Source organism: Phocoena phocoena, chromosome 5, assembly GCF_963924675.1.
Source record: "Phocoena phocoena chromosome 5, mPhoPho1.1, whole genome shotgun sequence".
Lineage (NCBI taxonomy): Eukaryota > Metazoa > Chordata > Mammalia > Artiodactyla > Phocoenidae > Phocoena > Phocoena phocoena.
Window position 1 is genome coordinate 48,353,689 of NC_089223.1, and position 288,358 is coordinate 48,642,046.

The 288,358-nt window shown below is 37.8% G+C and overlaps 5 protein-coding genes and 1 pseudogene across 7 annotated transcripts; 1 reads left to right on the top strand and 5 right to left on the bottom strand.

The window, feature by feature from the left end:
• Positions 1 to 23,500: 23,500 nt before the first annotated feature.
• Positions 23,501 to 24,940, bottom strand: LOC136123588 (heterogeneous nuclear ribonucleoprotein K-like; annotated as a pseudogene).
• A 39,502-nt stretch (positions 24,941 to 64,442) lies between these two features.
• On the top strand, positions 64,443 to 111,777 carry RASSF6 (Ras association domain family member 6). 2 transcript variants are annotated; one of them, XM_065878095.1, is made up of 10 exons: positions 64,443 to 64,534; positions 83,761 to 83,839; positions 88,796 to 88,935; positions 95,556 to 95,653; positions 97,204 to 97,388; positions 100,570 to 100,671; positions 101,005 to 101,056; positions 111,293 to 111,411; positions 111,507 to 111,604; positions 111,702 to 111,777. In XM_065878095.1, the coding sequence occupies exons 1-10, from the start codon at positions 64,470 to 64,472 to the stop codon at positions 111,775 to 111,777; spliced, it is 1,014 nt and encodes a 337-aa protein (XP_065734167.1). In that variant the 5' UTR covers positions 64,443 to 64,469. The 2 variants fall into 2 exon arrangements, with proteins under 2 accessions (XP_065734167.1, XP_065734166.1); XM_065878094.1 differs by lacking the exon at positions 100,570 to 100,671 and having other exon boundaries at positions 64,470 to 64,534.
• Positions 111,778 to 118,100: 6,323 nt separating this feature from the next.
• Positions 118,101 to 156,512, bottom strand: LOC136123160 (alpha-fetoprotein-like). Its single transcript, XM_065877223.1, has 14 exons — positions 156,428 to 156,512; positions 155,267 to 155,318; positions 154,978 to 155,119; positions 153,435 to 153,646; positions 150,568 to 150,700; positions 147,231 to 147,328; positions 146,069 to 146,198; positions 140,403 to 140,614; positions 138,800 to 138,932; positions 137,076 to 137,173; positions 134,661 to 134,799; positions 131,993 to 132,219; positions 125,276 to 125,408; positions 118,101 to 118,145 (listed from the first exon to the last, which is right to left on the bottom strand). The coding sequence occupies exons 1-14, from the start codon at positions 156,510 to 156,512 to the stop codon at positions 118,101 to 118,103; spliced, it is 1,839 nt and encodes a 612-aa protein (XP_065733295.1).
• Positions 156,513 to 167,556: 11,044 nt separating this feature from the next.
• On the bottom strand, positions 167,557 to 188,523 carry AFM (afamin). Its single transcript, XM_065877800.1, has 15 exons — positions 188,410 to 188,523; positions 186,205 to 186,253; positions 185,763 to 185,895; positions 183,862 to 184,073; positions 182,928 to 183,060; positions 182,228 to 182,325; positions 181,314 to 181,443; positions 178,782 to 178,996; positions 175,597 to 175,729; positions 173,379 to 173,476; positions 172,221 to 172,353; positions 171,258 to 171,481; positions 170,315 to 170,447; positions 168,405 to 168,466; positions 167,557 to 167,711 (listed from the first exon to the last, which is right to left on the bottom strand). The coding sequence occupies exons 1-14, from the start codon at positions 188,492 to 188,494 to the stop codon at positions 168,431 to 168,433; spliced, it is 1,812 nt and encodes a 603-aa protein (XP_065733872.1). The 5' UTR covers positions 188,495 to 188,523; the 3' UTR covers positions 167,557 to 167,711; positions 168,405 to 168,430.
• Positions 188,524 to 197,524: 9,001 nt separating this feature from the next.
• On the bottom strand, positions 197,525 to 217,608 carry AFP (alpha fetoprotein). Its single transcript, XM_065877189.1, has 15 exons — positions 217,431 to 217,608; positions 216,895 to 216,946; positions 215,818 to 215,950; positions 213,645 to 213,856; positions 212,420 to 212,552; positions 211,219 to 211,316; positions 207,814 to 207,943; positions 205,804 to 206,021; positions 204,084 to 204,216; positions 203,450 to 203,547; positions 202,730 to 202,868; positions 200,872 to 201,095; positions 199,616 to 199,748; positions 198,035 to 198,089; positions 197,525 to 197,671 (listed from the first exon to the last, which is right to left on the bottom strand). Exons 1-14 carry the CDS (start codon positions 217,513 to 217,515, stop codon positions 198,045 to 198,047), a joined length of 1,833 nt encoding a protein of 610 aa, XP_065733261.1. The 5' UTR covers positions 217,516 to 217,608; the 3' UTR covers positions 197,525 to 197,671; positions 198,035 to 198,044.
• A 10,438-nt stretch (positions 217,609 to 228,046) lies between these two features.
• On the bottom strand, positions 228,047 to 244,989 carry ALB (albumin). 2 transcript variants are annotated; one of them, XM_065877447.1, is made up of 15 exons: positions 244,842 to 244,989; positions 244,078 to 244,135; positions 243,103 to 243,235; positions 241,583 to 241,791; positions 240,892 to 241,024; positions 239,960 to 240,057; positions 238,326 to 238,455; positions 237,091 to 237,305; positions 235,642 to 235,774; positions 234,220 to 234,317; positions 232,688 to 232,826; positions 231,594 to 231,817; positions 230,282 to 230,414; positions 229,573 to 229,640; positions 228,047 to 228,217 (listed from the first exon to the last, which is right to left on the bottom strand). In XM_065877447.1, exons 1-14 carry the CDS (start codon positions 244,918 to 244,920, stop codon positions 229,599 to 229,601), a joined length of 1,824 nt encoding a protein of 607 aa, XP_065733519.1. In that variant the 5' UTR covers positions 244,921 to 244,989; the 3' UTR covers positions 228,047 to 228,217; positions 229,573 to 229,598. The 2 variants fall into 2 exon arrangements, with proteins under 2 accessions (XP_065733519.1, XP_065733520.1); XM_065877448.1 differs by having other exon boundaries at positions 243,103 to 243,213; positions 244,842 to 244,958.
• Between the last annotated feature and the right edge of the window lie 43,369 nt (positions 244,990 to 288,358).

The following is a 288,358-nucleotide window of genomic DNA, read 5'->3' on the forward strand; positions in this document are numbered from 1 at the left end:
ATTCAAATTATATGGGTCCCAGAAGAAGAAGAGAAAAAGAAAGGGACTGAGAAAATATTTGAAGAAACTATAGTTGAAAACTTCCCTAATATGGGAGAGGAAATAGTCAATCAAGTCCAGGAAGAGCAGAAAGTCCCATACAAGATACATTCAAGGAGAAACATGCCAGGACACATATTAATCAAACTATCAAAAATAAACTACAAAGAAAAAATATTAAAAGCAGCAAGGGAAAAGCAACAAATAATATAGAAGGGAATCCTCATAAGGTTAACAGCTGACCATTCATCAGAAAATCTGCAAGTGAGAAGGTAGTGGCAGAACATATTTAAAGTGATGAAAGTGAAAAACCTACAACCAAGATTACTCTACCCAGCAAGGACCTCATTCAGATTCGACAGAGAAATTAAAACCTTTACAGACAAGCAAAAGCTAAGAGAATTCAGCACCACCAAACTAGCTTTGCAACAAATACTAAGGCAGGAAACACAAGAGAAGGAAAAGACCTACAATAAAAAACTCAAAACAATTAACAAAATGGTAATAGGAATATGTATATCAATAACTACCTTAAATGTAAATGGATTAAATGCTCCAACCAAAAGACATACACTGGCTGAATGGATACAAAAACAAGACCCGTATATATGCTGTCTATGAGAGACCCACTTCAGACCTAGGGACACATACAGACTGAAAGTGAGGGGATGGAAAAGAGATATTCCACGCAAATAGGAATCAAAAGAAAACTGAAGTAGCAATTCTCAAATCAGACAAAATGGACTTTAAAATAAAGACTACTACAAGAGACAAAGAAGGAGACTACATAATGATCAAGGGATTAATCCAAGAAGAAGATATAACAATTGTAAATATTTATGCAACCAATATAGGAGTACCTCAAAACATAAGGCAAATGCTAACAGCAATAGAAGGGGAAATTGACAGTACACACTAGTAGTGTACCCCACTTCCACCAATGGAAAGATCATCCAAGATGAAAATAAATAAGGAAACACAAGCTTTAAATGACACATTAAACAAGATGGACTTAACTGATATATATAGGACATTCCATCAAAAAACAACAGAATACACTTTCTTCTCAAGTGCTCATGGAACATTCTCCAGTATAGATCATATCTTGGTTCACAAATCACGCTTGGTAAATTTAAGAAAATTCAAATCATATCAAGTATCTTTTCTGACCACAATACTAAGAGACTAGATATCAATTACAGGAAAAAAACTAAAAAGTACAAACACATGGAAGCTAAACAATATACTACTAAATAACCAAAAGACAGCTAAAGGAATCAAAAAGGATATCAAAGAATACCTAGAAACAAATGACAATGAAAACAGGATGACCCAAAACCTATGGGATACAGCAAAAGCAGTTCTAAGAGGGAAGTTTATAGCAATACAATCCTGCCTCAAGAAACAAGAAAAATCTCAAATAAACAACCTAACCATATGCCTAAAGCAATTAAAAAAAGAACAAAAAAAAACCCCAAAATTAGCAGAAGGAAAGAAATCATAAAAATCAGATCAGAAATAAATGAGAAAGAAATGATAGCAAAGATCAATAAAACTAAAAGCTCGTTCTTTGAGAAGATAAAAAAATTGATAAACCATTAGCCAGACTCACCAATAAAAAAAAGAAGACTCAAATCAACAGAATTAGAAATGAAAAAGGAGAAGTAACAACTGACACTGCAGAAATACAAAGGATCATGAGAGATTACTACAAGCAACTCTATGCCAATAAAATGGACAACCTGGAAGAAATGGACAAATTCTTAGAAAAGCACAACCTTCCAAGACTGAACCGTGAAGAAATAGAAAATATAAACAGACCAATCACAAGCACTGATACTGAAAGTGTGATTCAAAATCTTCCAAAAAACAAAAGCCCAGCACCAGATGGCATCACAGGCGAATTCTATTAAATATTTAGAGAAGAGCTAACACCTATCCTTCCCAAATTCTTCCAAAATATAGCAGAGGAAGGAACACTCTCAAACTCATTCTACGAGGCCAGCATTGTCATTTTGGTACATGACTCTTTTTGGATTATGGTTTCCTAAGGGTATATGCCCAGTAGTGGGATTACTGGGTCATATGGCAGTTCTATTTGCAGTTTTTTAAGGAACCTCCATAATGTTCTCCATAGTGGCTGTATCAATTTACATTCCCACCAGCAGTGCAAGAGTGTTCCCTTTTCTCCACACTCTCTCCAGCATTTATTTTTTCTAGGTTTTTTGTTGATGGCCATTTTGACCAGTATGAGATGATATCTCACTGTAGTTTTTTTGTTTTTTTAAACCTCACACTTGTTTATTTATTTATTTTTGGCTGTATTGGGTTTTCGTTTCTGTGTGAGGGCTTTCTCTAGTTGTGGCAAGCGGGGGCCACCCTTCATCGCGATGCGTGGGCCTCTCACTATCGCTGCTTCTCTTGTTGCAGAGCACAGGCTCCAGACGTGCACACTCAGCAGCTGTGGTGCACGGGCCCAGTTGCTCCACGGCATGTGGGATCTTCCCAGACCAGGGCTCGAACCCGTATCTCCTGCATTAGCAGGCAGATTCTAAACCACAGTGCCACCAGGGAAGCCCCTCATTGTAGTTTTGATTTGCATTTCTCTAATGATTAATGATGTTGAGCATTCTTTCATGTGTTTGTTGGCAATCTGTATATTTCTTTGGAGAAATGTCTATTTAGGTCTTCTGCCCATTTTTGGATTGGGTTGTTTGTTTATTTGTTATTGAGCTGCATGAGCTGCTTGTAAATTTTGGAGATTAATCCTTTGTCAGTTGCTTCATTTGCAAATATTTTCTCCCATTCTGAGTGTTGTCTTTTGGTCTTCTTTATGGTTGCCTTTGCTATGCAAAAGCTTTTAAGTTTCATTAGGTCCCATTTGTTTATTTTTGTTTTTATTTCCATTTCTCCAGGAGGTGGGTCAAAAAGGATCTTGCTGTGATTTATGTCATAGAGTGTTGTGCCTATGTTTTCCTCTAAGAGTTTGATAGTGTTTGGCCTTCCATTTAGGTGTTTAATCCCTTTTGAGTTTATTTTTGTGCATGGTGTTAGAGAGTGTTCTAATTTCATTCTTTTACATGTAGCTGTCCAGTTTTCCCAGCACCACTTATTGAAGATTCTGTCTCTTCTCATTGTATATTCTTGCCTCCTTTATCAGAGATAAGGTGACCATATGTGCATGGGTTTATCTCTGGGCTTCCATTGATCCTTCTTTCTGTTTTTGTGTCAGGGCCATACTGTCTTGATTACTGTAGCTTTGTAGTATAGTCTGAAGTCTGGGAGCCTGATTCCTCCAGCTCCATTTTTCATTCTCACGATTGATTTGGCTATTCAGGGTCTTTTGTGTTTCCATACATGTTGTGAAAATTTTTGTTCTAGTTCTGTGAAAAATGCCAGTGGTAGTTTGATAGGGATCGCATTCAGTCTGTAGATTGCTTTGGGAAGTAGAGTCATTATCGCAATGTTGATTCTTCCAATCCAAGAACATGGTATATCTCTCCATCTATTTGTATCATCTTTAATTTCTTTCGTCAGTGTCTTATAATTTTCTGATACAGGTCTTTTGTCTCCTTAGGTAGGTTTATTCCTAGATATTTTATTCTTTTTGTTGCAATGGTAAATGGGAGTCTTTTCTTAATTTCACTTTCAGATTTTTCATCATTAGTGTATATGAATGCCAGAGATTCCTGTGCATTAATTTTGTAGCCTGCTACTTTACCAAATTCATTGATTAGCTCTAGTAGTTTTCTGGTAGCATCTTAGGATTCTCTATGTAGAGTATCATGTCATCTGCAAACAGTGACAGCTTTAACTTTCTCTTTTCCGATTTGGATTCTTTTTATTTCTTTTTCTTCTCTGATTGCTGTGGCTAAAACTTCCAAAACTTTGTTGAATAACAGTGGTGAGAGTGGGCAACCTTGTCTTTTTCCTGATCTTAGTGGAAATGGTTTCAGTTTTTCACCATTGAGGATGATGTCGGCTGTGGGTTTGTCATATATGGCCTTTATTATGTTGAGGAAAGTTCCCTCTATGCCTACTTTCTGCAGGGTTTTTATCATAACTGGGTGTTGAATTTTGTCAAAACCTTTCACTGCATCTATTGAGATGATCATATGGTTTTTCGCCTTCAATCTGTTAATATGGTGTATCACGTTGATTGATTTGCATATATTGAAGAATCCTTGCATTCCTGGAATAAACCCCACTTGATCATGGTGTATGATTCTTTTAATGTGCTGTTGGATTCTGTTTGCTAGTATTTTGTTGAGGATTTTTGCGTCTATGTTCATCAGTGATATTGGCCTTAAGTTTTCTTTCTTTGTGACATCTTTGTCTGGCTTTGGTATCAGGGTGATGGTGGCCTCGTAGAATGAGTTTGGAAGTGTTTCTCCCTCTGCTATATTTTGGATGAGTTTGAGAAGGATGAGTGTTAGTTCTTCTCTAAATGTTTGATAGAATTCACCTGTGAAGCCATCTGGTCCTGGACTTTTGTTTGTTGGAAGATTTTTAATCACAGTTTCAATTTCAGTGCTTGTGATTGGTCTGTTCATATTTTCTATTTCTTCCTGGTTCAGTCTTGGCATGTTGTGCATTTCTAAGAACTTGTCCATTTCTTCCAGATTGTCCATTTCATTGGCAGAGTGTTGCTTGTAGTAATCTCTCATGATCCTTTGTATTCCTGCAGTGTCAGTTGTTACTTCTCCTTTTTCATTTCTAATTCTATTGATTTGTCTTCTCCCTTTTTATGTTGATGAGTCTGGCTAGTTGTTTATCAATTTTGTTTATCTTCTCAATTAACCAGATTTTATGGCTTCTCTGGTGGCACAGTGGTTGAGAGGCCGCCTGCTGATGCAGGGGACACGGGTTCGTGCCCCGGTTCAGGATGATCCCACATGCCGCGGAGCAGCTGGGCCCGTGAGCCATGGCCGGTGAGCCTGCGCAACCAGAGCTTGTGCTCTGCAATGGGAGAGGTCACAACAGTGAGAAGTCCGCTAACCACCAAAAAAAAAACAGAACCACCTTTTAGTTTTATTGATCTTTGCTATTGTTTTCTTCATTTCTTTTTCATTTATTTCTTATCTGACCTTTATGATTTCTTTCCTTCTGCTAACTTTGGGGTTGTTTTGTTCTTCTTTCTCTAATTGCTTTAGGTGCAAGGTTTGGTTGTTTATTTGAGTTGTTTCCTGTTTCTTTAGGTAGGATTGTATTGCTATAAACTTCCCTCTTCGAACTGCTTTTGCTGCATCCCATAGGTTTGGGTCATCGTGTCTCCATTGTCATTTGTTTCTAGATATTTTTTGATTTCCTCAGTGATCACTTTGTTATTAATTAATGTATTGTTTAGCCTCCATGTGTTTGTATTTTTTACAGATCTTTTCTGTAATTGATATCTAGTCTCATAGTATTGTGGTCAGAAAAGATACTTGATATGATTTCAATTTTCTTAAATTTACCAAGGATAGATTTGTGACCCAAGATGTACTCTATCCTGGAGAATGTTCAATGAGCACTTGAGAAAAATGTGTATTCTGTTGTTTTTGGAAGGAATGTCCTATAAATATCAATTAAGTCCATCTTGTTTAATGTATCATGTAAAGATTGTGTTTCCTTATTTATTTTCATTTTGGATGATCTTTCCATTGGTGAAAGTTGGGTGTTAACGTCCCCTACTATGATTATGTTATTGTCAATTTCCCCTTCTATGGCTGTTAGCATTTGCCTTATGTTTTGAGGTGCTCCTATGTTGGGTGCATAAATATTCACAATTGTTATATCTTCTTCTTGGATCGATACCTTGATCATTATGTAGTGTCCTTCTTTGTCTCTTGTAATAGGCTTTATTTTAAAGTCTATTTTGTCTGGTATGGGAATTGCTACTCCAGCTTTCTTCTGATTTCCATTTGCATGGAATATCTTTTTCCATCCCCTCACTTTCAGTCTGTATGTGTCCCTAGGTCTGAAGTGGGTCTCTTGTAGACAGCATATATACGGATCTTTTTTTTTGTATCCATTAGTCAGTCTGTATCTTTTGGTGGGAGCATTTAATCCATTTACATTTAAGGTAATAATCAATATGTATGTTCCTGTTCCCATTTTCTTAATTGTTTTAGGTTTGTTATTGTAGGTCTTTTCCCTCTCTTGTGTTTCGTGCCTAGAGAAGTTCCTTTAGCATTTGTTGTAAAGCTGATTTGGTGGTGCTGAACTCTCTCAGCTTTTGCTTTCTGTAAAGGTTATAATTTCTCCATCATATCTGAATGAGATCCTTCCTGGGTTGAGTAATCTTGGTTGTAGGTTTTTCTCCTTCATCAGTTTAAATATGTCCTGCCAGTCCCTTCTGGCTTGCAGAGTTTCTGCTGAAAGATCAGCTGTTAACCTTATGGGGATTCCTTTGTGTGTTATTTGTGGTTTATCCCTTGCTGCTTTTAATATGTTTTCTTTGTATTTATTTATTTATTTTTTGCGGTACACGGGCTTCTCACTGTTGTGGCCTCTCCCGTTGCAGAGCACAGGCTCCAGTTGCGCAGGCTCAGCGACCATGGCTCACAGGCCCAGCCGCTCCGCGGCATGTGGGATCTTCCCAGACCGGGACACGAACCCGTGTCCCCTGCGTCAGCAGGCGGACTCTCAACCACTGCGCCAGCAGGGAAGCCCCTGTATTTAATTTTTGATAGTTTGATTAATATGTGTCCTGGCATGTTTCTCCTTGGATTTATCCTGTATGTGATTCTCTGTGCTTCTGGGACTTGATTAACTATTTCCTTTCCCATATTAGGGAAGTTTTCAACTCTAATCTCTTCAAATATTTTCTCAGTCCCTTTCTTTTTCTCTTCTTCTTCTGGGACCCCTACAATTCGAATGTTGCTGCATTTAATGTTGTCCCAGAGGCCTCTGAGACTGTCCTCGGTTCTTTTCATTCTTTTTTCTTTATTCTGCTCTTCAGTAGTTATTTCCACTATTTTATCTTCCAGGTCACTTATCCGTTCTTCTGCCCCAGTTATTCTGCTATTGACCCCTTCTAGAGAATTTTTTATTTCATTTATTGTGTTGTTCATCAGTGCTTGTTTCCTCTTTAGTTCTTCTAGGTCCTTGTTAAATGTTTCTTGCATTTTGTTTATTCTATTTCCAAGATTTTGGATCATCTTTACTATCACTATTCTGAATTCTTTTTCAGGTAGACTGCCTATTTTGTCTTCATTTGTTAAGTCTGGTGGCTTTTTACCTCGCTCCTTCCTCTGCTGTGTGTTTTTCTGTCTTTTCATTTTACTGTGTTTGGGGTCTCCTTTTCACAGGCTGCAGGTTCATAGTTCCCTTTGTTTTTGGTGTCTGCCCCCTGTGGCTAAGGTTGGTTCAGTGTGTTGTGTAGGCTTCCTGGTGGAGGGGACTAGTGCCTGTATTCTGGTGGATGAGGCTGGATCTTGTCTTTCTGGTGGGCAGGTGGTGTGTTTTGCAGTGTCTGTGGCCTTATTATTATTTTAGGCAGCCTCTGTGCTAATGGATGGGGTTGTGTTCCTGTCTTGCTAGTTTTTTGGCATAGGGTGTCCAGCACTGTAGCTTGCTGGTCAGTGAGTGAAGCTGGGTGTCGGTGTTGAGATGGAGATCTCTGGGAGATTTTTGCCATTTGATATTACATGGATCTGTGGGGTGTCTCGTGGACCAGTGTCCTGAAGTTGGCTCTCCCACCTCAGTGGCACAGCACTGACTCCTGGCTGGAGCACCATGAGCCTTTCATCCACATGGCTCAAAATAAAAGGGAGAAAAAATAGAAAGAATGAAAGAAAGAACGAGGATAAAATTTTTTAAAAATAAAATAAAGTTATTAAATAAAAAATAATTATTAAGAAATAAAATTTTTTTCAGTTAAAAAAAAAGAAAAGAAAACCGGACAGAAAGAACTCTAGGACCAACGGTGAAAGCAAAGGTATACAGACAAAATTTCACACAGAAGCATACACACGCAAACTCACACAAAGAGGAAAAGGGGAAAAAATAATATATCATTGCTCCCAAAGTCCACCTCCTCAAGTTGGGATGATTCATTTTCTATTCAGGTATTCCCCAGACACAGGGTACATCAAGTTGATTGTGGAGATTTAATCCACTGGTCCTGAGGCTGCTGGGAGAAATTTCCCTTTCTCTTCTTTGTTTGCACAGCTCCCAGGGTTCAGCTTTGGATTTGGCCCCGCCTCTGTGTGTAGGTCACCTGAGGGCGTCTGTTCTTCACTCAGACAGGACAGGGTTAAAGGAGCAGCTGATTCGGGGGCTCTGGCTCACTCAGGCTGGGGGGAGGCGGGGTACGGAGTGCGGGGCGAGCCTGCGGCGGCAGAGGCCAGCAGGACATTGCACCAGCCTGAGGCGCACGGTGCGTTCTCCCGGGGAAGTTGTCCCTGGATCACAGGACCCTGGCAGTGGCGGGCTGCACAGGCTCCCGGGAGGGTAGGTGTGGATAGTGACCTGTGCTCGCACACAGGCTTCATGGTGGCGGCAGCAGCAGCCTTAGCGTCTCATGCCGTCTCTGGGGTCTGCGCTGATAGCTGCAGCTCGCGCCCGTCTCTGGAGCTCCTTTAAGCGGTGATCTTAATCCCCTCTCCTCGCGCACCAGGAAACAAAGAGGCAAGAAAAAGTCTCTTGCCTCTTCGGCACGTCCAGACTTTATCCCGGACTCCCTCCCAGCTAGCTGTGGCACGTTAGCCCCCTTCAGGCTGTGTTCACACTGCCAACCCCAGTCCTCCCTGGGATCTGAACTCCGAAGCCCGAGCCTCGGCTCTGAGCCCCTGCCCGCCCCAGTGTGTGAGCAGACGAGCCTCTCGGGCTGGTGAGTGCTGGTCGGCACTGATCATCTGTGCAGGAATCTCTCTGCTTTGCCCTCCACACCCTTGTTGCTGTGCTCTCCTCTGTGGCTCCGAAGCTTCCCCCTCCGCCACCCGCAGTCTCTGGCCGCGAAGGGACTTCCTAGCGTGTGGAAACCTTTCCTCTTTCACAGCTCCCTCACACTGGTGCAGGTCCCGTCCTTATTCTTTTGTCTCTGTTTTTTCTTTTTTCTTTTGCCCTACCCAGGTACGTGGGGAGTTTCTTGCCTTTTGGGAGGTCTGAGGTCTTCTGCCAGCATCCAGTGGGTGTTCTATAGGAGAATTTCCACGTGTAGATGTATTTCTGATGTATCTGTGGGGAGGAAGGTGATCTCTGTGTCTTACTCTTCTGCCATCTTCTCTAATCCCCCCACAAAGCAACCATGAGAAAGAAAAACGGAGCTGGAGGAATCAGGCTCCCTGACTTCAGACTATACTACAAAGCTACAGTAATCAAGAGAGTGTGGTACTGGCACAAAAACAGAAATATAGATCAATGGAACAGGATAGAAAGCCCAGAGATAAACCCACGCAAATATGGTCACCTTATCTTTGATAAAGGAGGCAAGAATATACAATGAGAAGAGACAGACTCTTCAATAAGTTGTGCTGGGAAAACTGGACAGCTACATGTAAAAGAATGAAATTAGAACACTCTCTAACACCATGCACAAAAATAAACTCAAAATGGATTAAACACCTAAATGGAAGGCCAGACACTATCAAACTCTTAGAGGAAAACATAGGCAGAACACTCTTTGACATAAATCCCAGCAAGATTCTTTTTGACTCACCTCCTAGAGAAATGGAAATAAAAACAAAAATAAACAAATGGGACCTTCTGCACAGCAAAGGAAACCATAAAGAAGACCAAAAGACAACCCTCAGAATGAAAGAAAATATTTGCAAATGGAGCAACTGACAAAGGATTTATCTCCAAAACATACAAGCATCTCATGTAGCTCAATATCAAAAAACAAACAACCCATCCAAAAATGGGCAGAAGACCTAAATAGACATTTCTCCAAAGAAGACATACAGATTGCCAACACACACATGAAAGGATGCTCAACATCACTAATCATTAGAGAAATGCAGATCAAAACTATAATGAGGTATCACCTCACACCTGTCAGAATAGCCATCATCAAAAAATCTACAAACAATAAATGCTGGAGAGGGTGTGGAGAAAAGGGTGCCCTCTTGCACTGTTGGTAGGAATGTAAATTGATACAGCCACTCTGGAGAACATTATGGAGTTTCCTTAAAAAACTAAAAATAGAACTACCATATGACCCAGCAATCCCACTACTGGGCATATACCCTAAGAAAACCATAATTCAAAATGAGTCACATACCACAATGTTCATTTCAGCTCTATTTACAGTAGCCAGGACATGGAAGCAACCTAAGTGTCCAACACTAGAATGGATAAGGAAGATTTGGCACATATATACAATGAAATATTACTCAACCATAGAAAGAAATGAAATTGAACTATTTGTAGTGAGGTGGGTAGACCTAGAAACTGTCATACATAGTGAAAAAAGTCAAAAGGAGAAAAACAAATACCGTATGCTAACACATGGATATGGAATCTAAAAAGAAAAAAAAAAGTGGTTCTGAAGATCCTAGGGGCAAGACAGGAATAAAAACGCAGACATAGAGAATGGACTTGAGGACAGGCTGAGGGGGAAGGGTAAGCTGGGACGAAGTGAGAGAGTAACATGGACATATATACACTACCAAATGTAAAATAGGTAGCTAGTGGGAAGTGGCCACATAGCACAGGGAGATCAGCTTGGTGCTTTGTGACCACCTAGAGGGGTGGGATAGGGAGGGTTAGAGGGAGACACAAAAGGGAGGAGATATGGGGATATACGTATATGTATAGCTGACTCACTTTGTTATAAAGCAGAAATTAACACACCATTGTAAAGCAATTATACTCCAATAAAGATGTTTAAAAAAAATAAATAATGCAAATTTTTAAAAAAAGATATATGCATCCCCATGTTCTTTGGAGCATTATTTATAATAGCCAAGATATGGAAACAACCTAAACGTCCATTTTTGGGTGAATGGATAAAGAAGATGTTCTCTCTTTCTCTCTCTCTCTCTCTCTCTCTCTATATATATATATGTGTGTGTGTGTGTGTGTGTGTGTGTGTGTGTGTGTGTGTGTAATTATGGAAAATGGAATAGAGTATTATTCATCCACAAAAGAAGAGGGAAATCTTGCCTTTTGGGAAAACACGAATGGACCTTAAGGGCATTATGTTAAGTGAAATAAGTCAAACAGGGAAAGGCAAATACTATATGATTTCACTTATATGTGTAATTAAAAAAAAATAACCATAAAAAATGAAACAAAAGTCAAACAAACAGAGCTCGTGGCTACAGAGAACAGATTGGTGGTTACCAGAGGCAGGAGGTTGCAGAGTGGGTAAACTGAGAGAGGGGGGTTAAAAAGTGCAAACTCCAGCTGTAAAATGAATCTGTCATGGGAATATAATGTACAGCGTAGGCACTATATGTAGTAATAATGTATTGTATATTTGACCATTGCTAAGAGAATAGATCTTAAAAATTTTCATCACAAGATAAAAAATTTTGTAACTATGTGTGGTGATGGATGTTAGCTAGACTTACTGTGGTGATCATTCCACAATACATACAAATATCTAATCACTGTGTTGCATACCTGAAACTAATATAATGTTACATAGCAATTATATCTTAACAACAAAAAGAAATAGGCCCTGTGCCCATACATATTTTTTGGTTGTTGTAATAACATATTCTTTCATACCACCTGGCAAATAACCTTCGCTCTTGTTCTCTGAGTGCTTCCCAGTCATCACAGAAGTCTGAGTCACCCTGGAATTCTCCAGGATCCAGGAGCTAAAGGGTTAATGGTTAGCACAAATAAGCTCCAAGCCCTTGCTTCTGTATTTGGCCAGCATCTCTACCAGTTGTTAAATATTTTTAATATCAACCCTGCTCAGGATGTCAATTTCTTTTTGAAAAGTCTTTTGGGAGCCCAGAGGATGAGGTGATTAATTTCAACCCTGGAGATTTAGGAAGGCTATAGAAAGCAGTTGAGATGTGAGTTGAGTCTGTAAGTGACCAAAATAAACCTTTCTTCTTTTATCTAGTCGTTTTTGCTTCGATGTCTCTAATTACCTCTATATTAGAAAATAAAGCTATTACTTAGTTTTAAAAAATCATATATAGCGAGCTTCCCTGGTGGAGCAGTGGTTGAGAATCTGCCTGCCAATACAGGGGACATGGGTTCGGGCCCTGGTCTGGGAAGATTCCACATGCTGCGGAGCAACTGGGCCCATAAGCCACAACTACTGAGCCTGCGTGTCTGGAGCCTGTGCTCCGCAATAAGAGAAGCTCCGCAATACGAGAGGCCAGCGCACCGCGGTGAAGAGTGGCCCCCACTCGCCACAACTACAGAAAGCCCTCTCACAGAAACGAAGACCCAACACAGCCAAAAATAAATAAATAAATAATAAATTAATTTTTTAAAAAATATATAAAGATAAACAAAACCTAGGTGTCCATCGACAGATGAATGGATAAAGAAGATGTGGCACATATATACAATGGAATGTTACTCAGCCATAAAAAGGAATGAAATTGAGTTATTTGTAGTGAGATGGATAGACCTATAGTCTGTCATACAGAGTGAAGTAAGTCAGAAAGGGAAAAACAAATACCGTATGCTAACACATATATATGGAATCTAAAAAAAACCAAAAAATGATCATGAAGAACCTAGGGGCAGGACGGGAATAAAGACGCAGACCTACTAGAGAATGGACTTGAAGACACAGGGAGGGGGAAGGGTAAACTGGGACAAAGTGAGAGAGTGGCATGGACATATATACATTACCAAATGCAAAATCGATTGCTAGTGGGAAGCAGCCACATAGCACAGGGAGATCAGCTGGGTGCTTTGTGACCACCTAGATGGGTGGGATAGGGAGGGAGGGAGGGAGACGCAAGAGGGAAGAGATATGGGGATATATGTATATGTATAGCTGATTCACTTTGTTATAAAGCAGAAACTAACACACCATTGTACTGCAATTATACTCCAATAAAGATGTTAAAAAAATAAAATAGAATAAAAGGTAAAATTAAAAAGAAAAACAAAAAGTTCAACAGAAGTTAATCTTTGCCCTTCCAAAAATATCTGTACCCTACAGGCCTCAGAGAAACAACAGTTTTCGTACACAAAGTCCTTGCATCCATCATTGTATAGTATCAGAGCACACCCTGGTTTTTCCAAGTTGTGGGGATTTGGACAAATTGCGCACCTCTCTTCACTTCAGTTTCCTTGTACTTAAATGAGATAATGAAAGTTGCATTCCAAAAGGTTGTTATGAATATTAAGCAGGATAATGCATGTACAGTGCTTAACTCAATGCCAGTACATAGTAGATGCTCACAAAAGTTGGCTGTGATTAAGACTGTCCGAGTAGTACTGCAGAAACTTTGCCTCAGGCAAGTCACTTCTTCCTTCCAAGAACCCTCTGTCATGTTATGACAGTTTTCTCAATAGGTCCTTGGCCAATTAAAGAAACCAATGTGTGAAGGTGGCTTCATTAGGTGGAAACCATATAGGAATGTGTCAGGCAGCTAGTCTCAACCTGACTCAGGTTCTGACAGGAACAGGGTGGGTAGCCATTTACAGGACCTTCTGGTCTCACCAGTAACCAGATCATTTACTGAAACACAAATTAGAGTTCCCTGAATACGCAGGTCTCAGTGCTAATCAGGAAGAGCTTTCTTCTCACCATTATGTTATTTACCAATGCAGCGTCGAGTTAGAAATTGTCTTCAAACAATAGTGAAAAATAATGGCTGAAATGTAGTGAATTCTTACTATACAGCCTGTGGGCTATATATACATTCTCAAATTTTACACTTACAGTAATGAAGTAGTACTATTTTTATGCCAATTTTCTAGAAAAGAAAACAGATCTTTAGAGAGGTGAAGGAATCAGCCTGAGGTCACACACCAGTTAGTGCATCTGTGCTTTGATCTGATCACAGGGAGTTCCGTTCCAGAGCCAGCACTTTTAATAACTCTTCTGTACTGTCTAACTGAGTCAAACCCACTACCTTGCTGAAATAATTCATTGTGAGTCACCTACAAGAAGCTGTGTACGTGTGATATAGATGCAGCTTTTCGATGACCAGAGAAACAACCAAAATGTTATCTTTTGGACCAGGACACACTGCTATGTTTCACCAACACTTTGCCCAGATTGCATGGTTTCCAATGATCAGAAACTCTTGTGTTACTTGAGCAATGCCAACTGGATATTTCATTGGTCAAAACAATATTCTAACTGCATATGACCAGTTCATGAGCCTTCTAATCTCTAAATAGGGATTATTCCTCAATACTACAACCTCTGTCATCAGCTAAACCATTAGAAATCCTAGTATCTCCTTAAGATGAAAGGCAGTGATGAAGTCCAGGCATCCTGAAGTCATATGGATGTTAGGTGGGAAGATTATGTGATAAGGTAGTCAGATTATTACACTGAAAACAATGGAATTGACCCTAGAATTTAACAGTCCTAAAACTAGGAGCCTTGTGACTGAATTGGTTGGTTGTTTGGCCATTGTGAAGGGCTTGCCTCTCAATTGATTTTTTTATTTTTATTTTATTATTATTATTTTTGCGGTATGCAGGCCTCTCACTGCTGTGGCCTCTCCCGCTGCGGAGCACAGGCTCCGGACGCGCAGGCCCAGCGGCCATGGCTCACGGGCCTAGCCGCTCCGCGGCATGTGGCATCCTCCCGGACCGGGGCACGAACCCGCGTCCCCTGCATCGGCAGGTGGACTCTCAACCACTGCGCCACCAGGGAAGCCCGATTTTTTTTTTTTTAATTTTGAAAACAGTACATTTTATATTTGACACATATGTAGCACTTCTGCATTGGGTATATGAAGAAATTCATAAAGAAATTCCCAGCCCTTGAAAATTTTATATTTTAACCTGAAAATAAAGAAATTATAGGAAAGATATTTAAGAAAATTTAAAACAAAATATTGATGCAAAATGGTGATCACAACCATTGCTGTATAGTTTACTTAGTCACCTATCTTGCATAGCCAGGAAATTTCTAAGTTGATGCCACTGGTGTACAGGCTCTATGTAGGATTGCTAAAGTTGTTATACATCTGAATTGAGATGGACACAAATGATGATAATCTTACTAACTTACACAGTGTTTTCTCTGTGGCAGACAATGCTTTCATTTAATCTTCCTTAGGGGAGGAAAGTGAGGCAGTGAGGCGAAAAGAGGTGCAGCATCTGAGGTCATAGAACTTGCAAGTGGCAGAGCTGGGATTTGAACCCGGAAAATATGACTCCAGAATCTTAAATCATCACTACCATACTCTGCCTCAGTGTTACTCATAAAAGCTCAGCTTTAAGCCCAAGGCAACGGCTACTCATAAGAAACCCTAGGGAGGAAGCTCGTGCTCTCGGAAGACTGCAAGAGCTACCCAAACTGAGAATGATGGAGGAAGCACAAACTAAGTGACCAGAATGACCAGCCCTCCTAGAATGGCCACTTACCAAGAGAGAGTGAGGGCAGGATGACCACCTAAGGGTGCTTCTATGTGCAAATGCCCCTCTGGCCCTCAGTGTTCATGATTCGGGAGAAAAGAAGGGTATCTGGCACATGTGAACTTTCCTGAGCATTACACAGTGTTGCAGCAAGTCACCCATGGGGACTGAGGACAGAGAAGTCACAGGTCTCTGCTTTCCAGAAAATTACATTCTAAAGTTAAAGCTTACTGGAAGCTATTCTTGATTCTCACTTCCCTCAGGCTCTCCTCGTATTTCTGTACGTATTTCACTTTCAGGAAATTTCTAGTATTACACAGTGGTTCCATCTTTTTCACACTGAGACATGAGCTGACTCTCCACGTTAATCAGTCAACTCCTGAAAGCCAGCCAAACAAGTTATAAGAAATCCTGCACCCTCAAGCCTTGCTCTGATTCAGACATAGCCATCAGTGAAGCTTAGGATGTGATGTGAGCTGGTTCCCAGAACTATTGACATCCCTCAGCTATGGACTCCAAGACCAATGTGCAGTAACGAGCTCGGGACAAATGGAGGGCTTCGTGCTGCAAAAACCAGTCTAAGCGCCACATCTACTCTGTGTGTGCCAAGTAATGCCAATTCGCGAGTTGACACTGTCAACACCACTTGATACATTCACCATAAGCTGGAGGATCATTGACAAGCTGCCTCAAGTATGGTCATAGGAAAATTAGGAGGTGTTCATTAACGCCAAGGCAAGGATTTTGTCTTATAACTTTGCCAAGTTAACGTTGCATGAAATCATGTGTTTTGAGGTTATTTTCAACACAATATTTATCATACATCTCCTATGAGCCAAGAAATGAATCCACTTCTTGGAATACAAAGATTAATAAGACAGTCACTTCCAGCGAAGAACTCGTAATACAGTATTAGTGGAAGCAACAAATGTCCATGATATATTAATACAACAGGAGCAAAATTTGTCCTCTTTCCTCTCTGATTTTAAATTTGATGTTAACCTAGTCCTTGTTTATAAATAAAAATGTAATTTTGCCTTCTTGGTCTTAGATTTTGAAGAGAGCAACAAAGATCATACTGTTTTCAACTTCTAGGTGAAAACTTTCAAAAAGCTTATGGCAATGCGCTAAGAACTCTTCTACTAGAAACAAAATTTCCAAGATGCAAACTGAAGCCATTCTCAAGTAAAGAAATAAATCAGTTTGGGGGAACCAAACCAGCTGATGATTCCCTGTGGGCCAATGTAATTGCCTAATTCAGAGATAGTCTCAACAATGAAGGACAACTGTTAATGGTGTTTTAAAGACCTACGTTGTCAATACACTAGCATATCCCACTTTTCCCCGCTAAGAGGATCCTGATTTGACCTTGTGCTCTCCACAATGTGACAATGTGAATTCTGCCCAGGGATGAATTATGAGAAATCTAAATCCATAATGATAATCCCATTCTTATTTGTCAGTGATTGGTTCAGGGGTTGACCTGAGACATATTCCTGCTCAGTTAGATGACAGGGCAGTCATCTAGGGAGTCTTCTAGATAGGACTTTTTTCCCTGATTAAATAGAGGTATATAATATACGCTGTCTTTCTATTAAGAGCATTGTCCTGTGTAGGTATGATACCTGTGCAGGTATGATACTTGGAGTTTCCACAGTCATCATGATGAAACACATTGTCAATGTGATAGGATCAGGAGAAACTTGATAACATGGTCAAGCTGCCGAGCCATTCCTAAAACCATTATTTCATGACTTCCTGTTACGTGAGATTATAATAAACAATTATTTATGCAAACAAGCAAAGTACTTTGTCCCAAACTCAAAGACAGCAAATAGGAAGGGCTGAGATTTCAAACCTAGATATAGCTGACTCAAACGCCATTGGCTTGGTCGACTATGCCAGGCTAAAGAAGTAAAAAAAAAAAAAAAAAAGCAAGAAAGTAAAAAATGGATAGTAATCTTGGCTCTCTCCTTTAAAGGCACACGACAAACGTGAATATTCCTGTGTCATAGCCTGGACAAGTCCCAGATCTATTCAGGAGTGGCTGCTTTCTTTGTCAAAAGTCAAGGTCAGCTATGGGGCAGCTGGTAGCAGTCTGACCAGTGGAGTTTAGCCAAATGATCCTGGACAAGACAGTTCAGTTTAAAGCTGCTTTGTGGATTCAAATCTAAATCTCAGCAGTATCAACAATTCTTAAGAGTTTCCAGTGTAAACAATCACGCCTGAATAAGCAATTCTTCTTGATTTTTAGTTGTGCGTAAATTATCTTCTTTAAAAACTTTTCAGAGCAGTCAAGTTCCTGAAGGTGTTCATGTTATGTCAATACTTTAACAATTTTTTTCCTGATAAAATTGTGAGTCATCTTGTACTGAAGACAGAGGTATATATTTTTCATAAGTCAAAGTTACTGATATTTTAAGAAGGGTAGATCAGTTTGAAACACTCCTGGAGAAAGAATAACATTCTCCTATCATGGATAAAAATGACAGTGGCCTCAGAAGTAAAAGCAATTCCTAGGAGAAATGCAAATCAGATCCACAATGAGATATCGCCTCACTCCTGTTAGAAAGGCCATCATCAAAAAGACAAGAGATAGGTGCTGGTGTGGATGTGGAGAAAAGGGAACCCACGTACACCATTGGTGGGAATGTACATTGGCACAGACACTATGGAAAAGAGTATGGAGATTCCTCAAAAACTTAAAAATGGAACTACCATAGCGTCCAGCGCTTCCACTTCTGGGTATTTACCCAAAGAAACCAAAAACACTAATTTGAAAAGCTATAGGCACACAAATGTTCATTGCAGCATTATTTACAATAGCCAAGACATGGAAACAACCTAAGTGTGCATCAGCAGATGAATGGATAAAGAAAATATAGTATACACACATACACACACACACACACACACACACACACACACACACACACACAGGAATGCTATTCAGCCATAAAAAAGGAAGGAAATCCTGCCATTTGTGACACCATGAATGGAGTTTGAGGGCATTATGCTGAGTGAGAAAGACAAATACTACCTGGTATCACTCACACATAGAATCTTAAAAAAAAAAATTCATAGAAAAAGAGAACAGATTTGTGATTACCAGATGCAGGGCGTAAGTGGTGGTGGAATTAGATGAAGGCCGTCCAAATGTACAAAGCTCCAGTTAAAAGACAAATATGCCCTAAGGATGTAATGTACAACACGATGACTACAGTTTACACTGCTGTATTGTACATTTGAAAGTTGTCGTGAGTGTGGTTCCTAAAAGTTCTCATCAGAAGGAAAAAAAATTGTTTGTACTTATATGAGGTGACAGATGTTAACTAAACATATTGTGGTAATTATTTCAAAATATAGGTATGTCAAGTCATTATGCTGTATACCTTAAACTTATACAGTGATGTATGTCGATTATTTCTCAATAAAACTGAAGGGGAAATAAAGCTATTCCTAGGAAAGAGAAAGTATTTTTATAAAAGGCTTTTTTTGTTTTCCCAGAACTGGGTGGTGGCAGAAAGAGAAAGGAAAATAAGCATCTGAGTGTCTGGCTGCTCAAAGTGTGGTCCAGGAACAAGCAGCAATGGCATCGCCTAAAAGAGTACTGGAAATGCAGAGGCTCAGGCCCCACCCCAGAGCTATAGGATCAGAACTTGCAAGTTAACTAGACCTCAGGGGAGTCACACGCACATTATAGTTTGAGAAGCAACATCTTAGAGCAATGATTCTCTAGCTTGGCTGCACTTTGAATTTTCTGCAGAACTTTAAAACAACGCATGGCTGGATCCAACTCCCGGAACTTCTGATTTAATTGTTCTGGGTTACGGTTGGGGCATAGAGGTTTTTCAAAGTTCCCAAGCAATTATGATGTGCAGCCAGGCACTGATTCAGTGGGCTGACAGTGGCATTCCAGTTTGTTTGTTCTCCTCAGTGACACTAGGAAGTGTGTAAGTCTCTCAGTTTTAAACCTGAAGTGATGAGATCCTGTGACAAAAGAATGCTTTAGGATCAGATGTAGGACATTCAATAAGAAGTCGTAGAATTCTGAGTGTAGATGTGCTTTACTTTATGTAATAGATCTTTCCTTATAACTTACATGTTCAATGAATCTTTATAAATAAGAATAATTTTTGTGCTCTTTACATCTATCATTCATTGTGCTAGACAATTCTTTTTTAATCATGCCATAAACTCTTACAAAGAAGGTATTATTGTCCCTCTTTCACAGATTTGGAAACTGAGGGCTCAGAGATGTTATTTTCCAAAGTCACGTAAGTTATTTTCCAAAGTCACACACCTGACAAACAGTGATGTCAGGATTTAAGGAGTGGTCTTTCTGTCTCCAAAGCTGATGTTCTTTCCCTTGATCTAATTGCTTCCATATACTTAAGCACAAGTCATATTCCAAACTCATCAAGTTTGTCATTTCTGTAAATACCTAAGATAAATCATTTTGAAAAACAAAGAGCTATTTGAAGGAATCACCCTAATTCATTTACTTTATACATTACGAGGTTTATATAGATTTTTCCAAAGGAATGTAGTCCAAGCTCCATATTTAGTCCTCACTGGATGGGTTTTAAAACAAGTAACCAGGGTTACTTCACCTCCTTTCTTCTTGCTCTCCACTGTCCCACCTCACCACTAGCTTTAATTAAAATGAAATTAAAAAGTTGCAAGCCAAAAGAAAATTACTTTGCTATTGCCATATGCATATATTCAGCTATCCAATTACTTGAGCTGATGGAAGTAAGCAAGGAATAATCAAAACTTTATTGCCCTGTATGGGTTTAGCAGGCCTTCTGTGGTGATTTTCCTAACAAGAAACTATGGAGACCCAGTAAGATGCTGCTGGTACCCTGTATTCAAACCATTTAAGAATGAAATTTACACTGCAAAGGAAATTCCTTATCACGAACACTTGGTGGGGCTTTTTTTGGGAGAATTTATAGCACAATATGCCACAACACATCACTTCTTTAGTACCAGACTGCTGGTCTCTGGGTCAAAGAACAGAGTTTACTTAAAATAAATTAGTTAACTGATAAAAATGCCCTAAGAATGGGAAGAAAAACCTCCAAAACATTCTGGACAGCCTGTACATGCCCCAACGGATAAGACAATGCCTTAGAGAGTCCATCAAATGGCGACTTCACCTGAAAATATATTGTTCCCAATACTTAGAAATTGGCAAGCACTATGCTAAGTGCTGTGTATGCATCATTTCACTGAAAACTCATAGCAGCTCTACAAAGATTCTACTAATTTCATCTTACAAACGAAGGTGCGGAGGCAAGGAGAGGTTAAGCGACGTGCATAAAACCATACTGCTTGTAACTGTCGACCTAAGAATTGAACGACTGCAAGCTGTCTAGATCCCACGTCTTTAGCCCAATACTGCCACTTAGAGGTAAAATGGGATATCACTTCCAATAGGTCAAAGATTTAAAATGGAAAGTCCTGGACAGGCCTGACCAGCATCTATTCCCTCTGTTCCTCCTACACAATAGATCTCTGATTTTCCTTTAAGGAAATATCTGTAGTAACCATGTAGTAATCACGCAGTAACCGCGATGTGAAAGTGGACTTATCCATTTCCACAGTTCCAGTTGACAGTCAATCAGCCTATTCTCAAACCCCTTGCAACTATGGTCAATGTACCTTAGTTCAATCTGCCTGAAGAACAGGAAATATCATTTGATATGTAAGAAGTGCCACTTTCTGCCCTGGAAACGGACAAGGAAGCCTGTCGCCCCTTCGTGACCATGCATCTCTGTGACTGTGGGGTGACGTCTGGCTGGGGATAAAGCCAGCATGAAGAAACAGAACCAAGCTCTTAACCAAAACGTGTCTGATGTGGGATCCTCCTTTGGTTTTCAGTTACAAGAGCCAATAAATCCACATTATTGTTTAAATCCCCTTGACTCAGGTTTTCTGCAACTGAAAGCTCTTCATTGATAAATAGACACCAACACTGTATACTTTGGTGTTTGAAATGACTTTAAATGAGGGATTTACTTTCTACATGCTATAGTTTTAATAAGGGCTTACTTGTGGACATCTTCCTGGGATAAAAGATATAGAATTATATCCAGACCCAAGCAGTAATCAGATCATTTTTATACAGCTTATCTAGATTTTGTCATTTGAAATTCATGATAGGTTCATAAGACTAAAGGAGTTCACACCGAGTCAGTCATATTACTATTCACCAACTTGTGTAACTGTGTGAAATACAAGTTACGCCAAACTCAAGGAAAACAAACTTTTTTTTCCTAGCATTATGGGAGTTTTATTTGGAAGTGAACTTTTAACTATCAATACAAACGCCAAGATACTACAAAAAACATCCACAGGAAATTCTTTCATCTTTTTTTGAATTGTTCACAAATATTTCCTACATAATCCAACATACAACAGAGAAATGGTACATCTTTTTCTTTCAATTTGCATACAATGGAAAAACAAGAATATATATATTTTTTACAAAGTTTAGCTAATAGACACTACCAAGCTGACAGTTTCTATAGGTGAGAAATTATCTAATAAAAATAATCATAATTTATTTAGCATCAGTCTCTTCCATAACCAAGTATTATTCTGATTAATAAAACTTGCCACCATTAGGCTTCTGGTATATTCTTATACCAACTACTCCATCTGTTGTATTGCTCCCCACCTTGGTTCTTCACAATTACAAACAGAAGATCGTTGCAAAGTAGGGGCAAGCATTTGCAAAAACAGACAAAAATCACCAGCTTATTATAAGCATGAATGTATGGTGGAATTTCCTCCCAAGCAATGGACTTTCAAATCACTTAAATCACCAATGTGACTTCTTGAGTATCTTGTATGTGTCAAGATATTTTGCCTAAGCCCAAGAAGAGATGCATTTATTTATATCCAACAGAGGACTGAAAATTAAACTTAGTGTTTAGTTTGGGGACAGTTTGGGAGCAATTCAGCCATTTTAAAAATGACCGTCTCACAGATGAATGGATAAAGAAGATGTGGTAATATATACAATGGAATACTACTCAGCCATAAAAAGAAACGAAATTAAGTTATTTGTAGTGAGGTGGATGGACCTAGAATCTGTCATACAGAGTGAAGTAAGTCAGAAAGAGAAAAACAAATACCGTATGCTAACACATATATATGGAATCTAAAAAAAATGGTTCTGAAGAACCTAGGGGCAGGACAGGAATAAAGACGCAGACGTAGGAAATGGGCTTGAAGACAAGGGGAGGGGGAAGGGTAAGCTGGGACGAGTTGAGAGAGTGGCATGGACATATATACACTACCAAATGTAAAATAGATAGCTAGTGGGAAGCAGCCACATAGCACAGGGAGATCATCTCGGTGCTTTGTGACCACCTAGAGGGGTGGGATAGGGAGGGTGGGAGGGAGGGAGACGCAAGAGGGAGGGGATATGGGGATATATGTATAGCTGACTCACTTTGTTATAAAGCAGAAATTAACACACCATTGTAAAGCAATTATACTCCAATAAAGATGTTAAAAAAAAAAGTCTTTAAAAAAATGACCACCAAAAACAGGTTCACTAAATTTATTTTAAAAATCATAAAACGTTTCTTACAAAAGAGCATTACATTCGGCACACTGATCTGAATAGATGCCAGGGACATATGGACTATTGTTACTTTTCCTCCCTGTCCCACTCCCCCAAATGTTACAGTGGCCACAAAGCAAAGTTTCACAATAATTACATGGGGGGATTTTTTTTTAAACCACCAACAATGAACAGAAATTAAAATTCACTCACTCTGCTGCTGTTCCAAAATTGCATTGTTTGTTTTTGCACACCCTCCCCCAACCCCCAACTCTATTTGTAAGGAACTAAGACAGTTCACCTGGTGAACTGCAAAGATTTCACTACATGTCAAACACAGAGCACCTATGAAACAGAGGAATGTTGGCTTTTCAAACAGAAGCAGACTTAAAAAAAAAAAAGATGCAGGACTCCTCCAGTTCTTCACTAGTCTTAGAAAAACTTTCCAGAATACTGCTTCACACTATAAAAAAGAAAACAATATCTTGCATTAGAATCCTTCAGCATCTGCATACTGCTTCACACTGTCCTGCAGCAAATACTGTGCATTCTGTATCTGGTCCTGTGTTCCTGTAATGGTAATGATCCGATCTTCGGACCCTTCTAAAGGCTCATCAATTTTGATCGAAGCTCCTGACTCATGACGGGTTTGTTTAATCCGCTGACCACATTTGCCAATAATCGATCCAGCCAAATCTGTGGGAATAGTTACTTTTGTAGTAATAATAGGTCCACCAAGATCACCATATGAGCCACGACGCCCTGCATAGGGGTAATCATGTCCAGAGCCACCCTGTGGTTCATAAGCCATCTGTCACTCTGATGAGCTCCATGTATGTACTGCAGAGTCCCAGGTTTCATCAGCACTGAAACCAACCATGCCATCATAATGGTCTCCAGGTCTCCCTCTTCTGTCATAGGCGATTAGCTCTCCTCCTGTAAGTGGTGGTGGTGGAGGAAGAAGAAGATTCCGAGCTCTGCCACCACCCCAGCCCCCTTGTCCAGGAGGAGGTCCTTGACGATGGCTCATATCATCATAATTCCTTCTGGATGGAGGCATGGGACGCCCACCCCGACCTGGAGGCATTCTCAAAACCACCTCTTGCCCGCATGGGAAATCCCAAGGGACGTCCACGGCGGTCATCAAACATTGTAAAACCACCATAATCATAGGTTTCATCGTAAAAATTGGGATCATATGTCTGAGCACATCCTTTGATGGGGGACTCTGATATAAGATCAAGGATGATCTTTATGCACTCTACAACCTTAAAAGGTTTTCCTCCAGTAAGAACTACTCTGTCAGTGGATTGAGGACAACGTTCCTGGAAAAGCTTGATTGTTGTCTGAGTGTTCTCTTGAAACTCTTTGATTTTAACACTTTTGACCCCAATAATTCCTCCAGCCAGACTCTGATGAATCAACAGTCTCAACTCGGCCATCAAAGTTGCGTCCTTTATAGTGTCGGTAATTTAAGCATTCCATAGCATCAGATTGGAACGAGAGCTGGCTGATTGCAGTGGGTGATGGCAACTGCAGGCCCTCTTCCAAGGTAGGGATGATTTGCTTCAGAATTTCTCTAACTGTTTCAATATCAGCACTGATACTCAATATGTGCTCGGGGCCACTGCTGTCTGGGACTGAAACACGGGCATTGCAGTCTGTATGGAGAGCCTTAATATTCTTGCCTCCTTTTCCAACCACTGCCCCAGCATTCTTGCTCTGAAACAGAATGCGTAATTCAACCACCTCATCAGTGTTTCTAGATCTTTTAAAAGCTTGTTCCTCTTCCATATCTTCAGCAGGGTGTTTACCAAGTTCGCCACTGGTTTCGGTGTTGGGAAAGGCTTCCTCTGGCCGTTCAGTTTCCATTTTCTTGCATTAAAGGGACACACCAATCAGTTATTAAATATATCCTTGCAGGGCAGAACTGAAGTGTTCTGGGCGGGACCAACTGACACCCTAGTGCTGCAGTAGCTTGTAGGCCGCAAATAAGCGGGAAGTAGGCAAGACGTCGAGATTGATGCAGCAAAGAAACAGAGGATAATGACACCTGCCGAGGAAAACAAGCTTTATTTTCTGAGAATTTGGAGCAAATGTTATCAGTCATAGGTACCTTTTAGTCTAAGAACAGGAAATGATGTTGAGAAATAAAACATGACTGAAAGGAATGTTTCTCATTTTGTTCAAAACCGTTTCCTCTATGAACTTTTCCTCTAGGAATTCAAAGAATTACATAGATGGAGCATTACTCAGTCTCTCCACTGACCTCACTTATTGACAGTTGGGAGTTTTGGCTTCCCCATGCCAGTACCCTGACCCAGGTCTTTCTACTTATTTACCTGCAGGGAGTTGACTCAGAGGAAACCTCAGAGTTTCAAAATGCCTTACAGGCAAATGGCAAAACATGCACCAGCCAAACAGAAACTGGATTGTCATCTTTCCATAAGCATTTCTATGTTTCTATGATAAGTAAATAAATAAATATCACATTTATTAAAATACTTGGAAAGGAGGAAGATTGCCAAGCATTTAACAAAATTATTGTTGACCTATTACATGTCTAAAGAAAAGAATACTGAAAAATCGAGGAAATCTGGAGAGAAAATACTGTGTAAATTAGAGATGTGAACCTGGAAAGCTAGATTAGGATACATCGAGGTTACCTGCAATGCTCTAGCCAAGTTAAGTTGAAATTACTAATAAGTGAAGTAAAGGAGGTGTCACACCCTCCACTGGGACACCACTGTGTTTGAACAAGCAGTGTGTGCTGCTCGTTGTGTGAGGGAGAAATCACACCTTGGGGAGGACGTATCTCATGAAAATGGCATTCATTCAGAAGAACTTATTTTTAAATTTGGACTTGCATTAGGTGATTTGGGGGGAGGGTTAGGAAACAGGGCTTCGCTCTGGACTGAATGTTGTCAGAAAGTGGGGCAATTCTATGGTTGGGTCTCTTATTAAATCTTACCTAGACAAAGGGATATCAAGACTGAGGCTAAAACTGTAACGAGTAAAGAAGCAGCAGGCGTGCTGGTCAGCCTGCACAGCCAGATGTTTGATCATTTTTGTGGCTTAGCCCGCATTCATGATTTACTGTGTTCAGCTGTGGTTATGAAGTGGCCTTGTTTGTGTCTTGCTCCATCAGGGTCACAGAGCAGCTTGTCTGATGTCAGTGTTCTGTGAAATTGTTTATTTCAAAGAAAAGAACATGAAGATCAAAAAAAAAAAAAAAAAAAAAAAAAAGAACATGAAGATCTTGCTGGGAGTACCAGCCCAGCCCCTGGAGGTTGGAGACAGCTTTTCTCTTTCTCAAAACCATACGAGATTTTCAGCGTCAAATTATATAAAGCAATTCTTCCTAATAAACAACGAAACAGGTCCAAAAAGACTGAGAAAGAGATTTGTAAAGTTGTAGTGTGAGTGAGGAGAAAATTGTTTTATCAAGTTGACAGCCACTTTCATTAGACAAGCTGATAAAATTTCTCATCTTCATCATTCAAATTCAGATAAATTTTTTAAACTTTGTCAATGTGAAGTTTCAAAATTAGTTAAATAAATTTTCTTTATGTCAAGAAAAACTGGGCAGAATTTTTAAGAGTCCACAAATTCTGAGGTGGAAATATTTACAAAACACAGGCTATACAGAAACATATTTTGATGTATGTCACAACAAACCTGCCTGACCCTTTTGAAAAGTGATTAGGCCATAGACGTCAGGAGGTATAAAAATATACGTGTTTTGAGTTAGTAACACTGATCATAAGGCTTTATTCTTTGTAAATATTCTTTAAAAATAGAAAAATTACATGCTTAAGATGTTACCATCAAATTACTAGTGGTAATTACAGTTGTTTTTCTTTTTAAAAAAAGGTGCTGTCAAAGGCAGTACTCTTTTTTTTTTAATTTATTTTATTTATTTATTTATTTATTTTTGGCTGCGTTGGGTCTTTGTTGCTGCGCACGGGCTTTCTCTAGCTGCTGCGAGCGGGGGCTATTCTTCGTTGCGGTGTGTGGGCTTCTCATTGTGGTGGCTTTCTTTTTGCAGAGCACGGGCTCTAGGCACGTGGGCTTCAGTAGCTGCAGCACGCAGGCTCAGTAGTTGTGCCTCTCGGGCTGTAGAAGCGCACGGGCTTAGTTACTCCTTGGCATGTGGGATCTTCCCAGACCAGGGCTCAAACCCATGTCCCCTGCATTGGCAGGCGGATTCTTAACCACTGCGCCACGAGGGAAGTCCCTAATTATAATTTAATAGCATCCTAATTTCAAACAATAGGAGAAACAATAAATTTGCATCGAAGTCTCCTAGATTATCTACTAAGGCATAATTTAACTGATCATTACTGGAGGTGCTATGGCCCGTCAAAGTTGTCCTGCTTTTGAGTCCAATGGGTCTTTTATCTCCACCTTATCAGTCATCGGATATGGGTATAAGGCCCAGAAGGCTATGACCTTAGTTGAGGTCAGCTCACCTCGGCAGTTCACCTCAGCAACTGAGGCAATTTCTGAAGGGTCTGAGCTGAAGGTCATCTGCTCACAGTATTCCAATAGTGTTACTGAGTCCAAGCTCATTCTGCTCGCCCCACGACAGGCCTATAAATCGGGAGGTGAGGTGTTGGGGCAAGGTATAGCGACTTTATTCGGAAAGCCGGGAGTCCGAGAAGATGGCAGACTAGAGTCCTAGAGAACCATCTTCCCAGGGTCTGGATGCTAGTTTCTTTTATAGAACAGAGAGCGGGTTGGTGAGGAGGTAAAGTAAAAAAAGGCCATAAGTTTTGCAAATGTCTCCTGGTTTCGCCAGACTCAGGGAGAGGATGTATTAATTTCTTCTTTCCTGCAGCCATTCACAGGTGAGCTGGGTCAGGCTGTTCCTTGTGAGCTGAACAAAGGTATTTTAGTTTAATATTCAGGCAGAGGGGCAAGGGTTCCCTGAGACAGGCCATGATGTATGTTTATAGCTATAGTCAACATCCTTTTAGTGAGTAACTTGTAACAAAAGCGACAGAAAGCAAAGAAACAGATCTAATATGGAATCAGATTTGTTCTTCCCTATTCCAGTAGCTAAGGTGATGAAGGAGAACCTAGGGCACAGCCCACATCCACTGCAGTCCACCCCTAGCACTGCCGGGATCCACTTCCTCACATACATACAGGGAGCAGCTTTTCTAGGATTCTGGGGATCTCTCTTCCTAAGGGAAGCTTGGGTGAGGAAATGAAATGGGAAGAACTATGGTCCCAACCACTGTAACTGATATGGTCTCCCTCCTCCATTATCCATCGTAGATTTCCTTTCTCTTTAGCTGGCACCTCTGCTTGTCTCAGAGGCTTCCTGGTGACGCGATTTGGAAATTCGTCCTCAAAGAGCCTAAAGCCCTGATCACCATGATCTTCTCAAGGCAGGATTACTATACTGGTCTATTTGCCATCAAAACTGGGCAAGAGAGTGCCAAGTGGCACCTAAGTAGATCACCTGAGTTTGATCCACTTGTATGGGAGGCTACATAACATCATATTTAGTCAGAGTCCCATGTTCCACAGAGGAGATGAAGGAGTCAGCCCATGACCATGAGCTCCGCTGGTACTTAACAGAGTGCCTGGCACTAAGGAAGCTCTTGTCATCCTCAGCAAATGTGTGAGGGAGGAAGAGGAGCCTACTATGCAGATGAAATTGCTTAGGGGTATGTGTGTGTGTGTTTTGTTTGAGCTGAAGCATAGTAGGTGCTCAGTAAATATGAATTTAATGAACTATAAATACACACTTTTTACATTTTGCAAAAGACATTTTGCAAAATAAGGTATTTTTAACCATTAACATTCTCCTTGCTATCCCCAAACAGCATAAGAGCAGCTAACCTCCAACCATGAAGGAAGATGACTCCATATTAAAGGATATAGATTTTTTTCTATTTCTATGATATTCCATTATATATTTTATTTCTATATTTCTATTGTGTTAATCCTTTATAGGGTTTCTAACCATCCTATATTGCCACTCCAGGCTCCTATCTTCAGGCTGGAGAAAAGGCTGATTACTATTCCTCCTTTATGTGTCACAAATGAAAAAAAAAAACACTGTGAAAACAATAGTAGTATAGACAGGATAATTAGTTACTTTATTACTAGCTCAGGTGACAGCTCAGGTAAGTCTCTTAATCTGTGACCTGTGTTATATAAAAAGCAGGCAGCTGGATCTCAGCTCCTTTCCATTCTAACAGGTGTTTGTTGACGGTTTTTTCATTTAATGGGAAGTGCATCTGTCGCCTCCACAAAAAAAAAAAAAAAAAAAAAAAAAAGCGTCTCAGTCTCTGCCACTAGAGGACGCCACAGCCTAAGACCTGAGATGAGGTTGCCGCTAAGGCCACTGCACTGCAGCTGCAGTGAGATACCGCATTGTATTGCAATGCATTTTTTGCTGTATTGTAGCGTAATGTATTGCATTGAATTGCATTAGATTAAGTTGTGTCATATGATATGGATTTATATGGTATTTAATTGAATTGCCTTAGAGAAACTGTTCTCTATTTGCTACTACATTTTTAAATTGATGCCTATAATTCGTGTCCATAATTGTCATTTTCTTAAATCACAGTGGCTAAATTGAAGTACAATAAAGCATAATTCATCTCAAGAAACCTTCACCAGACTCACTTAGAAAGAGGCAGAATGTTCTAGTTGGAAGGGTGTGGGTGATCCAATCTATCTTGTGAACCATTGCCTCTTCACAGCCTAGAACACTGCTTGCACACAGTAGGTCCTTAAGAACATATTTCAATGAATTAGACACAGTTCTATTCCATGTATGGTATTATTGGGGTGAACTTGGGCAAATTATTTAATCCAGTATTTTTTAGAGTGGGTCCACTGATTAGCCATAGTTTGGATCATCTGGGTGTTTATTTAAATTGTTATTTCTTAAACTACCTTAGACCTAATACTTTAGCACTCCTCTGAGTTGCTGGTGGTGGTCATGGGAAATCTGCCTTTTTAATAAGCATCCCATGTGTAATTGAAGTTTCAGGACCACTGGCTTAATCTACTTCTGGTCTCAATTCCCCCCCCCTCCCATATTCATCTGAGGAACGAATCAATTGACTAACTCATTTTTTTGATGCAGATATGTCTATGGAGTCATCACCACTTGTAAGGGATGGAAAATGTCAGGCCTCACAGCTGCAGAAGCAGAGCACAGTCAGGGAAGAGTGAGACTTGGGCTTTCTCCTGCCCATTGCTTCTAGTACCTGCCTTGCTCAGCCACAAGCAGGAGCCCTGGAGGCGAAGAAGCTGGAGCACAGGGTCCAGCAGGGATGGTGGAGGAGAGGTTTGTACACAGCCTTGAAAAAGAGAAGCAGCAAACAGCGGTCAATGCTCTACTGTATTCCGAAGGCTGATCCCTGACCAGCAGCAGGGCATCACTTGGGAACTTGTTAAAAAATGCAAGTTCTTGGATTTCACCAAGGACTGACTGAATCAGAAACTCTGGGACGGGCACCCAGGAGTGTAAGTTCTAATAAGTCCTCAGGCGATTCTGATGCATACTAAGTTTTGCGAACCAGTGCTCTGTATGTATGCATTGCCCCCAGGGCCAGCCGAACCTGGGGCACCTGAGTCCCTACCTGATTCCCCAGCTGAACCCTGGGTCCCTGTTGACCCACATATGCAGTGGCCTCCATGCGCAGTGGCCGCAAGGTCACACTTTTCCTTCACGGATCAAGCAGTGTTTAGCAAGACGACCCTCTTGGAAAATCTCACAGACCCTTAAATAAGTACTAATATTGGCATATTAAGTCATCTGTTAATTTTATCAATCAACAAATAATTTTTAGTGTCTACTGTATTCCAGGCACAATTGTACCACTCAGATTATAGTAGGGAACTGAAGAGATGAAAAGCTCTGTCCTCATGGAGTTTATAGTCAAGTGAAAGGAGATGAACAGTACACAATGGCAAAAGTGGAGAGCAGTAAGTGCTGTGGAGTCCTCACTGCTCATCACAGCACTATTCACAGTCGCCAAGACATGGAAGCAACCTAAGTGTCCATCAGCAGATGAATGGATAAAGAAGATGTGGCACATATATACAAGGGAATATTACACAGTCATAAAAAGCATGAAATAATGCCATGTGCAGCAACATGGATGGACCTAGTGATTATCACACTAAGTGAGTCATACAGAGAAAGACAACTATCATATGATATCTCTTATATGTGGAATCTAAAATATGATACAAATGGATTTATTTACAGAACAGAAACAGACTCACAGACACAGAAAACAAACCTACGGTTACCAAAAGGGAAAGTGGGGAGAGGGATAAGTGAGGAGTTTGGAATTAACAGATACATACTACTATATATAAAATAGATAAACAACAAGGACCTACTGTACAGCACAGGGAACTATATTCAATATCTTGTAATAACCCATGGAAAAGGATCTGAAAATATACATATACATATCTATATGCATATATATTTGAATCACTTTGCTGTATACCTGAAACTAACATATAGTAAATCAACTATATCTCAATAAATAAATAAACTAACTTTAAAAAATAAGTTCTATGGAGGAACTAAAGCAGGGAAGGGGGATGGGTGGTGCCGGGGTGGGGGTAGGCATGTAGTTTTAAGGGGGGGATCTCTATGGAGGTGACAATTCAGCATAAACTCAAGATAAGCCATGTGCATGTCTTCTCTGGGAGGGATGTATGTCAGATGGAGGACACAGCAATTGCAAGCACCCTGAGGATGATCCAGAGGCCAGCACGGCTAGAAAAAAGAGGGTTGGGTTGCACTGCTGTATACATTTGTCAAAGGTCATCGGATGGAACATTTAAGATTTGTGCATTTCATTATACCTAAAAAAAAGGAACAATTTTGGTTTATATAGCTATATTGAACTCTAGTAATAATGTTAATGATATGCACACAAAGGTGTCTGGGGGTAAACAAACTGATTTCTATAATTTATTTTAAATGGATCAAAACATAAGATGACGACATAAAATGGATAGATGGAAGGATGGATACATAGATATATAATTTCAAAAAACAAGTATAGGAAAGTGTTCATTGTTGAATCCATAGAGTGAGTATATAGTATTCACTGTAAAAGTCTTTCTACTTTTCTGTATATTTGAAATTTTTTATAATAAACTGATCAGTCCAGGTTTTCCTACCCCAGCACTGGTTCCCATGGAGATTTCTGCTCGTGGGTTTCTGTTCCAGCAAGTTGTGATTCTCTGTACATGCCTGTTGGTCTAATCAATTTGGGGGAAGTGGTTTGATCGTGACCTCACTTCTCTCACAGATCTAGGAAGAGATGTTGCATTTTCAGTCTGTTCAGCATTTTATTTGTTAGGACAGAGTGGTGACTTCCAAGCTCCTTACGTGCTAGATCAGAAGCCAGAAATCTCTATTCTATTCCTTAGATTTGTGACCGAGGCCATGAAGAGTAGGCCTGCTGGTGGCAGCTGAAGGACCACCTTCGTAGGGGGACTCTATGAGGCTTTGGACATGAACAGTACAATTGGGGTCTGGTGCCAGTGTGGCCGAGAGCAGGAACGTCTCTTGTGTATCTGCTGACATATGCACCACTTTGGCCCTTCCCCAGTGACAGTGTTGGAAACCTCAGGATAAAATACTCAGGCTTGGGCATCTGACGCTTCACAAAGAAACCCAGCAGCAGTGGAAGTGGAGTTGTGATCCCTAGAGAAAGCCAGAAACCCTGAGGAGGGATATTGCCAGGGCTGAGTTCTCGTGCTGTGTCGGTAGAGAACAAATGGTAGTGAAATATGAAGTTATACTTACCCCAGGTTGAGCCACATTTCACCCTCACGAGTGTTCACCTCTCCTTACAGAGGTTTCTGGGTTAAGACAAATGATTAGAGCAAAGAGAGGAACACAGCAACTCTCAGTGGCAGCAAAGAAAATGTGTTGAAGTCTGCAGTGTAACAATCCACACATAGGTCAGACAGCAACGTGTGTAGAGAGGAAAACTGGTCATGTGTGTCCTGCAAGTGCAGCTTCAGTATCACTGAGCACCGGTGTCTGCAGCCTCAAGTACTCCAGCTTTATTAAGAATGGCAAAGAAACCAGACTCAAAGTAAGAGATTGGCAGGAACAAGGGCACCCTCTGGCTATAACATTGCAATGGAAATGTGAGCCTCTGAGGTTCAGGTTCCAGGAAGCTGTACCAATAGGAGCCTGAAGTTAGGAAAGCCAACCTACTGCTTCTGATGACAGCTGATGTGGAGTTAGAGAGGTGCTGATGGGTTAGCTAATCCCTTTTTGTTCACTCAAAGCCTGGGGATACATCTTGAGTCCCAGCCTACAAGAGCTCAGCCTTCTGCAAGCAAAGGTGGCCATGGGACCTTGGTCTGGATGCAGGAAGCTAAGCTGTGTGCAAAATGATGCAACGGGTTCTCAACGCCCATTCCTGCTATCTAGCTCTTTATCTTTTCCCCAGGCTTTAATTATGCCGGGGTGGGTGTCAGGGGATGGGGCAGCCGGGAAGATTGATGTGGATTGATGGTCACACGTGAAATTTGGAGGAGGAAGAAGAGCTGCTCCCCAAATAACTCTCCCACTCTTCTTTCTCCCTCATGCACTGACTATTAAGAAACAACACTACGGGGCTTCCCTGGTGGCGCAGTGGTTGAGAGTCCGCTTGCCGATTCAGGGAACACGGGTTCGTGCCCCGGTCCAGGAAGATCCCACGTGCCGCGGAGCGGCTGGGCCCGTGAGCCATGGCCGCGGAGCCTGTGCTCTGCAACGGGAGAGGCCACAACAGTGAGAGACCCGCGTACCGCAAAAACAAAAACAAAAAACAACACTGGTCCCTAGAAAGATGCTGTCGAAATTAAAACATTCTTCCGGGGGACTTCCCTGGCGGTCCAGTGGTTAAGCCTCCGCCCTTGCAATACAGGAGGTGCGGGTTTGATCCCTGGTTGGGGAATTAAGATCCTACATGCTGCGTGACGCCGCCAAAAAAACCCCAACTTCTTCCCTTTGTCTATTGCCCTTAATAGCTGCAGCATTTGAAAACTCATTAAATTCAAAGCTTTTTCAATTATATACAACACCCTAAGACGTTTATACACATCTTGATACCAAGATCATGAAAACCTTATGTGGGTGTGTTTATTCATATTTATATACGTACATAGGTGTGCATGTGTGTATGTTGGAAGGGGGGAGGGGCAAAACTGGCAACTTCTTCAGGCATTAAAATAATAGCTAACACTTACACATATGCTTACTCTGTGCCAGGAACTGTTCTAAAGCCTTTGCACATTCACTCTGCTTACTCATTTAATCCTCACAACACCCATATGAAGTATATATTACTGTTTTCATCATTATCCCTATCCTACAGATAGGGAAAAAAGGACACACAGAAGTCAAGAGTGAAGATGGGATTTGGATCCATGTTATTCGTGCTACAGGCTCTGGGCTATAGGGGCTCTCATCCTGGGGTCCATTTAAAAGGCTGGATGGGTGAGTCTTCCTAATTCTACAATTCAATTCCACTCTTACTGCTAAAAGAGATTTTCTACAGTTGTTTCCTTGTTCAGAACTTTGCTTGCAGGAACATGTTGGGAGATTGGAACCTTTGCCTGTAGGATAGAAAATGACAGATTAGGGGAACGGAATGTCACATTTCCAGACATGTCTGGGGAAAAAAGATTTAGAACATCGAGCTTCTTTGACCTCTTCCCTCCTTCCTTTCAACCATGCCTTTTAGACATTCCTCTTCTCACTGACAGGCATCTTACATAGTCCAAGACCAAAAGAAAACACCCCACTTTCTCCCTAAACTACAGGTCTGCTGGGCAATGCAGGGACTGAGACACATTTGTCTGCCAGTAACCCATCACAAAGGTGAAGCACAAATAAATGTTAAAGACAAGGTTGATTTGACTTACGTGATTCAAGAAATGTCTTCATCTCTGCAGCAATTATGTTATAATAATTGTAGCCACCATCTAACTAGTAGCCACTATTGGTTGGGCATTATCTTAGGCTCTCACTAATCCATAAGGTAGCCCTCTACGGTATTAGCTCCAGTTTATAGACAAGGAAACTGAGGCTTCTGCATTCTCCTTGACTGTCTTCACTCCACCTACCTTTGATTTTTCTGTCTTTTAATTTTCCCTGCTCCAGATCTTTTGCACATGTTGTTCCTTCTAAATATAATACTCTTCCTCCAACCTCCTTTAAATTATGATACAGTTTAGAACTTATCTAAGAGTGTAATTATACATTCATTAGTGTCATTTTAAAATAATGTCTGTCTCCCACTTGATACTCTGAAGTCCATGAGAGCAGGGATTAACAGGCGCCTTTGTTCACCATCATATCATCAGAAATTAGTGCAATACCAGGGACATGATAGGGACTCAATAATAGAGGTTGCACTAATTAGTTTGCTCAAGTTGGCAGAGCTAAGAGTCAAACCTACTTCTGCCTGTGTGTGTTGCCTCCAACATATTCATAACATTTCACAAAAAGAAATCAACCTTAAATTAATAAGCTAAAAAGAGGTGCCAAGTAAAAGGAGCTGGGCAAACAGTGGCACAACCACAGTTGCAAAACATAGGTCTCGAGCTGAATGACATTACAAGGTCTTCAATTTTTGAGTTCATGGAGATCCCTTGTCCTTTCTACCTGACTTCTCTCATAGTTACCTCTCCATCTGTCTATCTAGCAATCTGTGGCTTGGGTTCACACCACTCTTCCTACTCTTTCCTTGTCCCAGATTAATTTCTGTTGCCTTCAGCCTAAGTTTGTCACTAGATATAGATATAGATATAGATATATACATACATATAGACATATATCTCTGTGCTTTCAGAAAGTATTAAAATGGATACTTGAGTCACATTGGAAAACAAAAAACTTCAAATTAAAGTTTTTTTCATTGGTCACAGTCTACTTTCATTTTTCATGTAGCTCCATCCTTCCGTTATAACTCAGAACTTCAGTCTTGGAAGCATCACTTTTGAGATCTTTGCCCTCTCCTGTTTACACCTCCGTAAATAGCAATAACAGCTCCTATTAATTGAGCAACTATTATGTGAAAGGCAAATGGTGCTTCACTTACCTCTCCTTACATAATATGACTGCATCTGAGGTCTCTATCAAGGTTCTCATGTCACAGATGAGGAAACTAGGACTCCAAGAGTTTAGCTGCCCAAGGCACAAACCCAGTATGAAGCAGGACCAGAATTAAAGTCACATCTGATCACAGTGCCTGTGTTCTTTCTGCCAAACTGGGAAATGGCCAGAACATTTAACTCAGTTTAAAAGAAGTAATAAGGTGGAAGCATGCGCTCGGATCCTTAGGCACCACTTTCCCCTTCGCGAGTAGAGACTGGGTACAGAAACTCACCATCCTTTGCCTGATTTGATCAAACAAGCCTTCTGACAGGTCTCCAATCCTCTAGCTTTCTCCTGGCTTCAGTTTATCTTCTCCAGGATGACCCAGCCATGGAGCTGACAGGATCTTGGTGTTCCGGCAGGTGTCAGGCCAGAGCCGCTAAGGTGGGAGAGCTGAGTTCAGGACACTGGTCCACCAGAGACCTTCTGACCCCTCATAATACCAATCAGCAAAAGCTCTCCCAGAGATGTCCATCTCAAAGCTAAGACCCAGCTCCACTCAAAGACCAGCAGGCTCCAGTGCTGAACACACCATGCCAAACAACTAGCAAGACAGGAACACAACCCCACCCCTTAGCAGAGAGGCTGCCTAAAATCATAATAAGTTCACAGACACACAACCATACACGGTCCTGCCCACCAGACAGGCAAGATACAGACTCATCCATTAGAACACAGGTATCAGTCCCCTCCACCAGGAAGCCTACACAACTCACTGAACAAACCTCAGCCCCTGGGGGCAGAAACAAAAAACAATGAGAACCACAAACCTGCAAACTGTGAAAAGGAGACCCCAAACACAGTAAGTTAAGCAAAATGAGAAGACACAGAAATACACAGCAGATGAAGGAGCAAGGTAAAAACCCACCAGACCAAACAATTGAATTGGAAATAGGCAGTTTACCTGAAAAAGAATTCACAGTAATGATAGTAAAGATGATCCAAAATCTTGGAAATACAGTGGAGAAAATGCAAGGAACGTTTAACAAGGACCTAGAAGAATTAAAGAGCAAACAAACAATGATGAACAACACAATAAATGAAATTTAAAATTCTCTAGAAGGAATCAATAGAAGAATAACTGAGGCAGAAGAACAGGTAAGTGACCTAGAAGATAAAATAGTGGAAATAACTACCACAGAGCAGAATAAAGAAAAAAAGAATGAAAAGAATTGAGGACAGTCTAAGAGACTTCTGGGACAACATTAAAAACACCAACATTCGAATTATAGGGGTCCCAGAGAAGAAGAGAAAAAGAAAGGGACTGAGAAAATATTTGAAGAGATGATAGTTGAAAACTTCCTAAATATGGGAAAGGAAATAGTCAATCAAGTCCAGGAAGAGCAGAGAGTCCCATACAGGATAAATCCAAGGAGAAACACGCCAAGACACACATTAATCAAACTATCAAAAATTAAATACAAAGAAGAAATATTAAAAGCAGCAAGGGAAAAGCAACAAATATCATACAAGGGAATCCCATAAGGTTAACAGCTAATCTTTCAGCAGAAACTCTGCAAGCCAGAAGGGAGTGGCAGACATATTTAAAGAGATGAAAGGGAAAAAGCTACAACCAAGATTATTCTACCCAGCAAGGATCTCATTCAGATTTGACGGAGAAATTAAAACCTTTACAGGCAAGCAAAAGCTAAGAGCATTCAGCACCATCAAACGAGCTTTACAACAAATGCTAAAGGAACTTTTCTAGGCAGGAAACACAACAGAAGGAAAAGACCTACAATAATAAACCCAAAGCAATTAAGAAAATGGTAATAGGAACCTACATATTGATAACTACCTTAAAGGTAAATGGATTAAATGCTCCAAACAAAAGATATAGACTGGCTGAATGGATCCAAAAACAAGACTCGTATATATGCTGTCTGTAAGAGACCCACTTCAGACCTAAGGACACATACAGACTGAAAGTGAGGGGATGGAATAAGATATTCCATGCAAATGGAAATCAAAAGAAAGCTGGAGTAGCAATTCTCATTCTCATCAGACAAACTCTCATCAGAAAAAATGGACTTTAAAATAAAGACTACTACAAGAGACAAAGAAGGAGACTACATAATGATCAAGGGATTCATCCAAGAAGATATAACAATTGTAAATATTTATGCACCCAACATAGGAGTGCCTCAATTCATAAGGCAAATGCTAACAGCCATAAAAGGGGAAATTGACAGTACACAATAATAGTAGGGGACTATAACACCCCACTTTTACCAATGGAAAGATGATCCAAAATGAAAATAAATAAGGAAAAACAGGCTTTAAATGATACATTAAACAAGATGGACTTAATTGATATTTATAGGACATTCCTTCCAAAAACAACAGAATACACTTTCTTCTCAAGTGCTCATGGAACATACTCCAGGATAGATCATATCTTGGGTCACAAATCAAGCCTTGGTAAATTTAAGAAAATTCAGAATTGTATCAAGTATCTTTTCCAGCCACAATACTCTGAGACTAGATATCAGTCACAGGGGGAAAAAAACTGTAAAAAATACAAACACATGGAGGCTAAATAATACAGTACTAAATAACCAAGAGATCACTGAAGAAATCAAAAAATACTAGAGACAAATGACAATGAAAACACAGTGACCCAAAACCAAATGGAAGCAGCAAAAGCAGTTCTAAGAGGGAAGTTTATAGCAATAGAGTCCTACAACAAGAAACAAGACAAATCTCAAATAAACAACCTAACCTTACACCTAAAGCAATTAGAGAAAGAAGAAAAGAAAAACCCTCAAAGTTAGCAGAAGGAAAGAAGTCATAAAGATCAGATCAGAGATAAATGAAGGAAACAATAGCAAAGATCAATAAAACTAAAAGCTGACCTGGAAGAAAGGGACAAATTCTTAGAAATGCACAACCTGCCAAGACTGAATCAGGATGAAATAGAAAATATGAACAGACCAATCACAAGCACTGAAATTGAAACTGTGATTAAAAATCTTCCAACAAACAAAAGCCCAGGACCAGATGGCTTCACAGGTGAATTCTATCAAACATTTAGAAAAGAGCCAACACCTATCTTTCTCAAACTCTTCCAAAATATAGCAGAGGGAGGAACACTCCCAAACTCATTCTACGAGACCACCATCACCCTGATACCAAAACCAGACAAAGATGTCACAAAGAAAGAAAACTACAGGCCAATATCACTGATGAACATACATGCAAAAATCCTCAACAAAATACTAGCAAACAAAATCCAACAGCACATTAAAAAGATCATACACCATGATCAAGTGGAGTTTATTCCAGGAATGCAAGGATACTTCAATATACACAAATCAATGGATGTGATACACCATGTTAACAAATTGAAGGAGAGAAACCATATGGTCATCTCAATAGATGCAGAGAAAGCTTTCGACAAAATTCAACACCCATTTATGACAAAAACTCTCCAGAAAGTAGGCATAGAGGGAACTTTCCTCAACATAATAAAGGCCATATATGACAGACCCAAGCCAACATCGTCCTCAATGGTGAAAAACTGAAAGCATTTCCACTAAGATCAGGAACAAGACAAGGTTGCCCACTCTCACCACTCTTATTCAACATAGTTTTGGAAGTTTTAGCTACAGCAATCAGAGAAGAAAAGGAAATAAAAGGAATCCAAATCGGAAAAGAAGAAGTAAATCTGTCACTGTTTGCAGATGACATGATACTATACATAGAGAATCCTAAAGATGCTACCAGAAAACTACTAGAGCTAATCAATGAATTTGGTAAAGTAGCAGGATACAAAATTAATGCACAGAAATCTCTGGCATTCCTATATAGTAATGATGAAAAATCTGAAAGTGAAATCAAGAAAACACTCCCATTTACCACTGCAACAAAAAGAATAAAATATCTAGGAATAAACCTACCTAGGGAGACAAAAGACCTGTATGCAGAAAATTATAAGACACTGATGAAAGAAATTAAAGATGATACAAATTGATGGAGAGATATAACATGTTCTTGGATTGGAAGAATCGACATTGTGAAAATGACTCTACTACCCAAAGCAATCTACAGATTGAATGCAATCCCTATCAAACTACCACTGGCATTTTTCACAGAACTAGAACAAAAAATTTCACTGTTTGTATGGAAACACAAAAGACCCCGAATAATAAAAGCAATCTTCAGAATGAAAAACAGAGCTGGATGAATCAGGCTCCCTGACTTCAGGCTATACTACCAAGCTACAGTAATCAAGACAGCATGGTACTGGCACAAAAACAGAAATATAGATCAATGGAACAAGATAGAAAGTCCAGAGATAAACCCACGCACATATGGTCACCTTATCTTTGATAAAGGAGGCAGGAATGTACAGTGGAGAAAGGACAGCCTCTTCAATAAGTGGTGCTGGGAAAACTGGACAGCTACATGTAAAAGTATGAAATTAGAACACTCCCTAACACCATACACAAAAATAAGCTCAAAATGGATTAAAGACCTAAATGGAAGGCCAGAAGCTATCAAACTCTTAGAGGAAAACATAGGCAGAACACTCTATGACATAAATCACAGCAAGATCCTTTTTGAGCCACCTCCTAGAGGAATGGAAATAAAAACAAAAAATTAACAAATGGAACCTAAGGAAACTTCAAAGCTTTTGCACAGCAAAGGAAACCATAAACAAGACCAAAAGACAACCCTCAGAATGGGAGAAAATATTTGCAAATGAAGCAAGTGACAAAGGATTAATCTCCAAAGTTTACAAGCAACACATGCAGCTCAATAACAAAAAAACAAAAAACCCAATCCAAAAATGGGCAGAAGACCTAAATAGGCATTTCTCCAAAGAAGATATACAGACTGCCAACAAGCACATGAAAGAATGCTCAACATTATTAATCATTAGAGAAATGCAAATCAAAACTACAATGAGATATCATCTCACACCAATCAGAATGGCCATCATCAAAAAATCTTGAAACAATAAATGCTGGAGAGGGTGTGGAGAAAAGGGAACACTCTTGTACCGCTGGTGGGAATGTGAATTGGTACAGCCACTATGGAGAACAGTATGGAGGTTCCATAAAAAACTAAAAATAGAACTACCATATGACCCAGCAATCGCACTACTGGGCATATACCCTGAGAAAACCATAATTCAAAAGGAGTCATGTACCAAAATGTTCATTGCAGCTCTATTTACAATAGCCAGGAGATGGAAACCACCTAAGTGTCCATCATCGGATGAATGGATAAAGAAGATGTGGCACATATATACAATGGAATATTACTCAGCCATAAAAAGAAACGAAATTTAGCTATTTGTAATGAGGTGGATGGACCTACAGTCTGTCATACAGAGTGAAGTAAGTCAGAAAGAGAAAGACAAATACCGTATGCTAACACATATATATGGAAGTTAAGGGGAAAAAAATGTCATGAAGAACCTAGGGGTAAGACAGGAATAAAGACACAGACCTACTAGAGAATGGACTTGAGGATATGGGGATGCGGGAGGGTAAGCTGTGACAAGGTGAGAGAGTGGCATGGAAATATATACACTACCAAACGTAAAATAGGTAGCTAGTGGGAAGCAGCCTCATAGCACAGGGAAATCAGCTTGGTGCTTTGTGACCACCTAGAAGGGTGGGATAGGGAGGGTGGGAGGGAGGGAGACACAAGAGGGAAGAGATATGGGGATATATGTATATGTATAACTGATTCACTTTGTTATAAAGCAGAAACTAACACACCATTGTAAAACAATTATCCTACAATAAAGATTTTAAAAAAAAGCAAGAAACTAAAAGCTGGTTCTTTGAGAAGATAAACAAAATTGATAAACCATTAGCCAGACTCACTAAGAAATAAATGGAGAAGACTCAAATCAACAGAATTAGAAATGAAAAAGGAGAAGTAACAACTGACACTGCAGAAATACAAAGGATCATGAGAGATTACTACAAGCAACTCTATGCCAATAAAATGGACAACCTGGAAGAAATGGACAAATTCTTAGAAAAGCACCACCTTCCAAGACTGAACCAGGAAGAAGTAGAAAATATAAACAGACCAATCACAAGCACTGAAGTTGAAACTGTGATTCAAAATCTTCCAACAGGGCTTCCCTGGTGGCGCAGTGGTTGGGAGTCCGCCTGCCGATGCAGGGGACACGGGTTCGTGCCCCGGTCTGGGAAGATCCCACATGCCGCGGAGCGGCTAGGCCCGTGAGCCATGGCTGCTGAGCCTGCGCGTCCGGAGCCTGTGCTCTGCAATGGGAGAGGCCACAGCAGCGAGAGGCCCGCATACCGCAAAAAAAAAAAAAAAAAAAAAATCTTCCAACAACAAAAGCCTAGACCAGATAGCTTCACAGGCGAATTCTATCAAACATTTAGAGAAGAGCTAACACCTATCCTTCTCAAATTCTTCCAAAATATAGCAGAGGGAGGAACACTCTCAAACTCATTCTACGAGGCCACCATCACCCTGATACCACAACCAGTGGTTAAATATGAGTTGCAATGTGGAATCTGAAATCATGTCAATGAAGTTTTTATACTCTGATATAATAAAATCATCTGGTCTGTTTTAAACTTTGGATGGATCTTTTACCCGTGCAAGATATTGTGACATTATGTATTGGTCATTTGGAAAATATTGGCTTAATGACTTACGCAGATCTTCCAAATGTTAAGACATTTCACTATATAATATCAAAAAATCACATTGTCTGTATCATCATTGGTCTTATCAGAAAAGTGCTGAAGAATTGGGAAAACTCTTCCCAAAAATCACAAAAAATATACCCCAGAAAATCACAAAAACATATTCAATATCATTAATCATTAGGGTAATACAAATTAAAACCACAATGAGATACTACTATATACCTAATAGAATGGTTAAAATTAAACAGACTAACCATACCCAGTGTTGATGAATATGTGAAACAATTAGGATTCACATGTGGACAGAACGGGGAGCAGGATTACAAAGGAACGTAAGGATACTTCTGAGGGTGATAGACATGGTCATTATCTTGAAAGTGATGATGATTCCATGATGGTATACATATGTCAAAACTTACTAAATTGTATGTTTTAACTATGTGCAGATTATTATATATCAACTATACTCAGTAAAACTCAATACATGACAAAAAATCCAATTGTCCAAACTGAAAGTTAAAGAAATGTACTCAGAATATTCCCTTCTCTTAACTTTCACATTGCATATTGACAAGTAATATAAATTTCACCTATGAAATCTAGTTATGATATTATCTCCATTTTTATTGTCATCAATGAAAGAGGATTGGTGGGAAATGTCTGATGGCTGGTAGAAGCTCAATAAACCTTTGTTAAATAAGAAGATAAATCTTCGTTGGAACCTGCAACCATTCCAAGTAAATGTACGGGCTAAGTAAGATCACTGTGGTGACTATACAGATGCAGTTTGAAAACAAGTGAATTGTCTACAAGCAGTAAGGAACACATCAGTACCTGCCTGTGAGTAGGGGTGAGGGACTACAACGGGGAGGAAGGAAATGTGGGGGTGATGGAAATATTCTCCATCTTGATTGCAGTGGTGGTTGCAGGGTGTGTACATTCGTCAAAACTCAAAACTGTACACTTAAGATGGGTGCATTGTATTAGGCATAAATTACACCTTGATAAAATTTATTTAAACAGAAAAACTAAATTATAATGCAGGAGAAACTTGGGAACTATTCCTCTACATTTCTGAGATTGTTGGCCCAACAAAATATAAAGCAGAAAACGATAGAATATTAGATGTCAAAGCAAAGACTATGTAGCTGTGGAAATTAGTAAAAAAAAATACACAGCCTAAATGAAAAATGTTCAGATATACTAATATTAATTCCAGATCAACATTTTATTCTAACTAATAAGCAGACACTACCCAATAATTACAGTTACTTAAGTGTTTAACCCAGTTCTGCCAAAATGCTGTGATCTATATGACGTCACAAGAATTTACCCCAAGAAGAATCCCTTAGCACAAAGAGGATATGTTCCAGGAGTTGCATATTGTGAGTGTAACCAACACCAACTCAACTATATCTTGTTTTCTGAAATTATGCAAGCATCTATGCTTAGAACATATGATGGAGTAGCCAGGGTTATTAAGGGTGGGACAGAAAGCAATTGTGCATCCTTCTAAGAAAAACAATAGTTAATAGTTTAGAACATTGTTTTTAAGTCTGTCATTATGTATGATACCTTTGAGCACATCATATAGAGTCAGCATTAATGAAAATTTTGTTATTTGTTTGATAACCATATGTCCATGATTTCCTTGAAAATTCTTAATTTCATGTATTCTATCCAGGAATCCAATCAAATATTCCAATTTTTTGTTTAGAAATATTGTCATCGTTACAATACTGCCTTAAAAAACCTCCAGGTTACAACCTGACTTTCAGCAGCATTCAACTATTGGGTTGGCCCAAAAGTTCATTTGGGGTTTTTCTGTTATGTAAAGCCCGAACGAACTTTTTGGCCAACACAGTACTATACTGACGTTTCAGTACACTGATCTTAATTGCTTATAAGCTGTTATTGCATGGAATTGAAGTTTTCATACATTATTATTACTATTACTTTATTAGTTCTTTTCCAGAACTTGAAGAGAAGTCTTACATGGTATCAAAAATTCTGTGTGTTGGGGGCGAAGGAATGGAGAAACAGAATGGAATACAGATCAAATTAGCTAAATGCCATATTTATAAAAACAGCAATCACTGTCACATTCCATTGAATTTCTTTATGTTTTGTACACAATTATCAGTTTTCAAAAGCAGTACCATTTAGGGTGGGTTAATGACTACTGCTCATTTCATTTATTTGAAAATGATTCTGTATTCATTTACTGAGTACATTTGTTTATATATATTGAATATTAATCCCTTATCAGTCATATCATTTGCAAATATTTTCTCCCATTCTGTAAGTTGTCTTTTCGTTTTGTTGACAGTTTCCTTTGCTGTGCAAAAGCTTTTAAGTTTAATTAGATCCCATTTGTTTATTTTTGCTCTTACTTCCTTTAGGAGGTGGATCAAAAATATATTGCTACAATTTATGTCAGAGAGTGTTCTGCCTATGTTTTCCTCTAGGAGTTTTATAGTATCTGGTTTTACATTTAGGTTTTTAATCCATTTTGAGTTTATTTTTGTATATGGTATTAGAGAATGTTCTAATTTCATTCTTTTACACGTATCTATCCAGTTTTCCTTGCACCACTTATTGAAGAGACTCTCTTTCCTCCATTGTATATCCTTGCCTCCTTTGTTGTAGATTAATTGACCATAAGTGTGTTGGTTTATTTCTGGGCCCTCTATTCTGTTCCACTGATCTATGTGTCTGTTTTTGTGTTAGCACCATACTGTTTTGATTACTGTAGCTTTGGAGTATAGTCTGAAGTCAGGGAGTCTGATTCCTCCAGTTTTGTTCTTCTTTCTCAAAATTGCTTTGGTTATTTGGGGTCTTTGTGTTTCCATACAAATTTTAAAATTAATTGTTCTGGTTATGTGGAAAATACCATTTTGATAGGGACTGTATTGAATCTATAGACTGCCTCAGGTAGTATGGTCATTTTAACAATATTAATTCTTCCACTCCATGTTGGTGAGGATGTGGAGAAAAGGAAACACTTGTACATTGTTGGTGGGAAAATAAATTGGTGCAGTCACTGCGTAATATAGTATAGAGGTTTCTCAAAAAACTAAAAATAGAGCTACCATATGATCCAGCAATCCCACTGCTGGGTATATATCCAAAAACAAACCAAACCCCAAAGCAGTGATTCAAAAAGATACATGCACCTCAATGTTCATAGAAGCATTATTTAAATTGCCAAGATATGGAAGCAACCTAAGTGTCCATCAACAGATGAATGAAATATACAATGGAATACTACTCAGCCATAAAAAGGAATGAAGTTTTGCCATTTGCAGTAACATGGATGGACTTGAAGGGCATTATGCTAAGTGAAAGAAGTTAGACAGAGAAAGATAAGCACTGTATGATATCACTTACATATGGAATCTAAAAAATACAACAAACTGGTGAATATAACAAAACAGGAGCAGACTCACAGATATAGAGAAAAAATTAGTGGTTTCCATTGGGGGGAGGGGCAACATAGAGGTGGGGCAATGGGAGGTACAAACTATGGGGGTAAGTTAGACTCAAGGATGTAGTGTACAACACAGGGAACATAATCAATATTTTGTAATAACTGTAACTGGAAAATAATCTTTAAAAATGTTATTAAAAATGTTATAAAAAGTTTTTAATTTAAATAAAGAGTACATTTGTTAAAAACACATTGTGCCTTCTACTTCTTTAAATCTATCTAAACACCTCTGTGCCCTGTGTTTCTTTCTGTCACTGAATTTTGAAAGTATGTGTGCTTTGAAATCTCTTTTCTCCTATGGCAGAGAAGACTGAATGGAGTCCATCTAGATGTTGAAGATTTTTAGTTCCTTGAGGGCAGAGATTGTCTTATTCATCTTTGTATGACCATCTCTGCACCTGCTTGGCACAAAGTAATTTTTCTTTTTCCTTTGCTGTTTTTTGAAAAGAAAGGCAGACTGCTACATGTGTGCCTCATTCAGATGTGTCTGGAGTCTTGAAAGCATGACTGCCCTATGTTCTCCTATAAATGCACCTTGAGAGCTTGTTGGGTAATTTCAGCAGGGGAGCACAGCTACTCATATACCCTTGACCAAAGAACGGTCTGCCTATGTAGGGGAAAGTCATCTTCTTTGACCTAGGGGAGCATGCAGCTGCAGAAAGGACATTCATGGAGGGGTGAGGGAGAAAGGGGACACCACCTAGCCAGCCAGATCAGCTCTATCAACCCTTGTGATCAATGGGGTGACTGATGTCCCAGTCAGATCAACCTTACATTCCAGTAATGTTTCAATGTCTTACTAAGCTGAATGCTTTCCACTGGCCATTACACTATTGAAAAACAGTCCATATTGAAGATAAGAGAGGAGAAAGAAAATGCATTAGAAATGGAGATTACTTTATCACTTCTCGATTACTATAATGTTTTTCATTGTTCAAATTGTAAAAGCAGTTGTGTGGCATTTATGCCCATGATTAGGACAAACTAGAGCCTGATTCAAAAGTCAATATAAGTACAAAATATACAATAACTACAGAAGAGTGAGCCTTTTTAAAAATTCATCAACTATATAAAGGTTTTTATATGACCTGTACATTAATAACAGCATTACTTTAATTAAATTTTTAGGGGAATTTTAGAAGGGAATTTCCCCTCCCTTATCTTATTTTTCTCAACAATTTTTTAAAAAGTCGAAGTTCTAAAGTCTTTGTTTTTATCAAAAAAGCAATTAAATGTTTCTTAATTTAAACAGGAAATGATGGATTATTCTTCAAATTCAAGAAAAATGTTGGGATTTTTCAAAGAGAATTAATGTTGTTATTATAATTTATTAAGATCTCTATGGCAAAATTCCCAAATGTAAAATGTATTTATTTTAAGCTTTACATATTAGAAAAGTAATTTATCATGTTGCCTTATCAATGCCTGGCTTCCTTATTAAGGCAATTTCTAGTTAGGTTTTTATTGGGAGTCCCCTCATTGTTTGGAGCTCCTCTGCTTCCTTTTTTTTTTTTTTTTTTTTTAAATTTATTTATTTATTTATTTTTGGCTGTGTTGGGTCTTCGTTTCTGTGTGAGGGCTTTCTCTAGTTGTGGCAAGCGGGGGCCAGTCTTCATCGCGGTGCGCGGGCCTCTATCGCGGCCTCTCTTGTTGAGGAGCACAGGCTCCAGATGCGCAGGCTCAGTAGTTGTGGCTCACGGGCCTAGTTGCTCCGTGGCATGTGGGATCTTCCCAGACCAGGGCTCGAACCCATGTCCCCAGCATTAGCAGGCAGATTTCTCAACTACTGCACCACCAAGGAAGCCCCAGCTTCCTTTTTTTCCTTCATTCAGTGCGTAGCCTTGGCTTCCAGTGCAGCCTCAGATACCTAACAAGGTGTAGGCTATGAAACAAACTGGTATCAGTGACCCACAGCAATTGGGTCATAGTGTTAGAATCAGGCAATTTGTTGTTCTCTTTGTATTTTCTTCCAGTTGCAATCAGCTCTAAATATTTTTCAGGAGTGATTTAGTGAGATGTAGAAATGACCCATTCTAATTATACACATCTCTTTTTTTCTCCTTTTCTGTGCCATTTCTATGGGCGATTGTATCCCTGAAGCAGAATTATATTAAGGACACATTGTGATGGACATATATACACTACCAAACGTAAAATAGATAGCTAGTGGGAAGCAGCCGCATAGCACAGGGAGATCAGTTTGGTGCTTTGTCACCACCTAGAGGGGTGGGATAGGGAGGGTGGGAGGGAGGGAGACGCAAGAGGGAAGAGATGTGGGGATATATGTATATGTATAGCTGACTCACTTTATTATAAAGCAGAAACTAACACACCATTGTAAAGCAATTATACTCCAATAAAGATGTTACAAATAAATAAAAATTAAAAATAGAGTGGTCATGGGAGGCCTCTCCGAGGAGTAACATTTGAGGGGGAAAAAAAAGAAAAAAATGGAAAGAAAGAAGCCGTGACAAGAGCAGAGCTTTCTCGGCAGAGACAATACCAAATGCAAAGGCAGTGAGGCAATAACCAGCTTGGTCTGTCCCAGGAACAAAAATCAAACCAGGACAGCAAGAGAGAGTCAGTATCAGGAGAGCAGAGAATCAGTAAGGTCATAGATGTAGGGAGTTCAGATCTAGATTTTATCCCCAATACAGGGGACAACCGGCAAAATGGTTTTCAGCAAAGGAGATGAAAGGTGGCATTGTGATCTGGTTTTTGTTTATAAGAGATTACACTGGCTACAGGTGGAGAATGGACTATTGTGGGACAAGAGTACAGGCAGAAAGACCAATTAGGAGGCCATTTGTAGTATCTGAGCAAGAAGTGATACTGCCTAATCTAGCAGGTAGTGGAGATGCAGAGACTAAGATACAACTTCAAGACTTGCTGGGAGTGGAAGGTTGGAAAAAAAAGAATCGAGTGACTATTAAACATTTGGCCTGAAGAAACAGACTGACAGATATTGAGAACAAACTAGTGGTTACTGGTAGGGAGAGGAGAAAGATAGGGGTAGGGGATTAAGAGGTACAAACTACTCTGTATAGAATAAATGAGCTACAGGATATGTTACACAGCACAGGGAATATAGTCAATATTTTATAATAACTTTAGATGGAGTATAACCTATAAAAATTTTTAATCACTATATTGTATACCTGAAACTAATATAATATTATAAATCAACTATATCTCAAATATATAAATAAGTAAATAAGTGAATAAACAAAGAACTCTGGTCTGAGTTAACAATGAACCTGCTAGTCAAGTGCTAGGCTTTGGAGATAAAATAGAGCAGAAGACATAGTCCTTACCTTGTGGAATTTATAATCTATAATTATTCAATAAATCCTACTTGGTTAATAACTAATAATTTTTAAAATTAATTTAGATTTAAATATCACAGTTGTTAGCATCATAAAGTCCAGATGGGTTGAAATGTTAAATTTAATAGATAAATAATCTCTAAATAAATAAACTAGAAGAAAAAAATTTTTAAAAAAAAATATATATATATACTTTAAGGATGGGAAAGCTTTCTAACACAGAGTTATAAGCAATAAAGAAAAATAGTAATAAATTTAATAACTAAAGTTTTAAACTTGTGTAGGTCAAAAATTACCATAAACAAAATTAAAAGGCAAATAATACTGGGAAATATAGTTACAGCATATATGACGATATGTTGATGTGATTAATATATAAAGAGAGCTTAGAAATCAATGCCAAAAAAATGAACAAACAGTACAATAAACAGAAAGCAAAAATGCAGGGTCAGTCTAAATGTGGGTTCAGTCTTACAGGTAATCAATAATATACATAGTTAAAATAAGATATGATTTTTTTACCTTTAAAATAGGGAAAGGTTTAAAAGAAGAAAAATAATCCAAGAGTTACTCCAGGAGTATAAAATTGACACTTGAGAGAAATTCTATAAAAATATGTATTACCTTTCATCTGGCAACTTCATTTTTTGAAATGTCTAAAAGGCATAATCGTGGTTGTGTGCAGTTGCATATAAACATTTACTACAGCGTTGTTTATAGTAATATAAATTTCTCAGTAGGGAACTGATTAAATAAATAATAGTATAGCCATGTGGTGTAATACCGTGCAGCTAGTTAAAAACATATTGCAGAAAAAAACTGACTGACATGTGGTAACTTGTTTATAATATGCTTAATGTGATAAAAGCAGATTAGAAAACAATAAGCAAATGTAGTAGCATTTTGGTAAATATCCATAGAGAAAGTATGTCAATAAAGACATTCACCAGATTGTTCTTGGTAACTATATTTGAGAGATGGAATTGTAGGTGATTTTTTTCCTCTACATATCTGTGCTTTTTATATTTTCCACATGTGCAGTTATGTATTTTTTATATTACAAAATAAAAATTACCTATTTATAAAAGGTTAAGTACTCCAGAACAAAAGGAATCACTGGAACTAGTGAAAGGAAACCAGTTGAAAACGAGTAATCAGAATAAAGGCTTCAAGGATGCTTGCAGATAAAAAAGGCAAAACAAGGTTTCTCTGATACTGATAATAAAGAAATGCAGACAATGGGAGTGGGGCATGGATTTGAACAAAGACCTTCTGGAGCCTAGGAGCTGTGGACACTGCAGCTGCTGTTAGTCATCATTCAAAGGTCAGTCCATACCAGCAGTCACAAACGGGGGGTTGTAAGGTCAACGTGGCCATCAAATGAATCCCCACAGGTAATACCAGGTCACACTGTCCTCATATATGAGGTTGTAGAAGGTTTGATTGTGATCCAATAAGCCAATTTGCCTGTTCAATTTATTAAAATAGCCCAAGGAATGATCACTCTGATCATCCCTGGCCTCCACACACCGCAAGTTAACTAGATAAACTGTCTGACCTTTTGAACATAGAGAATCCTTAAAGTTCTATATCAAACATGTAACCTGCAAATCTAGAGTGATGGTCAGTCTGTTAATTTGACATTTGAATACACAGGACACCAGAAATCAACTCTGCCTACTCAACTCATTGTAGGAATTATATTTAATTCCTTTTGAGGGCGCTGAGGTTTATTCTTGTAAAATAACCTTTTTTTTTTTTTCATGATCAAAGTGCTTTACATAGGAAACAGGTAAAGTACCAATGATACCAAAAAGTGCATTTGTGTGAGTGCAAATAAAAGCACTATTTCCAGAGCATCTGTCATCTGAGTGTCTCTGAGTTTTTGGTGCCCTTTTTTGGGGTCTGAGTTTACTAATTTTAAGTAAATTTGGTAGTTTTCAAAGAGGGAGCTCTTTTTTTTTTTTTTTAACTGTCAGTTCCTTTATCCATTCCTTTCTTTTTAATTAAGGTATAATTGACATATAATATTATACTAGTTGCAGGTATACAACATAATGATTCAATATTTACATATATTGTGAAATCATCACCATAATAAGTCTAGTTAACTAGACTTTAGTGCCTTTTTTAAAATTAGAGGTATTAGGGAAAAGCTGTCTCCAAACACAATTCACTAGGTAGTGACTAAATTACTATTCATTTCCTCTTGTATACTTTTCTTACAATAGTTTTGAAATTTTGATGTCTACCAGATTCTTCTGTGAAGCTTATTTAAAACATACCCGCCGTCTACCCTAGACCTACTAGATCGGAGTCTCATAGGTGCTGAGGCCCATGGTTTATGAGGGTTTCGCAAGATACTGGGTGGCTCTGGTTTGCTCTGAGCGGGAGAACCACCGCTCTGGGTGAAAAGGGTGCCAGTAAGGAAAGGAGGTGGCAAAAGAACAAGGGGGGAAAATTAAGAATTTCTGATTAAAAGAGAAAAATTTCAAAAGAAAGACATGTGAATAATGACATTCAGTCCTAGTCGGTGTCATTTCTTAAAGACTATTTCTCTACAGACTAGAGAGGAGAGATTAGAATCCGGCCAGTTCAGAGGTTAAAGCGTTAACCAGCATGTCAATTCACTTGTCCTCAAGATGTGTGACAGGGAGCAAAGGAGAGTTCCTATCAGTGGCTCCGAAGAAAGAAAGTAAACACTCCCAACATGCACTGAGGCACAGGGAGTGGCTCAGGTTTCTAACACTTCCCTGCTGTGGCGAAAAGGAGTAATAATTAACAGTTTCTTGGGCTTGCTGTTCGTGGGAGGGGCACTGCCAGGCTCAGAGGGAGCCCCGCCCGGGCAGGAGTGTGTGCGCCCCTCCTCCCGCGCTTGTCTCCGACCCCAGCTCCACCTCCGGGACAGGTGAGCAAGCCCTGACTCTCCAACGACGATCAGAGTTTGGAACTGAGCAGGGAAACACACTCTCCGGAGCAGGTTCAGCTCAACAACGAAGGTAAAAATCTCCCATTCACAGTGTAGCAGGTGAAACATGGGGGTAGGGGAAAACAAAAACCCTCTAATCTACTCCCTGAGGTCAAGTTGAGGGCAAGTTGTTAGAAAGCAAAATCCATAGGGAGCCAAGTTTGAAGGTGTGCATGTGTCAGAGCAGCCCGAAACCCGGACGTATTTTCCTTTTGATTTTTTCAGAACACCCTTTCCTGACCAAGGTAAGCATATGGGGAGGGTCGGGGGAAAAGGGGAGGGCTTGAAGGTAAGTGTGGCCTCCAAACCCTCCTCCCTTTTCTGACAAGTGTCATGAACTCAAGTTCTTCACCCGGAATTGTGGTTTGCCTGGAAAAGATACTAGACTCCTGCATTACTTCCCCCTTTCCCTCAGTACTCTTATGGTTACAAGGTTACATTCAACCAGCAGACTCAAAAGGTCTTTTTAATTGCGGTTCAGCTAAACTTTTATTATTTTCCACAAATCAACAGAGACTTCTCTCTCTCTCTCACACACACACACACACACACACACACACACACACACACACAAAATTGAAAAGGATTTCTGATATAATTTAAGACTGCCCCAAACAATGAAAGGATAATCATAATTAAATGAGAGTCCATGAGTTAAGGGTCCAATTCTGAAGCAAGAGAGCTATAGGTTCAAATCTTGGCTTTGCCACTTACTGGTTTGTCCCATAGCAAGTTACTTAACCTAGCCAAGCTTCTGTTTGCCATCTATAAAATAAGCGTCGTACCAGTATCTGCCAATAGGGCTTTGATGGGAATTAAACACTTAGCAAGCCTTCTATAAATAGCTATACATAGTGCCTCCAATTAGCATTAAGAAATTTGCAGCTCTGCCAAAGGGTACATGTCAAGGAGGGTGAGTGAACTAGTGAGACCAGACAGTGTGGGGGCACCGCGTTGAACTGGTTTCCAGTGAGTGGGTCCAGGACACGTAAGCAGATGGCAAGTGGGCAAAGCTACTCATTCCTCTGAGTAGCAATGAAATTATCTGGCTTCTTGCCACTTTTCCAATAGAGGAGGTGGTGGCAAATTCAAACTTCTTGCTACTCAATCATTTTTACTTTGGGGAAGTCTCACTTATATGAATATGTTATTTCTAACAAGAAACAATAATTTCATAATAGGAGAGAAACACTCAACCCCCTGTTGTAGAACCCATCAATTTTGAGTTTTATTTATGAGACTGCCCCTGAATAACTTTGATAAAATTAGACCATAGAGTCCATGCATGTTCTTACATTGTAGCACATATTGTATTGTTTGTATTAAAGTGATATGGACTTTTGTTTGTGTTTACGGACAAGAAACATAAACGAATGATACCTGTGTTTTGCTGGTCTTTACCACTTAAATTATAGGGAAGTGAACTTACTTTATGATTCTTTAAAGGGCATTTTGGTTAATGTTGCTGATGGTTTTATTAATGTGGATGACTTTGAGGAAGGAATAAACTTAGTAGGTGTGACTAGCAAAGTATTTCCAATTATGACATTTTATCTTTTTATTTTATTAATGTAAAACAGTTAAATGCTTTGCAATTGATCCTAGCTTAATATTATCATTGTTTTAATGTATTCAAATTGCAGAGTTGAAAATCTGCAATGTATGTACTGTGTTTTCGTTTTGTTTGTTCGAGTTTTTTTTTTGTTTTGCGGTGACTTTTTGTTTTTAGAGGTAGAAGGAACTTTTTTTCTTCCAGTTTTATTGAGATATAATTGACATACGGCACTGTATGAGTTTAAGGTGTACAGCGCAATGATTTGACTTACATACATCATAAAATGATTACTACAACAAGTTTAGTGAACATTCATCATCTCACATAGATACAAAATTAAAGAAATAGAAAAACAAATTTTCACTCGTGATGAAAATTCTTAGGATTTACTTTTTAACAACTTTCATATACAACATACAGCAGTGCTAATTATATTTATCATTCTGTACATTACATCCCTGGTAATTATTTATCTTATAATTGGAAGTTTTACCTTTTGACTACCTTCATCCAACTCCCCCTCCCGCCCACATTTATAATGGGATAGTGACTGAAGGATTGGAGATAGAATTCTAAAGCCAAGTAAACTGAACCGTACTATTATATTGTCCTCCGGGGCTTGAATCAGTTTAGTGTAGTTTAACTAAAAACTTATAAAATAATCCAGTCTATTTAGAATAAATTATAGTACCAGTGTTTACTAAATAGTTTTCAAAGAGGAAATATGCCTTTATGCTGAATAAATATTGTTAGAATTTAAACAAGTTATCAATATTTGATTTTTGTATTCCTTAATAGGCATATATCTAAATAACAAACAGTAGCCCCAACTGAGATAAATCCATTAACCATATTTGAGAATAATTTGAGATTTATTTATTTAACCACATAACCAGTTATAAATCTTCCTAAAGTCTATTTTAGTATACAAATGTTTTTCTACTATTTCTAATGCTTATAAGATTTTGTGATAAACTATTAAATATTTTGGTCAATCAGAAGAGATAGAAGTAACCAGCAGTGATTAAGAAAATATTAAGTTTTCTGGTTACATTTAAAATAGTGTAACATATATGTAATATATCTTTTTAACATGTAATTCAAGGTTTCATATTTGATACTTGTTTTAACTTCCTAAAGTAAGATGCATCCTATACCTTTCATCAAAATAGAAACCTAGTGCTAATAGTCAATTTACTTGTACAGATTCTTTGGTTACAATGCAGACAGGGAATTTAGGATTGTTAGAGATACATGGGCTTCATATAAAAGTTTAGATTTTTAAAAATAGTCAAGTAAAGGTCAATTGAAAATACAACCTCTGAGAAAGAACTTCTTTTGAATGTTCTCTCTTTTCACTGAAGTCTAGGGTTAGAGAGGATTGGATCTGTTGGAAAAAAATAGTCTTTTAAAGCTATCAAGCAGAGTGATTTCGTCATTTCATAACATCGTCTCAAGTACCAAACGAACCGATACTACCGCTTTCAGTAGTTGAACATGAAGGTGTCTCTCTCTTAAGGGATGAGGGTGTTATCTTGGTAGCTGAGATGGTTGAAGGACATCGCCATCATTATCCCAGAGTCTAGGAAATGGAGCTCAAGAGGAGGGCTGATTCTTTTGCAGCCAACAGATGAACAGGAAAAATTGAGCCATGGCCCCCGTGAAGTCAACCCTAGAATTTCCTCTTGGAAACCCAGATGAAGCAGAGACTCTTGAGCTGTGCCATAGAAGCACTTCCAGAAGAAGCCATCGGCAGATGGAGTAGCTCCTTCCCAGACTGAGTGGTGGCAAGATGCCTTGAGTCCTGAATGGCTTCCAACTAGCTCGCTTTTCCTACTGCTCCTGCTTTTCTCACCTCCCTGAGGGCACTCTGGGGAGAATGGAGCACAGGGCATTAGCGCCATGTAAATATACAATAGCATACTAAAAGTTTGGCATTTCAAATTAGATTCCACTGGACTGACTGTGATGGTATACTCACATATACAAGCCTGGTTGTTTGATATTCATCCTGTTTATCCTGTCTTAAATTCAAGCACTGTAATACATTTTTGTTTGTATCTCAAACATTCCCTAACTGCAATCAATATCACTTAATAAAGTGATAGTGATTATAGTCCAACGCTCAACTTTTACCATCTCTGCAAATGACACACATTCTTTAGAAAAAATATGGAACCAATTATTTCCCAGAAACCACACTTTTCTTGACTCTTTTTCTGTTTTCTAAGAATTGGATTACGGTTAGAATTATAGACGTTTTGTTTTGTTTCCTTGAAGTGATGTAATTGTATACAGGTCTACTCTTCTCTACTACAAGGTTCCACGTCAGAGCTTAGAGAAAACAGCTTTATTTTAGAGGTAAATACATATTTGTATCTTTCCATTGCTTCTTCAGGCCGAAATAATAATTAAAACAAAACCCACCATACATACAGCCATTAATCTTAATTCATAATTGAAATACACACTCACTATTCCAATGTTATACTCTCTGCTCTTTTTTCTTTTTTTGGAATTTTTATGGTGTGTGTTATCAAGATATGTTCCTTGTATATGACTTAGAAGGTACATATGAAATCAAAAAGAAAATAATTATCACTCAATTTCATAGATCTCAATTTTACTGTTAATATTTTTGTACATCTCTCCACATCTTGAATATACAGATATACATAATTTGATATATGTCTTCTCTACATACTTGCATATATACATTCACTAGAGGAGATACAAAAATGAAATGAGCAATCATCCTGTTCTAGAGGAAATCGGGTAAAATAAAATATGATTAGGGAGAGAAAGTAGTAAGTAATTAGAAAGCTGCAGATATTTGGCTATCCAAGTTCAAAGGCAGGAGAAATTCTCTTTGGCTGGAGGACCCAAGGAAACTAGCACATGGATTTTTTCTTTGGTTCATTGTAAAATCATGACCACTTTGACACTTCCTGCACGCAGGGGCCTCAGGAATCAGGAGCTGCGGACACAGATGCAGGCTACACTTCCTGGCTAGCACAGCAACAGCACAGAGAGGGAGCTCATGAAATATTTGTTGATATACAAAAGAGTGAGCCAAGTTTCCCACTTTTAAACAAGCAACCATTTAAATAATCCATGCTTGGACCAAGGAAGGTACTTTAAATGACTGGCCCTTTTGAGTTAACTGGGCTTCACCTCCCATCCTCTGGTCTCATTCTGGCCAGTCCAGGCAAGCCCACATCTAGGCAGGACGCCGAGCAGGAAGAGGTGAACCACTGATGCTCTCAGATGCTCTCTGTTCTCAGCGTTGCCCAGATACTGGTGCTGACTTATTCTGCTTTCCCAGGTTCCTGAACCCTGCTGCCTGCTCAGACTGATTCTATCTTCCTGGTCTTCTCTCCTCCCTGTTGAGCCTCCAAGGTCTGTTTGAGCCTAGACCTGCCTAGTACTTCTAGGACTGTTTATTTCTCCAGGATTTAATTACTTGCCTATTTAATTCCATATCTCTTGAGCTCTACTCTGTCTGGACATAATTAAAAAATAAATAGCCAAACATTAAATAAGTGATCTTATCTCATACACAATCTAAGTAATAAGCTCTGGCCCCAGGATGGGAGAGCCCTGTATGATTATCCCTCCCAGTAAACTATATAGATTTTTAACAACTACCTTCCTCCTCAAGTCATAGTTTGTTCCGTTCTACCAAAATAATTGTGAACATTCAAAGTAAGACCCTTAGGCTTCTAGATCTGTAATCTTTCTTTTGTTAATAAATCTTTCTGGTAACCATAACCTCTGGTTATCTTCCTCTTAAGCCTTTTGAGGTAACTAGCTCAGACTCATAAATTTACCAAGTCTTTATAACTTAGAGGATATTCACAAAGGCATTACCAGATTTTAATTTGCAGTGAATCATGGTTACTGGGAATGGAAAAGGGAAACTATTGGAATTCATAGGTCTATTTCTCACTTCAGCAATTAATAATAAAATGGGACTTTTACTAAATCACATTTTTACCTTTCAGGTATTTCAATTGTTTGAATATTTTGCTTAGCCAACTTTTGGATTCAGACATGGTCAATATTATTTCCTATTCAATTAGCATATACTGCTTATGAAGAAAAATTTTATCCTATTTTCATTTTTCTTTCATAATTTCCATTCAACTGTCCTTATTTCTAGGGTCAGAGAATAATGTAAGGGCTTTTGAAATTGTTTTCTTTTTAATTAATTTTTGGCTGCCCTGGGTATTCCTTGCTGTGCACAGGCTTTCTCTAGTTGTGGTGAACAGGGGCTACTCTTTGCGGTGGTGCGCAGGCTTCTCATTATGGTGGCATCTCTTTTTTCAGAGCACGGGCTCTAGGCGCTCGGACTTCAGTAGTTGTGGCACGTGGGCTCAGTAGTTGTGGCTCATGGGCTCTAGAGCACAGGCTCAGTTGTTGTGGTGCATGGGCTTAGTTACTCCATGGCATGAGGGATCTTCCCGGACCAGGACTCGAACCCACGTCCCCTGCATTGGCGGGCGGATTCTTAGCCACCAGGGAAGTCCCAGGGCTTTTGAAATTGTTTAATCACATCTTCTGAAGCTACCTATGATTTGCTTCAGCATAGGTCATGAGTTTGACAATATAATTACATAGCGATTTTTGCTCTCTTTAATGATACCTTAGCTAATTTTTTTTATGAACAGAAATAGAATGGAGCCAATCAGAAAACCACTGCCATGATTCTTCAGCCCATCACTGTCAATTTGCACTTTGTGCTTCTTCAGTTCAAAATATCCCCGACTTCTAGCCCCAGCTAAAATATCATATTAACTATGAGGTAAAGAAAAGTTTTATTAATAGTAATTAGTCCTTTGGGTCACAGCTACAATTTGACATTTAGTCAGTCACTCAACAAATATTAATTAAATCCCATCCATGTTCTAGCCAAAATTCTAAGAACTGGATGTACACAGGTAAACAAACAAACAAACAAAAAAGCCCACAACCTAAACAGTTCATGTTGTAGTTGGAGAATACAGGCAATGTAAATAAATAAGATCCTTTCAGATACTGATGTGTACCTAGGTGAAAATAATGCGATAATGACTGGCTGAGACTTGCTTAGGGAAAGCCTCTGAGAGGAGAGACCCAAGGACTGAGATCCGCATGATGGGAAACAGGCAGCCATGTGAAGGTCTGAGGTAAGGTGCTCCAAGTAGGAGGAGCAGCAAGTTCAAATCCCTGAGGCAGGAATGAGCTTAGGGAGTGACTGAAAACCAGAAAGAAGGACAATGTATTATAGATGAAATGTAATCAATGAGGAAAATAATGAAGGGAATGAATACTGAACAGATTGACAGGATCTTGGGGGTCATCATAAGGAGGTTATATTTTATTCTAGTTCATTCTTGGAAGTCTTTGCAATGTTTTAATCATGAAATGACAAGATCTAATTGGCTCTTTGAAATTATCATCCTGGATACCATGTGGAGAATGGAATATGGGTCACGATGTGGGTGCAGGGAAACCAGTCAGGAGGCTGATGCAATAATCCAAGAGAAAGATGGTGGTGGGTTGGCTCAGAGTGGTAGCATTGGAAACAGAAGCTTTGGAGTTACCTATTGGAGGTACCAATAGGACTTACTTTCAGATTGGAATCTAGTTACGATGAAAGAGGAGAAAATAAGACTGAGTTTCAGTTTTGGTGCCCAGTTGGGTAGATTGGAAAGAATTGTGGAGGAGGAAATTCTGGAGCATGGGAGAAAGTCAGTGATTCTGGTTTGGCCATGTTGACACTGAGATGCCTGATAGACATCCAAGTAGAGATAAAGTGGGTAGTGACATGAGTCTGGAGCTCAGCAGAGAGGCTGGGATGGAACTGGATTAGATTAACTGGAAGAAAGTGTAGTTAGAGAAAAGAGGATGGCTGAGGACAGACTATTAGAACTAGCCAGCATTTTATATAAAGGAGGAAGCAGTAGAGAAGACTAAAAAGTTGAGACCTGTGAGAGCAAGGAAATAAAGTAAGGTTGTGTGATTGCTGTTTTGTCTCAAAAGTCTCCAAAAAAAGTGTATCAGGAGGGGACAACCAACTCTGTCAATTGTTGCTAAGAGGCAGAGAAAATGAGGAGAGAAAATGAACCACTTGGCAAGATATAGGGTGCTGGAATGTGGAAGGAGAGGTACAGGAGAAATAAAAGTATAGAAGTAAAGAATAGATGGTAAATAATTTGGATCCAGGAGGGAGCAGGTTATGTTTGGGTAGCAAGGTGACCACCTGGGGGTGGGGGGGGGGGTGGACCTCACTAGGGAGCATCAGTAACTCTTTTTGAGGATGATTAGAATGACAAAGTCTAGGGGCAAAACTCAGGTTGTAGAAGCAAAAGCAAAGGCTACATAACCAAACAGCCCAGACCAAATCTTGTGACTGAGTAATTGGGATTTGCTGGGCTCTTAGAGTTTGCTGTGTCTCTGTCCCAAGGGAGCCTAAAATGCCCTTATAGCTTCTGACCTATACAGTTAATTTGCCTGGTTGGCTAAGCTTCTGTCTCTTCTGTCATGAGTCCTCCACAAAACCCCCTTCCAATGATGTGCTATCAAAGAGGACGGCATTCCCAACTAGAGGAGCACCACTCTTTGAGCAAGAGGATATGAGTAGAAAATTAGATAAGGTATAAATCAATCATGACAATACCAATGGACAGCAGAAAGCGGCAACACAGCAGTGTAGAACAGGTCATGGGGAGATTGATACGATCCCACTTGAGCAGATACTAGAACCTGCAATGATGAGGGAAAGGGAAATAGTGAGAAGAGACTTGATGACACATAATTCCACTAGACTAGAGGGCCTGGTATTAAAGAAAGCTTCAATTTTGAGTTGGGAAATGTAGGTTTGGGTGAAACTGCAGAAAGCCTGAACGTCAGGTTAAGACACTTGGGCTATATTTGCTAAGAACGAGATCCCAAGGTTTATGAACAAGATGATGTGATGATCAAAATGGTAAAAGCATAAAGGGAAACTAGTCAAGCATTGAGCTTGACTATTACAGCTTGAATATTACGTTATGCCTGTTGAGATGTGCTCATAGCTCACTATAAGGAAACACTATGCGTCAGGATTTCGTGAGGATAGCTTTTATCTTTCTTTCTTTCTTTTTTTTTTTTTTTTTGCTGGTATTCTCCTGGAGAAAGAAAACATAGAATGTCTTTCACACAGCTTACCCCAACCAAAATCAAAATGACCTGCTTCAGAAGGAAAAGGAGGAAATTCCTCCCCTTCTTTTTTAAAATAAAAAAATTGAGTTATTTGTAGTGAGGTGGATGGACCTAGAGTCTGTCATACAGAGTGAAGTAAGTCAGAAAGAGAAAAACAAATACTGTATGCTAACACATATATATGGAATCTAAGGGGAAAAAAAAAGGTCATGAAGAACCTAGGGGCAAGATGGGAATAAAGACACAGACCTACTAGAGAATGGACTTGAGGATATGGGGAGGGGGAAGGGTAAGCTGTGACAAAGTGAGAGGGTGGCATGGACATATATACACTACCAAACGTAAGGTAGATAGCTAGTGGGAAGCAGCCGCATAGCACAGGGAGATCAGCTCGGTGCTTTGTGACCACCTAGAGGGGTGGGATAGGGAGGGTGGGAGGGAGGGAGATTCAAGAGGGAAGAGATATGGGGACATATGTATATGTATAACTGATTCATTTTGTTATAAAGCAGAAACTAACACACCATTGTAAGGCAATTATACTCCAATAAAGGTGTTAAAAAAAAATGGAACTTTTCTCTCTAGCCTACTTTTTATCCTGGCTATAGCTCCTATGATTCTATAGGCTTGAAGCAATGATAATTAAATATTCTATTTCTGCAAAATGGAATGACTAGAAAATATTATATAAAATCTCTGGTCACACCCTAATGCCATTTATATGAAGACATAAAGGAGGTTATTACTCATGTCTGACCACAGTTTCCAGAGCCTGAAGGAGACTGGAAGGATGTTACATTACACTTAATCAACCCTGCAAGTCAGAGCTTGATTTTGGCTGCCTGGTAACTTCAGGCTGTGTTTGTGAGATGGGACAGGGTTCAGTCAGTTTGAATTCAATTGCTGGAGTAGAAGGAATATGTTCTCTTGCACAGAATCATACAGGAGAGAATTTCTTCTAGAAATACTCCAAAACCAGACTTACTAAACTGCCTGATCCTTCCTTGCCTTGGGCCACAGTTTCCCTAGTTTTTCAGTTTACACAGTACATGTTCCTTTTTTCTGCACACCACCAAACATGGCCCTAGGATTTCTTCTCTACTTTAGCCAGCTTGTATTATCATGTTGCCCCCCAAAATTTCAATGATTGCAACATGCCTCTTTTTGGATCACATAAGCCTTTGGGAATTTAATATCTTTTTAAAGAAAATAACACTGAGCTGCTATATAAACAGAAGTTTAAATGAATTTTTTTCAGAAGTCAATTTTCTTTTACAAATAAAATTTGGAAATTTTATTTACAAGTATAACAGGAAGACATGTAATTTTTTCTCAAAAATATCTAGAAATTTTACTATAAAATATAAAATCAGGAAGGCTTCAGAAACATTATTTCAACTAGACAGAATTCCTCATGGGCCTTCTCTTTTTTCCTTTTTACACTTCTCAATAAAGCGTAAGCTCTGCACCAGGAAGCAGCAGCTTCAAACACCCTAAGCCCATCTGTGCATTTATAGAGAGATGGAACAGGAGGATAACTTTTTTTTTTTTTTTTTTGCGGTACGCGGGCCTCTCACTGCTGTGGTCTCTCCCGTTGCGGAGCACAGGCTCCGGACGCGTAGGCTTAGCGGCCATGGCTCACAGGCCCAGCCACTCCGTGACATGTGGGATTCTCCCGGACCGGGGCACGAACCCGTGTCCCCTGCATCAGCAGGCGGACTCTCAACCACTGCGCCACCAGGGAAGCCCGAAGATAACTTTTAAATCACTAAAACCTGGTAGTATCGGAACTGTGGAAAAATGAAGAAAATTCTTAGCATGTATTCCAAATCAAATACTAAAAATTCAGAAATAGGGCTCCTTATAAAGGGAGTTATGCCAAATTCAGACATACTGGATCCCTGCATCACTGAGAGTGTGGCTACTACAGCCGTGAACTGGGAAGTGATTATCAGCACATCTCTGGTCCAGGATTTCACTTATAAATTTGCAAATCAGTAGCATTTATCATGGGCCAACACTGCAGTTTGTTTTGTCCTTTGTTAGAAATCTTGCTCCACCCCTGTCTGCCTTTCTCTCTCCCCTTCTCTATCACGCAGTTGTCAGTCTCTTGAATTGATTACCAAGGGGAAAACCATATGTCAAGCTATGTATTTCTGGCTCATCTAGTACTTCTTCATATGCCCTCTTTATCATCTTTCTTTAGATGGTCAAAATTAAATTATATGTTCCTCTTCCTTTACTACTATTTTCCTTGAATTATATGAAGAATATAATTTTCAGTTTAAAATGGGAAACTGATATCAAAAGAGAATAAAATAGATTTTTCTCAAAAGCATGTATTGAGTAATAAGAATGGAGTAAAACACCTAAACATCTTAAAGCTATATGGAGGTGGGGGAGGGGGTGGGAGGGGATGGGAAAAAGCAACACAGTATTACTTGTTCCCAAAACAAATTATCCTGTGAATAAACATGAAAAGCAGGTTTGAAGGATGCCATTTAGAAACCCACTCAAAGTGAGTTGTAGTTAGAACTCTGAACTTATCCTGAAAATTAATTCCCTTTGACATAGGAAAAAAATCTTTTAAAAGAATCTTAGAACAGACAAATTTATAGACACTCAAACCCTTTTCAAGCTGCGAAAACAATGCTGGAAAGAAAAATAAGAGGAAACCCTAAAGACATTCAGACCTTGCTTCAAATTATTTGTTCCACTACTTACTAAGTGAAATGGAAATAACACCCCTACTTTGCTGGCATGGTCTGAGGAGTAAATGAGATAACATCCATCAAATGGCCCACATTCAGAGTGTAGGATCCAGAGCAGGCACATGGTAAAAAAAAAAAAAAACTCTCTTTCCTCCCGGCCCCTCCAACCCAACCCTCATGCCCATACAAAAAACACTACTTAAAAATTCTCCCCAAAATATTTTTACACAATAGGGACACAACAAATAATTTCAGTTTAAGGCAGAAACTAATTTATGAATGCATCACAGGAACATATCATTAATATTATTCTAATGTTTTAGGGTAGCCTCAGATGATCTCAGAAAGGGGGAGAAAATGACTATGATGGCTCACCAGTCCTCTTCTTGGATCTTCGTCAATGAGAGGACATTCATTACCAGGTAACTGTACACCTGTATTATATGTTATCCTAGTTATCAGTCATTTGTGGATTACACCTTATGTATATTATGCATTTTGTCATTCTAAGCTTCTTTTTTTTTTTCTTTGCGGTACGGGGGCCTCTCAGTGTTGTGGCCTCTCCCGTTGCGGAGCACAGGCTCCGGACGCACAGGCTCAGCGGCCATGGCTCACGGGCCCAGCCGCTCCGCGGTATGTGGGATCTTCCCGGACCGGGGCACGAACCCGCGTCCCCTGCGTCGGCAGGTGGACTCTCAACCACTGCGCCACCAGGGAAGCCCCCTAAGCTTCATTTTGAAAGTTTTAACTGTATTGGAAAAACTTGGGAAATGGCATCATTACATTTTCTAATTTTTCTCATCTGCTACGAAGAGAGCCCAGTGAATTAAATGTTATAAAAAGTATGAGGCCTTTGTAAAATATTTCAGAAAATATGATATAAAGAGTGCCTAAATTTGGGTCTTCCATAGGTATTATAATAAAGTCTAAATGTGTATCAATAAAAAAAGCGTGATGTATGAACCACAAGATCAATGATATGAATCATCAGTGGAGACACTGAATTAGAAATTGAATAAATACGTTCCTGAAGACTGAAAAGCCATAGCCTATCATGGAACAATGACTCATATTTCATAAATAGTGGTCTAATTTCACCAAAAGCTAAATTTCTATTTTAATAGTTGTCACAGTTCTCAGGAACAGCGTTAAGTAAAGGATCCGAGGCTCCTCATAAATAATATATCCAAAGAATTAGCCTATGGGCTTAAACCAGGCTTTCCTGGCCTCTCCTTCCCTCTGTTGCTCCTCAGGACATACTTCATTTTTACTGTTTCCCTCTTGATGTTAGATTATGCAATAGATGGTCAACAGCTATGGCTATTTTCTTATACACAGCAGATAGCATCTTATGCTAGTTTAGGAATAATAGAGCAGGGATTTGAAAACTATAAGAGTAAAGATAAGAGACGAACCTGGCTGAGCTAGAGCAGAAGCTGAAAAGGGAAAAGACACAAAGGTAAGAAAAAAAACAAGTCGCCCTGGAATGTGATCCATGTCTTACAGGGAAGAGAAACAAAGCCAAATAAATGACAGAGGAAAGTAGTATAAATGATGCAGGATTGCACAATGGGAAAGCAAAAGGAATAAATATGGCCAAAAATGGAATTAAAGCCACAGCTGGAGGATAAGCATGAAATATAAGAGGCGGGAAGAAGGCAGGAAGTAAAAGATAGAGGAGTTATTCATTCCTCAGATACTTATAGACTGCTTCCTAAAAGCAGTTTATACTCCTGTGGACCCTGAGCGTTCAGTAATGAATGAAACAAAACCCTTACCCTCGTGGGGTTGCCTCCTAAAAGAGGGATACAGTCAAAATGTAGGATAAATGTAAAACAAGATGCACTATTAGGTGCTGAAAGATATGAAGAATAAAAATAAAGCTGGAACGGGAGTAATGATTGCGGAGGGTAGAGAGCAGTGAGTTATGATTTCATATAAGATGGCCAAGGAAGGCCTCAGAAAGGAGGTAGCAGTAGGGAAAAGCCTGAAGGAGGGAAGTGAGTGAGCTGTGTGGGTATCTGGCTGGGAGCCTCCCAGGTCCCCTTCCAGGAAAGGGGACACCAAGTTCACAGCCCTGAGGCAGTCACACGCCTGTAAGGGTGCAGGAAGCTGGTATGGGAAAGTTAAATAGGGAGGACAGTAGGAGAAGGTAAGGTCAGAGACAGAATGGGGCCAGAATATGTAAGGCCTCATAGGCCACTGAGACTTCGTCTTTCCCACTTACAAGATGAGAAATCATTGAAGATTATTGAGTACACGAGTGACTGAATCTGTCTGGCTGCTGCTTTAAGAACAGACTGAAGAGGACACAAGGATAGAAGCAGAGAAACCATCGAGGAGCGGATAGTCCAGAGTAGAGATGATGGTGGCTTGGACCGAGGTGGCAGGGGTGGAGGTGGGGAAAAATGCTCAGATTCTGGGTATATTTTGAAGGAAGAAACAATAGGATTTCCTGAAGGATTAGATGTGGGTATGAGGGAAAGAGAAAGATTAAGGATGATTCCAAGGATTTGGGTCAGGAAGAATGGAGTGAATACTTTCTGACATTATAAAGACTACAGGAGGAGCAGGTTTGGGGTAGAAGATCGGGAGTTCAGTCCTAGACAAGTTACATTTGAGACTGACTAATGTCACCAAGGGAATAAGTGTGATAGAGAAGATTCAAGATCCAGGGTTAGAAAAGAGTGAAAGGAAAAGTAGGAAACAACAAGGCGAGCAGTAGTACATTGGATGGAAAGTGGGCAGAAGGAATGTGAACACTGAACAGAGAGGAGGGGCAGTGATAGAGTGGGCAAGTATAGAAAACACCGCTTGGGGGTGTCAAGGTAGCTAAAGTGTTGCTGGGGATACAAGGAGAAGAGGGAAGTTGAGAAAATGGGAAATTGAAATGAAAGGCAGAAATTAATTTTTAAAATAAGTGCAGATGACTGATAATGAAAGTCAGAGAAAGTAACATCCATATGAAACCAAAGGGAAGAGAGATAGAAAGATCCTAGAGAGAAGTAAGAGATGGACATGGTAACAGGATGGACACTGTTGAGAGGACCTGAAAGATGATGGTTTGGGAAGAGAAAAAGATGAAAAAAGCATGTGAGTGATCTGCAGGGGAAGCAGGAGGCAAATGAGATTCAAGATAGAGGGATGATGGAGAAGATGGGAGAGACTGTGAAGAAAAGGGAAGATGCTCACGAGAGAGTGACAGAAAGGGCAGAACAGGGTAAGAGCCCAGCACAGCCCCAAGAAGGTCCTCCTACCACAGTGCCTCCCCCCAGAGAAAATTACAGAAACATTGAACAAAGGTGTGTCCAAAGACAGTAGCCCTGGGTCTACACCAGCGTTCCTTTTTGCGTAAATGCCTTCTGTGGAGTTTAAGTTTAACCAGCCAGGAAAACAAATTTACCACACTGGGAGGGAAGTTTCGAGAAGAAACAGTACACGGCATAAGAGAAGAATGTACGAACCCTTGTACGTATTTTCCTGTTATTCAACTCTGCTTGACTCAGGCCAGCCCATGGAATCCTGATTCTCACCTCCCACCAGCCCCGCCCTCAGTGCATTGCTAAACTACTCCTGGGGCCACCTCTCATTCTGAGGTTGCAATCTTTTCTTTTTCATCTACTTCAGCTACACAGCTGCTCTTCACCTCTTGGATTCCTGAGAAAGCAAGGTCCTTTCTCACCAAAACCTTTAGATTTACCCTTATGATCAGATTAAAAGGCACCCTAAGCAGGCACCCCACAATCCAAATAGCAATTCACAGTCCCCTTCTGCACTCACTGGCATCTCCATGACCTCTCTTCCCCTATAAAACCTCAAGACAAAGGTCAGAGAGAAGTCCCAGTGCCCTCCCTAACTCATGTCTGCTCCGAGGGGTGGTCCTGTTTTTCCCAATCCTGCTATTGGTTCACATGTGTTTCTCTTTATTCTCAGGCCTTGAATCCTCTGTTGCTCTAGAACAGCTTTCTTCCACCTTCATGAAGCTCTTTGTTCTGTTCTTAATTGATTTATGTCGATCTCATTTTGTAGCCATGAGCAGCTGATGGTAACTTCTCGTCCTGGACACTACATTCCTTTTATTCATCTGTGTAATCACAGTATGAAAATCAAGAATTTTCACTGAAATGAACACCTATTCCATACACCGGTGGTTACCAGGTCAACTTCCGTTTCCTTTGTAATATTTTATAGCTTCCCAGTCTCCGTTTCTCACTTTTCCCATGAAATCCTCCCTGAACTGCAGTAAGATTTTAATTAGCCTGTTAATTACTTGTGTGTTTGTTCTTTTAAAATATTTACTTCCTAATTATGAAAGTATGATTATTTTATAAATTATTGTATTTTATATATTTATATTATAAAAGCTGAGAAAATATAGAAACATATAAATTGAAAGAATAAAGTTATCCATAATCTTACTACTCAGAAAATGTACTATTTAATTTTGTCATATGACCCATATTCTAAGGATTTTATTTTATATAGTTGAGATCATTCTATATCTTGTTTTACACACCTGGCATTATATTACAAATATTTCCCCATACTATTAAAATAATCTTCCTAAAGATGATTTTAATGATACTATATCACTCAACAATGTAGAAATGTCATAATATAATTTCTTTAATTTTGACCTTCAAGATGGCTCCAATATTTTGCATACACAAGGACTAGTTCACAGAAGTGTAATTACTGAATCAAAGTATACAAGTAAATCTAATGTTATTGTTACAAATTAGCTTTCTAAAATAGTTTGATGAGCTGTCTCTCCCACCAACAGCTTAAGGCTTCTTGCCTTGTCTTTACTGCCTCATAACAGATGCCTGGTTTCCCAAGGTAGAATGTAAGCCCCTTGAAGGTAAGACCTAAGTATCTTTTGCATCCTCTTTCCCAAGGTGAGGTACCTGGATGGCCTTGATACGTGAGATGATTTTAGGTTAAACATAAATAATTGGTTTTTATTTGAACACTCTTGGAAAGCATTAGAAAAATATAACTAGCACATGAAATCTTTGATTTCACAAACATTATTTCTCAGGACAGATAAAAGCTTGCTTAGTAACCAAGTTACTAAGTAACTTGGTTGGGTTTCTGTCACTCACAACCATGGGTCCTATAACTAATGAAAACACCCATCCTGAACCACATGCTATCAGAACACTCTCACTTTCTAATGTATTATATTTATTTATTTTATTCCCCAAATAAGACTGAAAATTTAAGGGGAGAGGGTAGTGTTTCATATATAATTCTGCAAATATTAATGCGATAAGTAATACATAATTGTTGAATGAATATATAAAAAGAGGAACATCAACTAGAAAAATATTAAGTGATAACAGATTATACTTGGAGTTAGCCAAACTCATAAAAGCAGTACATGAATGATTAGTTTTGAACAGCACATCCAGAGCCCTCAGCCAGACTGTATCAATCACTTTCCCACAAAATAGCCTTGAAGCCAGCACTTTGTAATTTTTTAATCGCTGAAAATATTTTTATACATACATTCTAATCATTTAGAATCTAAGAAGAGAAAGAAAACGAACAAAATTTGAGAACCTATATGCATTCCCATTTTATAACTGGCCTACAATGAAATATGTTAAAATGAAACCACATATTCTGGGGGAGGATATTTCCAAAGTGTCTGCATTTCTAGTGACCCTTATTTTGTGTCATATTTTGAATTGACTGAATTGGGCACTTGCAGTTTATCTTCTATACCACAGATACCCTTTCAGACTCTAGTATCCATGTATTATTGGTATTCCAGGTGGTAAAGTAAAATAATATAGCATTCACGCAAACACTGGACTTGAAGATAGCATTCCTCAAAATGTGGTCCAGGGGCCACCTGCCTTCCGATCAAGATGCTTATTAACAGTGCAGATGTTGCGCTCCCCCTCAGAGCTAATCAGGTGATTCTGAAGTATTACTGGAGTCCAGACACTACTGCTCAGAGGAGGAAAGGCTTAAAGTTTGAGAACTTCTGCCCACCTGAAATAAACAAAATTTCTGGAACTCAGGGAAATCTTTACAAAATAGTCACCAAATATTATAATGATACCAGTGACTACCTATGATATCCAGCTTGTCATTAAGCCCTCCATTCTTTTTTTTTTTCTTTTTTTTGCGGTACACGGGCCTCTCATTGCTGTGGCCTCTCCCGTTGCGGGGCACAGGCACCGGACGCACAGGCTCAGTGGCCGTGGCTCACGGGCCCAGCCGCTCTGCGGCATGTGGGATCTTCCCGGACCGGGGCACGAACCCGCGTCCCCTGCATCGGCAGGCGGACTCTCAACCACTGCACCACCAGGGAAGCCCTCCATTCTTCATTTATTCACTTAAGTAGTTATTCAGCTCCCATTCTGTGACAAGCGTTGTTCTGGCAAGACAGAAATCACCAACTTATTAAGCGATATTTATTTTCATGCACAGAAATACATGAAAATGCTGCAAATTAATAGGAAAATAGACCTTCCTTAATGAAAATTTTGCTTTCAGCAAATATATGATCCATGAAAATAAGAGGTATTGATTTAATAGCACAGTAAGCCATATAACATTTATGTCTTACTCCTGGATAAGAATTTTCTGAGTTTAGAAACTTCCCTGAGTGAAGGGTGCTGGCATAAGTTAACTCCATGCTCAAATGATTAAGATTCCAGTTGCTCTTTCCTTGCCTGGGGTTGTCACTGCTCTGTTGCTTCACATGGTAAATATTCTAAGTGAGCTGAGTATTTAAAAAAAAAAGTGGTTCCCTATGGTTGCTTTCAAAGTGCTTTCACTTCAGGTCTTAGGCTAAAATCAGGGCATTTTAGGGATGAGTAAATGTCAATCCTGAATTTGAAAAAAGAGTTCAAATCCAGTTCTAGAATGTAGATCAGATTTCACTCTCGGAACTTGTTAGATTTTTTTATTCTCCTACTTAGGAACCTAATACAAACCCTTGCAGGCTGCAGCTCTTCCAACAGTGGCCCCAAGGCCCATGTGCATTCCTGTCCTTACTAACTAACTCTAATTAGCATGATGTAATAAACTTGAGCAGAAAGTGCATCACTCCAAACAGTTCCTTTTGCCAAGCATGTTGGCCAGTACCCTTTGCTGAAACAAAGAAAGCAGCCACCTGCACCTCTGAGCACAAACTCAGCACAAAGAGCCAGTGTTCCAGGGGCTGCGTCCTACCTGGCGGGCAGAACCAGAGGGCAGTGTTTGCCCAGGTCCCATGGCCTGGGTCTTCTCTGGATCAAAGGAACTGGCGCAAACACTGCAAGCCTCAGCATGCCCTGCAGGTAGGTGTATAAAGACAGGGCCACACTCTTCTGAAGACCTTTGGACTGTTGTCTTTAATAAAGGATAAGGGAGTCCTCCCTGACATATTTTGATAGGAGTCAGGATTTTAAAATAAGCCAGGGCAAAAAGTTTGAGACATGTGTAGGACCATCTCCTTTAAAAATGAGGAATCTTGGGCTTCCCTGGTGGTGCAGTGGTTGAGAGTCCGCCTGCCGATGCAGGGGACGCGGGTTCGTGCCCCGGTCCGGGAAGATCCCACATGCCGCGGAGCGGCTGGGCCCGTGAGCCATGGCCGCTGAGCCTGCGCATCTGGAGCCTGTGCTCCGCAACGGGAGAGACCGCGACAGTGAGAGGCCCGCGTATTGCTAAAAAAAAAAAAAAAAAAAAAAAAAAAAAAAAAAGAGGAATCTTTTTCTATGTGGGAGTTTTTCTTTTAAATTTATGTAAACATTCCCATTATTCATGTCTGGTGACCTAGTAAAAATTCATTTTATTGTGAGAAATTGGATATCAGAATTTTACATAAAGGTCAGTAATATCACCCCCAGACTAGTGAAAAGGGTCATTAAGCTTTATGTCAGATATTTTTCAATGAATATATATTGTTAACAGTCATTGAGCATACCAATATGACTGCTATTCACAATAAAATGTATCTACTCCACATTTACCTATTTTATCACTTTAGTCCATTAAAAAACAACAAGATCATCTGTCTGCCCAATACACACTGAAAATGTTTCAATAGAAAGTCTGATGAGGTCAAAATTCAAAGACTCTAGAAATAGATGACACAGAGTTTACTTGAATTTCTGGTCCTGTTAGCTATGCTGGTAAAAGACCTTTCCCCTCTAAATGTTGCTCAGCATTCAGTTTCCTATATTTTATTCCCTAAACAAACAATTCCTGAGAGCACACCATTAGCCAGACGCTGACTAGAAGCTGGGGTAGCAATTTTGAGCAAAGACAGACAAGAGCCCTACTCTCATGGAGGCTGTAGTCTGAAGCCACAAATCTCCAACTTGAGCCTTTATCAGAATCTCTGGAGGGCTTGGTAAAATAAAGATTGCTGGGCCCCATTCCCAGAGTTTCTTATTCAGCAGGTCTGGAGTAGAGTGAGCACTTGTACATATAAGTTCCCAGGTGGTACAGATGCTACTGCTCTGGAAATCACAGTGAGACCACAGCTCTAAAAGCCTGGTAACAAAATGAGGTCAGTGTTCAGAATGAAAAGAACCAAGTTCTACGAGAAAATAAGGATCTAGCCTAAGCAGGGAAGTCCAGAGATCTGAAGGTGATGCAAGCTAACAAGGTTAAGAGAGTCAGCAGGAGAGCACTCCTGACACAGGGAGCCAGCCTGACATCTTCACAGCCAGAGGGAGACCAGAGTTCCAGCCAGTGAAAGTTCCCAGAATGGTTGAGGTGCAGGACACAGGAAAATGCATCTCTGGGGCTTCCCTGGTGGCGCAGTGGTTGAGAATCTGTCTGCTAATCCAGGGGGCACGGGTTCGAGCCCTGATCTGGGAGGATCCCACATGCCGCGGAGCAACTAGGCCCGTGAGCCACAACTACTGAGCCTGCGCGTCTGGAGCCTGTGCTCCACAACAAGAGAGGCCGCGATAGTGAGAGGCCCGCGCACCGCGATGAAGAGTGGCCCCCACTTGCCACAACTAGAGAAAGCCCTCGCACAGAAACGAAGACCCAACACAGCAAAAATAAATAAATAAATTACTAAACTCCTACACCCAACATCTTCTTAAAAAAAAAAAAAAAGCATCTCTGTAAAAGAGGTTAAAGAGGAAGAGAGACCAAGCAGGACTTTACCTGCTGTGATAAGGATTTGGGGCTTTTATACCAAGAGCAGTAGAGAGACATTTAAGGATGTTAACCAAAGCAGATGATATGCTTATGTATGTTCTACATACTCTGGATACAGTGTGAAGAGTAGATGGAGGATGCCCAGAATAGAAACAAGGAGGCCCCTTAATATACTTTTTCCAATGTAAAGAGAATCAGTGGTCAAAGTCATGGCAGCATTATAGAAGAGCACCATAAAAGCCTGTAAGGAAAGCCCTGTCTGTAGTTCACACTCACATAGATGACTCCGAGGATCACTGACCACCTGCTGTGTTTCAGACACTCTAGTAACAATCCTGATGGTCCAAGTGGCTGAAAGGCATATCAGTCTGAAAGGCTTAACAGAATAGTTTCCCCATCTCAAGGGAACAAGGGGCATCAGACGGTGATGTCAAGGTAATCACCCTCAACCAGCACAAAATTTCCCAGCTGTTCATACACAAAGCGTGTTCTTTTACCGTCAACCTGCATCTGCTCCAATCATGACGCGTGCTGTGGGACACATCTCTGTTTACTTTTTAACTGGCTTTAAAAAAAAAAAATCTATAGGGCACGTATTAGAGAGACCTAAAAGTTTAAATCATGGAAAAATGAGAAGCAAGATCCTAACGGAAGCTAGAAACCAACGTAATTGTTTCATTTCCTCATTTCTACACCCAGCCCCACAGCAAGTCCCATCAACTCCACCTGCAACATACAACCACTTCTCACCATCTAGTCCAAGTCACCACTATCTCTTGCCTGGACAACTATTACTGCCTCCTAATTGGGCTGCCAGCTTCCATTCCCTGTCCCCGTAATCCATCCTCCCCGAGCAGCCAGAACGTCTCTTTTCAATGTCGTCACGGCGTCCTGCTTGAACCCTTCAAAGCTTCCTATTGCAGACTCCTTACCATAAGGAGTCTCTCTAAGGCCCAATGCGATCTGGCCTGGAGAACCTTTAGAACCTCATCTTGAGCCATTCTTCCCTTGTTTTTCTCCTTTAAACATGTCAAGCTTAGTGCTGCACACAAGATGTGGCACCGACATCTCTTGCTCAGGACACTTTCTTTGACTCTGCACAGGGCTATAGCTCCTTCCCATTATTCAGGTGTCAGTTTAATATTTCAGGCCTCCTGATCACATTCTCTAAAATGCCCTCTTTCATCTGCTACATCACAGGATGATGTTTCATTGTTATTATGGCACTTACCCCTATGTAAAATCAACATATTTCTTTATTTGCTCTTTTGTTTTGTTTTGTTTTTTTCTATCTTCTTCCTCCAGAAAGCAACTCCCATCACTGCACGGGCCCCATTGGTTTTAAATATTGCAGTCTCCCCAGCATCTATTACATTGTCTATTACACAGTAATCCCTCAATAAACTTTTGTTGATGATGAGTGAGTATGGGAGTATTAGCATCAAGGAACTAAATCAGGACTTTAGTATTTTGGCTTGACATATGTTACCCTTAAATACTGTTTCATACCTAGTGGCAAGGTGATTGTATCAGGGCTTCTCTCCATTTTAACATACATGCAAATTTCCTGGGGATCTCGGTTAAAATACAGATTCTGATTTCTAACAAGATGCCTCCCAATTATTCAGACAATATTTGGATAGGAGTCACCCTTGAATCCCGCGATAGAACAATGACCTCCTAAAGATGTCTACTTCCTAATCCCCTGAACCTGTGAATATTTTACATTACGTCGCAAAAGGGAATTAAGGTTGCAGATGGAATTAAGGATGCTAATCCGTTAGCATCCCTTAAATTTGGGAGATTATCCAGATGGGCCCAATGTTATCATAAGGGCCCTTATGTGGGAGGGTAGGAGAACTATGTGAAAAGATTCCATGTCAGAGTGATGGAGTGGGAAGGATTGTATAGCCACTGCTGGCTTTGAAGATGGAAAAGGGAGCCGGAAGCCAAGGAATGTGGGTAGGCTGTGGAAAGTGGAGAAAGCAAGGAAATGTATTCTCCCCTAGAGCCTTCAGAAGTACAGCCTTGCTGATACCTTGGTTATAGCCAGTGAGACCTGTATTTGACCTGTACAACTGTAAGATAATGTTTATGTTGTTTAAAGCCACTAGGTTTGTAGTAATTTGTTACAGCAGCAATAAGAAACTAGAACAAACCGCCTCCTAAAGAATGTCTGCAAGGACAGTGTTCTCTGGCCTCTTACTTCAGTAACAGAGGAGGAAAGGGCAGAAGTGTTAGCAGGCTGGTTATATGTAACTATTTTAGTTTCAGTTGGAATGTCCGCCTGTTTCAAACTGCAACCTGCCAGTTGATAGACTTCCCTTCCCCTAAAAGAATAATATCACCATGATTCTCAGCATCCTGAGATCTAAAAGATCTCAAGAGTGTGGTCTCTGGGACTTCCCTGGTGGTGCAGTGGTTGAGAGTCTGCCTGCCAATGCAGGGGACGCGGGTTCGTGCCCCAGTCCGGGAAGATCCCACATGCTGCGGAGCGGCTGGGCCCATGAGCCTAGGCCGCTGAGCCTGCGCGTCCGGAGCCTGTGCTCCGCAACGGGAGAGGCCACGGCAGTGAGAGGCCCGCGTACCGCAAAGAATAAAACGAAAAAAAAAAAGGGTGGTCTCTGGACTAGCAGTACCAGAATCACCTAGGAACACGTTAAACATGCAAATTCTCAGGACCCACACCAGACATAACTCAATAAGAAACTTTGGAGGTGCCCGTCATGATCTGTTTCAACAAGCCCTTCAGGTCGGGTTTTAGAACCATTTATCTAATATAGCACATCTACCACTGTGTTTCATATTGTCCACACATTCAGGGCACATAATTTTTCTGTAGTTTTCAAACAGCTTTTTCTTGGGCACTAAATATTTCTTTGTTCTCTCCAAAACCATCAGCTACAACAAGAAACAGACTATTCCATCAAAGTGGAGGTAGTTTCAAGTCCCTACTTTGGATTAGAATAGACTATGAAAATCAGTACTAATTTGCAAATAGTGTCAGGGCTGCGAGCCAGAGACCATACTTCTCTGTGTTTCAGGCCAGAAAAGGAGATTGTAGAACATAGACTTCCCTCATTCTTTCTTCCCTGTCCACAAACCCCTTGGGCTGCCCTTAGGAAGTCAGCTGCATGTGATAACAGAAACCAAGGTCTGATGCGGAAGCTGCTCATTGCAGCCGCCAACTGGAATAATAGACTGTGAATTTTTTAAAAATCTTTTTCATAAAAATCTTCAGAAGCCAAACCATAGAGGGGAAGAGAGTAGATAAGTGTCTTCCTTTATCTGAGGTTGTTAGAAAACAAGCTAGTGTGTTAAAATATAAAATCTGATAGTTACGCTTAGAAAGGAATTCTCTTCAAAATCAGATACCAGTTCTAAAGCACATTCCTGTCTTCTTCAGAAGCACAAGCATTTTAATAAATGATACAATCCTTCTTTGCCTCTCCCTTTTTAGACCCTCTTCCATGTCTTACCAACATCTAGTGACTTTGTTCTGAGTAGCTACAGCTCCTGTCTTAAACAGTGGAGTTTTCATAATCAAGAAAACATTTGGGGGGTTTTTGTTTTCTATCAACCAACTAGCCATCAGTCACTTCAAATTTCTTTTTAATATTGTGAAATTATATCTTAATATTTAATCCTTGTGCTCTTATCTGAGTTCTAGGTGTTAAGGACCTGAGAGAAGTTGATAGATCTATTCATCAGTAGCTCCAGGGCCATTGTTTACAGGGGTAATCTCAAAAAGATGTATACCTCAGAAAATATAAAAGTCACAAAATGGCCGAAAGCAGCCAGAGGGTGGGAGGTGAGACAAGTCTAGTTATATTACCTTATTGATTAGATGACTAATGGATTTCAGGAAACTCCCAGGTCCTTTTTATTATCAATTGTCAGCACTGACAGAGACTTAGGGTCTAGAATAGAACTGCTTGGAAGAAAAAGGTAAACAAATCACAGGCACCATCATCCTAACCGCCAGCAATAATTAATGATACTTGAGCAGAGTTGCTAAAGATGTTCAAAACCCTTCCTTTTCAAAAAGGGCAGCCCTTTGAAGGAGGTCGGGAGAGTTAAACAAATTCAAGGCTCCCTGATCATTTTAGGTTTTGCATTTTTGCTTCAATCGAGATAGCCCTTCCCTTCCCAGCTTCTCAGTATTCAAACTGTGGAACCCAATCCCTTCATTTGCAATGGAAATGAATAACCTACTTTGCTAGCTGAAGAAAGTCTCTAAGCAAAGGTTGAAAAGCAGTCTTCTTTCCTCATCGTTTGAGCCAGGAGATGAGGCCAAAGACAAAAAGAAATGGAGCCGTAGCCACTTATGAAAGAGGGGCGGCAGGAGTTTGCAATTTGAATTCCAGGATCCAAGTTGACAGTAACGAAGGATAACGTGGGTTAAGAGAATTCTGCTACTGCTTGCAGACATCAGTAATATGGAATGATGGTTTGTCTTGGCAAAGAGCTTAATGATAAGGCTTTACTCATTCTTTTGTCCGCATATTTCCTGGTTCCCCTTTCCAAAAACATACAGAAGTTCATATTACATGTTTATGGAAGAAAAATTATGAAAACATTATGACTGTATTATGCACTTACTATATAGAGTTTGAAAAGTATACAGAACTACAACACATAAAATAAAAAATCACAACCGTAATTCCCAGAAAATGATCAATTTGCTATCTTTACATGTTAATATGTTTTTTGTAAAAATAACTCTGAGTTAACTTTTAAATTCAGTTTTTTGAACCTGACATTAAATAGTTAATCTCATTGCTAAAATGTAACATTATGAACAAAATTGGGAGGGGTGACTGTATAAGAGAGCAAGCTAGCATTTTTATTCTGCCTCAATTTCTCATCTTTTTGAAAAGACTCTTTCGAATGTTTCAGGTTCCTGCTCTTAAACATGGCAATACACACAGCAGAATGCTGTCTCTAGTGCTGCTGTCACTATCTGGTTCCATGGCTGCCTGGCTGGGAGCCTGAACATTTTTCAGCAAGTCTCCAAGAGGCAGAAATAACACAAACTCAGGAAGCACAGCCATGGCCAAATTTGCCTTTGGTGACTACATTGGGCTGTATTTTCCACTGAAGTTTATTTTGTGTCATGTGGCAATCTCTGAAGCTTGTGTTGGGCTACAGCATACAACAGTATTTCTGGTTTGCCTTTGTCCAAATTTTAAGAATCACTTAGTAAAGAATGAGACGGGGTTTTCTGGTTTCCACGAAAAGGATTAGATAGCCACTGAATTATGCTGTAAATCATTACTAAAATGAGGGAGAACTCTTACTACAACTAAAAGTTGACATTCATTCTGTCTATGGATGCAGGCGTAACTCATTTCCACTCATCATGCTGTCCAATATGTCAGTGCATATTACAGTTTATAAAATTAAATACAAAGTGTTTCTTCCGGCCAAATAGCGTGATAAGATTGAGGAACTCCTCTCTTGCTCAGCCCATTATTCATGACAAACGTCAGAATGTGGGTAATTCCCATCTGCTGAGCAGATGCAATTCAGACCACAAGTGCAAAGTACACCTAAGCATTTTACAGTCAACTCTGGATCCACTTTTACTCATTAAAACTGAGCTGGGAGCCTTACAGGAACAGGGAACCTTTAAAGGAGCAGGAACCCTGGCATCATTCCCCTACACCTGTCGCCCCCCCCCCCCATGTTAAGTCTTTCCCTGGTTAGCACTCACCCAGGAGCTGTAATGACTAATTCTGGGTGTCCATCTGCATCTATCAGGGTCCCCTCTCTGTACTGTCAGTGCACAGTTCCAGCTTCTGTCCCGGCGAAGCTTAAGATTCTATGTGTTCGTTTAGTTAGAAGTCCAGTTTTCACGGAAGTTTGCTATTCCTTAGTTTTATAAAAACACTATTCATGTTATATATTATGTGATAATGTTTTTTTTAAATCCTTACGATATATTATGATACAGTATTTCATGTTCGAGAAAACCAAGCTCTCCTTAAAAAATCAATTTACGTATCACACGTAAAGTATTGATATACAGGCTGTTTGTACCAGGCCGACTTCTTGGGTGTCCCTGTGGCTTCTAGAAAAATTTGTAAACTGAGAAGACTGGATGTGGAATTCATTTCTTATCCCACTTTGTAGCTTTGTTAGGGCAGCTGAACAGTTGTCTGGTCTAGGCTGGCGGGGGACTCTTTGGAGCTGAGAGGGAAAAGTACACAGATGATTTTTTTCCTTTTTTATGAGATAGGGAGGTCCATAGGTAACACTTAAGTTAAATTCTAAAAAATACATTATAATTAGCACTGACAAGTCACCATGTATATTAAATCAGTCTTCCCTTTCCTGACTAGGGGCTGCCTAGATAACACTTTAGTGGTGGCCTTTGGATCTCCTAAACCAAATAATCCCTATACTCATTTTAGGTCTCTTCTAGGCTTTAGATTCTTCTGTACATGAGGGACATTTGATCACCTTTCCACAGAACATAGCCTTGGCTCTCTACCCCAATACCATTGCAGTTGTTCCACTCATCTTGCTGCCTCCGTGTTGTTTTGTCCTGAAATCTGTCTTCCATAAGCTCCCTAGTGGCCCTTAGAAGCATCATACCTTACACTTGCCTGCAACCTCCAGTAAGTGCCCATTGCCTGCAGGGTGAATTTTAAGCTTCTTAAAATGGTTCACAAGGTTCCTGCCTGCTTCTTCATCACTCACCATTCCCCATTTTACATGTTCTACTCTTAGAGTCCCAACTCTTTGAGCTTTTGCCACAAAAACTACAGAAATATCTAGAATGTCCTTGTTAATATTTTCTTTGCCTGGTAAGCTTCTCACACCCTTCTTGCTTAATCCTTTCCCTCCAGAGTGCACACTAGGCAGCATCTATTCCCTCAAGCTCTCACCCACCTCAGTGTATGGCTGAGACCTCTTTATTGTGATCACACAGCAAACCATTAGGACAGGTCTTCTGTTAGAGGACAAAATTTGAATCAGTCAGCAGATAAGAGATAATCAACTTGACAATAACTTCTTCAGCTCTTTGTGCCCTTAATGCCAACAAGTCGAGTTAGAATGTTGCAGGCTACACTTTATCCTCGTGTTGTATTAACCCATTGCTTCAACAGGTGCATAGACTAATCATCTCCAAAATTTCCTCTGGTAAAGTGCATACGATTAAAATGTGATGAAGTTTTAATATTTGGAATGCATACACCATTACTGTCGTTGTTCACCTAACTTCCGGATTTTCTTTTCTAGTTCCTCACTTTATTGTACCATTAACTTACCTAATTTTATCCCAACACTATTTTACTGAACTATTTTCTTCTTCCACATGCCAAAATCCTTCAGAGTTTCACTGATAGTCAGAAAGATCCTGCCTGTGGTGAGAAAAATATGGAAGATTTCTGTGGTATTTAGTTACCCTGTGTTACACATGGTTTATAGGTTGGCCAGCTACCTCTGTAAAGAGTCAGATAATAAATATTTTAGGCTTTGTAGGCCACTTGGTTTGTATCACAGCTACTCACCTCTGCAGTTATAGAAATAAAGCAGCTATAGACAATAGGCAAACAAAGTAGTGTGGCTGTATTCCAATAAAACTTTATTTGCAAAAGCAGGTGGCCTGGGACCACAGTTCGCTGACTCCCTGGGTCATTTGGAGACTTATTTCTGTGCAGAAAGATTTAGTCAGGTTTTTTCAGATACAGAAACATTTTCCAAGTAGCTTGTTCCCAGAGAATAATCTTTCTAATCAAACATGGTACTGAGGTAAATACTTTGAAGGATACTTGTACCATACCTTAACATGCAGTTTTATCAGAAACAGAAGCTAAGGGAATAAGGTTATGTAAAGATTCATTTACTTTAATAACAACTCTCACAGCTCAGCATATCAGGAGTTGCATCCCAAGTGAACCGGAAATGTCTGTATGCTGCCCTGGTGCCCAGTAATGAGAGCTATAAAAGTGTTCATGCTCTTTACCAGTATGTTAATTTTAAGGAACTATTCCACAGCAATGACTCCAATGAAACAAAATCCCTTGTGTGCCCGATGATCTTTAGAACAGAAATATTCATCAACACTAAAATTCTAAAGTAAGCCAGCTGAGAAACAGAAAAATAACATGGAGGAATTCTGTAGAATTTTTTTACGTGGTGTTTGTGTGGAGTGTACTGATCCTTGGAAATGTGCGCATTAAAAATTACAAGGGAGAAAAGTCAAGTGGAAAGTATGTTTACCTGATCTCAAACATAAAAATCAATATACATGAACTCTATCATTCATTATTCATTAAATGCTTATTGAATAAGCACCCACTATGAGCAAAGCTCTGCTCTAAGCACTGGGAAGACAGCAATAAATAAAACAGACCAAAATTCCTGCCCTCACGGAGCCAAGTATTCTTATGGGAGGGAGACAGGTATTGAAGATCAAAGGGATTTTAGCAATTACTATATCTGGAAGTTTAATATCATGAGATGCCTCCCCCATAAAGCAACTTATATAAAAAAACTTTCCACCTGTTGATATGTTTGGTTTTATTTTAGGAATAAGACTTCTTCTGATCATTTCATTCAACCAGTGTTTGTTGAGTTCTTACTATGTGCCGTGCTCTCTTCCAGGCACATGAAACATAGTGTGAACGAAACATGGAAGCAAGCCTAGTCTCTTGGAGCTACAGTCTAGTGAAGGAGACAGAATATAAGATAAATAAATAAAATATATTCAAGGTTAGATGGTGACCAAGGGGCAGAGGTAAGGAGGAAAGCAGGATACGAATGTTGGGAGAAGGCAAACTTTCAGATTTGGTTGTCAAGAAGGACTCCTTGAGCAGGGGACTTTGGAGTAAATGCCTGAAAAAAAATGAATGCACTAACAGTGTGATGGCGTGGGAGAGGTCATTCTGGGCAGAGGGAACAACATGTATAAAGGCCCTGGGGTGAGAATGTACCTGGAGTACTCAAGGAACATCAAGGAGGCCAGCGGCTAGAGTTCAGTGAGTGAAGGAAAGAGAAGTAGAAATGTGATGGAAGGTGTAAAAGGGATCAGATCACAACTGGCCTTTGAAGTCATTGGAAGGATATTGGCTTTTATTCTAATGATGAGAAGATATTGAAGAGCTTTGAGCAAAGGAGAGAGGTGATCAGGTTTGTTTTAAAATAACTCCTGCTGTTGAGAATAGACAACAAATACAGGGAGGCTTTTAGGAGACTGTTGCCATAACTCAGGTGAGAGAAGATAGCTTGGACCAGCAGGGTGAGTGACAGCAGCATCTTGAGCTGTGGTAGCACAAGGGGAGGATGGAGGTGTGGCAGGAACCAGCATTCCCATTGCCAGAGCCCACCTGCCACAGAGGGTGAGATGCCTAGGAGCAACAACTATTCCTGAACTGTTGCTGTATCTCCAGTGGAAAGCATAAAGTCAGGCACATGCTAGGTGCTTAAATTAGGTTGATTAAATGTTGTAAAACAAAAGAGGAATGTGAAACGAAATCTGTTTTACAGCTGTCTCCTGCTACAGAACACTCTCCTCACCACTTTGTCTGCAGTCATTTTCCATTCTTTGGTTATTTATTTATTCTCTTATGAAAATATTTTAATTGTTAACTGTCAAAATAAAAGTAACTCAAAATTTTATAAAACGACAACCCCGGGAAGAACTTGACAACAGAGAGGACAGTAGAAAAAATTTTTAAATCATCTCAAATCCTACCACCCACTAGAAATATTTTGATATATATACTCCAGAATTTTTTTTTTTTTTTTTTTTTTTGGCTGCACTACACAGCTTGTGGGTCTTAGTTCCCTGAACAGCGATCAAAACTGGGCCCTTGGCCATGAAAGCCTGGAGTCCTAACCACTGGACAGCCAGGGAATTCCCTTTTACTCCAGAATTTTAAACAAAGAATATTTTTAAATGTCAGTTTGTTACTGTCAGATAAAAAGAACCTATACTTACACCATATGGAAAATAACTCCTTCCTTGTTTATCAGGAAAGTCTTTCAAAATAGCACATAAATTAGCTATTACACATTGTATATGCAAAACTATGTGTTTATATATAGGATTAACCCACTCCACCCCCCGCAGGGAAGGCAAAGCTTTCATCAGGGTTTCAAAAGATACTGTGACTTAAATGGGTTGAGAACCACTGCTTTAGATTATAAATTCAATTCAAAGAGCTCTTTGCAGCCAGTCATTTCTTCATTATGGAAAATTTTGAAGGACTTTTTAAAAATCAAATTCAACTTTGAAATTATTAACACACATCTTCACTAAGGGAAAGTAACCACCTAAGACCAGATTTTATTTGTTTTACTTTGATGATTTATTTATGAATTAACACCTTCAACATTTGTTGATGTCCTAAGAAGGCTTCAGTTTTCAATGACCTATATTAAAATGACAAAATAGTAAAGGTTCCATTGAACCATTTTTTCCTATCTCATATCTTTTTGAACTGAAGGCACCATTATTGCCTTCTACCATTAAAAAGCCTAAGACTGATTGTAACTGAATGTAATATTGTTTTTTTAGGGAACAACTTAATTCTTTATTGAAGACCTATAACATCTTTTATAGGAACCAGAAAAATCTGCATATTTTATATGGACAGGTAAGCCCGTCAAAGAAATGCAGTACAGTTTAATTCACAGGAGAAAAAAAATCCATAAAAGTACAGAGAAGTCAGGATAAGTTGGAGTCCATAAGGCAAAACGTCTGGGAGAAGCAGGTGAATCTTTAACTTGATCAGGATTTTTCAGTTTTAGACTATATTGCAAAATCCTAGTCCTGAAACCTGTGACTTTCCAAGTAATTTTTTAGAACGGGAAAACGTTTAAAACAACTTTAATGACATATTTGCTTTCTACTTTAAAAACAGAGTATGAACATCTTTGGAACAGCAATTCCATTAAAAATCTATCCTAGTAACAATTCAGCAAGCATTTTTAAGGTTGCAACTGGCAAGCTACTGTACAAAGTGGCCTTAGATTGGTTTTTTAATGCCTCATCCTCCACAGGTCTTCCTACTCAGTCTTGTATTCTAATGAGACTCACTTCACATCTTTACAATATCTTCCTGGTCCTAGGGAACATTAGAACTTTCTACCTACGTTTCAGATCTTCAAATGTGTACAACATTGACTTTAGGCCACCATTGGCTTAAATCTGCAATTGGAACAGAAGGAAATTTATAAACCTCTCTGGCCTTTACTAGTGAGCTTAAATGATTTAGTTTGATTGGACATTTCAGTTACCTTCCCAAATGTAATTTCCTACAGAAGTAGGAAATAACTAATCCCTTTATAAAGAAATGGGCCTAAATTTTTTAAATGGCCTAATTTTAAATTATTTCAATATTATCCTGTATCTTAGATCTCTCATATAGGTAACTGTAAAAATATAAAATTTAAGAAAAGATCAAAACTTTAAGAAAATGATTTCATATTTTAATTCGGTTGTTTCCATAGAATTCATGATGTTAAAAAGTTCATTTCCTTTAGGAAAATGTTTGAATTTTGATGTGACAAGCATATAAGTTGAGGCATGTCATTTCCTATGCTGTGAATCAGTGCTCAATCTGCAAAAGTCATTTGATTTTTTAGAATAAAGTGTCCTGTCTTACATAATTTTTTAAAACTGTATGAAGTAAAGTATACAGTGAGAATATCAGATTGCTTAATCTTTCCATCTTTACTCACCATCAATAAAGTTAGAATCCGGAATTTTGCAAGTCTCTGACTTAGTTACAATGATGGGCACTGTTAAAAGGGGCAGTCCATGGAGAATAGCATGTAGCTTTCTAAATCTCTGATTAATTAACTTAATGAATATTTATTGTATACAACACAGCAGACATTGTTCTAAAAGCTAGAGACATAGCAATGAAGAAACTAGACAATGTCCTGCCTTCATGCTTGCTTACATTTTAGTAGTCAGAAAAGAAACAAAAAAGTAAACTGTGTATCCAATGGCAATAAAGGCTGGAGAGGGACTTCGCTTGTGACACAGTGGTTAAGAATCCACCTGTCAATGCAGGGGACACGGGCTCGAGCCCTGGTCTGGGAAGATCCCACATGCTGCGGAGCGACTAAGCCTGTGCGACACAACTACTGAGTTGTCTACTGCAGCTACGTGCTGCAGCTACTGAAGCCTGCGCACCTAGAGCCCGTGCTCTGCGACAAGAGAAGCCACCGCAATGAGAAGCCCGCACACCGCAACAAAGAGTAGCCCCTGCTTGCCGCAGCCAAGACCCAATGCAGCCAAAAAAAGAAAGGCTGTGGAGAATAACAAAGCAGGGAAGAGGGCTCAGGAATCTAAGTGGATGAGGAAAGAGGAACATTTGACCAAAGACTGAAAGATGTCAGGGAGCAAACCTTGTAGAAGTCTGTGGGACACAGACATATCCAGCAGCCCAATAAAGGTCCTGAGCCTGGCTGGTGTAACTGAGGTACGGTGGTACGGTGAGGTACGGTGGGGAAGCCAGTGCAGCAGGAACCTTGTGGGAATGGGATAGTAGAGAACAAGGAAGCTATAGAGAGAACTGAGAAGGGGAGGGCACCAGAGCATGTAGGGTCTTATAGATCATTGTGAAGACTTCAGCTTGTACTTGGAATGAGATGGAAAGCCACTGAGGAGTTGTGATATTATCTAAAGATTCATTTTAAAAGGACCTCTCTAACCGGGGGCAAGGTGGGGGAGGGTTAGTTAGGGCGTTTGGGATTGACATGTACACACTGCTGTATTTAAAGTGGATAACCAACAAGGACCTACTGTACAGCACAGGGAACCTGCTCAATATTATGTAACAATCTAATGGGAAATCTAAATGGGAAACAATCTAAATGGGAAAAGAATTTGAAAAAGAATAGATACATATATATGTATAGCTGAATCACTTTGCTGTACACCCGAACCTAACACAACATTGTTAATCAACTATACTCTAATATAAAATAAAAAGTTAAAAAAGTAAAAAATAAAACAATCTCTCTAGCTACTAGGAATACATAGAGGGGCAAGAGAAGAATGAGGTAGACCCCAAAGAAACTATTGCGATAATCAGGCAAACAATGACAGAGGCATAAACTAGAATTGTGGTAGTACCCATGGTGAGTATAGCCATATTGGGGATATATTTTTAAGGTAAAGCTAATGGGATTTGCTAACGTATCGGATTTTGAGAGGTTAAGTATGAAAGAAAGATTAATGGTGACTTTAAAAATGTTGACCTGAACAACTGGAAAGATGGGGGTTCTATTTACCAAGATGGGGAAGACTGGGAAAGGAAAATATTTACAGGAAGAAAGATCAAAAGTTAATTAGGAATGTATTAAATTTGATGTCAAGTTTGACAACTGAAGTTTAGGGGAAGGTTTGGGCTGTATATCTAAAGTTGGGAGCTATTAGTTTAGAGATGGCACATAAGGATCATTGAGATCACCAAGGGTATTGGTGTAGATCCAGAAGAGAAAAGGCCTGAAGATTGAGACAATGAGATTAGATAAGTATAAACAAGGCTTCGGGGATAATTTATTTAGTTAATTTCAAAAGGGATGATTTATTTTTTTAAATTAAATTTATTTATGGCTGCACTGGGTCTTCGTTGCTTCACACGGGCTTTCCCTAGTTGCGGCGAACGGGGGCTACTCTTTGTTGCGGTGTGCAGGCTTCTCACTGTAGTGGCTTCTCTTGTGGAGCATGGGCTCTAGGTGCACAGGCTTCAGTAGTTGTGGTGCGCAGGCTCAGTAGTTGTGGCTTACGGGCTCTAGAGCACAGGCTCAGTAATTGCGGCACACAGGCCTCGTTGCTCCATGGTATGTGGATTCCTCCCGGACCAGGGCTTGAACCCGTGTCCCCTGCATTGGCAGGTGGATTCTCAACCTCTGCGCCACCAGGGAAGTCCTAGAGATGGTTTCTGAAATTAAAAAATATTCTGATATTCCTTACATGAGTAAACCTCATTTTCTGATAATAGTTGGAGTATTTCTTCTTGAAAGCAAAAGTTAGGTAACCTCAGAAGAGCAGTTGAAATTTTTGTTTTGTTTTGAGATTTTTGTTTTGTTTTTTGCGGTATGCAGGGCCTCTCACTGTTGTGGCCTCTCCCATTGTGGAGCACAGGCTCCGGATGCGCAGGCTCAGAGGCCATGGCTCACGGGCCCAGCCGCTCCGCGGCATGTGGGATCTTCCCGGACCGGGGCACGAACCTGTGTCCCCTGCATTGGTAGGCGGACTCTCAACCACTGCCCCACCAGGGAAGCCCCCCTATGAGTTTTTGATTTAAGGGATTCATTGTAGTATAATTAAGCCACGAAAAGGTGTTATACATCAATAACTAAAATGTAGGCTCTGCATCATGTACTGCCCTTTCAGAGAGCAAATTATGTTTGGCTGTTAAGGACAACTGATTGGTACCTGACCTCACAGTGATCTGAAATATGAACTCAAAAGGAGGAGAAAGAGCAAAACTTTGTTTCAGGAGTGACTCCAAAGTAGGTTTGTCAGCCAAAGAAATAATAAGCAATATCATTTATTGAGCACTTTAAATACGAGGTCCTATGAATCAAGGATTGTTATGATTTCATTCTTCAGAAGAAGCAGCCCAGTTTTATAGGTGTTTGACATCTTGCCCAAGAGAACACAGCTAGAAAATGGCAGAGCCAGAGTTCAAACACAGGTCTGTCTGATTCCAGAGTCTGGAGTTTTCATTACACTCTCAAATAAGAATTGAGTCATTTATGTTTATTATGTTTTCTAATTATTGATTTTTCATAATAACAAGTAGTTATTGCATGTTAGAGTAGTTATTGGATAGTTGGAATATTCTTTCTATATTTCCCAAATTTACTATAATAATAACACTACTTTAATAACAGACTTTTACATATATAAGAGAGAAATAGATTAGAAAATACATTCTATGGGAATGTGCTTTGGTATTAATATCTACATCCACAGGATAAGTAAGTGTTCAATCCTGTTTACTAATTTTTCTTTGCATAGAATTCCCTTCTTTTGTTATAATAGTTCCAACTTAAAAGAGATTACTCAAGTGCTATTGATTTTTTTCAAAAATATAATTTGTTGTGTATTTTACACTGTGTTTTTACATACATTATTTCACTTGTTCTGCATAAGTTTGTGAGCTAAATTTTTCCTGTTCAGAAATGAGAAAATAGCCACTAAACTGAACAATAGCTGTTCTTCTGAATTCTACTTTAGCACAGTTTTTAATTCTGCTTTAATTTTACGCTAAATAGAATTAGAGAATTAAAATTCCACTTAATTGAAGAAGCAGAGTTCAGAAAATATTTTAGCATACTGTGCCCTCTGGTGGGCACGTCATTACCATTATGAGTTTGCTGGTTATAGCTGTTTTCAAACATAAAAGAATGTTTCAAAAGTAGAAATGTTTTGTAGATAAATTTAAAAGCCAAACAGTCCCACCTGGGAATTTATTTTTTATCTATTAAGATGTCTTACAGACTTCATTTCTACATCTTCAGTTAAAACATTTGCCTTCTATAAATAATACAAAAACAGTGTTTGTGATGATTGGTTTCTCCCCTAGACTGACGATGGTAAACTAATTGTTGAAGGAATGCTGGACATTTTCTGGGGAGTAAAGCAGCCTATACAACTGAAAATACAAGATGAGAAGCAAATCCCTTCTTTCGCTGTGCTGAAGTCACCAGATGTCTTTTCCAAAAGGTGAGCTACCTTTTATGATTTTAATTCCTTAGAAAATGATCTCCATATTTACCTTTTTTGTGTGCCTCAAGGATGAAAGCTCTAAAGTTTATACACAACCTCATTTAATCCCCCATCAACTCTAGGACGTATGTGTCCAGGGCTCTGAGAGGTTAGGTAGTTTGTGCAAGATCCCCAATTACCATGTAGCAGAACTGGACTGGACCTCAGGTCTATGAGCACCAGAGTCTGGCTCTTGACCTCTCTGCTGTATTCCTTCTCTTCTGGGAGACTGCATTCTTCCACTAGAGAAAACAAAATGTAAAGGCAAGATTTCATTAGCCCTGGTCTTATCACCAAAAAGAGGGAGATAAAATTTAAATTTCTCCTCTTCTTAGAACAAAGGGCTTTTCCCGCTTTCTGGAAAGGAGACTTAATTATGTTCCATCTGATTGCTGTGTCCTGTTAGGATCAGGACAAAGTGCATGTGAAGTATAGTAAATGCACAAAACAGTACTCTGTGTGGGTTTATGCAACTGTACCTTGAATACGTAAGTTGGGCTGAGATATATATTTTCATTATCCTTTACAAGTTTTAGAAAAATTAATAAATATTCCCAAAGAAATCACAGATATAAATATTGTTTTCTTCCTCCCTCCCTTCTCCCCTTCCTTTTTAATCCTTGACTTTCTAACACATCTCCTTTTTGCGTGTACATGGAGGTATCAAGCGTTCTCTTCATCCATCCTTCTATCCATAACTAGATGAGCTGGAGTTCTAGCAGGAGAGAGGATGGAGAGAGAGCAGCCAAGACATTTTCCTCAATCTGACCTTTGGTCATAACCAGGAAAATCGGATATCACCTTGAGGGAAGCCCCAATTTTCCTTTGGGGAAAACACTGAAGTCCCACTATGATTTGCACCTTGCCAATCTTTATCAAATGTGAGGTTCCAGCAATTCCAGCAATTTTATAATTCCCTACACATGTCATGCAGTTTCTTACTTTCCTGACTCTGTCTGGAAGCCTATCTGCTTCTCGACATCCATTTGCTAGACTCTTCCACCAATCCTTTAAGAGTCAGGTTGGTAACACATTCTCCAGAGAGCCTTTTCTGACCCTGTAGTAGGTACCCTGACAACTTTTCTACATCCCTTTCAGAGCACGCCGTTAACTGTATTTTTATACCTCTGCGCCCACCCCAGCCTGTGAGCTCCTCAAGGGTAAGGAGCATGCTTTTTTCATTTTTATCCTGGTGCTCAGCAGTGTGTCGGCACAAAGAGAGGACTCAGAATTTAGTATCAAATGAAGCCCACGGAATCCTGGTGGTTAAATTACCTCTGCTCTGTTGGGTAAACTGTCTCTCCATTTACCACTTCTGATTAGTCTCCCATCCAAGCTAATGAAGGGCAAAGGGTCCAGTACTTATGAATAGCAGAAGAGAAACCACAGACAGGCAGCCTGATGAAGCCCTGCATCCCTCACCTTCAGGTACTAGGAGATTGATGGGGCTGATGATTCTAAATGACAAGGAGCATCATTTAAAAGTAAAAATTACCCCTGGGCCCTGCTTTTAGGAAACTGTACAAGATATGAATTTGGCAAAATTAGCTATCATTCTTCATATTGCCTAAGAACTCATTGCAAAGTTCTCTGAGCAGCCAGCTCTTTTTGATGCATTTAAATTATTTGAATCATGAATGCTTGATTAATATGGAACACTATGGGAAGATGTCAAAGAGTTGCAGTAAGCTACCTGTTTTAGCACGTTAAGCTATCACGATTTTGAATGGACATCCCAAGATATTTTCTTTAATTTCTCAAATTAAAATTCAAACCCTTGGGCTTCCCTGGTGGCGCAGTGGTTGAGAGTCCGCCTGCCGATGCAGGGGACACGGGTTCGTGCCCCGGTCCGGGAATATCCCACATGCCGCGGAGCGGCTAGGCCCGTGAGCCATGGCCGCTGAGCCTGTGCGTCCAGAGCCTGTGCTCCGCAACGGGAGAGGCCACAACAGTGAGAAGCCCGCATACCGCAAAAAAAAAAAAAAAAAAAAATTCCAACTCTTGTTCCTAGAAACACTGAATTTGAGGATGAGTTTCAGAAGCCCAGGTAGACAAGGTATATTGATGCCTTTCCATATTCTGTGGCAGATTATAAATTAATCTCCTTATGATGTCACTTCCATAGAATCCATTTACCTTTTCTTGTTGTTTATCAGAACAGTGCTGTGAAACAAACATAAATTATCTCCTTTAGTTTAAAGCTGAGAAAAAAAAAATAATAAAGTTAAGAAAGACTACCCTAGAAAACTTTGCTTGCCCTTTACCACAGTAATGAGACTTACTGGGAGAATATTTGAAGTGCAATGTATCAGATTTTTCTGGTGGGTAAGAATTGTCAGAAAAAGATCCTTGGTCTCTGATTCCCTAGTGGGGTGCAGAGCCACTTTGTTTCAATCCAGTTCTAGACACCCTCACTCTGGTTGCTACCCTCAATGTGGTATTCGTTTAAACTCTGAGCCTTGAATGAAATTGTGTAAGGAAATGGACTATTCCCTCACTCCCTAACAATTCTTATTGTTCTCTTTCCCACACTGGGTTTCTGTGGGCAGAACTTATACCTCTACTCTCTCAGGATCACAGATTTAATATCTCCAGTGGATGGATATGGAATGTGGAATGAAAGACGTGGGAGTTGTGTACTCAGCTGCAGGAAGGGTTGCAATCTTTTCTTTCAATTCACCGTTGGGGAGAATCATCAGTTTGTCAAGCTAGTTTGTTTTAATTATCTTTGAAATGAGTCACACTGAATCAGCTTATTGGGAGTGGTATAAGTTTAAAAGTAAATCAGTTTGAGCTGTGACCACTTGTGATCTTTTATGGAAACAATTCTACGGACAGTATTTTGATCTCTCATATCTGGTCCAAGTATTTTGTCTTGGAAATTTTCTGTAAAAACAGCTTTATTGAGGTTATGTTTGCTTGCACCAGTTTTCATTTCTGCTTTTAATGTCTTTCCAAAGTCTGCTTTGACATGCGTTGGACAAATCATGGCAGAATGGCATAAAGAGCAAAAACTGGACAGGTGTACATTTGAATGGCATCAATAGTGTTTTTTCTTTTACAAGGTGGGTAGAGAAGTGGCCACCTTCTATGTGTCTATCAAATTTCTACCTCCTTTTTATCTTGCAGCTCATTAGAAAACCTCCCCACAGTTTAAATTTGCTAATGGTGTATATCCTGAAGCTTGATCAGGGCAACGCTAACAGTCCTGTGCTTGGGCAAGTTAAACTATTTGATAGTACATGAAGTCCCAATGAGGTTTCTTTGGAAAACTTTGGGTAACTACCTTCAAGCTTAGTCATTTGCACAGCTGTATGTGGAAACGCTTCAAATTACACAATCCAAAGCTGAAAACGGGTGGGTTTGGGGGTGATGGGGGTGTTGTTTATTTTTGCTAAGATGGTAGGAAGGAAAATGGGCCAAACACTGACCATATTGAGGCATGTTTGTTTCTCTGTATTTCTGTGACACCACTAAGCTGAGAGAAGGTGAGGACAGGGGTGAAGTTGGGCAGGATTACCAAGAATTTATAGCACATCACTGGTCTGGTATGCTTGGGCTCTCTCATCTTCCCCCATGGGAGATAGCATTGGGGTGCTTTGCCTTTTTAGTTTCCATTTTTCGTTGGTATTCTGTCTTTTCCATTGCCAACACTCTTTCTATGATAATCACATCTGCCTTTTTCAATTAATCTTCTATAGATTGGGGAAAATTGATAATTTTATCTCTCATAAGAATAACTAGAAAAGGGAGCCCTCCTACACTCTTTGTGGCAATGTAAATTGGTACAGCCACTATGGAGAACATTATGGAGGTTCCTTAAAAAAATAAAAATAGAGTTAGCATATTATACTGCAATCCCACTCCTGGGCATATATCCGTAAAAGATTAAAACTCTAATTTGAAAAGATACATGAACCCCAATGTTCATAGCAGCACTATTTACAGTCGCCAAGACTTGGAAGCAACCTAAATGTCCATTGAAAGATGAATGGATAAAGATGATGTTATATATATATATATATATATATATATATATATATATATATATATATAAAATGGAATATTACTCAGCCATAAAAAAGAATTAAATAATTCCATTTGCAGCAAGATGGATGGACCTGGAGAACATCATACTGAGTGAAGTAAATCAGACAAAGATAAATACCACAAATATCACTTATATGTGGAATCTAAAACAAATGATACAAATGAACTTATTTACAAAACAGAAATAGACTCACAGGCACAGAAAACAAACTTATGGTTACCAAAGGGGAAAAGTGGGGGAAGGATAAATTAGGAGTTTGGGATTAACAGATACACACTACTATATATAAAATAGGTAAACAACAAGGACCTCCTGTATAGCACAAAAACTATATTCAATATCTTGTAATAACCTATAATGGAAAAGAATCTGAAAAAGGAAATATATACATATATATATATTAATCACTTTGCTATACACCTAAAACATTGTAAATTAACTATACTTCAAATGAAAATAAAAAAGGAAGAATAACTAGAGTCTGAGTCAGGACCAAAACAGTTCTCCTTTGAGTTAAAGTTATTGCCTAAAGTTCTTGGACTTTTAAGACATTTATTTTGACTGGCTATATTCTGTATAGTACAGCTTACTAGAAAATTAATAAACAAATATATTAGGATTATCTTATCTATGTCATAAGGCTTTTAATATGAGGCTCAAATGATATAGAAGTTGTAAAAAGACATCAAAGGAATTCAGAGATCAAGGAAGAAAAGGACCATGTTTATTCATATTTGCCACCACTAGTATGAATAAGCATTTTTTGTTGCTATTGCCACCAGTGACATTTGGGAAGAATTAATGCCACAGATTCCCTATGGGTGAATATTTTTTGGTCATAAGGAAAACAGACATTATGGAAGAGACTTTTAGTAGGACTAAGACGGGTCCCAGCTACGATAGTGTCTATTAACCTAGAGATATCTAGGAATACCTTGGATCCCTAATGGCTCCTGACCCATCATGAAATGGATGGGGATTATGATGAGGATAACAATGAAGATGAGGACGATCACAATAGTTTTTAACACATATTGAGTGCTTACTCTGTGTTGGGCACTTTTTCAAGGATTTTACACAAATTAACTCATTTAATCTTCTCAATAACCTTATCCTACCTCATACTATAATCATCCCCATTTCATAGGTGAGAACACTAATGCACAGAGAAGATAAGTAGCTTATCTAAAGCCAGAAAGAAAATAACAATGAGTGTTGGCCCAACTGGTAAAAATAAGCCGTTGCCCAGTTTTATGTATTCTGGGCATTAGAATGCATTGAAAATTGTTAGTACCCTATATAAATCATGATTGTCAGAAAAGAAGTTTCTCATACACTTTCCTCCTTTATAAATCGCATTCTTTATAGTGCTCAAGGGTCTTAAAGATAGGCTTTATATCATTATATTGGAGTCACTTTACCTAAAAATGCTTTGAATACAACAGGAACTTAATGCAAGTTGGCAGAATAAACACTCTGTATCTAAACTCTCCTAAAAGCATTGTGAGATATCTGTATAAGAATGGATTCTGTATGGTGTTAGGGAGTGTGCTAATTTCTTTCTTTTACATGTAGCTTTCCCGTTTTCCCAGCACCACTTATTGAAAAGGCTGTCTTTTCTCCATTGTATATTCTTGCCTCTCTTATCAAAAATAAGGTGAACATATGTGTCCATCGACAGATGAATGGATAAAGATGTGACACATATATACAATGGAATATTACTCAGCCATAAAAAGAAATGAAATTGAGTTATTTGTAGAGAGGTGGATGGACCTAGAGTTTGTCATACAGAGTGAGGTAAGTCAGAAAGAGAAAAACAAATACTGTATGCTAACACATATATATGGAATCTTAAAAAAACGTCGGGGAGGGGTTCTGAAGAACCTAGGGGCAGGACAGGAATAAAGACACAGATGTAGAGAATGGACTTGAGGACAAGGGGAGGGGGAAGGGTAAGCTGGGACGAAGTGAGAGGGGCATGGACATATATACATTACCAAATGTAAAATAAATAGCTAGTGGGAAGCAGCTGCATAGCACAGGGAGGTCAGCTCAGTGCTTTGTGACCACCTAGAGGGGTGAGATAACGAGGGTGAGAGGGAGTTGCAAGAGGGAGGAGATATTGTATATGTATAGCTGATTCACTTTGTTATAAAGCAGAAACTAACACACCATTGTAAAGCAATTATACCCCAATAAAGATGTTTAAAAAAATGGATTATATTGGTTTCTACTAATTCCATTGGCACATATGTTTTACAGAATCTATATAATCTTGTGGTTCAGTGTGTAACTGAATTATTGTGTCAAAACATGCTCAAAATCAGTACAAGAATTATTTAAAATGCAAGCTGACTACTCTGGTATAAATATAATTTTAATAATATAAAAAATTGTTATAATTTAGGATGATGTGTCTACCTACAGAGGCCCACAGCATTATATTAATACTGTAAATCTGAAAACCATCCTACGCCTTTTTATGAATAGAATAATATCACTTACAAGATTTATTACTTTTCAGGGGAATGACACGCTGGGGAGAATTTGATGATCTTTACCGTATTAGTGATTTGGACAGGACTCAGATTCCAGTGTCTGGAGCAACAGATTCCCAGGAAGGTCAGTATCAAAATCTTATTAATGAGGAGACTTTTTTAAACTAATACAAAGCATGAATCCTAAATGTTTTTCTGAAATTCAACATTTTATATACCGTTACTTTTTTTTTTTTTTTTTTTTTTGCGGTACGCGGGCCTCTCACCGTTGTGGCTTCTCCCATTGCGGAGCATAGGCTCTGGACGCGCAGGCTCAGCGGCCATGGCTCACAGGCCCAGCCACTCCGCGGCATGTGGGATCTTTCCGGACCGGGGCACGAACCCGTGTCCCCTCCATCGGCAGGCGGACTCCCAACCACTGCGCCACCAGGGAGGCCCTACCGTTACTTATTAAACCCTTATTTTATATTAAAAAATATATTTTAGAAACATACTAACTTAAGTCACTACAGTGCTCATATGATGTTTAAGAACCTTACTTTGCTATATAAAAACATTATTTTTTTAATTACATGAGGTCCCTTAGATTTACTAGATTAGGGAGAACTGATGGTTTGAATAAAGTTTGTGTACATAAAATTGTTTTATATTTTCCCCAAGGATTAGGATCATTTATTATACTCAGAAGATTTCTATGTTAGACCAAGCCCTTCAGATTGAATTTTACATCTTTTGAGAAGTTGAACATTTCGGTTAATAGATATTTATATAACATTGCTTCTCAGAGGCAGATATACTGCATTCACTATATCTGATAGGGTTGTTTCAAGCATTTATTTAAAAAAGAGAAATCTACTTGAACATCAAGTGAGTTCATATCAAATTTGACAAACGAATGGAAAATGCCAGCCCCTATGACATGTGACAACAGTAATCATGATAATGATGATGTGTTAGTAATAATATTAGTATCTGTCATTTACTGAGACTCGGGCATGATATCTTACATTTTACACGGATTTCATTTTCATGTAATATGTAGAGACCCAAGGAGAAGATGATGACTGAGGCTGGGGTGGGGTTCACATTCCCGGGATGGTGATATTACCAAACTGACTTCAGACTGAACAAGGGTATGGTGCTGGCATTATCTTCATGAATCTACCAACAACTTCCAATGTTTAGCTTCATTTTTTTCAAAGCATTCTCAGTTCAGTCCTCTCTGCTGTCTCTATAACAACTCAGATTCTGTAACAAACATGAGGCTCCTTCCCGGATTCCCTTATTTTTGTCTTATGGCCTTTTGGCATCTTTTATATAAGGGTCCTTATAATTAGCCCTTTGACAACACTCATCTAAACACAAGGGAATCCCAATCTCTTGGCACCAAAGATACAATAAAAATCTATTTTTATTTAAGCACCAGTGCTAGAGAAAGATGAAGTATCACATACTTATACTCTAATTACAATATAATTAAAATTCCAAGGTAAAATGGAAAACAAGTGTCACCAGATGACCCTATTCTTTAAGAAGATCATTGCTGTTTTCTGTTTAAAAGCATTATAGTCCATTGCATAGCTATATAATTACTAAGTATGTAATCAAATCCACCCACGATGCAAAGAGGTGAGCAGCTAAATTATATGGGCTTATAATCTTTATTCTCCCCAGATTATTTATCTTATCACAGTAGCACTCTGAAGCTTCATGCAGATGAAGAACCTGAATCCCCATTGCTCTATAGAACCATGAGTGAAGCAACCCTGGTGAGAAAAAGGATGAAGCCTCCGATGATGGACAGAAAGGACAGACAGAAGCATAGGGCCTCTATTAACGGACACTTTTATAACCATGAAGTGAGTTCCAGTTTCATTAATGTCATTTAAAAGAATGTTGTCTATTGTGCTAACAATATCACTCAATTCAATTTGTGTGTGTGTGTGTGTGGTACGCGGGCCTCTCACTGTGGTGGCCTCTCCCGTTATGGAGCACAGGCTCCGGACCCGCAGGCTCAGCGGCCACGGCTCACGGATCCAGCCGCTCCGCGGCATGTGGGATCTTCCCGGACCGGGGCATGAACCCGTGTCCTCTGCATTGGCAGGCGGACCCTCAACCACTGCGCCACCAGGGAAGCCCTCAATTCAATTTATAATTAAAAATAATAATAATGCCTTTAGATATACTACTACTATTATTACTGGGTACTCTCTATGTGTTAAGCATTAAACTGTTTTGATGGATTATCTCATTAATCACTAAAACAATCCTATGAAGCAGATACCATTATATTCCCTACTTTACGTATGAGTTAACTGAGGTTCACAGAGGTTACACAATCCATCACCGGTCACACTGCTTTTAAGTAGCAACTCTGAACCCGAACCCAGCTTCTGTCTGATGCCAGAACCCAAGTTCTTAACCAACGTGATCAGTGAACCCTAAGTGGCAGGCCCTGTGATACACACTGGAAATATAAAGATGACTCAATTGATACCTTTGCCAGCATGGAGCTCAGGGCTTGGGCAAAGAAACCAATACATCCACAAATGGTATTAAAATATGTAAGTGCTACAAAAGAGATTGGTTCAAAGTACATTCAAACATTAATATTTAAATAAAAGGAAAAAATCAGCTATAGACTGGTTTATTCTGATCAATTAAATTTTCCAGGTCTTATACATAAACTCATATACATAAACCCATATCACCCACAAGTGCAATTGTAGTTTATACTATTTGCATTTTGATTTTTTTCACTTAATATGTGTTAAATATATATGTGCCTTTCTATAGTATTTATAAGACATTTAACTTGGTCGAAGGTAGGAAATACATCATGTTTTTGTAGAACTCAAATTTTTCATGTCATATACTAGGGATCATTCATCCATTCATTCAATAAATACTTAAAAAGCACTCACTGTGCAAGGCACCACTCTAAGCCCTTTCGTACAAAATATTGACTCATTCATCATAAGCTTTTTTCTTTAGGGCTTTCTATCTTTTTTCCTTCTTTTTCATCCCTTGGGAGAGTATCCATATGTTCCTTTGGAGACTGGTATGGAGAAATCTCCCTTGTGAATCCTCTGTTCAAATTAGACATTTTTCTGGCTCAAGAACTTCCTCCTGGCCAAAAAGTAACATTGACAGTCCCCCACAGATATGCAACTACCAATTGTCCTGGTTTCTTCTCCTCCTCAGAATTATGCTGTATGTCATCAGCACTTGTGAGGTGATTTCTGTTAAAGTAGGCTGTGAAAGCCACATTATTCCAAATGAGCAGCTTCCAGATGGGATAGGCGGAGCTAAGAATGAAATGGGCACTAAAGTGGGCAGCACAGCATCATAGGTGAATGCTTGGGCATTGCAGCCTGATGACCTGATTGCAAATTCTTGCTGAGCAAATAAAAAAGTACTCAATCTCTTAGCCTTCATTCCTTCATCCTTCCTTCTTTACGAGGCTGTTGATGGGATTAAGTGGAATGAAGTGAGTTGAGTACTTAGCATAAGTATCTGCACGAAGGAAGAACTCCGTTTACAGTTAGCTTTATTGATATTGATTGAAAGAGATCAAGTGGAACTAAAGATATTTTACACAAATATCATTCACTGCAGTATAATAACTAGCAGAAAACAAAACCCTGAAACCCAAAGCACTCTATCAATGTGTATGCAATGATGGGCATCTAGGAATTTAAGTTGATATAGTCATAAGATATGTTTTTATATCATGAAACCTCTTGATAATGCCTCCAAGTATTAGAGGCTGAGACTGTGATGCAGTAGTCCCAAGGGAATGCATTCCAAGACTCCCAGTGGATACCTGAAACTAAGGATAGTACTGAATTCTATATATACTATGTTTTTTCCTATACATACATACCTATGATAAAGTTTAATGTATAAATTAGGCAAAATAAGATATTAACAACAATATCTAATAGTAAGGTAGAATATTTATAAAAATATACTGTAAAAAATGTTATGTGAATGTGGTCTCTCTCTCCCTCCATCTCTCTCAAAATATCTTATTGCACTGTATTCACCTTTGTAAGGGTGTGAGATGATAAAATACCTGTGGTGTGATGAGATGAAGTGAGGTGAATAAGGAGGCATGGTGATGCAGCATTAGGCTACTCTTGACCTTCTGACAATATGTCAGAAGGGGGATCATCTGCTTCAGATGATCCTGAACCATCAAGCCATGATGATATCAATAGTTGGCTGTCAGGAGCAGACATTGTCAATGGTTGGGGATCTTGGGCCAGATGGAGTAGGATGGTGCAAGATTTTATCATGCTACTCAGAATGGCACACAATTTAAAATGTATGAATTATTTATTTCTGGAATTTTCCATTTAATTTTTTTCATCTCTCTCAGGATTCTATTTATTTTAAAACAGGAATAATGATCAAATAATGAGAAAAAATTTTATGGCGATGTTTCTTATGTTTTTTTATGGTGCATTACTAATCCCCAGGAGAGATGTATCAGATTTATCTGACCATAGAAATCTTTTACCAGGTATTATCTAAAAGGCAGACTCTTGATTAGAGCAACTTGCAGGAAATATTGTTCTAGATATTCAATTAGCAGCACTTTTACCTCAATCCTCAGTTGAGATATAGGCTGAACCATATGAAATTGCCAACACTGGACCATTTCTGACCAACCAAAAAGGAGTGATTCTATACAGCTCAAATTAAAACAATTTAGAACAATTATTCCCAACCAGAAGGGAATTTTGAAATCTTAAACTACACTGAAGAATGGTGTCACCATCTAGTGAAACTGTTTTGAACATTCTCAAATAATGTTTTACCTAACTTACTCTAGAAAAAATATAAAGCTGCTTAAAGGCATACATTGTACAGTATTCAACAACAACAAGGAAAGTAAAAATAAGAAAGCAAATTTTTAAACTGATGATCTTGGATTTTTTTCTCCAAAGGAAGTCCAGGTTCAAAATGTTGACTCTCGTTAGTTTGTCACATTAAGTCCTTAAAATTATATCAATCTTTTTTTTTCTCTTCTAGACATCAATTTTCACTCCAGCCTTTGGATCAGAAACGAAGGTCAGAATAAACAGTAATATGAGAACTGAAGAAGTAATAAAGCAAATTCTCCAAAAATTTAAGGTAATCTTTATCAGTGAACTGAGCTATAAATATCTTGTATATAATTTAACTGTAGGCACATAAATGGATTTTTCTGAAATTAAATGTTCAGTTCCAAAGAATTCTTTCCTATGTATGGTTGGCCCTTGAACAAAACAGGTTTGAACTGCATGGGTCCATTTATAATACAAATGGACTGTGCCTGAGAAATTACATTATCCCCAGGGAGCAGAAAAGGTTTTATATCTGAAAGTGAAAAATGAAGGTGAAGAAACATATATAATTTGGGTCTGATTGGCTTAGAAAACATTGACGACAAAGAATTCACGTCTGTTCTTTCTTTTCCATTGACAGATTGAAAATAGTGCCCAGGATTTTGCACTTTACATTATTTTTGCAACAGGAGGTAAGAAAGCTTGGTGGTTGTTCTAACATGACTCCAGTGTGTTATCGTTTTCTGCCCATAAGAAAGGCAGAAAAGCAGTTTACCTCCTTCTGTGGAAGAACGGGAGGGAGGGAGGGAAGGAGGGAGGGAAGGAAGAAGGAAGAGAGGGCGAGTGTTTAACATTATTCATATTTCACAATTTCAGAGGAAGACACCCTAAGAATAAGGTATCCTAGAAGAGTTTATAATACAAAAGACTTTGCTTGTTGGCCAGTCATTAAATTATCTGAATGGCAATCAAAGAGCACTGGAGAATAGGTGGAAGGTTCCCAGGAATTGTTAGGCATTTAAGTTGACCTCTGTACTTCTTTCTTTTTCACTTTCTCTTATCATTCTAGCTCCTACATATCACTTCTTCCTCATCTTTCTTAGCACAGTGTCTGACACATTGTGGGAGTGTTCTCTCTTCCTCAGTAGAGAAAAATGTGCAGAACTTTGTGGTGGAGGTAAAAGTTTAGCAGCAGGACATTGGAAAGAGTCTATATGTGGGGTGCTAGGAGCAGGGAGTGAAAGATTAGAGAAACCCTAAAGCAATACTAAAATGAAATATTTGAAAGCCTTAAAACTGAAAAATTTTAAATGTTAAATTATAAAAGTAGCTCAGGTTATAATTTAAGTATCGGAATGTTTGAGCCAGAAATTGAATAGAATAAAATAATACATTTTGATCTGGAACAATTACAAGAAAATGAAAGCTGGATTTCCAAACACATACAAAATTAAAGTCCTTATAATTCAAAAGCTTATATATAAAAAAATATTAAATTTTTTAAAATTCTAAGAGTGTGTGTGTGTGTATGTATGTGTGTATTCATTCTAGTTGTTTTAGAAAAGAACTAAAAGGTAGAAACATTGAACTGTATAAAAATGTATTGATAGACGATAAAAACATTATGAAGAAGGGTCACAATGAAAGCAACTGTAGACATATAAACAAAGTTTTAAAACTGATTCAACTATCAACTGCTATGGAAGAAAATCACAGAGATAGGCACCACTGAAGAGGACTTGGAGCAGAAGCAGAAGGCCTAGAAGCAGACCCTGTGGTGTCTTTCTACACTGCTGCCTCTGAAAAAAGCCCAGCAAATAGTTAAAGGCCCAGAGTGAGGGCAGAGAGCAGAAGCAAGAAGAACTACAATCCTGCAGCCTGTGGAACAAAAACTACATTCACAGAAAGATAGACAAGATGAAAAGGCAGAGGGCTACGTACCAGATGAAGGAACAAGATAAAACCCCAGAAAAACAACTAAATGAAGTGGAGATAGGCAAACTTCCAGAAAAAGAATTCAGAATAATGACAGTGAAGATAATCCAGGACCTCAGAAAAAGAATGGAGGCAAAGATTGAGAAGGTGCAAGAAGTGATTAACAAAGATCTAGAAGAATTAAAGAACAAACAAACAGAGATGAACAATACAATAACTGAAATGAAAACTACACTAGAAGGAATCAATAGCAGAATAACTGAGGCAGAAAAACGGATAAGTGACCTGGAAGACACAATGGTGGAATTCACTGCTGTGGAACAGAATAAAGAAAAAAGAATGAAAAGAAATGAAGACAGCTTAAGAGACCCCTGGGACAACATTAAACCCAACAACATTCGCATTATAGGGGTCCCAGAAGGAGAAGAGAGAGAGAAAGGACCCGAGAAAATACTTGAAGAGATTATAGTCAAAAACTTCCCTAACATGGGAAAGGAAATAGCCACCCAAGTCCAGGAAATGCAGAGAGTCCCATACAGGACAAACCCAAGGAGAAACACATTCAGACACAGTAATCAAATTGGCAAAAAGACAAAGAAAAATTACTGAAAGCTGCAAGGGAAAAACGACAAATAACATGCAAGGGAACTCCCATAAGGTTAACAGCTGATTTCTCGGCAGAAACTCTACAAGCCAGAAGGGAGTGGTATGTTATACTTAAAGTGATGAAAGGGAAGAACCTACAACCAAGATTACTCTACCCAACAAGGATCTCATTCAGGTTTGATGAAGAAATCAAAAGCTTTACAGACAAGCAAAACCTAAGTGAATTCAGCACCACCAAACCAGCTCTACAACAAATGCTAAAGGAACTTCTCTAAGTGTGAAACACAAGAGAAGAAAAGAACCTACAAAAACAAACCCAAAACAATTAAGAAAAAGGTAATAAGAACATGCATATTGATAATTACCTTAAATGTGAAAGGATTAAATGCTCCAACCAAAAGACACAGGCTTGCTGAATGGATACAAAAACAAGACCCATATATACGCTGTCTACAAGAGACCCACTTCAGATCTAGGGACACATACTGGCTGAAGTGAGGGGATGGAAAAAAATATTCCATGCAAACGGAAATCAAAAGAAAGCTGGAGTAGCAATACTCATATCAGATGAAATAGACTTTAAAATAAAGAATGTTGCAAGAGACAAGGAAGGACACTACATAATGATCAAGGGATCAATCCAAGAAGAAGATATAACAATTATAAATATATATGCACCGAGCATAGGAGCACCTCAATACATAAGGCAACTGATAACAGCTCTAAAAGGGGAAATCAACAGTAACACAGTAATACTGGGGGACTTTAACACCTCACTTACACCAATGGACAGATCATCCAAACAGAAAATTAATAAGGAAACACAAGCTTTAAATGACACAATAGACCACATAGATTTAATTGATATTTATAGGACATTCCACCCAAAAACAGCAGATTACACTTTCTTTTCCAGTGTGCATGGAACATTCTCCAGGATACATCACATCTTGGGTCACAAATCAAGCCTCAGTAAATTTAAGAAAACTGAAATCATACCAAGCATCTTTTCTGACCACAATACTATGAAATTAGAAATCAATTACAGGGAAAAAAACACAAACACATGGAGGGTAAACAATCTGTTACTTAATAACCAAGAGATCACTAAAGAAATCAAACAATACCTAGAGACAAATGACAATGAAAACACGACAATCCAAAACCTATGGGATGCAGCAAAAGCAGTTCTAAGAGGGAAGTTTATAGCTATACAAGCCTACCTCAAGAAACAAGAAAAATCTCAAATAAACAATCTAAAGTTATACCTAAAGGAACTAGGGAAAGAAGAACAAACAAAACCCAAAGTTAGCAGAAGGAAAGAAATAAAGATCAGAGCAGAAATAAATGAAATAGAAACAAAGAAAACAGTAGCAAAGGTCAATAAAACTAAAAGCTAGTTCTTTGAGAAGATAAACAAAATTGATAAACCATTAGCCAGACTCATCAAGAAAAAGAGGGCGAGGACTCAAATCAATAAAATTAGAAGTGGAAACGGAGAAGTTACAACTGACACTGCAGAAATACAAAGCATCCTAAGAGACTACTACAAGCAACTCTATGCCAATAAAATGGACAACCTGGAAGAAACAGACAAATTCTTAGAAAGGTATAACCTTCCAAGACTGAACCAGGAAGAAATAGAAAATATGAACAGACCAATCACAAGTAATGAAATTGAAACTGTGATTAAAAATCTTCCAACAAACAAAAGTCCAGGACCAGATGGTTTCACAGGCGAATTCTATCAAACATTTAGAGAAGAGCTAACACTCATCCTTCTCAAACGCTTCCAAACAATTGCAGAAGAAGGAAAACTCCTAAACTCATTCTATGAGGCCACCATTACCCTGATACCAAAACCAGACAAAGATACGATAAGAAAAGAAAATTACAGACCAATATCACTGATGAATATAGATGCAAAAATCCTCAACAAAATACTAGCAAACAGGATCTAACAACACATTAAAAGGATCATACACCATGATCAAGTGGGATTTATCCCAGAGATGCAAGGATTCTTCAGTATATGCAAATCAATCAATGTGATACACCATATTAACAAATTGAAGAATAAAAACCATATGATCATCTCAGTAGATGCAGAAAAAGCTTTTGACAAAATTCAACACCTATTTATGAAAAAATCTCTCCAGAAAGTGGGCATAGAGGGAACCTACATCAGCATAATAAAGGTCATATATGACAAACCCACAGCAAACATCATTCTCAATGGTGAAAAACTGAAAGCATTTCCTCTAGGATCAGGAACAAGACAAGGATGTCCACTCTCACCACTGTTATGCAACATAGTTTTGGAAGTCCTTGCCACGGCAATCAGAGAAGAAAAAGAAATAAAAGGAATACAAATTGGAAAAGAAGAAGTAAAACTGTCACTGTTTGCAGATGACATGATACTATACATAGATAATCCTAAAGATGCCACCAGAAAACTACTAGAGCTAATCAATGAATTTGATAAAGTAGCAGGATACAAAATTAATGCACAGAAATCTCTTGCATTCCAATACACTAATGATGAAAAATCTGAAAGAGAAATTAAGGAAACACTCCCATTTACCATTGCAACAAAAAGAATAAAATACCTAGGAATAAACTTACTTAGGGAGACAAAAGACCTGTATGCAGGAAACTATAATAAACTGATGAAAGAAATTAAAGATGACACCAACAGATGGAGAGATACACCATGTTCTTGGATTGGAAGAATCAACATTGTGAAAATGACTATACTACCCAAGGCAATCTACAGATTCATTGCAATCCCTAACAAACTATCAATGGCATTTTTTACAGACCTAGAACAAAAGAATCTTAAAATTTGTATGGAGACACAAAAGACCCCAAATAGCCAAAGCAGTCTTGAGGGAAAAAACTGGAGCTGGAGGAATCAGACTCCCTGACTTCAGACTATACTACAAAGCTACAGTAATCAAGACAATATGGTACTGGCACAAAAACAGAAATATAGATCAATGGAACAGGATAGAAAGCCCAGAGATAAACCCACGCACCATGGTCAACTAATCTATGACAAAGGTGGCAAGAAATCAATGGAGAAAAGACAGCCTCTTCAATAAGTCGTGCTGGGAAAGCTGGACAGCTACATGTAAAAGAATGAAATTAGAGCACTCCTTAACACCATACACAAAAATAAACCTAAAATGCATTAAAGACCTAAATGTAAGACCAGGCATTATAAAACGCTTTGAGGAAAATATAGGCAGAACACTCTTTCACATAAATCACACCAAGATTTTGTTTTTTGTTTTTTGTTTTTCGGTACGTGTGCCTCTCACTGTTCTGGCTTCTGCCGTTGTGGAGCACAGGCTCCGGACGCACAGGCTCAGCGGCCATGACTCACAGGCCCAGCCGCTCTGCGGCATGTGGGATCTTCCCAGACCGGGGCACGAACCCGTGTTCCCTGCATCGGCAGGTGGACTCTCAACCACTGCGCCACCAGGGAAGCCCCCAAGATATTTTTTGATCCACCTCCTAGAGTAATGGAAATAAAAACAAAAATAAACAAGTTGGGACCTAATGAAACTTCAAAGGTTTTGCACAGCAAAGGAAACCATAAACAAGACGAAAAGACAACAATCAGAATGGGAGAAAATATTTGCAAATGAATCACTGGACAAAGGATTAATCTGCAAAATATATAAACAGCTCATAGTAAAAAAACAAACAACCCAATCCAAAAATGGGCAGAAGACCTAAATAAACATTTCTCCAAAGAAGATATACAGATTGCCAACAAACACATGAAAGAATGCTCAACATCATTAATTAGAGAAAGGCAAATCAAAACTACAATGAGGTATCACCTCACACCAGTTAGAATGGGTATCATCAGAAAATCTACAAACAACAAATGCTGGAGAGGGTGTGGAAAAAAGGGAAACTTCTTGCACTGTTGGTGTAAATTGATACAGCCACTATGGAGAACAGTATGGAGGTTCCTTAAAGAACTAAGAATAGAATTACCATATGACCCAGCAATCCCACTACTGGGCATATACCCAGAGAAAACCATAATTCAAAAAGACACATGCGGGGCTTCCCTGGTGGCGCAGTGGTTGAGAGTCCGCCTGCCGATGCAGGGGACAGGGGTTCGTGCCCTGGTCCGGGAAGATCCCACATGCCGTGGAGTGGCTGGGCCTGTAAGCCATGGCTGCTGAGCCTGCGCATCTGGATTCTGTGATCCACAATGGGAGAGGCCACAGCAGTGAGAGGCCTGCGTACCAAAAAAAAAAAAAAAGAAAAAGACACATGCACCCCAATGTCCATTGCAGCACTATTTACAATAGCCACCTAAGCAACCTAAATGCCCATCGACAGACGAATGGATAAAGAAGATGTGGTACATATATACAATGGAATATTACTCAGCCATAAAAAGGAACAAAATTGGGTCATTGGTAGAGACGTGGATGCATCTAGAGACTGTCATACAGAGTGAAGTAAGTCAGAAAGAGAAAAACAAATATCATATATTAACATATATGTGGAACCTAGGAAATGGTACAGATGAACGGGTTTGCAGGGCAGAAATTGAGACACAGATGTAGAGAACAAATGTATGGACACCAAGGGGGGAAAGCAGCGGGTGTGTGTGTGTGTGTGTGTGTGATGAATTGGGAGATTGGGATTGACACGTATAAACTGATGTGGATAAAATGGACGACTAATAAGAAAATAAATATTTTTTTAAAAAAAGAAAAAAAGATACAAACATTATGAAGAATATCAGAAAAAGATTAATGCATACAATATCAAAAAGTTCTTGCAGGGCTTCCCTGGTGGCACAGTGGTTGAGAGTCCGCCTGCCGATGCAGGGGACACAGGTTCGTGCCCCGGTCTGAGAAGATCCCACATGCCGCGGAGCGGCTGGGCCTGTGAGCCATGGCCACTGAGCCTGCGCGTCCGGAGCCTGTGCTCCACAACGGGAGAGGCCACAACAGTGAGAGGCCAGTGTACGGTATAAAAAAATAATTAAAAAAAAAAAAGTTGTTGCAAAATGATAGTGAAAAGACAATCCAATAAAAATAAAGTATGATAAAGCAATTCAAAAAATAACAAAGTAACCAGTAAATATTTTTAGGAAAGTCTTAAATTCAAGGAAATACAAGTATTAAAAGAAATGCAGAAGTTAAGGAAATGTAAATTCAATCCTTAAATTCAATGTAATATTATCACCTATGTCTGGTGTGGGTAAGGGTAAAAGCGTATGTTCTTGCAATTCTGGTGAAGATCTGTCTGTCTACTTTCTTAAAATTCATTCTAGCAACATTTGTTAAAATCCACAGTATACATATTCTTTAGCCCAGCAATTCCACTGGTGAGAATGTGTTTCACAAAAATAAAAGGACTACTGCCTACAGATTTATGTGGAAGGCTATTTATAATGACAAAAAGCTAAAGGCAAAGTTACCCATCACAGAGGAATGATTTAATAAGTGATTATTAGGCAACCATTAAATGAAATGAGTTATATCTATACCAGTTGAATGGAAGGAATTCTATAATATACATTTAATTAAAAATGCAAGATGCCTATAAATGTATATAGTATGATCCCATTTTTAAAACAGAATTATAAATCCCTATTTATATATGTGGTTTATATGATCACATGATCAGGGAGAAAGGTATGGAAAGATAAATACCAAGCCAATAACATTGATTACTTGGTTAGGGTGTTGGGGAGATACAGAAAAGACAATGGGAAGGAGAAAAAGCACAAAAGGAAAAAACAAATTATGATTTTTTTTAAATATGTGTACAATAAAAATAGCAAGTGTGATACGACCACCTTTATGTATTGTTTGTGTGTGTGCATAAAGAGATATGTGAAGGGATGGCCACAAAAAGTGAAAAGCTGTTTATCCTAGAGTTCTGGGATTCCAGGTGATTTTTACTTTCTGCCTTATTCTTTTCCTCATAATTACAGTAGTATGTATGTTGTTGAGGAATAATTCAGAATAACTGACAAGTATGATTGTATATATTTAAAGTGTACGATGTGATGATGGAACATACATGTACACTGTGCAGCGATTACCAAGATCAAGATAATCAACACATCCATCAGTTTACATAGTTAACTCTTTTTTTTCTTGGGCTAAGAATGCTTAAGCTCTACTCTCAGCAACTTTCAAGTGTACATTAGATCCTCAGAAATTATTCTTCTAATAACTGAAAATTTGTACTCTTTGACCTACATAACCTCCTTTCCCCTCCCCAATACGTATGTTATTTTTAAAATCAGGGGGAAATGCTTATTTTTACTGTAAAATGTAGTTATTTCAATTTTACCTGTGAAAATTATGTTTTCTTTTAAATTGTGTCAAAATTTCTTATACATGAAATCCAGAAGTGAAGATAATCATAACTAGGACATTTTTAGGCACCAGGAATAGAGAAAAGAATGAAGCGTATAGCACCTGTTTGGGTAGTAATGTGGAAAACAGATAGCTGTGTTTTTTAATACCTTTTATCTACTAAGCGCACGATCTATAACAGTATTTCTCGAACTGTAGCACCCTTCAGAATCACCTGGAGAGTTCATTTAAAACACAAATTCTCAAGCCCCTCCAGATCTGAGGACAGTCTGGGAATGCATATTTCTAATAATTATCCCAGGTGACCATGAAGCAAGGAACATTGCCCTGTGATATCAAGAATGAAGCAAATCGAGGATGCAAAACCAAGTTAATACAAGATGTAAAGGTCAGAAGAGGATTCTGGTGGGTTAATGACAGGAGCTAAATTATCGGGTTCCCCATTGCTTCAGAAAAGGTAGAGGAATTAAAGCAATGAACACTGACTCTGTGGACATAGGAATGGATGTCACTTTAATTGTGGGGAAGCTGGACTTCTATGTTCTAGATCTTCTCTTGCCCTTTTTCCTGGGGTAGGTCCAGTCCAGGGGATGAGAACAGTTCTGACACTTGGAACTTTTAAAAGCCCAAGGAAATACATGATGCTGTAGAAAGGACTAACTGGTCCACCTTTTTCCCTTCAGTCTACTTCAACAGAGCAGACAGATTATTCTTTAACCATGGAAGTCAGACCGTGTCACACCTCTTCTTAGATCCTCCGATGGTCTCTCTTCTGACAGTAAAGTCACAGTCTTTGTGCTGGTCCCATTACCTCTTCTCTTCATCATTTAACAACCCTCCCCTCATCTCCGTGCCAGCCACCCTGTTCCCTTGCTGCTCTTTGACGGCATTAGGCATGCACTGACCTCAGAGGTGCTCTATTTATTTACTTACCCTTTCGGCACACACTTCCCCTAAATAGCTTCATGGTTCCTCTCTCATCTCCTCCAGGTCTTTGTTCAAATGTTACATCTTCAGTGAGGCCTTCCTCCACCACCCTACAATAATTGCAAACTTCTCCCCTGCACACATATATTTACACATGTGCATGCTTTCTGCCCCCTCCCTTGCTTTATTTTTTCCCCTTAATACTTCTCACTATATGTGACATGTCTTATTGATGTATCTTCCTTATCATCTTCTTCTCCACTAGAGTGTAAGGTTCATGAGGGAAGTGATTTTTGTCTGCTTTTTCCGTAGTGTACCCAGTACAGAGAACAAGTCCTGGTACATAGTTGTAACTCAAAAAATATTTGAGGAAGGAAGGAGGAAAGAAAATGAATGTAAAGGCACTGTGTCCTAAAATGAAACCACAGATGTGAAACTACTTCAGCAGAAAGCTAGAAGTATTTTGTGGTGGGAGTATTTGTGACTTTTGGAAATTTGAAGTTCTGGGACTATACCAAATAGGAAGTTATTTTTTTTCTCATCTCATTATTATGGTTGAATGGATGAAGTCCATAGTTTAATGAAATAATACAAAATATCCCTGATGCGAATAACAATTCTGAATATATTTTTAAGAAAAGCCAAGGATTGGATGTGGGGTGAGAGAGAAATGAAGAACTGAAGATAATTACAAAGTTTTGGATCTGAACTACTAGAAAGATAGAATTACATTAATGGAACTAGGAAAGATCAATAAATATTTGTTGAATGAATGAAAAATTGTAAAAAAAAATTTTTAGGAGTGTTGCATGATACAAGTCATAAATGGGACTGAAGATTTGTCTGAACGTCCAAACCAAAGGCAAAGTTGGCATTCTGAGATAGAAAGTCAAACCCCGAAGGATAGCAAGAGAAAGAAGTCCATTTTTAGTTCATTTAAAGGTTTTGATTTCAATTTACTTTTTTGAGTGAGTTCCTCCTGTTGTATGCTCTTTTTAGGTCTTTCAAAGTGAGCTGAAGAAGCAAAATGAATGGACAAATTATGTTTCTTTTTTTCCTCTGACTGTAGTTGATTCTTATTTTCTTTTGCAGAGCAGAGACGGCTAAAGGAAACAGACATTCCGCTACTGCATAGACTCCTACAGGGACCATCCAAAAAGAATGCTCGCATTTTCCTCATGGATAAAGATGCAGAAGAAATTAACAGTGATGTATGGATGCCATTGCCCTGAATCTGTCTTTGCCCTCTCGTCACTCAGCATCTCTCACACAAATGCTCTGCTTTTGTTGTTTGTTTTTCTTTCAGGTGGCTCAGTATATTAACTTTCATTTTTCTCTCCTGGAATCCATCCTTCAAAGATTAAATGAAGAAGAGAAAAGAGAGATTCAAAGGACAATAACAAAGTAAGTTAAGAGCTTGCACACTGGGTGCTTCGTTCTTTAAAAGGTTCAAGGCACAAAATGTGTCCAGTTGTTAATACTCTTTTTCTCCTTATTTCAGATTCAGTACAGAAAAGGCTATCATACTGAAATGTCTTCGAAGTAAACAGGTAATAAAAACAGAGACAACAGTTTAGCAATACTGGTCACTATTGCTAAAACACTTCAACAAACTTAGAAGGGTGTTACAACTATTTGAGTGCATAAATTCTATACTTGCATTTATACAAATATATGTGAACTTGAATCTGTAGGAAATTGAATGTGGTAAAAGCTTGTCTCTCTTTAAACTGAAGAGGTTAAGTAGGGTTCACAGTTGGACTGAAGGAACTTGAATTTAGTTTCAGTAACTGGAATAAGCTCGGATACTATGTATTTCAAATAGGTTTTATAGTAAAACGCTCAATGAACTTGAATTTAAATGGCATCTTCAGACGCCATGCAGCTTAAACTTATTTTAGCTTCAACTGTCAGGAGAACTCTCATCAACTGACTCTCAGAAATGATTCAGAAGTAAAACCTGCCAGCTCTTAAAATAAAAAATCAGCACACTACTACCCCACCAAGGAATCTGATGGTGGTGGTGTTTCACAGCTCCTTAAACTCTAGCCTTTTCATAAAAGCTAGGACTATCTTTCTATGGATACGTGGCTTTGGGCTATCTATAACATCAGAGCTATCTGTCCTTTGGGATGGAAAAGATTATGGACTCTGTTAAGAAATCCAAATTGTAATTTTCTCAACCTGAGCCCTTCTTTTATTTTCCCCCCTCTGTTCTACAGATGACTTTCAAAAGTGTTCTTAAGCTTTTCTTTTGTCAATTGAACTAGTTTTCTTTATTTTTCCAAACAAACATATCACAGAGATTTAGTGTATTTTGTTGGCTAGGCTAAGGCTTGACCCATGATAACCATTTGTTGCTGAATATAGAAGATAATGCAAAGCTGTGGTAGTCGAAGTTGGGCAGGAAATCTGGAGCTCTGCCCTTTTTCTCCAAGACAACTCATTCTACAAAACAACACTCAGGGTCCATCAAGTACACTTAACCAATCTGAAAAAGCATTGAGAATGCCACAAGTATTATCTATGATTTTATTTATGAACTCTATATTAAAAGGGAGTTTTATGCAGCTCTTTTCCATTCCACTACTAGTTCTATTTGCATTCCTCATAAGCATTGGATTAAACTGATTATATTACACACACTATGGGATAAGGTTGAATGTAATAAAACCAGTTGGAAGATCAATTATCAAAATATGAAACATGTTTAAGACAAAGGTATTACTTCTCAGTGTAACCAAATCCTAAACCAGACAAAAGCAAAAGTGTGCTGTGAGCTTTTCAGTCCTACGAAATCTCCTTTATTGAATAAGACATGGGCTTGCATCTTCATCCTATTATCTATCAGTTATTAAGAAAATCTCATCTCACAAAAATAAAGCGAATGTAATGGTTAAAATTCAGTATACTTATTTAAAGTAGTGTCAAGTATCTGCCATAAACATGACAAAAGATTCGTCTTTAATATATTGAAAGTCTACAAAATGCATTAAAAAACACCATGCCTGGGGAGGGAGGGAGACGCAAGAGGGAAGAGATATGGGAACATATGTATATGTATAACTGATTCACTTTGTTATAAAGCAGAAACTAACACACCATTGTAAAGTAATTATACCCCGATAAAGATGTTAAAAAAAAAAGTTTTTTTTAAATACCATGCCCAGATAGAATAAATAAGACATATGGCTTGAAAAGTAAAATTGCAGAAGAGGAAATGCAAATGGCTAATAAGTATGTGAAAAAAGTTGTATCTTAATAGTGATCAGTTGTATTAGTCTGTGTCTAATCAGGAGACAGAAACCACACAGTCATTTAAACAGGGGAAATTTAATATAAAGAACTTAGCTGTGATGATAGAGTAACTATAAAAACGTGAAGAGAACTCCAAAGGGTACCCTAAGGCTGAGGAAGAATACCCCACAAAGGAAAAGCTTGGAGAGAGGAGCTGAGAATTCATTGGAGAAGGTGTGGTTGCAGCCCAGTGGATAGGGGAGACATCCTCTGGTTGCCCAGGACACAGCAGGGCCACAGTCATAGGCCAATCAGGAACAACTCTCCGGAGTGTGGATCAGGTGGACAGGTGAGCAGAGGGACTTGGGGCTTCTCTGCAGGCACAAAGCCAGCTCACAGAGTGTCCGTGTCTGGAGGTCTGCAGGAAACAGAGTCTGGGGGCACAGGTAAGCTGAGGCTGAAGGGTAGGCACACAAAAAAGTCAGGGGTGCTGCTGCCAGTGCTGCTAGGACTGGGGGGACTGCAGGGGCCATCTCTGCAGGAACCTAGTACAACTCTGTGTGTGCCTTGGACTGTGGCATCTTTGAGGCTGCATGGGACAAAGATGGGGCAAGTGGCTTAACAGATGATCAGCCCCACAAGGCACTCTCTGGGAGCATGCACCAAGTTGAGAAGGTATGGAGAGTAATGATCTGAACTAGGACACAGGCCTCTACCGGGCCTCCAGGCCGTGCCACCACAAACCAAATCAAAAGCTACAAAAGGGGTTGGAGGAACACAACATAAAGAAAGCTGCACCCTACAGGCCACTAGCACTGAAGAAAGCACTCTGGGTAGAGCAGTGAAGGAAGAAAGTCAGCTTCCCAGAATCCAGAAAGACCAACTTCCTCCTACAGTGTTTCTCCAGTGCCCCCTACTGACAAAGCATGACATCATGTAAGCTGCAAAGGAAGCATATAGAAAGGCTCCCCTGTACATTTTCACAGACAACAACAAAGAGTGAATTTGGAGCAGAGACGCAATAAAATAACTGGCATCAACAAAAGGCAAAGCAAAGGAAAGTGAAATTCATCTATTAAAGAAGATTAAGAAATGATAATATTAAATACTCAACAAATTACAATGAGATGGGCACTTAAACTACTGGTAGAATTACAAATGAATATAACTTTCCTTGAAAGCAATTTAGTAATAAGTTCATCCTATAATTCTACTTGTAGGATCTTATATGAAAATAATCATATATACAAAGACACTATGTAAAGGTGATAATTATTTATTGTGATAAAAGGAAGTAAATAGCCTAATGTTCAAAAATAGGAAAAAACGATTAAGGAAGGAAAGAAACATTTACCTATAGATTGTTATGCAGCTCTTAAATTGTTTTCTAATAAATTTAAATTATAAGAGTAAATTCTCCTTATGTATCTGGATAAGAATATAGATACAATATCCAAAAGTTTATTATCCGTAAGATATATAGATATATGTTTATATATGTATGTATATTATTTGTACATAAACACTACAAACCAAAAACATGTTAAATGTGGTTATGTCTGGTTTGTAGAATTATGTATGGGTGATTCATGTTTTTCATATTTTTCTACACTTGTTAAATAATCTGTAATGAACATATATTGCTTTTTCTATTTAGGAAATAGAAAATTTATGATTAAAAAGTTGCCAACCAAAGAGTAGCAAGTACATGCAAGCACAGAGTTCTACTAGATGCAAAAAAATTCAAATAAATTATGCAAGTGAGATGTTAACATCACTACTGTGGTAGTTTTAAAATATATGTATGAAGTCTTTGATACTCCTCCTCTCAAGATATGGAGCCTAATCTTCCTCACCTTGCCAATGGGCTGGACTTAGTAACTCACTTCTAAGGAACAGAGGAAAGCAGAAGTGCCAGGGTGTGGCTTTGGAAACTAGGTCATAAAAGTCACTGTGGTGTCCTCCTTGCTTGTTCTCTTGGATTGCTGGCTCTGGGGGGAGCCAACTGCCACATCCAGAGTAGCCCTAGGGAAAGGCCTATATAACAGGAACTGAGACCTTCTTCCAAAAGCCCAAAAGCCAACAAGGAACTGAGGCACCCTGTCCACAGCCCACAGCCGTGGGAGTGCGCCATCGGCCAGCCCCAGTTAAGCCTTCAACGACTGCAGCCCTGGCAAAGAGCTTGACTACAACCTCATGAGAGACCTGAGCCAAAAATCCCAGCTAAACCACTCCTGGATTCCTGATCCTCAGAAAATGTGTGAGGTACGAAATGTTTGTTGTAGTATGCTGCTATGTTTTAGGATAATTTGTTACATCACAATAGATAACATATAATTTCTGAGACAAAAATCTGTTCACTTCAGAGTCATCTTTACATAGTACAAGAATATAAACTTCTGTCACAAAACTGTTCATCCTTGTTTTAGGCGGTCCACATATTTCACTACCAGTTACATATTAGTTCAAATTCAGTTCTAGATAATGTTATACTTATTAATGGTAGAGGACCTGTCACATTTATCTTTGCATACTTTGTTGTACTTAATATGGTGTCCTGTGTATTGGATGTGCTCAATAAAAATCAATTGAATAAAGGACTGAATGAATTAATGAATGAATAAAAGAATGAGTGAATAAATTGCCTAAAATATTTTTTTAAATCCCCTGTATATATGCCTCCTTCTTCACAAATCTGATCTAGTAGCTAAAAACATATCGAAACTTTTCTATATAGTTTTCCCTAATATCGTGGTGTATTTTATCATCTCTTGGCAGTATGAAATATACAGTTAGGCAGTATTACTATGGAATTTTGTTTAGGGTTGTTCAGCTTGGCTTCAAGAACTGAAGAAATCCATTTGCAAGGCAGTTGATGAGGTGGAAAAGATGGCAGATGTATCTATTATATTGAGATATCTACATGTGAAAGGAAAGGAATAGGATGCAATTCAAGAGGGCAAAACCCTCAACAGCATCCATTTTTCTTCTAAATAACAGCTAAACTATTAGACTGAGACATTTGAAATTGTCCATATTTGGCCTACAAAAGCAGCAATTTTATATTGTTGAAACTAACCACACTTAGCATTTGCCTTACATAGATCAACTCATTTAACATCCATTACACTCCTGTGAGGAAATTAATCTTTCAACCTGATTTTAAAGATGAGGAAAGTAAGCCATGGAGAGGTTGGGAGATTTGCTAAGCTCTTTAGTAGAAGACTGAGGTAGGATTTGAACTTATGGCTCCAGGACCCACACTCTTAACCACTGGAATATATGGCCTCACCCTAATTACACACCCTCAAGTGGCATCTCTCTGTCTTCATTTGTGATATAGAAATAATAGTACCTACTTCGTTATACGGTTGTAGGAGTTATAGGAATAATATATTTAAAGGCTGACACTTTGCACGTAAGAAGTGTGTGATAAATATTAGCTATTGTTATAACTAAACTATAATATGTCCTCACCCAACACTGTAGCCTAGGCTTTCACTAAGTCTTACCGCCCACAACTACTTTATTCTTGTCTCGAAACCCACCCCTCTGAATCACTCACCATTCGCACTCACACTCTCCGAATCTTTCTGTTAAAACATGCCTATTTTCTAGTCGTTAGCCAGGGCCACTCCTTCCATGAACTTTCCTGGTCTCTGTGGCTATGTGTGATCTCAAACTCCTGGGTTCCACATTAGTTAGCTCTGCTCTTGTGACACTGGAAACGTGAAATCTGCCCATTAATATAATTCCTTATGTGTTTATATCTTGTTTAAATTCATTAGTGATCTGGCCATATCATATTCATGTTATTCCCTGCAACACCTAGCACAGTGTATTGAATACAATAGATACTTAAATGTTTATTGGATTTAATTTGCTAGTATATATGAACATGCTGAAATTACTGGAATAAGGAAAAACTGAAATCAAGAGCACTATAATGAGAATTAAACATTTTCTCTAACCAAAATCATTTATTTAGTAAGCACTAAAATATCACTGCTTATTTTTACTTCATTACACACGAAAACTAAGTCGAAATTATAAGTTCTTTATGTCTTTTATGCCGGGATTTCCAGGGAAAAGACTACTATTACAAATCAACACTGAAAGCTCAAGTGAACATAAATATGTTAGGACCACTTGGTGACAATGTCAACATCACATATCTCGGGTAAAGATGAAAGGGAATACAGTCATGTAAGTACCTTTATTGTAAAACATATTTCATTCAGTTCATCAATAATCATTTTCAGTAGTGGTACAGATAGAAACCACAAATGGCACTTGGGTTCTTTTTCACTCCAGAAACCCAGCAGCCACGTCCCAGTTCAATGTGGCAGCTCATTACATCCACCTGAGGCTTTGAAAGGCCCCTTGGTTTCATATTTCTATTGCTGCTTCTGAGAAGTAGAAAGCTTATGGGGAGAGAGGAGGGATGGAAGTGGGTTGTAGGAGAGTTACAATAAGTAGATTTCTCTGCTGAGTAGGAAAGGAGAGATTTAGTGTAGACTAGTTAATGTTCCTGAGTAACATTGCTAGTAGCTGAAAAATGATGTTGATTCTTCTTTTGAACATTAGACATGCATTTCATTATTCATGAAAAACAAAAAGCAGTTCTCAGCAAAGATTGTACACTGACATATGCTGGAATCATTTAGCCTCCCAAAAGAGACTGGCACTTTTTGATCAGTTTGGACATCTAAAAAAAAGCAAATAATCACATCTGTGAGAAAGAGAAAACAGCTAAGCAGCTCTGATCCCCAAACAGAAAATCTTTAAGACTTCCCTTTTGCATGCCTGAGATGGGTTTTAATAAGCCTGCCTCTCAAGGTCTCAGAATTTCTCACAGGCCTAGTCCCTTAGCTTAAGGACCTAATTAACTGCAATGCCTCAGCCACTTTCAGGACCCCAGATTTAGAATAAATAAAAATTTGCTTCCTCCTCACATAAATATGGCACTCTTTTGCAGGGTAAGAATGAACAATCAATGTCAGCTTCTCGCTGCATTTTAAAACAGCTCTAGGGGGCTTCCCTGGTGGCGCAGTGGTTGAGAGTCCGCCCGCCGATGCAGGGGACACAGGTTCGTGCCCCGGTCCAGGAAGATCCCACATGCCACGGAGCAGCTGGGCCCATGAGCTATGGCCACTGAGCGTGCGCGTCCGGAGCATGTGCTCCGCAACGGGAGAGGCCACGACAGTGAGAGGCCCACATACCGCAAAAAAATAAAAAAATAAATAAAAAATAAAACAGCTCTAGGGTAATCCCATGCTAAATCACTGCATATTCAGGTATAGAAATTCAAGAGGAACAAAACCACTAAAATTGATCAGATTATCTCTACTCCCTTCATATGTACTGGTGTAGATCTTGATATTAAGTCCAAAAGTTTTCCCCAATTTGTACCTGTATAGTCCTTATTCAAATAAAAATCATTTGTGGAAGCCCAAGTAGATAAAAGTGAAATCTTTAGCTTAGTGGAAATGGGACCCCTAGAACTCCACTGCTAAGGTATGAACACACACACATCTGAGGGATAGAGGACTCACACTCCTAAGAGCCTCTAGGATCCTGTAGAAAATGGTTAGAAGTCTAGTAATTTAGTTCTTCCCACCTTCAAACAGTACCACACCTAAATTGCCTAGAAAGATTGAAATCTATTTAGGCTTGTTTTTAAAAATACCTCTGGAATTTATGTATCCTTACTTCCACGGTGACCCATGACTATTTTTGTTTTGTTTTGTTTGAATGTTAATTTATTTCCTTTTTTAATTCATGTTTTAAAATTGAATAGTTAATTTACAATGTTGTATTAGATTCAGGTGTACAGCAAAGTGATTCAAGTATATACATCTATTCTTTTCCAGATTCTTTTCCACTATAGGTTATTACAAGGCATTGACTATAGTTCCCTGTGCTACATGGTAGATCCTCGCCGTTTATCTATTTTATACACAGTAGTGTGTATATGTTAATCTCAAACTCCTGATTTATCGCCCCCCACCCCCTGCCATCCCCTCTGGTAACCATTAAGTTTGTTTTCTATGTCTGTGAGTCTATTTCTGTTTTGGAAATAAGTTCATTTATATCATTTTTTAGATTCCACATAGAAGTTGTATCATATGGTATTTGTCTTTCTCTGTGTGACTTACTTCACTTAGTATGATTATCTCTAGGTCCATCCATGTTGCTGCAAATGGCATTACTTCACTATTTTTATGGCTGAGTAATATTCCATTGTGTATATATATCACATGTTCTTTGTCCATTCATCTGTCGATGGATATTTAGGTTGCTTCCATGTCTTGACTATTGTAAATAGTGCTGCTATGAACATTGGAGTGCATGTATCTTTTTGAATTAGAGGTTTCGTCTTTTCTGGATATATGCTCAGAAGCAGGATTGCTGGATCATATTAGTAGCTCTATTTTTAGTTTTTTAAGGAATCCTCCATACAGTTCTCCATAGTGGCTGCACCAACTTACATTCCCACCAACAGTGTAGGAGGGTTCCCTTTTCTCCACACCCTCTGCAGCATTTATTATTTGTAGACCTTTTAATGACGGCCATTCTGACTGGTATGAGGTGATACCTCATTGTAGTTTTGATTTGCATTTCTCTAATGATTAGTGATATTGAGCATCTTTTCATGTGCCTGTTGGCCATCTGTATGTCCTCTTTGGAGAAATGTCTATTTAGGTCTTCTGCCCATTTTTTGATTGGATTGTTTGGTTTTTTGGTATTAAGCTGTATGAGCTGTTTGTATGTTTTCGAAATTAATCCCTTGTCAGTAGCAGTGTTTGCAAATATTTTCTTCCAGCCTGTACATTGTCTGTATGGGAGACTGCTAACCTGTCATCCATCTGAAGACTTTGGAATAATCATCACTAGTCTATTTCTCCAAATCCTGTGACATGCTTTTCAAACCTTTTTACATTCTAGATACTGCTGGACATAACAACTGAAGACTTTGGAATAAACTACTAGTCTATTTCTCCAAATCCTGTGACATGCTTTTCAAACCTTTTTACATTCTAGATACTGCTGGACATAACAACTTGCCAAGATCCTTTTAAAATGGGTCACCTCTCATCTCTTTTGAAATCCCAATTCAATAAGAGTAACAATATACCGGAAAGAATAAAGCCTACTGATGCTAAAAAGAAACAAAAAAAACACCATCAGTGTAAGAGCTATAATGAACTTCTGAAAAACAGTCATTGGTGTGATATTAATCAACATATAAAAATGCAGAGATAGAAGCTCAGAATAGTAACATTAAAGAAGTACCAGCAGTAAAAGACCAGAAAGTCATTGATTTCTGAGCTGCTTTGGTTCTTATCTCCTGCTCAGCCCATTTTTTTAAACTTCCTAAAGATTCCTGAAGTCACTACTATCCTTTCAATATACGAATTTTTACTTAGGTTAGCCAGAATTTGATCCTATTATTTACAACTAAAGAACCCCAACTAACATACCAGCTTAAAATATAACTGTGTAAATATATGGGTGAAATAATATTTAAATATGCAAGAGCCCCTAAAGTTTATCACCCGGGTGCCCATTCTGAAAATACACATAAATACATACATACATACCTAACTTAAGAAGGTAGCCAAAAAAAACTTAAAAGAATCCAAGAAAAAAACACAAAATGGGATGTTAGAAATAGTCAATTTTACCCAGAGTTACACTTAAAAAGAAACTGTTAGTGGACAGCCATAAATCAGTCCCAGAAATAACTAAATCCAAACTGAAAGATTAAGTCAGAGGACTTTTCAAATGTTATCAAACTGTAAGTTTCAAATCTTATCAAACTTTAAGATGATAGAATATTCTGTTACAAAAACTGTATGATTAAGAACCTGATATAATTTAGCAGTGTGATCTATTTTCGTGGTGTGATGAAAGTAGATGCTTTATTTGTCAACATGGAAAAAGAATGGTAATTAGAAACTCTCAAAAAAGAAGGATGTACTAGGAAATCATAGTCCAGATATGTAAAGCTAAATAAATGTGGCATATTTTCTGCAGTTGATAGTAAGAAAAAAGACTTCATTTAATCTTGACACTTTTTAAGTGATCCAGGATAAGTCATTGAACTATTGGTCAATCCATTCATTGTACGGCTGTAAATAATATTACAGTTAAACACACTATTGAACACTATTTAATGGCTTCCAGTTTTTGGATCAACCTATTGACAAAGCACACAAACCTTACATTTACAAAGCGGGATGAATAAACCTAGACAGTGTGGAAGTAGTGGTATAGCTTTAAAAAGGAAAGCTGGCAAAGAAATCAAAAGAAATTTAGACATGTTAATTATGTTTTGGAAAATCACTAGATGCTGATTGAAGTCGAAGGACCAAGAAATAGAGAATAACCGATAAAAGAGCTAAAACTACAAAAATACTTTACCTAAAAAAAAAAAAATGAGAGTCTACTGGTAGTATTGTCTTAGTTAGTGTAAGTATACTATATTCTTTAAGTGACAGCAGTATTTTAAAAAACTATTAAAGTAATAATGGTAATCACTAGGAATACTAAAAGTGAAAACTTAAATTGCTTCACCTTTTGGGAATGGGAAATGTACCCTGCTCTTCTGTCTGAACTCTTGCCATGTTCGTGTATTACTTATGTAATTTTCAAAACTTGTGTAATGTATCATAAGAAACTAAATACAGTATCCCAGAGTGACCTGATCCATGTGGTTGCAATATCACATTGCTTAATCTGACCCTTGTTTTTTCTCCAGAAATGCATCCCCGGATTGCAGTAGCTTTGATAGTAGACCCATCAAGTTGTAAGCACAGGCCACTTAAACCAGCAAGTCTTTCCACATGAACTTGTGCTGAGTTACAACTAAGAGCAGAACTTTGCTTCTTTTATTGTTACATTTCATGTATTATTTTCAAACCATCATTTCAACCTGCCCAAATTCCTGCTATTTCTCGTTAACTTTCTTCTATGTTATATTCTGTTGGGTGACAGATAAGTATCTCAGGCTACAATTATCATTCGCCACTGACCTGGAGGAGAGAATTTCTGAGTAGTTTTCTCCTTAAAACTGCTGAAGTCTACAATTCACATCATTATTTCATGAAATATGAAATTCCTTTTCTTTGGAAGATCCAAATTCACCTTGTATGGCTGAGTTTCTTATTTTATTTCTTCTTTTTGTTTCATTCTTATTCTTACCAACATTCCAACATTAATTTTGGTTCCCTTCTTTCTCCTTAGAATTTTCCTGCATTCTGGTTTACGTCTCAAAATATGTCTTCCACCTTGTCTAAAAATGTTTTACCCTCCCACTAGCCACAGCTAGAAAGGCAGTCTTCAAACCTGCCCACTTTCTCTTTTAACAGGCAGAACAGATTCACATAATCGACTATTCTAATCTCAGAAAAGAAAACAAAGAAAATGCATGTAGGTCCCTGGAGCAGTTAGTCTAACTTGGAACATCTACAGACTGCTAATTGGCTAAGCCTCTTCACTTCTGGGATTTTGGTTCCATGGAGACTCCCAAAGCCACTAGGTATTATTCCTTTGCATTACAGTCAAACCTAGACCTCTTCCATAAACATAGAGGCACAAAGTCTCACCGAAACCCTTGATGATAAGATTCCAAAATATTTCGATCATATCTTCCTATATTTTTTGCTAAGCCTATTCATATAAGGTTATTGCTTTCATATTCCAGTCTTACCTTTGTATTTAATGTCCCCAAAATCTTTCACTTCCTTTCATAAATAGGTTATTTTTCAATTGTTTTATTATTTTTGTTACTGTCCTTGGTTCCAACTTCTTACTAAGTTAGAAGTAATATAAAAATATTGGGAAGGGAGGGAGGAAACAGTTTATGATTATCTACTTTCACCTTAGGAAAGTGGTTCTTAAAGTGGTCACCAAACCAGCAGCATCAGTAGCACCTGGGAACTTGTTAGAGATGCAGATAATCAGACCCCACCCTAGCTCTATTAAATCAGGAATGCTGGGGATGGAAAATATTGATTTTGTTTCAACAAGCCCTCCAAGTAACTCTGATGCACACGAATATTTCAGAATCACCTCCTTAAAATAATCATACGGAGATATACTTGGTCAAACTTTATAGATGGTGCAGAATTACATATATTAAGCATTTCTATCTGAAGAAGTTCATCTAGCAAATTTTAATTAACATGATATATTCTTCAGATAGCCCCTATTTTCTCCTTTAATTTGTGGAGAAATCCTAAAAGAAAGTAGAGAGGGAAGGGGAGGGAAGGGGAAAAGTTTGGGCTTTTCAACGATTAAGTTGAAGAGCACTGTCAGACAAAAAGTGTGGGGAAAAAAAGCACACAGAAATCTTCCTATCATGCTGTTGATGAAATAGTTCAAGCAAGAAGCATTCACACTCAAGAGGAAGAACACTTCAGGAAAATTCCTTTGGGGATTTTTAGGCATAGGCCCTTCTGCAAAAGTGTTTATCTGTGTGGATATGGGGTTGTTACTCAGGTAGAGATCTGTTTTCTGAATGTTTTACAAAAAAGTGAAAGGGCTTTAAAGTAAATAAATGGGCATTTGTGACTCTTTTCACTTTGTGTATCAGCTGGTCTGGGAGTCAGCAAAGTTTTTTTGTGAACAGCCAGATAATATTTGGAGCTTTGCAGTTCATTCAGTCTTGTCACAACTACTCAGTCTTACAACTACTCAATTTTGCTGTTGTAAAAAGCGGCCATAGACAACACGTAAATAAATGGGCAAGGTTGTGAGCCAATGCAGCCTCATTTACATAAACAGGGAGTGGAGCTGAGTTAGCCAGAGGGCTGTAGTTTGTCTACCTTTGACTACACCATAGATATATGGCTTTTAACATAAGCACATGTACAGTTTAGGTGAAAAAGTAGAAAAGAGCCACTGAAGGTAATTGAGGCATTCATGAAAATTGTTACCTGTGAAAACGTTTCCCTGGGCCACTGCTAAACCTAGTCCTAACTAGGACTAACTAGCCACAGCCTGTTTTGACTGTAAAGCCTGCTATATTATATTCTACTTTTTGAATCACACGTTTGCATTCTTCTACTCGGATACTATGACCTACTATATCCTAGTTTCTGCTTCTCAAGTCATGTCCCCAGGAGAACGGTCCATCCCAGGTCCCCTCCATGAATTCACATGAATTTTCTGTGCCACACAGGGATGGTAGGATTACCATGATATTCTTAGAAATTTAAGTCATACAATGTTACCATCTTATGAAAAGTCATTTGCTTGTTAACGGTATGCAATTAGATTAGCTACACAAAACAGTCTCCTGGTACTCAGTTTGGTGTGTATGCACAAAGAGACACTTTTTTCTGGTCACTGTTCTTTTCTCTCTCTATTCTTCAACCCCCTGTTCTAATGATCTGCCACTGAGAAAATGCAATCCTTTCACCTAAACCGGTTTCCTAGTTAAGCCCCAAACTACATTTGGTGACTCTTCCTGATGATGCCCCCAGAAATTCCTAGAACGAAGCTACAGTTTGCTCTATATTTCCAAGGACACCATTTCTCTATAATGAGAAAGTCTTCAACTCATCCTTCTTCCTCCCACCCTCAGTCCTAAACATCTCAGTTCATCTGGTGTCATGACTTTGTATTTATCTTTATTCATGTCTAACATGCCTAGTTCCCTCAGATGAACACAAATATTAACATATCTTAAACTCAAATATAGTCAATTACACCGATCCACTTAAATTGTGATTTTCTCCAAATCCATTCATGATTGGCATGGAGAAAGGATTTTTTTTTTTTAACTGTACCCTAAGAGTGCTAAGAGAATAGACAAGGAAACAGAGATACCTCTTCCTGGAGACACATTTCACTTTTCTCTGCTTGACAGCACATCTCCACCAGGTGTGCAAACTCCACAATAACTGATTGGAACTGCATCTCCGCCGCATATGGTTCCTGCTTCACAAGGTTGCTGAGAAGTCTGAATAAGAAATGAGTAGCAAAAATAAAATCACTCCCTGAGTTCTAGAAGGCCAGCTTGCAAACCTGCCTTACTTATTTAAAGCTGCACACCACCCATGCCTTTGTATAGCTCTCACTCTTAAGTTTACAGGCCCTGAAAATGCCCTGATGTCTTCATAGTTTTCACAGTACCCATCTCCATCTTTTATTCAACATATTTTTCTTCAAGCACATCTCATCGATATAACTATTAAATTAAATTTAATTACCTTTATGTAATTATTACTAGGGTAAATATTATTTTCTATTTTTATTACATTGGGTGGGAAATAGGTTATACAATAAATTAGCTTTCCTATAATATTTTGTTATGAACATTTATTCTAAACAACTAACTTCCCAATAAATATTACAAGTATAACACACCTGAAAGTTGAGGCCCCCTCATATGTTACTAATAATAAAACCAATCCACTAATTTGAAACTTCAGTAGTTTGACAATCATCTCAGATTTCCCTCAAAGAACGAGTTTCCCCACAACTATATAAACATCGGTGTTTCAACCACTTAGAATATTTTAAATTATAACCTGGTTTCTGTCTCTCTGTTTAATAAAGTAGTATCGGGCTTCCCTGGTGGTGCAGTGGTTGAGAGTCCGCCCGCCGATGCAGGGGACACGGGTTCGTGCCCCGGTCTGGGAATATCCCACATGCCGCGGAGCGGCTGGGCCCGTGAGCCATGGCCGCTGAGCCTGCGCGTCCGGAGCCTGTGCTCCGCAACGGGAGAGGCCACAACAGTGAGAGGCCCGCGTACCGCAAAAAATAAAAAAATAAAGTAGTATCCCAAATCTTCCAATGTTGTCCTTTTTTTTTTCTTTATTGATCAAGAGAGATTTAACTACAAAGAAAACAAGCATGAAGGGTAGGGGAAATGTACATTAATCCATATTTTATTGCTTACCCAAAAACCTTCATTTACTCTTCATTTTCAAATTCACATTGATAATACCTAGTGGCCTTATTTGTACTTGAGTAGGTATGAAAGAAAATATCTCAAAGCTTTAAGTAGCTATTTCTATGACACTCTAACCCAAGGGTCCGGCAAATATTTTAGCCTTTTTCAGCCAAGAGGCAAAATTGAGGATATTATATAAGTACTTATATCACAAGACAGAGAACTCCAGGCCCGCCCCACCCCTGGGGTGGGCTGCCCCAAGTGGCTGGCGGGCACAATTTGTGCCAGTTGCCATTAGCTGGAAATGATGGTGAAGAGGGACCAGCGGTGGGGAAGGGGGTGCACGCCGCTTGTCTCACTCTGTGCCCCAGTGACACGCCCTTTTCTTCTCCCCGCACCCCGCTCTCAGCGCGGGCAGCTGGCCCAAGGCAAGGTGACTCTCTGAGTCGCTTGACTCCTGGACTGAGATGCCACCCACCCCTCTGCTGTCCGGCAGTCGTCAACAGTGAAGTCCCCACCATGCACGTGGCACCAGCGCAGGCACTGGGCAGAGAGAGCTCGGTCCCAGGCGGGGAAGGCAGGAGCGAAGCCGGGAACAGAGGCGAAGCAGACGCGGCACTCTGCAGCTCCCAGGCTTAACTTGTTCAGGCAGTGCCCGTAGGACCTACAGAAACAGCCCTGGCCAGATGGCCGTAGCGTGCTGACCCCATCTAAGCAATCAGATATTTAGCTTAACTTGGTAGCGCCCTGGACATGCCTCTGAACTTCCCATTTCAGCTCCCCCCTCCCCCCAACCCCCAGCCCTGAGGATAGACAGAGCTGAAACAGCAGCATGACTGAAGATAAGGAAGCACAAGCCAATTTTCTTTTCGGAAACTGCTACAGTGATGAGGTGGGTTTGAGAAGCACGTAATCACTGCATCCTCTCAGCACCAGCAAGACACAGTCAATAGAAGCTAGGGGATTTTAATTAACCCCATGTTTGCCCCTAATCCTAAGAGCTAGGAATTTAGAAAAAAATCAGAGAGGGGACAAAGACATATGTACAAAAATATTCATTGTCACAATTTATGATACTCAGAAACTGAAAACAATTTTCATGCCCAGAAACAGGGACTGGTTAAGTTCATTATTGTACCCATATACTGGAATATTAAAAAGCCATTAAAATGCTGTTTTGAAGAATAATCAGTGACAAAACTGCATACATTATCATTTTTAAAGCTACATTAAAAATGATGACAACAGCCAACATCTTTTGAGTATCTTGATATTTGTTCTGTTTCAGGCAATGTGCCGAAAATTTATAAATGTTACCTCGTGTAATGCTCTCTGTCACCTCCTTAATAAGGCTCTATGTCATCTCCACTTTGCATTTGTAACACTAGTTTCAACTCCTTGGGAATAATATAGATCTGGGCATATGTAACAAGCCAGTGAGGTGAGCCTCCCTCCCAGAAGGCATGAGGATTGAGAACTACATTCGAGAACTCGTCCTGAGACAAGAAGTCAGGCTCACAGACTTCCGCCCATTAAGAAAGGTCTGGTCAGTGGAAGACGGGAGTAATTCAGTGGTTCCCCAGCTGGGCCTCCACTACACTCATTTCTGAGTTATATGGAATCAGGATAACTCTTTGAAAGGGGGCTGTAAGAGTGCTTTCATTAAAGTCCTGCACACCGTTAAGACACAAGCAGCACTGCCACAGCACCTGCTAAACGTGTACAATCCTGAGGTTTGGGGGAGGTATTATCTTTTCCTTACAACAAAACATAAAGCAACTTTGTCATCAATTGAAAGGGTTCCAGTCTGCCGCTGAGCAGGAGACAGGAGTACCTGGAGGGCATGACTGTTCCCAGTGGCACAGGCGTGGTGCCAAGGATCCAGGAATGCCTGGAGAATTCCTGCGGAGTGGGAGAGGTAAGGGGAGTTTCATAAGCTCTCCCCTGAGGATTCTGAGGATAATTGCTGGAACTGAAATTCTGTATAAGCAGGTAGTAGTGAGAATGTGCAAAACTTGCATTATTATGTATTCAAACCGTAGGTTGATGGACAGAGGGCAATTGTGGGAGTGTGCACTTGTGTACAGATATGGAATTATGTATTCCTACACTATACATATATTTATAATGGGTATCTCTGCAGTGTTGGAATAAAAGTACTGTTTTTCTTCTCTTTTCTGTATTTTCTAAATTTTCTGCAAAGACTATGTATTACTTTAATAATAAAGTAAATCAACATTTTACAAAGAAACAGAATAGTATAAGCATTCTTTTTTCTATCCAACCGTTCTGTACATATTTGACCTTTTTTTAAATTATGTTTTATTATAGTTGAGATATGTACATATTCAATTTTCCAATTAGACCTAAACTTGATCCCACTTGAAAGAAAACACTGTGCTTGTTTGTGTCTCTGTATCATTCAAGTCTGTATGGTTATGTATGATGTATGGTCAAAACAGTTGATACTGTCTTTGAATAATAATTATCAGTTTTTAACAAATTAATTATTCAAAGTGAGAAATACAGGCTATTTCCCATTGGAATTTTTGTGGGTTTTGTCTCAGAAAATATTCCCCCACAGATAACTATATTGTTCATGATGCTGAAATTCACTACCCAACCCATAAAAGCATAGGACAGCTTCAGTCCCATGTTACAGAAACTAACCATCGTGAGTACCTACACAGTGAGATTACCACATTTCCCAGCACCCACTGGGGCTTCTATGGTCTGGCCTAGGGGATTCAGCACCCCAAGTGGCCAAAGCTGGTATAGGAGGGGCACTGGTTTTACTGTGAGTTCATGCAAAATCTGGACTTCTTTTTCCTTCCAATGTCATAAAAAGTGCACAAACTTTGCAGTCAAACTTACTTTGGCTCACGTTAGGTCCTCTACTCACTAGTCTGTGTGATGATGGGTAAGATACTTAACCTCTCTGACCCGACTCTATAAAATGAGAATTTGAACACCTACATTGCAAGGTTTTTGTGAGGACCAAAAATACTACTATATTAAAGGGCTGAGTACAGTAACTGGCATACTGAAGGCACTTAATAAATAGTGGCAAAGATAATATGAATAATTATTTCATCAAATTATGGCAATGATAATGAATAATTATAGTAATAGCACAACTTGCAACTTGCGTTTCAAATTATTGGTTGCTTCCAACCACAGTCTCCCTTCTCCCTGACTCCCACAATAAATGGTACATTGTCACAGCTTCTCACCTACTTATTCATTTATTCACTCAGCAAATAACTGATGAGCAGTTTTATAATTTCCCTGAGGGTCTGAGCTGTAGATTTAACAATAATAGAGAAACCTAGCGGAGGATGTAGGAAGGCTCTTTCATATGTACCCTTCTTCTCTTTCCTCACAAGCTCTGGGATTCCAGTTGTCTTCATGGTTTGGCCCCTCCCAACCCCTCTAGTCTCAGCCCCCAAGGTTTCTCTCCCCTCTCTCACCTATGCCTCAGACACACCCAACTATTCTGCTCTCTCCTCTGTCCTGCTGGGTCAGCTGGTTTCTGGATGCACGTCTCCAGAGGCACCAGTAGAGGGAACACTTGTATGACCGCTGAGCTTCCAGATCAGGTGGCAGCTGCTTACCTAAAGCACAGGGAGCTCAGCTCTGTGCTCTGTGATGACCTAGATGGGTGGGATGGGGGGTTGGAGGTGGGAGGGAGGTCCAAGAGGGAGGGGATATAGGTATACATACAGCTGATTCACTTCATTGTACAGCAGAAACAAACACAACACTGTAAAACAATTATACTCCAATAAATAAACAAGGAGAAACACTTTCACCGTACTGGGATAGGTAAGGGGAAGAAAGGGTCCCATTATGCGAATGCAGGTCTGGGAATGAGATTTGGAGCAGGGGTATCAGCATGTCGTGGTACCTTCCCTTGACACTCCAGATATGAAGGCTGCCTTTTCTACAACTCGGGACTCTGTGCCATTTGGAAGCTAGGCCCCCCTCCCTTACAACGACTTGCCACATACCTGTGATCTGCTTGCAGTGGGTTTATCTCTCCTGTCCACTTCCTCGCACCCACCCAGCCCACCCCCCGGATCTCTCTATGTATCAACCTAACTGCTAACTGTTTTAAAACATTTCCCCTAATTCTATTCATTCCTTTAGTTTTAAATTTTTTAATTTACCTTTTAAAATATTAGATCCTACTTTTAATCCTCAACCCCATCAAGTTGTTTCCAGCTTTTCATTTCAATGATATTAATCTTTTATTTTCATTACATTTATTCACCCTTTCATTTAAAGCACATTCTAGTCTTTATATAATATCTTAAGTCTTAACATTTCAACTCTGTATTTTTCTTAATTGGATTTTAAATTCTTTTCCTTTGAACTTCTATTCTCTTTATTGCCTCTGTCTTATTCCATGACCTCATTTCTGCCTTCTCTTTATAATCCTGCTGAATTTTGTCTTTCCCCTCCAGGAGCCCCTTCGCTTTTTTTTCTTTTCTGTGTGTATGTGGACTTATGCTATGATGATCAGTCAGAACTATGTAAGGGTGAAAGCCATGAAGAGAACCCCTACCACTTCCCAGGAAATTGGAGAGCTTTGTCCAGCCCAGCCCTTGACTCCCAATATGTATCCTCCCAGAATATTCTAGAAATCTCTACATTAGCTGTCTCTGTGTTATTGCTTTCTCCATACAGAAAACACAGTGAATTCACTAGAACACGGATGCTTCCTAATATTTCACACTTTTCATCATCTAGCCCTTACATGAAGATTTTCAAGTATTAAAAATTATCACCAGCGTTATAACCCCTTGATTAGGGTACACTAACAGCTACATGTTGGTAGTTAAGGATGTGTGCTTTGAGCCAGGTAGCCTGGGTACAAATTCCAGTTCAACAACTTATTTACCTGTTGCATGATCTCATACCATTTCTTCTTGCCTTCTTAGCCTCAGTTTCCTCACAATTAAAATGGGGTAATAATATTATCTACCTCCTAAATCTGCGGTAAGGATTTGGTGAGATGACATACATAAAGGGTGCCTATCTATGCCAGAGAATTTCCTCAACAGAAAGCAAATCCCGAACTCTAAAAATAAAGTATTATCTTCTCACATCAGCCTGGGCTAAAGAAAGAATGGCTAACTAAGTGTTACAATGGTTTTTGGATGCTTACTGGAAAGCTTTACAGTCTAGTTTGTGATCAGCTCACCTTGGGAACTGAAGAAAGGACCTCAAGGGTCAGTTGGCTTATGAATTTTAAGTACTGTGATAAAACAGAATAAGTGACAACCTTGCGCTTGCTAACCACGGGAATGTGTTTATCCCCAAGGCAACAAAAACTCTGCCTCACTTGGCAAGATGATATTGTTGGACTAATAATACTTAGACTCTCCAAGAGCAAGTCTTAGAGTAAATAAATTAATTAGAAGTAAGCTACCAACCATTTCTAATGATCGTGGGGGAGAAGGAACTATGAGGACCAGGACCCGTTTTCTCCTGAGGACAGGATCAGGGGCACGTGAGGAGGGTGGGAGGAGTGGGTGGGCACTAAAGGGGAACTGCCCCACTGCCAGGAGGTGGAGGGCTTTTGATGCATTGTGTTGATTCAGGGTAACCAGAATGTATATATACATATAAACAAAGATCCTTACTTTTGCTTTTCGGTTTTTAATTCCTCCTCCTGAGCTCTGCACAAGTCCTCATTAAGGTTGACGACTTGGTCACAGGATAAATGTGGAGAAATATAAGTTCCATCTACTTGCAGATCATCAAAGCAAGGCTTCCTGAAGGCATACGAGTCATCACAGCAGTGACCCACGCCAGCATTGATAGGCTCTGCCTCATGTCTTCTGCATAAAGCTCCAAGAATTAGCTTTGCCTTCCCCAGAAAAGAATTAAAATAAGAGCCATAAGATTTGTGGTCATTAATATTATTACTTTTTTTAATCCACCGAAAGGTATTCTCAAATTCTAGTTTCCTGTTAATTTGGCCTGGATTTCACAGTCTGGGAAAGAGCAAGAGTGTCAGATGAAGCCTGGTTCTCAGCCTTGTCCTCCCTCTTCCTGTCATCCTCAAAGGTCAGTTCCCTTGGACCCGACCTCCCAATTCCTCCTCAGTGTGCAATTTATAGACCAGTGTTGACTTGAGGCGGGAGTTTCTTATGCTCCGTCAAATTAAAATCAAGTCTCAGGTCAACATGACTGCTAATTTGACCCAGATGCAAGACTGATGAGTGCACTTCTAAAAAAGCTCAAATCCAATGTGTTTCTGTGTTTTATAACTGGACATCCGTAACTACCACAGAACTTGGTATATGATAAATCACCTATAAACACTTGTTGAATTAATGAAAAAGTGAATAAATGAATGGTGAAAGGAATCCCTGGATCTTATTTCAGTTGTCACCTTCCATTTTCTTGTCTCCTTCTAGAACAGTCACCTTGCCTTGCTCCCAGGGTGTGGCTGATACTTATCCTGATGCTGTCTGCAAGGCTGCCTGTATTCCACTCTGAGTATAATGACCACACAAATTCCCTGTCACTTATGTATGTGGGGATGAAGTGACTGGAACCAGTGAGCATCAATATTTAATTTATGAATTTATTGAAGTAACCAAAGAGATCACTTAAAAACAAGGTTTTAGGAATATAAATCAAGAGTTCCCCAAGGAAGGCATGATTAGATAATAAAAATTTATAATAAAATAAAAGGAAGACAGAGCTGGATAATAAAAAATTTTAAATCTGTAACCAAAACAACTATATTTTATCAGAAAAAAAGACTAACTTAGTATAGAGGAGATGCTCTACCAAGAATATAGGACAAAGAAAGCTGTCACCAGACAAGAATTCAGTAGCGTTAAAATATACCACTTGAGAGAGACCTGAAGATGAGCATCCAGGTCCCTGGAGTGATGTTCTCCATTGCTAGGAGGGAATAATTCATATCCCTGGAAGAAATAGCCCTCAAGACCATCCCTGCCCTTCCTCTGATTCCATTTGCATGAATACCATATCCTAATTCAACTTCCCAAGTAATGTAATTCAGGGAAAAGTGTAGCCTAGTTATTAGAACCAATTATTCTTGACATTGGGAAGACATTTCTCACTGTAAATGAAACCTGGTATTCTGTCTGATGAAGGTAACACTTGTAACTTTGATATAACAGAAAATATAAATATTTGGTCTTTGACCCTGGTTCCTGACACAAAGCTCCTGGTATGCTTATAAATTGCTAAGTGATAAGGGCATTAGGAGCAGCTTTTGTTCTAATGAGATGACTCTGAGTGAGCTCCTGGATGGCTCCTGGATGGGGGCTGGTCTCCAGAAAGACCAAGACATGATTAGAAGCTTGGAATTTTTAGCCCCACCCCCATGCTCCAGAGAGGGGAAAGAGGCTGGAAATACAGTTAATAACTGGTCATGTCTATGTGAGGAAGCCTCCATAAAATCCCAATAGTATGGGGTTCAGTGGGCTTTCAGGTGAGTGAACACATCCAAGTACCGAGAGGGTGAGACACCCCAACTCCACAGGAAGCTTCTGCACTTGGAACCCTCCCAGGTCTCACCCTATGTACCTCTTATCTGGCTGTTCTTCTGCATCTTTTTCATATCCTTCAATAAACTGGTAACTGTGTTTTCCTGAGTTCTGTGAAGTGCTCTATAAAATTAATTGAACCCAAGGAGGGAGTTGTGGAAACCTCCAATTTATAGCTAATCAGTCAGAAGCACAGGTGACAACTTGGACTTGTGATTGGCATCTGAAGTCAGGTGGGAGCAGTCCTGTGGAACTGAGCCCTCAACCCGTAGGATCTGATGCTATCTCCAAGCAGATAGTGTTAGAATTGAGTTAAATTGTAGGATTCCCAGTGTTTGCTTTGGGGGAAAAAAAAAACAAACCCACACATCTGGTGTCAGAAGTGTTGTGAGTATGGTAATCGTGTGAGAGTAAAGGAGAAACACAAGAGGAAACTGGGTGGTTTTTTCCTACACTTTTGATTAGTATGAGTTAGTCTAAAATCAGCAAAATCGCTTTTGTTGACTTGAAAATCCAGGGAATAGACCTTGGGATATGATCCAGGCAAAGGTCTGGTGAATCTGACATCCCCAGTTTTTGCAAAGTGATAGTCTTATTTATATCCCTGCTGCTAATCAAAGACAATTGGCATGAACTGACCAGAAATAAATTCTCTTAAGGACAGAATTATTAGGTTCCATTGACAATTCATAGACGCGTCCACCAACACGAGACTGATTGCTGGGGCTTGGAGTTCAGAACTTTTAACAACAGACAGACATGCAGTCAAGGATGCGCTTACCGAGTTCTCCATGCAAACAAACTGTTGCTCATCATTCAGTGGGCAACATGTGGTGGCAGCAGCTGCCATGTTCTTCGTGAATATAACCAACTCCTGAGCAGATAGTTGTGGGGCTTTCTTAGTATAAAGGACTATGAGCCTGAAAGAATAATTTCCTCTTATTCCTGGCAATGGCTATGTGCCCAAAATGAAGAATTCTACAAAGTTTTCCTCAATATCTGACATTGCCTCTGATGTGGGATGAGCAAGTCATTAGATTGGGTTTAAGTCTATCCTTTTAGTTCTTGACCCAGTGGCTCAATGGCTTATTCAGTATACCTGGAATTCCCTTTCCACCTCACACATTGCTCCACTCTCATCCATCTTCTTTCTACTTATGAAGGATACTGTGATAGCTAATTTGGATGGCTGCAAAATCAGACTCATAGTAAACAGCTTCTGAAATAAATATATGCACAGGCCATTAAAGCATGTATGGTTGTCTACAACGTGTAGGAATAGAAGCTACAGCAACCAACGATCAGGAAACATGTCCTACTCTCATGGTCTCACACCTCTAGTGGAGGAGATAGAGGAGTACACTCAGTGTAATGAGAGGAATAGAGAATGCTATAGGTGCACACAGAACGACATCTAATCCCATCCCAGGGAGGTCAGGTAGGCTTCCTAGAGGAAATGACATGTGAGCTGAGATCTGACAATAACTAAAAATGAGCCAGGTGAAGGGGAATGCAAGTAAGAAGGGAGCACTTAGAAAGTCACTGATTGTGATTTTTTTCTTAATTAGGGGGGATTGGGAATTGGAGAGAGGAGAAGGAAGAAAGCTTAACTATAGAATCAGATTTACATTGTTTTTAAGATAATTATGGTTGCTATATAAAGAATGGATTGGAGGTGGGCAAGAGGCAAAGTGAGGGAAGAAAAGTCCATGCCAGTAATTCAAGTGATGGCCTGAACTAGGAGAGTGGTAGTGGGAACTGAGGGATATGGAGAGAGATTTTAATGAGAAAGACTCTGCAGAACTGAATTTGAGGACAAAATGTCGGAATCATTTATTGCATTTATATTATAATGGAGTTAGGGGAAGAATTTAGCTATAGCATCCAAGGAAATAGTCAACCTAATCCAGTGCTTCTTAAAGTATGACCCCTGATTGGCAGCATCCCCTGGGTACTTGTTAGAAGTACAAATTCTCATGCCCCACCCCAGATTTACTGAATCAGAAACTCTAGGGGTGGGCTGTGTTTAACAAGTCCTCCAAGTAATTTTGATGCACTCTAAAGTTTGAGAGCCACCGGTCTAATCCTTAAGCTAGACGTTAGCAATTAAACACAACAGTAAAAAAAATAATAATAAGCCAAATATTCTAAAACAAGAATAATTTTTTTGGATCCATTATTCTGGACATTTAATTTAAGCTCAATATTATGGGACACTGTATCAAACTGAACTTTTCCCCAATACTCTGCTTCTTTTTTTTTTTTTTTTTTGAGTAGAGTTCCCTGTGCTATACAGCAGGTTCTTATTAGTTACCTATTTTATATCTGTTTCAATTTTAAGATCATTTTATCAAAACACACACACACACACACACACACACACACACACACACTAAACTGTTTGGATTTTTATTGAAATAACATCCACAAACATGTAGTGCTCTCCACCTGGTTTTCTGCATTCAGTTGTATATGTATTTTTTTGAATTTTTGAATTTTATTTTATTTATTTTTTTATACAACAGGTTCTTATTAGTTATCCATTTTATACATATTAGTGTATATATGTGTGATGAATTGGGAGATTGGGATTGACATATATACTCTGCTTCTTAATAGACTATTACAGTAAGATCTTAAAGATAACTGAAAATTGGCTTTTTTTTTTTTTTTGATATCTTAATCTTTGAAATACAATGGGATTTACCAGGCTCTCTGCACACAAAGAGTTAACGTGTGCTCCCTCTGACTAAGGTGCCTATTTATCTCTACTCTTGATGGTGAAAATACTGTATTTGCTATATTGACCTGACTTGAAACTGACGAAGAAAACCTAGATTAGATCTCTGTTGCAGCCTTGACTCCAGATTGCATGCAAAGCCCCAAACTAAATGTCCAGGTGAAGGGTAGAGGGCTCCTGTGGGATTGCGGAAGGGCAGTCAGGGTCTGCTGGCTCCCTGACCTCTGGGCATTGATTGGAATCTGGAAACTGGCCTAAAAAGCAATGTAAAAGCACCCAAGGTTATGTGGACAACTGTCTTATCAAGACAAAGATAACTAGGTTAATTCTGAACTGAGTTTCTCCTTGGCCTCTGAGATTTTAAGGTTGAATATAGACTCTTAGCAACTCTCAGCAGCAGGAGTCAACAGAAACTCACAAACAACCATAAATTTGGACAATATCTTGGAAGCATACCTGTCATGGAAGTTACTATCTCCTAATTTCTCATGTAAATCACACTGATTTTTCACATGCTCATGGCTTTCATCAACCACTCTTTGAAACATCTCTTCCTGAAAAATAAAGATAATCAGTGTTTATCTATCGTTGCAACAATATATCTTGAGGTAAGATTGCAAAACCATCTTCTGTAATAGTTTAATGTGACTGTTTTACTAAACCCAGGGTTTTATTTACTTAGTGAGTTTGGAAATGTTGAAAAAACACATTTTTCTGAAACAGGAATGGCCATGTACTTTGTGGAGAAAAAAGTGGGACAGCAAGATTGATATTTAGTTTCCTGTGGTATGGACTCATTTATGGGCTTAAATGGCATATTTTACAAGCATAAAGCTAACCATTCATCAAGTCAAAAAGAGGTCCTTAAAAGTAATTTATAGATCTAAGTTTAATTGATCAGAACGTGTGTGTGTATGCGTGCATATTGGTTATTTTTAATAATACAGCATTTTTATGTAAACAGTACAGATATAGAGATATGGATGTAGGTATAGAAATATAGATACATATTAAGAAGTCATGGTTTAATAAAAACAAGTACCAGACTTGAACATAGTAAAGCACTCCACGAATACACGTTAAAGGGAATCACATGGAATTCTCAGAGCTAAATGAAAGTTCAAAGAATTCTTGAACAGTGCAAATAAAATTCCAGTGGGAAGATACGAGTGACCTTGCAGACTTAGCTCTTTGGTAGGAGCACTGGTTATCTTCTTAAGTAATCAGACCCAGTCCACCTGATCCTAATAAACAGTATTTGTTATAGTAAAAATTTTACCTGATTGGCAAACTGTTTGCCTGGATTTAACACTTAGCCTTGTCCTTACTGCCTGTGTGACATTGGACAAGTCACCTGAACCTTCTGAAACTCAAAACTCTCATCTACAAAATGTAGCTAGTACTTATGCCACTACCTATCTTAACAAGCTGTTGTGAGAATAAAATAGGATACTTGTTGTAAAGCTACTTTGTAAACTCTAAACATCCATGCTCCTATAAGGGGCTATTATCATAATGATGATTGTGAAGTCTACAGGTGATGCTATGAAAGGGTGCTAACCTACAAAAGACTAAGTCGCCTTCATTTACCCTTCTCTCTGGGAACAGGAAGATGCTAGGTGTACCTGCTTGAGCTCAAACAGGACAAGAAATGCCTTCGTCCCCCATCCCCACCCACTAATTAGCATAACAAAAGCCAGAACCACCTGGCTCCTGGTAAACTGTGGATAACAGATTGTCTGGTCAGAGAGTTGTAAGGCAACGGGCTTTTTCCATGTCAACTACACAACAGGAGCTGCTGACTGTGAACAGTATGATTTCTGGCCTGAGATAGGGACAGTTTCCAGGCCTGCTTGGTGGAAACCGTCAACCTTCCCCCACCCTAATAGGCTATGCTTTCATGCTACCTGCTACCATGCCAAGCAAACTTTAGAGAAGATTGCACAGAGTTGTTTTCATAAAACACAGAATCTATAAGGCAGTGACTCACAAAGAAAGTTGCTGCTGTATAATGATGTGGCCTTTGGTTTAGACAGAAATCAAAAGTTTTTGTGTAGTGTTTGCAATTAGAAAGATCATGCATAATCATCTTACAAAAGTACAGCACAACTAACAGCATTGGACTTTTCCCTATGTTTATAATCACGTATGAGAAACACGTTTAAAAAAAAGGAATTTACCCCATGGCTATAGCATTCCAGAGGATTTTCTAATTTACAGCATTTTCCTAGTAAGTTTTGATATACTGTATCCACTCTTAAAATCACTGGAACTGCCAACTCTGGATGTCTTCTTGAATATTCATAAAGAAACCTGTAAGCACATGAAGCATATCAGAAAGTAAACACTAAATTTCTGAAGCCATAGTTTTCTTTCAAAAGCCACCTATGACCATGACATTTATTCAATATTTTAACTGACTTTAGGTATTTGAAAATCTTAGGAGGCTGGCAGGGAAGTTTTATTGGCTAGATTTTGAGATAAGGAAACCAAATCAATAAAATTACGTGATTTTTCCAAAGTTACACAGTAGTGAGTGGCAGATTCAAACTTGAACCTAAAACATGCTGATAAGATTTAGTTCCTGGCTCAGGGTCTCTCCTTACTTTTACTAGAAATTCATTTCAAGTGTTTGGGTGAGAACATTTTCTTGATGACCTTTGAGGCTAGATTTTATAAATATTACACTTTTTTTGTAAGACTGTGTTGACTAGGTATTAAATAACCACCTTCCCCTGTTTTCCACATAAGCCTTCAAGCATCAGTTGTCCATAATCTGCACATTCTTCTGGGTTACAAGAAAGAGAAATTTGGACTCTAGAATATTTTCACAGGAATCATAGAATTGCAGAAGGGACATCTGAAGTGATCTTATCCAACTGCCTCAGTTTACAGTTGGAACCCAAAAGTCTGGGGAAATTAAGTGGCTTGAACTGCATTTCAAAGCTGATGCATGACCGAGCTAGACTGGAACTCAGGTCTCACAACTCATAGTCTAATGTAATTTCCACTAGGAAGTTGTGCCTATCGACTTTTTCAATACTAAATGCAAGTTTAGGGATAAATGAGTTCAGGTAGTGACATTTACTTTTATAAGCCAGTGTCAAATGTAATTTCAGAAATATAGCTAAAGTCAATCTACAGAAAACTTTGAGGAAAATTCAAATTCTTATGTTTTTTTAGAATTTAGTTGCTCCAAATAATACTTCACAAAGTGCCTTTGGAACTACTTCAATCACTCAGTAATATTGTCTTAACATTATAATATATTGAAATCAGTTTGCTTTATGCCCAAAATAATTTGCACTTCTGAATGGACACCAGAGATGTTAGAACTCCATCTCTTTAATCTTGTAATGCCACACTATGGCTTTGAGAGTAGGCATTAAATTAATTAGAAGAGCTGGCCAGGCATACCAATCTGAAACCCTTACTTAGGGATGACTCTAAGTCCCTCAGAGCAAAGCCTGCACACACTTGACGCTCACTGTGTTTTTTAAAATTCCTATATTAGTTGTCAACATTTAAAAATCAAGAGACTTCCAACTTCTCTCAAAATGCAGTTGATCCAACGACCCAAAGCCTACATTCCCATATGGTTACAAGTAGCTAGAGCCAAACAGTAGCTGCAACCTTGGACTCCACAAGGCATCTCCTCTCAGCCATTTAACCATTCACTCACATCATTGGCTCGCCTCTGTCATCATTCACGTTTGCAATCTCTCCCAAAGAATCCATAAATACAATATACCATTAGTAAGATTTTACAAAAAGCCATATTACTCTTGTAGGAAGTCATCTTGTTTGTCAGTGAATTGTTTGCATACAAACTGGTCTTCTGTAAACCTGCTAAGTGGCAGGGATGAGAGATCAGGTTTGTCATTTTCTGAGTTGATAATGCATTCCCCTCGGAATGGTTCTGGCAGCTCACAGCATGGAGTGATCTTGCTGGATAGTGTAGCCTGTTTAGAGCAGGTATAGTTCATAAGCTGGCTCTATAAACATAAAAGAGCAGTTATTTTTGATGACTTCATTCTGAACTTATTTCTTTTTATTGTTATTAGTAGAAAACCAGAGAAAAACTTGGCATCTTATATTGCTTTTTCCATGGCAAACTGCGAGACCAAAAAAGGTCATTTATAGTGACTCATTCTACTAAGAAACCTTCTCTATTTGACTTTACTGAAGTGTCACAAGTTCTTCTAACATCTCTTAAAGAACTTAAAGAGAGACAGACTGTATTATTGTTTTCAAGTTTAGCCCAACAAAATACAAATGAAGAGTTTTATTACTTGCTACTGTTGTTATCGGTCTGGGATCCCAGTTTAGAAAACGTTTTGTCTCTGTCATTTTCTATATACATTACTGTAATATTACTATAAAACTTACATATTTACTTATATATACACATACAAAAATAAGTACATGTGTGTATGAACAAGCTAGTCTCTATACTTAAGGAACTCACAATCTAGTTGGAGAGTCAAATAATTAAACAAGAATAATAATGCATTATAAAATAAATTGTTGGAGAAATGCACATATTATATTTTGGATGAAAAAAGAGAGACTGGCAATCCAGACTGGATAAAGGTCAGAGTGAAGATCTTGAATGATTTGAATCTTGAAGGACAAATAGAAGTTAGTTGGAGACAAATGGAGAGGAAAAGCATACTAGAATTATCCATCTTTATATATAAAGAGTCTTAGAGGTGAAGAACATGGCGTACTGGGGAAATGGTATATAGGACATTTTGAGCTCATGGGGAAAATTTAGTTGAGATTAAGATTAAGGGATCAGGAGAGAAGAAGAATGTACTGAAGATCTAGATCTGAGAGTGGTAAACTGAAGCTGCATTGTGAGGTCAGGCTGAGACCGATAAGGGAGAGTGTGTACATTAGTTAAGTGAGGAGCCTGCTCTCAGTGGCTTAATAGGATCCAGTCTGTTTCTTTCTCAATAAAGTCCTATTGAGAAGGGGAGGTGTATTGCCTCTGGGCAGTAGTTCTGAGAACCAGGCTGACAGAGGCCCTGTCATCTTCAACCTGTAGATTCTAACATTGACCTCAGATTGGGTGTTTTGGACAGGAGATTTTATAGGCCAGGCCTAGAAATGACATAAATCACTTCTGACTAGGCTCCACCTAAGTTGTGAAACTGGAGTAAATGTCGTTTTCCAAGAACTCTGTCTTGGAAAAGAACAGTAAATTAAATAGTCCCTTTGCAAAACTAATTACTTAAAGGAGAAAACATACATACATGGGGGGAAAGGAGGTATAACTACATAATTGATGTTTTTAGTTATCAAATAATAATATTGTCATGTAGAACTCTATATTTCTAAATGAGAAAGTGCTAATGAAGGACATTTTTTTAAAGGAAAATGTATATTTTAAAACCTGACAAAAATAAGTACAGTTGATTCTCATTATTCACAGTAGTTATAAACACTGAATTCATGAATATTGAATCATCTACCCTAGAGGAAATACAGAACAAGTTTTCTGCAAGTCTCTGGCCACATTTTCGTCAACAGATCAAGACATAACCTTATTTTGTGTATGTTTCTGTTTAAAAACACCTTATTTAATATAGAGTAGCCCTCCCTTACCCACAGGGGTTATATTCCAAGACCCCCAGTCAATGTCTGAAACTGCAGAGAGTACCAAATATTATATATACTATGGTTTTTCCTGTACATACATACCTATGATAAAGTTTAATTTATAAATTAGGAACAGTAAGAGGTTAACAAAAATAACATAATAAAATAGAGCAATTATAAAAATATACTGTAATAAAAGTTATGTGAATGTGGTCTCTCTCTCTCTCTCTCTCAAAATACCTTATTGTACAATTTTAATGCCTTTTCCACCTTAACTAAGCACTTATCATGCACTGTGGCCAAAACTTTGGCAGTTTGAGGTGTGACAGCAAAACTAACATGAATTTCTTTTTCCTTCTTCACAATTTCACAGATAAAAGATTTGTTCTTACCATTGATCTTAGCAACCTCAGCATATGATTTTTTTTTTTCTTATTCCTAGTAAGTTGAGAACTTCCACCTTTCCACTTCAAGGGTACACTTTATGGCTTCTCTTTGGCAGATCCAAATTGCCAGCATCACTACTCTTGTGCACTGGGGCCACTGTTAAGTAAACTAAGGGTGACTTGAACGCAAGCACTGTGATCCCAGGACAGCCAATCTGATAACCTATATGGCTGCTAAGTTACTAATCCCCGAGAAATGCTGGACAAAGGGATGATTCACGTCCCAGATGAGATGGCACAAGATGGCACAAGATTTCATCATGCTACTCAGAATGGTGCACAATTTAAAACTTGTGAATTGTTGATTTCTGGATTTTTCTGTTTAATATTTTCAGATAAAAGTTGACTGTGATTAACTGAAACCTCAGGAAGCAAAGGGGGCAATAAGGGGGACTCCTGCGTATGGGTGATTTATTCACATTGAACTCATAGCCACCAGCACTGTTCCTCATGCATGAATAAAGCTTATCTAAAATACATATTCTAAAATAGAACTACCATACGACCCAGCAATCCCGCTACTGGGCATATACCCTGAGAAAACTATAATTCAAAAAGAGTCATGTACCACAATGTTCATTGCAGCTCTATTTACAATAGCCAGGACATGGAAGCAACCTAAGTGTCCATCGACAGATGAATGGATAAAGAAGATGTGGCACATATATACAATGGAATATTACTCAGCCATAAAAAGAAACGAAACTGAGTTATTTGTAGTGAGGTGGATGGACCTAGAGATTGTCATACAGAATGAAGTAAGTCAGAAAGAGAAAAATAAATACTGTATGCTAACACATACATATGGAATCTAAAAAAAAAAAAAGGTTCTGAAGAACCTAGGGGCAGGACAAGAATAAAGATGCAGACATAGAGAATGGACTTGAGGACACGGGGAGGGGGAAAGGGTAAGCTGGGATGAGGTGAGAGAGTGGCGTGGACTTATATATACTACCAAATGTAAAACAGATAGCTAGTGGGAAGCAGCCGTATAGCACAGGGAGATCAGCTCGGAGATCTGTGACCACCTAGAGGGGTGGGATTGGGAGGGTGGGAGGGAGACGCAAGAGGGAGGAGATATAGGGTATATGTTTATGTATAGCTGATTCACTTCGTTATAAAGCAGAAACTAACACACCATTGTAAAGCAATTATACTCTAATAAAATAAAATACATATTCTTACCACAAGGCACATCACAGCTTCTAGGAACACTAGACAACACTTCAGAACTATACTCGGGCCATTTTAAAGAGCTAACTCATCAACAAAAAGCACAGAAATGCAGAAAATGTGGCACTTAATAGACTGCAAAAAGAACACCTATTTACAGTATGAGAGCTACAACAAGAAGGCAGAGAGCATCACCTTGTTCTATTGTAGCTGGAGCCATGCACATGTGGCAACTCAGATTTCCACTGCTCTGAGCATGCATAAATCTGGGAATGACCACAAAGTGCTGTGAGTATTGATTTGGGGGTCACAAATAAATTTTGGCATGTAAGTGAATTCTCAAGTATAGAATTCATGAATAATAAAGATTGACTGAAAAAATGTTTAAATAAAACCATAACAAAAAAATGGAGAAACTGTCACATCAGTTTGTATCTCCATCCCTCCTCCAGTTTCACAGACAAACCTGAAAACAGGTAAGTTACAGTGCTATTTAAGTTATTTCGGAGAATTCGAAAGGAAAAAAATTCTAATTCATCTTTTAGAAGTTATCATAACTGGATACCAAAACCTGATAAAATATGTGCCAAAAAAGGAAGTTCTAGATCCATTTCACATCTAAAGATAAATGCAAAAATGTGACATATATATATGTAGAGAGAGAGAGACGCCATAGATATAGTAAAATGATATTGACTTGAGCAATGTAAAAATGGGTAAATATTAAGAAATCTTTTAATATAATTCTTCAATGGATAAGTCAAACAATAAAAATCAAATGATCATCCCAAGAAGACAAAAGAATATTTACTAATGTTCAGAATCCATCCTATTCAAAACAAAACAAGACAACCTCTAAAACAGAGTGAAACATCTCAACACATAAAAGTATCTTTGTCAAGCTAATAACTCTAAACCTGTTTCCTTTATGGTCTAGAATAAAAAAGGAATGCCAGAACTATCTAAAGTTACTTTATATTGCTTATGAATACTACCTAATACAATTAAATAACTGGCGATTTTTCTAGCATTCCTGTCATAGTATAGACAATAACAGGAGCTGTTCTAGAGTTACCAGTTTGGCACGGGTATTGTTTATGTGTTAAAGGATTTTAGAGATTTTTCTTTTGTTTTGTTTTAATACCTATGGATTGGTCCCAAAGTTCCCTGTAATTTTCACCTAATCTTCATGCAAATAGGATTCTGAGAGCCTATCCTAAAGAGCCAGCACGACTTCTAAGTGTATAGGATAGTACTGCTTCCAGTATGTGTTGAGATTCTTGCCATACGGGAAGTAATCCAAGAAGCAACTTTATATTGTCCATCTCCAGGATGGAATTGGCAGTAGCAGCCACCATCTTTCGGTCAAGCTGAATGTGGCACTGACCAAACAACGGCCAACTGCGATGGCTGCCAAGGGAAAGCTATGGTCCGACCCCAACTCTCTGTTCCGAGGACTTAGAATCTTAGGGGTTCTACTGAGTGTTCGATTCAATGATTTTTCTATTTTAATTGATATTGTTACCCACATTCCTTAATCTGTTGTGTAATGGGACAAAAATTGTTGGGGGTAAGGATTTCTGCCCATAAGATTCATAGATTTCTCACTGAAATCATGATTGTAGTCTTTCTTTGTTTCTGTTTTATTTTTTATCATGATGAAAATTATTCAGTTTTCAAACTTGTAGAATGAATAGGAACATACTTGTAACTTGTGATTTACTAAAACGTTATCAGGATTTTAACAGCTACAATTTTTTTCCTTCTCTGGGATTTTGAGACTTTACATTTGGACGCGGGGCAGGTGAGTTCTATGCTGTCCATGCCCCGGCCCTAGTCCCTTGATGCCACATCTTTGTTTTTGGTGGTTTCTTCTTTCCTCCAGGCTGATAAGGCCTGAGGGTATAGTTTGCAATTCTAAGACTTTCTAGAGATTCAAAGATGAATGAAATACAATCCCAATTTGGAAGAAAATTAGCAGCCAGCTCTAAAAATTTAAGAATAGAAGAATAAAGTAGATAGAATGAGGAAGGAAGGAAGGAAGGAAGGGAGGAAAAGAAAGAAAAAAATTGTTTCATGAGAAGAGAAGAGAGAGGAGGGGAGACGCCATTCTGTTGGTAATATTGAGAAATGATAATTACTTTTTTAGATTCATCTATACCACCCTCACCTTTATTTAAAAAGTACAAGTATTTTAAAGAGTTTTAAGAAAAGAGAAAGTCTTACTCTGCCAAGCACACACGCTACTGTATTTCCTTCACAACAGATCTGATGCAGATTTTTAATATCCATGGCCAGTTTGGCAATTTCAGAAAAGTTAGCTTTAGGTTGTTTTTTAGTCAACAGAACCAATTCCCTGAAAAAAAAAAAGTACATTTTAAACAGTTTTCTTAATTCTTTCTAAAATTAGTTGTAGTTCATTGAGTAACCAAAAGAATAGAAACACAGTTGCAAATGTAGGATGAAGACAGTTGTATGTTATAAGTGTTTTCTATTTCTACAGTGATAGAACCCAGAGCCATACAAAGATGTAGATCACAAAATGAAAATTATTCACTTCATAATCGTGTAAATACAGTCATTTTCATCATTCAAGTTATTGCTTAAAGTAGTTGAGTTGCTTAGATAGGTAATTTGGGAATTTATCTGACCTGACTTTCCAAATAAAATTCTTTATCAGAAAGATAGTAATTGTAAGAGGTTTGGTTCTCCCTTGTTCCTCTCTGTTGACAACTGAAAAACATCCCTGAAATTTTTCTAGAAATATGAAAAATGGGCTTGCCTTATAAGGAAAACTGAGCTTCCAGGCAGCCCACTGTTATCCTAAATCAGGGATGAAGGTGATATAAGGGAAGATGCATGTCTTCAGGGGTAAACTTGGGACAGAAACACAATCTGGGCCCAAGATAGAGGCACACTGAGTAGCATCAAATTCTCCTCCCACCCCACAGTCCTCTATCCCCACCCCAAAAAACACCACTCGCTTTTTCTGTCCTACATGACATTAGAGCCAAAATATTTCTTGTCTTCCAAGAGAAAAATACCTTTTGTCCTCCAGCCTTCACCATGAAGAACTACTAAGCGTGAGCATCTGAATGTACAGAATCTTTTGTGCACTGGAGAAGAGCCTAAAGGATTTGAGCTGATGGAAGAAGTTGATAGAGGAGATATCAACCCCACAGGAGATAGTGGGTAGAGAGGAGGACTGTGCAGTTTCAGGCACAGCCCAATGTGCCCTATTGTACAGGCAAATAGCACGCGTGTAGAGAAAGGAACCAGATTTGCACTGAGACATTAGCAAATGAAAGATAAATGATTTTTCAAATGAGTTTAATCAAAGAGGGTGATCCAAAGCAACAAAGTCCACAAATCTAAATAGGTAACTTACACTGCTTTTGCTACTTTGTGGTTGAATTTAATCCCAATCTCACATAAGTGGTGATGCCTCGAAGATATTTCTCTAACATATTTTCTGATGGGTTCTAGCTGTAATTAGAAAACCGACTCATCAAAGAACTTTGGTAACAACAGAAGAAGTTTATCTCATGGTTAGTAAAGGAGAGAGAAAAATAAAAATTATGTATCTTCTCAAAATTAGAAAGTTTTTATTGTCTTATCTATGAGGCCAAATGTAAAAGCATAATTTGGTGAAGGTTCTGTTTTTTTGTTTTCTGTTTTTTATAAAATAGCATCTCACTTCCCCAGAGATTGTTCGTCCCAGAACTTAGACATTTGGCATATAAATGAGAACAAGAAAGTGGACAAACAAAAATCCAGGGAGCCACTAGAATAAATTTTGATAACGTCTTACAGTTGTATTTTGGTTTTATTCAAGTTACTAGCCCTGTCATCTTGAACATGTTTCCAAATGCTTATCTATGATATATGCTCCAGTTTTGCAATATATATTAATGGAGCCCCCCCCCCCAAGAAAACGTTCATATTCTTTAACCCAGAATTTTGACTTTTGACTTCTAATAAAAAGCACATGTATTTAGGTCTCTAACCAAAACTATATATTCAATTTGATCACAACAATGTACAAAATAAAACCTGTGAATGAAAAAAATGAATAAAAAGAAATATACCAAAATTGGTACCTCTGTGTGATGGGAGAATAAACAACATTTTAAAATTTCAGAAGAGCTCTATATATTCACTTAAAACATTATATTGACCATATATTATTTTAACTGGGGGTAACAACACCTTACAATGCTTTTTTTTAAGAACAAGTTAGATAATGTATACAGAGGCAATATTCAAACCACAAATCTGGCACAACGATAATAAATTATACTTTATAATTAATTATAAATATAATTATTATTTTTATTCTTATTTTGTTGTATTATACTCATTTGAAATCAAATACAAACAAGCTTATCCACTTCTTCACAAGAGAGTCTGTGAAGGCTTAACTCATAAACCACATTCCCTGATCATAGATACAAGTTTTACATGATCGGCTATGCAATTTTCTCTGGGCAAGGAGTAATAACTTCTTGAAACAGACACCCTGGAGGCAGCAAGACTGTAAACATCACAAAGTGAGGGAGAGGAGAAAAGAACTCTTAGCTAACTTAAAAGCTTATGCTTAGTATGTGGATGGACCTAGAGATTGTCATACTGAGTGAAATAAGTCAGACAGAGAAAGACAAATAGCATACGATATTGCTTATATGTGGAATCTAAAAAAAAAATAGTACAAATGAACTTATTTATAAAACAGACATAGAGTCACAGATGTAGAAAATAAATTTATGGTTACCAGGGGGAAATCGGGTTTGGGGGGGTAGGGATAAATAGGGAGAATGGGATTGACATATACACACTACTATATAAAAAATCGATAACTGAGAAGAACCTACTGTATAGCACAAGGAACTCAATACTCTGCAATGACCTATGTGGGAAAAGAATCTAAACAAGGGTGGATATACGTATAACTGATTCACCTTCCTGTACAGTAGAAACTAACACAACATTGTAAATCAACTATACTCCAATAAAAATTTTTTTTAAAAATTATAGGGGCATGTTATACATTAAGGAAAAATTTCCTCTGAAAGGGTTAAGATTAAGAAAACGTTGAAACAAGTTACCTAAAAAAAAATCACCTTTGGGCTTCCCTGGTGGCGCCGTGGTTGAGAGTCCGCCTGCTGATGCAGGGAACACGGGTTCGTGCCCTGGTCCGGGAAGATCCCACATGCCGCGTAGTGGCTGGGCCCGTGAGCCACGGCCGCTGAGCCTGCGCGGCCGGAGCCTCTGCTCCGCAACGGGAGAGGCCGCAACAGTGAGAGGCCCGCGTACCGCAAAAAAAAAAAAAAACTCACCTTCATGAAAAAGTTCATTCTTCCAAAATGCCAGGTAATGAGACCTAAGTCTACACAATCACTTGTTTTTGTTGTTTTTAAAAATATGAAGCCAACAGGAGAAAAGAATGACTGTCCTGCTTAGGAATTCAGAATTGGCTTCTGAAGGAATTGGAGATGACTAGGGAAAGAAATATATATAAGTAGCTTTAATGATAATCGCTGCGATTATTGAGTACTTAGCATATGTCAGACTCTTTAGATACATTATTTAATTTCTTACACAAGGTAGATGATGAGGAGCTCAACAGGAGAAATAGCTTTAGAGGAATAGAGAAATAGGGGTTGAGAGGAATATGAGAGAAATTCTCACTTAGGAGATCAAAGAAAACAGCAAGGAAGAAGCAGCACTGCCCTTAGACTTGAGGAATTCATCAAAACGATTATCAAACTACTATTCATTTCAGCATGACCTTGGGGAAAATCCATCTGGTGTGCCTTCTAAGGATGGTTGTTTTGTGTTGATATTTAGAACCTTTAATGAACATACATAAAAAGTACTTTTATCATGGAACTAATCACTGATTTATGTCTGTTCAATGAAGGAGAAAAAGCCACACAGTTAAAATTAAGTGTGAGGCTAACTGTATTTTCCAAAGATGGCTATAATAACAACTTCTATCCCATGTTCTTCTTACAATGAGCTTTCGTTACAGTATATTTACTTTCCCCTTCAAACTGGTGAGATTTTATGATATTTCAACCAATAGAGTAGAGCAGAAGTAACTTTTGAATCCTGGTCATAAAAGGCCATGCAATTTCTGCTTCATCCACTAGAAAACTCATTCTTGAGACTTTGGCCATATGTCAGCAGTCCAGTTTCCCTGAGGCTGCCATTCTGTGAAGCAGCCCAAACCAGCCAAGGCAGAGAGACCACAGTGGAAAGGCCCTGAGATAATATGAGGAGAAAGAGATGTTGGACCAACCCCCAGGTACTACAGACCTTCAGAGCCCCAGCCATTGACTGCAACCCCATGAAAAATCAGTAGCCAGAAAAGCCCAGATGAGCCCTTCCTGAATTCCTGACCCACTGAAACCATAAGAGTAATAAACTAATTGTTATTGTTTTGAGCCACTAAATTTTGGGGTGTTTTGTTATACAGTAATAATAACTAGAATATTAAATATTTACTATGAAGTTATATTTATGCTAGATCATGCTTCTCAAAATTTAAGGACTATAAGAATTGCCTGAGTATCTTGTTAAAATGAAGTCTTCTTTAGCAGGTCTGGAGAAAAGCTTCAGACTGTATTTCTAACAAGCTGCCAGGTGATGCATATGCTGCTGGTCCATAGTCCACACTTAGCATAACAAGTCCCTAAGTAAGGGTTGCCATATGAATAGTTTACCTTTATCTGGAAGCATTCAGTCTTATTTTCTTCTTGGCAACAAGACCGAACAGCTGTTTCATAGCAAGCAGACATGGTCAGAATAGTGGGTCCATACAAGAATGGATGCTTCCTAGAAGTTTCATAAATGTACCTGTAATTTGACAAATACAAGGCTATATAATTTGGAATTCAAGAACATATGCTGACACTGTTTCTTAAAAACTTAGGATTCATTTAGTTTCGCTGACCTGAAACTCCTAGAATTTCATGGTGACAGAAATAGGATAGCACTGTACTTAAATGCATCAAAATGTACTTTCTGGACCAGTAGGTAAAGAAAATCAGTAATTAAAACTTTTCATTTTTATATAAGTAGTAGGAGATAGAAAGTTCAACAGTCTAAACTGATTGTAAATGGAGGATTGTACACCTGGTGAAGGGGAGTTAAATTTAGAAGCTATTGGTGGGTGTTTACACTCATTATAGAGCCTGGGCACCAGGCCTGCCTTTCACTTATAATCATATCTCCTCACACTATTCCACAAAGCTTACTCAAATTATTTACGCCCCACCTTCCCCCACACACAAATACCCTGAAAAAGTTGACATTGCAGACAAAAACTGGCTCAATGCTCACACAAATCCACTTTCTTTTCTTGTGTTCACAGGAAGACTACTTTTCCAGCCTCTCCTGCAGTTAGGTGGGAACATATAACTGAGTTCTAATCAAAGAAATATGAGTGAACATGCCATACACCACTCCTAGGTTTGGCTATTAATTACTTTGCACAGTTCCCTAGTCTCTCTCTTTCCTTTTTGCAGTAACCTTGGAAACACATGCTCCAGATGGTATAGCTCCAAGACGGAAGGATCTTGCACTCCTGAGTTACCCCTTGGAAGAGTTCCAGAGTAGCCAATGAAGACAAAAAGCCAAAATGAAAGTATCGTTAAGGCTTTAATCATTTACTAGGATAGTATAAGCAGAAGGCTAAACTAGAGAAAATGCTGACCCCCACCCAACCTCCACCCTCACCCCCCTTACTCTTGGAAGTTCAGTCAATAGATTTGTTTCATTTCAGCAAAGTTTCTCAAGCCCAACTTGTAAAAAGAGAAAAGCAGAATTGACATTTTCAAGATACAACTGCCACCCAAGATAAGGCAAAATTCTTGGTTGATAGGAAATTTCGTTGGAGCCATTCAATATCTCTGCTCTCTGTTGGGTACTATGCTAAACTAAGAGTTCATTTTTGTGCTGCAGTAACTTAGTTCCCATGGAGGATTTTCAGTATGAACTAATCTAATTTCAAATCTCCAAAGGCAAAGCTGAACTTAGTATAAGGAAAAAGCTTTCTAATAATTAGAGCCACTTAAAAATAGAATGTCCCTATTGCAAGGTAACAAAGGGTCACACTTATCTTACAATGATCAAAACTGCTATCGAAAATTCCTTAGATAATCCAAAGATACAATAACTACAGTTTGGTGTATCTGTATTCTATGCTATCTTTTGATGAGACTGAAATAGCAGACTTTTCCTCTAGCTTTGATATGTTACTGTTTCTTTGGTTGAGAACTAAACAAAGTTGTTGACATAATTATGAAGCAAGTAGTTAGAAAATTATTTTTCCCTGAATATTGATGGTTGTATGCACATAAGTTAAATTAGCATATAAATAACTCCTTGATACTGACTTATTTGTAAATGTTCAAGAAGAGATTAGATTCACTGCCTGAGTATTGGTTAGATTTCATAATCTCTGAATGCTCAAACTTGATTTAACAATGCCCAAACCTGATTTTATAAATCTCACCTAGAGTGGCTAGCACCTCATTTAATAGGTAGCCAAGTTCATATTACAGTTTCCCATTTGGTTGCCCCTAATGTCAGACCAGTTGGAACCGGCCCAATCCCTTATCCCTCTGTCCTTTCTCCCTAAGTGACTGGGGCCATTTAATTCCTTCCTGGAGGCTCAGTAACTTCTGGGGCAATTCTGCCCATGTATAGGTGAATTAAAAGTGTTTACGTTGTTCAACATCAAGTCACCCCGTCTGCTCATTCATTTCTGGTTTAGAGTTTCACGTCTAAAATCTGAAATCAAACCACCACCATGCCTTTTGCACTAGATCCAGCAATCAGATCTTCCCCTTCTTCCTAGTGTCTGAGTCTGTCTTGACCCGATGGCCAGAACTGCATTCCTTGAGAACTGAAGCTTTGTCCTTCTCTTGTCATTTCTACCTCTCTCCGGTTTTGGTTTCCTGCCTCTAACTTGCTCGTACCTCACTCTCAAAAGATAGACTTCTGTGCTAACTAGGAAACCAAAATATGAGCTCACCTACCCATGGGCTATCATGCCACCCACTCCAGGTGGAAATTACAGAATCAGAGTTCTTGAGTAGAAAACTCATCTCCGTCCGATCCACAATTATTACTTATTCCTAGGTTCCCAATGACAGACTTTATCTCCATGCCTATCAGATACCCCTCAGGCTATCCCTTGGTGAACCTCCCAAATACTAGCCCATTGCCTGAGCTATTACCTGCTCTCTATTCCCAATACTCTGTTTAGTGTGCTTTGCCTACCAGACTGTATTTTTCAACATCATTTGCTACTGGTCTGACCAACCTAACCTTTGAGGAGATGGGTCTCTTACAGATCCTAGTCCTTTTTAATGTTTCATGGTGCAGACATTTTCATGCCCTCTTGGGTTTACTAAGACCATGTTGTCATTGTGAGGGAAAAAGATAAATTGTAGCTCAAATTTTCACTTTAATTTTATATAAGCAAGCTTTGCGTACTCAGAGGCTTTTATATTAAAACAAAAGATCTGTCTTCAAAATTGGAAAATACTCTTTTCCAAAGACCTGGCAAGGAAATATGACTTACTTCTCTTTCACTGGCACCTGATTCTCTTTGTCCATCTCACAGATCTCCTCAGGATCTGAAATTTGGAATATATCACTGTAACCTGCAACATCCTTTTTGTATGACAGGAAGCACTTGTGTCTTGCTGAGTTATTTGTATTGCAACAGTCAGAAAACACATGTCTGTCAGCCAGCCCTTGGTTATTGCAAATATGCTCTAGGAAGGTAGGCATCTGTAGGAGGAAATAGTAACTTAAGGGAAGGCACTTGTGGTCTACATTTCTAACCACAGGAAAGTTAAGGAATTATACAGAAAAGGCAACTGAGTGCTTAATATTATACTCTGTATCCAATAGTCCCTGGACGTAGCTCTTTTGAGTGAAAGCCTTTTAAAAGGTTCTTTAGTCTAAATTCTCACATGCTGGACATGGGCCAAATAGAATTTATCATTTTCTCCCTACCTATGTAAGTGTTTCATTTTCATACAGTTGAAGGTATTAAAATAAAGGTAAGCCAAAATGTCCAGGACCTAAAGAAATCAAGGTATTTTTAATAAGAATTACCCACCAAGAAACAGCTCTTAGTTTGCTTTCCTTGCTTCCTGATTGTTTTTAGTTGGTTTCCATGGGAGCTTATTTTAAAAGTTAAACTCTGAGGCAATGTGTATTCGGTGTCAAATATTCAAATAGAAATGTAATGATTCAGTTTTCAAGTATCTTTGAATGGCAGTAAATGTGTGGGATGCTGTAAACCTCAAATGACATATGCTTCCAGATTTGTGGGATAAGGGCAGAAAAAGGTCATCTTTGGAAATGGGAATAAGAAGAAATCGATATAAAATAAGTGAGGCTAGCCACTGGCAAAGGAACTTCATTTAAAGTGTGTCTCTAATTAGACTAATGATTTTTCTATGACTACTTAGAGTCTGGTTAAAAAAAAAAAAAAGGTAGGTTTTAGCCAAAGAAGATGGAGTGAAAAAAATCTATAAATAAAAAAGAAAATTATGTATTTGTATTTAAATTGTTGATATGAGAATAACTGATACAAAAATATGTAGATAATGAGAATACGTTAGTTTTTATCAAGAATTTTTCTAATCACAAGATAGACATATTTTATGAGATGATAGTAATTTTCAAGATTTTCTACTAAGTGGGAAAAAAGCCTATAATAATATTCACTTTTTTCTTCTTTTTTATATTCTCTTAGAAACTTTCAAAATCAGTATGTTAATTTCCCAGAAACCTTTATATGAGGATATCAGACAATAATATTCTAGTGACAGAGACAGAGCAACCGACTTAAATTGACAAATTGGCATTCTAGGGTATAATTCATTCTCTTGAGCATTGGGTTCTCAGAGTCTGATCTCCCAGATATGAAATGATAAAATGTAAGTTTATAAACCTACAAAGATTATATCTTGAGTGTGACACATGTACATATTGTTGCCTTAAAATCCCTTGCCTAATTATTCAATCAACCCACTTCATAACAACATCTTTTGTTTGCAATTTAGTTTTTAAAACAACAGAGAGAAAAAGGCAGAACACGATTCACCTACCAATTGGTGACAACATTCTGAAGGTGATTCATGTGGCTTGAGGCTCTTGCACTTCTCTGCAAGATCTAGCAATTCTTTAACTATGGTTTGTACTTTTTCATAAGTCAATTTCTGAAGAAACTGTGCAACCATAATACTAGTGCTGAAACAGAACACTTGTGTGAATGCTGAAGATAGAATCAAACTCTTTTCCTCCATCAATCTTGCTATATCACTGCCCTACTCCCCCCCCCAAATAATTAATATGATTTTACATTTCAAACAAAAGAATACTGATAATAAAACTCACACAGCTCTTAAGTTCTCCTCTAGATAATTCTGGCTATTAGAGTACTGCATGGCTGAAAAAAAATGAGATTTTATTTACAGAAGAGGAAATTTTCCAAACTGAAATCCCCTTTGACAATTCAAATCTATATTTATTCATTCATAAATTTCCAGATTTATTTTTGTTTATATCATAAACCAGAACAAATTATAAGAATATATCTTTTCTTTTATTTAAACTGTATTCTGTGAATGATTTCTTTCTAGTCAAACACATCATGTAGTTGAACCGTCATTGGCTTACAAATAAGTGGCACATACCTGTACTGATACTTCTGAATTAATTAAACTTGACTCTTTGGTTATCTCTTATTAGAAGTTACTAGCACACACAAAGAACACTAAGAAAATTAAAGCCTGGCATTAGGAACAAAAGTATAAACATTAACACTTTGCCAGGCTTAATTTGGCAAAGACAGTAACTCATACATCTTGGATTCGCTCATCATCTTCATCATCTCCACTCACCACATACACATGCTCTCTATTGAAAACAGTGTCTTCCTTCTAACATCAATAGCTTCAAAAGAGCTTAGCAGCTATCTATTTAATAAAGAAACCATTATTATTTACATATTAACAAGTAAAGGCTTTGGAGATTCTTATTCTGAGTTCAGCTTCTAGCTCTGATACTCAATATGGCCTTGAGGAAATAACTTAAGCACTCAGAGGTTCTGTTTCTCTATCAAATGTAAATAACTTCTACTACATTCGGTGGTTGTTAGGATTAAATGAAAGCCTATGTGTGAAGCATTGAGCACAGTGCCTGGCACATAGTAGGTACTGAACAATGTAGCTCATGGGATTATTCTTGCTACTATAAACACTATTGCTCTATCTAAAATCAGTTATCCAATTTTAAATACAAGTTTGAAATATGTCATTCTCTGCCCTAGAGTGGAAGTAAGGTGGAAAATGGAAAATTAGATCTTCCTGTGTGTGTTGCTTCAATATATCAATTCTCTTTCTCTATCTATTCCACAGGTTAATTTCTAGCAATCTTCAATGACTCTACTGACAGTGATGAGCACTGAGAAAGATAGCCTTTCCATGTATATGTTAATAGTCATTATGTTTCATCTCCTGGCACATGGGTGTATAGATTGTAAATAGGATTCCCTACCTGCATCTAGTAAACTTCTCTGAAGAGTCTGACATTTAATGGAGCTGAAGAAAACAAGCAAAGATATGGTTCTAACAGTCTTCATTATTTCAGATGAATCTTTATAGAGTACATTCTATCATTTGAATTGAAGAATCCTTTTATATTCTTTCCAAGTAATTGCTATTAATAATTAACGTTTTTCTGGTGAATGTTTTTCCACCTTGGCCACTATGACCCTCAAACAATTACAGAAATTCATGACAATGAAGAAATATTTTTCATAGATAGCATTCATTAACGAATACGGGATTTTAAAATGAGTCATGTCGGGGAGGAGCTTGAAGATGGCGGAAGAGTGAGATGCGGAGAACACCTTCCTCCCCACAGATACACCAGAAATACATCTACACGTGGAACAACTCCTACAGAACACCTACTGAACGCTGGCAGAAGACCTCAGACCTCCCAAAAGGCAAGAACCGCCCCCCCCCATGTACCTGCGTAGGGCAAAAGAAAAAAGAATAAACAGAGACAAAGAATAGGGACGGGACCCGCACCAGTGGGAGGGAGCTGTGAAGGAGGAAAGCTTTCCACACACTAGGAAGTCCCTCCGCGGGCGGAGACTGTGGGTGGCGGAGGGGGGAAGCTTCGGAGCCGCGGAGGAGAGCACAGCAACAGGGGTGCGGAGGGAAAAGCGGAGAGATTCCCGCACAGAGGATCGGTGCCGACCGGCACTCACCAGGCCGAGAGGCTTGTCTGCTCACCCGCCGGGGCGGGCGGGGCTGGGAGCTGAGGCTTGGGCTTCGGTCGGAGCACAGAGAGAGGACTGGGGTTGGCGGTGTGAACACAGCCTGAAGGGGGCTAGTGCACCACAGCTAGCCGGAAGGGAGTCCGGGGAAAAGTCTGGACCTGCCGAAGAGGCAAGAGACTTTTTCTTACCTCTTTGTTTCCGGGTGCGTGAGGAGAGGGGATTAAGAGCGCTGCTTAAAGGAGCTCCAGAGACGGGCGTGAGCTGCGGCTATCAGTGCTTTACCCAGAGACGGGCATGAGACGCTAAGGCCGCTGCTGCCACCAGCAAGAAGCCTGTGTGCGAAGACAGGTCACTCTCCACACCTCCTCTCCAGGGAGCCTGTGCAGCCCGCCACTGCCAGGGTCCCGTGATCCAGGGACAACCTTCCCGCGAGAACGCACGGTGCGCCTCAGGCTGGTGCAATGTCACGCCGGCCTCTGCCGATGCAGGCTTGCCCCGAACTCTGTACCCCTCCCTCCCCACCGACCTAAGTGAGTCAGAGCTCCTGAAGCAGCTGCTCCTTTAACCCCGTCCTGTCTGAGCAAAGAACAGATGCCCTCAGGCAACCTACATGCAGAGGCGCAGCCAAACCCAGAGCTGAACCCCGGGAGCTGTGCGAAGAAAGAAGAGAAAGGGAAATCTCTCCCAGCAGCCTCAGGAGCAGCGGATTAAATCTCCACAATCAACTTGATGTACCCTGCGCCTGTGGAATACCTGAATAGACAAGGAATCATCCCAAATTGAAGAGGTGGACTTTGGGAGCAATGATATATATTTTTATTCCCCCTTTTTCTCTTTTTGTGAGCGTGCATGTGTATGCTTCTGTGTGTGGTTTTGTCTGTGTAGCTTTGCTTTTATCATTTGTCCTAGGGTTCTGTCTGTGTTTTAAATTTTTTTTATTTAAAAAATTTTTTTCTACAAAAAGAAATTTTTTTCTTCATATAATTATATTTTCTTTTACTAACTTTATTTTATTTTATTTTGTTTTCTTCTTTCTTTCTTTCCTTTTTTTTTCTCCCTTTTATTCTGAGCCGTGTGGATGACAGGCTCTTGGTGCTCCAGCCAGGCCTCAGGGCTGTGCCTCTGAGGTGGGAGAGCCAACTTCAGGACACTGGACCACAAGAGACCTACCAGCTCCACGTAATATCAAACGGCGAAAATCTCCCAGAGATCTCCATCTCAACACCAAGACCCAGCTCCACTCAATGACCAACAAACTACAGTGCTAGACATCCTATGCCAAACAACTAGCAAGACAGGAACACAACCCCATCCATTAGCACAGATGCTGCCTAATATAATAATACGGCCACAGACACCCCAAACCACACCACCAGATGTGTACCTTCCCACCAGAAAGACAAGATCCAGCCTCATACACCAGAACACAGGCACTAGTCCCTTCCACCAGGAAGCCTACACAACCCACTGAACCAACCTTAGCCACTGGGGACAGACACCAAAAACAACAGGAACTACAAACCTGCAGCCTGTGAAAAGGAGACCCTAAACAGAGTAAGTTAAGCAAAATGAGAAGACAGAAAAACACAAAGCAGATGAAGGAGCAAAGCAAAAACCCACCAGGCCTAACAAATGAAGAGGAAATAGGCAGTCTCCCTGAAAAAGAATTCAGAATAATGATGGTAAAGATGATCCAATATCTTGGATATAGAATGGAGAAAATACAAGAAACTTTTAACAAGGACCTAGGAGAACTAAAGAGCAAACAAACAGTGATGAACAACACAATAAATGAAATTTAAAATTCTATAGAAGGGATCAATAGTAGAATAACTGAGGCAGAAGAACGGATAAGTGACCTGGAAGATAAAATAATGAAAATAACTACTGCAGAGCAGAATAAAGAAAAAAGAATGAAAAGAATTGAGTACAGTCTCAGAGACTTCTGGGACAACATTATACGCACCAACATTCGAATTATAGGGGGTCCCAGAGGAAGAGAAAAAGAAAGGGACTGGGAAAATATTTGAAGAGATTAGAGTTGAAAACTTCCTAAATAGGGGAAAGGAAATAGTCAATCAAGTCCAGGAAGAGCAGAGAGTCCCATACAGGATAAATCCAAGGAGAAGCATGCCAAGACACATATTAATCAAACTATCAAACATTAAATACAAACAAAAAATATTAAAAGCACCAAGGGAAAAACAACAAATAACACACAAGAGAATTCCCATAAGGTTAACAGTTGATCTTTCAGCAGAAACTCTGCAAGCCAGAAGGGACTGGCAGGACATATTTAAAGTGATAAAGGAGAAAAACCTACAACCAAGATTACTCTACTCAGCAAGGATCTCATTCAGATTTGAAGTAGAAATTAAAACCTTTAGAGACAAGCAAAAGCTAAGAGAATTCAGCACCATCAAACCAGCTTTACAACAAATGCTAAAGGAACTTCTTTAGGCAGGAAACTCAAAAGAAGGAAAAGACCTACAATAACAAACCCAAAACAATTTAAAAAATGGTAATAGGAAAATACATATCGATAACTACCTTAAATGTAAATGAATTAAATGCTCCAAGCAAAAGACATAGATTGGCTGAATGGATGCAAAAACAAGACCCGTGTATATGCTGTCTACAAGAGACCCACTTCAGACCTAGGGACACATACAGACTGAAAATGAGGGGATAGAAAAAGATATTCCATGCAAATGGAAATCAAAAGAAAGCTGCAGTAGCAATTCTCATATCAGACAAAATAGACTTTAAAATAAAGACTATTACAAGAGGCAAAGAAGGACATGACATGATGATCAAGGGATCAATCCAAGAAGAAGATATAACAATTGTAAATATTTATGCACCCAGCATAGGAGCACCTCAATACATAAGGCAAATACTAACAGCCATAAGAGGGGAAATCGAAAGTAACACAATCATAGTAGGGGACTTTAACACCCCACTTTCACCAATGGACAGATCATCCAAAATGAAAATAAATAAGGAAGCACAAGCTTCAAATGATACATTAAACAAGATGGACTTGATTGATATTTATAGGACATTCCATCCAAAAACAGCAGAATGCACATTCTTCTCAGGTGCTCATGGAACATTCTCCAGGATAGATCATATCTTGGGTCACAAATAAAGCCTTGGTAAATTTAAGAAAATTGAAATCGTATCAATTATCTTTTCCGACCACAATGCTATGAGACTAGATATCAATTACAGGAAATAATCTGTAAAACATACAAACACATGGAGGCTAAACAACACACTACTTAATAACCAAGAGATCACTGAAGAAATCAAAGAAGAAATCAAAAAACACCTAGAAACAAATGACAATGAAAACATGACAAGCCAAAACCTACGGGATGCAGCAAAAGCAGTTCTAAGAGGGAAGTTTATAGCAATACAATCCTACATTAAGAAACAAGAAACATCTCAAATAAACAACCTAATCTTATACCTAAAGCAATTAGAGAAAGAACAAAAAGTTCCCAAAGTTAGCAGAAGGAAAGAAATCATAAAGATCAGATAAGAAATAAATGAAAAAGAAATAAAGCAAATGATAACAAAAATCAATAAAACTAGAAGCTAGTTCTTTGAGAAGATAAAGTTGATGAACCATTAGCCAGACTTATTAAGAAAAGAAGGAAGAAGACTCAAATCAATAGAATTAGAAATGAAAAAGAAGTAACAACTGACACTGCAGAAATACAAAGGATCATGAGAGATTACTACAAGCAACTCTATGCCAATAAAATGGACAAGCTGGAAGAAATGGACAAATTCTTAGAAATGCACAAACTTCCAAGACTGAACCAGGAAGAAATAGAAAATATGAATGGACCAATCGCAAGCACTGAAACTGAAACTGTGATTAAAAATCTTCCAACAAACAAAAGCCCAGGACCAGATGACTTCACAGGCGAATTCTATCAAACATTTAGAGAAGAGATAACAGCTGTCCTTCTCAAACTCTTCTAAAATATAGCAGAGGGAGAAACACTCTGAAACTCATTCTACAAGGCCACCATCACCCCAATACCAAAACCAGACAAAGATGTCACAAAGAAAGAAAGCTACAGGCCAATATCACTGATGAACATAGATGCAAACATCCTCAACAGAATACTAGCAAACATAATCCAACAGCACATTAAAAGGATCATACACCATGATCAACTGGGGTTTATCCCAGGAATGCAAGGATTCTTCAATATATTCAAATCAATCAATGTGATGCACCATATTAACAAGTTGAAGGAGAAAAACCATAGGATCATCTCAATAGATGCAGAAAAATCTTCGACAAAATTCAACACCCATTTATGATAAAAACTCTCCAGAAAGTAGGCATAGAGGGAACTTTCTCAACATAATAAAGGCCATATATGACAAACCCACAGCCGACCTCATCCTCAATGGTGAAAAACTGAAACCATTTCCACTAAGATCAGGAACAAGACAAGGTTGCCCACTCTCACCACTATTATTCAACATAGATTTGGAAGTTTTAGCCACAGCAATGAGAGAAGAAAAAGAAATAAAAGGAATCCAAATCAGAAAAGAAGTAAAGCTGTCACTCTTTGCAAACAACATGATACTCTACATAGATAATCCTAAAGATGCTACCAGAAAACTACTAGAGCTAATCAATGAATTTGGTAAAGTAGCAGGATACAAAATTAATGCACAGAAATCTCTGGCATTCCTATACACTAATGATGAAAAATCTGAAAGTGAAATTAAGAAAACACTCCCAATTACCATTGCAACAAAAAGAATAAAATATCTAGGAATAAACCTACCTAGGGAGACAAAAGATCTGTATGCAGAAAATTATAAGACACTGATGAAAGAAATTAAAGATGATACAAATTGATGGAGAGATATACCATGTTCTTGGATTGGAAGAATCAACATTGTGAAAATGACTCTACTACCCAAAGCAATCTACAGATTCAATGCAATCCCTATCAAACTACCACTGGCATTTTTCACAGAACTAGAAAAAAGTTTTCACAATTTGTATGGAAACACAAAAGACCCCGAATAGCCAAAGCAATCTTGAGAACGAAAAACGGAGCTGGAGGAATCAGGCTCCCTGGCTTCGGACTATACTGCAAAACTACAGTAATCAAGACAGTATGGTACTGGCACAAAAACAGAAATATAGATCAATGGAACAGGATAGAAAGCCCAGGGATAAACCCACACACATATGGCCACCTTATCTTTGATAAAGGAGGCAAGAATATACAGTGGAAAAAAGACAGCCTCTTCAATAAGTGGTGCTGGGAAAACTGGACAGCTACATGTAAAAGAATGAAATTAGAACACTCCCTAACACCATACACAAAAATAAACTCAAAATGGATCACACACCTAAATGGAAGGGCAGACACTATAAAACTCTTAGGGGAAAACATAGGCAGAACACTCTATGACATAAATCACAGCAAGATCCTTTTTGACCCACCTCCTAGAGAAATGGAAATAAAAATAAACAAGTGGGACCTAATGAAATTTAAAAGCTTTTGCACAGCAAAGGAAACCATAAACAAGACCAAAAGACAACCCTCAGAATGGGAGGACATATTTGCAAATGAAGCAACTGACAAAGGATTAATCTCCAAAATTTACGAGCAGCTCATGCAGCTGAATATCGAAAAAACAAACAACCCAATCCAAAAATGGGCAGAAGACCTAAATAAACATTTCTCCAAAGAAGATATACAGATTGCCAACAAACACATGAAAGAATGCTCAACATCATTAATTAGAGAAAGGCAAATCAAAACTACAATAAGATATTATCTCACACCAGTCAAAATGGCCATCATCAAAAAATCTACAAACAATAAATGCTGGAGAGGGTGTGGAGAAAAGGGAACACTCTTGCACTGTTTGTGGGAATGTAGATTGATACAGCCACTATGGAGAACAGTATGGAGGTTCCTTAAAAAACTAACAATAGAACTACCATATGACCCAGCAATCCCACTACTGGGCATATACCCTGAGAAAACCATAATTCAAAAAGAGTCATGTACCAAAATGTTCATTGCAGCTCTATTTACAATAGCCAGGACATGGAAGCAACCTAAGTGTCCATCAACAGATAAATGGATAAAGAAGATGTGGCACATATATACAATGGAATATTACTCAGCCATAAAAAGAATCGAAATTTAGATATTTGTAGTGAGGTGGATGGACCTAGAGTCTGTTCTACAGAGTGAAGTAAGTCAGAAAGAGAAAAACAAATACCATATGCTAACACATATATATTGAATCTAACAAAAAAAAAAGGTCATGAGGAACCTAGGGGCAAGACAGGAATAAAGACGCAGACCTACTAGAAAATGGACTTGAGGATATGGGGAGGGGGAAGGGTAAGCTGGCACCAAGTGCGAGAGTGGCATGGACATATATACACTACCAAACGTAAAATAGGTAGCTAGTGGGAAGCAGCCGCATAGCACAGGCAGATCAGCTCGGTGCTTTGTGACCACCTAGAGAGGTGGGATAGTGAGGGTGGGAGGGAGGGCGACGCAAGAGGGAAGAGATATGGGGACATATGTATGTGTACAACTGATTCACTTTGTTATAAAGCAGAAACTAACACACCATTGTAAAGCAATTATACTCCAATAAAGATGTTAAAAAATAAATAAATAAAATAAAATGAGTCATGTCAATCTACCTGTTTTTTTCAAGATTACACCACATAGACCTTGGAATAAAATAATCAATAAACACTTTTGGTAAATATCTCATTTCCTAGAAATGTTTGTTGACATGTACAAAGTTCGAAAATGCCAGGAGATCAGGTAAACATGTACTCTCCCAGATTCAAATAAATGGTGAAGGCCTGAGTTCCAGTGCTGGGCACATTTTTAGGTCGCTGGAGAGAGTGGGGAGCTTAGATCTTGGGAGCAAACCCAAAGGAATGTGACCTAATTTACTGAGTGCTTGCTGTGAGTCTGGCACTTTGTATGATTATACTTAGATAGCCATATTCTTATTTCTTGAACAATAAATTAAGAATCAGGGTCATATAATTTGCTCATGGACTCACAGGTAGAACTTCAGGTCTGTCTGATGTCAGAGCCCACAACACCCAAGAGCTAGTATTAACAGCTGAGGTCCCAACATCCCTCAGCTATTTTCTGTTTTGCCAATCATCCAATCTTGGGTCTAGGGCGGGACACAGGTGATTACTAATTAAATAAAATGTTTAAGCTAGGGACAAAGTGAGAGAGTGGCATGGACATATATACACTACCAAGTGTAAAATAGCTAGTGGGAAGCAGCCGCATAGCACAGGGAGATTAGCTCGGTGCTTTGTGACCACCTAGAGGGGTGGGATAGGGAGGGTGGGAGGGAGGGAGAGGCAAGAGGGAAGAGATATGGGGATATATGTATATGTATAGCTGATTTACTTTGTTATACAGCGGAAACTAACACACAATTGTAAAGCAATTATACTCCAATAAATATGTTAAAAAAAAAGTTTAAGCTAAATGTAAAGACTAAAAGTTTTGGAAATGGAAGATCACTGGTTAATACTTTAACCATTCCTGTCCTCAGTTTCCTCATTTATAGATGGAGTGTTTGGACCGGATAATCTTTACAGCTGGCAGTCCATTGCTTGATTCTTCTACCCACATATTCTCATTTCTGATTTCCTAGGCGAAGAAATACCACAAGTGAGACAGATATATTTGCCTGCAAAACAACAACAACAACAAATCTGTTATTTAAATTTGGGACACACTGGCTTATGGTAAAGAATATGGATGGCCCTGTGTGGTAGATTTTCGGGGTCCTCTAAACAGTCCTAATGCTCAGCATATCTTTCTGTCTTGCATCTTTAGAGCTGTTCCCTTGAGATCTTACTCTAAGCCTCCTGGGACGATCAGAAATGGGCCTATTGCTCTAGGGATAGCAAATCCTTTGGATGAGTGCTGCCAGACTGTCACCCATTGCAGACATTACTAATTGATCACTGTACTCTTTTTCTCTGAACCTAGACTAGCCTTAGAATCATTCATGGCACAATGCTTCATTACAGCCACTATTAATTGATTGTAACTGTCACTTAAAGAAAAAAAAACTGTTGTATGTGTGCTAAACTCATTCCTATTTTTAAAAATTTTGGACAAAATTAATTTCTCATGGTAATCCTTCTTTCACAGTAAGACATTCTTGAAGAAATAAAAAAAGTTAAGTTCTTTATTAGTAATTAGTAACAGAATTTTAGACCAGAGGAAAGACAAGCTGTGGAGATTATTTAAAAGCAAAGGTAAGGGAATGGGTTTTGTGAAAGAATTCAAAAGACAGCACAGAATTTGTTCTCTAAGAGAGGAAGATCTCCATGCTGACCTTTAAGATCAAAAATGGAAGGTGTCCAAGTACAGGACACAATGATAATTTTTAATAAATATTATTTTTACAGGAAACCTAATTCTAGTCCAAGTCATAGAAACAGAGTTAGAAAGAGCAAGGCTGGATCCCTGGATCCCACCAAAAACCTGGGTGGTGATGGCTCACGCACCTTCAGTCTTGGCCCTCATTATAGCACCCGAGGCTGATCACATTTCCAAAACTCTCTAGTACTAGAAAAGTCTTCCTGCATCGAGTGAGTCCAGGTATGTTCTATTCATTGGTATGGATTCTGTCTGAGCAATAGAGTAAGTGTGACTTGCCCTTTTTCCAAATCCTCTCTTCTCCAGGAAAAACACGACTTCTGAATAAAACATTCCTCTCCTTCCTTTCTTCACATCACACGGGTTACCCGCCTTCTATCAGTGTGTTCTCTGGCACATCAGTGGAGAGAGTTGCAGGGCAATTTCCTCTGTGATAATACAGTCTTGTGATGGCAGAGTTTCCTGAGTCTCTGGTTTCATATCTGCTGCTCTTAAGATAGCACTGGACACATAGCAGAATCCACTACTAGGTACAAAATTGAATTAGCAAACTATGCTCTGTTTCACTTCTGTTTGATGAACTTATTATTATTTAAGTAAAATTTTCTTCCTTATTATCCTTGTTAATAAACAAGAGTGCTTGGAAAAATGGTAAAAGGACAAAATAACTTCATGAATTAAACACCTATTATCTGCTGGGCATTGTATTGGATACTTTATATAGTAATTTAATACATTTCTCTAAAGCCTTTGTGACGTGGGGATTATTCTTTCACCTACACCAAGAAATGGGAGTCTTAAATCGTAAGGTTCTTGTGTCTGAGGCCATACAGCAAGTGACTGGCAGAAGGAATATAATCCCCCCGCTCCCCGCCCGCCTGCATCTTCAGCTTAGACTGAGTGCGGGTGCTATGTGCTCCCACAGCAGCGGCTGTTTCCATCCTGCACCTATGACACTCTATGCGATTGCTTACTATCCTTCTCCCTGCCCAGCAGGACTTAAGAACCATGTTTAATTGCCTCATACTTGCATCCACAATGTCTGACACACCGTAGGATCGAATAAATATTTGTTGATAAATGAATGAGAATCCCAAACACTATGCTCTAAATGTTAAACCAAAAGAACTCTGAATATTTTCATGTGTTATCTGTTTGATGGTCATAATCTTTCATTTCAGACACTGAAATACTAAAAACCTTAAAAGTTTAGAGAACAGCCAGGATCATCAAGCCATGATCCCGTGACCAACCTTCATTTCCTGGCTTCCCAGTTCCTACCACTCCCTCTCCTTAGACGTCACTGCCAAGCTTACAGCTCCAGTATAATAGCAATTTTGGTGTGAAGTGGGGATGCAGGGAGAAAAGAGTCACTGTCACAGATGCCTTGGGCACTTTTCCCCTTCTCTGAATAACAGATTTTATAAGACACCCACAACACGGCCGTACACAGGCAGTGTGTACAGTGGCTAAGAATATTCTTCTGAAATTAGAGGGCTCAAATTCAAACCTTGGTTCTGGCAATACTAGTCATATGACATTGAACAGATTTGTTTATATCCCCAAGCCTCAGGTTCCCTATCTGTAAAATGGGAATAAAAAAGGTTTACTTGATAGAGTTGTTACAGTTAAATGACGTAATGCATTAGAAGTACCTCCAACAATGTTTTTGCTTTGAAAACATTCAATCCCAGCTAGTAATAACAGTAGTAGCAGTAATAGTAGTAGTAGTAGTAAAGGTCATGCTGCATGCCCACAACTCCCCATTTTCTTCCCAGTAGCATCAAGAACAGAATCTGTGAGGATTCTGCCCTCACAATTGCTATTTCAGAGTCCTGTCTTCCATAGAGTAGTAGATTTAACCAATGAGCCAAAGATCCTGATGGAATGAATGACTCTTGATTGTTTAATTTGGTTAACAAGTTGACACATGACAATTAGTCTTTGAGAAATAACTTTATAATGTTGTTGTTTATTGCTTGCTGCAATAACATGATCTCAGATAATGATTACAGAAGAATCTTTTTACTGTGTTCTCAGAAAACGAAATTCACCACGGGACAGATAGGAAGCAGGTATGTTGGTCTTCCTCTCTTTTCTCTGAAACCTGGAAAGAAAAATAGAATCTTTTGCAGCAAAAGAATACAAAATGTTATAACTTGAGTGATGGAAATTCATGTATATAAAAAAAACTGTTAGTGGTAACTATGTTTTGCCTTTCATAGATCCAAACCCACTCCCTGTGGAGGTCCCGGTCTCTCTTCCTGGACACTGAACATCCTTGCTATATCTACTCAACATTTTGTTCCTAAAGTTTGTGAATTTGTCTTACACAAACTGCAGGGAAGAAGAGATCCTTTATACACATTTTTGAAATCCCTAACATATCACTTTTCTTTTATGTAAATACTGAAGCAAGAGACTCTTAGAACAGCTTTACTGAGGCCTGTCTGCCCATCCCAACCCCCTGCTCTCCCTGTCAATATTCATAGATTCTGTTGCCTTTCCTTCCTGGTCCAGACATCTGACTGTAGTAGCAGAAGGGCAGAAGAGTGGATACCTTTAGGTATTCAGAAAACTGCTGGGACAGTAAGAGTGTGCTAGCACAAATGCAGCTGTGCCATCCCGTAAGGAGTGAATGATACTCAGAGAAACATTACAGGACAAGTACTGGGGTCTGTTAGGTGTAAGGCATGGGGGATGAGCCAGAAATTGACACTGAAGCATGAGAAGGGAAAAGCCAAAACGACCAAATAAGTTACCAATACATTTAGCCTTTGATTGAGATACAAGTTATTACCTTTGGTGAATTTTACTTGATGTTTTTCAAGCAACCTGACTTTTGGCTGACAATTTTGGACCCTGAGAGAGAAAAAAAAAGAGAAATAAAAGCACATAGGAAGACTTCTAAGAAACCTCCATATTGTTTTCCACTGTGGTTGCACCAGTTTACATTCCCACCAACAGTGTATGAGGGTTTCCAAAAACTGAAAATAGAACCACCATACAACCCAGTGATGCTATTCCTGGACATGTGTCCAAAAAAAGAAGCACTAATTTGAAAAGATACATGCACCCCAATGTTCATTCATATCAGCATTATTTACAATTGCCAAGATACGGAAGCAACCTAAGTGTCCATCGACAGATGAATGGATAAAGAAGATGTGGCCCATATATACAATACAATACTACTCAGAGATTAAAAAAAAGAATGAAATTTTGCCATTTGCAACAATAAGAATGGACTTGGAAGGCATTATGCTTAGTGAAATACGTCAGACAAAGACAAATACTGTATGATATACGCATATGTGAAATCTAAAACATACAACAAACTAGTGAATATAACAAAAAAGAAGCAGACTCACAGATATAGAGAACAAATTAGTGGTTACCTATAGGGAGAGGGAAGGGGGGAGGGGAAATATAGGGGTAGGGGATTAAGAAGTACAAACTATTAAGTATAAAATAATCTATAAGGATATATTATACAACATGGGGAATATCGTCAGTATTCCACAATAACTATAAATGGAACATAACTTTTAAAAATTGTGACTCACTATATTATAGACCTGTAACTTATATAATACTGTGCAGCAGCTCTACTCCAATAAAAAAAAATGGAAAGAAAAATTTAAGACATTATTATTTGAATTTAGAGAAGCATATTGTCTTGAGCTTTGTAAAGAAAAGTTAAACCACTCCCGTGTTGTACAGGAGACAATGAACAATTTCTTCTGGTGATCTTGGAAACAGACACCCCAGCCTTTTACAAACTGCCAGGGAATTCATCTCTCCCTTTATGTGGTCTCAATACATACACTCACCCGGATAAATGCTAAATGACACTAATACCCTCTAATGAAATCAAGCATGTTTTTCAAAAAACTAGTAGTTTGTGCCAAAAAAAATTCCCAGATTAAGCACTCACTCAGAAAAACAGAGGGCTCTCAACCAGAATGAAAGCTCTGTGTGTGTGTGTGTGTGTGTGTGCCTGTGAGTGTGCATGAAGCATGTGAGTGTGAACGAAGTACGTGTGTGTGCACGAGTTGTGAGTGAGTCTGGAGGGGAGTGGGTGTCACTAGGAAAGAAACAGTGAGCAAGATATTTCCAAGGAGCATCCACTGGGGCTGACACTCACAGGTGCCTGAGGCTCCTGGAACACGAACCAGCAGGGGACACATCTCCTCTCATCTTCTCTGCCACCTCCTCACTTCACACACAGGTATGCTCTAGCAGGGGATGTTGGGACAAAGGCCAGGAAGGTGACACAGCCACCCCCTGAAAGACCTCATCACTTCCTGATGTCCTTCCTGTTCCCCTCTCTTTGAGACTGATATGATCTCCTTTGCAAGTCAGATTAACTATTTATTAACCAACTGGATGGTATAATTCAAGGATAATTATTACCATCCTCATTTAAAGAAGGTGAACCGCAGTTCAGATTAAGTGACATGACCACGACTGCCAGCATAGAACCTATGATTTCCTGATGCCTTTTCTTACACCATGTCGTCACCAAGGAGATGGTGCCAAAACCCTGTCAGAGAGATGTCTGCATATTTAGTTGTGTAGCGATTGTGCTCTCAGGCCTCAGCCTGGGAGACATTGCAGGGGGGAAGGGGGGTCCTAAGGGGAGTTCTGGTTTCTTTTGTTTGACCAGGAATACCAGTTGGATTTCAGGGGGAAAAGAGCTGGAAGTACCTCCTCCTTGAAGCAGGCTTCAGGCCCCTGGGCCTGGCAGCACTTCTTCACCACATTCGTGAAATTCACCAGCAATGACTGCAGCTCCACCCTTGTAAGTTCAGGCTTCAGTTTCACTAAGTTGACAAGAAACCTGTGACCCAGTGAGTCAAACAGAATTAATTAACGATTTCTTTCTGCAGCCCTCTTCTCCAAAAGGCTAGTTATAGAATCATATGTCTTAGGAATCTCCATTTGGGTGAATGTAAAAAGTTAAAATATTCCACTTTTGAAAGGATGTCCTGAAACTTTCCTGTTAAACACATGGGATGGATTCCATTATAACAATCTTTGGAGAGCTATGTAATCATGGATGAAATTGTATAAAATATGGGAACATATAGTAAGTCTTCAATATGTACAATATTGTAGACTATGTGACTACATTTGATGTCTCTAGAAAATTCATGTCCAAAGCAACATCTATTCCCCCTCCCTCAATAACTGAATTCTGTTTCCACTCCACTTGATACAGACACTGCTTAATCTAAAAAAAAAGAAAAACGATCTGATTCCTTGGCATTTGTAGCATTGCCTGAGAAAGCAAAAGCAAAATTCCTGTTCCTTTTGGGCCTCTCTTATCTGCAAACATTAAGAGAGATTCTCAGAGCAAACATCTATGACATGCTCTCAAGAAAATCTGATTCATTATGAGCCTTCTAGGAGCATTTTTATGGCTACTCTCACCCACCTTTCCAAATCACAGTCTTTTGGACCCTCCAAGGCTCTAGCAAAGGAAAAGACTAGCTAGGTTTTAGCTTACAATTGGGCAGACTGGACAGTGTGACAGAAAGAACAGGATTATAACACCAAAAATCACATATCCATTACAATAAAACTTCTCATTAATACATGCTATGTCTTCCGGCTGAAGAAAAAGGTGAACAGTGGAGAATGTCTGTACCTGTCTTTCTTTCTCTGGAGCTCCTCATTATGAGCCTGACACAAGTCTGTGTGAAAGGTAAATAAACCTTGAGAGGTAGATGGAGGCACATACGTCTTATCGGCTTCCAAGCCCTCAAAGCAGGACCTTCTGAAGGCAAAGTTTGTTTTACAACAGTGGTCCACAGCAGGGTTGATACTTCGATTTTCATTTATTCCACATAACTCTCCAAGAACTAAGTCCACCTATACCAATGAAAGTTGCAATGGAGTTTTGAAATACAGCTAGATGAATTGTTAGTTTGTGCTAGTATCACTGTCAACTTAGAAAAACTCATGCACTTGTAACATGAAACGACGTGCAAAGAAAAGTAGAGGCTGGTGTCCTAAATGACATTATAACAAAAATGCAAGCCATAGCAATTTAAATGTCTAGAGATTAATTCTTGTTAACGTATATACAAATTTGTGATTTTGAGCAGAGAGCTGCAAACAGCCAACTGAAAATGGCATTAGGACACTGTGGCCCTTAGTTTTAGTCCCCTTCTGGGATGTCCCCCACGTACTGTCCACCCCAGACCTAAAAAGGTGCACCCAACCCGAACTGGGCTGGAAACAGCAATTCTCTTACTGACCTGGTGGGACAAGAGAGAGAATCTATCCCATTACTTAAGATTATGAAACTTTCTCTATCATTCTGAAATAATTCTATGATTCCAAGTGGTTTGCTCTAACAAATGGCTTCTAATATAAATAAGAAGTAATAAAGATGATTTGGAGAACCCCAAGCAAATATTTAAGACTTCTCTTTTGCTTCTCAGGATTTTGACACAGTAAGCCAAAAATAAAACTTGACCTTCCTTGCTTAACAATCTTGAAAACAATGAAGAGAGGAAGACGGACAATCACTATAAATGAATGAGTGCAAAAGCATCCTTTTTTTTTTTTTCTTTTAGGAATAGTCAGGCACATGGGCCAGGCTCACCAAATTATCAACGCAGGCAAACTCTTCACTCAGTGTACAGCAGGTGGTCAAAGCTGTCACCATTTCCTTGCCAAGAAAGGTCAGTTCTTCAGTGGAGAGCTGGGGGGCTAGTTTTGTGAGATTGATGAGGTAGCTGAAAGAACATTTGTCTGTTTGTTCTGAACAAAAGCAGGTACCCATTTTCCCTTGTCTAGCCCCCTGAAGCCCCAACCCTGCCAGGCTAGGGACAACCAACATAAGGGCAACATGAAGCTCAGCTCTCTCATAAAGTGGTAGAGAACAGTCTCTTCACTTCCTGTCTTCCTGCACCCTGCCTCCTAGATCGCTGTATTTCGGTTTCCTTCTAATTTCATGATACTTCAGAAACTCTCAGATTTGCCCATCCTTCTTCACCTGTGAGTATAGGAGCTCCTTGGTAGAAAATGTCTTAGTTAGTTTGTAAAATCCTGCTTGAGATCCCTTGAGCAGTTAATAAATATTTCAAAGGGAAAATTTAATAGATACATGTTGGAAAAGGATAATCTGAGATGGAGGAAACAAAGATATTTAATGGGCTGAGTTTTCAGATAACAGCCCAATTGCAGAAATAGTGAAAATATATTTTTTAAACTGTGTTTTGTTGTGACTTGAAGATGTTTGGTTTCAACACACAATACATTAGCATGGTAATTAATTAAGAAAATCCAGAACAAACTTCATATTATTCATGAATGCTCACAAGAATACTTAAAAATGAATAGTAAAGTGTTAAGTAAATCCAGAATTATTTTTTTTAACTCAATAAGAATTACTTCCTTAAATAATTCTTCCTTGGGAAATTATAACAACGTGAAGTTTTCTCCATCCCACCCCACACCCCTGAAACAGGGTAAAATCCAGAAATTCTGGGCTGCGAGTGAGAAAGGTAGTCCAAACAAAAACTAATACATTAGAGAATCAGTTTTTCCAGAATCCTGTATGTCTTCAATTTCTAGCCTCATTTCTGGTAAAGGCTTAATATGACAGCTCAATGTGCCTTCTTGACTTTTGTGTTTTTATTCTTTCCCAGAGTTTATGAACTTGTCATAACTAAAAGACTGAGCTAAGATTTTGACACTTTGTGGCACTCTTTATTTTATCCTGGTCACCATTGTTAACCTACTTGCGCAAACAACTTACTGGTATTTCAAGTCATCCTTCCCCGAAATCTGAAAATGTTCACATTCTCGCTGTACTATCTTGAGGCTTTTCTCAGTTGTCTCATTGAATTTGTTTTCCTGAAAATACGAACAATCATGTTTATGAACATTTTATCTAAAATTTAATCATAAGCTTCAAGTCAACTTGTCTAATTGCTCCTTTAATTTATATAGCATTTTCAAACTCTAATTATCATACACTACTCATTAAATTGAGGGTAGTTTTTATATATGTAAGAATTTGAATTTTTTAATTTATAGATATAGTTTTTGCTAAATTTGAAAGCTCAAATTTTTCATTATCATTACCTTGTAGAGGTATCATTACCTTATAGAGCTTTCCCGTCTGCAAAGTGAAATTCAAATCTGATGTTGACAATGATCATATTTTTTTTTTTAGAAAGAGGTGACAAGCTGCTTATTTTTTTTATGTAGGTATGTATTTATTTCGTTATTTATTTTGGCCGCGTCACGGCATGTGGGATCTTAGTCCCCCGATCAGGGATCGAACCAGTGTTCCCTGCAGTGGAAGCCCGAGTCCTAACCACTGGACCACCAGGGAATTCCCAGACAATGATCATATTGATTCTCACTTTGAAGTGGTCAGAGAAGTTATCTGGCCCTATGAAGTCAAGCGGCTTGCCTAGAATCACCCAGTGAATAAGTATTGCTACATAACATTTTTAATCACATGTATCTTTTTTATATCTTCTTTTTCATCACTTAGAACTGGAACTTAAAACCTCCAATAATTGTCCTCAAATATTTGACAAACTCTCTCTCACGCGGCATAAAATTGGACATCTACTAAGTGACCACTAGAGAGAAAACTACACACCAGTGGATGAATGCTGTGGGACGAATTGTGTCTCCATATAATAAAGAGAATTTTCTAGCACTATGATTCATTTAAGGATCAGGAACAGACCTCCTTGTTAGGGACAGCGGTAGAGCTGGATAAAACTTAAGTCTTCTTACTTCTTGCTCAAAGATGAATGGGTGTAAACTGGCATTTTTGGCAAGTGGAGGTAATTTTTTAAGTAAAGCAAAAGCAACACTTATCAAATGAATGAGAAACAAATCGAACATGACAAATAATTAATTTCTATAATACACAAAAAGTGCATATGAACTGATATTTAAAAATGCTAATTTCAACAGGAAAATGGGTAAAAGATGTGAACAAATTGTCCACAGGAAATTTATAACTACAGTAGCTAAAATCATATGGGAAATGTTTAACTTCATTAAAAAAATAATTAAAATTTTAAAACATGCTCATTATTTAGCAAAGTTAATTTCTATGTGCAATGTTGGTGAAGGTGGAGGTAAGATGAGCATTTTCAAGCACTGTTATAGGACTATATGCTGCTAATAACTTTCTAGATAGTAACCTGGCCGTTTGTATCAAATATTTTTTATTTTAAAGTCTATATAATTTGACTTAATAATTTTCCTTCTGATAATCTGTCTAAAGAAAATAACCATAAATATTAATAATGATGAATGGAATGAGATACTTAGGGTCACTTATAAATAAAATTTTTAAAAAGTTAAATCAATGTCCAAAATGTCAAACGTACAGTATGAGAGCATTTAAATCAATTATTATGATGGAATACCATCATGTAAAATAAATACATTTTTTAAAAGTCTGTTTAATAACATAAAATGTTTTTTATGCCAATAAATAAAAACAGATCCAAAAATTTCTTAAGAAAGTATTATTCCAATCTTATTTTTAAACACACATATAAATGTATTCATATATGCATAGAAAAGATGAAAAAATGTTAATTATAGCTATTTCTTGGTGACAGAATCAGAAAATTTTTATTTTTTTCTTTGTAAATTTTGATACTTTCCTAATCATCTTTAATAATCATTTATTATTTTTACTATAACAAAAAATTGAATTGGCCCAAGAAACTACAGAGTACATAAATAACAATATAAATGTTTAATGGGAAGAATTTTTTGCATCAACACACAGGATTTGAAGTTCAAAACATTATGAGTAACCCAAACCAATGATGTTGGTCTTCCCTATGATCAACTTACACTGAATTTAAGGTAGACTCAGATTTGTCAATCACATTTTCCACCTTCTGAACCAGAGTGAAACTTTGATAGTTTTTAAATGTTTGTTGTTTTATTTTGTTTATTTAATTCTCTGAGCCTACTAGGATGGAACTTACCGCATGTCTGTAACAGTCTGGAGGGTTTTTCGTGTTGCAACACTCTCTCAGGAGATCCTCATACACTCCAGCAATTCTTAACAACTCTGGTGTGGACAGTTCTGGATGTCTCCTTGAGTATTGATAAAGAAACCTGCGATGTGTAAAATATTTTGTATATTAGAACTTGGAGAAAGAGCAAAACACCAAATCCCGCTATCTTTTACTCTAGAGAGATCTTCTAACACTGAGTCTGTCTTCATATGCTAAGTTCCTCCTCTGGTTTGGTCAGGGAATGATTTAAGAGGACATTTTGACAACAGGAGATCATTTTACAAAGGTTCTCTTCCATATTATGTTTTAAACTAACAATCCTTTTACTTGGAGGGATAGAATGATTAAAGGTATTTAGCATTCATTGTTAGAATGATTTAACCCATAAAGCATCAGAAATAGTAGATCATGCCACCAATACTTTAGAAAATACATATCGAGTATAATTCTGTTGGAAAATGCATTCAGACCTCCATCTTGAGATGGTGGGAATATGGATTTCTCCCCACTCCCGGTGCCAACTTAGGGAGAGATTGTGGAGCAGCCTTTGCTCATTCCTTCATCCTGTCACTTGTCAAATATGGGAATAATCACTCCTGCCACCCTAAGTCATTGGTGCAGGTTTCCATGGCCTCGGTGAAGTATATGTGGGTGTGATTTGGGGAGAAAGTGAGAAAGGGAGAGAGAAGAGGCTAACACTTATTAAGCCCTTAGTAGGTGCGAGGCACTGGATCAAGCTTTGTGCATAGGAGACAAAGATAGGCTTCCTACCCTTTATAAAACACGTTCTCATTTAACTTCACTTAACCCTCAAGATAAGTACTATATTATAGCTGAGGAAACTAAGTTTCAGACCAGTTAAGCACCTGGCTATTAATGGAAGTATAAAATTTGAACCTAGGTCCCATAGGACGCCTACTTTATTCTTGTTTAAACCAAGTTGACTCTGCTCAAAAGAGAGGTGTTTTCTTTAACTACCTCAACTGTGCTGTTCAGAAACTTCTTCATAAAAGTATCTTCTTTATTCATTCAAATTAAGTAAAAATGGTCTATGTTTTGAGAGAGCAATACCTCACAAGAGTTCTCCAAGTCCAAGGGACGTTTTATAATCTCTTTTTGGTTTGCAACCTTTTTCTCTTGATTACTCTTGGTTTTTCTGACATCATCTCTCCTGCTTCCCCACCTGCCTTCTCAATCCCATTTGTGGGATGCATTCCCATATCCTAAAGCAGTGGTGTTTAACCTTCAGAGAATCAAGTGTTCCCCTTAATATCTCATGTAAGCCGTGGACCTTTCTCCAGGAATAAAATTACACCTAAAAACACACCACCAAAATATTGCAAAAAATAAAACCCTGGGAGCCGACCCTAGCCTGGCAGATCCACTGAGGTCTTGCATCAAATGTTTGCATCCAGAAAAACCGCACCTGAAACATTTCTGGCTCAGCATGTTCATTGCTGCTCTATCATTTCTCCCCAGGCTTCAAACACTATTTTAGTTGTCATAGTGATGGTGATGGAGATGATGCAGAGGATGAGGACGAAAATTGCTTCCGTTTAGCAAGCATATGTCAGGTACAAGTGAAACACCTTGCATCTATCATTTAGATTAATTTGACTCATGAGAAGCAATAGAGCACAGTGGTTATAAGAGCAGGAGTCTGAAGCCACACTGGTTACGTTTGAATCCTGGCTCCACCACATATTAGTTGTGTGACTTTGTAGCAAGTTACTTAACCTCTGTGCCTCAGTTTCCTTGCCTGTAACATGAGGATAATAAAAGTGTTCTAACCTCAGAAGGTCATTCTGAAAATTAAATTGGTTAATAGATGAGAAGCGCTGAAAATTTGGTAAGTATTCAATAACCTGTATCTTCAATCCAGACCTCCTTCCAGAATTCATATATTAAATTATCTCGTGACATTCCCAGTTAATTACTTCACAGGCACCTCAAAGTCAAAGTGGTCAGATTCAAACATATTCTCTTTCCCACAAAACATTCCCCCATACTTCCCATCTCATTGAGTCTGAAAACTACTTACCAACCACCTAAGCCCCAAACTGGGATTCATTCCAGATGAAGTTTCTAAAAAACAAAAGTGATTTTGTCCTTCCTTATTCTTCAGTGAAAACCCTTCAGTGGCATCTCGTTACTTAGCATGCCTGTATGATCTGACCCATCTACCTCTCACTACCCTCCTCTCTCACTGCAGAAACCCTATTCACAACCACATATACACCAAGCAGTTTTACACTTCTATCCATGCTCTACTCCTTCTGTCCAGATTACTAAAATTTCTTCCAGTACCTCCTTCCCATCAAGCCTTTCCAGGGTCCCCAGGGACTTCCTCCCCTGTCCCCACATTACCTATCATCTAGTGCTATCAGAAATTAAAGAGCATTTCTTGCACTCATGTATTTATGAGTCTATGTCTTCTCACATCACACTTCTTATTGATGAAAGCTTACTGGGGATAAGAACCCTGCCTAACCTAGTAAAGTCCCTGGATTATATTTTATAACCAAAATATTTGGAATGAACAAATATTCTTATATGAATTTTATATATGATTACCTACAATACAGAGAGGTTAACTTTTGTCCCACTGACTCAACCAGGACTCAGATCTAGTCCTTTTGGCTCCAAGTCAACTAGTCTTCCCCTGAACACCCGGGCAGCTGTGTAGGGGGTGGGATGGCAAGGGAGGACAGAGCATGGCAGGTAAGCCTGCAACTTCTCAGGCCCGACCTCTTAGGGTCTAATCCCTATTCTGCCATATTTTAGCTTTGAAAGTTGAACAAGTTACTTAATTTCTCTGTACCTCAGTTTGCTCATCTGAAAATTGGGAGAAATCACACTTATTTTACATGACTGTATGAGAATTAAAATAAATAATTCATATAAAGTACTTAGCCCATTGTCTGGCACATATCAAGTACTCAATAAATGTTAGCCATCACATCATAACACAGTTGCATTTTCTTAAAATCATGTAAAAAGACTATGATCGATAGCCGTGACTCTTAAAATCAGGTGAGACCCAATACTTATGTGATTTAAATGATCCCTATTCCTTCCACCCAAGTTAGCCAAAATAGGTCAAATCCAAAGTTTCTGTTTTCCTGATAAATGTCAATATAGAGTTATGTTACTCGGCCATGAAGTTCTCTTGGTCAGCATCTCGTTCCTCACACACATTTTCGCTTTCAGTAAACTTTGCTTCTCTTAGGGGTAAGTTGTTTGGTCTATCATCTTTATTTGAGTAAATTATGCACTCGCCGCGCTCTGGTATTTTCTTTTCACAGCACTCTTTGATTTTGCTGGAGATGGAATCTTGTTTTGAACAAATATGGCTCATAACCTTGCTCTGTATCAAATAAGAATGGGAAATGACTTTATTTTCACAATATCGTCAGGGCTGGATTTTCCTTCCAAAATCAATGCAAAATCAACCATGTGCATAACATCTGGACTTGTTTCATCAGCTAATTTGATAGATAATTAAATTTTGTATTGATTTAATACAATGAACTTTCATATTAAGGCAAGCTTTATTTCTCAGGATTTTAGATGATATAATTATGAAAAATAGACTCATAAGTTTACATTCATTGTTAAGTATTAATCTTTTAAATACTTTACCCCTACTCCACTGGTGTATCGGCATTTTAAATTCTAAATGCTGTTTCTTTCCCATGAGAGTTTATCTGTACTTTAATGAGGGCCACCAAAGACATGTTACTGTAATATCTATGATCCTAGATTTCTTCTCTTATGGCCTGAAACCACATTGCCAGGTATATAGTAGAAACTCAAGAAATATTTGATAAGTGAATGAAAGAATGGTAAACTAATGAACCACTACAGCAACTACCAGATGAAGGCTTCTCAAACATAAGGAGATATTCTGCTCATTGTTGTCATTTTCCTATAGACATTATTAATCTGAAGCTGTTCAAATTATCAAATAATGTACAAAATCGTAAACCCTACTCTCTCCCCTCTCCCCACTCTCCCTACCCAATTCTGACCTCCATATAAAGTTACGGGAATAAGGGAGAGGGTGAAGCTCTCTTGGTTACACATTAGTTGGATAATTTTTTAAAAGCTAGTCTAGCCTCTAGTCCTCTCTCCAGACGCTCCAGAATTAGACTGTACATTCCTCCTACTCTCTGTCCTAGCGTCTCATGAACTACATTGAGTTCTGTCAAAGCACGAGGCTATTCCAGTCTCTCTGACTTTGCTCAAGCTGTTCCCCGGCCTGGAATCTTCTCCTGGGGAACACCGAGGATAAAGAATGAGATGAAGCTCTAGGCTGAGGTGAGAAATGGAAAGGAGGCTGGCACCATGTTTCCAGCAAACCGCCTAGAACCAGGGAGCCCGTCTTTGCAAACATATATACATTTCCCCTAAGGCCATCATCGTTTGAGGCAACACATCTCTTATTGTCTGAGAATTAATTTCTATTTTGAATAAATTGCGATTCTATTCCTCTTATTTCTACATAAAACCATCAAAGAAAAGGATATTAAGAATATAATATGATCCCTTAGTCTCAGCTCCAAACTTCAGGGAAAAATCTTCAATTATATCTTTTCAGTACATTAAATTTAGTATTATAAAACCAACATCCCCATAAACAAACAAACAAAAGTAAATAGCGAGTGAGATTGCTTTTCATTGAAATACAGTTAAGGACAAAATAATTCTTGGTGATATCTACTGTCCACTACTTGAAATAAAATGTACATATCTTCATATTCTAAAATTCAAGTTGTCTAATCTACATGACGTTTCCTTGTGAATTTAAAACAGTAAGACTAATTAAAAGTCACTAAGAAAAAACTTAATTTCAACTAAGAAGTCGGGATATTTTTAATGAAATTGTGTTACCCTCGTATGCATAAACAACTTCAACTATGTCAACAATATATTTACCAGTATATGTCATTAGAGAATCACTTTAAAGACTAGAGTAAGAGTTATTTTAAATTAACATATTTACTTATCTGGAAAGACTGTTCCTAAATGGCCTGAAGAAACTCAGACAAAGCAGCTCTTAAAAACATAAAGATGAATCATTTTCTGAGCTTTACTGTTAATCTCTAATATAGCTAAAGAGTATTTGCAATATTAAAGAAAACTTTAGTCTGGCCTAAATTAATGTCCACAAATTCTAAATTCCTGGAGTTTATGTCATGTGCATTTAGCCATATAAAACAGTATCTGCTGAGTAACCTAAAAACAATCCCATGTATAAAAAGCTCCAAAGTTTTATTTGGTCTTATTTGTTAACATTTTTTATTTTATGTTATTATTTAACAATTTATTTCTTGTTGAAGCATAGGTGATTTACAATGTTGTATTAGTTTCAGGTGTACAGCAAAGTGATTCAGTTATATATATAACTGAATATATATGTATATAAAAGAATATATCTATTCTTTTTTCAGATTCTTTTCCATCATAGGCTATTACAAGATATTGAATATAGTTCCCTGTGCTATACAGGAGGTCCTTGTTGTTTATCTAGTTTATATATAGTAGTGTTATCTGTTAATCCCAACCGATTTATCAACATTCTGATTTTATTGTGGTGAGTAGCCAAACATTAGGGCAACTTCAAAATAAAAAATAGCCACCCCCAAAATCACTATTTTTACTTGGTTTTATAGAATATTTACCCTGCCATGGATGCACTGCACAACATCCCCTTCACAGCATCCATCATATTTGGAAGAAACATCTTCTAGGAGGGAGATAAGTTCCTTAAATTCAATCTTGGGGAATTTTTGACTAAGTACAGCAATGTTTCTGGAAATAGAATTGATAAACCACTAAAACAACTTGAACAGCAAGTAAGGCAAGAGGGAGCTCTTTGCTAATACAGTACAAATAGCTGCAGTAGGCATGTGGTACCCTTGTTTTTTTCACTGATGGCTTTACCAATGTTTATACATTGCATGGCCCACATGATCATTTTGAAAATCCTAGGTTGATATTTTGAGTCCTAGATCAGGACTGGGGGGAAAAGGGCCTGAGAGATGTGCCCTCTTCCATAATTGTTATAGCAAAACACTTCTTTTAAGGACCACCATTTCTTGTTGTAAGCCCATGGCTGGTATAGGTTATTCATCACAGAATTCTTTCCTGCTGACCTATTTGAAATCTCAGAATTTTTCACAAAACATTGCACTAGCATCATTGCTAGTAGGCTAGGGTAAGCATGTAAAATAAAATTTATCCCTAGAGTGTAGTCTCCTAGTCATTAAAGTCAAAGATGGATGGATAAGTCATGTCTAAAGCACTTGAAGGTTTTAAAACTCAGGTTCAGAACTCCTGGACCCACTCAGATTCCCAACTAACCAAAAACTAACTCAGAAGTAGTCCTTTTTCTCTCTGGGGTCTCCCCACCTTGCAGGTCTTCTTTCATCCGGACCTAATGTCCTGGTCTGAGTAATCCACCCAGACTGAGACCCACCTCAAAACCCTTGAGGAATTAGGAAGAGTATAAATAAAAAGTCATCAATGGTTTAACAAAAATAGGACTTAGACAAGAAAATACAAGTAGAAACAAAATACTCATTATAAAACTCACATAGATTTTAAGATTTGCGGTCCAAATTTCATAAGTGCCCCACAGACATTTTTTTGATAAGAAGATAATGCTTTTAAATATTGTATGAAAGTTTCTGCCTGAAGGATAAAGAGAAATTCTGTTGAAGCAAGAGCAAAATCCCACTATTCTCTTATTTCTTAACCACATGTCAACCAAACAATTCCAAACTTTGCTCAGAAACAGAAAATTATGGGGTTTTTATCTCAGGAAATGTACATATCAAAATATAAATTTGTGGCTTATTATAAAGGTGGGGCCAGTCTTCCCAATGACTGAATTATACTTGATGGGAAGATGAGTGGTGAAGAGTGCTGTGAGCTAGTCCATCTCTACCAGGATGATTCAGTTTTATGGGTAGTCAAAAGAGGACTTGTCCAAGATAGAAGATAAAATGTCATTTTTACCCTGGTTATTTACTCACTAGCATTTCCTTCCAATTCACAAGGAAGACAAAGCCAGAAGAGAAACCCTAGAAATGGGCAATTGTCTTTCAAGGGTCTCAAGTAATAAGAAATTTAAATCAGTAGCAGGTGGCCAGTGGGTTGAAAAACCAGTGAAAGTGGCAAGAGAATAGTTTTTAAATGGTAAACAACTCTTTTGCTATAATTTAATTTTAAGTAAAGATCTACAGTTTGGGATGAATCCTCGTCCTTTTAAGAAAACAAATGTTAGTACCCACCTTTGTTCGAAAGCAGTTAGCTTTTTCTTGTTCTTCACAGCATGTTTTAGTCATCTCCTCAAAACGAGCAGCAGCAGTAAGAAGTGTAGGGGCAAAAACAAAGGGGTTCCTTCTGGAAACTTCGTAGATATAACTACAAAAGAAAAAAGGAAGGAAGGAGGGAAAGAAAAAAACAAGAAGGTAATGAATAAATGGTAGACAAGGGAAGGAAAAGAGAAGATTTGAAAAGACAAGAAGAACAAGTTGTGAAAGTAAAGGTGAGAGGAAGAAGGATTTCCCATTACTGAAGGCTTCAATGGAAGGCAGCGTTATCGAGTCTCCAATAAAAGTTGTGTCACTGAAGTTGCCAGCTCCCAGAGAAGAATGATGATTGCCATTCTAATCATGAACACGGGGCTCTGGCTATTCTTTTTCTTCTCCTATCATGCCAGATGGTCAGCATCTCTCCTTTTCAGGTTCAAAGAACAGCTACCTATACACACTCCATCCAAGATTCGGAGATCATAATCACTTATGTTCAAACAAGCTTTGTGGGTTAAGCTTTCCAGAAAATGTCTCTGCTTCTACAACTACTACACTACTGAAAACAGATTTTTGCTAAACATCCATTAATGTAATGTTTACCCTTAGTAAAAGCTATAACTCTCCATTGAAAGACTATATTATTTCCTCCAGTAGAACTTTGGTGCCATGCACACCCTTCAGTTCTGGGGCTCATCCCATTAGAAAATACACATCACAATGAAAGGATCTTGAAATCAGGTTTCATATCTTATTCATCTCCTCAGCAATGACCACAGAATCTGACACACAAGTGCATGTTGAATGAACTAAATGATCAAGAAACCCAGCTATGTTCTTTTGGAAGAGATATTGGATTTAGCCTAAGAATAATTCTTCAATTAAATCATTTTTCTACTAAAATTAAACTTACTTGTTTAGAAAAGATTCTCTGTTATTTTTATAAGTCTGGCATTTCTCTTCAGGATCCAGAGTAGGGAGAGGAGGCAAAAATCCTACATCAGCTTTCTTATTATGGAGGAAACAATGTTTTCTTTCAAAGTCAGCCTTATGGCAGCAGTGTGAAAAATTATGCTTTTGTGGCAGTCCCTCCATAGTACATATATTTTCCAGTAAAACATCATTCTGGACAACAGAAAAATAAAAGACATTTTTTTTCATTATGACATTTTTCAACCTTCTGAGATGACACAATGGAGACAATAAGTGGTGAGCGTCACCCTTTGCAAAAGAGTTTCCCAAATTTTCCCAATATTACCAGCAGAGCATCTTTACCCACACCCTTGACAACCATCCCACACTTTGGGAAGTTTTCTCTATCTTATCCTGAGGCCCTTCAACCTCTTCCTATTTCTCTACTACCTACATTTCTCTTACATAGTGGCTTTTTTCCTTCTCTTCCAAGGTCACATGGCCAGAGTGTAATGTGTTGGTGAAGTATTTAGTGGTAATGTTTAGTAATTAGTCTTCTAGAGATGCAGATGGTGACTCTATCGGGAGGAGGCCAAGAAAAGAGGGTGTGACAGTAGAGTACATATTGAGAGAGGCAGGTAAGGAAAGTACCTCTACTTTGCCAGGCTATTTCCTGTCTTCCTGCCTGTATACATACGGCGTGGACTGCAAGCTCATAACCAAGTCCTCCTGTGCATCATTACACAGAATTGCCTCTCCTAGGAAAGTGCCTTACCCTAAATACTAAAGTCAGGCAAAATAAAAATGAGGGGCCCAGGGACATCCCTGGTGGCACAGTGGTTAAGAATCTGCCTGCCAATGCAGGGGACACAGGTTCCATCCCTGGTCTGGGAAGATCCCACATGCCACGGAGCAACTAAGTCCGTGTGCCACAACTACTGAAGACCACACGCCTAGAGCCCATGCTCTGCAAAAAGAGAAGCCACAGCAATGAGAAGCCCACGCACCGCAATGAAGAGTAGCCCCCGCTCGCTGCAACTAGAGAAAGCCCACATGCAGCAAAGAAGACCCAACACAGCCAAAATAATTAATTAATTAATTTAAAAATGAGGGGCCCAGATTTCTCCTTCCTGACACCAAGAGGTGATGCTTTTAGGAATCTAAGATCTGTATTACTCACCTCCCTCACCATGATTTCTGCTATGAGCAGTTCCTATATTAATTGTTTCTCTGGGTTATAGATAAAATTAAAATACATATTTTGAACAGAGACTCTCATTCTGCCCCAAAACCACATTTGAGTGGCGATTTAGTAGAGATGGCAGAAAATAGCACTGCTCAGGCCCCTGTACGTTTCAGCTTTTTTAGTGGCCTTCTGGAGACATAAGCTTTTGGCCACTATGTTGGTACATCGAACTAACTCTTCCTTATTCCCAAGTTGGCTTCAAGGTCCAAATTCATTCAGGTGGAGGAAGAATTCATTATTGGAATCTTGTAATGAGACTAGCCAGATACTCATTGTTGTGGGTTGAAAAATGTCCCCCCAAAAGTTATGTTCAATTCCTAATTGTGTATGGGACATTGTGTATGGGACCTTATTTGAAAATAGGGTCTCAGCAGATGGAACCAAGTTATTGGTTATTGGCTGTCCTTATGCATTCAACAGATTCTCCCCTAGAGCCTCTGCAGGGAGCGTACCCTACAACACCTCGATTTTAGGCATCTGGCCTCCAGAATTGTAAGAGAATAAATTTCTGTTGTTTTTTTTTTTTAAAGTTTTTTTAATCAAAAAATAAAAGTGAGGGCCATAGAGCATCTCTCTTTTTATATTTCCAAGGCAAAAATTCTCTCAGTGTTGACCAATAAGCTTGTTTGTTTAGGAAATGCAAACAATTTACTTACAGCTAATTTTGAACACTCTGGGAGTGTCATGTCAGCCAAGCATTTATCTCTGTATTCTGTCATGGTTTTTACCAACATTTCTACTTCTTCAAAGGATGCCTCCTGAATATATTGAGCAAATGCAATGATGGTGCTGCAACAGTCCACACAGAGTACACAATGATGACCTGCAGAATTTCGATTTATGTCCAACCAAAAACTCATAGGAACACCCACTTGCAGACTAACCTCAGGAAATTATCAAAGTGTGAAGGTTATAACTTTTACAACTTCTTGACAATTCAATTGCCTCATCTGAATTTTATGATTAACACTGTATTTATTTTTTGATATGGTTTATATTTATTTACATTACTTTTGAGAAGCGTTAATATTTCTGGAAGATACCAGATAAGCTTATAGTAAACACCATCGTCATCAAAATGAGTTTAGAGAAACTCACATATATCCAATATTATCCTCTATAAATTTCTGGGTGATACTGACATCATCTGAAAAGCAAAGATATTCAGGTTATTATAATATCCTGGTATTTTAACATTTTCCCAATAAATAACTATATGTGATAAATTTATAAAGTATAAAATAGATAACTGATGGTAGAAAATAATTTTGGCCTATTTAACATGAAGAAGAGACATCATATGAACCAAATATTAGATCTTAATCACAGTTGATTACGTGCTCAAAAAATATTCATTAAGTTGAATTGACTTGAATTAATCTCACACTGACCAAACTTTAGATTTACTATTGATGGCTCCCCAGCCACAAGTGTCAGATACAAGCATCATTTCCCCACTGAGTGTCATGTATGACTAAAAAAGTAGTATGTGGGTTCGTTGTTAAGTGATATAATGCTTCAACTGTGCCCAACAAGAGATACCAGAGCTTGCTGGTAGTAGTAGTAGATTGTAGTGCTGGTCAGACACAGATATTTAAGTGATCTCGGAACTAGTCTAAAATCATTGATTCCCTCCCAGTGAGCATATACGTATCAGAGCACATTTATATTTGTTCACATAGACTATTTCCATGGAGTCCTTACTTTTGCAAAGTACTGTGCTGGATACTATGAGACAATCAATGATGACTGAAACATCTCCCCCTGGACCTTGGGTTCCTAAATACTTTCACAGTGCAGGTGACTCATGAACACGACTATAATACAATGTACAATCTATATGACGTTCTAAAGTAATGTGGGTAAGTATATGACAGGAATGCTTTATGATCTCTGGATGAGGAACCAGAAAAGGAATATAGGAGGAGGTGCGTATGAGTTGAGTCTGAAAAAAAAATGTACAAGATTTCAGCTAGCTGAGAAATAAGGAAACTCATATTTCTTTGTGGAGAGAATGATGTGAGTAAAAGCACAAAGGTAAGAAATCCTGGGATGTCTTTGGGGAAAGTCAATTAATCCACTCTGATGAAAAAGTGGGTCATAAAGAAGAATAATGGAACCTAAGATAGAAAGAAACTGGGTCCAGATTATGTATATCTTTCATATAAAGCTGAGGAGTTTGGGCTCCAAATGGAAGCCATGAAGAGCCACTGAAAATGTTTATATAGAATAGTAATATCATCATTTCTATATGCTAAGAAATACCAGGCAGGTAGTGGTATGTCTGATATGTTGGGATCTCCCACATTTGCCTGACAAATAGAAAGTGACGAGGACTATTTGTCAACTAGATGGATGGAAGAATGAATGGATGGGGTGGAAAAAAGGCAAGAAGCCCATTAGGAGACTTTTGCAATTATCCTACTGAGAAATCAGCAGGACATGAATTTTGGTAGGAGTAATGGAAGTGCAAAGGAAAACATGAATGCAAAAGATATTGGAGACAAAAATTAACAGGATTTTTTAATAAGTTGTTACAGGGACAAAGGATAAGGAAAACTCAAGAATGACTACTCTTCTTCAAGCCTGGTGACTGGGCTCACTAGCAGACACTGTAGGGGGTACCAAATTAAGACACAATCCACGTCTTCAGGGCCATGGCAACACTTACAGCACCTTGGTGCGAGGTACAAAAATATGATCCTTTCAGGCCAGAGGGATTACAAAAAGACACCTCTGAACAGATGAAGTTCAAGGTGTTCCCCCTTTGAGCAGAAGAAATATAAAAGTCACCTTTTCCTCCAGGTTGACACTGCATCAGCCAGGCTTGGGGAATGTACAGGCTTGGGGAGATTTACAAACTGTACAGTTGGAAGAAGCAAGGTCCTGCATACTCTTATGGTGTTTACCACCTAGTTGGGAGATACATTGAACAACCAAAGTTTCCAGAAAAATCTTAACTCATATCTAATGTTCCACTGTTACCATGCACTATACACATCTGCAAGAAATACTAATATTTTCAAATCCAAATTATGCCTCCCAGCAACATTTCCTATACTACCATAAGGCCAGTGACCATTTGCTGGGTGTGATAACTGTCTCTGTCTATAGATAGGGTAATATGTTCACCAAAATACAATATCTGGGAAGGTTAGTTCACAATATCTGATAAGTATATGTAAACTAGGGAGAAGAAGAAAAAAGCAAGCAAAAAATTAAATTGAAAGAAAACAAAGTTAAAAAAATAGAAATTATCCCAACTTAGTCATTCCTTAGGTGATATACAAGTAAATTTCTTACCTACATCTTGAGGCTTTGTGGGCAGGGTTAAGGATTCAGTCAAAAAGAAAAAGAAAAGAAAACCTGTAAGTTTTAACTGTTTCATTTTTTAAGAAATCACATTCACAAAAGAAAGAAACGTGACTGAGGAAAATCAAGTTTTTATATTATTCTTTGACACTATTAGTAAAAAAGTAACTTGTTTAACCAATTTCTCATATACCTCATATTTGATTTTTATTTGATCACTCTGCAGAATTTTTTGCTAATTATTAACTAGGAAAAAATTATCTCAGTGTTTCACTGGAAAAATCTATTGAGTTAGAAAAAAAGTCCACAGGTTAAGTATGCACAATGCCTAGCCAAATAGACAGCCAAAAAAGAAAAAAATCTTGAAATATTGCAAATGCTAAAAGAGAAAGGGCAAGAATAAATAATTCACCAAAGAGAAACATAACTAGAAGGCTGCTAAATTTTGCTGGTAATCAAAGGAAGTTAAATTTAAAATATATAATTTTTATATACTTGATAGAATTAGAAAAAAGAAAAAATTAAGATCTAATTCTGGTAAACATATAGCAAAACAAGTACCCACAAAATCAAAGCTTCTGAGAAACAAGTTTATAATAAGAATCAATACACTAAAATGTTCATGTTATTTCAACCAATCACTCAAATTCTGGGAATCTATATTAAGAACATGATTCTAAATATGGAAATATTTTTTACTACATGATATAAAGGAAGAAATCTATTTCTTAATTATGTCTACTAAAAGGACCTGAAAGCATTAGCAACCAAGTAGCTATTCGGTGTCCTTGGAGCACGTTTTGTGTCCACACCTTGGGTATTAAACACTCTTCTCTACTATAAGAATCCTGAGCTTCTTAAAGAAATGACTAATTTCTTTATGGCTGATCCATAAAAACTATAAAATAAGCTGAGAGCACCATGCCAGAAACTAAGGAAATTTTCAAAAACATGTCAAAAGAAGATAGAAACCAATGGGACAATTTGACAGTGAAGTAAATAATGACAAGAATGCATTATAACTCATTAAATTTAGGGGAAAAAAGAATTCATGAATCTATACCAATACTAAATTAAAATAAAAGTCGAGGGAGGAAAAGCTCTTCTCTATATAAGAATGCCAACTGACAAATGTCAATAATCATTTGTAACTCTCAGAGTAAAAACTGATTTAAGCCAGTATCATGAATGGATGCTAAAGTCACTGGTGAGAAATTATCAGGCTATGGCATATTTACAGTTTCAAAGTATAACTCCATAGATTACTTATTAATTACCAAGGGGAAAAGACATCTTTACAGATGGATAAGTAAACAGCGGTATAGAGAAAGAGAAGAGGTGGGGAGAGAAGAGAGAGATACAGGTAGAGATAAAGGTGGAGAGAGGGGAGAGAGATAGACTGAGCTTTATGCAACTGGTTTGGTCAGCATCTTTGGTTGCAGCCAGTGAATGTTACTGATCTTGCTGACCTCTAATTGGCCTTTTGTCAGGGTATAAAACCTGTTTCTGGGTATATTTCAACTATTAGATCAGCTGGCTTTTAATTTTCTTCTCAGATATGTTACTTATTACTTCTGATATCCATTTCATGCCTGACAATTGTGGGAGGACAGCTCCAATTCATCCATTTCACAAATCTCATCCCATATCACTGATAAGAATGTGATTTTTTGTGATTATATGAAATAAAATAGCAGTCTGTGCCTAGTTAAAAACTTAATGTATTTAAACCAGTTTTCTTCCTGTCATTTTGAATTTGCCTGGAATTATCTAACTACTAATCCCTCATTAATGAGTAATAAACTTTGAAACTTACTCAGATAAATATGCCTAAGAAGTTTTGCTTCAAGAATACAGAGACATACATATACATAAGGACACTGGGGGAAAAAAAGAGGGAGACAGCAAGCAGAACATTCAAAATCTTGAGAAAATCCTAGAAACTAACACAGATGGGATCAAGCTGACGGAGAAAATAAATAAGTGGGAAGCAGCCGCATAGCACAGGGAGATCAGCTCGGTGCTTTGTGACCACCTAGAGGGGTGGGATAGGGAGGGTGGGAGGGAGACACAAGAGGGACGGGATATGGAGATATATGTATACTTATAGCTGATTCACTTTGTGCTACAGCAGAAACTAACACACCATTGTAAAGCAATGGTACTCCAATAAAGATGTTAAAAAAAAAAGGAACTTGAGTTCAAAATATGGAAGATGAGACCAACGTTTCCCAAGGGCATTTCAGAGAAGCTCTAAGTCTAAAGATCAGATATAGGCTACAGGGCAATAATCCAGAGAACAAGCTACAAAGCAACATTCTGAACAGTTAAATTAGAAGGCACCACTTCTCCCTCCCCTTCTGTACCACCACACACACCTATATAGCATACTCAGGTCTCAGTGGTCGGTATCTTTTACATCTAGGTCAAAATCTAAAAATGATTCTTTCTTAATTTGGGTTCCTCAAATGCAGAACTCCAGGCAAAGACTTTTAATTTATTTGGAAGGTGATTCGAGGAGGCACAAGTGAGGAAGTGAGACCAAGAAGAGAAAAAAACTAATAAAGGAGGTGTTAATGAGAAGAGCAACAGTGTAGGCAACTGGATGTAATCCTATCTGAGAAGTGGAAGATGATTTCCTAGAATTGTCCTGCCAGAAACTGGTAAGCTGGGGCATTTACGCGCTGACTGAGGTATATGTGACCAAGAAGAATAATCATGAAAACCCTAAGGAGAAAAAAAAACTACTGGGGTGAGGGGTTGTGCAAAGCAGCACTACCAGAAAATAAAACACATTCTAAAACAGCATAGTAATTAAAACAGTGTGGTAATGGCAATCAAGAGAAAGACACATACAACTAAAAATCTAAAATTAGATTCAAATGCCTATCCATGCACAAGGAAAATTCCAAATAGATCAGAGGTCCCAATGTAAAAAGGGGGAAAAAACGGTAAATGTACTGGATGAAACCCAAGTGAAGTGGGGAACTTTTTCCTATGATGCAAAATTCAGAGGTAGTAATAAATTCAACTACACACAAAGAAATTTTAAGGCTCTACATCGAAAAATACTGTAGGCAAAGGAAAAAATGCAGAGGAAAAATGAGAAAAGATAGCTGCAATCTATACCAGAATATACAAAGAGCTCCTGGAAATCTGAAGGGGAAAAAAAGACCAACAGGGCTTCCCTGGTGGCGAAGTGGTTGGGAGTCCGCCTGCCATGCAAGGGACACAGGTTCGTGTCCCGGTCTGGGAGGATCCCATGTGCCGCGGAGCAGCTGGGCCCATGAGCCATGACCGCTGAGCCTGCGCGTCCAGAGCCTGTGCTCCGCAACAGGAGAGGCCACAACAGTGAGAGGCCCGCGTACCGCAAAAAAAAAAAAAAGACCAACAACCTGATAGAAAAATAGTAAAATGATATAAACAGATATTACACAAAAAGAAAAAACATTAAAAAGGGCCTTAAACCTAAAAAAGATGCTCATAACAGGAGAAACAAACATCTATAAAACACCACAGCACCATTCCTCACCTATCTGACTGGCAAAACTCTAAGTCTGACAACATACTTTGAGGATAAAACTGTGGGAAATACGTCCTCTCATCCACTGCTGGTGGGAATGCAAAGTGGTGTTGTAATACCTACTGAGGAGAATTTGGCAATATCTAAAAAAATTATGTATTTGTCTTTCGAGCCAACAAATTTCTAATAGGTACCTATGCTAAAAATACACTACCAATATTACTAAATGACTAAAGCATTAGGTTATTCATTGTGGCATTATTTGCAATAGCAAAGGATTAGAAATGATCCAAATGTCAATAAAAGGTCAATTAATAAGCTATAACATAATCACACAAAGAAATTCTGTGAAGCTGTTAAAAAATTGAGGAAAAAACTTGTGCATAATATGGAGTAATCACCAAGATTGCATTTTTAAGTGTAAAAAGGTATAGAACAATATATGTAAGTATGTAACCCCTTGTGTAATATAGGTAGAATGGTGCAATAGAAATATATATATATATATATATATTTGCTTAGTTGTTAAAAATAAAGGGGAGAATGGGTAACCAAGAATTGAGATAAGCTGTTATCTATAGAAGAAAGGGAGAACAGAACAGAAGGAATAGTGTCTAAGTCAGTTCAGGCTGTTATAACAAAATGCCATTAAGTGGGGAGCTTATCAACAACAGAAATTCATTGCTCACAGTTCTGGAGGCCAAGGGTCTGAGATCAGGGTGCCAGCCTGGTCAGGTTCTGGTGAGAGCCCTCCTCTGGGTTACAGGCTGCCAATTTCTGGTCGTGACCTCACATGGCAGAAAGAGGGTATCAGGGTAATGCTGGCCTCACAGAATGAACTGGACAATATTCCCTTCTCTTCAATTTTTGGGAAGAGTTTGTGTAGAGTTAGTATAATTTCTTCCTTAAATGTTTATTTAGTAGAATTCACCAGTTTTCTGGAGTTTTCTTTATGGTAATGATCTTAACTAAATGTTCCATTTCTTTAATGGATATAGAAATCATCAGATTATCTATTTTTTTCTTGAATGAGCTTTGGTAGTTTGTGTCTTTCAAGGCATTTGCCCATTTCATCCAAGTTGTCAAATTTATTGGCAAAATATTTTTCAAAATATTCCCTTATCATTTTGATATCTGAGGTGATGTCACCTCTCTCATTCCTGATACTAATAATTTGTTTTTTTCTCTTTTTTTCCCTAAAATCCAGCTAGAGGTTTATCAATAGTATTGATCTTCTCAAAGAACCAGGATTTGGTTTCATTGACTTTTATCTATGTTTTTTCTCTTTTCTATTTTATTAATTTCTATTAGTTCCTTTCTTTAGCTTGCTTTGTTTTAATTTGCTCTTTTCCCCTTAAGGTGAAAGCTGAGTTCATTGTTTTGAGAACTTCCTTCTTTTCTAGTCTATGTTAAGTGAAGATAACAGAGTGTTATAAATTATAAAACAGAGTGACTTTGGTGCTATAAATTTTCTTTAAGTACTGTTTTAATGGTATCCCACAAATTCTGATATGCTGTGTTTTCATTTTAATTCAATTTAAAATATTTTTTAAGTGTCCTTTTAATTTCTCCTTTGATTCATGAGTTCTTTAGAAGTGTGTTATTTAGTTCATGAACACTTGGGGATTTCCAGATATCTTACTATTATGTATTATCAATTTAATATTATACCATCAAGCAATTCTCTGGACTCTCCCTTAACTCTTCGAAAGTAGCATCATTGGAAGGACACAAATTCTTTATATGGTAATTTACCAGTCTGGGGGCAGTAAGGCATGGCAAGGGAGAGGTTGGAAGAGTAATTTTTAAGAGTGGCTGGTCTATATTCACCTTTCAACAGTTTGTTACCGCAGCAGGAGTTTAGTCCTGTCCTAATACTATCCTGTAGACACCAGGCTTTTGGGGTTTTGCAGATGTAATTAAGGATCTTGAGATGAGGATTATCCAGGCGGGCCCTTAATCCAATGACAAATGGATTTAAGAGAAGGGCAGGGGGAGATTTGAGACAGAGAAGAGGGAGGAGAAGATGCAGACACACAGAGGGAAGCTGATGTGAATATGGAAGCAGAGACCAGAGTAAAGCAGCTCCAGGCCCAGGAATGCTGGGACAGCCACCAGAAGCTGGAAGAGGCAGGGAATGGACTCTCTGCTAGAGTCCCAAGGGGAGCAATACCCTGGTAGATTTCAGACTGCTGGCCTCCAGAACTGTGAAAGAGAGAGAAAACTGTTGTTTTAAGCAACAAAGTTTGCAGTAGTTTGTTACAGTAGCCACAAGACCACAAAACACCAACACATACTCATTACACACACACACACACACACACATACACACACCAAACCTGAAGTCTTGAACCTCCTCAGTGGTTTCTTACGTTTTTGATGTTAATTTCTCAGACCCATGCCTCTTCTCCCCAGTGTGGCTTTTAGAAGATGAAACTAACAACCCCTCTAGATCACCACCTTATAATAAAACACAGCCCGTGGCATGTGTATTCATTTACTTATCCATCAAATAGTCATATAATGCCTATTATGTTCCAGACACTGTTCTTATGTTGAGGATAACAGAAGTGAACAAAACAGAAAAAAAATCCCTCTCCTCATGGGTTTTACAGTAGTGGAAGTAGACAGAAAATAAACAAAATCTACTATATAAGAGATAGTGATAACTGGTGGGGGGATAAGGATAGGTGTACGATTTAAAATAGGACAGTCGGGGCTTCCCTGGTGGCGCAGTGGTTGAAAGTCTGCCTGCCGGTGCAGGGGACGCGGGTTCGAGCCCTGGTCTGGGAGGATCCCACATGCCGCGGAGCAACTGGGCCCGTGAGCCACAACTACTGAGCCTGCGCGTCTGGAGCCTGTCCTCCGCAACAAGAGAGGCCGCGACAGTGAGAGGCCCGCGCACCGCGATGAAGAGCGGCCCCCGCTCGCCGCAACTAGAGAAAGCCCTCGCACAGAAACAAAGACCCAACACAGCCATAAATAAATAACTAAATTTAAAAAATAAAATAAGACAGTCAAGGAAGACTTTTCATTTAGCAAGTGATAACAAGTAGAAGCCTGAGAAGGTGATGGAGTGAGCCCCACACATATCTGAGGGCACAATGTCCAAGCAAGAAGAATTGCAAAGGCAAAACTCTGAGCAGGAAATGAATTGGTAACTTGAAGAACATCAAGGAGGCCACTGTGCCTAAGCAAGGAGACCCAGTGGATAAGAAGAAAGAGAAAAGGGCGAAAGCTACCATCACGTAGAGTCAGTGTAGAGACTTTACTCTGAGTGAGATGTGGAAAAAGTAGTATAATGTACTTAGATGTAAAGGAGTGCCTCAATTCCTGTGTTGTTGAGCCTAAAGCAGGGGGTGAGGCAAGGGTACCTGTAAGGAGACCAATTAAGCTACTGCAATAACCCCTATGTTGTACGATTGTAGCTTGTACTAGTGGTATTGGGAAAGAGTCAAATTCTGGATGTACACTGAAGGTAGAGCCAACAGGTTTTGCTCATAGATTGAATGTAGGGGTGATATGGAAGAGAGGAACCATAGATGACTCTAAGGTTTCTGGCTTGAGTAAGCAGAAGGAAGAACAAGACAGAGGGAGACACAAATTTGGGATGGGGCGGAGTTCAGTTTAAAAAGTGCTAAGTTTGGATTGTCTCCGCATTATCACCATGGAGACGTCAGGGAGGAAGCTGACCCAAGAGCCTGGAAATTAAAGGGAAAAGAATCCAGGCTGGAGATATAAATACGTGTTTTCAACATCTAGGTGGTATTACTGCATCAAGTCTATATGAGATCACCTAGAGGTAAGTTTAGATTCAGGAAGAGCAGCTCTGGGACACTGCAACATTTAGTGGTCAAAGAATTGCAGAAAATGCAGTGAAGAAGATTGAGGAGATTCAGCCAATAAGGTTGGAGGAAAATCCAGAAGCCAAGTAGAAAAATACTTCAAGGAAAAGGGAATGATCAATTGTGTCAAGGTCTCCCGAGAGAAATCAGGTAAACTAAACACTGAGAATTGACTACTGGATTTTGCAGCATAGAAGCCACTGGTAACTTTGACTAGAGAAGTTTCTACCTTGAGTTTTTATTTATTGTTTGCTTAACTTATTTTTTCTGAGAAGTAGAAATGTTCTAAAATCTCCAATTTACTATTGTATTTGCGTCAATTTGTCCTAGTGTCTCCAATCATTTTTTCTTTATATATGTCAATGAAATATCATTTGGCTCATAAATTTTCCAAACAGTTTTATCTTACTTGAACTCTCCTCTTAACAGTAAAAGATTATTTTTCCTGTTAAATGCTTTATGTTGAATTCTACTTTATCTTACTGTGATCTCTAAGTTAATACTTCTTAGAATTACACCACAATCAAGCAAAGTCCACAGATGTTCCATCAAAATTGAAAGAAAAATATAAAGGACAAAGTAACTTAGAACTGAAAGCCCATTTTATTGCTCAGAGCAAATGTTTTCTCCTGCAGCAGACGCCAAAGCATGAATGTGATTTTTAGGTTTCTGTTCAAAGCTAATACAATAAACAGCCTCCCTACTGGTGGACTGATCTTTTTGTCACCACTTACTGACCTTGCCCCTCTCTACTCTTTCCCCTGCCCCTACTTCCCATCCTCCATATCTCATGAGTTATCTCCTTAAAAGCTAATCACTCTGCTTAGATATTACTCTGGTCCCCTGTTACCTATAAGACATCATCCGAACCCTTTGGAATAAAACCCATGAGAATCCACTCAATCCTATATAGCTTGAATGTCTTGCTTGATCTTCCATGTCTATAGCCTTCTTCCCCACCCTATACTCCCCTAATATCATTCATCATCCTTTGTCATAGGCCATGTTTTCCTTTTTCATGTGTTTGTCTTCTCCTTTACTTGAACGGATGAATGCCCACTCATCTTCTAAGATGCTTCTTAAATGTTTGTCTCTGCCAATGTGACTTTCCCCAGTCACAACTGGTCTCACGCACCCTTTGATTCTCTCAACATGTTGTTGCCTGTATAATGGCCATAATCTTGTTGCATTGCTCTTAGTTGCTTCCTTCTTTACTGGAGCAACTAGATGACAGTGACTGCACCCAGAACAGGACCTGGGACACAGTGAATGCTCAATAAATACTTGCAGAACAAAAAATAATAATAATTGATGAAAATGTTAATTATATTCAATCAAAACAACTACAGTACAGTTAACATTTATGTTTTAAAAGGTTTATGAACAAGACTAAGAAAAAAGTAGATGTTAAATTTTGAGTAACATCATTTTTGATGGATCCTATAAAAACAATAATTTCTTTTCTCATCTCCAACTTATGTTAGAATACTTAAATGATCATTTAATGAACAGTGTGCCCTAGAAGCACCAAAAAGTGCTTCACTTGGGAACATGTTTTTAGTTCACCACGTAATATAGCCTTCAATGTCGTAAATCCATCCTTGAGGGGCTTTAATCTCCTACAATGACCAATATTCAGTGCTTTGTGACCAGAATCTGCTTCAGACAATGGTATACAAAACTATTTGAAGAAATTATTTATAAGTGTTCATAAATAAGCAGGCTAGGGAAAAAGAAACATTTGGAGATACTTTATTTTTATGATAAGGAAATTTCACATAAAAGTCTTCATCAATTCTTTAATTCACAAAAAGCACAAATCAGTTAGAATTAAAGGGAAAAGTTCACACCAAACAATAAAGACTTTTGGTCTTTTCTCTTCCCCCTGTAACAAGAACAAAAATATAAGTACTAATTAAATTAACAGATGCAGGATGTAACTGGTTTTATTATTTTATATTATATATATACATATATTGGATCTATATCAGATAAACTGATAGGAAGGCCTTCTAATGACATTCTCTGAAGCCTTTGAAATAACCTTAAAGAATTTTGAGTTAGTTGAATCACTAATTTAACATTGTGGGCATTATTTTGTTCCAGGGTTTTTAAAGAAGTTTTTTTACTGAATTGCATTTACTTTTAAGAAAAGTATTTAATGTTAGCTCTTAGGATGTATTTAACTATGGATCAATATTTGGGGAGAATCAACATTATAGTTAGCCTTATCTGAATTTTTTGTTACCTGAAGTAATTTAAACTCCCAAAGCAGCACGAGTTTTTGAAATCAGTGCTGGACCCTGCAAATTAAAAAGAATCATCAAGAAACTAGTGAATATAAAAAAAAAAGAAGCAGACTCACAGATACAGAGAACAAACTAGTGGCTACCAGTGGGGAGAGGGAAGGGGGGAGGGGTAATATACAGGTAAGGGAGCAAGAGGTACAAACTATTAGGTATAAAATAAGCTACAAGGATATATTGTACAACAGAGAATGCAGGCCATATTTTATAATAACTATAAATGGAGTATAATCTTTAAAAATTTGTGAATCACTATATTATAGAGCTGTAACATATAGTATTGTACATCCACTCTACTTCAATTTAAAAAAGAAATAAATAAAAATAAAATAAATCAGTCAATAAGAATCATCAGATAAAAAAGTAGACCACTGTGCCAGTTGTACAGTTAACTCTCCACTGCCTAGGGGTGAATTCATTGGTTTATAGATCAACCAAGTTAAAAATAAAGATATACAACTCTGATGTCAACAAACTAGGACAATAGAAGGCAGAAGGAAAACAACTCCACTCTTATCAACAGGAGGTATTGTTTTTCCTATACCAATCTCCCAACTTTTACAAAGCCTCATCCCATCTCTCCCCTTTCTCTACAAATCAGTCACAGAAATTAAAAGGTTTGCAGAGAAAATACTGCTATGCTACTATTTGTTAATGTTCTCTGCATGTAAATGAATGTGTTCTCAAAACAGAGGACATTAATCTTTTTGTATCATATTTTTCAGAAATGGTTTACATAAAATCTATTTTATCAGTTTTGTTTTATCTTATTTCATTATCTGTGTCCCACCCCCTCCTACCAAAAACAGACACATACTAATAAGTACACACACTCAAACCCATGTAATTACATTATCTATTGAAAAACTCAACATTTCTAAATATTATCAAATAACAAAATATCTAAACTTCTACATCATGAGGTAGTCAAATAAAATTGGCAAAAAGGCTGAATGATAGAATATCTCTTTAAAATATAGTGATGCTGTATTCAAATATATTTAGTAATACAAGCTAGAGGCTTACAAAATGTAGTCAATTTACAAATCCAGCTAAAATTGCTAAATAATTATATTAAGATAATACCTAATTACTACTCTGTTAATATTCAAAGCCTTGCTCCTGAGTTGAATATATTTCCTATAAATAGTCCCCCAATATCCTATGTGCACAATTAATTTGCTATTAAATCCTTTTAATCCATTTAGCTCAATTGATAAATTTTAAGCCAGAAGCTGTCTAAATTATCATCAGTTAATTATATATTCACTTTACAGTTTTCTCCACTAGAAAATAAATCAAAATTACTAATTCTCATAATACACTCTAAAATTACACTTCTCCTAATATTTAGTGAGAAAACTGTGATTATTTTTAAATATTATAAAGTCCTTCAATCTCTTTCTGAATTAAATATCTCTGGCATTATTTTAAAATTATAAATTAGTGGGATACTCTTTTCATTATTCATTACAAAAAATTCCAAACCAAGTATTCTGAGTGTAAACATGAGCTGCACATACCTCTTCCTCAAAGCAGACGTCCCGCCCTTGGCCTTGGCAGCACTTTTCCAGGAGGCCAGAGAAATCTGCAATGACGGCCTCAAGTTGTTCCTCTGTGATTTGTGGCTTTTGCTTCACAAGGTTAATGAGAAACCTATGATTTAAAACAAAACAATATAAAAGAGAAGTCTGCTATGCAATGGTCTTTTTCTAAAGCCCTCCTAGGAGAGAACTTTCAGAGCTCTGGCAACCCTTACCCTAAACCCTCATTCCATTAACCCATCACCAGACTCACCACATACATCTTGGCGAATACTTTATTAGAAAGACTGAGGCGAGAAACATGCTAAATGTTCCATGGGTCTGGACTTGTGCAGGTTATAGATGAAACACTATTTCACAGTTCCACCTTACTTATAGTGAAATAGTCTTTTTCTTATTTGCCTAAAAAATTCTTTCCAGTTCTCTCTTCTAAAATATGTCTTATCCATACTCAAAGGCTCCAACTTCCAAACCCTTGTCATTCACATTATCACACCCCTAACCTGAGCATTGTCTGTCCTAATTGCCTGTAATACTCATTTGGTAATACATTCAGGCTGGAATTAATGTTGACCCAGGGAATAGGGGAGGCTTGCCAGGCGGCATTCTTACTGTACCTAGAAACATGCCTCAGATTGTGACAGAGAAAAAAGGGATGAACAAGTTTTCCAAAATGAAGGAAGACCTTTTACAAAGTATGGGAGTATGAAAATGCATGGGAATTTGGAGAACATGAGTTACATTGACTTGCATTACTATCATCATTACAGAATGCCTCCCACAATGAACTGAAATGTGTATTCCACTTCATAACACCCATATTGCATGGTTGAAACAAACGTTATGATTATTCTCTTCAAAGAGTAAATAGTACGGAAACAAATTCAAAAGTGTTTATTCAGTGCTTGGAATGGAAGTCCCCAAGACTTACTGCAAAGATATATCCTAATAACCTGAAATAGATGGCCCCTTTTCCCTCGATCCCAAGATGCAACACAACAATAGTTTAAAAGGAGACTATTGTTACAAACAGGAAATTATCTGCCCCAGTGAATTTTTCCAGACTAGAGGCTATGAAGACTCTGAGACAAGACTATTCTGAAAGTCACTTTAAGTGCTTTGGAGTAATAATTTTCTCCTGGTGAGCCCAAGGGTGTTGGGTGTGTGAAGTAGAAATCTCCACCACTATTTAGTGTTGTCAGTCTTCTCCATGCTAGCAAATACTCATTTCTTACTGTTGCTTCATTGTTTGCAGTGCTACACCCTGAGCTTGGCACAGATCCTTATGGAAGATGAACTTGTCATCAGAGAATGGCGGAGAAACGTATGTCTCATCCACCACCAAGCTGCTGAAACATGGCCTCCTGTTGGCGTATGAAGAGGTGCAGCACTGGCCAACCCCAGGGTTTACAGGAGTCTCTTCATGTCTGATACATAAAAGTCCAATAATAAGGTCAGCCTAATTAGGAGAATGAGAAAGAAGAAAGCAAGGAGAGGGAGCATCAGCCATAGAATTGATTCAGGAAAATTGTTGCAATAGTGTTTAATGTCTAGTAACTTATAATTAATTTACAGGAAAATTTGCTGTCTGTATAGGGATCATGTGCTGCCATATTGTACATTCTTATTTACCCACTTGTTTGGGATAAACTTCAGCATTTAGTGACCAATGTTCCACAAGTGATGTTGAAGAGAGCCACTTCAGCTATTTGTGTCAGCGATTTAAAACACGTTTTCAGTTACATACATACTTCTGAAGGGGAAAAGTCTCTGAAATCAATACATGGCCTACATTTTCCATGTATATTTAGTTGAGCTTTCCATTTTATTTTTGGGATTCAGAGAATCACTTTCTGAAGTAAGAATAGCACAAACCTAACCCTTTCACATATGTACATACATACATACATACATACATACAGCTAATATGTAGTTCTAATTGTAAAGAAATAAGATGTGTGTGTGTGTGTGTGTGTGTGTGTGAGTCTGTGTGTCCTTACGGCTTTCCTAATGTAGAATTGGCCTACCTTCCAGACTTCAGAGATATTTCTTAAACACCTAATAATAACTTGTAACAAGGGCCAACATATTTTGTGGGCATACTATGTATCAGGCTAGTACTGAGTGAGTCACACGGATTACCTCGTTTAAGACAGCCATCCTAACTTTATTCTCAAATGTCAGATGAAAATTCTCAAGCTTAGTGAGATAACTAGCTTTCCCAGAGTGACAAGACTCACCAGTGGTGACAGTGGGATGGGAATGTAGGCAGGAGGCCCCCAGAACTTATACTCCTGATTACACCATCCTGTGCCCCTGCATCCTCCCAACGTGTGGGATTCAATAAATGACAAAGATGATGCTTAATCACAGGAAAGTTTCTTTTCATTTCTAACCTTTGACAAAAAATTCCAGGACATGAAGATTGACTAGCAAATGACTCCCCATCATCAAAAAGAGGAAAGGTGAAAAAAAAAAAAAGATACACAATTTTACTCACAATTGTGACTTCAAGGGAAAAAATAATAAAAAAAAAATTCAACCTGTAATCATATGTATGACATTAAGAAGTAAAGATTATTGGCATTACCAACTGGAAAGTCATTTTACTCTTCAGAACGTGGAACCTACCTGTTCTGTACACTGCACCCTGTCACGGGGAATAAATTGTCCCTCATATCATCATAAAAAACTAAACTATAAAAGACAAAAACATAGGTATGGCTAAAAACAAAATAGCATATTTTAATCTGTCAAAGTTGAAGCTTTTTCTGTTTTAACATTAAAGTAGGTATTTGGTGAAATCATGAACTGAGTGACGTGTCAGTCTTTCTGTCTCCCCTGTACATAAAGCTTGCTTGTTTGTTGAATAGACTCACTGCCCTTCTACCAGCCATTCTAGAAGGACAGGAAGCTTGCCCACACGCCAACCATTCAGAGCCAGGTTCTTACACCCCTTCAACTGCAACTAATCCAACAAGTCCAGGAAAGCCATCTCCACATTGGTTTTCCCCATTTCCCCTAAATGGGAATTATAAGGCTATTTCAAGCCCAACAGGGCAGAAACAGGATGGGACAAAACAAAACACTCACCGCTCCCTCACCACAGGCCAATTGTTTGTCCTCACTGAGATGGCAACAAGTGGCTCCCGTGGTCGCCATTTTCCTGGTCAAGGTCATCAGCTCAGCTGGGGTCAGCTGAGGGGCCTTCTTGGTGTAAGCAACAAGAAACCTGAAAGAAGCATTTTTCAGCAAATGTTGCCGAGTCCTTCAGGAGTCTCTGGACTCTCATTCCTTCTCAAAGACCCTCTTTTGGCATCAGGGGACATGAAATTAGCTCATTTGTTTCACCCACGTGGTACCTGGACCGACGCTGGAGGCGCATTTACTCTGATAAGCATTCCCTACCCTCTTCTTACACCAACAGATCACAACGGGAAAATAAACGCTGGGCAGCAGGCTGACTCCTATTCCCAACCTCAGAAGTTTCCTCGATATGCACTTTGATCTTTTGGCGCTTTAACTACGACAGGCTATGATACAATGGGTATCTTTACTGCAAAATTCTGCACGGTTTGGGGAACCCAAAGCCAGTACCACAGATCAGGCTTCACAGGCCATCTGTTGCTCCTAAAGAGAGTGAACTGGGGAAGGCCACCTTCTGGAACTGGAAACTGGGTGATCAGATTACAAGACCTCCAGTCCATCATAGGGGCTGGAATTAGGGTAGCCATGAGTGATTAATTTAGATGGGTCTTTCCCTCACTAGTTAATGATCTTAAATCACTCAAAATACTGTTTAAAAAAGCATACGCATTTTGTAAGTAATATTCTCCTAATTTCTGGAAGAGGCCGCAGCTTCGCTTTGCCAGCGCTTGGCTCTCCTGGATATATTTCTCTAACTCTTCTTCCTGAAAATACAAGCATTATTACATACATTTTTTTCTCTTTCTTCACACATAACTTTGTATGTAAAAATTGGCCAGTAATAGTTTATTCTATTTTGATACCAATCTTAGAGAAACCACTTTTAGAGGGTTTTTTAATATTAAAGATGAATTGTGAGAATTAAGACAAATGAACTTTAGGGAGAATAAGTTTAAAACTTTGCGAATCACCAAGTTATTTGATGGCAGAACTCAAACTTTGGGTAAAAAGTTACAATTCTTTCTGTACAAGATTCTTGCCTTTCTGGAGTGGAGCTATTCAAAAATGAATATTATTTTTATTCTGTGCATCAAAGAACTTTTGGTTAAAACACTCTTATTTCTAAAATAAGCCAACAGTTGTTGACTACTAGTTAATCACTACTTAACAGCTAGATAGCTAGTTAGTAGATATAACTAACTGCTCATTAGTAATTAGATGCTTTCAAACAAACAGCACTTTTAATGCATGATATCCATCTAGCTTTCCAGATTTTCCTTAAAAAGCTAGAGCATTTTACCCCTTTATCCTGGCATTCAGGAGGGCTTCCAGACTGTGAACATTGCTCCAATAACTCCTGATATCCTCTAGCAACTCTTAGAATTATTGGGACAGCAAGCTTAGTATGTCTTCTTGAATATTCATAAGTAAATCTGAAATATGGGTGAAAAAAATCATGTTATTGGAATTAAGAGACAAATTATTCCTGTGTTATATGGCATGCAGAAGTTAAAATGCAAATAAATAAACCTAGAAATCAAATATTATTTCAACTATACGCATGGCAAAGCTATTAATAAAAATTATAATCCCTCAAATTGTTCTAAAACGGTATTTTGTTTTCTTTTGCACTATTCACTTTCAATTACGGACGTGAAATCTATCCATACAACAAATATTTTTCCACTGCCAAGTCTGTGCAAACAATTTCTTTAAGCAGTATGGATTCAATAATGTATAAGATAAAATGTCTGACCTCTCAAAAGCAGGCATTATAGGGAGACAGAAACCAATAAGAAATAGGTCATCCAATCTTAGGTAGTGATAAATCAATGAAGAGAAATAAAGCAAGGTAGACAAGAAGGAAAAGGGGTGACAATTTAGAGTGTGTGGTCAAGAAAAGTCTCTTTGAGTAGCTCTTTCAGGAGGAAAAACCTGGGTGAAGGAAGCCACACAAAGTGTCTAGGGGAAGATCATTCTCGGCTGAGAAAATTTCTACTGCAAAGAACCTTTCCAATTGAAGAACTGCTTCTATTAAATAAACAATTAGCTTCAGAATGTATGAATGGGTAAATTTAAAGAGTATTCTTGAATTTACTAATTGTGTTCCCAGGTTGTAGAAATAGGTCATATTAGTTCTTCCTCCAATTATGTCATTATAGGTTTCTGAAATCTGCACTTTGTTCTTGTTTGCATAATTTAATTTAGCGGTGCAAACAATGTGTGCATGTCTAATTTTAATCAACAGTAGAGTAATATCCTCCAGGAATATTAAAAAGAAAATTGCACCGTTCTTTTCATTACTACATTAAAAGCAGACTCAGATTTAGAAGGACCTTTGGAGATCACTAAGTATAGTGTCCTAAGAGCTGCACAAATCCCTCTTCTAATAGTGTCCACTGATACACACTGTACAATAAAGGAAAATGTGTGAACTGCTTGCTCCCCTTAAAAGCAAATAGAATGAGAACATGTCTTGTCAATTACAGCTACCATACTGCAAATGTCTCTAAATGTATTTTCACTTCCTTCAAAAAATAAAACATGTATTCAATAAATAGCAAATAAACTGCTACAATGAAAGCCCTTCTATCTACCATTATCTATTAAGTTATATTTGGGGGAAAAAGTTTTTAAAACATGCACTGTGAAAAAGCACATTCTTAATTATGAGCCTTTCTTATTACAAAAATATCCATATCCTATTCGGAAGTCCAATGGTGGTCTTTACATGAGTAATCCATACAGGGATGACAATGCTTCTGATGCCAGAGAAACTGATACAAAACAAAATGCATCCTCATAAGCAAGCCAGTTAATAACAGCAGTGGTGAAAGTCTCATCAGTATAAGATAGACCCTATTCTTATTTCCTAGTTATTTCCTCCTAACTATATTTTGGCTTAGAACATTCTAACATTATCCTCATATACTGAGTTCAGAAACCATTTCAACAACACAAAGCTGTCAGTCACATCACAATTTTTACTTGTGTGAACAGACATGTACAGAGTGTGTTACCTTGCCATGTAGAGATCTTTTTCCCTTGAAGAAAGTTGGTTGAAATCTGTCTCTCCTAAAAACCTATTTAGAGTCGGAGATAAGCCTTCAGGTTTGTCATCATTTTCTGCATGAATTATGCAATGACCAAGTTCAAGTGCGGTGGGTAATTTGCAGCATTCTGCTATTTTGCTTGACAGAATATCTTGCTGAGAACATATGTAGGACATAATTTTTTCCTGTAATAGAAAAATAAAGTCTAAGTTTTAAACATTTATTCTTTAATTCAGGACCTCGTGGCCAGTCCTAGGAAGGAAAGAAGGAAGGAAGAAGACATTTACCTTGTCTCCCATTTTAGTGCTTTCTCCCTACTCTACCTTTCCTCACTCCTTTCCACATAGCCTTGTTTGTTCAAGTCTTCTTTCCATAGTTGTCAGCTAAAATCTACTATTTTATTCTAATAGCAAGCTTTTAAAAACAAAAGACAAACGTACTCCTCAAACGAAATGACATGCACGTTGATGCATATCTTTCTATTAGTACTGAAATTTGGTAGTAAACATTAGCTGTTTATATAACCCTGCAGTAACCGATTATGACCTCCAGAGGGCAGTCTATAGATAATGAAATGCACGTAAGTGGCCAGAAAGAAGCCGAGCTTACACGTAACTGTCAAAGGACTGAAAATTCTGTGCATTCTCACCAGGAACAATTAGAACCCATTATTCAGTCATTAGAATCCAACTTATATACCATACTTTTAAATTATTTTTTTCACTTTAATGGAAAAGGGTGGTTTGAAGTCCAAAAATTGAAAAAACTAAACTTTAAAAAATGAGTATACAAATTAGTAAAATAGTCAACTGAAACTGATACAACTCACATCAAAGAAAAATAAAATCATTCTTATTACCATTCCTAATATGAAGGTAAATGCTTCTAAAAGGAAAAATAAATGAAATAGGAAAATTTGTCTTGGAGGCAGCCCCAACTACTGACAACAGGATTCTCTGCCTGGGCCCAAAGACTCACCCTCAGGTCTCCCCTACAGCCTTGGCTTCTTGCTGGTTTTCAAGTGTATCTCAGCCAAATTGCCGTGGACTGGCTGAAAGGAGCATTCTATCCTCACTTTCAACCTTCTGGAAACCATATTCCAGCCCTGGTTTCAAGCCACCAAAATATCTAGGAGCAATGAATCTAAGCCTCCTTGAAGAAGAAGGTGTATCACAGGGGACCAGAGAGGGAATAATTTGGGGATAGACAGGCCTCCAACATCTAGGAAGCCTAGGGTGCCCCGAAATAGACCAACGCCACGCTGCTTAAATCACAACTGACTATGGCATGCTTGAGGATTCTGTTTTGGGGGTATTTGTTTTTGGTTTTTAATTCCCCTAGGGCCCTTATTCACACCTCTCCATGATGGCTAGCTTTTTACCGTATAGAACAATATCTTGTGTTATTTTTTATGTTTCTTTTATTATTTTGTTGTATTCATGTAATAGCTCTATGTATATAATATAGAGTGCCTTCCATGTGCCAGGCATGGCGCTGATGGCCTATGGAAATAACAGTAAACCAAAGACAGTCTCTAACCCCAATGAGGTCACATGTCTTATCTCTCTTATCAAACTATACATTTCTTAAAACCAGTTTGTGCCTTCCTAACAGGTACACCCCACAGTGGCTAGCACATAGAAAGTATTCAATATATATTTATCAAATGAAAGCACAAATGGGTGAAATATATTACAAAAATTCTGTGTGGAGACCTCCAGAGAGGTTACCATCTCCTTTACAAGTAAGAACGAATGGGCACTGGTCTAGGAAGAGGGGCGCATCCCTTAAGTGAAAAGCAGAGTCAACAAAAGAGATTCAAGTTTTACTGTTAAGAAATCTGTAACTTCACTCAGTCAGCTAGTTTCCACATTCTATGACCAACTCATGGCAGACACCCTTCTCCCATTTAGAATGAGAGCAAAAGAAAGAAAAGGGAGTGGGAATATCTCTTTTATAGGAGGCAAGACTCTTCACCCCATCCTGCAGACACTCCAGCACATTTCCTCTGCAGCATTCCTCGTGTACGTGGGCCACATCCACGACCAGTTTCTGAATTTCAGTAAAATTAGCTTTGGGAAACTTTTGACTCAGTTTAGTAACAGTTCTAAGGGGAAAAAAAGAATTAGAATCAATCTTGGTTATCTATCAAAATTAAATAACGACAGGAATAAAGACGCAGGCTCAGGGAATGGACTTGTGGACGTGGGAGGGGGAAGGGTAAGCTGGGACGAAGTGAGAGAGTGGCATGGACATATATACACTACCAAATGTAAAATAGATAGCTAGTGGGAAGCAGCCGCATAGCACAGGGAGATCAGTTCTGTGCTTTGTGACCACCTAGAGGGGTGGGATAGGGAGAGTGGGAGGGAAACGCAAGAGGGAGGAAATATGGGGATATATGTATATGTATAGCTGATTCATTTTGTTATACAGCAGAAGCTAACACAATATTGTAAAGCAATTATACTCCACAATAAAGATGTTAAAAAAAACTTAAATAACATTTATAGAGTATTAGTATAGTTACAGTTCCAAGGATAAAAGACCAATATGTTCTCGTTTAAAAAGAAAAGGAAAAGTGTTATGTCTTGTTAATTCTAGCCCAGTCTTTCAAGGCAGTGGCTCTATAAACTGTGATCTGGCCCTACAAAAGGTTTAGAAGTGATTTATCTTTTCCTAAAACCTTTCCTGTGAATTTTAATGATATCTATCTTTTTGCTGTTCAACCCTGATGCTGAGTGTTGGGGATCATTGCTGTGAGAGGGTGGGAAAAAATTAAAAAGGATAAACAATTAAGAAATGGAAAATTCTATGAGAATGATAATCATTCTTTTACTTGGGAGAAAAAATTACTTCTTAGAATATAGGGAAGGATGCATATGTGCATATCAATGGGACAAGAAAGTGGAGCAGACTTAGCACTCAAATGTGTCATCATGCCAAGACATGTAGTGTGACCCAAAAAGGAGGTAAGAAACAAAATTCTTATTTCTTCTGCATAGTTCGTATAAATTTTAAGAGATGTCTTGGTGAGACCACTGTGGCCTAGAGCAACTGGTATTTTTGCTGCTACTGATAAAGACGGATTTTCTTTTTAAATTGAGAACATTTAAATTTAACTACTTATGGATAGCAAATGATAAGTAATGTCATTATAATAAAATCTTAACTTACATTGTATTACTAAGGTAAATTTAACTAAAGCAAATCATGAATCAATCTTTAAGTTTCTAATAGAGTTGGAGGGTGATTAAAGCATAATCTGACCTCTTCCAAGAAGAATCAGTCAGTCTTGGAACTAAATCCATGACCAAAAACTTTAATCTGTCTTCACTGTGTACAATATTTTTAAATGTGTCATTTAACAAGCAAACAAATAAATAAACTTTAAATGCATTCACTTAATACTCTTCAATTAGCAGGTCAGATGTTTTTCTAGGCTAGAAATGTTTCAGCATAAAAGTTGAAGAGTACTTTAAACCAGTTATGTAATTTAAAATTTCCTAGTAACTATATTAAAATGTAAAAAGGAACAGGTTAAATTTACTTTAATAATATGTTTTCTAACCCAATATATCAAAAATAATATCATTTCAATATGTAATCAACATTAAAACTTATTTTTAAACCATTTTTTATTGAAGTATAGTTAATTTACAGTGTTGTGTTAGTTTCAGGTGTACAGCAAAGTGATTCAGTTATATATATATATATATATATATATATATTCTTTTTCAGATTCTTTTCCGTTATAGGTTATTACAAGATACTGAATATAGTTTCCTGTGTTATAGAGCAGGTCCTTGTTGTTTATAACATTCAAACCTATTAATGAGATATTGTACATTTTCTTTTTCATACTAAGTCTTTGAAATCAGGTTTTACACTTAGAACACAGTTCCTCCTTTGCACTAGCCACATTTCAAATGCTTAGGAGCTTCGTGTGGCTAGTGGCTGCCATACTGGCTAGTGGGGCTCTAAACCACTGGTAATTCTGATTCCTATACTTGACCTCAAAGTCTCAGTTGTCAGGACACAGACAATTAGAGATCACTGACATAGCAGACAAGTAGGTGTAATGGAAATAAATGATGACAAGGATCACCAGCTGTATAAACATAAATAAATAAAATAAAATGAAAAAAAAGAAAGAAAAATCATGAAAAGGATCTAGAAAAACTTTGTTCTGATGACCAGTAGTGTGGTCTTGGGTAAACTGTTTTAATCTCTCTGGACCTCGGGTTACTCATGTGTAAAAATGAAGAGGTTGAACTACCTGATTCAATTGTTTGGGCTTTTTTTTTAATATTCCTCTCATCCTAACAACAAAGATAGATAGATGAGATAGGGATAAATTAGATAGATGAAAGATAGATAGATGATAGATTAGATAGATAGATAGATAGATAGAATCAAGGGAAAAGAGAAAAGGCAAATATGCTAAGTGTAAGAGTTAATGCAGTCAGTTGAAAAACTCCAAATTTGCCTCTGAGCTTTTTAGCAGCTGGGACAAGAAAACAGACTTCAGTGAGTTACATGCTTTCATCAGTTAGGAAAATACATGCCAGTTCTTCAGAAATGACTATTTTGTTTTCCTCTGGACAATGGATTCTAATATTATTGCCTCAAGTGAATATTTTCATAAAAAGCAACAATTGACACAATGGACTTTTATAGGAAGTTAGGAAGCAGAGTTAATGTAAAGAATTTCTTGTTAAGCCAGAAATTTTAAATGATACTTCGAGAAGGCTAATCTACCTTGTAGAGACTCTAGGAAAATGTGGTATATCTGCTTAAGATCATTCCATCAACTTAAAAAAAAAAACAGTTTAATAACATCTGGAGATCATAGATCAAAACCATTGTGTCGGGTACTGGGAAGAAAGCAAACTTGTTACCGCAAGAACCTTAAAATCTCTTACAGATATAAAGCATACAAACAAGCACAAATGAAAAGAGAAACAACTGGAATTTTTGAGCATTTCTTTTAGATCATAACACACATCAAAAAGCATATATCTCAATGAACTAATGCATAAAAATAATAAACAGTAATACTTCTCTAAAAAAACAAAAAGTGTAGTATAATTATGAGGTGTAAATTGATTGCAGTCCAGAACTTGAGTATCTAGAAGAATAGGTAAAAAGCATAAATCTCCAAAGTCTTCTCAAGTGTTATCTCATGTAAACTTTAATAAGTGTTAAACAGCAGACTGATCTGTTCCTCCCAATCCTAGGATTTCATGATTCTAATCACATTAGCTCTCATCAAAGGAAACTTCATTCTCTACAACAGTAACAATGTGAAAAATGGACTCAAACTGCAAAATGGGAGTTTTGCAGATCTCACCTTCTTCCCTAGATAGAGCTTAAACTTACATGGCTCGGAAGGTTTGGGGTCCAAACTTTCTCATTACTGCACATATGTGTTGATTTAACAAGCTGCTTTCTCTTAATTCCTTTGTAATTGATGCTGCCTAGATAGAAAAATGAAAAATTTTAGAAAAACAACAGATACAACTAAAACATGAAACTCTAAAAATTTTTGCTAAAACTTATAAATGCAATATATCTTTGCAGAACTTTATTCATTCTTTCTTTTAGATGGGTTTATATACATCTATGCCAGGTAGAATTATTAAAAATATCTTGAGGGCTTCCCTGGTGGCGCAGTGGTTGAGAGTCCGCCTGCCGATGCAGGGGACACGGGTTCATGCCCCGGTCCGGGAAGATCCCACATGCCGCGGAGCGGATAGGCCCGTGAGCCATGGCCGCTGAGCTTGCGCGTCCGGAGCCTGTGCTCCGCAACGGGAGAGGCCACAACAGTGAGAGGCCCGCGTACCGCAAAAAAAAAAAAAAAAAATCTTGAAACAGAAACACGTGTAACTTTCATACTTGAGATAATGAATAAACAACTCTAATTCTGAACAAATCGAAGCCTGATAATTTCTTAAATGTCTTCTCAGTAACAAAACGTAAGATTGCATCACAGCCTGACATTCTGGGAATAGTCACAGTTCTTAGGAATTTTGTTATAGGACTTCAGGCAGCAAGTAATTCATCGTGGATGTTGTTCTAGCTCTCCAAAACCTAAGAAAACTATTTGCATCTCTAAACCTAAGTTTCCTTGTTTGTTAAATGACAATAACACTTACACCTCAAATTCATTCTAAGGTTTAAAAGAAATAATAAATATAAAGCACTTATCATACTTCTCGTTCACCTTTTTTCTCTTCTTCTGCTCTTTTTCCTTCTGCCCCATCTTCTTTCATTTGCTTCCTTCACCTCTTACTCTGTTCTCTTTCATTTATGTTATCACCTCTACCTCTGTCTTTATCGCACCAAACTCACTTCCTTAATAATAAAATGATTGTTGGCTGAATGAATGGATAAAGGAATGAATAAAAAAAGAGCAAACCCAGCATTTTTAGCCCAAAGAATAGCAGAGTGCTGGAATATGCTCTATTCTGAAAATGATACTCTGCCCACAAAGCATATTTCCATTTTTAACTTTGTTTGGTTTTAGTAAGTCATAGCCAGATTGAAGTTATTGGTTCAGATATCCACACAAATACAATACCTTTGTTTGGAAGCATTCAACTGCATTTTCAGCTTTGCAGCAAGGTGGAATTATTTTGTCATATTGAGCAGCCAAAGAAAGAATTGTAGGTGCATATAGGAAGGGGTGCCTTCTTGCTATCTCATAGACGTATCTGTGAAATGAAAAGGATCATCAGTAAGATTTACAAACACATTAAAATAGGACTGCTACTGCTTGGAACTGGACTCTGGAATTGTTTAAAGATTCAGAAAATAGTCATATTTTTTTCCACTTGCTGTCAAAATTTTCCTCACTAAAGATCCTCCAAGAAAAGGAAAAATCTTATTATGAGATTATAAGAGCAAACTAGGCAAAAACACTGACTATGATTCTTATGAAAGTATCCTTTTCAATAAGCCTACACAGATATGTTTTGGGGGTCAACAAGGCCACACCTCCACTAAGTAAAAGAGAAAGGTGGAGTCTTTTTTCTCATCAGTGCAGAACGAGATTATCCACCCTGGCAGTCAACATAGCAGAGATGTTCTAAGGGCAGCCTCTATATTTCTCTGGATTAGGCAACAACGTGGAAGGTAGAAGTGATTAAGAGTTAAACACAGGCTTCCCCAACAGAGAACCTGGGTTAAAATCCCAACTTGAGAATGTACTAGTGGTCTGCCCTCATCCAATTGTCTTAACCGTCTAAGCTTCAATTTCGTCATCTGCAAAGTAGAAAGAAGAAAAGGAATGAAGAGAAAGAGGACAAGGAGATGATAGGCTGTTTGTGAGCATTAATATGCTCATACGTGCCAAGCACACATGTTCCTAAAACATCCTAAATGCTCAATAAATGTTAGACATGCTTATGTACCTTAAACATTCCTGGATCGCTAACATTTTCTATTTTCAGGCAATTTGGTGAACACAAAACACCAAATATTTGGCTCTAGAAGGAGTCATTTTGTGCCACACTAATATATTCTTGGGCAAGCTAAAATTAGAAAAAACAAGGTGTATCTAAGAGACTAAAGGAAAAACTGGTGGGTCTCCTGTGTGGTCTATACCCATCTATCTATGTGCTGTGGAGACAAAGTTACACTTAATGTTTCTCACCTAATCTCGTAGGTCAGGAGCTCAGCAGATGCCACACCAAACGTTATTTCTCCACGTTTTAGAATACAGCCACAAATTGCAGAATTTGTAGATTCTGCTCAGTACTGCACTCTTTCTGGGGTCTTATCTACCTTTAAAATCGGATCCTTACCGGTTCATAAATAGCTCCCTGTCTTCTTCATATGCTTTACAACTTGTGACAGGTTCTGGAACTTGGAAAGGTGGGATGGATGCTGGAACGGCCTTTTTGTGTGCTAGGAAACAGTCATGTCTTTCCTCTCCACTTTGGCTGCAGCAGTCTGAAAGCCCATACTTGCCAGGAATTTCCTTTTCATGGCAAATTTCTTCCAGAAAGGCAGATACCTATAAGATTTATTTTTAATGAAAGACAACTAACTTTACCTAAAAATGCTGTAAAACACATGAAAAGTTTTCTAATATTTAAAGTCAGAACGGTAGATTAGGAAAATAATTCCCCCTACAAATTCCAATACATTTAGTTTCAGCCTGATGGGATAGCTTTCTTTTATGTGTTTGGAAAACAGAATATAGTTTTCAAACTTAAATAATACACATGTCTATTAGACAAAATTATTTTATCTTAAAAGGAGGACATAGATACTCCATCTGGCATTCTTATTATGAGACACTGATATAAAATTGGATATTATTTTCACATAAAAATCAAAATATTTTGAAACTGAATAAAAATAGCTTCCAATACTTTTAATGGGTCTAATTATAGATTTAGCTAAAATGTTTTAGGGAATTCCCTGGCAGTCCAGTGGTTAGGACTTGGAGCTTTCACTGCTGTGGCCTGGGTTCAATCCCTGGCTGGGGAACTAAGATCAAAAAAAAAAAGAGAGAGTTTTAAAATGTACATTGTAAATGCTTAAAATCTTTCTTGTTTGCCTTAGCTTTACCAAAATCAGGTGATAACACCACTAGTCTGATGAATGCCTCTGAGGAATACATGTGTTTCATTCATCTCAGGAAACTTTTAATTTAGCTTTTATAACTGCTAATATTTAGAGAATCCTGGAAATCTTAACTAAGACTTCCAGTTCCCAATCCATCTAAAAAATCATGCCTTTAAGTTTACAATGGTAAATCACTAATCTGTAACATCACCTTGGATGTCTCATTGGATGTAAAGTTGCAATATAAAATGTATTTTGCTTATTTCACATGTCAAGCTAAAAATAGAGATGCCTATAAGGGATTTTTATTTAAGTCATCAATTTCAGAGTTGTAAAGTACTTTATATCTTTAAAAGGGCGTCTCCTTTGCAATATTGCAGGTGCATCATTTTTTGGCTACTTCACGAGCTCCATCATGACAGAGGATTCTCTGGGCATTTTGTCCCAGAACTGGTAGCTCTAATCATTTTAAAGTTCTTAATTCTTTTCTATATTGAGATAATAATAAACACTAATAACTGTTATTTATTAAACTGTTACATTAGGATATCCTATAATAAAAAAAGTAGTCACTGTTTATCTGAAATTCAAATTTAAGAGGGCTTCATATTTTGTTGTCGTTTGTTTGTTAAATCTGTCAACCCTAATCTATGCTATGCACCTCACATTCACTATAGTGTATAGTATAATGAAGTCACTAAGGGTGTTAGTTCTGGAGCCAGATGACATAATTTAAATCCTGGTTCTGGACTCCGTTAAGAAAGTTGTTTAACCTCTCTGTGCCTCATCTTCTCCAACTGGAATATTAGCATCTATCTCCTAGGATTATGATAAAGATTTAATAAATTAATATTTGCAAACAAAGCTGATATTCTACCAATGAGCCCCAGCCAGGGTCTCTTGGCTCACTGGACATTGATTCTGATTCATCAATGCTATGCTCCATGTCACAAAGTATTTTGATTATCAATGGATATGTAACACTCCTGAGAATAATGCCTGTCACATTGTGTGCTTAATAAAAATTAACCCCTGCTACCATTATCATATCAATCTCCATGACAACCCAGAAATGGAAGCTATTATTATTCCTCACATTATATATAAGGAAACTAAAGCTCAATGAAGTTAAGTAATACGCCCATGGTCACCCAGATACTCTGATTTCAGAACCTTAGCTCTTAGTCACCATGCTTATATTGTCTCTTTACAATAGACACCCATTGTTTTCTCCTCTGCTCTCTCCAGCAAATCAGAATTAACCTAAACCTCCTTTCATAAAACAGGTCTTGAGATATTTAAATGTATTTATTTCTTATGCAGTCCCTGCATCTTCTCTTCTGCATGCTGAGTTTTGGTCAAATATCACAGTGCTTTTTAAAAAAATTATTATTATTCACTCACCTGGTTTTCTAAACACCCTGCAGGCTGCTCACTGCCAGTGGATTTCTCTATTACCGTCAATATATCTTTCACCATTTGACTTACTTCCTTGTAAGTGGCCTCTTGAACAAACTGGGCAAAAAATATGGTAGCTCTGAAACAAAAATACATATGAATGCTTAAGGAACAGACACATCAATCTTTTTCTCAAGGTTAGTTTTTGTTTGTTTTTATTGTCTGTTATGTTGTGACCTGTTTAGGGGATGACTTTTGCTAAAAAAGTATGTGAAATTTTAGCCATCCAGGAAGAAATGTCTGTCTTCTTGTCCCCTTCCCCCATAAATATACATATATCTGTTAACAATGAAAATAAGTGGATTTCCCCTAAGAGTGGTTCCTCCTTTTGTGGTCATCCACCCACTGCAATGTCTCCATAATTGAAGGTATTTATACCCTTTGTAGTTTTTTGATTTTTGTTTTTTTTAAGCAAAGAATTGGTCATTAGACCTCTACCTGTGTCTACTACCAGCATGATAAAAGTCTGATCATGGATTGACCCAAAGCAATGCTTCTGCAGGTTTCTGTGTGCAACCAGTATCTGTAACACACAACTTTAAATTCCTTATTAGAAACTTCAGAAGTGTGGGACAGAAAGATATCATTCAAGAGAACAACATACCTTCTACAAATAATCAAAAATAGAACATTTTGCCTCCAACTATTTGCTACTAGGATTAAATAGTATTCAGAATAGAGAATATGGTAATGTCATCCTATTAGTATTGATGAGAAAAATTCCTGAATTCATACATAGTTGCCATCAATCAGACATTATTCTTCAGTTTCTAAAATCTGATTTTGTTTGTCCCATCTCTTTACAAGGAATCTAGAGTTTGGGGTTAACATCTAAGGCATGGAGTAACAGTCCAACTTCTTCAATATCAATTTGATATTCAACATAAATAACGTTTCTTAGCATTGTCTAGTTTGCTTTCACACTTTTAAAAACTCATAGGGCTATCCAACTTTATTCAATTACCTAACTAAAATTTTCATTGCTTTGCATATTTAAAGTGCATTTATACAAGCAAAACTTACAGGTCAACTAAATTCATCTCTGCAGAGCATGGGGAAGAATCCAATATGGAAGCTGGAAAGCAAGATAAACTTCATGAGAAATGATATTTTCAACTGCAATCAGGAAAGTAATCGTTGTTAGATGTAAATGTTTGTGTCTAAGTTAAAACTATACAATTTTAGAACTGAGAGGACATTAGGAATCATGTATCCAAGCATCTTAATTTTGTACTTGAGAAAACTAAGAAACTAAGGAATAAAGTTAATGAGAATAATTTATAGTAGACTTAACACTAAAATTCAGATTTTATATCTTCCAATTTCTTGGAACCGTTGAACCATTCACAGGTAACGTTAAGCACTGCCATGATTTTGTAAAACTCTTGTACTCTTATAAATATACAAGTTTATCATTCATTTAATGATATTCACCAATTAAATATTTTTCCTCTGTGTCGAACAGTAAGTATGATAAATAAATCAAGGCAAATGAATAAAAGCAAATTTAAGAATTTCCATATAGGAAAAAGACAAAAGAAAAGCACAAAATATCTTACCTATTCCATATGCATTTTTTTGCATTGTTCTGGATTCAGTAAAATTTAGTAGAAAAATTAAAAAAATTGATACCTCCCACTTCATGGTTGCTAGCTATTTCGTTGTTGGTGATGATGATGGGGGCAGAATATTGAAAATCATGCTGAAATTCTTTTATAGTCTTCTCTAGCAATGCCTGTTAACTAGTAATCTTCTGTTGGTATATCTGTTACTTTATTTCCTTATGTTCCAAATGGGATGACTTGCTAATAATTAACAGCACAGGGATTATTTGTGTTTTATGTTCAAGGACACAGACCTCTTTTGGGTGGAAAAAGGGGGGAAAACTTGCAAATTCATTCCATTTTGCAAATATAACAAATATTCTTCTCAAACTACAGAGTATTCAAGGAGGTGACTTTTCCCTAAATTGCACAACAGAAGTTAACAGGGCCATAGACAAAAGACGTCAGACCTTGTATGAAATTCAACTAAATGCACTAACGCATTACTGCCATATTATCAGTAGGGCAGTACCGTGTCATGGTGCAACATGAGGGCTTGGGGACCAGGGTTGAATTTTTGCCCTACCACTTATGAGCTACATAACTTTGGATGAGTTGTTTAATTTTTCTGAACTTTATTTTCATCATTATAAAATAATGAGAGTGAAAGAATTCTTTCATGATTAAATAAATTAATGAGTTGAAATGGCTAAGAATAGGGCCTTTTGCAGAATGGCACTTAATAGATGGGAGTTTTATTTATTCACTCAACAAAAAGAGGAAGTCTGCATACCAGGCACTGTTCTTTGATGGAAATAATCAGCAAGAAGAAACAGGCACCACCCCTTTTCTCACTGAGTTTACGATATAACAGGAGAGACAGACAGTTATTATCAGCAATCACAACACGGTGTGATAGGTGCAGTGGTAAGTAGAGTAAGAAGAGGAACACCTGACATCTTTGGAGGGAGTCAGGGTAGGCTTCCTGGAGGAAGCAACCTCTTAGTGGGGACCAGTAGAAAAATTGAAGGTGGGACAAACAAAGAGGGAGGGAAGTGTCCAAAGCAAATTTAGAAAGCCGTGGAAAGGCCCACTAGTGAGGGCCAGCACAGTGTATTTAAGGAACTGGAAGAAATGCAACTGCAATGAGATACAAAGTTTAAAGATAAGGAAACTTACTCTATAAAGGGAATTTCTGGCAAAGTGAGCAGGGCCACATCTCAAAGACCTTTTAAATCAAGTTTACACTTCATCCTAAAATAACAGAGACTACAAAAGGGAGCTAATAAAAATCACATTTGTGCTTTGAAACCATCTCTTTGTTATAAAAGGAGACAAGATTGTGATAAGGAGAACTGTTAGGAAGTTTTTATACTAATATGGTCCAGTAAGTGCCCTGGATGAGGGTAGTGCTAATAGGAATGAGAGTTGTGGATGAATGTAAGTGATATAAATGAGTTAAAATCAAAAGGGCGTACTTACTGAGTGTGTGTTTAGTTTTGCATATATCGAAGCTTAAGGCAGAGTGACCAGTCCACCCTGGTTTATGCCTGTTAACTTAGTGTAATTATTAAGCAGAACACCCTGGTTTGCAAGTTTGAAGTAAGACCTCCACTAAAGAAGCTGATGGGCAGTTGAATAGTCCTTCTTAACCTCTGCAACAAGATCAGAGCCGGAGATGGAGATTCAGGAATCATCAGCCTTTAGATAGTTATTATAGCCGTGTGATGGGATGAGAAAGAGAGATGGTAGTGAAAAGAGGTACACTGAGGAACACCCAGTTTTAAAAGACAAGCAATAAAGAGGAGCTGTGAACCAGAGTTTGTCTACTAACTGCAAACAACCCATGATGCGTATGTGTCATTGCTCAAAGTGTTGTCCAAAGTGCACAGTTTACATCAAATGTGTTTCCATTGCTCTAATTTTGATGGTTTACTTTTTAATAAATCTATGAAACTGCTCAGAAACAGCTTAGCATGGTAAACTGGACTTTTGTATCAGGCAGATACTAATCTTGGCTGTAACAATTATTAGCCATGTGATTTTGGGCAAATAATTTAATCTCTTTGATTCTTAATTTTCTCACGTATATAATGAAAATGATAATATTCACCTGAAGTGTTTTGTGTATCGATGGAATAATGTATTTAAAACATTAGATACCCAACATTTTTAAAAGATAATAATTTTTATTATCATGTTAGCATTGCTATTAGTGTTAAATATTAGAGGTACTTTTCTTCAAAGCAATTAAGCTATACATGTGGTTGCTAGAAAATGCCTTCTCTTCAGATGATACTGGACTACTTATTCCTTCTGGGTTCTATTTTGTTCTTTGTTGGATTGAGTGGTTGGTTGTTTGAAAGCTTGGCGGGGAGGGGGACTGTGGTTAATCCCTCTTCCCCTTTCTCAACAATGCTTGTAAAAATTTTATCCATCCTTTAAGGTCTATATCAAATAATTTTCCATGACTGTATCTCTGATTACTCCCTAACTAGAGAAGAATGCTCTCACTTTTGGCGACCTATAACACCTTTAAAGTTTTTTTTCTCTTGGTACTTTTCATTTGACCTTACATCACAGTCATTTGCAAGCTTAGGCAGTTCTTCCTGAATAGTTGACTTCTTGGACTCAAGGACTCACCTTTACGACTCCTGCAGTGCCTAGCACAATGTCTGGCACAAGGAAGAACCTTTATAAGTAGAAATTGAGTGGCACTGAATCAGATTTTTGCAGTCAGGATTTATGCACTCACCGTCCTCACTCACTCATTTGACGTATATGAATGACACATCTCTCATACCCTTCTAACCAGAGATCACTGCTGAAATGTTTACATTCATATTTTCTCTGATAGTCAGGGTCTAGAGGCCCTGAGATAGATATGAGAAGAGGACAGTACCTAGGATCATGGTTAGGTGAAGATCCTCATGGAAGATGACGAGTCTGTTTGCAAGCCATAACGCTTAAAAACACACTCCATAGAGCACATATAAGCCAAATTCTAGCAGGAAGAATGTTTCCAAAGTCCTCCAGTCCAATAGAGTCTTCTTGTCACCTAAGATTTAATTACATTTAGCCCAATACTGAGGCCACCTACAGAAAGCCACCAGAATTACCACCACCACCCTCTCCAGACTTCTAAGAATTAAGGAGTAGGGAAGGACTACTTGCATTTATCCTGGGTACCTCTAGCTCTTACTTTCTTGTCCTGCTGGGTTCTCTTTACCTGTTCTTTATCTTCTCTCCTACATATGCTATCTCTTATCCTGAACCTTGTGTTGGATACCCCTCTGTCCCTTTTGTAAAGAACCCCCCAACACAAGTGTGTATCAAGATATTTGAAATCAAACATGAAAAGTCCTTTTCAGGTTGTTGCAACACCACCTGACATCTCATGTAGAGTGCTGACCAACCCATTTCTTTCCTGGTTTCTCTTCCCTCCTCCCTTCTTATCTTTTCTCAGCTGGCCTCAGCCCCTCCCCTCCTCTTCCTATTACTGTTTCCAGGCAGAGAAAACCATCTCTCCCTTTGTTTAACGTGAACCTATCTAAATCATACTCCAGGGCAGAAGTCACTTTTCACATTTGCTGGCCTCCAAAAGTTATCGACGTATTTTGCAAAGGAAGGAAGGAAGGAAAGAAGGGAGGGAGGGAGGGAGGGAGGAAGGAAGAGGGAACAGTTTTCCTTCATCAAAGGGATTTTGCCTCTTTGGGCAGGGGGAGGCATTTTTTCCTCTCATCCACACCAGGAACAGAATGAGAGGGATCAGAGTCAGAGAAGACAACAACCTGCCTGCCAAACTTGAAAAGACAGAGTGCCTCAAAGTCAACAAGGTGAAGTAAAACATCAATATAAGTCAAGCAGAGATACAGCAAAGTAAGTCAGGGGCCAATCATAAATTAATGTCACAAAAATCTATGTTCTGTTTACATCATCTCTCCTTATATGGGTGGACTGCTCCTGCTAGCTTAAGCACGGGTCCTTAAAACAGCAGAACTGGTCCACATACCCAAATAGATTATAAACTATCTCAGGGAAACATACTTTGAGAGCATCTCCCAAAAGTCCTAGAACAATAAATTACACAGAAAAAAAAGCACTTTCTAAATACTTTGTTGTAATGACATATACTTTCTCTGATGAGGAAATACTTACACCACTCCCCTCTTCCCAGATGCTATAGCCAAGGCAGAATATGAGATATAACAAAGGGGTTCTCTGGCCTTATGCCATCATCAGCATAACTGCCGGACACTCCCTTTCCTTAGCAAGGTGGAGAGATGGCTGATCCTCATAGCAGATTCAGAAAAATCCCCTACATGGTCCAGAGGTTTCACACACTCTTATGGACTGAATGTTTGTGTCCATATGTTGAAGGCCTAACCCCCAGTGTGATGGTATTTGGAGACTGGGCCTTTGGCAAGTAATTAGGCATAGATGAGGTCATGAGCAAGGGGCCCCAGGATGGAATTAGTGTCCTTATAAGAAGAGACACCAGAGAGCACTCTTGCGTTTGTGTTCTCTCTCTCTCTCTCTCTCTCTCTCTCTCTCTCACCTGTGAGGACACAGTGAGAAGGTGGCCATCTGCAAGCCACCTAGTGAACACTCACCTGAAACTGAACCCTACTAGATACTTATCTTGGACTTTCCAGCATCCAGAACTAAGAGAAAAATAAATTTCTGTTGTTTAAGCCACCGAGTCTACAGTATTTTGTTATGGCAGCCCAAGCTGACTAAAGCACACACACACACTCGCACACCTGTAAACATGCATTATTTTCATGAGAAATATATAGAATAAAAAATAGAATTATTATCTATTGTTCTTAAGCCAATCACACTGCACCCCAGAACATAAACTACCTCATTCTAAACAGGTTCTGTTTATTTAGAGAAATGTGGCTTGCTTTTGATGTTCCTGAAAAAGAATGAGAACATATGTGCTCTCCAGTATTCTGTGGGAGGAAAGAAATTTGTGAGTGGATTGTGCTGTGGCCTCACAATTTCTGTCATGAGAAAGGTAATAAAATGGGTCAGAGCACATCTCCATTCCCATCCTCAATACCTCATAATCGTTCTTGCACTGAATCAGTTTTACCTCAAGCAATGCGTCTGTCGTTCACCCCATCACAAAGTTAGGGAGGCCAGCTCTCTTGTCCAAGACGGTTCTGAACGTCGTTCTGAACATAGAAGAGCCGATCCTTCAGCACTGGGAAGAAGCAGTGGAGTGAATATCTGAATATGGCTGCGGAGTTCTACATTTTTTTCCTTGTTGCAATTTACAACAATGCAGAGGCATTCTTAGTTTGGGCACACGTTCTTCTTACCAGCTGCTAGAGCTAACTCTGCTCCCTTACAACTTCTGCTTCAGTGCCCTAGAGCTGAGCCCAATGACATGCGCTAAACTTATCTGAAACTTTAGGGTGTTCATCTGCCTTGTTGATGCCCCTTCCATCACTGGAAGATGTTTGTGACTCCTGATACTCAATTGTGTGGCTTCTCAAATCACCAACCGAATTATTCCATCTGAGGTTGGTGAGGATCCAGCCCACCCAAAGAGGATGGACTTCCTCTGTCTGTCACTTACAACACCCTCAGTGGTCCTACTCTTTATTCTCCATTCATAGTGCTCCTTAATTCAATTCTTCTCTTGAGATTCTTTTTTTTTTTTTTGCAGTACGCGGGCCTCTCACTGTTGTGGCCTCTCCCGTTGTGGAGCACAGGCTACGGACACGCAGGCTCAGCGGCCATTGCTCACGGGCCCAGCCGCTCCATGGCATGTGGGATCCTCCCGGACCGGGGCACGAACCCGTGTCCCCTGCACCGGCAGGTGGACTCTCAACCATTGCGCCACCAGGGAAGCCCTTCTCTTGAGATTCTTAAGTTCAGCTTTTTTAAGGAACCAGTTCCTAGAGTCCAGGTATCAACTGAATGAATGAAGAAATTTGCAACAAACTGAACTGAGAAAGACCTGGGAGGAGATAAAGAATAAATATTCTAAAAGTGATCTGTTCATTTGATGCAGCATTTTTCAGAAATTGTCCAAGTAATTGCTTATAGTCTAGTGCTGAAGAAATTACACAAGTTGCACACGAATTAAATAAAATGGGAAAAAATGGTTATTAATCCACATATATATCAACCATCATATGTAACATTTTATGGATATAAAATTTTTCATTAGTCAGAAAAAGATCTTACCCTTCCCAAAAGATAGATCTCAAAGTGCTAAAGCACTTTCTTTGGTGTCATGCAAATATTCATGTATTTATTCATCAGTTACTCACATAAGAGAGATAATTAGGATACGTTTGGATTAGTTGGACTGATGCAAAAGTGACACCATCATATGGAACATTACCAGGTCTATCAGTTTTAAATATGCAGTTCTTGATTATTTTAATTTGAGGGAATTTTCATTACTTAACATTTTACAAATAAAATGTATCACTATTATCATATTAAAACATAAACTTTCATGATTCAAATTAACATAAAGTTCAACTTACTATATCTAGTATTTTGAAAGCCCAGGAAATTGCTGTAAGTCAGGATTCTGTAATTTTTAGTTTAGAATATTTACACCCCATAGCATGTCAATTTATTCATGTAATTTTTATTGAATATCCATTATATATCAGGTTATGCTTAGTGCCAAGGGAGATGCATGGACTTCTAATTCATGGTCCCCTCTGGCAAGAAACAATATCTAGTTGAAGAGAGAGACATATAAATGAATTGATACTATTAAATGGGCCTGCTCCCAGGAGTCAGAACCACGTGTGTTTAAATTCCAGCTCTAGGACTCAGATTTCACATATTTAAAATGGATATAAAATCTACCGTAATTATAATAAAATATAAATCCTGTAATAAGTCAAGTTCAAAGAATGAATAGGGCATCAGAGAAGGAAATAACTAACTCTATGCACGGAAATTTCCTCAAAGAAGGTGACCTTTGAGTTGAATTAAGCAAATAAACAATAGAGAGAAAGACATACCAGGTAGAAGGGAAAAGCATGCATGAAAAAGCATGGTGTGTTCATGAATACTATGAAGTGGAAACTGATTAGAGTATCAAAGGAAAGGTGAAAAAAATATTGAAACGATAGTGAGTCACTTAATAAAGTGACTAAGAGGAACAAAAAGAGTTGTTAGATGAGACGATAAGGTAGAAATGATGTGATTCATGTGTAATTCCCATATATCCAACACATCAGTTATAAAACAGCAGTCTTATCACACTCTCAGCTGCCCCTTCATAAACCAAATCTCTAAAATGTTAACAATAGTAATAAAAATAACTGAGCTCATGTTGTTCAACTGTGGAAGGCACCCTTCACATTTTATTCTACGGTAATGATGTCCTCTGGACTTATGCAGCACCAGCATGGATCTATGTGAAGTATACTAATTTATCAATTAAGATTTAGAATAATGAGTAGAGAAGTGATACTTACATACTTCCTCATTGTCCGCTCAGTGAACATGAAGATTCTTCCTAATGTCCTGGCACCATATCTTCCTGTTCAGGTCCAGGTACCACCTCTGTTTTGGTACTATCTTCTGTATTGTCAAAGGCATCTCCTTCCTGGCTAATTTTACGTCTACCATCTCAACAAAAAAGGTAAGAATGTTATTTCTCATGATGTGATGGCTCCTTGGAGCTTATTTGCATTGAAACAAATAAATCCTCTTGCCACTATAGTTCTCAATTCATTTCTTTAATTTAATCTGGTTATATCGTTATTCATGATGATTTAGCATCCAGCATATCACCATGAATTCTGGCTTCCAATGACTCTCTTAAATGTTATTTATTATTGTGCTTCACTGACGATAACCACAAATGCAAGTCTCTGGTTATCTTAAACTCACCATTACAACTTTCTTAGCGTACATATGGATCAACACATCTTCCAACCATGTCTTTTCCTGAACTCTTAGATCATAATCACTGCATTTTTAGAATGTGATCTCTTTCAATGTTAACTGCACTCCTGGCTTCCACACACAACCATCAACTGGGAGGATGGGTGAGAGACCTGGGGTGAAGGAAGAAGAGTGACCCTATCCTTGCAAGGGGTGTTTGGCAGGGCTCAGGGCCAACCCAGGGGAGCACAATGTAACCACGGTGATGAAGGCAAGAGAGGATGTTGACTGGCAGGGTCCAGGGGCATTATGGAGGAATGATCTCCAAAGCCCTTGGAAGAGGTAAATATATCCACCCCTAAAGACTATAGGAGGCTTTATGTGGAGATTGTGGAGGAATTGGAGTGACCACCCTGGGTGCCAGCATCAGGGAGCACATTGAATAAAGGACACCTGCCAGACCCCTGCCACCTTTGTGTACTGTAAACAGAGGCTGCCCTATGGGGACACAAACAACAAAGAGCTGCTGGATGGGACCACACATGCAGCTCAAGCCTAAGGGTCAGTTAACAGCCCAGACCCCAAACTCCTCTTGTGTCCAATGTGAGTCACACAAAACTCATCAGTCATGACCTTACTTACGTGGGTAGAGGGGGAATGGAGTTGACCTAAGTAACGGTGGCAAATGATATTTTGACTGGAAATTGCGCTTGCCCGGCCAACGTCTCAGAACCAGAGGGCCTTGGGCTCCTGGATCACTCTTAGACTCAAGTGTCTGAATTCCCCTCAGGAATCTGATTGACCCTGTGTGCAGCGGGGAAGCAAGGCTCTTGGAGTTCTGCATTCTGGAGAGTCTTTCTCCAAAATTTTCAAGTCCGCTTTCAGTGCCTGGGCTGCAATACCATCCAGACAGGGCATGTAGATCCTGGTCCCATGTGGATCCAGTTCTGTGGAAATGTCTTAATCAAAATTTTCAAGGTCTGACTCCAGGATTTTCCAGGAGCCCACCATCTCCATTTCTCCCCTTAAAGGCTCTCTTTGAGCTTTTTGATGATAGCAACAGATGTGGAAAAACACTTGATACAGTCAACATCAGGTCAAAACAGGGGTTGAGGGCCAATAGAGAGGGAGTGTGGAGCCTTTTTTAACTTGGTACAAAAATCTTTGTAAGCATCATACTTAAAACTGTAAAGCATTATTATTAGGGACAAAATAAGCAAGTTGTGACTAATGTACAGTATGAAACCACCTTTATAAAAATTTTAAAAATACACAAGCCAATAAGGTTATAAATGATTTTTAAGTATGTAATTGATAGACAATGATCTAATATCAGTGGCAACCTCTAGGAACAGGGAAAACAGGCTCAGTGTTGAGTATAACATCTTAATTTTTTATAAGAAAATTTCACCTTCTAACTGTTGCACTTCCCCAGTTCAAGATATCTTAATTATTCATTAGTGTACCTTTGTCCAGACTTCTTAATCCTCTCTTCCAATAATGCTTCTCCAAACTTGTTAAACTTCTTACATTCTTCTTGTATTGTCATCCTAAACTGTCTTAAATTTCTTCTAGGATCATTTTTTTTCCCTAATTCAGTTAACTACCCTAGTCCTCCTTATCCATGGCTTCACTTTCTGCCATTTCAGTTTCTCAGGTCAACACGGTCCAAAAACATTTAATAGAAAATTCCAGAAATAAATTATTCATAAGTTTTAAATTGCACACTGTTCCAAATAGCATGATGGGATCTCGTGCTGTCTGCCCTGGACGTGAATTATCTCTGTGTCCAGCATATCCCACCTGTTTGTCACTTAGTAACCCTCTCAGTTATCAGGTCAACTGTCATGGGATCACAGTGCTTCTGTTCAAGTCGCCCTTATTTTACTTAATAATCGCCCCAAAGTACAAGGGTAATGATGCTGGCAATTCACGTCTGCCAAAGACAAGCCATAAAGTGCTCCTTTTAAGTGAAAAGGTGAAAATTCTCAACTTAATATGGAAAGAAAAAGAATTGTATACCGAGCATGTTAAGATCTATGTTAAGGACATATCTTTTATCTGTGAAATTGTGAAGAAGGAAAAAGATATTCATACTAGTCTTGCTCTCACACTGCAAACTGCAAAAGTTATGGCCCCAGTGCGTGATAAGTGCTTAGTTAAGATGGAAAAGGCATTAAAATTGTACGATAAGGTATTTTGAGAGAGTGACACCACATTCCCATAACTTTTATTACAGTATATTGTAATCATTGTTCTTATTATTAGTTGTTGTTAATCTCTTATTGTGCCTAATTTATAAATTAAGCTTTATCATATGTAGGTATGTACAGGAAGAAAACATAGTATATATAAGATTTGGTACTCTCTGCAGTTTCAGGCATCCACTGGGAGTCTTGGGACCTATACCCTGCAGATAAGGGAGGACTACTATATCCTTACAATCCTCTCTATCTTTTTGGTCCCCCACCTTTATAATTGAGTCTTAGTAGTAAGAAGAAGCCATGTTTTGTATGCCTTACCTATACCACAGTTTCTATTCTTTTATCCAGAATTACCATAATGTTAAAATATTACATTGAATGCTTATAATCCATAACTCAGAACAGTATTAATGTTTCTTTTACATAATTAACCCATAAGGAACTAGAAGTCCTCCACTGAAATGGGGAGAGAACAGTGGAACTTTCATAGCACCTACAAAATTTTCAGGATGGCAACACATCTTTGAAAAATAACAGTCATGGACAATTATGTTAGATTCTTTTCATTTTTTTATTAATTGTAGCACAGAGAAAAGAGGCAAAATATTTAAAGAAATTTGTGTTCTTAAGACAGGGTGTTGGTTAACACCAACAGAAAAGAAAAACAGATGAATAAGCTCTGAGTTTTCATTTCTCGTTTTTTCCTCTTACTCTCAGGGTAGGCTGAAAAACAAAAAGATAAATATAATTACTGTTTATAAAATGGCATGTGTTTTTTCAAATCTCTTCAAATGAATGCCAAATTGCTTAGATTGCCTTTCCGCAATTTCCACCAATGAAAACAATTCAAGCCTCTCCTAGACTCATGGCAGCTGAATTCTTCTGTTGGACTAGGGGAGAGGACACAGCAATAAGGATTGTAAAGTCCTCTCTTCGTCACACAGGCTTTTCATCATTAACTCTCAGGGTCATTTACTTAACTCCTACTTTTTTTTTTTTTTTTGCCACAACACACAGTGCGGCTTGTGGGATCTTAGTTCCCGGACCAGGAATCAAACTCGTGTCCCCTGCAGTGGAAGCGTGGAGTGCTATCCCTGGACTGCCAGGGAATTCCCAACACCTACTTCTTAAGTTAATTACAAACAAAAAAAGTTGTCTTCTCAAAGTTAGACCTCTAGGAAGAAAATCTTGCCATTTAGGACTAAAACAAATCACATTTTGAAATGCCCAAATTTGCAAAGATATGAAGTTGGTTCCTTTCCTGAATGCACAATATGAAGGTTTTACCACATAGGCAAAGAGCAAGTTAAAATCTAATAGTGGAATAAACATCACAGTTTAAAAAATATGAAAATAATTCATGCTAAAAAATAGTTGGACAAATTGTTTCGAAAAGGAAGTTCATTCTATTTTTTATTATAATGTCCCCCAAAATACTACACCAAAATGGGTAAAACATGTTTATGTTCAAACATCTAAATTTTAAAGTGGGCCTTTTTGTCATAAGAAGAGAAATTCTCTTAAAGCTCAGCATGTTGACACATTGGAAACTTAGTAGCAAATTATTTACTTGTAATAAAAGTTCACATAAGGTAGACCTATCATATTCTCCAATGAAATGAATTTGTTCTTGAGCTATATGGTTGAACCATATGAAATCACTGATATTGAACTGTTTTTGTACATACAAAAATGCACTTTCTATGGTCCAGCCTATTGCCTAAAGTTTCCCACTCCTGAGCCAGTACATAGTAGAATGACTCTGTCTTCTGTGTCACATTGGGTCAGAACAGGCCAGTGGTTAACTCTCAAGCCCTGGTTTGAATCTTTAATTTTGGCTCCGTGGTTGGGTAGTCCTTGGGTAAATTATTTAACCTATTTCTTGATCTATGGCTTCATTTTCTCATCTTCAAAATGGGAATAATAATGGTACTCAACTCAGGCAACTATTTTGAGAAGTAAAGAAGTTAATATATATAATCAGTTTAGAACAGTGGTTAGCACTGGTCAGTTGATCTTTACTATTTTAATAATAACTATTAAAATTAGTTTTTTAAAAAAGTCTAAAGTGTAGTTACCTGAGATGCTTGTGGTTGTGTTCTTTTTAGGCTATGGCTTCTCGAGTTGAAACAACAAGTTTTGGACCCTAAATACAAAGAAATGACAGATGTGGGGAAAATATTAGCACCGCTATTAGGGTAAAAAAGTAACATTTATACAGCCATTGGTGATTACAAAGTAATTTTATGTACATCACATCCCTTAATAACAGTTTAGTACTAGAATCTCTAGAAGGAAGCTCACCAGCATCATTGCCCCCAAAGGAATAAAAAAATTACTGTCAAGTCATAGGGGGAATATTAAATGATTCAGACATCTAAATATAAATTTCCACACTAACCTGTAAAATAAACATTCAGATCCAACCAAATCACAAACCAGCATTTTCAAGAAAATGTTTAAATAAATTAATGCTTTGGTTTGATGATGTCTCTACCAAAACATCTCAGGCTTTAGAAATATTTCTATCTATATTCATAAACATCACAACTTTGGAAACAGAACAAACATTACAAACACTTAGTAATAAACTACAGTGCAGCAGGAGATTTAAAAGAAAAAAGAGCTATTTCAGTCATTTGGTAAGACAATTGTATGAAGAATAAGATTCCTGTTCTACATGCACATAATGTCTTTCAGATACTTCAACCACTAACCCCTAGCTTGATCAAATGCAACAGCAAAGGAAATTAGACATGTGAAAATGAAGGCAAACAACTCCAGTACCTCCAGAGCAAAGCAGGCCTCTTTGTCATCGGCTGCACAGCACTTGTCTACAAAAGCTGCAAAATTCCCCATAACAGTTTTCAGTTGTTCCTCTGTTACCTTGGGTTTGTGTTTTACCAGCTCAACGAGTGCACTGCATTTGAATGAAAACAAAAAACAAACAAACAAAAAAAACCGGAAAAAAAGTTTACTCTCTACAGAAAAATGGAGATGGTAAAAATGGTAGTGCTGCTACTTAAGATGCTAAGTCTTAGAGCCAGACAACTCTGGACCTGAGGCCCAGGCTTACCATTATAAGCTTCAATATTCTTATTTGCATAATGAGGATAATAAAATACACCTTCGTAGGGTCAGTGGCAGGATCAAATTAAGTAATCAATGTAAATTGCTCAACATTTGTAGTGTCAGTAAATCTCAACAAATCATTCTTCAGTAAATCACTGGAAAGGATGATGTCATTGCATTTATATGTTATTCAGATTTGGGAAGTAATGCCATATGGAAGTTTTAAAATTTGAGAGTTAAAAATGATCCTGAAAAACTTACTTATCTTGGGCTCCATTTAAAAAGTTTCTAATCTGAGAATCTTTATATTTGGTTTTTGTAATCTGCCCATTCAAAGTTAATAGTGGAGCGGCCATAGGAAATAAAACTATCCAATTCATGGGAGTGGGTGGTTCTCTTTCACTGACATCTACAGAGACAATAGTGCTAGAGAAAGAGTCATATGGGCATGACAGGTTTTGCAATATGACTTTTAAGTCTATGTCCACGATCAGAATCCACCAGAGATAATAGCAAATTTATGTTGCTAAATTTCATGCAATTATAACCCCTTGTGACAGCAATAGGGAGTCACGCCTCAGAACTCTAAATCCCAGATATTTTTAATCCAAGTTCCATTCTCAAAAGTCAGGTCTTGAGGGGTTGCCTTGTCTGTGCGTTGTCATAGAACAAACTGAAAATAACCATTCAGGCCTAGAATTAAATTTTCATATGATTTCTACTAACTAATTTGCTATCTGCAAAAATGCATCAGTTCAGTTTTTTCTACTGGACCTAGCCTAAGCTGTTATTCTACTGCAGCTTTTATCCACAAGATTATTCTGAATGGTACTGTTTTTTTTTTTTTTGCTTTTGCTAAGAAAACAAAATGCTATCCATTTTATTCTTGACACTTTTATCTGCTTAATAAGGTCAATATTTAAGTATTTAAGGTATATAATCACTACTTAAGGAAAAGTTGCTCATTTTAATTTACAATTCTCACTATCAAGACTACAAACACATGCAGTAATGAAGTACTCCTCACATTTGTTTCTTGATTTGTTTCTCATTCTCGGGAAGTGTGCATAAATCTGCATGGAAGGTGAATGATTTCTCATCAAAGGCTTTGGGTTCATATGTTTCATCAACTGTCAGAGCAGAAAAGCATGGCCGTCTGTTCACCAAGGACTCCGTGCAGCATTTGGTAACTCTTTCGCTAACTGGTGTCTTCTCGTGCAACACGCACAACCGGTTCAGGACCAAGGACAGCTAAAATCAGGCAGGAGAGCAGAAGTTCAAAGGAAGCATAATGAAAAGTTTTCCATGAACTCCTACCTTCCAAAGGACCAAAACAAATGTTATATTTTAACTAGCAACATTGAATCCTAGGTTGATTTGAGAAAACGATTTGCTTATTTTTAGAACTACAAATAATAAGGGACTTTGAAGTCTTCTCTTTTAATTAAATATGTCTACATTTTAAGAATAATTTATTGAGAAAATAATTGATTAAATAATTTGAGGTGAATCCTGATATATGTCTTGGAGTAGGGAATAAATAGTCTTATACTGATATATTAAAGATCCAATGATGCAAAGCAAAAATAGAGGGTAGGGTTTCCCTGGTGGCGCAGTGGTTAAGAGTCCGCCTGCCGATGCAGGAGACATGGGTTTGTGCCCCAGTCCGGGAAGATCCCACATGCCGCGGAGCGGTTGGGCCCGTGAGTCATGGCCGCTGAGCCTGCACATCCGGAGCCTGTGCTCCGCAATGGGAGAGGCCACAACAGTGATAGGCCCACGTACCGCAAAAAAAAAAAAAAAAAAAATTTAAAAAAAGATCCAAAGAAAGTAAAAATTTAGAAAATTCCAGGATGGAACATTAAAAGTTCACAGAATTTTTTCAAAACAGTTTATCATTTTTGGAATCTTATCTAAAACCTCTTTCTGATGGTCAGGATAATACAGGTGACCAAATCCTGGCTGCCATTACCATATACACAAAACACACACACACACACACACACACACACACACACACACACACACATTAGCCCACCCTTGCTTCTGAAAGTTAGCTTTGTCAATATCTAAAAGCAAAAGTTCATCATTATTAACTTTATTATGTTCTAAAAGACTCACATAGTCTTCAGCGCAGGACATTCTTTCTGATTCAGGATTCTTACAACACTTAGAGCCCACTCTTCCTAGGTTTCTTGAGACCTCCACAAGAGTTGGAGTTGACACTTGGGGTACTTTCTTGGTGTAACGAATTATGAGCCTATAACAACATAATCCATGTGTTTTCAGCCAGGCAAGAAGCTGTCTTTTTCTAACACATCAGGTCAAGCAGAGATCACTTAGCCAAAATCCACTAAGATGGTTTTCCATTCATAAAATTATCATCTCCAGGTTGGCGGGGTAATGTGGGAGAAGACCTTGTCCTGAGCAACTAATTAAGCCTAGCTTTGAATCCACCTGTGCTGTATGATCTTAGGAAAGTGGCTTACCTTACTTATTGTAATTCAGTGACGTTAAGATATTTATTAATTGCTTCTTTCTTTCAATAAAACCTACTGAGAGCTTAACATACATCAGCACTGTACTAAATTTGAAAGACATGGATGAAATTTCTCACCCATGAAATGGAAGGAAATATACCTGACTCAAAAGGGATAGTGCAAGGATTAAATTAAAAGGAACAAAGCATGCAATCAACCTGATGTGGTATCTAGCCTGTAATAATCATTTACTAAGAATGCTAATCACCAGTGAAAGCCAACGTACGACCATAATCTACTCAAGGGAAGAGACTATGTCTTGTTCATTGTTGTTATTCCTAGCACCTATAGGTAGAAGAGTGTTAACATGTGTAAGCTGAACAATAAATAACTAAATGATGTGTCCCTTCCTGTCTTAACTTCCACAGATAAGGCTCTATTTAATTGGGACATTAATCCATCATCTTATTGAGCTACTGCTACTGAAGACCTACTATTTTCTGCTCTGTGAAGCATTGCTATATTTTGTTTGCTCATAAACTATTTCTTAACTTTCAAATGGCATCCTCAGTTCCTATATCCCAAGATTTGATATTTTTCCTCCCAGACTTAAGAGCCCAATTTTTTAAAGTGCACTCAAATATAGGCCTCTTCACCCCATCAACTATTTTATTTCATTTTCTCTGGTCTTTCTTGATGGAGAGTGATTAGAAATGATACTTTATTTTCAAGATTAAAAGTTCTATGATAGGGCTTCCCTGGTGGTGCAGTGGTTAAGAATCCACCTGCCAGTGCAGGGGACATGGGTTCGAGCCCTGATCTGGGAGATCCCACACGCCGCGGAACAACTAAGCCCATGCACCACAACTACTGAGCCTGCCCTCTAAGGCCTGCAAGCCACAACTACTGAAGCCCGCATGCCTAGAGTCTGTGCTCTGCAACAAGAGAAGCCACCACAATGAGAAGCCCTCACACTGCAACGAAGAGTAGCCCCTGCTCTCCGCAACTAGAGAAAGCCCATGTGCAGCAAGGAAGACCCAAAGCAGCCAAAAATAAATAAATAAAATAAATAAATTTATTAAAAAAAAAAAGTTCTGATAGGTAGTCTATAAATTGGCTTAAATATTTATTAAATGAACATGAAAAGTTTACTCAATAAGCAAAAATACTTACGCATTTTGGAATGGATACTCTCCAAGTTTTTCAAAAAGTTCACAGTTTTGTTTAATTAAATTCTTAGGCTCCTCCACAAGAGGCTGAAGTTTCTCAAACTGAAAAATAAAAGAATAGTGTTTACAACATTCTCCCTGAGGACCAGATGCAGGTTGTGTTTCATCCTTCTAGGCATAATGAGATCCTTCCTCCTTTCTGCCCAAAGCCATGAAAATAGATTTTTGATGTCAAATCTATTATAATATGTCCAAACTGTTTATTTGATGAGACCGTATGAGATAAGTGATTAAGAACATTCAGACTCTGGAGTGCAACTGCGGATGTTTGAGCCAGGCCAACCTGACTCATGTTCTAGTTGTGCAACTTTACTTCCCGTCTCAAAGCTTTAGAACCCTCATTTCTAAGATGGAGATGAACAGGGTACTCACCTCAGAGAATTGCTCTTGTAGACTACCTGAGCTAATGAAATTAAAACATAGCCTGGAATATAGTAAAAACTCAGTAAATGATGGCTATGATTGTAAGTATCATCATTATTAAGCCATCTCTCCAGTTGGACCCTGAGCTTTCTGAGATAAGACATTTTACCTTGGTCATCAGTTCCTGTGTGGCACTTGGCATATAACCAGTTTCTTGGTAGAGGAAAAAATGACTTTCCTCTGATTCTTAAGTTTGCGCACCACTATATGTGCTAGGAGTACTAAATATCTCAAACATGATAAAATTCTATTTTAGCATAGCTAAATATGCTAAATATTCTCAAAACAGATTTCTTCTCCACACTTAATTTCTTGTAAAACCATTCTTAAACTGTCTCAAGAAAGGATTTGAAAATATTCTAAAGTACTAGATTTCACAATCTTTCTTATGATACTAATTCTTGATACTTAATAAGGAATCAGGTTAACTTTCTTTATATCTAAGTTAAATCTCTTAACATTTAAATTTAATTTATTTTGTTCTCAGGAGTGTAAAAAGGAGAAAAAGCATGGTCAAGATTTTGTGAAATTAGGGCTTCCCTGATGGCGTAGTGGTTGAGAGTCCGCCTGCCGATGCAGGGCACACGGGTTCGTGCCCCGGTCCGGGAAGATCCCACATGCCGCAGAGCGGCTGGGCCTGTGAGTCATGGCCGCTGAGCCTGTGCGTCCGGAGCCTGTGCTCCGCAATGGGAGAGGCCACAACAGTGAGAGGCCAGCGTACCGCAAAAAAAAAAAAAAAAAAAGATTTTGTGGAATTAGAGATTGCTGTCTTTGATCTTTCTATTTAAGGCTATTATTCCTATAATGTTTAAAAGCACAGAGTTGAAACCATCTTAAGAAAAAATCTAAATTGCACTATGTAACATTCTTGCGCTATTTTTCTTTCCTGTTATTAGAATCATCAGTTAAAGAGCTATATATTTTTTTCCTTCCAGAAACCTACCACTGTGGCATAGCATGCAGGAGGATCATCTTTGGCACAGCAATCCTCCAGTGTGGCTTCATATCCCTTGGCAATTCTCAACAGCAATGAGACAGAGTACTCAGGATGCCTTCTCGCATATTCATACAAAAACCTAATTAAGATGACAATAAAATAGATTTAGTTGGACAAATGAGCAAGAAAAACTACATAATTGGGACCTCCCTGGTGGCCCAGTGGCTAAGTCTCTGCACTCCCAATGCAGTGGGCCCGGGTTCGATCCCTGGTCAGGGAACTAGATCCCACATGCATGCTGCAACTAAGAGCCAGTGCACACAAATAAATAAGTAAATAAAACATAAAAAAAAAACCCCATAATTAACCACAAAATTAACTCATATCATAAAGGTCTGAATTTGACTAAACGCCATGCAGTAAAGCTTAGTGGCTAAGGACTTGGGAGTTCAGAGTTAAAGCTATCAAATCCTGGCTCTGCCACTTATTTTATTATATCAACTTAGGCAACTTATTAAAACTATCAAGACTTTGTTTCCTCCTCTGTGGAATGGGGTTAATAATAGTACCTATCTCATAAGGTAAACTGTAGGAAATAGATGACGTAATCTATGTGAAACACATGCGGTCTGGCACATATTAAATGTCTGAGGAATGACACCCGTTACTATTAGGTATAATTTGTTTGATTCAGACTATACCTCAAAAAGGTTCTGATAGATTAATAGAGATATTTTCTGAATTTTTTTCCTCTCTGTATGAGTAAATTCTTGATGGTTACATAATTTTATGAAATATTATTTAGTGCACAGAATACTATTATAATTGAGCAATAAAAATGCAAAGTTTATCACTACACTTACTGACTTTATATACTCATCGATTTTGTCATTTAATTGCTGTCATTTAACGCTGCCTTGCCATGCTACCAGACTTCTGGTCTTTTTAACCAAATATAAAGCACCTGGTAACATTCTACTTCTCTTTATAGTTCTTTGCTGACATCAGATATATCAATAGATAGGTAGATAGATAGATATAGAGACATAAAGATGTATTACATATATTCACAGATATATAAGTTCAAGAAATATTCTTTGAATGAATGCATGAATGGATAATATGTATATAATTTATGTATACACAAAATATTTCTACAGGTATTTCCAGAAATATTCCTAAGGAGTAAGGAATGAAATGGGGGTGTAAAAATGAACTTTTATTAGTACTTTGTACTCTTCTCTATTAATTGAGCATCTGCTATATGCATGTATAATTTTACAACAATTTTTAAAATTAATTTTTTCCAAAAATGTTTAAAGACTGGGAGAAGAAAGAATAAAGAAACATTGTAGGCAGCATGAAGATTGTAGCAATTCCAAAGGAAAGCCTAGAATAATTTCCTAAATCCTGAGACCATATAAAACTATGAAAGATCATTCCTTATCCACTTACGTGCCCAGGAAGACATCTTTTGCTTCATTATAGTTTTTGCAAACTTCCTTATCTTCAGCAAAATCAGCAGCTAATGGGGACAGGTTTTCAGGCAACTCATCTTTTTCCACCTCTGCAATGCAGTGGGATTTTTCCAACAGAGGCTTATCACAGCACTTCTTCAGTTTAGTGGAGATTGAAGCTTGATTTTCACATATATACTTGGCAAGATCCGCCTACAAGCAAGTTGATGGAAACTGTTCAACGTAAATTGACTTTGCTGTGCTTCCTCCCTAGACTTTTACTATGTTGGCAGAACAAGTTCATTTTATTCTAAGACCATACATATACCAACCTGCGTCCTGTGAATATTTTCAGTCTGTGCTGCTAAGTCTAGAGACACAGATAGAACTACTAAAGCATTTCCACTTGATTTGAAAAAAACTAGTCAGTAATAAGGTCTCATATCTGTTATTTATTAATTTTATATTTCTACTGTTAAAGCATTTAAATTTTAAACTAAAACTCAATACTGTTTTTCCAAATATTCCCCACAAATTAAGTGCAGGCATCTTGAAACCAAAAAACTAAAGTGTTACAGATTTTTGAAAAACTAGTCAAGATCATAGTCACAGACCCTACTTACATTTACAACTGCCTTAAATTTTCCAGAAAGTGTACTAAGAGATTAGTATTCTGGTATTTGGTCATATTTTTCAGTTTGAGAAAAAGATATGCTAAATATTTGTATTTTTAACACGGACAGTTGAGAGAATATAGAGCAAAAAGTTACATAATTTCCAAAGGTCTCTTCAGATTCTAGCCTTTCTCCAACTCCCCCACCTCCTTAAAAAATCTTCTTACAAATCTACCTTTGTAACTGTCTTACTTCAGTTTTAAGCTTTTGTTCTCAGAATATGAATGAAAGGGATTACAAATTACTGAATGAGGTTATCAGATCACTTACTGAGTAGGAGAAAGAAAGAAAGAGAGAGAGAGAGAGGAAAGAAAGAAAGAAAGAAAGAAAGAGGAGAGAGAGAGAGAGAGAAAGGAAGGAAGAAAGGAAGGAAGGAAGGAAGGAAGGAAGGAAGGAAAGAGAAACAAAGAAGGAAAGAACCGCAAGGCAAGGCAAGTATTGAGCAGATTAGAGCATAGAAAACTATCTCAAACCATTCTCAGTTGTTTTGATGCTAAACAAATTGATTCTACCAACTTAAGCAAGTAAGTTACCAAAAGGTATACTGAGGATTCTTTACCCTGTCATCTGCACATTCAAGCAGGTCACCATGGCAGCATTCCTTGTGGACTTTCGTAAGATCTGTCACTATCTTGGAAACCTCTGCAAAATCAGCCTTGGGAAATTTTTGGCTCAGGCGAGCTACTGACCTAAAGAAGAAAATTCTCCCATCAGAATATTATTAACAGGCAACATTTTATATCAAAGTACTAGGAAAATACTACGTATAACAAGAAAATTTAGGATAAAATAACATAGAGAAATAATTTGTAAGATTTATCAGTTCTTATTTTAATGCTAATTCTGAACCAAATTGTTATCTTAGGGCAAAATGTTTCCTTAGGGCCTAATTATCCATTGTAGGAGTGTGTATGGTTGTTAGAAGTCCAGCAATTCATGAAAGCAGAAATCAAAGAGGGATTCTAAAAATGGCAACATGCTGAGAGGCATCAGGTTTGGAGCCCAGAGCTGACTTCCAGATCTGGCTTTATAGCTTATTAACAGTGTGACCCTAGGCAAGTTACTTAGCCTTTCTGAGCTTCAGTCTCTACAGAGTCACAACAACATGCTAAACCAAAGGATTGTTGTGAGGATTAAATTAGATAATACATATGAAAGCATTTTATGAACTGGGAAGTGCCATACAAATTCCAGTTATCCTTTTTTTTTTATTAACTAAAACACATTCTTCCTGACTTCCAAAGGTCTCTGAGAAAAGAAATTTCATAACTTCTACAAAATTAGAGAGTTTTGATTCAGCATATTCTTACCAAGAAATTGATTCAGCATAATCTCTCAGCTCACTGACAAGATGTAAAAGGCTAACATCCACAAGCTTTCCCAAATCATTTCGGAGTTGCCTAAATCTGATAAAAGACACTTCTTCCCCCAAACTAATCATAGCCTGTTTAACTATGTATCATTTCATGTTAAGGTTGTTTCGTTTATTGATTTGGTTGCTTTTGGTGGTATAGATGGTAGGGATGACAGGCAAAGATACTTCGTTCAAGTGCCAGTTTCTAGAGAGTTTGCGAAATATCTATTTTCATTTTATTTCCTGTTCGTGTTGACTAGAAGGGAGGGATTGGTGACGGGGGTGTGGGAGATGGAGAAGGGGAGTTCCTTGGCTCAGATACTGAAGGATGATGCTTCTAGAGCTAGCTAATAATATAAAAACAGAGGCCCAGGAAAAAACAAGACATTAAGCGCAGAACTGGTGCTACAAGAAAGCGAGAAGAAAACCTGATGGCTGAAATTAATTATCAGAACATAAAAAGACAAGCAGACACTTCAAGATAATTGGGTGGAGGGGAGATAAAATTAAATAAAAGACCCTGACTACAGCTTTATAAAAACAGTAGACCATTATACTAAGATCACAGTCATTATAAATACATGGGAGCTTAAACACCTGTCCTAGAAGAACAAAAAAGTCCTCTAGATTCCTTGACTACTTAGAAAAGATATGATAAAAAAATAATGACAAATTGTTACTGATGCTCTGGTTTTCACCTCTGTCAAATTTCTACCTTTTAGACAACCAAAAAGATATGTGTGAAAGCACTGCGTAAAATGACATGCAAGTGTACAGTTTTGTCAACTGAACCATCATCATTTACATCATTATAAAAATGCAAACTAAGTTTAACATACCATGCTTTTAGAGCTCTTTCTCCGAATTTTTGGATACTGGTACACTTGAGTCTCTGTCTGGCAGATGAAGCCAGTACTTCTTCTCTCACAGTCTCAATCTGCAAAAAGAAACAATTTTGGAAAAATTAGAAAAGAAAAATTTTACGCAGACCACCCCTTCATAAGCTCAGATGAGACTATGCCAAACTGAATTTTAAAGAGAGAATTTACTCCTAAATTCCCAAGTATCACTATTGACAAATAACTATTTTGTTCTGTAGGAAGAGGAAAAGTCAGTCTGCTCATAGTGGAAACCTCCAGGTAGTTAAGAACCAGCATGGAGCCGTTGTTAGGGAAAAGGGAACGGAAAGGAAAAGTGGAAGGACAGAGTACGCTAATATCCCAGGGAACAGAACTTTGCTGACTTCTTAATTTTGCACATAACCCCTTTCAATGCCTCCTCCACCAACTCTCATAACATCAATAAACTCCCTATAAAAGAGAAAGCTGTGTAAATATTTATGGAATGAATGAATAAACCCAGACTTCTAGATGCAGTTAAATTCTCCCCTACTTTAAGTTCCCTTCCGAATAAAAAAGTCTCATGAAAAGAGAAACAAAAACTGTGTTCCCTTGCTGTGTAATTTTAAACATGATTTTCTGTATTTCACTACAGCAACTTGCACTATTAAAAGAGGCAGGATATTTAGACACATACACAGCGATTCCCTCTACCAGATCCACTTAGGCAAATCTTAGAAGGAGGAAGGTGGAAGACATAGGCCTTCAAAAAAGGTGAAAGATCTTTGAGGGGGAAAAGACGGAGGAAGGCTTTTTGGACCACGTAAAGAAGTTTCTATTGGAGGCTTAGGTTTCCTAAATCTAACCATAAGATGTCCCAAAACTGAGATTTGATTATGAATTGATTCTTCTATTCTTCTTCTGGGGAATACCTTTGGTATCAGGCAGGCACCTTTATCAGCAGCTTGGCAGCATTCTGCAAAAACTCCTTTGTATTGATGAGCAAAGTAAAGGAGCTCTGGGGCATAAAAGTAGGGATGTCTTCTGGCAATTTCATATAGGTATCTAAATTTTTAAACAAAAAACAGACAGCCATTTTTCTATAGCAGACAGTATTGCAGGAAGACTTGTAATCTACATTTTCCCCAGAACCTCCAAAATCTGAAGACATCTAATTTACCAGTGAAGCTCAATTTGCACATAATGAACTTGCCTTTGTCACTCTTTGAGTCAGTGAAAATGTTAAACTCATACATATATGTACATATAAATATACACACATGCATAAATTAGTTAAATATCAGTGATATGTTATTGACTAAAATGAACTAAATTCTGAGAATACTACATATATATATATCTTTATAATATTTTAATACATGTCATCTTCAAATATTTTCATACAGATCATATCCTGTTTTGATGAACTCCAAAAGATCTTTGATCGACTTTTTCAGCATGTAGAATTTTGTAGTATCATATATTATTTCTTTGAAAATTGTCATTAGAACAGAAGCTTCAAGTCTTAATGTTGATAATATTTTTCAAAATAGTAATTGTTATAATGAGTCTTGACCTATTCCATAATTTTTAATTTTGAAGCTTAAAAATCTGATTACTTACTTTCCCCAAAACTTCTGTTCATTTTCCTTAAACTCGGTACACAAAGTATCAGGGTCTGGTTTCAACTTAGGGAGGTCTGGATTATCATCTTTGTGTTTCAGGAAGCATTCATTTCTCTCAGGCTCTTGTTTCGCACAGCAGTCGGCCATTTCACCATAGGTTTCACGAAGGGATGCAACTGCACACAGTTTATCTCCAAAGAGAGTGTGCTGAGTGAAAGAGAACAGGTGTCAAATTGCTGGGCAGACTTTTGTTTTCCTTATACCCGAAGAATAGTATAAGGAATTAATATCTTGGTAATCCTTGGTTAGTAAATCATATAAAAATCCACATTTTTCTCAGATTTAGAGACCTTCCCTTGATTTGACCATCTATGTGTGATTTCCATAAGAATTAACTGTCACACTATCACTTATAGTGGATAAAACAGAAGGGCAAAAAGGCAATGACCTTAACGAATGAGCATAACTCCTATTTCTACCTGAGGCTAAAGGCTAGGAGAACAATCATTATAATAAAAACTCAAGGAAAACTATCCTCTAAGTAGCAAGTGAATTCACATTAGGGAGGGAAGTGTTCATATAGTTTCTCATTTGATCTGCTCCTTTTTGAGAGGTTCAACTTTTTAGTGGATACCATTCAAAAACTGAGGAGTAACATAATCTACCATGCATTAGTTGTTATTGTATTAAAATATAGATTTTTTTTGTTCTAGAAATATTTGCCTCAATGCATAGTCCATTAAATGAATCCTTTCTGTCCCCATTAATTTTTATTATGAAAGTAATTATAACTTTAGGGAAAATATGCTGCTCAAGACAGAATTTATTAATTTTTTTAAAAAGACACATTTTTAAAATTCATATTTAGAGCAATATTATTGTGTGTAGCTAAAGAACTGATTCTGCCTTGAGGCAGAAGTACATATAGAGAAAAATAAGAGGGAGAAAGGCTTTAGTGATAAATAAAAAACTGCCTTGTCCCCAGAAAGGTATATATAGATTAAGTGGTGAGAGAAACATAAAGCTATCCTTATATTAAAGACCTATCTGAAAATATCACAAGTTCAAAGTCTGATTTTTTATTGTATGTAAAAATATGAATATCCCTAAAATGAGGAATATATAGCTGTACTATTATTTCACCCGGGTAACAAAGTTAGCACAGAGATCAGGTGAGTACTTTCTGAAGATAAAAACTATACTATCATTATTAGCCTCTATGAAAAGAAATCTAACTTCAAATTTTAAAAAGAAACTTCTACAAATAAAAAATTTCCATTTAAAAACACTATGACTCTTGTGTGTGGTTTCAACAAAGAACTGGTTTTTTAAATTGTGGGTGTACTAGAATATATCTACCATTGAAGAAACAGTGGCTATACCCACTTTTGAGCATTGCTTACAAATACGGTCGTTTACTAATAATTGAGAAAACTAAGGTGGTATTTGTTTTCTTTGTAAACATTCAAGATTACGTAAAGGAAGAAGAAATACTATTCAAAATCAGAATATACTTACAAGTGACTTGTCACAATTTGCAGCTGACTCATCAGCAACGCATGTTTTTGCAAACTCAGTTATTTCATTCACTAATTTTACATGCTCATCAAACGGGCTCTGCTGAAGATACTGAGAAAAGGTAATCAGCACCCTGAAACGAAGGACATAGAAAAATGTAGCATAATAAAATTTTAACATACAGTAGGTTGCTATGCTAGAAAACAAAGTGTGTTTGTATATGTTCTATATTTTACACATCTTTCTTACTATTATCCAGAAAGCCTGCTCACATCAGCTATTATCTGAGGCCTAACCAGGTATGTGTGGCTTTCTAAGCAAAGATGATTATATTTCCACCACGTATAAAAATATGTGTGTGCATGTCAGTAGATGCATACACATAGAGCAAGCAAGCAAAATGTATTCTAAATAGACCTAATTGTTAAGACTGGGGCATTACATAGGCCTTTTGACTATTTAAAACAAAAAACAAAAACCACACACATATTTAATCAGGCTGTAGAATAAGATAGACCTTGAAAAATAAACTATTTTCTCAACTTTTACTAGATTAAAAAATATTAAAATCATCTCAAGAAACCACAGAACTATTTGCTAGGTAAAAGAATTTAGTAAGCAAGTTGTGAAAGGAACTTTCCACCATGCAGGTTATATAAGAGTTCCAGGGCTACACTGTCCAAATAGTTGCCGTTAGCCATAAGCGACAATATATATTTAAATAAATTAAAATTAAATACCGTTTAAATTGTTGATCCACAGATGCACTTGTCATATTTAAAGTACTCAATAGCCACATGTGGCCAATGGCAGCTATATTGGACTACACTGATACAGAATATTTGCATCAACGCAGAAATCCTATTGGACAGTACTGTTCTAGAATCTTTGATGACAGTGGAATATAAGGACTTCAAAATTATAACCAATACTATTAGAAACGTTAAATGTTCATTCTTAAATATTTTAACTTACAGGCCTTTGAAATTTTCTTCTCCCAAATCATTAAACCGATGAGCAATCTCACTCTTGTCTGGAGGAAAAAAAAGGGAAAAAAAGATTTGCTTTAAATTCTAAAGAAACAACTGGTTAAGATATTATTTTTTATGTTTCTCTCCATTTGACTTAGGTATTCATTTGCTCCAAGATATTGAGCTCTGACGCCCAACAGAAAATCTTAGGATGATGGTGAGCTATTTCTTCTGCATTTAAGCAGAAGAGTTATTTAATCTCAAATGATACTATTTGAAAAATCATTAAATATTTATAGCTTTATATTCAAACCTGGATAATATCTAATGCCTTTGCAGTGTCTATTAACAGCCACTGAGAGGACAGTCTGAAATGAAAAATATAAATGCAAGTTCTATTTATAAGATTAAAAACACAGGTTTTATATTTTTCTATATAAATTAAGGTACAGTGGATAGACCTTTGGGAATCTGGAGTTTTGAATTCTATCTTCAACTATATTCTGTGAAGTTTAATTCACTCTGCCTAAGTTCCCTCATGTGCAATAGCAAATAACAGTTACTAAACAATTCTCACTATTTGTTTCACCTAGGATGTTAGAAATGTAAGATAACTTCTTAAGGGTTCACAAATACAAAATATCATAACAGTCTAGAAAATACATGCTAAAGGAAAACTTACTTCATTAAAGATTCAAGGTTTACTGAAACCTTCTTTTACTAGGAAAATAAAATAAAAGTTGAACAGTAGAAAAATAGAATTCTTACGTGTATCTCGACGAAACACACCCCTGGAATAAGCAGAGCTGAAGAGAAAGATAAGGGAAATAAAAGTCACCCACTTCATTGTGCCAAAGCCTTGTGGGGTTGATAGAAGAGAAAAGGTAGGATGAATAGACAGAGATCAGCGCTAATATACTTCTTTAGCCAATAATTGTAGATTATTAACTAGACTCATCTTTGTATTTCATTGGCTCACAACTGATTACAAAAGTCATAGTATTCTTGCCAAAAAAATTGTTTGACTAAATCCGTTGCGTATGTTTGCGATCTGGAACTGTTTTCTCCACAAGACCTTGTCAATTCATTAGTTATGTAAAACACCTTATCAAATTTTACATAAGAGTTTAAACAATTTGTACGATTACCGTGTTCTCTGTGATTTACCATTTGAACATTTGAGTTTTCAGTATTTGCAAAAATTTAACCAAACCAATAACTTAGCTTGGAAATAACATATACTAAAAGAGCTAAGCTCTGCATTGATTCTATTACTAATTCAAACTGTACTTTTATTGATAAATAATGAAAAATGTACACATACCCACACACATTTGAGAACTAAGGAAAAGCCATAGCAACAATAATAACTGAAATGGATACTCAAAAGTCCTACATTTTCATCTCAGCTCTGGCCCACATGTGGTTCAGGCCCTAGAGCAAAGTATTAGAGGCAATGTGGGTGTCTCTCATGAAATAGACATGGGGAAGAAAATGGACACAATGGCAGTAATGATGATCTTTGCCATCATAATATACACAGGACAGGCTGAGCCTGATTACACCTTTAGTGGTTATAAGACTACTAGATCTTCTTTACTAGGCATCATATTCTTTCCATCCCTATTTCACGCTTTTTTCCTTTCTCTCTTTTAATAAAAAGAGAAGTCACATGCTCTTTTTTAATGTTATTTTAAATTTCAAAATAAATTTAACTTCATGTCTAAAAACAAAGCAAAACAAAGATAATTTTTTTAAAATGTTTTTTCAAACTTCCTTTCTTATTCTCCCCACACAAGATTCTGATCTCTACCTCTGAATGACTATTCTCTCTCTGCCCTTTTGCTCTAAAAGATGAACTATGCATTTCAATCAGTGGGAAAATTGACCCTCTGTGATACTACAGAACAATAATTAGTACCAAGCCAGTCATTTCATTTAATTAAATAACCGAGTCAATTAAAACTGTCAGTCATTTTGCCCTATGGCACATATAGACTCAGAGACTAGTAAATACTCAAGAGAAGAATTATTTTTCCTATTCAGTCATATGGTGAAAGAAACACACTTTCTATGATCTTATTTTGTTTTGTTTCATTTTCAGGGTACTAATTAAATAATCAAGCACAGAAGAGGAGATAATAGAAAAACAGGTGATAGATTTTTAGATAGGTGACCGAGATAGGTAACATACATACAGATGATAGCTAGCTAGCTAGAGCTGATAAGTTTTTTTAATGGCTCAAGGGAGTCCGAATAAGGGAGCCAGACTTGTCTTTCCAGCCATAGATGAACAGAAGTAAACGAATATCTGCCTATGGAATTATTTCCATTGGAGAAAACCATTTCTTTGAAGCCTGATATTGTATACTGTAAAAGAATGAAGGAAACTATGCTGATTTTCTGAATAAAAAAATAATTCCTTTTTGGGTAAATGAAGTCAACTTTTCTTTTAGCCTCCAAGAAAAAGTAGGCACTTTTATTTGAGGTCAGTATTCAACCCTGGCCTTTTCCTTAAAATGAGTCTTCTGGGAAAGCTTGATCAAACACACAGTCCTTATCATTGGACTTAATTGTATGACTAATTCACAAAATCAGGCCTTTAGCATTCACACATATACTTCGTGCATATTTTTTTATTTAACAAATGAAGAGAATAATATTAGTTTTTCCACCTACTTTGCACTGTAATATTATACTGTACTATAATAGTAATATAGAAAACCAAAAGAAAATCAAATTCATTATGATTCTAGAAACCTAAAATTGATATTCCTATATTTAATGAAGATTGCATAATTTTCAAATATAAAACTGAAACACCTGAAAGAATCTTACTAAGAGTATCAATAATGCATTTTCCATATGTGTATCCTTTTTAAAGACTAGCAGATGGTTGAGAAATTAAAATATTTAATTCTTAACACTATCTGTTTAAAATTTATCTTAATTAATAAGTATCCCTTGAATATTTGCATTTTGTGGGTTCCCAAAGTAAGGATACCTACAGTTTTCTTCGATTAATTCTGCACGTACATTATAAACTGAAAGAAAAATGAAACTACATAATTGTTGGTTATTTCTAAATATTCTCTTCTTCAAGCTTTTAAAGTGATATTTAGTTAATCATCAAAGGAGTCTGGCATGGGAGTAAATGCAAATATTTAAACCAAGAGTTAAAAATACGTCTTACAGATTCTAGTTTCTTTTTATGGAAAAAGTTTAAAGAGAGAGTGGTTAAGATGATTACTTCATATGCAAAGGTTAATAATGTACTGATCATTTAGAAGAGAAAAAAAATACCTCAGTTGAAATATAACTGGGAATTAAACCTGAGCCTTTATCCCTTTCGTCCTTTATTTTTGCATCCATTTTGACAGGATAGAAAAGGCACAGTTTTGAAGTAAATGAAATCTCTCTTGAGACCAGTCCCCTACTTCTTTGCCCTGCTAATCATAACCTTAAACCTACAGCCTCCTACCACACTCTGAATTCCTGAAGTTTCTCACCAAATCATCCAAACCAGCTTTCCTTCCAACTGTCCATGTTTTTGGCCCAGCCCTTCTGCCATCTCCTTCTGTGATAGATTATTACTTCTGGGTTGTCTTCTCTTAGAAAAAAAGTGAAACATATGCATTAAAATGTGACAACAATGTCAGATAATAGCCTCAGTATTTTAATAGAGACTTTCTAGAAACACTTAACCCAAAGTCATTCCAAAATAAGGGAAATTTGGATCTTTTTGGAGAGAAATTCAAGAACAAAAAAATCTCTTCTTAGCATTTTTCCTATGATACTATGGACATATGTGTGGATAGGTAGGGTAGATCCTACCTATCATGAAGGCTCTGGACTGCTTTCTAAAAAATACGAAGGGTAGAAAAGTAAAAGACCATTAAGCATCAAACTAACTAATTGAAACATGGTAAGCAATTTAATTTCTTGTTCACTTGTGAAGATATATTTCCCATTAATAAATAAGAAAACAAACTGTCCAAATTGTATGAACTTATATAGGCATCTAATGCAAACAAAAAATTGTAATGTAATCCAAATATCAATTGTCCCCTCATGTCCCTCCATAAACAGTTGCATTAGTGAGAAAATTCTTTGCTGAAAATTTCATAGGAAACAAAGAAAAGAAAGTTCACATTATGAAAACCACACTAGATCACCATTGTTGGCTTGTCCCATCTCTTAAGTCCTCTCTCCAAAGCTCCCATGGCAGGAGGGTCCCTCTTCCACCTTTCCTCATGTTACTCTGGGCCTCTAGAAATTACATGTACCTTCTCTCAGATTTCCTAACCATTTACTTCAAACTTCTCAACTCTTTACTATGCAGTTTAATTCAGCTCAGCGTCAATTTCTAGCTCCAAACTTGAACACGCAGATCTAGTTATATCTTTATGCTATACGGGTCAAGTTGAATTAAATCATCTTTAAGGACCCTTCTACCTTGAACATTCTGTGATTTCATATTCCCAATGAAACAGTCATAGCATGAGAAAAGGGTCTGACTGTTAGAATGAATATAACAAATTAGGAAATTGGGATACAAATCTGAGAATTGGTCCGTTGCTAAGCTGCCCAGTGGCTCATCAGGCATTACTCTCTATCCAATTCAGGTTAACATTTTTAAGAAATGAAAAGATCATTTAACTTGTCTAAATTATGGAAATAAAATGACACTTTCTCATATCTTTCTAGCATTTTTCCAATCCAAGAAAAATATAGCTAATGCCTGAAATCCATGTTTATCCATTCTTTGTATAAGTTAACAACAAATAGTCTATAAACATAGAAATTGAAATTAATACTAGTGACTCCTATCTCATAATAGTAGCTACAGATGGACATCAAACAGAAATTAATACACTGCTGAGAGTATAATAGTGCTTAGTCTCTTCATATTCTATATATTTTTTCAAATATAGTTCAAGAGACTTACTACCTAAAAAGGAGATTAGTTTAAAGGTACAAAATGGAACTATTTTTAACCTCTTGTAAAACAATAAAGGTTGTGTAGCTAAAATATTCTTATGTTAAAATGTCAGTGGATCAAATTTAGGAAGTTTTCATTAAAGGATAAAAATTGTTTTCTCCTTCATGTCTTCTAAAGCTTAAAATTAATCAAATGTTTTGTAATCTTACAGTGCTGGACTTTAGCTGAAACTTCTCTGGCTGGCCACCCAACTGAGCCATGAAATTTAAGTCTTGAAATTCTCGTTACCTTTTTAAGCATCCATATATGGGTTAACATCAAGAAATGAATTATTTGATCCAAAAAAACTTGTAACTTTTAAGAAATATATCAAATAAATAATTGGCCAATCTTTTTTAAAGAGAAATTCATCTCTAGCCTAATTATAATAAACTATACAATGTAAATATTTTGAAAATGATTTTAAATATAATTATTGCACATATAAGCAATGAATTGTTCAAAATTAGTTTTTCGTGATATAGACATTGAAAAGAACAAAATTCTTTTATTAGAATAGTATTTATAGGTTTGAAGTTTCTGTTAGCAAAAATAGCTATTTGATAATAATATGCTGCTATAAAAATATGCATTCAAATAGCATAAAGAAGTAATTTCAGTAACATATGAAACGGACAATGGCAATTTCTTTCCAAAATACTTTTGATTCACAGTTGTGAGATATGCAGTATATTTAATACGTGTAGCTTAATTATTAGATGAAATATATACAATTACTATTTCAATTTTAATTTTTATATTTACATTAGATATTCATTCATTCATTAAAATTATATAAATTGGCCTCTCAGCATTTAATGTCTTGAAGGCAAATGCTGTTATTGATGAGTTCAAATTTCTCTTTGTTATTACATGGAAAATTGGCAAAAATTGCACATCGAGAAGCATGGTATCTAAAAGCAAACATTGTCCTAGCATCAACAAACCCATTATTTATTTAGGAACACCAGTGTTCTTGCTGACAGGGCACAATTCTGAAAAAAATGTTTCAGACTTATTTTATTACTTATTATTTTAAGCAGTACCACCTAGTCTTTCATTCATGTGAAAGAAATGTATCAAATGCTCACTAAATGCTCAAAATGTACTGAATGCTCACTAAATGCCACGCATTTCCTAGGCTATGAGGATACAGAAGATTAATAAGATACAGTCCCTGACTTTGAAGTTCTTGAAGACCTCCCTAGGTCTTGAAGCCCACAGTTTAATAGGGAAGATAGAACCATAGAAAGATAATTACACTGCAACATTGTAAAGTGCTGTGCATGTAGAACACAAAGTACTCCTGAGGTGCTAAAGAAGTATCAGAGGAGAAGCTCTAAACTTAAGGGCAATCCTGTCCATAAATAAGAGGTGTGGGTTCTAACCTCTTCAGGTTAGAACTCAACAGACTGCAAAGCTTCAAATTTGCATTCTCTGGGTTCAATTTTGTCTATGAAGGAACTTTGCCTGAAGAAATGGAATGAGTAGGTAGAGGGCTGAGGGAAGTAAGGAGGGTAAGAATATGTGTAATTTCTAAATGTTTGATAAAATACCAAAATGCAGAAAGCAAAGAGTTAGACCTGAATTTAAAAGACAATGAAATTTCCTGTAGGAGTAAGAAAGAAAAGAAAGGCAGGCTGGCAATCAGAAAAAATAAAGCAGAATTTTCAATTATTTGGATTTGCAGGCAAAGCTAAGGATGAGATTGGTCATTTTAATATTATAAACCCCAAAGAAATGTATTGTTCTGGTAGAAAGCTACAAAATTTCTATGGGGAAATAGTTCATCTAAGATGACTGACAAAGTCAGTAGACCACCCAAATATTTAGTGATAAAACAGTGTTCTTGATTCAAGCCATATTTATTTAATAATACCATGTGCCTGGAAGTCTGAGAGGGCTTTCCCAGGGATGTGAGTTTTAAACTGAGAGTTTTTTAAATGGGCATAAAGAAAGATGAAAGAAAATAGCCTTCCAGGCACAGGGGACAAAATATGCTTGAGAAAAGAAAGAGCATGAAAGAAACTGAGAAAGGCTAGAGTTGAGGGGAAGCACAACGTGAGATGAGATATGAGAGTAGATGGTTTGTATGTCATCTTAGCTACAGTAGTATATTTGGTTTTCATTCTAAAAGCAATGAGAAGTTGAATGATTTTATTAGCCCAATGATATAATCTGATTTATGCTTCAGAAAATTACCCTAGTTGCAGTGTAGGGAAGAGACTAGAGAAGGCAAGAGTATATCTATGAAGACTAGTCAGGGGATTAATGCAATAGTCCCAGCAACAGATGGTGAGATCTTGACCTATAGCAGTAGTATAGAAATGGAGAGAAATGGACAGATTGAAGAGATATTTAGGAGCAGTACTTGTCTTGGACGCAAAAAAGAGACCCCTTCTATAAAATCCATGCTTTAGAAGGCCTCCTCCAGCTTCTTCCAGCTATGTTCTGCCCCAGTTATGTTCTGCTTCCAGCTATGCTCTGCTCACAAAACCGAGGGTATGTCTTCCTCCTATTCTAGACCATGATTCAGGCACCCTAACCCTGGAACTCCCAATCCAAACAGCTCTGAACCTCTTCTAGGGCCAGAGAGTTCCCTTACATGAGTATATCTTTCCATGGGCAGACCATATTACTGATGTATTTACTCCTAGGTCTGAGAAATGGCCAAGAGGCAGCTTTTGAAGGTGGTATATAATAAGTTGGGATATAATAAGTGGAATTTCCACATGCACATAAATAACGTCCCTTCATAGTATAGGATAAAGCCAGGGATAGGCAGAAAAGAGAGGCGGGCGAGGGGTGGGGTGGTTCTCTCCAGCACAAAACTCCAAGGAGAAAAAATCAGCAGGACTGGATGGATTGAAAATGGTTGGTAAGAAAAGTAGAGGTGTCATGATGATTTCTAGCTTTCTGCCTTGTACAATTCAATGTTTGTGGCATGACTCACAGGTCTAAGGAGCACTGGACAAAGACCAGAACTATGTAGGAATATCATTAGTATGATTTGGACATGTTTGATTTCAGGCATGTTTGAGACATCTAAGAAGAGATGTCAAAGACAAGAAAAAGAAATATAAGGAATCCAAATCAGAAAGTAAGAAGTAAAGCCGTCACGGTTTGCAGACAACAGGACACTATACATAGAAAATCCTTAAAATGCTACCCAAAAAACTACTAGAGCTCAACAATCAATTTGGTAAAGTTGCAGAATACAAGATTAATATACAGAAATCTGTTGCATTTCTATACACTAACAATGAACTACCAGAAAGAGAAATTAAGGAAACAATCACATTTACAATTGCATCAAAAAGAATAAAATACTTAGGAATAAAGTTACCTAAGGAGGTGAAAGAACTGTGCTTGGAAAACTATAAGACACTGATGAAAGAAATTGAAGATGACACAAACAGATGGAAAGATATACCATGTTCATAGATTGGAAGACTTAATATTGTTAAAATGATCATACTACTCAATGCAATCTACAGACAATGCAATCCTTACCAAAATACCAATGGCATTTTTCACAAAACTAGAACAAATAATTTTAAAATTCGTATGGAACCACAAAAGACCCCGAATAGCCAAAACAATCTTGAGAAAGATGAACAGAGCTGGAAGAATCACACTCCTAGACTTCAGACTATACTACAAAGCTACAGTAATCAAAACAGCATGGTACTGGCATAAAAACAGACACACAGATCAATGAAACAGAGTAGAAAGCACAGGAATAAACCCATGCACTCATGGTCAATTAATCTATGACAAAGGAGGCAAGAGTATACAGTGGAGAAAAGACAGTCTCTTCAATAAGTGGTATTGGGAAAACTGAACAGCTGCATGGAAAAGAATGAAATAAGAACATCATCTAACATCGTATACAAAAATAAACTCAAAATTGATTAAAACCTAAATGTAAGACCAGATACTATAAAACTCTTAGAGGAAAACATAGGCAGAACACCCTTTGACATAAATTTTAGCAATATTTTTTTGAATCTGTCTCCTAAGGCAAAGAAAACAGAATCAAAAATAAAGAAGTGAGGCCTAATTAAGCTTAAAAGCTTTTGCACAGCAAAGGAAATTATCAATAAAACAAAAAGACAACCTACTGAGTGGGAGAAAATACTTGCAAATGATATGACCAATGAGGGATTAATATCCAAAGTATATAAATAGCTCATACAACTCAATATCAAAAAAAACCCAATTAAAAATGGGCAGAATATCTGAATAGACATTTTTCCAAAGAATACATACAGATGGGCAATAGGCACATGAAAAGATGCTCAACATCACCAATCATCAGGGAAATGCAAATCAAAACCACAGTGAGATACTACCTCACACCTGTCAGAATAGATGTCATCAAAAAGACCACAAAAAACAAATGGTGGCAAGAATATGGAGAAAAGGGAATACTTGTACCTTGTTGGCTACACATTGTTGGGTGCAGCTACTGAAAAACATTACGGAAGTTTTTCAAAAAACTAAAAATAGAACTACGATGATCCAGCAATTCCACTCCTGTGTGTCTATCCAATAAAAAAAAAAAATTTAAAAAACCCACTAATGTGAAAAGGTACATGCACCCCAATGTTCATAGCAGCATTATTTACAATTGCCAAGATATGGAAGCAACCTAAGAGTCCATCAACAGACGAATTAATAAAGAAGATATGGTATACATATACAATGTAATATTACTCAGCCATAAAAAAAATTTTGCCATTTGCAGCAACATGGATAGACCTGGAGGGTATTATGCTTAGTGAAATAAGTCAGACAGAGAAAGACAAATACTGTATGCTATCACTTATATGTGTAATCTAAAAAATAAAACAAAGTAGTGAATATAACAAGAAAAGAAACTGACAAATATAGAGAACAAACTAATGGTTACCAGTAGCAGGAGGGAAGAGAGGAGGGACAAGATAGGGATAGGGAATTAAGAGGTACAAACTACTATGTAATAAAATAAATAAGCTATAAGGACATACTGTACAGCACAGGGAATATAGTCAATATTTTATAGTAACTATAAATGGAGTACAATTTTTTTAAATTGTGAATCATTATGTTGTACACCTGAAACTTGTATAATATTGTAAATCAACTATACCTCAATAAATAAAAAAATATTAAAAATTAAAAGAACACTGAAAAAAAAAAAAGAGATGTCAAGCAAGATAGTTATAGAGTTTAGAGGGCAGAGGCAAAGCCTAAGCTTGGAATATTATCTGTGAGTCACAAAGCAGTACAAGATTGAGATAGGCTAGGAAGAGAGTAACATGAGACAAGGAGAGGCCCATTATGGAATGGAAAGATCAAAGATCAAATAACAGGTGGCCAGAGAAGAGGAAACAAGTCAAGGCATTGTTATACCAGGGAATGTAAGGGAAGAGAATGTTTACTAAAGAGTTACAAATGTTACTGACAGGGATAGTAAACAAGAATTGAAATAATATCTATTGCAAGAGCATTACCAACATCCTTAATAGAGCTGTTTGATGGAATGATGAGCCCAAAAACCAAACTGGAGTGGCTGGAAAGGTAGATGGGAGGAGAGGAATAAATAACTACAGTATAGATAACTCTTCCAAGAAATCTGGATGTGAAGGGGGGCAATTGGAGAAGGTTGAGGGTGAAAGAAAATTTTCACTGATGAGCATTTAGAAGCCAATGACAAGGGTTTTACTGATTGTGGCTTTTATTTACTCTGTAAGGAAGGGATTGCTAAGAATGAATGGCTTGGAATTGAATATTTGAGGGAAATTGAGAAGTTGAAGTAGTCATTAAAAAAAGAGGGCATGCACTAAACAGAGAAACGTATTACATGGGGCTAAATTGAAAAGTAAGAAAGTGTATTTGTGGCACTCATCTCCCTCTGCAACCCCTCACTAGGGCTCATGATAAACCCTCTCTCCCATTCCACAGCCCTCTGCACATCTCAAATGCATGTCTTAGATGCACCCCAGCATTACTGTTCTCTTAGGTTCACCAAGCCCCCCACTGGCACCCCACCTCTACTCTGTGTGCCTTCTCTCTAATGGACACCCCGTGCCAAAACTATCATTTCTGATTTTGTAGGCAAATTCAGGTGGGTGTTAAAGATCAACAATCTTAGTAAACTATAACTCCACAAAATCTAGAAGTCTCTCCTTTATCTCAACCCCATGCTCCCAATTTCCTCAGCACTCTATTTCTTCCACAAAACCACCCCTTAACTTCTTTGAAACAAAGGCATTTTAGAAGTACTGCTGTTCTGTTGGTTAATTCCTGAGTGGAATCTCAGATAGGCAACCAAGTGAAGAGCAGAACCTGAGGCAGAGGTTCCATGGTTCTTCAACTCTCACCATGTAGGTCCTATCCCACTAGGACAGAGGTTAATTGACCCTTGTAAATAGCCTGTAAGGCCTGAACTTTGGTGCTTGAACTTTGGAATATCTATTTGGTTGTTCAGAAACTTATTTTTCCCTTTTTCTTTTTTGGATCATTAAGGTTGTTAGATCAGTGTTTCCTTACAATTGAAACGCTGCAATTTATATCCTACATGCCCAGTATAATATATAATAAGGTCTTTGAAGGGATACCCCATGTATTATTATGTTCACTATATCTAACACCTGATCCAGTGCATACTTTGGATATGGAAGCCATTCAAAACTTTCACTGACTGTCAGTTTAACTTGACTGAGCAAGAGTCAATTGCACTCCTGTGGTAAGAGGCCATGAGCAACTTGATACTGATGCTGTATGTCCTCCCACATTTTGTGTTTCTCATTGGAATGCAATCTGGGAATTAGTTTGGTTTCAGGGATAACATGGAGGCAAACATGTTAGCAAATGCTGACTTACTTCAGTCCTGGCCAACTAGAAAAGCTACCACATTCTTGCCATTAGGCATATGGAGATGTATTTACATAGCCTGATGATATATCCCATTGGTCCAGCAGCCACATTCACTGTCCAGAGCGTTGCTCAATTCTTAACCTGTTGCCGTATGGCTGACACTTCTTTGTACTCCCCACCCAAATCCAAGTCCCAAGCCAATACTAATTCCCATTTATAATCTTTTGTGTGCGGTTTAGGTGAGTAAACAAAAGGGGTGCTAGAAAAGTTCAAATATGAAACTCTTTCCAATTATTCAACCACCTTGTTACGCAAGACCACCTGTAGAGAACTTGCTCAAGGCCACTTACTACACTGGTGCTATTGCTTCTTCATTAGCCATATTAAACTGATAGCTACAATAACCTAAATCAGTCCATTCAGAGGTTGTTCTTTGGTTCATTTTGACTATACCTTAAAATTGTGAGCACATTTCTGGGAAATATCAAATATGGAATGTGTCTGCAAGGATGAGGAGAAGAAGGTATGAGAAATATTCCTTTACTCAGTAGGAAAAATCTGGTGACATTAATACACATATCCTTTTTTTAAATTAAAAAATGTTTTTATAGCAAAAAAAAGATTAGATTGCATGCTATTTCTAATATTCTTTGCTATCCACACACTGGGGTACATCTAACCAACTTGTGCATATGTTGGAGTCTCTCCATCTGTAGCCATGATCATCTAAGAAGGATTTCTATACCCTGTGAACTTGAAATTATTTCCTAATGCCTGATGGCACAATCCAAAATCTATATTAGCTTCCTCTTTATTGCCAAAAGGCTCTAAAACCCATCAACTAAAATAAGATTCTTATTTTCAACTATCTTTAGAACGGTTTTTCAAACAGGGTCACAAAATAAATTTCGTGCCATGACCAATATTTTTTAGTAAAATAAAATGAACAGAAATGATCAGGGTGAATTACATAGAGTAGGATAAATATCATTTTGTGAAATGTTTGCTATATATGTCATCAGTTCATTATGTAAAATGCATTTCTTACTACAGTCACTGTAAAAACACTTGAAGATCTATTCCTCCCCTTAAAATCCACTTGACATAAGCTCAGTGTGTGAGTATGTTCAAAATCAATTTGTCATCTTCCCACCACAACCCTCATTTAATTTTCTTCCAGATTTACCCACTTGACTTATTATTCCCTAATTCTCCATGTCACTCATTTTTATAACCTTATAGTAATTTTAATGCCTCCTTCTCCTTAACCTCAAGTATCCAATCTGTCCCTAAATAGTTCTGATCCATTCTTTAAAATCTCACATTTATCCTTATCCCCCAAACACTGACACAACTCTGGTTCAGGCTTTCACCAAATCATGCCAGAGTTATTATAATAAACTCTTAATTAATGTTCATACCTGGAGTCCTTATATGCTCTGATTAATCCTAAAACTTTTCTCTCCTTAAAGTCTTTTTACATTATATTACATTTTAAATAAATTCCAGGCTCCTTACCCTGGTAGTTAAAATGTTCAGGAATCTGATTCCACTAGTTTATAACATCCGTGAAAGCAGAGGCTTTATCTTTCTCCATCACTGCAGTATCCCTAGTGGATAGCACATGATTGGCATATAACATGTGTTCAATAATATTTGTTAAATGGATGAGTAAATGAGTGAACAAATAAAAGAAGTATCTCTGTAGCATAATCTTTTATTTCTCTTGCACATATAAGTTTCCCTATTAAGACAGTGATATTCAGTGTAATATTTTTGGCAACCCTATAAAATATATAACACCATAATGGGTGAGAAGATTGTGCAAGGTGCTGCAAGGTCATCTTCATCTTACCCAGCATACCAAGCTCATTTCCAGACCAGGTCTCTGTTTATTAGGCAGTCTCCCACCGTGATGACTTTCCTCTGCTTTCTATTTATATAAATCCTCCTCTTCAGAGCACACCTCAGAACTTTCTCTCCCCCAGTCTTACAGTCTTCTCACTCTCTTCTGATAATTTCTATTACTTTTATTAGTTCTTAGTCATACCTCTTGAATTTTATGGTTTTACTAAATTGTAATTGTTTTATAAGAGTAAAGATTTGTCCTATTTATTGTATTCTCCACAAAATCTCGGTCCAGTACTAGACGAGAGTTGTTAAACCCATTAATTAAATTTAATTAGTAAAAATGTGCAAAATGATTGTATTGTGGAAAAAAACTAAGGAATGTTATTAAATATCCATCTCTAGCAAATTTAAGAGACACACAAGTAATCACATACATTCCTGGCATGTAGTATTTATGAGTATTCATTCACAAATGTTTGTTGAGTGAATGAATGAGTAAAAAAACAAATAAACAGTTTCTAGTCTAGTGTCCATAAACTCTTCGATATCCATGAAAGCATAATGAAAGTCCATGGGCTTATTGTCAATATTGCAAATAATAATAATAGAAATTTTGTGTTTACTCACGATGAGACTGCAAATACTAACTAAAATCTCAAGTGCCTTTACATTAGATTAGAGGTAAATCAACTGTACCGAAGCACTGATGAGTGTGTCAGGAGAAAAATGCAGCAGTTTATCTAACAAACATTTATAAAGTGCCTACAATGTGCCAATGTTGTAGCAGTGCTCAGATTAGCTCATTCCCTCCTCAGAAGAATGCTGTAAGGGCAACACTGTTATTATCTCTATTTTACAACTGAAGAAACTGAGATTGAGTTAAAGTAACTGAGGTTAAGTAACTTGCCCAAGGTCAACAGTTAGTGAGCAACAGAGCAAGAATTATGAACTCATGCAGCATGGGGTCAGGAGGGTATAGATCTAATCTATGTATAGATCTAATCGATGATGCCTTTCAAAAAATTAGAGCAGTTGTTCTCCACTGATAGTCCCTAAAAGCTTTCATTATATATGCAAAGCTACATCCATTGCCATTGGCAGTAGAAATATTTTTCCTTGAGTTTGAGCTGCAGAAGCTGGCATGAGGATCTACCCTTTGTGTTTTATGCTTTATTCTTTGTTCTCCTAAAATAAGGTCTCTGTCATAGAAGCCTTGCTTTTTACCTTTCCTGTAACAATCCCAGTGGCTGCAGCAGCAAGATAGGAAGTTGGTAGAGGTAGCAGTGCAAGATAGAGGAAAACAGACACTGGCCACCACATTGGAAATTAGACAGTAAAGTATCCATGAATATTTCAAATTTCAGATAATCTGGCAATAAATTAAAGCTAGAATCTACTCTTTCATATTATTTTACTTTACTATGTTAAAAACAGGCATATAAATCTTTATCTTAAAATATTTTAATTCATATTCTTTTCAATCATTGCTTTTCCACTTCTAGAAGACCTGTAGAAAGAATACTCTTTCATAACTCTGAAAGCAAAGTCCTTCTAAGCCACAAAGCCTTGCTCATCCTAGGAAGATCAGATTTGAGGTTGTTTTCAGTTTAGTTGTACTAACGATTGCCTTTCAAGCCCAGTAGGTTAGATAAGACATCTGTGGAATTTGTTTGGAGACAAATGGGTGCTCAGATACAAAACTGCTGGATTAAGCAGAGGCAGTGTGGAATGGAATGATAAATACAAATGCGAGCCATATAAAGGTGGCAACCAGAAAAAACAAGGTATTCATGGTAATGCGCATCCTTTCAGTAATAATTATTTGGGAGGTTTCTGGATGAGATAATACAGCCACTGCATAGAACTGCTATTGCACATTTCTTTCTCTTTGTTATTCATTCATTCAGTTCACTCGAATGAATATCTAGTGTCTGCTATATTTCCCACATATTTCTAGTGTCTATGCCAGGTACTGTATGAGGCATTATCATGTGTTGATTAAGAGCAGACTTGGGAACAGACTTCCCAAGTTTAAATGCCAGCCCCACTACTGGCTATGTGGAATTGGGCAAGTTACTCCAACTCTCTGTGCCTTGATTTTTTCTCTTCCAAATTGGGATAATGTTAATTCATGGGATCACTATGAGGATTAAATTAGTTAATGCATGTCAAGTGTAAACAGTGCCTGGCACATATAGGCACTCAGTGAATTTTAGGAAAAGCAGGTTGGAACCAGCACCGGCTCTTACCTTGAGCGTGTTCAGATGAAATTGCACCTATAGATGTACATGCAAGAGCACTTTAGCTAAGAAGGCAAAACAGCATATGGCTAACTGTAGACTGGCCTTTAGAGACTCTGAAATTGTCCACATAGGGAAGGTCGCAGAAAGTTCTGTAGGGCAGTGTGGTCAGAGGTGTGACTTAACCTAGAGTATGGGTTCAACCTGGACATTTTGCTATCCTCATTATTCAGACCAATACAGTTTTAAGAGACTAAAGAAAAATCTTAGGACTAGAAAAGTCCTTATAGATAATTGGTTCCATGTCTTTTGTTTTACAGAAAAGAATATAAAGGCCAGTTAGCCAGCTCATCAACAAATTTGTTGATGACCTACTATGTGCCAGCCTCTACTCTAGGTGCTGGAGATTCACCATTGAGCAAAACATACATATTCCTTGACCTCAAGGAGCTTACATTCCAGTAGAAAAGACAGCAAGTAAACAAGTAAATAAATAAATAGCTAATTTTATGTACTGATAAGTTGAAGATAATAAAATCAGGTACTGAGAAAGAATGTGATTAGTGAAGGGCTATGGTTTTTCCAAAGGATGTCAGAGAAGACCTGTCTGAGGAGGTGACATTTCAGTTGAGATCTGAATGATGACAACGAGACGGGCATGGTGAGATTAGGGTTGGGGGCAAGGGGCATTCAAAGTAAAAGACACCGTAAGTGAAAAGGCTCTAAGAGGGGACAAAAAGTAGGCCAGGATAGCTATAGTGCAGTGAACAAGGAGAGAGTAGGAGATGAGGTCCAGAAAGAGGCAGAAGCTGATGCTCTAGACCTCAGTAAGGAGCCTGAACTTTATTCTGGAGGTTGTTCAAAGTCATAGGTCAATTCTTAAGCAGCAGCATGACAAGATCTAATCTAAGCTTTAGAAAGATCACTGTCTAGATGTAATAGACCACACTGGGCAAGAGTAGAGGTAGGGAAACCAGCAGGCTTGGTAGTAGCCCAACAAGAGATGATGGTGGTTTAGGTTAGGATTATAGCAAAGGAAATGGTGACCAGTGGTCAGATTCTGAATATATTTGGGAAGTAGAGCTATCAGTTCTTACAGATAAACTGGATGTGCAGTGTGAGGGGAAAAAAAGACCCAATGACTCGTAGGTTTTGACCTCAAGAACTGAAGAATGCTGGAGCCATTTGTGGAGATGGGGAGGGTTTGGGGGACAGATGGGGGAGAAGAAGGTGGGAGAAGACATACAGGTTTAAGGAAGGTAATTGATAGTTCTGTTTGGCCTTGTTAAGTGTGAAATATCTGTTAGACACCCTGGTAGAAATGTCACCAACAGTACTTAATAGAGCTAAATATATGGTGAGAATTCGTTAATTGTTGATAGATTATACATATATGTGACAATCAAAGCCAGGTTTACCTTGATAGAAAAGATAATAAATTTCTACTTTTACTTATCTGCAGTCCCACTGAGTTGCAAATGGATATTTCTAAGCAATATCACTTGGTTATTCTCATGAACAATTATTGGTTAGTCACATACACTCTCTGATTTAATGATACAATATCTACCTTGGTGACCATACCGATATATCTTGACCCTACAATTTGAATATTCTTGTGCAAATAATGAGATAGATTTATAGTTGTATTTAATTTGGACAAATAATTAATTCAAAATCTTTCTTGAGAATATACATTGTATTAGAAACAATATTGGTGCTTTATGATATGCACAAAAATATCAATATGCACAGTAATTTTTCCAGGATTTTACAAATTAAAAAGCCAAGGCAAGCCAAAAAAAAAATCTATAATATAAGGCATTCAGCCATGAATGCTAAATAAAGATATAAGCAAAAAGCACTTCTATTCAATCATAGTACTTTAAAATTTTAATATATAGAACTATCCGACCCCTTAAACTTTAGAATCATCTCTGACTGTAGTGAATTTCTTTTGCATACAAAAATCATCCTGTAGAAATCCTTCAATACATTAAAGAATGAATTCATTTAAAGATTTTTAAAATTATAACATCAGGCCATTCATCACGTTGAAGGCCAACGACCTGATGTTTATACTTTAATCCTTTGCCACAGATAATTTGCAAAACCTAGGCAGACAGCAAATACTTTACAACTCTGATCAACAAAGAGTGAACTATGTCCATTGAAAAGTATACTCTGGGCAAATGAATTACAGAAAGTCCACACAAAGAAATGACCTCCAGGGAGTAGCCTAGCTTTGGGGAGAAGGAGAAATGCTGAGTCCAGCATCTGTGTTATCAATCAGGGAAATCTTACCTGGTAGAGATTCAACAAACAAGTCCCATTATTCTATAATGTGGGTGACAGCTAACAGCTCCGAAAAGCTCCAGTGGTAAATACAATAAAACAATCACTAACTTAGATATGACAGTGATCTAATTTGGGGAAATTTTTTTTTTTTTTACATCTTTATTGGAGTATAATTGCTTTACAATGGTGTGTTAGTTTCTGCTTTATAACAAAGTGAATCAGTTATACATATACATATGTTCCCATATCTCCTCCCTCCTGCGTCTCCCTCCCTCCCACCCTCCCCATCCCACCCATCCAGGTGGTCACAAAGCACCGAGCTGATCTCCCTGTGCTATGCGGCTGCTTCCCACTAGCTATCTACCTTACGTTTGGTAGTGTATATATGTCCATGCCACTCTCTCACTTTGTCACAGCTTACACTTCCCCCTCCCCCTATCTTCAAGTCCATTCTCTAGTAGGGCCACGTCTCCATTCCCGTCTTACCCCTAGGTTCTTCATGACATTTTCTTTTCTTATATTCCATATATATGTGTCAGCATATGGTATTTAAAAATATTTGTTATGTCTCACATGTTCTGCCAAGCCCCCTTAACACATAAGTGAAGAGGCATTTGTAAGGGACTACATGATGAAGTAAAACTAGGGATTATAATATCAGTTTTCTACAACACCTCACATCACTTTACCTCTTCCAATATGAAAAGTCTTAAAAATATGGCAGTGGGTGCCATACTACACACAAATTAGCAAAATGATCCCAGAGACATTAAACTTAGTTTGTAGAAGTTCTTTCTCCCTCTGACCTGCTGTCAAAACCTCATGATGTACAAGGAGAACACACAACTCTTATATGACACTCCTATGTTCAGAGAGAAGCGACTAAGCCCACAGACTGCCTGGGTGTGATCATCCCTCTGCCACTTACTAGTTTTTGCCATTGGACAAGTTACTTCTTTATGCCTCAATCTCCTCAACTACAAATTGGGGATGCGAATTTGTTTTAAAGGATTCAATAATTTAATGCGTGTAAAGTGCCTAGAAAGTACCAGGCACATAGCAAGTGCTCAATAAATGTTGGCTATTATTACTATAGCTTTTATTATCACTATTATATGTTGTAAATACACAAGTACATGTATATGTGGAAATTATGGTGTCCAAAAAAAAAAAAAAAACAAGCAAACAAATGGGAGTGAAGAGTCCAAGATATTTAGCAAACAGGATATGCTTTAGGTGGAGAGACAGAAAGAATACACACAGCTACTCACATATATCTTATTCATTACTGATGTCTGCCGAGGTGATTCTAGGAAATATTTGTAAGGCTAACCTACACAATCCTTGTAAAGAACCTTTACATTTTCCCTGTTTCAAAGTCTTAATACAGTTAAAAGCAGCCAAGGTTAATCTGGAATCCCTAAGGGGAAAAAAATAAAAAACCGCTAGAAAATGTTTATTTTATTTCATTTTAGGTATGCATGTTACATGCCTAGAATAGTACCAGGCACCTAGCAGAATCCTGATATAAGATGAGTGTTAAAACAGCAGTCAGAGTCAGTTCTGACCTCTGCCACTAACAGGCTGTGACCTTGAAGTGAATTACTTTCCTGTCTCAATTTTACAGCTACAAATGCAAGAGATAATAGTTACTATGTATATTCATAAGTTTCCTCTGGTCTTCAGCACTTAAAAACTTCCCATTTAAAAAATTTTTAAATGAATTAAGTCTCACTATTAAATAGTCCTACTTTATCATTCTCCAAAACATCACAGGAGAGATTTCTCTAAAGATCCTTACTTTCTATCTTAATTTGACAAACAAACAAACAAAAAATGCCTCAGGATGCCCTTATTTTATATGAAAATTCCCAAAATTTGGGGTGTTGGCACTACTATCACTGGATATTTACCAAATACTCACACACTGAAGATGACGTGTCCCCATAAAATAAAATATCAGTACCTATGTGGTGGGATAGCATTTGATCTAGTAAATTCTCCTCCTTTTTTCAGAAAATGTTGATTTTTGTCATAAGTAGTTAGGATATTCTGTGCTAAATGCTTTAGAGGAGGGATGTAAAAGGATGAAAAGCATGGACAAAGAGTTCTCTTTAATGTTGGCTTCTAAAACTTAAGCTCTTAGAGGAGCTGAAAGTATTACTGAAGTAGACAAAATGTTTGGGGGAAGTACTTGGGGAAGAGCAAAGGACATGAGAAGAGACAAGAAATAATCTATCAGGTTGGGGAGAGGAGACAGACGTGGAGGGAAGTAATAAGAATATGGTCCCTGGTAAATATCATATGATATCACTTATATGTGGAACCTAAAATATGATACAAATGAAGTTATTTACAAAACAGAAACAGGCTCACAGACATAGACTTACGGTTATCAAAGGGGAAGGGGAGAGGGGATAAATTAAGAGTTTGGGATTAACAGATTAAAAACTACTAGGTATAAAATAGATAAACAGCAAGGTCCTACTGTATAGCACAGGAAACTATATTCAATATCCTGTAATAAACCGTAATGGAGAAGAATATGAAAAGGAATATATATACGCATATATATGTACATATATCACTGAATCACTTTGCTGTACACCAGAAACTAACACAACATTGTAAATCAGCTATACTTCAATTAAAAAAGAAAAAAAAGAATATGGTCCCTCAAAGTCAGAGAGAAAGGCTTGTCTTAAAGGCTCTCTTTTTCTCCAAGAGTGTAGGAAAGCTTTAGAAAAATTAGTATCTTGAGAGAAAGACAGACCCTGTATTCTATTCAGGAAGGGTTTGGGAGGGAGTAAGACCCCAGAGAGGAAATAACTGTGAGACGTGTCTTAAGCAACCCCAAAGTGATGGAGATGAAAAGTACTCTACTTGAGCAGGTTCAAAACTGAAATACATTTGACTTAGAAAAAATTAAGGAAAGTTACATTCTTACACAGCTGCTTTACTTACAAACGCACACATGTATTTAAGTAAATTAAAACTAATTTTTCTTTGAAAATTGATCTATATCCCCCCAAATTTTTAGCGAATGTCAAGGATATCACAAATGCATTATAAACCTAAGAACCTAAAGTAACATGTATAATTTTAAAAATCACTTAAATAGATTAATTATTCAGGTTCATTTTTGCTGTTATTTATAAATCATATAATTTTATGAAAATAAGTTATATTACAAAGATTTACAGAAGAAACCGGATGTAAGTGCCATGTTCAAAAGGTCATTCATTTTGGTTAAATTATCAATATCTCTAAATACACATATTTTTCAATATATAGTGACTATATTGCATATAATTGCACATATTCAATATCTACACATACAATTTTTCAATAGTTTCTACTAGTTATTTTCTTTAAACAATGGGAGTCAGATTTCTGATTCAATCTGATGACCTGGATTTGCTACATGTCTTTCTGTTTTTATGTCACTGTTAAGTATCAATATATTCATAGAATTTAATCATATACCCTAGTAGGGATTTTTAGAGAAATCTTTAACTAATTTTGAAATATATTAAGCATTCATTGTTTTAGTCAGTCATTCCACAAATATTTATTGCATGCCTGCAGCGTACCAGGAATTATGCTAAGGTATAAATAAAGCACCTTGTTCCCAATACACCACTATTGAATAAAGTCAGTAATAAATATTTTCAACATGTAGTTTTTAACACGTTTTCATAAAATCCAGTGTGAGTGGAGACTATAGTAACGTGATTACACTAGTAGAATTCTGTAGTTTACAAAAATCTTGGGAAATTAGAAATGCTAGTGAAATTTCATTAATTTGAAAAATCTGTAGGAAGAGCTGCTTAATTTACCTTTTCAATTACATATCTTACATGAAATTGAAATGAAACAAAAACTGATCCTCTCATATTCCATTTGATTTACATTATTCATCCATTTTAATATGCCATTATTTAAGACATGATTTAACAATTTAGTAATAACTTTTCAGAGGAGAGGAAAGAAGAAAAAAAGAAAGCACCATTAAAAAACACATATCATACACTAGCAAAAGTAAAATAGATAGCTAGTGGGAAGCAGCCACATAGCACAGGGAGATCAGCTCGGTGCTTTGTGAAAACCTAGAGGGGTGGGATAGGAAGGGTGGGAGGGAGACACAAGAGGGAGGAGATATGGGGATATATGTATATGTATAGCTGATTCACTTTGTTATAAAGCAGAAATTAACACATACAAATTAAGTAAAGCAATTACACTTCAATAAAGATGTTAAAAAAAAAACACATATCAGTTCCAAGATGCTCCCTAATTTTAGATATGTTACAACAATAAAACAAGTAATCATCTTAGATTAGGAAACTAAGGTATTTTAAAGGCCATTTTTGAAGTTAGAATCTTATTTCCATTCAACAGGATTTTTTGTCCTACTCAGAGTGCAGAATACAAATTTAAATGGACTGTTCCTTGAAAATTAATAGACTTAACTTTTGTCAAGGAAATATCTAACAATGCAGGAAGTGTCACTGCTTCAAATAACAAATTTATTTGAACGTATGAATTGCTATCAGAGTTGGTCAGCTGATTTTAATACCTAAGAGGTCACACATACCTCCTCATACACTCTTACCAATTCTGAATATACATCAAATTCATAGATCATTGTAGTATTTGATGTTCTGGTCTCAAATTTTTAAAATTTAAGAAAATTTTATAATAAATTGTAGCAAATTTTATGTTTATAAGCACATATGATAGCAAGTTTGCTACACCAACAGAGAAATTACAGAGCTAATGAATTCACACGTTTAAACAGAATTTAATTTAATTTTATTCAAATTAACACAAAAGATGGTATTCTGGGTGCTGGGAAAAATAAACCAAGCGGTATGTGATATCAGCCAAATAATTAGAGAATCAATCAGAGTAGAAAAGTATATCAGACCTGATTCATCAAACCTAATCACAATGACCCTTCCATGTTAAATATCCTTTTAAAGATCAAAATTATATGAGAGAACATATAGTAGATCCTTAAAACTGTCTTAACTCTAAATTTGCTAATATCACAGTAATGAGTCACTGGACAAAGAAACTAGAAACCCAAAAAGCAATATCGAAATATATATGGGGCTGGCTAGACCTTTTAGGTGATAGGCTGGCATATAGTAAATGCACAACAAATATTTGACTTATTCAGTGAATAAGAGAATAAGTGAGTGACTCACTCAACATCCCAACACCCTCAATTAAAATGTACGTCTCAGCACAAGTATAAACTTGTACATGCAAAGGACCTTCAGAGTTGTTTGAAAGTAATCAAAACTGTGAATGTTAAATCTGCAATTTCTAAATATCTATCATTACAGATTTGTATTAAATTTAGGAGTGACATAACTGAGAACTAAAATATTGCCTGCCAAATCAGTAAACAAAGGATGTTGCAGCCATCAAGCCACTATATTACAGCCTCCTGGGGGTGAGCCCTGAAGGAATTCAGGATGGAGACAAACAGGGCAGTCCACTGCCAAGCCCATCTAGCAGTCAGCTGCTACAGCCACCACCAGTGATGCACCTGAGGAAACTCAGGATACTGGCCCAGATAGCTGAGGTGCCTATCAAAGGAATTATTTCAATGAGCCGAGACTCTTGCATCTTCGCATACATAGAAAAGCACTAAATTCTTTAACTCGAGATATCTGGTTTTCTTTTATTAACAGTAATATTTTGATGTTCCACCTACCTGGTCCTTGTTGCAAAAACTCCTATTTATCCTGGCTCCCCCCTTGTCTCTTCGGAGCAGTCTCTCAGAGTTACCTGAGATGCTGTGTCCCAGGCTTAAGACCTCAGATTTGTCCACCGAATAAAATATAACTCTAAACTTTAAGTTGTGCATTATGTTTTAAGTCGACATAACAGTAAATTCATTATCTGAGGGTCAACAAGAGACTAAATTGGCTCCAAAAAAGAACTAACATAAATCAAAATCTCAGGGAAAAAAAATACTTTTATAGAAATGCTCCTTATAAGTAATAGCTCTCCCTTAATACAACACAACCGTTGCTGCCTATCCCCCAGTGTGGCACACAAGATTTTGCATGGTAAATTGAATTATACTGAATTAGTTAATTTACACACTTAGAAGTTTTCATGGTGAAGCAAGCATTGCAATAAAATTACTTTTCTAGTGTTTTATCTAATAGAGTGAGATATTCTTTTTTATAGATACTGCTATAAATTGAGACTTTGATAACATGTATTCCTGTTGCAAAATGCCTTGGACTGCTACTGCTCTATCCCCAGTATTCTGTGTTTTCCATAATCCACCAATCTTTTTTCTTTTCTTTTTGTCAAAGAGAGTAGAAATATTTCATTTAGTTGGATCCATCTTAAGCATCTGTAGCTTTACACTGTTCTCCCTCTTAACAAGAATTCTCATTTTGGCGCTCAGACAACTCACACACAATACCAGAAAGCAAAATTCAAAGTAAGCCTAAGGCAGCATCACAAAGCTAGAGGCTTTGAAATCTGGAATTTTGAAACTGCACATTAATAAGATTTTCTGCACACATAAAAATCTAAATGCATAAAAATAGAGCACCTTGAATCAGAGAAAGACAATAAATGCAAATCAGGGAACTCGAGCTTTACTTAGGTTTTCTTTTTTTTCCTTTATTTTTATTTTTTGTAATTTAAGTATAGTTGATTTACAATGTTGTGGCAATCTCTGCTATACAGTAAAGTGACTCAATTATACACATATAGACATTCTTTTTTTATATTCTTTTCCATTATGGTTTATCACAGGGTATTGAATATAGTTCCCTGTGCTATACATTAGGACCTTGTTGTTTATCCATTCTAAGTATAATAGTTTGCATCCACCAACCCCAAACTCCCACTCCATCCCTCTCCCTTCCCCCCTCTGCCTTGGCAACCACAAGTCTGTTCTCTATGTCTATGAGTCTGTTTCTGTTTTGTAGATAGGTTCATTTGTGCCATATTTTAGAGTCCACATACCAGCGATATGATATGGTATTTGTCTTTCTGACTTACTTCACTTAGTATGATAATCTCTAGTTGCATCCATGTTGCTGCAAATGGCATTATTTTGTTCTTTTTTATGGCTGAGTAGTATTTCATTGCATGTATGTACCACATCTTCTTTATCCATTCATCTGTCGATAGACATTTAGGTTGTTTCCATGTTTTGGCTATTGTGAATAGCGCTGCTATACATGAACATAGGGGTGCATGTATCTTTTTCAATTATAGTTTTGTCTGAGTATATTCCCAGGAGTGGGATTGCTGCATCATATGGTAATTTTATTTTTAGTTTTCTGAGGAAACTTCATACTGTTTTCCATAGTGTCTGTACCAACTTACATTCCCACCAACAGTGTAAGAGGGTTCACTTTACTCTACACCCTCTCCAGCATTTATTTAAATAATAGACTTTTTAATGATGGCCATTCTGACTGGTGTGAGGTGTTACCTCATTGTAGTTTTGATTTACGTTTCTCTAATAATTAGTGATGTTGAGCATCTTTTCATGTGCCTACTGGCCATCTGTATGTCTTCTTTGGAGAAATGTCTATTAAGGTGTTCACCTTGGGTCAGTTGAAGCTCTTAGATCTCAGTTCAACTCGGTGGGTCTTTGTAATCCAAGGGACTCAAGCAATCTGGATATTTCATGATCCCAGCTAGATGAGAGTATACACATCAGTAACAAATCTGTAATGGGTTTACCTGCCTAATAGGAGTTTATTTAAAGTGATGTTGGACAAGTAATTCAACTTCTTTGGGTCTCAATTTCCTCATCTATAAAATGGAGCGATGGGGCTGGATGATTTATAAAGTTCCTTCTACAATTTCGATTCCTCTGAAAACACTATAAAGTGCAGATTTTTCTCTCTATGTCTAAAAATGAACAAGTCCCTAAGAGTAAGTCTGTGTAGCATCAGGCAGGGGAAATGAGTGTTTACTCCCAAAAAGAAACACTTAAATAGAACTTATGATGGACCTTGCTCCGATCATTTTACACATAAGCACTCATTTAATCCTCACAACTGAGACAGGTATTATTTTTATGCCCAGTTAACAGGTAAGGAGCATGGAGGTTCAGGTTAAGTAGTTCACCTTGTTCCAGAGTGCACAGCTAGTAAGTAGTGGGGTCAGGATGCAAACCCAGGCATTTTGACTTCAGGATCAGTGCTCTTTGCCATTCACTCTGCTGCATGCCTGAGACTCACAGAGCCCACAAACTTTATCCATATACTTAACACTGATTATTTCAGACTCACAGAATTCTTCCAGATTCCCTACACATTAACTAAGGTCAGGGGACAGGGCTGACCACATGTGTGCTGTAGGAGCTCTGGAAGGAAATGTGACTTAAAACTCCTGATGTTGCAAATTTAATTTAACAGTGGTTAAAATTAACCTATTCTTGAAAAAAAATATTTTAACCCTGAAGTTCCACTCAACATTATAATGACATTTGCTATTAATTCCATTCAATATTATCTTTAGTTAGAAGCATAACTGAGTATGGTTTAATTTTATATACTTTAAGCCTTTCTATTTAAACTCACAAAAAAATTTACTTGTTAGACCATGAGTATTTATTTTTAGTTCAAAATATGATCCACACAACTTAATTGAACAGGCACTAGTCTTTTATTCCAGGACCTTATAATAGTAATAATGCTATATATCAATGCAACATAATTTCTTGTATAATGTTAAACATAACTATTTCAGTAGCTCTGGGAAACCATGAAAATAGTACAGAGAGAAGAACAAACATGTCTAAGGTTCAAATTCGAGTAAGTGGTACCAAGACATAAAGCCTCGTTCTTCTAAGTTGAGATCTAGTAGCTTTCCATCATCCTAGTCCTCATCTCAAATACCTAAAATAGACAATCAATGAAAGAATAGAAAGATTTACCAACTACTACCCAAACATCTAAGAAATACATATGTCAAAAAAAATTTTTTCAGGGCTTCCCTGGTGGCGCAGTGGTTGAGAGTCCGCCTGCTGATGCGGACACGGGTTCGTGCCCCAGTCCGGGAGGATCCTGCGTGCCGCGGAGCGGCTTGGCCCGTGAGCCATGGCTGCTGAGCCTGCGCGTCTGGAGCCTGTGCTCCGCAACGGGAGAGGCCACAACAGTGAGAGGCCCGCGTACCGCAAAAAAAAAAAAAAAATTTTCTGAGCAACATTTACCCAATGAAAACAAACAAACAAAAAAAAACATGTTTTATTTTTGTGGCAGGTGAAAGAATAAAATCAGAAAATAACAATAACAATTATGGTTTGGTTATGCATTGTAAAGTAGAAAGGCAAGTCTGTCCTTTTAGAAACTTTAAAAGAATAAAATAAAACTGGGAAAGGGGAACCTGAATGAGCTTTAGGAGGTACTTACTAAGTTAATGTGCTTGCACACTAAGCATCTATTAAATGAGTTTTCATGAAGTTCAATCTCAACCAATTATTGTTTATATGGTCTCATTGAAAGAGCAGTCATTGTTAGCTAGTGCATAAAAGATCTCTTCAATTAAAAGCAAGATATCTGATTTATAGATATTTCCACTGCAGCAACTAAGACAATAAACAGGAAAAAGTCTAAAGTTGAGTTTAGCAACCAAGTTGCAAGCCTAATTCTGTTGTTTGGACAGAGACCTTTGAAGACCCCTAATAACTGTGTTAGGCCACCTGACATTGAGTTGAATAAACTGAATTAAAATTAAACTCCAAAAAGAACAATTTAAAATTGCGGGGCATGGGAAAAAGCAAACATAAAATACAGTCACCCATCTGTAGAACCAAGTAATCTATAGTGGAATATGATTACCTGAATCTTGAGATAAACATTAAGATTAAAATGTGGATGATGGGTCTCAGATTAATAAACTCTTGTTTCCACTGAAAGAGAGTCAAGGTTATCGCTGCGTCTCTCTAAACAAATTCTAAAGCCCACGCATGGTAACCTTTGAAATTTTAACAGAGCATCACCAGGCTTGCACTGATTGCTTCAGTTTACATGCCACTGGTCATAGAACTTTGAACTGGCCATTTTTGTTTGGAAAACTTGAAGATACTGTATCTCTTTAAGTTAAACAAACCCTTGGACATACACACATGCTGTTTAATGAGCGTTGTCCCTTACAAATGGAAAATTGCCCTGGTAAGGAATTGAATGGAATAGTAAAAAACCAAATGGAATAGTCCCCAAGCTGCAAAAATACTCAAATTTTCTATCTTTTCTCTCACCTACACTCTATATGAAAAAAATCTTTTTTATTTTTCAAGAGAATGGTCCTATATGATCTGGAGTTACACCTATTTGAATTTAACCTTAAAGGATCTTATTATAACATAGATACTATAAACCTTCATTCTTTTTGCTTTACAATATCCTTTATTCAGATACAGAGGTGTTTCTAAGCAAATTGCTGGTAGTGTAATTCTATTTTTCTGTTGAATTTCACTAAAATATCATAGGCATATTTTTAGAGGAAAAGATATAACCCCACGGTAAACTAAAGCTACATTTAATTCTTTAGCAAAGAAAGTTTAAATTATTTATTTAAATAAATGAAATTAATTTCCCACAGTGACAAAAATGTTCAGAATATTAATAATATTATTGGTACGTAATTACTACACCTCAGAATAAAAATATCAAACAGAAAATAAACAGCTGTGTTAAACTCTGACAGTATTCATTTATTTTTCTTTTATTGAGGTTTTAAACACATTGGCTTTTGCTTTTTGTCTAGATTTTTCTACTGCTTCAGACTAGGCTAGAAGTTGGTAGAGGTTAGAATATGTTCAAGTACTGTCAATGCAAAAATCACCCAATCCAAACCCTACAATGACACTGTGGCCAATCATAGTGACAATTCAATGAATTACACTAATTGCCTTTTCGTTTCCTAAACTTTTAACTCAATCATGAGCAAAGATAATATATGAAATCTGAAGTTCAGCCTATGCATCCATTTGATATAGGGCAAGTTGTGTGACTAGCCTATAATGCGACAGGAGCAGAAACTCAGTGGGAGATCCTTCTCTCTATACCTCAATCTAACAGAAGCATTCTCAAACATGTTGTTCAAATGATATATACTCACGTTGTTTATCCTGCAGTAAAGAGCTTTTTATAGGCATTTCAATTTGCATGCCATTGGGTGGAGCACACCCTATCTAGTTTACTACAGGAACGTCACTCCCAATAGTCTTATACCTAGCCTAATTCATATGTTTGTGTTATACCTGTCTGGTCTTTGTTGACAGTTGATTTTCTAACCCTCTTTTAAGCTGGTTGGTATTCCATTAGAGCAAAGAGAACTTCAGGAAGATCCTTTTTTATCATAACAACTAAGGAGAAAATGATTGCTTTAAAATCTAGGAATATTTAAAATTTCATAATTCCCCCAATTAAAAAAAATTAAGTATAGTCAAGCTGATCAGGGAGTGTCAGGAAGCCTGGAGCTCTGCAAGCCTCATTCCTACTCTGGCAAAGGAGTCCTTGGAGTACAGGATGCCTGGATAGTAGCAGAGGCAGGCCTCCCTCTGGGTAACAGAAAGATAAAAAATAATGGAAGTCCTGAGGCCTCCCACCCCTGTAAGTCACATGAATTATCATGTAGAGCTCAGTTCTTAACAGGAATTCTCAGCACATCTTGTAGTCAGATCCAACCTAAAGAAAAGTGTGTCATAGCCATGGTTCTCCCATGCACAGTTACCTGATAATGACTCCTGTGTGAAAACTACTCATTTCCTCTTTGGTTTCCTCCAAATGCTTTCTACCTCCACCACTGCTCTAAACTGCCTCTCAGGTAGAGTATTCAACCTCAGTAGGAAAATATTTGCTACATGTTTCATGCATATGAAGGGCCCAGTCAATGGCACTTGACTCGCCTCTTTCACAATGACTTCCATAAAATTACATTATTTTAGTTCCTCATCTTCGTCTTGAGCCAATTGTTCTTTCTTATTTGCTTACAACTCTTCTTTTATCATCTAACAAAGGGCTCCTTCACCTTCTATTGAATCAGTCAGAAGTCATTTAGTTCTTTCTTTTTTGGTCTCTATTTACTCTCTCTCTCTCAGTTTTATTGTAGTAAGTATTAATGGACACACATACTTCAAACCACAAGCAATCCTGCACATTACTCCCACAAATATCGTCCTAGAATATCACGTGCAATCATTGCTCTCCTTCGACTCAAAGATTTGTAATGATTCTCTATTGCTGAAAAATTAAATCCAAACTAATACTGTGCTGGACCCTGTGCTTGGTACACAAAGGGGAGTGGGGACAAAGAATGTCACCTGCAATATCTGTAAACAAAGGATGTCATGGCCATTAAGCCATCAGCCAGTGCAGCCGCAAACCCATCCCAAAGGTGCACCCTGAGGGGATTCATAATGGAGAAAACAGGATACTGGCCCTAGACATTTAAGGTACATATGAAAAGAATGATTTCAATGAGCCCAGACTTTGCATTTTCCGTACATAGAAAAGTGCTAACTTCAGATGTCCTGTTTTTCTTTAATTAACAGCATTTTTTTGATGTTCTGACTACCTGGTTTTTGTTGCAAAAACTCCTAAATATCCTGGTTCCTCCCTTACTTCTTCAGAACAGTCCCAGAGCCTGTCTCCCAGGCTCAAGTCCTCAGAATGTACACTGAATAAAACACAGTTATCAACTTTTAGGTTGTGCTTCTTTTTTTTTCAGTCGACAGAAGCAGCATCTCTCCAGCCTAGAAATGAGAGCCTCTCAGAATCTGAATCACTCCACCAACTTGGGATGAAAACTGCAGGCTCTCTTAGGGCAGTGAAAATTCAATGGATTGGTGAAATACAAGGTGCCAAAAAAACAAGATTGTACATAACTGGTGTTCAGTAAATGCTTGTCAATGAACTAGAGAGCCAGGTTTCAATTAGGGGAAGGAAGTATATAGAAGAGAAAAGAAATAGGATTAAAAGATTGGAGATCCAAATATGCCAAATGGATAAAAGGGGTCGATAAGAGGAAATAGTGAACTTAGAGAGGGTGTGAGCTAGACGAAGGTAAAAGAAGTAATATCCATAAACAGCTGGATACCAGTAGTGATCCACAAGGATCTCCTACAGGCAAGGAGAGGAGAACCTTAGAATGAGAGAATACAATTATTTCTGAAGCAAATGTTAAAAAATAAAGCCAATTTACTAAAGGCAAGAAGGTAGAGGCAGATAAATAGATATGAAAATACAGACATATTTAATGACAATTTTAAAAAATACTTTCTTTCTGGCTTCTTTGTATATGATCTTCTCCCTATTTAATGTCTTGAGAAGGATTAAAACTGTTATATCAGGAATGCAAAGAAAAGCAGTGTTAATATTCACCTATCATTATAGGATTTTCAGGAGACACAATAATCTTGAGAAATTTTTTCCAGAGAGAAGGATTTACTCTTTAAGCTTGTTCACCCACATATTAAAAACAAAACTTGTATGATTTCAATCTACATTGTCTTTACCCGCCCCCCCTTTTATAAGCTTTAGATAGAGAGAACTCTGAATGTGAATAAGGGACATTCCATTCTACCCAGGAATGAAATGGAGAGTCTTTCCAGAGGAAGAATAGGAAAAGCAAAAGGGAAATTCATGGCTAATGTCACTCTGATACCTGTAACAGAGAAGTAAGAAATAAGAAGATGTAAATTCAGATACATTGAGGAGTAAGCCAAAAGCAGTTTGTACTGCTTCCCATTTGGAACTCTTCAAAAAAAGTTTCCCTCACAAAGTATCTACGCAGCAAACATGAGGGGACCCTCACAGAGCAGAAATTAACATAACTGCATAATGACAGAGTTCTTTAATATGATCTACAACATTGTTTCTTACTAATTTTTAATCATATGTTACATGGATAAAGGAGAGATAGTGCACTAAGCTCATGGGTTTGAAGTCGGGGTAGGACAACCATCTGCTTTGTATCCGAGTGTAGCCAAACATGGTCCCCACAGAGCTTTATCATAGTTAGGTGCAGACAGCTGAATTTTAGCATTTTCTCCCCTGTGTAGATAGTATGCTGTAGAATCTTGTGGAATAGGAGAGTTAAATGCAGGAATATTGGAAAGAGGATTAACAGTACTCCAGAGCAGTAAAATTTAAACACATATACGTGGCAGATTTGGAAAGCTAAATCTTAATCATTTCTTTAGGTCAGCTTTAAATCAGAAAAGAAGTGCAGAGCAGTGACCATCACACTGACTTTCTTGGTCTGTCTAGTGATAAGAACACGGTGTTCTAGACAGGTCTCAAGCAGAGGGGCCCAAAACATTAGTGGTAACAGTCCCTTTGGCAACTGTTTAATCAGTAAGTTCAATGTCACATGGAAAAGTTATCTAGAACATTCACAGTGTGTCTTATTCCAGAGAACCCACCCACACATGTTTGTCTACTATGTGCTCTGCCACAAAATTTTACCACTCCTACCAAGAGCCTGTTGACCTAGCCATGAAGTACTAAGCACAGGATTAGAGGTCACACAATACCAAGATAGAGCTCACTTCCACTACAAAAAATAACCTAGGATAAACATCCCTTCCTTCTACTTTTTCCATTCTTATTCCTAATATTTTCTCATCACTCTGAACAAAACACCATGTCTCCTTTATTTCAAACAGACCATTGGCATTTACTTACAGACAAGATACAAAATTTACTAACTTCCTTTTTTTCTGATATGAGCCTCCTTCTCACTTGCACGGAGAGAATTTCCTCTCTCTGACCCTTTATTTACTGCTAAGTTCGATGTTCAATGGGATTTTAAAATATCTGGCCTTGCAGAAAAGAGCATAAATGGGCAATAACCAGTATCATTTGCCATTCTGAAGCCACCAGGTAAATGTGAACCCAAGTAACACATGTGTGATCCCACTACCATTCTAGGGGAGTAGGTCTCAATCTTTCATGTGTTTAAAATCATCAGTGGGGTAGTAGGATGTCTCTTACTAAATCATATTCTTCCAAAAACATTCCACACTAAGAATGATTTAATCCCAATTTTCAAATGATCTTCCAAAATGTACAACTGTCATTATATGCAGATGACATGATACTATATAAAGAAAAACCTAAAGACTCCACACAAAAACTACTAGAACTGATAAACAAATTCAGTAAGGTAGCAGGATACAAGATTACACAACACACAAAAATTATACAAGATTATATAACATACAAAAATCAGCTGCATTTCTTTACACTAACAACGAAATACCAGAAAGGGAATGTAAACAAATAATCCCCTTTAAAATTACATCCAAAAAAATGAAATATTTACTTAGGAATAAACCTCACCAAGGAGGTGAAAAGCTTATATGCTGAGAACTAAAAAACATTAATAAAGGGAACTGAAGATGATTCAAAGAAATGGAAAGATATCCCATGCTCGTGGATTGGAAGAATTAATATTGTTAAAATCTCCATACTACCCAAAGCAATCTACAGATTTAATGTGATCCCTCTCAAATTACCCATGACATATTTCACAGAACTAGAACAAATAATCTAAAATTTATATGGAACCATAAAGGAACCAGAATTGCCAAAGCAATCCTGAGGAAAAAGAACAAAGCAGGAGGACTAACCCTCCAGACTTCAGACAATACTAAAAAAGCTACAGTAATCAAAACAGATTTGTGTTTTGGCACAAAAACAGACATATGGATCAATGGAACAGAACAGAGAGTCCAGAAGTAAACCCACACACCTCTGGTCAATTAATCTGCAGCAAAGGAGGCAAGAATATACAATGGGGAAAGGACAGTCTCTTCAACAAGTGGTGTTGGGAATGTTGGACAGCCGCATGCAAATCAATGAAGTTAGACAACTCCCTCACACCACACACAAAAATCAACTCAAAATGGTTTAAAGACTTAAATATAAAACATGACACCATAAAACTCCTACAGGAGAACATAGGTATAACATTCTCTGACATAAATCAAACCAATGTTTTCTTAGGTCAGTCTCCCAAGGTAATAGAAATAAAAGCAAAAATAAATAAATGGGACCTAATCAAACATATAAGCTTTTGCACAGCAAAGGAAACCATAAACAAAATGAAAAGACAACGTACAGACTGGGAAAAAAATATTTGCAAATGTTGCAACCGACAAGGGCTAATTTCCAAAATATACAAACAGCTCATACAATTCAATAACAAAAAACCCCAACAAGCCAATTGAAAAAATGGGCAGAAGACCTAAATAGACATTTCTCCAAAGAAAACATACAGATGGCCAATAGGCACATGAAAAGATGCTCAGCATCTCTAATTATTAGAGAAATGCAAATCAAAGCTACAATGAGGTACCACCTCACACTGGTCAGAATGGCCATCATTAAAAATTCTACAGGGACTTCTCTGGTGGCGCAATGGTTAAGAATCTGCCTGCCAATGCAGGGGACACAGGTTCAAGCCCTGGTCTGGGAAGATCCCACATGCCGCGGAGTAACTAAGCCCATGTGCCACAACTACTGAAGCCTGTGTGCCTAGAGCCTGTGCTCCACAGAAGGAGAAGCCACCTCAATGAGAAGCCCACACACTGCAACAAAGAGTAGCCCCTGCTCGCCACAACTAGAGAAAGCCCGTGTGCAGCAACAAAGACCTAACACAGCCAAAAATAAATAAATAAGAAAAGAGTCTACAACTAGTAAATGTTGGTGTGGAGAAAAGGGAACCCTCTTACACTGTTGGTGGGAATGTAAATTGGTGCAGCCACTATGGAAAACAGTACGGAGGTTCCCCAAAAAACTAAAAACAGAGCTACCATATGATCCAGCAATCCCACTCCCAGGCATATATCCAGACAAGACTATAATTTGAAAAGATACCTTCTCCCCTATGTTCACTGCAGCACTATTTACAATAGCCAGGACATGGAAGCAACCTAAATGTCCATCAGCAGATGAATGGATAAAGATGTGGTACATATATATAATGGAATATTACTCAGCCATAAAAAGAAATGAAATTGGGTCACTTGTAGAGATGTGGATGGACCTAGAGAGTGTCATACAGAGTGAAGTACGTCAGAAAGAGAAAAACAAATATCATATATTAACACATATATGTGAAATCTAGAAAAATGATATAGATGACCTTATTTTCCAAGCAGAAATAGAGACATAGATGTAGAGAACAAATGTATGGATACCACGGGGGAAAGAGGTGGGGTGGGAGGAATTGGGAGATTGGGATTGACACATATACACTACTGATACTATGTATAAAATAGACAACTGATGGGAACATACTGTATAGCACAGGAGACTCTACTAATGCACTGTGGTGTCCTAAATGGGAGGGAAATCCAAAAGGGAGGAGATATATGTATATGTATGGCTGATTCATTTTGATGTGCAGTAGAAGCTAATACAACATTGTAAAGCAACTATACTCCAATAAAAATTAATTTAAAAATAAAATAAAAAATTAAAAGTCTACAACTAGTAAATGTTGGCATGGAGTAAAGGGAACACTCTTACACTGTTGGTGGGAATGTTAATTGGTGCAACCACTATGGAAAACAGTATGGAAGTTCCTCAAAAAACTAAAAATAGAACTACCATATGATCCAGCAATCCCACTCCTGGGCATATATCCAGACAAAACTATAAATCTAAAAGATACATGCACCCCTATGTTCATAGAAGCACTATTCACAACAGCCACGAAATGGAAACAACCTAAATGTCCATCAACAGATGAATGGATAAAGAAGATGTGGTGTATATATATAATGGAATATTACTCAGCCATAAAAAAGAATGAAACAATGCCATTTGCAGCAACATAGATGGACCGAGAGGTTATCATACTAAGCTAAGCAAGTCAGAAAAAAAAAGACAAATACCATGTGATATCACTTATATGTGGAATCGAAAATATGACACAAATTTGAAACAGAAACAAACCCACAGACATAGAGAACAGATTTGTGGTTGCCAGGGGAGAGGGGGTATGGGGGAGGGATGTATTGGGAGTTTGGGATTAGCAGATGCAAACTACTATATATAGAATGGATAAACAACAAGGTCCTATTGTGTAGCATAGGGAACTATATTCAATATCCTGTGACAAACCATAATGGAAAAGAATATGAGAAAGAATATATATATATATATATATATATACACACAACTGAATCACTTTGCTGTACAGCAGAAATTGACACAACAATGTAAATCAACTATATTTCAATAAACTTTTTTAAAAAACCATCTTCCACATCTAAATGCAATACGGCATCAATTCAATGGGATACCATGCCCTGTACAAAGAAAGAAAAAACTCTTATAAATGCATATAAAATTATCTCTAAGGTTTACTGTTTAGGAAAAATCACAGTGTATAATAAAATAAAATAAGAACAACAGTTTTAAAAGTAGTGTGTCAGGAGGGACATACAGGTATTGACTCGTTCATGGTAAAAACCATGTGGCTTGGGGCTTCCCTGGTGGCGCAGTGGTTGAGAGTCTGCCTGCCGATGCAGGGGACGTGGGTTCGTGCCCCGGTCCGGGAAGATCCCACATGCCGCGGAGCGGCTGGGCCCGTGAGCCATGGCCGCTGAGCCTGCGCGTCCGGAGCCTGTGCTCCGCAACGGGAGAGGCCACAGCAGTGAGAGGTGCGCGTACCGCAAAAAAAAAAAAAAAAAAAACCATGTGGCTTGACTCAAGTGATCTGGAAGGATATGCAAGTAAATGGTAACACTAGTTGACTCCTGGGATGCTGGAGCTGGATAACTATGGAACAGTTATGGAATGGATACTTTTCACTGAATATTTGCTTATGCCTTTGTAAAAATGTGAATCATGTTAGTGAATTATTCATTCAAAAATAATTGAAACTAAAACTGAATAAATATTTACGACATGAAGTAGTCTTGTGAATCTTAGTACTGGTATATTTTATTGTATCATCATAATAATCCTAGGAAAGTATAGACGACATTCGAAATCACGTATTTCATAGACCTTCTCATATAGTTTTCACAACCGACTATAGCAGCTGAGTAGAATGCAAAACTGCAGGAGCATCCTTCAGAAATTGCATCTAGCTTTAAAGTTTTTAAATCCAACATTAACTCTCAATCATTGCACATAATATTTTTCATTCTATAAGCATTGGAGAAAGGTAGAATTGATATTAAAGAAACTGAAGAAAAACAAACAGAAAATTTACCCTTTGCAAAAGCAATCATTTTCATTCTAGTTGGAAACTAGACAATAAGCTATATTAATGTACATTTTATTGGACAGCCGCTCTAAGATTATGTGGTTCTCCCAAGCACACACCATCTCTTACTTATCCTTGTAGCACTCAGTAACTAGAAGTGATTTTTTTTTTTTTTTTTTTTTTGCGGTACGCGGGCCTCTCACTGTTGTGGCCTCTCCCATTGCGGAGCACAGACTCCGGACGTGCAGGCTCAGCGGCCACGGCTCACGGGCCCAGCCGCTCCGCCGCATGTGGGATCTTCCCAGACCGGGGCATGAACCCGTGTCCCCTGCATCGGCAGGCGGACTCTCAACCACTGCGCCACCAGGGAAGCCCTAGAAGTGATTTTTAAGTTATGGTCTATGGGCCCTGCAGTGCTTCAGATATTCTGCAAATATTTGATTTTATTTACTTCTTTTTAAATACATATATAGCTTAAACTATGTGTGTGTATACACATATATATACACATATATATCTATGTGTGTTATATACATAATATATAAAATATATATTATATATATAAACACATTTTATTTAATGCTTTATATCCAAATTGGAGACTTTGGAGACAATGAAAATATTAACTTCTGGGGACTTGTCTGGTGGTACAGTGGTTAAGACTCCATGCCTCCACTGCTCGGGGCATGGGTTCGATCCCTGGTCCGGGGACTAAGATGCCACATGCTGCATGGTGCAGCCAAAAAAAAAAAGAAAAAGAAAGAAAATATTAACTTCTATGGCTAGGCCAGCTTATTTTTATATAAATCTAGGAAAAAATCTTCTCCATGCATATATTAGAACTTTTTGAAAGTGTCAATGCTTAGGAAGGTTAAAACTTTACAATTGGTGTTTTTCTAAAATTCAGAACTGGACGTATCCATGGTATGTAAAATTCTACAGAAGATTCATTCTGTTCTGCTGCTCTCCAAGCTGGATGGGCAATTTCAAACTGATTCTATCTAGTCCCTCTTGGGTCAAGGAAAATATTTAACTTCAAGTCACTTCAACCCTTAAAGTGGCTTAAGTCTTCACCCTTTGGGGAGTGTGTGCATTACAAGTATCCTGGGTCACTGTCAGGCAGATTATCTGATGGGGGGCTAAGCAGAACTTCAAGGTACAGAGGATGTTACTCCAAAGTGGATAAATGATGGAGAACTGACTGTTTTGGTGGCTGGTTTTGACTAGTGACAACAATAGAACAACATGGAACTCATCCAGGTTCCATGAAGCTTCCTGATGCTAGAATGTATGAGGGAGACCTGCTTTGGCTGGTTGGTGTGAGGGGGTGGAGCCTGACATTCCTTCTCTTACCTCTTTCCTAGTTATGAATAATTACCTCCTAAAGGTAGGGAAATTTGCTCTTCAGCTATGCATCCATGTCTTTACATACTTTTGCACCTCTCCTCCCCCTCAAAAATAGCATACAGGCAAAAAAGCAAAATATTCTTGAGTTACAAGTTAAATAAGGCTGTGAGCCCTAATTGAGGAATTTCAGGGGAAGGAAGATATAATTAATACTCAGAAATGCATGTGCCATGCTCAGATAAATGTCAATAAAGCTTTAGGATATCTGCCTACTTTTCTCGAATCATAATAATCACATGTGTGAAGACCAGTGAACTTCCACCAGGAAGCATCATGAGAGTATCATAGTTTTATCACTTACTGTAAATGTGGGATGTTTCTTGTCTGTTATATTCATGATAAATAAGGTAAGTAATTGTTAGATATTGTTGGTGATGTAGTTATAAAATGAAGTTATTCTCTTATTCCTATTAACCACAGTTATTTTGAGGTTGCAAATCATGCTGTTTCTCTTTTTGCTTTATTTTTAACTCTTACCATTTGCAACTATTTTTCCTTTTTCCCCAGCTTTACTGAAGTACAATTGACAAATAAAATTGCAATATATTTAAAGTGTACAATGTGATGATGTGATGTATGTATACATTGTGGAAGGATTCCCACAAAAAGTTAATTAACACAACACTTCACATAGTTACCTTTTTTTCTGATAAGAATGCTTAAGATCTACTCTCTGCAAATTTCAATTATATAATAGAGTGTTATCAGCTGTTACCAGTATCATACCCACTGTGCTGTACATTAGATTCTCAGAACTTATTCATCTTATAATTGAAAGTTTGTATCCTTTGAACAACCTTTCCCCATTTCCCCACCACAACCCAACACTGACAACCACTATTCTATTCTCTCTATGAATTTGACTTTTTGTTTTTTTATTTTGGTTTTCACCTAGAAGTGATACCAGGAAGTATATCTTTCTCCGTGTGGCTTATTTCACTTAGTCTAAGGCTCACCAGGTTTATACCTGTCATTGCAAATGGCAGGATTTCCTTTTTTATTAAGGCTGAATAGTATTCCATTATATATATATATATATATATATATATATATATATATATATATATACATATATATACACACCACATCTTTATCCATTTATCTTTCAGTAGGCACTTAGGTTGTTTCCATGTTTTGGCTATTGTAAACAATGCTGCAATGAACGTAGAAGTACAGACATCTCTTCAAGATAGTGATTTCCTTTCCTTTGGATATATAGTCAGAAGTGGGGTTGCTGGGTCATATGGTAGTTCTATTTTTAATTTCTTGTAGAACCTCCATATTGTTTTCCATACTGACTGTACTAGTTTACATTCTCACCAGTAGTGTATAAGGGTTCCTTTTTGCCACATCCTCAGCAGCATTAATCTCTTGTCCTTTTGATAACAGATATCCTAACAGGTATTAGTTGATATCTAACTGTTGTTTTGATTTGCATTTCCCTGATGATTAGTGATGTTGAGCACTTTTCATGTACTCAGTGGTTATTTGTATGTATTATTGAAAAAATGTATATTCAGGTCATTTGCTCATTTTTTAATTGGGTTGTTTGGTTTTTTGCTATGTAGTTGTATGAGTTCCTTGGATATTTTGGGTGTTAACCTCTTATCAGATATGTGCTTTGAAAATATTTTCTCCCATTCAATAGGTCACCTTTTCATTTTGCTGATGGTTTCTTTTGCTGTACAGGAGTGTTTAAGTTTGATGTAGTCCAACTTGTTTATTTTTGCTTTTAGTGTCAACTCCAAAAAATTATTGCCGAGACCAATGTCAAGAAGCTTATTCCATATGTTTTCTTCTAAGAGTTTTATGGTTTCTGGTGTTACATTCAAGTCTTTAATCCATTTTGAGTTGATTTTTGTGTGTGGTGTAAGATAGGGGTCTAATTTAATTCTTTTGCATGTGGCTATCCAGTTTTCCCAACACCATTTGTAGAAAAGAGTATCCTTTCCCCATGGTTGTATACTTGGTGCCTTTGTGGTAAATTAATTGATTATATACATGTGGCTTTATTTCTGGGCTCTCTATTCTGTTCCATTGATCTATGTGCCTGTTTTTAATGCCAATACCATACTGTTTTGATTACTATAGCTTTGTAATATAGTTTGAAAACAGGAACTGTTTGTCTTGCTCAAGATTGCTTTAAATATTCAGGATCTTTTGTGGTTCCATACCAATTTTAGGATTTTTTTTTCTATTTCTGTGAAAAATGTCATTGGAATTTTGATAAAGATTGCATTGAATCTGTATGTAGATCATTTTAGGTCATATGGCAATTTTAACAATATTAATTCTTCCCATCCATGAACATGCCTCCACAGAGAATGCTTGCTCGTCCACTTAACAACTGCTTCTTTGTTTGCTATGGTTCTGTGGGACTCACAAATGCAAACCATATTGGCTCTCAGGGCTAGGTGATTTGGGGGCATATCTCTTGGGTGGCAACCTTAAAAGTTGAGGCACTAGATGTGTGACCTAGACCCTCAGCTCCTCAGGGAGAGGCTGAGAATTAGGGGTCCGCTCCTGATTGTTGTGCCAGGTGGGGTTTATGGTGAAAATGTGTCTTAGCCTTTCCTACTCCTGTGTAGGAGTAACTATTTGTAACTATTTTTCTTGAAACCTTGCAACAAAAGCCCTTCTAGACATAAATCAAGGAGGAAGCTAAAAAAGACTGCAACTGGGTTTCTCTGGTGGCGCAGGGGTTGAGAATCTGCCTGCTAATGCAGGGGACACGGGTTCGAGCCCTGGTCTGGGAGGATCCCACATGGCGCAGAGCAACTAGGCCCGTGAGCCACAACTACTGAGCCTGCGCGTCTGGAGCCTGTGCTCCGCAACAAGAGAGGCCGCCATAGTGAGAGGCCCACACACCGCGATGAAGAGTGGTCCCCACTTGCCACAACTAGAGAAAGCCCTCGCACAGAAACAAAGATGCAACACAGCAAAAATAAAATAAATTAATTAATAAACTCCTACCCCCAACATAAAAAAATTTTTAAAAAAGACTGCAACTGACATTCATGAGCTCTACTACCCAGGCTTCTGTTTGATCAAAACAGCCTTATTGCTCTCATCAATTGACTTTATATTATTAAATATTTTAATGTGAATCTGCAAAACAAATTTATACTAGGAGAAAACTGCTTTTGTCTGTGTGTAAATTGGGGTTTCAATATACAAAGTACATTATATTCACATATTGTTGTCAAAAACATTTGAAAAACACTGGCCTAGGTCAATAACCATGACAAAAAACAGGTTCAAAATAAATTTAAAATTCCCTTCTTATCTAAGTAAGACCAGTTTAGCCTCAACAAAATTCACAGTCATGTAGTATGGTTAAAAAACAAAATTTGAGAATTTATAGGTTGAAGAGTAGTCTTGCAAATATTGTTACTTCTACCTTTAAGTAAGAAGATAATATAAGAATCACAAGAGTCCTTGTGAAATAATTTGATTTCAAGAACTTGATTTTAATAACCATGGATGTACAGAAAGAACTTATTTTGTTCATGTACGGGTTACCTGTGATAATCAAGTCATAAATAATAGTCTTAGTTATATTCAGTAGCCCTTAATGTTCCTGCAAATTTGGTAGAACATATTTTACCAGTTTTAAATATATGGCACTTACCTATAAATGAGAAAATGTTGACATATGGTATTAATAAACTGGGCTCTATAAATATAAATTCTCATAAAGGAAATAACTTTCTCAGGTTATTTCACAACTGTCATTCATTCATTCAATGAATATTATTGCAGCATATTAATTTAAAAAACACTCCTACTGTCATGAAATTTACAGTCTAGCACAGGTAGACAGACAATATTAATGTAAAAAATAAGTAAATTACATAATATTTTAGAGGGTGCATAGTACTATGGAAAAATTAAAATTAGAGCAGGTAAAGGGAGATTGGGAGTGCAGGCAACATAAGATTGCTTGCAATTTTAAACAAGACAGTCAGAGTAGACTTCACTGAGAATGTGTTATCTGAGCAAACACTTGAAAGAGATAAGGTAGGTGCCACATACGTATGTGGGGAATGAGTGTTCAAGACGAAGGGAACAACTAGTGCAAAGGCTCTTGAGACAGGAGCACCCCTATGTGTGGGAGGAATATTAAGACAGTCAGTGTGTCTGAAACAGGGTGACCAAAGAGACAGAGACTAGAAGGAGAGGAAGTCAGACATGTAATGACAGCAGATAATATAGCATCCCACTGGCCATTGAAAGGATTTCAAGTTTCACCCTGAGTGAAATGGAAAGGCAATGTAGGGTTTTGAGCAGAAAATATAGCAAACTTAATATTACTCCTTCACAATAAATATTATATAATAGTATATGTAATAGCAAATTATGAGGTTCTATATGAATAAAATGCCTTATAAAATTCTTCCTCTAAAATCTTAAATTCTGGGGAGCTTTTATTCTAGACACTATTATAAAAGCTATTGAGTAGTCACTGTGTTCTAGGTGATGTTCATTAATTAATTCAACAAATATTTATTACGTGCCTACTGTGTGTCAGGTGCTACTCAGGCCCAAAGATAGGCATCATAGACATAAACACAAAAGCGTATAAGCGCATAGGGGTGGGGAGAGGGAAGGATGCTCCAGAAAAGCATCAAGGTTTAAATTCTAGTTTCACCATTTACTAGCTGTGTGACCTTGGCTAAAAGTTCCTTAACCATTTTCAGATCCAGTTTTCTCATATGTAAAAGAGAGTAATAAAAATATTTCTTACACTATAGGGTTTTGTCAACATTATTCTTGTTGTTATACAGAAAGCAGCTATTAGGGAGAGTTGTTAGGAGATATTGCAGTTGTTTAAGGGAGAGTCCAGGGTAGTGGTAGAACTGGTGAGAAATCATCAAATTCAGGACATATTTTGGAATTAAAACCAACATGACTTGATTGATGGATTTGATGTGGCATGTAAGGGAAAGCAATGAATCAAGGATAATTGCTATGTTTTGACCAAAGCTACTGAGTAAATGATGGGTCCATTTCATTGGGTTGTTGAGACTGGAGATTTGGGAGAAGGAACTGAGTTCTATTTTGGATATGTTATATCTCAGTTACCTGTTAGGCATCCAAGAAGATTTCAAGTAGGCATTTGGATATACAAATTTAAACTCAAAGGAGAAGCCAAGGCTGAAGATTTAAATATGGGATATGCCAGATGGTAATTATACCATGAGATAAAATTAATTGCTTAGATAGAGAAAAAGAAGAAGACCAAGGACTGAGCTCCGCGTTACACCAATAATCCAAGCTCAGATATAAGGGGGGAGTCAGCAGAGGAAAGAGAAGTTGTCGGTGAAGTAGGAGGAAAACTAGAAGAGTGTGATGTCCCATAAAAAACATTAAGGATAAAGAAATGAACAGTTATCTCAAATCCCCGTGAAATT

What these genes read in the sequence shown, in the direction of transcription:
- RASSF6 (XM_065878095.1), top strand. Translation starts at nt 64,470, where the DNA reads ATGACTATGATGGCTCACCAGTCCTCTTCTTGGATCTTCGTCAATGAG. An exon ending in CCAGATGTCTTTTCCAAAAG is followed by an intron (nt 88,936 to 95,555) that starts GTGAGCTACCTT and finishes ATTACTTTTCAG; the next exon opens with GGGAATGACACGCTGGGGAG. An exon ending in AAATTCTCCAAAAATTTAAG is followed by an intron (nt 100,672 to 101,004) that starts GTAATCTTTATC and finishes TTCCATTGACAG; the next exon opens with ATTGAAAATAGTGCCCAGGA.
- LOC136123160 (XM_065877223.1), bottom strand. Translation starts at nt 156,512, where the DNA reads ATGAAGACTGTTAGAACCATATCTTTGCTTGTTTTCTTCAGCTCCATT. An exon ending in CAGGTGCCAGTGAAAGAGAA is followed by an intron (nt 150,701 to 153,434) that starts GTAAGTCATATT and finishes GTCAAATTACAG; the next exon opens with GTACATTTATGAAACTTCTA. An exon ending in GATAGTAACTTCCATGACAG is followed by an intron (nt 134,800 to 137,075) that starts GTATGCTTCCAA and finishes TTATTCTTTCAG; the next exon opens with GCTCATAGTCCTTTATACTA.
- AFM (XM_065877800.1), bottom strand. Translation starts at nt 188,494, where the DNA reads ATGAAACAGTTAAAACTTACAGGTTTTCTTTTCTTTTTCTTTTTGACT. An exon ending in TGCAGTGCATCCATGGCAGG is followed by an intron (nt 178,997 to 181,313) that starts GTAAATATTCTA and finishes TATTTGATACAG; the next exon opens with AGCAAGGTTATGAGCCATAT. An exon ending in CAGACTGTTACAGACATGCG is followed by an intron (nt 173,477 to 175,596) that starts GTAAGTTCCATC and finishes TCGTATTTTCAG; the next exon opens with GAAAACAAATTCAATGAGAC.
- AFP (XM_065877189.1), bottom strand. Translation starts at nt 217,515, where the DNA reads ATGAAGTGGGAGGTATCAATTTTTTTAATTTTTCTACTAAATTTTACT. An exon ending in GAATATTACTTACAAAATGC is followed by an intron (nt 202,869 to 203,449) that starts GTATGCTTTTTT and finishes TGCTTCTTTCAG; the next exon opens with GTTTCTTGTTGCTTACACCA. An exon ending in ACGTCTGCTTTGAGGAAGAG is followed by an intron (nt 198,090 to 199,615) that starts GTATGTGCAGCT and finishes TTTAATTTGCAG; the next exon opens with GGTCCAGCACTGATTTCAAA.
- ALB (XM_065877447.1), bottom strand. Translation starts at nt 244,920, where the DNA reads ATGAAGTGGGTGACTTTTATTTCCCTTATCTTTCTCTTCAGCTCTGCT. An exon ending in GAAGAAAATTTCAAAGGCCT is followed by an intron (nt 243,236 to 244,077) that starts GTAAGTTAAAAT and finishes CCTTCGTTTCAG; the next exon opens with GGTGCTGATTACCTTTTCTC. An exon ending in GAGTATCCATTCCAAAATGC is followed by an intron (nt 232,827 to 234,219) that starts GTAAGTATTTTT and finishes ATGTTGTTATAG; the next exon opens with GCTCATAATTCGTTACACCA.